Source organism: Vulpes lagopus, chromosome 5, assembly GCF_018345385.1.
Source record: "Vulpes lagopus strain Blue_001 chromosome 5, ASM1834538v1, whole genome shotgun sequence".
Lineage (NCBI taxonomy): Eukaryota > Metazoa > Chordata > Mammalia > Carnivora > Canidae > Vulpes > Vulpes lagopus.
The window spans coordinates 1,867,056-2,150,368 of NC_054828.1; the positions used below are offsets into that span (position 1 = coordinate 1,867,056).

General features: G+C 60.1%; 1 protein-coding gene across 2 annotated transcripts; it reads right to left on the reverse strand.

The window, feature by feature from the left end:
* Positions 1 to 13,677: 13,677 nt before the first annotated feature.
* On the reverse strand, positions 13,678 to 164,809 carry TAFA5 (TAFA chemokine like family member 5). 2 transcript variants are annotated; one of them, XM_041756827.1, is made up of 4 exons: positions 164,551 to 164,809; positions 69,822 to 69,971; positions 39,997 to 40,124; positions 13,678 to 14,593 (listed from the first exon to the last, which is right to left on the reverse strand). In XM_041756827.1, exons 1-4 carry the CDS (start codon positions 164,660 to 164,662, stop codon positions 14,585 to 14,587), a joined length of 399 nt encoding a protein of 132 aa, XP_041612761.1. In that variant the 5' UTR covers positions 164,663 to 164,809; the 3' UTR covers positions 13,678 to 14,584. The 2 variants fall into 2 exon arrangements, with proteins under 2 accessions (XP_041612761.1, XP_041612762.1); XM_041756828.1 differs by lacking the exon at positions 164,551 to 164,809 and adding an exon at positions 103,170 to 103,372.
* Positions 164,810 to 283,313: the final 118,504 nt, after the last annotated feature.

The following is a 283,313-nucleotide window of genomic DNA, read 5'->3' on the forward strand; positions in this document are numbered from 1 at the left end:
GTAGATCAGTATAACTTCTGAGCATAGATCTTTAAAAATCAATCAAAATATTAACAATTCAAATGCAGTAATCCAATAAAAATTGCTCATGACCAAATTGAGGTTTTCTTTTTTTTTTTAAGGAATAAAAGGGATGCATTAACACCACACCGAATAAAAACTGTACAATTATTGGAATAGATGCAGGAAAGCACATTTTTAAAAATTTAACCCTGTTCTTGGTAAAAGCTCTGAGAAAACGGTCAAATCTCTTCACTGGATATCGGTTATCTATAAAAACTGACAGCAAACATACTTCAAGATAAAACTTCCACACACATTGTCCTTAAAACCTGGGGCAGGTTAAGGACACTCTAACCTAGTGGAGTAGGACAAGAAAAATAAATAGAAGATATAAAATTTAAACATAAACATATGGACATTGTTGCCAATTTTATTGCCTCAACAGAGTATTCAAAATAATAAAAGTTTCCCAAAAACGCTTTGTGCAAAAATAAAAGGAATAAAACCTTAGGATGTCCAAGTCTCTCAAGGAGAAACTAATGACATTGAGAAAATCTGAATAAACCGAGAGATCTGTTGCATTAATTTATGTAAAGTCTCAATTCCTTAGAGATGTCCATTTTCCCTCATTAATCCAAAACAATTATCCATAAGGACGATTCCTCATGAAAATCCTAGCAAGATTTCTGATGGAACCTGCGTGCGCAGGTACGCGTGGTTACCTGTGGCGCGTCTCAGGTATGGACCTGCAAAGGTGCAAAGTACAACGGGACGATGCCCACTCAAGAGGCCCGGCTCAGGTCCATGGACCACAGGAAATCAACCCCAGCACAAAATCCTATTTGTAATAGGATCGCCAAGTACAGATAAAAGTTTAAGTTTCATGAGACAATACAGCAACATTTATCATGCTTGCTCTTAATAAAAGAGCTTCCAAATATGTAAGGAAAGAAATGAACAGACCTCGTGGGCGACGTGTATGCTCATCCATCATGCTGGCGGGTATTTCGAGCGTCCCTTGCACAGGCCAGGCTGAGAAAGGACCAGCAAGGACCAGTTAGAGTTCGGGCAGGAACACACGAAGGATAACTCTTTTTTTTTTTTTTCCAAGCCCACATCGAAAAATCACAACAATCCGCAATCACGCGTGAGGCCGTGAAGGGAGCCTCGATATCTAACTAGGTGTATCTGCAGGGTGGAGCAGGACCTCTGACCGTGCAGTCGGAAAAATTCATAACCACAGAGAAAAATCAAAAATCACCGGTAAATGTAGAAATTGAAACGCCACCATGGCTACGTAACTCCTACAGTAAATCCATAACAAAAAGGAAAATGTCAAAGGACCCAGAGCTGAGATATAATGGAAACGCCACGTGGCACGACGCAGTGAGCTGGTGCTCTGGTGTGGCAGTGGGAGCCCCGGCATGTCGGCCCTGTTGCTAACAGGAGCCAGGGATGCCTGGCAAATGCAAGACGCAGACACCCGAGGACCCTGAGAGCGAATGGGAAGCAGCTGATTGTGCAGAGGCCTCAGCACACTGAGAGGCCACCGGCGCGGGACGTGGCAGGCTCGGCGCCTCGCGCTCTGAGACACCATGCAGCCTTCCAGCCTGGGACCTGGGGAAAGACGGCTGCAGAATGGACACCTGAGACGGGGTGGCGGGCAGGGGGAGCCAGAGTGGAGGAAGCAGAGCCCGAGGAGGGGCCTCCCAGGCTGTGCACGACCCGCGGGTTTCCGAGAAGATGCAGCGTGCGCGCCGTCGGCATCCGAAGGCAGGGGTGGCTACGCTGGTGACAGCCGACACGGCCTGGGTCCCGCGGCAGAGCTGAAGACAGACACCAGGCGAGTGATGACAGGGTCAGTTGTTCAGGAAGAGATGGGAGTATAAATGTGTGTGATCCTAACAGAGATTCTAGAGGCTGAAGCAAAAAAAGAACGTAACCAAACGGAAAAACACACACGCCCACATTCCAAGTAGAAGCCGGCCACAGCAGCTCAGAGATTCACGAGGCAGCCACACGCAAAGACGGGCCAGACGCACACGATCCGCACGAGGACAGCAAACATTTTCACCTCACTGATATTTATGTGCGTTAAACAAACAAACAAAAATATCAAAATTAAAGGAAAAATAAGCGACTTCACATCCATAGTCAAGGATGTTAACGTGTCTTCCGGCAAATTCACAGAAAACTTGGCAGGAAAGGAGTAAACACAGCATCCGGGAACCCCATCAACCTCGCTGCTCCACTTGTGATTTACGAAATACTGACCCAACATTTACAAAATGGACATTTATTTCAAACCAATACAGCGCGTTCACCGAGGTAGGGCGTGCGATGGGCCGAACACCGGGCAAGAGGACCGACGTCCCCGGGACACGTCCCATCACCGCAGTGCCACGTCCTAGACGCCAGTTACACCAACGTACCTAAGAAAATGCCTAAAGACGTAGGAATTAAACACCTTTCTGAGCAAGTCACAGGTCAGAAAGAAATAACTGAGGAGATGAGACAAATAGTTTGAACAGGACAGTGATGGAAATCCAACAGATCGACGTGTGTGCGACGCCTCAGGACCACCGCACGGAGGGACGCTGACGGCTTTCAATGCTTATGTTCGAAAAGCACAAGAGCCCGACATAAAACCTGTGAACTTTCAGCCCCGTCACCCAGGAAACGGAGCAGAGCCAAAACCTAAGTAGAAGGAGGACGGTGACAAAGGTGATGTGACTCGGGAGCAGTCAGGAGCGAGGGCCAGGAGGAGGGGCCTTGGGGCCGGGGGTGCGTTCTTGCCTGGGCTCCGGGACGGCGGGGTCCCCTCCAGGTCCCGTGCACAGGTCCTAACCCCAGAGTGGCGGTTTTTGGAGATGGAGCCTCTGGGCGGTACGGGGGCTGGGCTGTGGCCACGTGGGGGTGGGGGCCTGGGCCCGTGGGTCCCAGCGACGGGAAGGCCACCTGGCAGCCAGGGGGAGAGCCTGCTGGCACCTTGGCCTTGCACCTCCCAGCCGTCTGACCCTGCAGAAATGAACCCCCTCATATGCGGAACCCCGTCCACGGGATTTAGGTGCCGCAGGCCAAGTGCGGCCGTGGCTGCGAGGGTGCACACGTGTGGACATGTCCAGCTGAGCGCAGTGACTGGCCTGCCGAAGCCACGCTGCCAGGAAACGAGCTCTCAGCTTCCTTGCTGCCCCTTCGCTGACTGTGCTGTGACCCATGATGCCTCTTTCTTCCTACGTACACTCCGTTTGCCCCTCTTTCTGCAGCTGCGTGGGGTGGAAGCTCCCATGGACCACGGCCTGCACTTCCTACTGCGATCCGATCCCTCCAAGCCTTGGCAACGCTGCATAGTATTTCGTGCTTCTGCTACCATTCAAGTCAAAATATTTAAATCAATGAAATACGCAACATTTAAATTTTCATCTTTTTTTTTTCCTAACCCATGGGTTGTTTAGAAGGGATTTCCGAATATTCGAGAATTCGCCAGATCCAATTTTCGTACTGGTTTCTCACTACATGCTGCGTGGTCAGAAGGCCAGAGAACGTGCAACTGTGCCGTTTTCATTCTTTGACATTTTCTGAGACTTGCTTTGCGGTCTAACAGTTGGTCTATCTTGGTTCATATTCTACGTGTCTTGAAAAGACTGTGTACAGGGCGCCCGGGGGGCTTGGCGGTGGAGCGTCTGCCTTCAGCTCAGGACGTGACCCCGGGGTCCTGAGATCAAGTCCTGCTTCGGACTCCCTGCATGGAGCCTGCTTCTCCCTCTGCCTGTGTGTCTGCCTCTTTCTGTATGTCTGTCATGAATAAATAAATAAAATCTTTTTTTTTTTTTAAAGACTGCATAACAAAGTTAATCTATTTTAGGACGGCTCAAAAGCAGCAAAGAAGGCTCAGACATAGTACAACCACTTGTGAATGCAGTTGCATAGCCCTGTCATGCCCTGTCACGCACCCCAGCTGCTCCCAGGTGCTCCTTCTGGGGGCTCGGAATGTTCCATAAACGTGCAAGGATGTCAGCTGAGGGCGGCCACGTCTCTGGGCACTTGCCGATCTGGCATCTGTTTGCGTCGTCAGTTAGGACAGAGCAGCAGTGACATCTCCGAAGGTGATACTCGCGCGTCCGTTTCCTTTCCGGGGGTTTCGGCTCCATGCGCCTTGTACTTATTTCCAGGTACATATGCATCGTGTGCATGTGACAACTCCTTCTGTTTCCTGCCTAATCAACACTTTGTTACTGTGAAATGTTCCTTTTGTCTGTAGGAAGGCCCAGTGCTTGCCTGAACGTGGGCCTTCTCTGGTGCTAACGTCCACTCCAGGCTTCTTTTCTTTTTTTCTTTTTTTTCAGAGAGAGAGAGAGAGAGAGAACCAGGCTGGGGGGAAGGGCAGAGGGAGGGGGTCCTATGCCAACCCCAAGCCCAGCGTGGAGCCCACCCGGGGCCCGTCTCATGGCCCTGAGCTCACAACTGAAATCGAGGACGGCCCTCCGCCAGCTGCACCCACACTCGGGGCACCCTGCTCCAGCTCCCTCCTCTCACTGCCACCCAGCTGCGCAGTGAGTGCATTTTTTAAAAATATTTTATTTATTTATTCATGAGAGACACAGAGACACAGGCAGAGGGAGAAGCAGGCTCCATGCAGGGAGCCCGACACGGGACTCGATCCCGGGTCTCCAGGATCATGCCCTGGGGTGAAGGCGGCCTTAAACTTCTGAGCCAAAAAAATAAAAAAAATAAAAAATAAATAAATAAACCGCTGAGCCCCTCGGGATCCCAGTGATAACATTTTTAAGCAGCCACGTGTTTTCTGGCAAGGAGGAGAGATGCACACGCACACTTACTTATATCCATACAACACTCCACCTGTTCTTGCAATGCCATCCGGACACCGACTGTTCTCGGCTTTGTTTTACTGGAAATGTCTTTATTTCGTGTTCTGTTCTGATGAATAGTTTTTAGGGATGTAGAATTTTTGGCTGCTCCGTGCCTCTGGCCTCCGCTGCGCGTGACGGGGAGCCCGCTGCTCGGCATCCTCCCCCTCTGGGAGGTGCCACGCGTCTCCCATGCAGCCGGGACACCCTCCCGACTCCACCTGCCGGGGGGTGGACGCCCACGTTCTTGGGGCATTTTCTCGTCTTTATGTCACTTTGGGTTACGGGTGTGGCTGGGTCTGGAAGTCAAGGCTGTCACCAAATGTGGGAAGTCTTGGCCGTCTCTCCTTCCAATGCTTTTCAAGCGATGGCACGTTTTCTCCAGCGTTCAGGGCTCTAATTCCACTGTCTGTCGGGCTGGTGGATGTTGTTCCAGAGCTCTCGGAAGCTGGCACATTTTTCTTCAGCCCTTTCTCTGTTTCTCAGATTGGATCTTTTTTATTGCTTTATCTTCAGGTTCCCTGGTTCTCTCATGTTTTCTACAATCTGCTGTTGGGCCCATCTGGTAAAATTCTCAGGTTTTTTTTTTCCCCCGATACTGTATTTTTCGCCTCTAGAACTACCATTCCGTCTCCTTAAAAAAAAAAAAAATTTTTTTCCACTTCTCTGCTGAAATTCTCCACCTCTTCACTCATGAACACCACATTTTCCTTTAATTATTTAGAGGTAGCTGTAGGAGTGACTTTGAAATCTTTGCAAAACTCAATCTAAGGGCCGGCTCAGAGTCGGTTTCTGTACCTGGATTTTTCCTGAAGTACAGGATCACAGGGCACGCAGTTAACACACTTCGCTGTTCCTTAAAATTTTGGTGGGAAGATCATCACTCTCATTAATATGTTGTGGACACTCAGACTGTCTGTGTTTTCCCAAGGGTTATTGGTTTTTGTGACGGAAGGCAATTATCTGGCCGGCGCTCAAACTGTGATACCCGGCAGCAGAGTCTGCTCGGGGCCGTGGCTTTCTGGGTTTGGCTTCCGTCTGTGCTTATTTTCTACCCTGACCCCAGGTGTGCATCCTACACCTGAGCGTTTGGACAGGGCTCACACTTGGATCTGGGGGCTCGTCGCGGGCTTCTGAGGCTACCCCTAGCTGTCACTCTGCAGGCCGCCCCGCGCTCCTCCTTGGAGCCCTTGAGCCAGACCGTGCAGGTCGGGGGACGCACCTGGTCACAGGCATGGAACTCTTACCCTCCCCAGAGCCATTTCCTCCCCGCCTTCCTCCCGTGTGCCCCTTGGAGCAGGACTGGATGGCTCATGAGACCTGTGCAGGGAGCCAGTTCAAGTGCTGCTTGGGCCGTTGCTCGGGAGAGGCCCCCAGCCAAACCCTCCAGGCCGCCCCAGGCCCGTCCAGGCCCGTCCAAGCCTCTCCAGTCCCCTCCAGGCCCCTCTAGGTTACCCCAAGCCTCTCCAGGCTCCTCCAGGCCCCTCCAGAACCCCCAGTCACTTCTAGGCCCCTCCAGGCCCCTCCAGGTCCCTCCAATCCCCTCCAGGCTCCTCCAGGCTCCCCCAGGCCTTGGCCAGCATGGCAGGCAGGGCATGACCTCCTGCCTGAGGAGCCTCTTGCTGTTGTCCTCCCAGCCCCTCCTGGTGACCATGCCCAGGAGGGTCAGTTGGGGGGCCAGGCCTCACCCCATCTCGGAGGCAACACCTACCACCCACTCGTGGGCCATGTGCCCTCCCGCCCCCCGGCTTTGCTGGGACGGGAGCCCCTCCAGCTGTGGACGGTTACCTGCTCTGCTCCCTGCCGTCCCAGGGCTGCGGTGAGCGGCCAGTGAGTGACGCCCGATGTGAGACAAGCGGCGGCTGCTGAGGGAGGAGGCCAGAGGGCAGGGGACACCTGGGGGGTCGCGGCCCTGGGAGCAGCTGGCCGCCAGCAGGGGCAGCCATGGCACCCCTGGACGGCCGCAGCCTGGCTGGCTCCCCGGGGCACCTGCTCCTTGGGGCGCCCTCTGTGCCTTCTGGTTCGCGGGAGGGTCCCGCGTGGCAGAGCGGAGGCGGTGTCCTCGCCGCACACCCAGGACCGGAGCAGGCCAGGCACACGTTCAGGCCCCTGAGCCCCTGGGACAGGCTGGGCCCGCCTCTGCCTCTTGGGGACCACAGCCGGGGGCACCAAGACGCCACGACACTCACAGCGTCACACACGGAGACACAGACTCCTCCCAGGATGAAACAGCCACGCAAAGGCGCATCAGGAAAACGAAAATGCCCAGCGCAGCGAGAGCCTGCTGACGGGCCCGACGGGGTGGCCGCGGACGACTTCCCACCCTGCACGCGCTGCCCCGGGGCAGGTGTTTCCCTGCCTGGCCGACCTGCACCCTCCAGACGGGCCCTGAGGGGTGTTTGCAACCATACTGGCCAGAAAGGGGAGATGCCTACTCCCTCCTCCTGAGACCTTAGCCTGATGACGACGTGTGACCCCGACACCACCTTCGCCCCCAGTAAACCTCGGCCCCTCCTGGGCAGAGCCCGCTGGCTCCCGGGCCCCTGCCTGCAGCTCTTCCGAATGCCCCTGCTCCCTCAGTGGGGTCCCGGTTCCTGCAGGGTCGGGGGTGCAGGGGCTGAAGCCTGGAGCCTGGCAGGGTCGGGGCGGCAGGGACGGGCCTGGACAATCCCCTGGGGACTCCTGGCCCGCGGCCTTTGGCCTTGAACATGGAATCTGGAAGCCAGAGCACCTGTGGGCACGAGCAGCCGGTTGAGCCACTCCCGACCTCCTCCCACAGCGTCCCGGGGTCGCGCCCCGTCAGGGTGGTTTTACCTGGTTCCCTGCTGAGCCGAGCACTTGTCGCCCGAGGGGGAGCCGCCCCGGGGCGCAGGGTGCAGGCCGGGCTCCCCCTGAAGACCCCCGCCCCTTGCTGCCCGGATTGGGGAGTCGGGGGCTGTGCGGTTGTCATGGCCGGCGGGTTTATGAATCCGAGGCAGAAAAGTACCTTTAATTACCTGGGAGTCAGGAAGCTCATTCTCTCCCGGTGACTGACGATGGGGGCCACCCAGCCTCGGGGGTCCACGTGGGGGAAAAGGGGCCACATGTTGGGAATTAAATTGGTAACTGGACCAAATCGATTTCGTTAGTGAAGGTGTCATCTGTGCGGTTAATGAAGGCGATGCCCCAAATGGGGTTGACAACCGCCCCTGAAAAACTGGGTGATGGAGATCCCTCGGGCTGGGACCCCCGTGCCCTTGGGTACCCCCGCGGCCCCGCTCTCTGTGCCCGGGCCGTCACCTGCCCTTCATCCCTCCACCCTGCATTCGCCGGCCCCGACCGGAGGGGGCCCCTTGCCCAGGACCTTGGCAGGCGCTGGATGGGGGGTGACCAGCTGTGGGGGACGCCCGGGGCACCTCCTGGGGGCATGGCCCCGACCTCCCCACAAGCATGGCCGCATCTCAGCTGTCTCCAGAAGACGCGGTTGCTCCCTTCCTGCTCACGGAGCCCAGGCCGGTGATGGCCTCCCTGCTACGGCCCGAGGGCGGACCTGGGGGTCCTGGCGGCGCCCAGCCTGAGCCAGAGCTCCAGGCTGCCCCGGGCTTTTGGCCCTGTGTGTCCCCACCTTCTCTGGGCCCGACCGGAACATACCCCGGGCCCTGGGGCTGGGAGCTGAGCAGTCGGGGCTGCTTCTTGGGGACACACGTGTGCGTGTGAGTCTAGGGCTCCCCCGAACCCTGGAAGGGAAGCCGGCCCGGCCCGTCTACCTGGTGCTGAGGCCCTGTCCCCTGGGGAGGCTCCCGGGATGACAGGCCCATGGACCCCCGCGGGCTGAGGTGCACCCGCCCTCCCGGGAGGAAGGAGGTTCGGCCTCGGAGTGCGACCCTCCTCCCCTCTTTTCTGCAGAGGAGCATCGGCGTCGTGGCCATGATCGTGGGCTCAGCACCATCAGGCCACCTCCCCGGGTGCAAGCTCTTCATTCTCCCGTGTGCCCAGAAGGAGGCCGGGCTCAGGGAGGGGGTCCTGGGTGCTTCTGCGTGGAAGCCAGCGTCTCACTCCCATGTGGAGAAAGCTTGTGACCAAGACGCACCCCTCAAGCAAAATTTAGTCAGTCTCCCGGAGACCCCGGCCAGGGTTGCGCCACCAGGGCTCCCACACGGCCTTGCCCAGATGCTCTTTGCATGGGGTGGCAAGGCCTCATCCCACCCTGGTGTCACGGGCTGTGGACGCCGCCGTCCGGGAGGGACGCTGGAGGCCCCATTGCTGCCTCGGCCCTCGGCCTGCTCACCTTCCTGCCGTCTCTCGAGCACAGAAAACACCTGTCGTCTGCAGAGCGCGTGGGCACAGTGGCGCTGGAGGCTTCCGCAGGCTTCATGTTCCGCCCTTGGGACAGGATGGGACAGGACAGGATGTGATGGGACAGGATGGGACAGGACAGGATGGGATGGGACAGTGGGATGGCCTGGTGGACCTGGGTGGGCGCCCCTGGGCTCGCTCCTCTGGGCTCACGGGGTGAGTCTCCATGAGCGTCCCCATGGGGACGAAGGCCTCCATCACCTGCAGATCTACCCTCCCAGGAAGGAGACCGATGTACTCTCTCCCTGCAGCGCTGGCAGGAGGGACAAATGGGGTGACACTCGTAAGAGCAGAAAATAAATGTGGTTATTACTTGAGAACAATTCCATGACTCTGGGCACAGAAGGAAGAAGCAAAGGATATTTCAGATGCGGCGTGTCCACTAGAGAAGCCCACTAGATGAACATGGCATGCACGGCCGCGAAGGTGGACCCACCAGCACCGGAAAGGGTCTCCGAGGCTGCTGGGCATGTTGACAGCGGGTGTCCGATGCTGGGCACGGGGACTGGGAGTCACATGCCGGGGTGAGGCCAGTGGGGCGGGGCTAAGAGACAGATGGCCACACGGACAGACCACGGGGCTCCGATGCTGACCCTGCCGGGACGCAGTGTGGAAACCAAGGCAGCGTGGAGACCCTGCCGCCCGCGAACATGGCAGCAGCAAAGGGCCTGTGCAGGATAGGCGTGTGGGTGTGTGTGACCTGCCTACAGCCGTGTCCCCGTCTCCCTGGGTCCCTCTCCACCAGGGCCCACAGGGGGGCTGCGGAGAGGCCACAACACCCAGGCAGCATGTGCCCTGTGACCTGCCAGGTGGGTGGGGAGGCCACCAGCGAGTCACGGCAAGGGGTGAGGATGCTGGGGGGCCGGTGGGGGATGATAGGGGGCAGGTGGGGGCCGACGGGGGGCCTACGACCAGACACCTGACATGGGGCCTCAGGACTCATGTGCATGGGGAAGGCAGTCCGGCCCTGATCCCCCCGACCAGCACCCCACCCGCGGCACTGCGCCCTCCCCGACCCATTGGCCTTCTCTGGTGTCACCCACCTGTGCTCACCTCCCGTGGCCCCACCATTGCAGGGGAGCAGTCCCCTCCACGGCCACACCGGTCTTGCAGGACCTGTGACCTCCCACCTTGGTAGCAGGCGAGCTGGGGCTGGGGGTGCATGGAGGCCCCACCGCTCCTCGCTGAGCGTCTCGGGGTCCTTCCGTCCACGAGCTGCTGTCAAGGAAGCATGCTCCCCTCTCCACGGGCACCAGCTCTCAGGGTGACCAGGAGAGCCAAGTGGTCACCTCCTCAAGGCTCAGCAGGAGAGGCCCCGGGGGACGCAGGGTGGAGGGAGGCGCCCGGCGGGTGGTGTCCAGGGATGGCCCGAGGCTCAGACAACGGGTCCCAGGGCAGAGCCCATCTCAGCCGCCCTCCCGATGGATGCCTCTGAGCGTGACCTCGGGGTCTCGGACCTTGGCAGGGGGTCAGGAGTTTGGAGGGCTCCTCCTCGAACCCTGGCCCACGAGGCGCTGGGCACACGCAGGTAGTGGTGAGAAGGGCGCTCATGGGCATCCACGTGTGGACGCCCCCCAGGCACGCACACCCCGCTCGGGCCCCAGACGCACTCCCTGCCCCTGTGGGCTGAGCACATCCACTCCTGGCCCAGCCAGGCCCCGAGCAGGACGGCCCCCCGGACGGCCCCCCCGGACGGTGCTCTGGCCGCGGAGCCTCAGCTGAGCCCGGTGGACACGCGGAAAAATGGCCCCACGCTCCCGGGGCAGCAGGCCCTGGAGGCCCCATTCCCGGGGCTGTAGGACGCAGCCCACTTCCCTCTACTGCATGGATGGGGAAGTCCAGGCGCCGCAGGGGGTGTGAGCCGCCGACACCACGCGCCTAAAGCACAATGACGCAGCCAGGTAGCCGGCCCGGGCCATGTCCAGGGGCAGGGGGGCCTCTGCGGCTCCGGTGCAGATGCTCCGGCCCCGCCTAAGAGCTGCGTGGACGGCCCTCCGTCCCTCCGTCCCAGGGCAGCGTCTTCCAGCTCCGGCCCTGCTCGCAGCACGGCGGGTGCCGGGCACCACGGAGGGAGCACTCACCACACAAGCCACGCGTCCGGGACAGGCCTCTGGCGGCGAGGCGGCCCTGGCTCACCCCGGCTGGGCCTGGGGGTACAAGCCCAAGAGGACGCCTCTTCACGTCCTGGAGGCCGTCGGGTGCGTGAGCACACAGGCCAGACGCTCTAGTGCACAGAGGATACAACCTGCGGCAGGAGCGGAGGAGGCGGGCTTACCTCTGCACGGAGGCCAGGGGGCAGGGAGCGGGGGATGCTCGGCATGCGTCCCCAGATCTCGGAGACGGGCACACAGGATGCCTGTTCCCACGAGGTTCCCTGGCTCTGGCACCAGGGGAGACACATGTGTGAGGCCGGGCTGCTTGTCACGGCGGCAGGACCCAGCCCACCTGACAGATACACCCTGGCTCTGGCTGGAGGCCATCGTCCTCGTTCACGAGCCCCGGTGCTCACGGTGCTCACCATCCTTTCCTCCACGGCCACGGTTTCTCGCCTCAGGGACAGCGACGTCAAGGCTCACGGGCCGGGCAAGCAGCTGTCAGGTGGTCGAGCTTCCCGGGAGGTGCCGCTTGAACCCCTTCTCGTCTCCATGCATGGATGCCACTCCCGCACCTCCAGGCTCGTCCTCTCTCTGCATGGACAGTGCGAGGAGGAGTGGGGGCCCTGTCCTGGTCACGCCGGCCTGCCCCGTTGTGCTCTGACAGCACAGCCCCAGGCTGCCCCCTACCGCCCAGGGGGCCCGTGGCCACCGCAGGACCGGCCTTCCGCCTCAGTCCCCCTCCCAGGACAAGTGCACTCCGGGCCTAGGAGCGGGGGGTTTGTCAACCCCCCACTGTGGCGCCAAAGCCAGGGACGTCGCCTCGAACTCACGCGGCCCACTGCTGACCCACCCAGCCATGCTCCCAGGGCCGAGTTCCATAAAGAGCAGCTGGACAGACAGACGTGGCTCCCTCCGTCTACGTGCGGCTTGAGGACCCGGGTGGCGGAAACAGTCTGACGCCAAAACCACTGTTTGCAGATCTGAACAGGCTTCCCCGGAGAGGGGCTCCTCCCGACATGGGTCTCCTTCGGGGTCCTGCTTCTCCGTTTCCAGGCCCCGGCCTCTGTGTGGGGCGGGGGCGGGGGCGGGCGCCCACCCACAGGGCAACCGACAGAGGCCCCCGAGCAGCGCCATCCACGCGCCAGGCCCCGGAAGACCCAGCTGGGCCCCAGGCCCGGGAAGGGGGTCCCGTGGCCGCGTGCGCTCGGAGCCGCCCCGCCAGCCGCACCTGCTATGCCCCCTCCCAGGACACCCCAGCCCGTGAACAAAAGTCATGCTTACCAAAGGATTTTTTCTTTATTTTCATAATTTAGCTGAATCAACACAAAATTGAATACTGTAAAACAAGGAGGAAAAAAAAAACGTTGTAACATCTTAATCCTCCAGTGTCTGCCTCTGAAGGAGCCCACGCTCGCCGTGGGAGGACGCGGGCTTGGGGAGGCAGCCGCGACCCTCCTGCGGCCCCGGCACCTGGCCGCGTCGCTCCCTCGGGGACGCTCAGCCCTCTGAACCTGCGGTGACCGAGAGGTGAATTAAATACTCATGGACATCGAAACGGGTCTTAAATAAATGGGTCTTCTCTCCTATCTTTAGTCTATGGGTTGCTGGGACAGCTTCTATATACTTAATATTACTATTTTTTTTTTTTTTTACTTTTTCTTTCCTTTTTTTTTTTTTTTTTTTTTTTTTTTTTTAGTAGCATAGAACTAGCAGAGTGCGCCTGTTAATTGGACTGTCAGGTAGTATAGTTCAGCACAAACTCAGGAGAATGAGGGGCCCCAGCGGACGATGGCCCGGGGTCGGAGACGCAGGAGTGTCCCTCGCGCGTCGGCCCGGCGGCCTCGTGCCGTGGGGAGGGCGCGGGAGGCTGGGGCGCCTGCCATTCTCCGAGCGCCCTGGCCCGTCCCCGGCGACTCGGCCGCCGGCCGTGAGGACGGAGAGGCAGTGGGGCGGGCGGGCTTCAGCCCCAAGAGGAGGTCGGCGGCAGTGCCCGCGGATGGGCCCGTGGGGAGGGAGTCACGCAGAGGGACACGGGATCCGTCGGGAGAGGCGTGACCGACACCTGACCCCTGGGCCTCCCCGCAGCCGGGCTGGACAGGGAGCAGCGCCTGGGCCCACGGTCGACCGCGCACGACGGCCACCTCCCCGCGGCGTCAGGCGCGTCCTCGGCTGCTGTCCCCGGAGTCCGGCCCTTGGCACCCGCCCCGCAGCCCTTCAGAGACGCCAGCGCTCCCGCCCGCCGCGCGGGCCGGGCAGGGCGACCACATTAATTGTTAAATAGGATTTTTTTCTACAAATATACAACATATAAAAACTGTTAAATATATAACTTTAGGCTTTGCAAAATACATTTAATGATCTCTTTCAAACAAGTGTTACTTTAGGTTTCTTTAATTTGCTTTCTGGAGCTAAATGGTGCGTCGTTGCAGACAGCAGTCACGGGAGACCCAACATGCTCGCGGCGAATACTGGATTATCCCACTATCAGAAATGAGCTGTAGAGAGGCATGTGTAACTGGTTAAAACAGAAAGTGATTTTAGTCGGTCAAGTCCATCTAAGTACAGCGGGGCCGGCCGCGTGCGGCCGGTCCGCGTTCCCGGCGAGGGGCGCTCGCCCGCGGGGCCGGCCTGGGGGCATTGCTGGCCGGGCCTGGGGTGCTGCCACGGGTCCGCCCCAGTTGGGCCCCTCTCAGCACGCCCCGCAGTGTCCGTGGGGGGCACGTGTCTGCCGGGGGCCGCCCTCCGCGCCCTGCCGGGGCCGCGGGCGGATCTCAGCCTCCGTGTCCCCCAGTCGAACCCACAGACTCTGACGGTGAGGGCGAGTCCAAGTTAAAATAGATTTTGCTCTTTGGTCTATCGAGTATGCTGAAAGGGTACGAAAATAAAAGTGATTCGGACAGTCTGGGGCACAAGGCGAGGCCGCTTCGGGGCCCAAGGGCCAGTCCTCCCCCGGGCCCGGCGCCGACGGCCACTCCCGGGCTGGGCCGCTGCGGCCGCCGCCTCGTCCTCCTCGCCAAGGCCCGGGAGGGCGGCTGAGGCCAGGCTCCCACGGACGCCCTCGGGGCCCCCGCGTGTGTCCCGGGCCGGACTCCTTGCAGCGGCGGACGCGCTCAGCTCAGGACGACGCCAGGGAGGCGGGCTGTCCTTGACGGGCTACACGGAAACAGGGTGGGCGGGTGGCGGAGAACAGGTGGCATCCACGGTGGACGGAGGACCGTGGTCGAGGTGCGGACGCGCCGGGGAGCCAAGGCCACTCCCGGGGCCCCTGGGGGGCGGCGTCTGTCAGGAGACCTGAGGAAAGAGACAAGAGAGCGTCAGCCCCGCAGACCCCGCAGTCCCCACGGGCACTGGACGAGCCCGGGACGCACCCGCCGGCCGCACGCATCACAGGCCAGTCCTGTTCCTCCCCAGACCCGGGCGGGCACACCTGCCACAGGGGCGGCCCACGGGGACCCTGCCTCCCCCCGACCTGGGCACGACCGGGGGGTCCTGCCCTGAGCGCCGCGGGCTCAGTGAACCAGCCACGTGTCCTCTGCCCCGCACTGGGCAGGGTTTGGCTCTGAGGCCCACCCTCCCGCTGCCCCAACAGCCTCTTGTTCTGCGCCATGTACACAGCAGGGGCCGCATAATTGCAGGGTGACAAGTGAGGGGAGTGTGTGCGTCACACACTGTGGAGCCCACGGGAGGCCACGGCGGTGGGGTGGCATGTGCACCCCTGGTGACTGGGCCCCTGCCCCCCGGAGCCCTGGGAACCCGTCAGACTGAGCACACGAGCTCGCGGCCACGGAGCACACATGGGGGTCCCCAGCTGCTGCTCTGGGGTGAGAATAACACGACCCTGAAAACCACGAAGGCAGAAAAGCAGGGTGTGGTTTGCACAGAGCAGCACACCCCACACCACAGGCCCCGACCCAGGTCCCCACCAGGCTCCTGTCACCCCTCAGGGTGACCCCAGTCTGAGGCAGGGATCCCGGGGTCCTGGTGAGTTTTAGGATCCCTGGGCTCAGGTCAGGGGCTCAGGGGCTGCTGGGCAGTCTCCACACAGGGGCCCCCAGTCGGGGGAGAGGAGGGTGTCATGCCCCTCCCTCCACGTGGCAGAGATGGGACACAGCATGGGCGGGCCTGTCCTTGGCAGGTGGGGGAGGCCCCTCAGCAACCCCAGGTCAGCGTCTTCTGTCCATGCCCTGGCACCTCCCGCCCCCAGCTGGCCCCATCCGCACCCCAGCCCTCCTGAGCACCCTGGCCCTGTCTCACCTGCCTGGGCTCTCACCACACTGCCCCCAAACTCCGCCCGCACTGCAGGTCCCCGTCCTCTTGCACTGGCCGCTCTGCGGCCTTCCCTCCACTTCTCGGTCCCACCAGGCTGGGTGCTAGGCGTCCTCGGTCACCTGGCCTCTCCCCGCAGGCCCACCTGCAGAGCGGCCCCCCTGACGGCTGCCCCGAGCTGTTTACAGTGCAGGGGTGGTGGGGACGCCGTCCTCAGGCCGGGCCCGGGGCCAGTCCTGTCCACGCCTCACTCATCTTCCTTGTCCCTGGACACCTGGGTCCCCCAAGCTGCCCCAGGGCGCAGGAGGCCTCTCGCAGGGACAGCTGGGCTGCACCCGTCCCCCGCGGCCCCTGGGCAGTGCACAGGACAGCCAGCCCACTGCCCCCAGGGCACCCTCGGGTCCCCATCCCCCGGGTCAGATCCAACCTGCCCCACCCCCAGGCCCCAGCCTGCCCTGACAGGGGCCCTGCCTGCCGCCCCGTCCTCCCTGTGAGGCCCCCCAACCCGGGGCTGTGGCCCGGCTCGTGGCCTCCCGAGCACGCCTGTCCCGGACGCTAAGGACGGCTGTCACCCGCGGCTCCTTCCCGGCTTTAGGCAACATGGTCCTGCCCATGTCCTCGCCGTTTCTCAGGGCCACGGGGTCCCCCTGCTTGTAACGTTGTGGTCTGGATTCTCCTGGGCGTCTCACCGCCAAGCAGGGGCCACGGTGATGCTCACGGCGAGTGACGGCGCCGGACTCAGGCCTCAGCCCCCGTGTCACCCCGGCCTCGCTCTGGAACCGTGTTTTCTCTGGCTCAGAGTGGCCCCCTCGAGACTCAACGACGGGCGCGGTTTCCACGTGGTCGGCGTGGCGGGGGCTGCACCACAGCCCGAGAGACGCCCAGACTCCGTGGGCCCGAGGAGGAGCCCATCGCTGTCCCCAGCGACACCGGTGCCTCCCAGGGCTCCACCACGGGGGCCGCTGTCCCGGGACCTGGGCGACCCTGGCACCTGGAGCCTCCGTGACGATGCAGCATCTCCTCCTGCTTTTGCTCGCCGCGCCCATGGCCCCCACGAGGCTAGGAGGGGGACCCCAAGAGCCGCAGCGACCCCGTCTTGCAGAGCTGCGGTGGCGGGGTCAGGCGCTGGACGCAGGTCCTCAGAGGTGCTGGGAGGAACCAGCAGAGCCTCTGGCCCCGGGGACGCTCAGCCGGAGGCCTGTCTCGGGGCCTGTACGGCCACCAGCGTGCCACAGAACCTGGGGTAGCAGATGGGGGATGGGCTGGGTCGGCTGCTCTGGCCCCCGGCCCCCTTCGTCAGAAATGCTGGCCTATGGCCCAGTCTGGGGACCCCGGGGGGCCCTCCTGCCGTCCGGGCTGCCGTGCTCCTGGGGCCACACGGCTGAGCCCCCACCTGCTCAGGGAGCAGCACAGCCCATGACCCCCCGGCTCGGAGGGGCCGAGGGGAGAGTCCCCCGTGAAGCTCCCTGCCTCCTGAGAGCTCGCCCAGGCTGGGGGACCCTCTTCACCTGGACCCCGGACACGGCCCCTGGGTCAGCAGGTGGGTCTCTCTGGCCAGGCCCTAGCCCCCGGCGGGTGGTTCATGTGCCCCGTTGGCCCCTGGAGGGTCCTCACGACACCTGACACCCATCTGCCCGCCCCAGGCGTCCCTACAGCCCCACCCCAGGAAGCGCGTGTTCCCCATGGTGACGGGCAGGTACTCGGACACGACAAGCATCGTTCAGAAAACAGAACTTCCCAGCCCCTGCGGGTCCGACGGCGGCCTTCTCTGTTCCTCATTAAAGGCTCGAGTGTGATGTCCGGTGGGGCCGAGTGTTCCGGGTGAAGGAGCACGCCGTCCTGGATCGGGAGCCCCGCACAAAAGGTCCTAATAAACAGCAGGCATGAGACACAGAGGCGGCGGCCCCCGGTGCCGACAAGATCAGGACAAGGAGCGCCGTTGCCATGGAGAAGATAAAGGCACAGCCAGGGAAGAAGCTTCTGGAAGGGCGGTGCATCATCCCACCCATGCCCCGCCATCCAGTTTCCCTGAAGCTTCACAGCCAGGCCCAGGCCCTGTGTCCTCCCCAAACCCACAGGGCAGCTGCAACTTGTTTCTTTATTTAAAAACAAACAAACAGGGGATCCCTGGGTGGCTCAGTGGTTGGGTGTCTGCCTTCGGCTCAGGGAGTGATCCTGGGTCCTGGGATCGAGTCCTGTGTCGGGCTCCCCACAGGAAGCCTGCTTCTCCCTCTGCCTGTGTCTCTGCCTCTCTCTGTGTGTCTCATGAATAAATAAACTCTTTAAAAAAAATAATAAACCAAATAAACCAACCAAACAGCACACCGAGGCTGGGGCGGCGCCTTCTGGTCACACAGCCAGCTCATGGCCTCAGAGAAGCCCCCGGCCACCACCCCCCCACACACACCCTCTCTTCCAACTCCAAGCAACACAGGTGCGTCCGGGCCGGGAGGACGCAGCCCCTGCTGGGCCGGCAGCACTGGGGACCCCGCACAGGACGTTGGTGTGCCGGGCGCTCTGTGCACGTGCACGTGGACAACCCCTCCCCGGGTGGAAGGTAACTGTCTACTGCGCCCCCGCGGGTATTTACCCAAGGCCTTGGGTGGGGAGGAGGCCATGGGGGCCTCTCTGCCCTGCGGCCTGACTAACCTGGTCCCCCGGCAGCCTGAGAGCCACGTCTGTCCTCTCCTCCGCTGTCCCCTGGGAAACAGCACCCTGCCCTCTCCGGCCACCCCAGGGACCCTCAGGGGCACGGAGGAAGCCCCTCATCGCCCGAGGTCCTGGGCCAGGCCCCTCCTCTGTGACATGTCCCCTGACCCGGGCAGCCAGCCACGAGGACCCCCGACACACGGCAGCCCGCAGGCTCTGGGGAATCAGTCCCGGGCTGTGGCCGCTGGTCGGAGCCGGCCAGGCCTCCCCTGAGGGCCTCCGCGGGCCCAACGCTGTCGCGGGCCCAACACTGTCTGGGGCGTCCAGGGCCCGGTGCACAGGGCAGCCGGGATGGGGCGCCTGTCCCTGGCTCCTGGTGTGCCATGGGATCAGCCCCCTTGTGACCGCAGCCCACGGCTGGCGCTGGCGTGTGTCGTCCCCCCTGAAGCTCGGGACAGGCCTGCGAGCGGCCCCTTGTCTACAAGGCCCGTACGCTGCCACCTGTCCCGGGGTCTGAGCTCACAGGTGGGTGACGGGCATCTCACTATGCAGGTCAGGGTTGAACAGGAGGTGGGAGGGCTACCCACAGCCCCTGGGGGGGAGCCCAGTGAGTCTCCAAGTCAGCATCTCTGGTGCTAATCAGACTCCCACTCGTGACGCAGACGCGGCCATCCCAGCACAGGCTCAGAGGCAGGTCCCCGCAGGCTGACTCAGCACTCGCCTGCCCGGGCACGGACGGCGGCGGAAGCATGCGGGGCATGCAGGGCGGTGTGCACACACATGCCATGCGTGAGGGTGCCCGGAGGACGGGCAAGCAAGCACACAGGCCGTGGATGAAGCTGCCACGAGCCCCTCGCCACAGCGGCCTTAATGTGCGTCCCTGTTAGTCATTCTGAGCATCGGCATCGCCTCTGGGGCAACTGATCCGCTGCAGACATCTGAGCTGTGTTGCCCTGGTAGCCCCCGCCCTCGCCCCCATCCCCTCCACCCTGGCTGCCGACACCCAGCACCTGGACACAGTAGCGTCTGGTGGGGCAAGCGGCCAGCTGCTCTAGCCTGGGTCCCGCGGCCACGCAGCCCTTTTGTGCCACGAGGCAGGGAGCCCCCTCCCGCCCTGCTCGAACGTCCCAGGCAGGTCTACACCCACAGGAGGGTCCCCGCGGAGGCCTCCCCCTTGGCTCCCTGCAGGGCAAGGCCTGGGAACTGCCTCGTGCCCTGATTCCATCACTGGCAGGATCTGGGGTTTTATGAAGTGTCCGGGCCTTTCCTGCTTGTGTGGCCTTGGGAAAAGGGCTGTTTCTACCTCTACTAAATGGGAATCTAAAAAGGGGTCGACCACGTCTCCCCTCCACATAGGAGCAGAGAACGTGAGGATGGAGGCCGGTGTGCATACGTTCCCTGCGCGACACCACCGGGGTGGCCAGGCTGCCGTCTGGGCTCCTGTGGGTCCGCGGGGCCCCCTAAGGAAATAACAGGAGGCTGGTCTCTCGGGTCCCAAACAGAGGAACTTCACCAGGGGCATAGCCCACCCAAGATGCCTGTTCTCACTGGAGAAGCTGGAGAAGTCCCACTGTCAGGGCGCCGCTCTCCGCGGCCCGAGTCCCCTGGCCTGCAGGCGCAGCTCACTGGCCACCAGGGTGCGGGCAGCCAGCAGCACAGCCTCGGGTCATGGGCTCGCGGGACGCTGCTGGGGCTGCGGAGGAAGACGGCTCTGAAGATCCAGAAGGACCCTGCTCCAGTTTCATAAGGAGCTTCAAGTTCCTATCCTACTTCTTAAAAACGGAAAGCTGAGCTCAGGGATGATGCCAGTGCAAGGAAGCCCGTGAGGACGCCACCCGTGGGCCTGCGCGTAAGAGGACAGGCCCTGGAGGTGACACAGGGCGCTGGGAGTGGCCCCCGCCAGGCGCTGCAGGGAGCTGGGTCTGCCCAGAGCCACAGGAGAGACCCCGCCCGGCCCTCACCCAGTGAGCACCTGTGACCTCAGTCCCGGGCTTCCGACCGCAGAGCCGGGACAGGGCCACCCCAAGTCGTGCTAGCTGCTGCTTGCAGTGACGCATTATGTGGCACAGAAAACCGGGGACACCCTACGTGGAAAACTCGGCTCGTAAACTGCATTTTACGTTTTAAATAAAAGCAATGCAAAAATTAATAAATAAATTAATTAATTAAAAAAAAGCAATGTGTTTAGGAGACATGGGTGGCGCGCGGTCCAGGGCCCCCGCCTGAGCCCCGCTGCACCTGCTAGAGGACTCCGTTGCAGACGGCGTCCCAGGCCAGACCCCTCGTGCGTCTCCAAGGTGACACCCCCCCTCCCCTGCCACACAGGGTCCTGCACACGCCACCTCTGCTGGAGGAGGAAACCCCCACTCGGCATCCAGCTGGCAGGTGAGGACCGTCCACCCTGAGCCAGGCCCCCAGGTCCCAGGCTGCATCTGCCCTGCTGGTGGGTCAGACAGGCAGGTCCCAGGACTCGTCCCTCGGATGCTGATTTGGGGGGGTCCTGGGAGGCTGGGGCCCCCACAGCCTCCTGCCCAGGTGCAGCCCGGCTCCTCCAGGGAAGCATTCCTGCTGGGTGAGGACCCCAGGCTGACACTGACCCTGAGTCCCCTCGGGGCTGCTACAGAGTCCGCTCAGCCTCGCCTATGATCCCCCCGGGAGGACGGGAGCCCCCTCCCTGCCGCGCTGGCACCTCCAGCTCGCTGCCTGCAGGACTGACCGGCCTTCCCCCTCCCCTAAGTCTCGTGTGTGTTTACAGGAGCCCAGCTCGCCACGCAGCTTTTCCAAAGGGAGTGTCGACCACTGGGGACAGGCTTTGCAGACTGGATTCCTGTCCTCTTTGACCCCAAGGCAGTGCCGGCTTTGAAGTCCGTCCCTCGCCTGCGCTAATCCGGGGAAGCTGCCCCTGTGAGCCCCGCACGGCAGCCCGGCCGGCAGCAGATCCGAGGCCCGCGTTCACAGGCGGAGGGATCAAGGGGACGCAGAGATGACAGGGTGGGCGGGTGGCGCTCTTCAAAGATGACACCAGAAACGTTGCAGCTGCCACCTTGCTATCTGCCGTCCGTAGCGCTGAGGGTGGCCTGGTGTGCTCGGGGAGCTCAGGATCCAAGCCCTTCCCCAGTCTCCCTCTGGGGGAAAGCAGCCCTGCACGGTGGGGAGGTCACCTCGAGGCTGGACCAGGCACTGCCCGCAGTACGTGGAGCCCCGCCAGGCCGCTGCCTGCCTGCAGCCTCACTGCCCCATGATCACACTGTCAGGGTGGAGGCTGTGCCTCCGTGCAGCGAGCTCCACGGCCAGCGTGGAGCCCCCCACCCCCACGAGCACCTCCTGTGGGCGTCCGCCACCGCTCCCTGATGGGCACCTCTCTTCCAACAGTTGTTGGCCGTTCCCATCCGGGGCTGTGGGCTCCCTGTCCTCGTGGGCTCTACTCCTCTGCACCCACAAGCCGTCCCTCCGCCACATGGACTGAAGCCAGTCGGGCAGCTCACCTGCCTCTGCTTCTGTGAAAGTGGGTTTGGGACATGGAGGTGAGTCTGGGCTGCCCCTTGGGCCCTCGGTGTCCGGCCAACCGCGGGGCAGGACTTGGCGCCTCCGTGGCTCCGCATCCCCGTCTGTACGATGTGGATGACAATAGTCTGTAGCTCACAGGCGCCTGGGCCTGAACAGGTGGATTTACGCACCTGCTCAGAACAGCATCTGAGTACGCGTGGTTAGCAACAAGCGTGCCTGTGGTTTTTCTGGATTTTCCAGGCTGGATTTACAACCCGAACCCAGAGATTCCCTGGCGTTTTCTCCAGCGGCCCCCACTGTTTGGGGCACCACGGTCCTGTCTGCAGGAAAATCCGTGGAAGGTGGTGGTAGTAAGGCTCCAGGTCCAGTTACCCCCAGATATGAAGCCTGTTACCACCACCTCTGCCCTGGTCTGTGCAGTTCGCCGCACCCCACAGTCCACTCCCCACAACGGGGGCCACACGGTCCCCTCTGTGGAGCAGAACATAACAGGAGGAGGACCAACACTCTCAGGTTGTAAGTGCGTGTGTGGGATGGGGACAAGCCTTGTCCCTGTCTCAAGGACAAGAGGGGTTGGTCCCCAGAGGGGTGCAGCCCGGGGCTCAGCTGCTCACAAGCGTCACCCGCTCACCCGGTGGGATGCGGACATCGGGGTGGCCTCTGTCTCAAAGCCCTCCTATGCTGCGGCGGGCCCACACTCCCAGATAAGACGCAGAATCACTCGTAATGTTCCCAAGATGTCGTCGGGGACCAGAATGAAACTGTATTAAATCTAAAATTCAAATTTGAAAGGACAGACAACGGCACAGGGTTTGGGCACCCCCCGACTTTACCCTGGTACGCACGTGACAGCTTTGTTTACTGATTCAAATCGCTTTAAATTTCTCCTGGAAAGACGCTGCCATTATCTTTATACAGGTGACCAAGCTTTTCTTACCCAAGTTATTTCATACGTTTCCTGCTGGGTTTCAGCAGAGACCCCTCCTCCCTCTCATTTACTCAGGTTGGTTTTATTTACGCATCTTCGTTAAACCGTTACGCTTCTGAAACGTATCTGCCCGGAGGTAAGAGCACAGCTGACTTCGTTCGACCTCTCCTGTGGACACAAGGCTGTATTCCAATAAAACTTTATTTATAAACATAGGTAAGGGGGCCGGATCTGGCTAACAGGCCACAGTTTGCGGACCTCTGATCTAGACTGCGACGTGTTTGTCTACGAAGACGTACGGCGGGATGAATGCCAAGTGGAGAGCCTTCTGTATTCACAATTGGTCCAATTTAATAAACTCTTTAATTAGTTTTCAAGGCACTTCAGCTGCTCCTGCAGAATTCTGGAAGCACCTGTGCACCTCATCTGTAATAATGATTGTATTTTCTCATATCAAATAATTATGTGATTGCATTTGCCAGATCTTCCAAAAGGTCACCCCGGGAATGTCTGCAGGCCTGTGCACGCAGCCTGCCTTGGTCCCCATGTGAACAGGACAGGGGGCCGGCTATAAGGGCAATGCTGGCTTTCATTTCAGACGGACATGATGCCTGCCTGGTGCCCTTTTCAGCACCTACTGAATCAGAGCACATTTTTATCCGGTCATCCTTTGGGGTTGGTCACCCTTCCTGATTCTAAAATGTAAAAATGAAAAAAAAATTTTTTTAAATGTAAAAATGAATTTTAATCTCATATAAATCTACAGTGTGGTGGCCTTCTGCCTTGTTTTCGAGGGCTGCAGAACTCCCTGCACCATTACCTTGTGCAGGGATGCATCGCAGATGTGGCCACAACCCCAAGGCCATATGGGGTTTCCCGGGGGCCTCAAGGGCACTTGGCTGAACGAGCCCAAGGCTGGCACACTGCCGGACCAAGTCACAGGCTCGAGGTCCTTGTGGAACACGCTGGCTCCATGTGCACTCTTCGGGGACACTCCGGTGTCAGGGTTCCACCAGCCCCCACAATGAACCAGGCAACTTTCCAGTACTTGGGGATAGGATACCTGCAGATCAATGGGTTCGAGAACGTGTCTCCTAAACCAGCTCTGTCTGGGATTTCTACTGGGGGACGTTCCCATCTTTCCACTCCTGAGATAGGTTGGTAATTTTCACCCCAGAAAATCACTTTTATTTTATTTTATTTTATTTTATTTTATTTTATTTTAATTTTATCTTAAATTTATTTTTATTTTTATTTTTTTAAATAAATTTATTTTTTATTGGTGTTCAATTTACCAACATACAGAATAACACCCAGTGCTCATCTGGTCAAGTGCCCCCCTCAGTGCCCGGCACCCATTCACCCCCACCCCCCGCCCTCCTCCCCTTCCACCACCCCTAGTTCGATTCCCAGAGTTAGGAGTCTTTATGTTCTGTCTCGCTTTCTGATATTTCCCACACATTTCTTCTCCCTTCCCTTATATTCCCCAAATGAATGAGAACATATAAGGTTTGTCCTTCTCCGATTGACTGACTTCACTCAGCATAATACCCTCCAGTTCCATCCACGTTGAAGCAAATGGTGGGTATTTGTCGTTTCTAATGGCTGAGGAATATTCCATTGTATACATAGACCACATCTGCTTTATCCATTCATCTTTCGATGGACACCGAGGCTCCTTCCACAGTTTGGCTATTGTGGACATTGCTGCTAGAAACATCGGGGTGCAGGTGTCCCCCCGTTTCACTGCATCTGTATCTTTGGGGTAAATCCCCAGCAGTGCAATTGCTGGGTCGTAGGGCAGGTCTATTTTTAACTCTTTGAGGAACCTCCACACAGTTTTCCAGAGTGGCTGCACCAGTTCACATTCCCACCAACAGTGCAGGAGGGTTCCCCTTTCTCCACATCCTCTCCAACATTTGTGGTTTCCTGCCTTGTTCCCCATTCTCACTGGTGTGAGGTGGTATCTCATTGTGATTTTGATTTGTATTTCCCTGATGGCAAGTGATGCAGAGCATTTTCTCATGTGCCTGTTGGCCATGTCTATGTCTTCCTCTGTGAGATTTCTGTTCATGTCTTTTGCCCATTTCATGATTGGATTGTTTCTTTGCTGTTGAGTTTAATAAGTTCTTTATAGATCTTGGAAACTAGCCCTTTATCGGATACGTCATTTGCAAATATCTTCTCCCATTCTGTAGGTTGTCTTTGAGTTTTGTTGACTGTATCCTTTGCTGTGCAAAAGCTTCTTATCTTGATGAAGTCCCAATAGTTCATTTTTGCTTTTGTTTCTTTTGCCTTCGTGGATGTATTTTATTTTATTTTTATTTTTTATTTTATTTTTTTAGAAAATCACATTTAATGACAGCCTGCAGATTCAGTGATCAATACACTTGCCATGTATGTACTCCTGAATAATCTGAGACCCCAACACAGGCTGGGTTTCCTTCTTCCTAACAGATATACTTTCTAACAAGAAAATCTGCACACAACAGAGCTCAGAGCGTGTGTTTATGGTCTTGCCAGATATACAGTGAATGATCGTGTCCATGTCTTTCTTTTAAAAGTTCGCTATTGAGGCACCTGGGTGGCTCAGATGGTTGAGCGTCTGACTCTTGATTTCAGCTCAGGTCATGGTCTCAGGGTCGTGGGATGCAGCCCTGTGTCGGGCTCCGCTGAAGGCAGATGGTGAACCACGGAGCCACCCAGGTGTCCCTCCATTCTTCCTGATTTAAAACTAAAGTTATTCAAAGGCACGAGAATACCCAAGTCCATTTCTCACCATGCCTGCAAACACACCGTGTGTCATCCTCACAACATTCAGAATGCGATCCAACGACTACGATGCGCGGACTTTATCGTCGGGGACGCATTGGCTCCACTTGGACAGCGTTACCGCTCTAGCCCCTTTGATCATAAGGCAGCCCTAGGAAGCGAGGAGCAGCATCCTGCCCATTTCACAGATGTGGACACTGAGGCACGAGAGCCAGGGGACGGGAGCTCCACCAGCAGCCTGACTTCAGACCCTGTGCACGGCTGCACAAGCGTGATTACACACCTTCCTTCCTCTTTCTGTCCCTATTTGACCAAAACATTGCAGGATGGTGCTGGCTGCTACGGTCATTATTAACTTCTTTTTTTTTTTTGCTACATCTTTAATATAATGTAAAATGACTGGAAAAGAAGGTTGCCACATTTCTCTTCTATGGAAGTTCAATCCATGACTTGGGTTATGGATTCTTCTGCACAGATTTCATGAATGTTGAGAAATTAGAAGCACCCTGTTCATATGTATGATGTTCAATATGTCGGTGCCAATTCAGTCCTGGTGCTTTTATTATTCAGAAGATTTACATCCTGGTTCTTTAAATCGTTGTCATTGTTGGTTTTTACTTGACCTTAACGCAGATTTAGGGGTTGTTTGAATTTCCAACTAAACACTGTGTTCCCAATCATTTTGTTAATCTGCAATGGAGCTTGCTTCATATGAACTCACACTAACCTGTGCACAAAGGTTTCCATGACACTTGCAATACTCTGAACGGTAACCTATCGATAGGTGCCAGTAATCGCATGCACTCATATGATCTCACATGGAGCATCTCCATGTATCTTGCTTGTATCAATGTATAACCTGGGACACCTGGGCAGCTCAGCGGTTGAGCGTCTGACTTTGGCCCAGGTCGTGACCCTGGGGTCCTGGGATCGAGTCCCATGTCGGGCTCCCCAAAGGGAGTCTGCTTCTCCCTCTGCCTGTGTCTCTGCCTCTTTCTCTGGGTCTCTCATGAATAAATAAATAAAATCTTAAGAAAATACATATATGCATGACCTGTTGTTCTGGTTTAATCATTTTACCTACCGATTTCCTTTTCCTGTCCTTGGCCTGGCATATCTTGATTCATTCTTTGCTTTAAAACTTGGTTTGCAGAAATGTACTTAGAAGGCAACGTATATTTGACTATCTTAAAAACCTGATTTAAATAGTCTTTGCCTTTTAGGAGGGGAGATTAACCTATTTACATTTATTGTCACCGCCGGCATACAAGTTCCATCAGGGGCATCAGATCCCATTCTGATTTCTGATCATGTGCCTCCTGTGGTTCATTTCTTCATGCACACACACCATGTGGTTTCACCTGCTTTCTCCTCTGCCATGATTTGAAGAAATCATGTTCTTATTTGCATTAGGGGTGGCCTTCCTGTTAATCAAATGCACTTTTAATGATTAAGCCATTTCTCTAATGACTTAAGTCATTATGGCTCCTTCTACTCCACAAACAGACATTAAGTGGCTCTTCTCTTTACTTGGCAGCTGCTTCCCACCCTCAGCTTTTATTAATTTAGCCGGAGGTTACAAATCAGTTTACTGTTACACAGAAGTTGTTTTTCCACAATATACACAGTAGATTACACAATACACTGTGGATTCTGTGTTCACTGTCATAGCCACAGTCACGGGAACGATTCAATCAAGTTCCGTGTGTTTGTTGGTATCAAGAGTCACCATGATTCTTCTTGTCTGTGACCTTCTCCATCGTCAGCTCCTGATTTTTAATTCTTTGATTGGCTTGAGATGAGCTTTCATTTCATTTCAGGAAAGGGGTACACTTTCTAAATCCTTGCAAATTGGGCACCTGGAGTGGGGGCTCAGTGGTTGAGCATCTGCCTTCAGCTCAGGGCGTGACCCCGGGGTCCTGGGATCGAGTCCCACGTTGGGCTCCCTGCATGGAGCCTGCTTCTCCCTCTGCCTGTGTCTCTGCATCTCTCTGTGTGTGTCTCTCATGAATAAATAAATAAAATCTTTAAAAAAACTAATAAATGCAAATTTAAAATCGTCTGTAGTCTCTGGGTGTGAAAAACAACCAGAAGTAGGATTGAATTTGTAAGTGAATGTATTTTTTGGTCGAATCCCTGGCTGTGGTCCTTCCTTTCCATCTGGTGCAGGGGGTGGCTGGTCAGTGCCTTCGGAGGGTCTGTGGATTCCTGTCCTCTCGTCTGAGTCTCATTTCCCTGATTTAGCCTGGATTTTAGGAGGCAGCTTTCTCTCCTTCCTTCAAATCAAACACACCTGTGGGATGTGCAGGTCGTGATGGTGTGATCTTGTTCTTAACTGGGGGTTTCCTTCGTGGTCCTATTTCCGTCCTGATGTGATCATCCCTCCTCTCCTGCTCATGGTGGCTTCACCTCCAGAGCACCCACTCCCTCAGCTTAGGCATCTGCCCTCCGTCCTCCACACCTGCCGACTTTTTTTCCTCCGCTTTCTCCTCTGAACCATCTCTGGGCTGGAGACCACGTTGCTTTTCTGCGGGGACAGTTCCTTCATTTGCAGCTTCCAATACACACCTCAGGTCCACTTGTACTTTGGGCAGCTTAGTGTCTGTCCCCGGTTCACCCGCCAACCTCGATGCTCACCTTTGCCCCAGGGCTCCTGGGGTTCCTGGGTCATGGCAGCCGCAGCCCCCGTAGCTCTCGGATTCCAGCCAGCAGCATCTGTGCACAGCAGAGGACTCCTCGGAGCTCACTCCGCCTTTAGTTCTTTAGAAGGTATTCCTTTCCAGAGCGTGCATTTCCCCACAGGCTCATGTTTGAACTTGGGCTCTGATGCTTTTTTAATCCCCTTTAAATGGGCAGAGGCCTGTTGTGGGCTGGAATGAGCCATGAGGCCCAGCAGTGAGCAAGTCTTGAGCCTTCGTCCCGGCTCCTGGGGGTGTGGGAAGCCCCTCCGGGCAGGTCTGGAAGGTCTGGATGTGCAGGGACCCTCAGCTTCCACGTGACCCCCAACAGGCTCTCGACCAAGGGGAGGCACCCCCCAGGAGAATCCCATCCCCCTGGAGGTCATGGACTCTACCTCTGCTGGACAAGTCCACCTTCTCTTGAGGAAGGAGAACCGAGTGGGTAATACGGCCCTGTGTGCCGCAGTCCTCTGCTGCTTCCTCCCGCTCACCCGACGGGCTCTTCCTGCTAACCCTGCCCTGCCCGTGAAGCTCACCTCCGCCCACCACCTCCCTCCTGCATCCCCAGCAGGACGGGGAGCGCTCTTGCTGCCCAGACCCCACCGCGGCTGGCTGGCTTCCCAGGCAGCACAGCAGCCTCCGTGTCCGGGTCAGGCCAGGCTCCTTCTGCTTCTTCGGGGGTCCTTGTCACAGCCAGGGCTCAGAGGGTTGGGCACCCACGGGATGTCACCGGACCTCAGCATGGGGCTCTTGGAGTCACGATGCGATGGCCAGTTCTTACTTCTAGAAATATTCGAAATTGGGCAAAAGCTGGGCCGAGGCAGTGCAGTGGGCAAAATAAGCCTGCTGCCGTATTAATCCAGAGAGCCAAGGCCACTTCCCTACACACTTGGCGGGAGGACTAGACGGTTCCTCTCCTCCAAATGTTGGATGAGCTTGCTTCCTCGTGGTGTGGATGGCCCGGTCATGGGGATGGGGGCAGTGGTCCCCCTGACTCATCCCACAAGGGCCGTGACGACACAAGTGAGATGCGCCCCAGATTCCAACAGACCTGAGAGACACAGCAACACAACAGCGCCCTGGGGCCTTCCCAGATGGCAGGGGGAGCCGGGAAAGGGCGTCGGGTGTGGCATCTTGCTGATGCAGGTGCAGGTGGTGGGAGCACCCCGGATACTCCAGGAGCCACGCAAGGGAGACAGCAACGCTTTACCCTCACAGAGACTCCCTGGTCTGTCGCAAACCCTCCTTTTCCGTTCCCACCACGCCAAGGACCCACGGTGAGGCCAGCAGGGGTGGGGGGCACTCTGACCCCTCCCACGGGTAAGGAGACGGAGGCTAAGCATGCACTGGGACAGTCACCCTATGGGCAGGGGACACAGCCTCATGCGGTACGTGGACACAGTAGCTCCAGGGCACACTCGTCACCCTGCGGGCATGGCAGGTGCACTCACACTGAGCTGAGCACTGTGCTCTGGCTCAGGGGGAGAAGACACCGGAGGGGACGGGCCCCAGAACCCGGCGATGTCACCCAGCCAGCCCTGATGCCACCCAGGCGCCCCGTCACGCAGTCCATCTCGGGTCTAGCAGGGAGGTGACATTTAAAGCAATTTGAGTCGAGACACAAATCCTCCCATTTCAGTTTTAAAGACTCATCTGAAGTAAAAAAGGTGCACCTCGGTCCCCGAGCCGTGAGCAAACACCGCTGGGAAGGGGCTGGCCTGGCTCCCGCTCTGGGTGCTGCCATCGGGGCGGCAGAGCTGGGCTGAGGGCACGGCATGCGGACCCTGCAGCGACAGGTGCAGCGGGACCAGACCGGGGGCGTTGGGGGCAGGCCAGGGCACAGGCGGCAGGGATGCGGCCGACGGGCTTCTGCAGGTGCAGACTGACCCACTTCTGGCTTCCGGGATCGCCCTGTCTACGCGCGGCTGAGAGGACCCGTGTTTATCCTCGTCCTTTCCAAAGAGACACAGCCCTGAGCAATGTCGCTTGGAAGATCATAAGGACTTATTAAACCAACAGAAAAAAAACATGTTTTCGACCACTTTGCCAGTATTTCTGCCCAATAAGCTCATGAAAGTGGATCAGAGGACAGAACAAACTCCAATGGCTCCTCCGGGGGCTCGGGGTCACTGTGAACTGCTCCATCCTAATCAAACGCTCACCGTGGACAAGGCGACTGCCTCATGCTCACGGGATCACAGAAGCCCCGGCTTCCGGCGTGGTGGGTGCGCTCCGGGCCCAGGGACTTGGCGGGGCAGGCCCAGGGCCGGCGTGGCGGGCTGGCCCCCGGGACGGGCAGCCTGGGTCGCTCCCACACGCTGTCCCATCCAGCCCGGTGTTCTTAGAAGGTCCCCTCAGGGCAAGACCGTCCCCTCCCCTGGGATTGCAAGGTCTGGGACCATTCAACGCTTCCGGATCCAGAGCAACCCCCATCAGGATGAGCTGGGGGCCCGGTGTGTGGCCAGCACCCTCGGGTGGGGGGAGCATTCTCTTCCGTTTATGCAGCAAATACTCTGACCTCGCGTCTAAGCAACGGCCACCTGTGCAGGTGAGGATGGCACCACACGCCGGCCCTCCAGGGATTCCCCAGGGGTGCCCATCAGCGGTCTGAGAGCCAGGGGCTATGAATGCTTCGCCCCTGCATCCCGAGCATCCCACGTGGGAGCCAGAAAGGATGGGTTGGGAGGGAACGGCTTTGGGGGAGAGGGGAGAGGGCCCCCGAGGGGCTGGGGGACAGCAGGACACGCCTCCCAGGCTCCCCCGCTTCTCCACTGGGCACGTGCCCTCCCTGTTCAACCGCTTCCCATTTATGTATTTAAATCGACTCAAAGAACAACCGCTTTAAGGAAAATCGGGACTAACATGGCACCATTGCCCTGAAGAGCCCCCCGCACGGAACTGGCCGAAAGTACCCACAGAAATCACGTAGGCTTGGCCCAACCGATTTTTTTGTTTCTGGGCTCCTTTCTGCCGAGAAAATGAAGCATGTTGCAGCTCACGATACCCACCGATGCCACACCGGCCAGAGACGTTTTGTGTTTACCCACGGAATCCATTAAAACGTCTGGCTATTACCGTGGTGATGAATAGCGGTGATTCGGAGAACACAAAATGGATCGCGGACACGGATCAGAGTAATGACTCGGGATTTTTCATTGTTTGTGCGGGAGGAGGAAGGAGCTAGGCGCAGGCACCGAGGTCCCCGGGGTGGGCCCCGCCGTCTGCCCTGCCTCCCTGGGCACTTCTCCTGGAAACCCGATGAAGGCCCCTCGTCCTCGGGAGGACGCCGTAGTCACTGACCGGCTCCTGGGAGGGCAGGTGAGAGGGGCTGGTTTGGGCTGGACTCCGCCCCAGCCTCCGTCCGTCTCCCCTCTTCTCCGGGACGAGCCCTGCACCTTGTGGGCTCCGGCAGACCCGCTGTAAGGGCCACCCCATCGGATTCCACCTGGGCGACGGATGGCAGCCCCTCAGCCCCAGACCTTGCAGCCTGCTGGTCCCCTGGTCCTCACCAGACACACAGCAGGAGGGACAACGAATGCCAAGGACCCTCCCCGGGAGCAGAGGCAGAGCCAAGGAGCAGGGGCTGGGGCCGAGCGTCCAGGAGCTCTGGTCTCATCCCAAGGAACCACTGTCCCTGCTCTGCAGCGGAAGCTCCACGTGGCATCGGCTTCGGGAACAGACTCCAGAAAGCACATCCTCCTGGGCGCCTGCAGGGCGGGGGCAGGGGGGAGCTCAGCCCCAGGCCCCAGGCACATGGATTCTCCAGCCGAAAATCCTGTTTGTCCATTAGAGGCAAATCCATTATCCCCCTTGCTCTCATGCCAAGATGTGTCTCAGCGTTCCACAAGTGGCGCGGGTGTTTGCTAATTCCCTCCGCTGGGACCCACGGCGTCCAAGGTGGGAGCTTCTCGTGCAGCAGCAGCCGCCAGGCCAGGGATTATCCTACCCGGCCCCTTGTGCCCCCTTGAACAGTGAGGAGTTTCCTGGAGCCCCCACGTTGCCTCCCGCACCCCGTCTTCGACCCCTGTGGCCTGCTGGTCTACACCATCCTACCTGGAGACCCGTTTCCCAAGCCCCCACTGGGGCATCCTCACCCGCATCCCCAGTCCCCCAACGGGGGCCGAGCTGAGATGTTGCCCAATGTGCTCTTCAGGTGACTGGATGGACACAGAGCCCCGACCCCCCTCTGCCGTTTCCCCTCTGTCTCTCAGCATCGCGGGGTCCCAGGGCATGTTTCTCCGAGGTTGGCCTGGGGCAAGTCTGCAGGGGAAGCCCCGTCTCCAGGGAGGGGTGTCCTGGGAGGGGAACATGGCAAATGAGCCGCCCCAGAGGGCGGGCAGGCCAGGAAGGTTCTCCACGCACGGGGCCGGGGTCAGCAGGACTCTGCTGGGGCCTGGGCCAGCTGCCTGGCAGGCTGATGGAGACCCCCGGATCCTCGGGGACCCCCGTCTCCCTGTTCCCGAAGGAGACAAGGGAAGACCTGCCACCAGGCAGCTGGCTGTGGCCTCTGGCCAATGAAGCCCCACGCCGCCTCACTCGGAGCCCAGAATCATTTCTCTTTTATTGGTTTTCAGAATGAGCAGCGGAACGGCAGCTGAGACTCAGCTCTGTAATAAACGCTTCTAATTGCTGGGATGGCTCATTCGAGATCAGAGACAAACCCAAGGTTCCCAACGCCTCCAGGAGGCACCACACTGCCGCTCGGCGTCGGGGTAATCCCATCTGCGGGGAGGCTGCAGCCCTGAAGGCCTGGGCCCCTGAAATGGACCAGCAGCGAGCTCCTCTGCGCGGGGGACCCAGAGGCGGGCTGGCCTGGGCCACTGGGGGGACAGCCAGACGGCGAGGGGAAAGCGGGCCTGGGAGCACAGCGCTGGGGGCCGTGACAGACAGGGCGCAGTGTTCCCAGAAGTCCTGGCGCTCGGAGGGAGTCCTGGAGCTGCAGTCCAGTAGCTGTAGACAACGGGAGGAGGACTCTCGGGCACAAACCCCCAGGCACGGCACAGACCCCTTGGCCGCCAGGTCAGCAAGGCCACAGGAGTCCCTAGTGACCCACGGACCAGGGAACCTCTGGCCAAGACGAGGGGCACAAGCACAGTGCACGCAGGCTGGCCACTCTGTGCTGGCTCTGGCCTGCCAGGACACCTCTGGACCTTGCTCCGCGACCAGGGCCGCCACCCTGCCCATTGGGGCTGTGCCACGCTGGCCTCCTTTGGACCTCTGATGGCCTGCGCAGCCCAGGAGGCACCCATGGGCGTCCCCAGGAGTGACCAGGCCGGGAACCCGAGTCCATCCCCGTATGTGCCCCTCCTCACCCTGTGCCCTGCACCACACGGACTGTCACGGGGACCCCTTGCACACCCACCAGGTCCCTCCTCTCCTCTCCAGCCACAGCTCCTCACCTGCGACTCTGTTCCAGCCAGGGTGACCTCCAGCCCTTGGCCCCAGCCAGCCTCCCGGAGGCAGAGCTCACTGCATCCCTCCAAAGCCACCCGACGACCCCAGTGCACTCAGAACGGATGCCCCCGGGGCCCTGTGTCATGGTTGGAGACGACCCGACCTCTGCACTTCTACGACACCGGGATCTCGTGGGAGGGGGCCGCAGGGCAGGCCCTGGGTGGACCTCTCCTGACAGCGTCTAACCACTTCAAGCCAGCGGTCACCTCCCTGGGAAGCGGTGCCCCACCACCCACGTGAGGCAGGCTGGCACCCACTGGCAGGTCCCGGGCCTCCCTCATGGCAACCGCACTGGCCCACACGCGCCGGGCTCACGGGGGAAATGCTGGATCCACCTTGGAGACCCCACCCCTGCAGGGGGCTGTGCAGGGGGCTCCCTGGTTCCTCATCCTGGACGGGGAGCCCTCATTCCCAGCTCGGGGGCGCACAGAGCAGAGGGGCCCTGCACCCCGGGGCGTCCCTCCAGCCTCGGATTTCAGGCTGCGGTCTCCTCTCTCCCCGAAGGGATCCCGGAGGTCCAGGTCCGGGAAGACGCGGGGCGAAGAGTCTTCGTATGTGACCCACCTTTCCGTCTGGGGTTCCACCTGCAGCCCCACGGGGACGCGCCCCGGACAGATGTGCACTCCTGCCCCCTCGGCGGTGGCCACGCGCCCTCGGAGACCACACCTGGGAGCTCTAGGAACTCTAAGCACTGCTCTTCTCCGTGTTTCTCTATTTTTGGAGCTTAAAGTCTTCAGAACCCCTGAACGGATAGTCTACTTTTTCCGGCTTCTCTTAAAAAATCAACTCCACGGTTTTCTGAGACTTCCTCCTGCTACTGGATTAACGAAATCTGTTACACACACGTGGGTGTACATGCACAAACGCATGCGCATCGCAACGTTACGGGTCTGTGTGCTCATATGTGTGATTTTTTTTTACGTATTTTATAGCTGCGTTCTTATAAAAAATCCTATCTATCCTTTCTGCAAGTGCTTCTGATCTTCTCAGCGTCCAACCCCGTGTCCTGAAACGACCATGACTCTTTTGCGCACACATCTGGGGCTCGGGGGTGTGAGCGTGACAGCTCACCCCTGCGTCATGGGCAGCCCGGCCCGGTGGGGGGCAGGTTGGCATGGCAGCCGCGGGGGGCCCCAGGTGGGGCCCGGGAGCCAGATGCCGCCCAGGAGGGTCAGGGCCAAGGTCGGGGTGCACAGCCGGGTCCGTGTGCTCCCCTGCTCCCGCTTCCTGACCTGCCTCGGCTCCCGCGGGCTGCGCACGAGCTTCGCTCCCCACTTCTCCGTGTGGTGCGGCCTCTTTCCCCAGAGCCCCGGCTCCTCCAGCTCGGGGCTGGTGGCCCTTGTTCGCGCTCCTCCAGCCCTGATGCTTTGCTTTCCAGTTGGTGTGTGGCGTGAAGAACCGATGGGCAGCTGGCAGCCTTCCCAGAGGGTCCGCAGGCCCCAAACTGCAGTGACCACGGGTTCCTGCCTTGGACCTGGTGAGTGAGAGGTGATAGGACGCCCCCACCCCCAGATTCACGGCCGCCTGGAACCTCAGAAAGTGACATATTTGGAAATGGAGCCATTTAAGGTCTGATCAATGAAGTTCAGGGGAGGAATCGTTCTCGACTCGGCACGGCCTGGAGGCAACAGCATCATCAGGAGGGAGGTCTGGCTCTCACGGGCTCACGGGTGACACGGGCACACGCGCAGGAGCGTCTGGAGCCCCAGAGGCGGGATGAGGCCGGCCGGACCCTCCTGCAGAGCCTCTGGAGAAGCACAGCCCCGCCACAGCTCGGCTTCCAGTCCCGGGGCCCCAGAACCCAGCAGGCGTGAACGTAAGCCTCTGGGCGTGTGGGCACTTGCTGCGGGGGCTGCGGGGCATGTCTCCAGAAGGAAGCCGGGGCGTCTGACAGCCCCCGGGAGCTGCGGGGCCCATGGCTCAGGACATGCCCTCCATCCCAGTGTCGGCCTCACGGTGTCCAAGGGCCAGGCTGGTTCTCCCCTCAGTGGCTGAGCCCCCCCATGGGTCTGTCTGCTGCGGGGCTGGGCGGAAGGGCCTGGGATCTCCCCCGCAGGCCCCCCAGAGGGTCTGCATCTGACTCCCAAACACCGGAGCACGGGGCTCGGCCCAGCTCATCACCTGAGAGCATCCATGTCCTGTTTTCCCCTTTCTGTGCATCCAGATGGCAAACACGGGAAGCACATATGCTCTGTTCTCTTAACTGGGAGCCTGGAACGAGCGTTTGCTAAGTTTCTACCAGCAGCCCCTGTAAGAATCTCAGCGCTGGTATGTGGGGCTGGGTCCAGGGTCCAGTGCTCGAGGCCTCGTGTGCTCGTCCTGCACGACCACCCAGGTGCATGCCTGCACAAGACCCCTGCTCGTCCACCTGGGTGTGTGCCTACACGAGACCCCTGCTTGTCCGCCTGGGCGTGTGCCTGCACGAGGATCCTTGCGCGAAGACCCCTGCTTGTCCACGGGGGCGTCTGCCTACACGAGGCCCATGCTCGTCCACCTGGGCACATGCCTGCATGAAGATTCTTGCACAAAGACCCTTGCTTGTCCACCTGGACGTGTGCCTGCATGAGACCCCTGCACATCTGCCTGGGCATGTGCCTGCACCAGGACCCTGAATGCAGCTGACTCGAGAGCCAGGAACCTTGTGCCGCAGGTGCTCTTGGAGCAGAGGCCCCGCGTGTCGCTCCCACGGGCTGTCAGGGGGGCCCATCTGGCATAGGCTAGGCCCCCGGGTGATACGTGTGGAATTCAAGAACACGGAGATCTCCCGGTTAACTGAGCCGCCCGGACGGGGCACGTTGTCTTCAGGACGGTGCAGATGGGCAGTGGAAGTGGCAGCGGCCCCCAGCCTGTCCCATGCTCGCTTGCTCGTCCAGGACGTGGGCTTGGCACACAGACGCTCCGGCCTCCGGGAGATGTTAACCGGCAGAGCCTGACATGAGCACCTGAGAACCTAACCCACCGAGGGCTTCTCCGCTGTGTGGACGGTCTCCAGTGAGTGTGAGCCTCCGGCCAGGTAGCGGGCATCCCCACCCAGTGTCGTCCAACAGCCGCCCGGATGTGCGGCCCACCCCTCCGCTGGCTGCACTCCTGGGACACGTGGGCACAGGTGCTCGGGCAGCTGCCGCCGTGTCCCCTCTGGGAGCCTGGTCTTGGGAAGTGCGGTCTGGGGGATGCGAGTTTCCATGAAATCCGAGCTCCTGGACAGAACTAGACAGGCTCCCACTGGACGCTCCTCGCTCCTCACAAGGGGACTGAATTCGAGGATGGCGCAAAACAGCTCCTCAGAAACACGGGGTTCGGTCTGGCTGGTTCACTCTGATGTGGGAGATGGCACAGCTGCTCACGTCGGGCACTGTGCACGTTCCAAGCTGGGGTGGAGTGCTGCGGATCACAGCATCCTGAAGGCCACCAGCACATGCAGCTCGTGGTGTCAGCGGCGACCGTCTGGGGAGATGTGCACCGTGTAGGCTGGGGGACGCCCTGCTCGCTGGGTGGACCCCGACCCCGTGCTGTCAGTGGCCACAGTGCCGCAGTCGCCTGCGGGAGAGCCTGCAGCGTCCCCCGCGTCACCTGCCTGGTGCAGACTGACACCTGCGGGGCCAACACAGCGCGGGAAGCCGAGCCCGGAAAGCCAACACAACGCGGGTGCCAGGTGCTGCCCCAGGGTCGCCCAGGATGGTGGGATCCCCGCGACGCCCTGCGACCTGTGGCAGCCCCCACGTCTCGGCTGGTGACCCTGTGCAGGCGTGTGAGCCTCAGGAACGGGCCCTGACCCTCAGGATGCGGGATGCTCTGATATTTTTACTCGGTTTCTTCCTCCTTGTCTGAAATGCTGATCGTGATCCAGTAATTTCACGACCCACCAGTGGGGTGAAGACCTGCCCTCTGAGAAGCAGCGCTCTCGGAAATACACACGTCAGCACATCCTGGGGTCCCTCCAGGGAGCCGCACAGTCCCCTTATCATAGGTACTTGTGTGGCGCTGAGCGAGGGTCGCCTGTGCCTGCCCCCCGGCGTTAGCGGGCAGGGCCCCTGCAGAGGAGTGGGGCAGGACGCGGCGGGGGCGGGGCGCCACTCCGGACTCCTCTGTGGTCTCTAGGGGACAGGAGCCGCCACGCGGCCAGGCGGTCACAGGCGCTCTTGAAAAACCTCAAGGGGAAACATGAAACCGCGGTGCCAACCGACCAAGTGTCACGGCACCGAGATGCCATCTGGAAAATGGGCCGGTATGCTCCAGCCACGTGGTGTTTGGGTCCAGGGCTCTGGTGACCGTTTACGAAAGCTTCGCAGGCAGGTCACTGCAGGCCAGGCCTGCTGCCAGAGCCCGAGGAGAGTCTGCACACCCCTGGGGAGGCCCCGGCCCGCCAGCACCATCACGCAGCCCCCGACGGGATGCACCAGCCCAGGATCCACCCCACGTGCCCTCCACGGTGCAAGGGCCCCTATGGCGCACCCCTGGGGGGTCCAGGAGCCCCGAGAGCAAGCACTTGTCCCCGACTTGCCCCAGGCGTGGCAGGTGTCCTGCACGTACCCCGACCAGCTGTGGCACACCAGCTGCCCCCAGGGCGGGCACCCCCAGGAATGGGCAGATGGGAGAACGTCTTCAGAGCTGGAAGACATGTGGGCGCGAGCAATCAGACCCGGCTTCTGGGGGGAGGGGAGCAGGGAGAGAGTCCACCTCTGTGGCTGACCACCCACTGGGGTTTTCAGGGCTGTGAGACCAAGGCGCTGGTCCTGAGCTGAGGGCCTGGGAGGCCGCGGGACTGGCCCCCGTCAACTGTGGGTGCGCAAGGAAGGGGGCACACCGACGGACGCTGGTGTAACAGGGCTGCAGGGGGGCTGCAGGGCACAGCGAGCCTATGACCCCGATTCACCCGTGAGGTCAGGAGGGCGCTGCTGGATCACTTCCACTGGGCGAGCGACCTTCAGCACCCTGCTCAGGCCTGGGTGCAGCCCTGACCCCCAGCCATGCCCGGGGCCCTGCCGCAGGTGGGCGGCCTGGAGCCTCCCCGTCACCCGGCAGGTGCTGCATTTGGGGCTGCGCTGGGTGGGGTCTCCACGCGCTGACCTGCAGGCCCCGGGGATGGGGACAGCGGCCCTGACCGTGCAGGCTGTGTGTGTCCCCGGGTCTCTGACGTCTGGGAACGGCACATGGGGGGGCCTAGAGAGCTCAGCCTCCCTGTGATGTCCTGGAGGCAGCAGCCACCTGCGAGCCCCCAGGTTCCCCCAGGGCTGCCAGGCAGGTGGTGGGAACAAAGCCCGCACACCCCCCAGGGTGAGGACAGGGTGGCCAGCTTCCGGGCTGGGAGGCTCCCACACCCCTGCCTCTCGGCCCCCAGTGGCCCAGGTGCCTTGCCTGATGCCCGCAGATGGACACCCATAGCAGAAGGTCCCCCGCAGGGCCTGGGTGCGTCTCCCTGAGGGGCCGTGGCAGCCAGGCCCCTGTGTGCACAGCTGACCCCCACCCTAGGCACCCCTGCAGGGCCCAGCCTGCAGGCAGGGGTGAAGCAGGTGGGTCTCCCTCGGGTCTTCTCCGAGGTCCTGCGAGGAGACTTGGATACACGCGGGGCTTTCCGGATCCTTCTCTAGGAGCCCTGGGCTTCCCTGACTGCATGTTCCCAAGGCACGGAGGTGGGAGTCACAGCCAGGGGTGCACAGCCTACTTCGGTTCTCAGCTCCTACAAGGAAGAGCCAGGGACGGGGTGACGTCGGCCAGAGAGGAGGAGAGGCCACTGCTGGGCGGGGCGCGGTCTGCGGGGCCAGTCCTGTGCCCCACACCGTTGCTGCTGTGCCCGGAGGAAATACCTTTGGAAGAGGGACCTCAGACAGTGGGCCCAGGACTCTTTCCCGTCCTTCCCTCTGGCCCCCTGGGGACCAGGTGGGTCCTGGCTCCTGGAACGGAGGGCGCACCATGTGCCCCTCAGCGGGATCTGGGGGCGATGGGGGTGCCCTCGGGGGTGTTCGGGGTCACTGTTCTGAACGGCCATGACGCGGTGCCCAGGACAGGGGCGACCTGGACGACCTCCGCCCCTCTCCAGCCCCTGCTCCTTACAGAGGCATCACCTGCCCCAAGAGGCATCCTAACCCGTCCTCCTGCCCGGAGTCGTGGGCACGCCATCCGCCCCAGACACAAGACGATGTTACCAACCACCTTCTGTGTGGGCTAAAGCCCCGAGGGCGGGTCTGTGCGTCCCTGGGCCCACAGGGGACCGCCTGACGGGGCGGGGGCAGCCCAGGGACAGACAGATCCAGCCCCAGGCACGAAGCGGCTACGGAGGGTAGGCGGCGAGGCCGGCGGCTTCCCCGTACAAGGTAGCCAGGTGCTGCGTCCCTGTCATCCTCGCCGGCGTGGGGTTCACCTCCCCCCACCCTGCCAGGACCCGGCGCCCGAGGCCAACCCACCCTCTCCGTGTGGTGGGGCCAGCAGGGCCGCGTACGCACCGTGGTGGTCTTTATCCGGCCGCCGGGCTGTGTGCACGTCCAGCCGGACCGGTTGATCAGCAGGTCACAGCCCTCGCCCTCCAGACATGGGAGCATGTCACACCACTGCTTCGTCTTGATGATGCGAGCTGTGGAGAGAAGAGAGCGGTCAGCCGCTGCTCACCGGGCGCCCGGGCAGACACGGGGGACAGCAGGTGCGGCAGGCAGCACCCAGTGTCCTCGGGGGTGGCCCCTCAGGTCCAGCTCTGCGCCAGCCCATCAGTAAGTGGCACAGGGGGTGCTGAGGACAGTCTCCTCTCCGACGGAAAGCCCTAGAAGCAGGGGCTGCATCCAGAAGCGAGTGAGGACTGTGACCCTCCCTCAAGGACCTCCAGAGGACAACCGGCTGGTCGTCGAACTGGGACCTCACGGTCCTATGGTTGACTGGCTGCATGTCTGTAAACGCAGGACCGATACAGGGAGGGGGCGCTGCAGCGACGGAGCCTGGGCAGGCAGATCGGACGCCCACCCAGGCCGGACGCCAGGTCAGCTCAAGGCTGAGTCGTCAGCATGCTGCCCACTGCCAAACATGGCATCCTCCCCAGCTCTGGGAGGATGCACAAAACCCGGGGTTTTCCAGGAAACGAGGAGTCAGGTCCTGCGAGGACAGATGCGTCTCAGTGCATGTGCCCAGTGCTCACTGCGTGGACCGTCCCCTCAGGGGTGGTGGTAAAAGGCGAGCGGGCCGGGGAGAGAGCCCACCGGGCCACCGCGTAAGTCTTGGGGCCATTCCTCCCCAGGCTGTGCCACGGACGGGACTGTGCCCCCGGAGTCACACGGAGAAACCCTAATGCAACGTGGGGGTCCTCGGAGATGGTGCTTTTACAGAAGTAACTCAGTTTAAGAGAAATCACCAGGTTGGGGTCACGATCCCATAGGATTAGTGCCCTCATGGGAGGAGCCTCCAGGGCTCCCTCTCTCCCTTGGTGCTGAGTGCGAGGACGCAGCCAGACAGCCAGGGGAGGCCGCCCCAAAGCCCCAGCCCCCAGGGCTGAGAAGCCGAGTGTCGGGTGCTGAGGCCGCCCGGCCCGGCCCGTGGTGTTGTCAGTGCAGCCTGGCAGGCTGTGACCCGGGGGAGACCTGCCACGCAGACTCAGCCGGCTGGGAAGGTGCGTGGAGACACCGCAAACGAGCACCCGCGTGGTTCCCCAGGGTGCGGCCGGGATGCACCAGGTTCCGCTCACGGCTTCCCGGGCACGGTGGACCCCTCGGTGACAAGCGGGGGGCGGGTGGGAGCCCCTCCCAGGACCCCCTGCGCAGGCGCTCGGCGCCTGTGCCTGCACGTCCCCAGGGCCTCCCCTCCGCTGCTCATCATTCCTGCCGGAGCCCGAGCACCGTCGCCATCCCCGAGGCACTGTTTTGTAAGAGTAAAAGGCCCGAAAGCCTTGCTGGACATCAGCGAACGTGGCCCTTAGCGGATCGAAGCACACGCATGGCCAGGCCCCGGGACGCCGCGAGCCGGGAGGGCTCTGGTGGATCAGGGGGCATCCAAGGGATCCGCATCGGGTGCTCCCCGCCCACCCCCAAGCCTCGCCCAGGGGAACACCGTCAGCATAGCCTGTGGCACAAGGAGGCCGGGGACGCGCCGTCCCACCCGAGCCACCAGGATCGGGAGCAAGGAGACGTGCCTCCTGGAGCCAGAGAGCAATGGGGCTGTGGAGGCCTGAGGGCCGAGGCCCTGCACACTGGGGCCAGGCTCATCCAGACAGGGCTGCCCAGACGGTGTTGGGGGGTCCTGGCCCCGGCTGCGCGGCCTGGCCTGCAGGACACGCGGTGACGCAGTCACACCCTGATGCCAGCAGGGGAGGCAGTGAGCCAGGCCTGGGTTGGCCCCTGTAGGCATAGGAGGGTCTGGGTCCGTGACGCTCATCCCCATGCTCGGTCCCCCCGGGGTCCATGGTGCTTACCCCCACCCCCTGCTCGGTCCCCCTGGGGTCAGTGGGGCTTATCTGCCCCCCCGCCCGCCGTGCTCAGTCATCCCTGGGGTCCGCTGCTCTCACGCCCCCCCGCCGTGCCCAGTCTCCCCCGGGGTCCACTGTGCTCACCCCTCCACACCATGCTTGGTCCCCCCAGGGTCGGCGGTGCTCTCCCCCATGCTTGGTTCCCGCCCCCGGGGTCCGTGGTGTTTACCCCAGTGCTCAGTCCCCCCAGGGGTCGGTGGCACTCACTCCCCATGCTCCGTGGCGCTTACCCTGCCCCCCATGCTCCGTGCCCCCAGAGTCGGTGGTGCTCACTCCCCATGCTCGGTCCCCCGGGGTCTGTGGCGCTTACCCCCCACCCCCACTATGCTCAGTCTCCCCAGGGTCGGTGAGGCTCACACCTGTGCTCAGTCCCTCCAGGGTCAGTGGTGTTCCCCCCCTTCACGTGCTTGGTCCCTCTGGGGTCGGGCATCCCCCCCCCGCCCCATGCTCAGTCCCCCCAAAGAAGCACAGTACAGGGGTGGAGGAGAAGGTGCAGGTGGGAGCACCCGCACGGGGCTGGACAGGTGAGCACACAGACATGCAGCCCTCATGGTCATGGTCAGGCCACCCACGGTCAGGGGGTGGGGACAGACGCTGGGGGTCCCCAACCATCTGTGCCTCCTGAGGACCAGGGGATGCTCCTGTCTGTGGCCCCAGCAGCCTCCGTCTCCCTTGTCAGGTCCTTGGCCGAGGCCCCCTCGTCCCACGTGCCACCCTCGGCTCCACCCTCGGCTCCACCCTCGGCTCCATGGGGGCCTGTTTGCCTCTCAAAGCCATGTGGGGCCTTCGAGCCCTCTCCATTCCTCCCTGACCATCCCGCCCTCAGCTCTAAGAGCCAGGGGGCGCGGGAGGGAGGGCACATGTGGCCCCGTAAGGCCGGCGTGACCCGCACGGGGTCAGCGGTCAGGAAGGAGAGGGGAGGCAGGACGGGAGCCTGTGGCGGGGGACGCCCGCGTCCCGCCCCGGCAGCCACGGCATCCGACCGCACACATCCTCACCTGCATGCGCACATACACACCCCATCATATGTGTGAACACAGGCACACACGCCTGCACAGACCTCGAGTGTGCACACGCACACACACGCGGAGTCAGACCCCCCCCCCCAGCAGCGTGGCGGCCTGGGCGTGCCGAGTGCCAGCCCTGCTGGGGGCACCACGGGGCCACCGCCGAGCACACACGCCCTTTGTCTGCCGCTGGGCTTAGCTCACCCTGCCCGAGCCCACTTCCTGCTGGAGGCGGTCGGAGGCGCAGCGCTGGCCACCACATCCCAGGGACAAAGGGACCTTTCATGCCACACGTCATTGCTTCGGTGACGCAGAGGCAGCTCCAGCGCCGCGGAGGGCACCCACCCTCCAGGAGCAGACCGTGCACAGGGGGACGCGCGACGGAGGCGGACTGCTGGCCTCTGGGGGCGTGGTGCAGCCCGTCGTGTGCTCTGCCATGGGAGGCTCCGGGCCCAGAGGACATCAGGGGTCATCACCCAGGCCCAGAGGGAGGGTGGTGCGGGCGGCCGGGGACTGGCGGCTGGAATGGGGCAGCTCCCCTAACCCCGAGCCTGACGGTGCTGCTCGGCCTTGGGGTGGCCCCACCACCCCTGTGTCCCCAGAGAGGCCACTGGGCACCCGTACTCGCTCCTGCACTCACCAGCCGGGTCTTGCTCATGAACACGCTTGCACGTCCACACGCGCAGCCGTGGCGTGGGCTCTGTGCACCTGCTGCTGGCCAGGCCCGGTGGGAGCTCACCTTGATGCCCCAGCCTGGTGTGGGGGGCACTGAGGGCCCCTGCTCTTGCCCTGCACAGTGGCTTGGAGACAAAACGCGCACAGCGGTCCTGCCATCCCTCCCCCACTTTCCACCGGGCCACCCTCGGTAACGCGGCCTGAGACCCAGGGCTGAGCAGCTCTCCTCGGGCCGACCCCAGGGAGACTGAGCCCACGGGGTCCACTGGCTGGCGTCGGGGCCCCGTGACGGTCTCTCCCGCGAGAGTCCCAGACTTTAGACGCCTGGCGAGGTCACGTGCCTCCCCAGCTGCTCCTGTCTCATCAGGATGACGACTATCACGGAAGCTCGGTGGCTTCTTCCAAGGCCTTTTCTAGACAGTGAGAGACCTGCCCCACCGGGAACCAGCTTGGCCATTCTTTCCCGGGTGGGCACCCCACACCAGTGAGCAGGGCTCTGCAGTGTTGGCACAGGGAGGGGGGTGAGCGCCAGGGCACCCCGAGTCACACATGGGGCCGTGGGGCACAGTGCCCGGGGCCACACGCCCCATGCACACACAGCTTGCTCCCTGCCCGCTCCAGAGGAAAGAGCGTGGCAGGACACCCGCGGTGCTCTGACCCCGTCGCTGTCGTGACGGGACCGTGCCTGTTGGAGGCAGAGCTGGATGGCACAGCAAGGCCAACTCGCCTGGTGCGTGAGCAGCTCAGGAGAGGGACCGGGCGGCCTCCGGGTGGCCTGGGGGGAAGGTGAGACTGCAGTGACCCGGCAGGTACACCTCCGCGGGAGCCCCGCGCTACAGCTGTTTCTTCCCCAAACATCTGCCTCGTAAAATGAATGCTGCAAATTTAAATTTTATTGGTTTTGCAGTTTTGTTTGTGTTTAATTTGTAAATGGTCTCAGTTTATTCCAGTTTATAGTCTGGTGAGGGCTCCCAGCTTGGCATTTGCTCATGTTCCTGCAACATCATAATAAAAACGATTTAGGTCAATAGTGAGGGGCCCAAGGAAGTAGGTTTCCCTTAAAAGGAGTTTTCAAATGATGTAAGCGTGAGGAACACAGTTGCCCGCCCGGGGCAAGCTGGTCAGAGAAGGAGGCAGAGCCGGTGCCCGAAACTGTCCGGCGAGGGGCTGCCCGGGGCGAGCCCTGGCCACACGCGGGGGCTGCAGAAGTGAGCCCAGGAGGAGCCTGCGCTACCCACACCTCTGCCCCAGGTAAAGGGGCCTCGCTGTCCTGGGACGGTGTCCTCTGGGGTCTCCCCGCTGTGGCCCGGAGCCGGAGCCACATGGACCGTGGGGTAGCCTGCTTCCCGCCATCCCTCTAGTCCCTCCGGGGGGGGGGGAGCATCTCCCCTGGGGTTCTAGTAGATTCCACATTTATTTTACTCATTTGGGCAACAACGTGCTAAGTTGCTGGCAGCGTCATGTGGTAATTAGATCTGGCCCCAAACTCGATTAAGGATTGATCGATCCCTGCCCGCAGCTGGGCCCACCACTCCACGGGGCCTGGTCAGCCACCTCCTCCTCCTTCATCCCAATTGACCTGCAAAGGGCAGGGCGGACGCGGGCATGAACTGATGATGCCACACGGCAGCACCAGGTGGAGCCTGGAGGAGGCTCAGTCCTGATTCTCTCTTTCCAGAGCACATTCCAGAAGCCTCAAAGGCCCAGGAGTCTGGCTGCAAAGTCTTCTCTGGTATTTTATCCCTATTCTCGGCAGCTCTAGCTTCCTTAGGCTCAAGGCCTTCTCAACACCACCACTATCACCACCACCATCCCCACCATCATGACCCCCACCATCAGCACCATTATCATCATATCAGCATCACCACCACGACATCATCATCACTATCACCATCACCACTATCACCATTATCATCACCACCACCATCACCACCACCACCATCACTACCATTACATCACCATCATCACCATCCTCATCATCACCCCTATCACCACCACCACCACCACCATCACCACCATCACATCACCACCACCATCATCATCACCACGTCACCATCCTCATCATCACCCCTATCACCACCACCACCATCACATCACCACCAGTACCATCATCACCACCACCATCACCACTATCAATACCATTACATCACCATCATCACCATCCTCATCATCACCCCTATCACCACCACCATCATCATCACCACCAACACTGCCACCACCACATCACCATCCTCATCATCACCCCTATCACCACCACCATCATCATCACCACCACTATCATCAACCATCAACAGCATGAGCAGCTCCTGGTTTGAGCCCTTGTGATGCTGGGTACACTGGCCCCTGGATTCCCACCACAGTTCCTGGTGGAGGTTCTCAGGAGCCTCTCAGACTGTAGCTTGAGTGCCCCCGGGGACATGGAATTGTGAGACCCTGGGGCTCGAGCTTAGCGGTCAACCTGTAACTGACCCCGTGGCCCCTGTCATTCCAGCACAGGTCTCCCCCTCTTTTCAGATGCTCCCGCGGGTCTCAGCCTGGCACCTCTGGCCTTGCGCCCACAGCGCAACGTGGGCAAGGCCGGTGAAGAGTCTCAGACCTTTTCCACAGCATGTGGATGGAGGAGCGCCCTGCGTTTCATTCCTAACCACCTCCAGCCTTTGGAGGACAGCTGAGTGGGAGGCTGCAGAGCTGAGTCTGCACAAACCTCACACCCAGCTTCCTCCCACCAGTGGAGGACTCTGTTGGAAGCAGAGAAGCCTCAGCAGCTGCAGGAAGCAGGGCCCCAGCTCAGCACACCCCAGGCCCAGCAGTGAGCACATGGCCAACGAAGGCCCACGGGCACAGGGAGCAGCCAGCCGGGACCTCCCATCTGCCCAGACTCAGCCTGCAGGGCCCATGTGTCCTCCCCAGCCTGCGGAGCCTCAGGACTCATGATGGAGGGTGAGCGGGGCCAGGAGGCAGGAGGCCTAGGTTCGAGTGTCAACCCTGTCACCCTGGACTCCTTGAGCCTCTCGATTCAGCTCCTGCTCGGTTTCTCCAAATTGGTCCACAGAGAACGTTCTGCACTCAGTGCTGGATGCTCACCAGGCAGGAGCTCCAGATGCCGGGTTCTGGGCAGGGCCTGGGGCTCCCACCTTGTGTGTCCAACTGGCAACACGCCAACCTGTGTCCCCACTGCACAGACAGCAGCTCCAAGGCCTGACCCTGGACCAGGGGTAAGACAGTGATGCCCCAGGTCACCCAAGAGCCTTGTAAATGCGATGCCATCAGCTATAGGCTTCCAACGTGCCCCTGAGCAGCTTAAATGAGCAGCAGGAAAGAAAGGGTCCTGTGCCGGCACCAGCTCCCCGCTGTGTGTGCCGGAGGACACCTGGCCCTACAGAGAGGCTGGTGGGCACAGCGGGGGTGCATGGCAGCACCTGTGCAGTGCCCACCTGAGCAGGTGCTCGGCAAGTATCGAGGAAGCGCCCAGACACACCCACGAGTGAGCCACCGTCACCACAGACAACTTCTCACGTGTCAGCGGCCTGCGCGCGTGTCCCTGGCAGCCCCAGGGGACCACCAGATCCAAGCGCAGACTTGCCTACTTGGCCCCTACAGTCATGAGAGCACGGCATCCCGGAGCCGGGGTTCTGGCTCCATAATCTCCGGCCAGCCTCCGGGACCCTGTGCCCTGAGCCCAAGCACATCTGTCCACCTGGCCTCCCAGGCCACCCTCTCCTCTGGCCCCTTAGCCTGTGGGGCCACCTGCCAGCCCAGTAGGCACCGCTCCTTGGAGACACAGCCCACTGTTGCCCCCAGCCTGGCCACACTGGCAGCAGGACCCAGAGCCCACGCAGAGCCTGGTGCACCTGTGGGGGTGCAGCGGGCATACCTGAGGTCACACAGCGCCCCCCTGACTCTCATCCTTCCAGGGAGGACCCCTCCATCTGACACTCACTATACAGGCAGGAATTAGCATCAGACCTGAGCCCCCGACGGTATCCTCATCCCAGGGAACAGGTGAGCAGAGCCTGCCAGGGGCTCTTGGCCACCCCCTTGCTGCCTGGGGTTCCCCGTAAGATCCGCCCTGGGTTCACCCGGGTCTGCGCTCACCCAGACCTAGTGACAAGCAGAGCGCTGAGCTGTTTGCTGAGCCACTTGCACTCCCCACGTGTGCCTTCCCCCGAGTCCCCCGAACAGCCGCACCTGCCTGCAGGAGGCCCAGGAGACTGCTCCTCATGGGGGCTCAGCCGAGCACTGGTTCTGAGAGCGCGGCATCCCCCAGCCCTGGGCCACCCGGGCCCCTCCCGCCTCCACCTCCGGGTCAGCCCCACTCCCCCATGCTGCTCTGAGGTGGGCTGTGGGCCTTCTGCGAGGCCCCGCACCCAGCCTGTGCACCCACTCATCACTCTGTGAGGGTCCCTGAGGGAGGAAGGGCGATGGGTGGAGGGATGGGGACACGGAGGAGAGGAAGGCCCCCGGCCGCCTGAGTGGTGATGGCTACACAGGGGCTCAGAAACGGTCTGTGCGGGTCTGCCCCTGGCGTGGCATCGGCATGAGGGGGCCCAGGGCTCGTAAAACCACCTTGATTTCGCTCCTCGTTCCCACCGACGGGGGTCCTCGGGAGGTGGGGGCCAGGGGCTGAGTGGACCCCAGTCCAACCAGCTCACTGTGGGCACCTCCTGTGGCCAAGGTGCTTGTGCATCAAGCTGTTCATTGTGTCCAGAGGCGACTGAGTTGGGCAGTACAGTTGTGCGTACACGTGTGTGCACATGTATGTGATGCTGTGCGTGTGTGTGCATGCGAGTGTGCCCCTGTGCACACGGGCACACACAGCTGGTGCATGCACACGTGTGCATATACAGCGCACACATATGCGCTAGCGTGCAGATGTGTGTATGTGTGTGCAGGTATGCACACGTGCGTGTGTGCCCCGTATCCGCCGTCTTCTGCGGGAACTGAGCGGCACAGGTGCGAAATGCGGAGCCAGCCACAGCCCCGCCAAGTGGGAAGGGCATGGACGCGCCCTCCTTGCTCACAGGCACAGAGACGCTTCAGCGCGACGCGACCCACAGGGCAGCTCGGACCCCACCCCAACCCGGGGGGCCGCAGACGTCCCTGAGGGTCTGGAGCCTGGTGAGGGCAGCGTCTGTGGCAGCAGGCACAGCGGCAAGCACGCAGCCGGCTCCCGTCTGGACAGACGGACAGGGGAAGACGCGCTAATTTGCCCGGGGACCCCGCATGGCTCCTCGCGACGCCAGGCTCTTTGCTGCTCATAAAGCGCACGGCTCCCTTCGGAATAAGCTGTGTCTTCGTTTCCATTAGCAGATGAATCTGCTTGCTTTACTCAACAGCTTGGAAAAATGAATCATCCAGAACAAAGCCAGTGAGGCCGCAGGAGAGCTCGGCCCCGTGCCCCGAGGTGAGCACACACGGCCCGGCTGGTCCGAGGTGGCGGCCGGACCCTCTCCAGGAGGCCTGGCCCTGAACGCCCGCACCCCCAGTCTCCCAGATCTTGCCTGTGACAAGGGGTCAGGCCACATGCCGGGAAGGGGGTGGCTGACACCGAGTGCACACGCACAGTGGTCAGTATGCATGCTGAGTGGGACACACGAGGCTTCCAGAACAATCTCCCCTAGGAAGACCCCAAAGTCTTAACAGAGCCAGGATCCTGGAGAGATGGTTTTGAGGATAAGGAGGGCCCTGGGCTTCCACCTATCGGCGCCTCGGGGCCGTACATTAAGGAAGATGGTGCCCTCGGGGCTGGGAAGGCCCACGGGGCTGGGAAGTCAGAGGGCGCCCTCAGTGGCCCCCCAGCCATCCGCAGGCAGCTCCCCCCAAAGAGCCCTCCCTGGGCAGCCGGGCCCGGGGACACGGGAGCGTCAGACGAGCACTGCCCCGAAGGATGGGACAAGGACAGGTGACTGGCACACAGGGACACGTGTGCAGCATGTGGGGGGCACGGCGAGGTACCGCCCGGCCTGGGGGTCGGGGCCATGGGGCTGAGCTAGGACACCCCGATCCCCCGGAAGCCCCCAGGCTCCATCCTGCCGACCTGCCGGGTCAGCCACGCCGGGCTCAGGATGACGAGAACAGAGCCAGAATATCCGCAGGGACACACCCCAGAAGCACCTTCCATGCCCCAGAAACGATCACTGGTAAGGTCAACACCCAAACACAGTGGGGGCGGAGCAGGGCCACCCGGTCCTTGGGGACATGCAGGAAGCCTGAGGACATGGGGACATCGTGCGGGTCCCCACAGGGACTCCCACGCTTGTCCGTTGCTATAGTCGCTGCCGTTACTCAGGAGGGATGGACTAGCCTTATCCTGACACCACGGGGACACGGAAGCTCGGATGGCTTAGGAACTTGCCAAGGTCCCACAGCCGAGCAGCGACCGTGCAGGGAGCTGATCCCTAGGCTGTCTGTACCCCGTGAGGCCCTTGGGCGGGAATGTCCAGGACCCACCGACCGGCTCCCACAGGTGGCAGGAGCAGGAGCAGCCAGATGGGGCGGAAGGGCACGGGGGACCGGCCTGAAGAAGGGCCCGGGTCAGCGTCGGTGGGGCTGTGTCCACCCTCTGTGGGACCCACCTTCCCCTGCTACCCAGACAGCACGACACGGCGGGGCCGGGGAGGACGGAGCGGGCTGGCATACAGATCCGAAGCCAGGGCCCTGGTGCCCAACACCGGACGGACGTGGCATGCTCGGTGCTGCATGTGGCCCACGGCCTGGGTGGGGGTGGAGAGCCAGCACGGCCACACCCCGTGCCCAGCACCGGGGCCACCCGGGGATGACAGCCTGCTGAGCCCCTCGCCGGGGCAGATGTCCCTCCCCGCGTGCTGCAGAAAGGGCCCTGCAGTCGAAGCTCTGCAGTGACGGCGCCCCCCGATTCCACTACAGAGGCCCCGTCTGCGTGGACGCTGCGTGTGGCCCAGCACCGACCTGCAGCCAGAGAGCAAGGGTGGTCCCTGCAGGACAGGTGACTGGCCACCTCTCTGCCTCGTGGTAGGGCCACAGTACAGAGTAAGCAGGGGGGTGAAGGATGGGCGCCCCAGCTTGGGACGGCCACGGGGACGCTGGCTTGCCCTCTGGAAAGGCGGCTGTGGACACCCGGGCAGGGCCAGCAGGGCGCGCAGGGGCTGGAAGCACAGCAGGGACCCGGCGGGAGGGCTGGGCTGGGCCTGCAGTCCACGGCACCGTCCCAGGCTCCGTCCCCTCTGTTCCTTCCCAGAGCTGGGGGTACAGCCTCTGCCCTGAGATCCATGGGCTAGCAGGGGGCAGAGGGCCCCGCAGCCCCCTGACACAGGGGACATGCTCACGGCGCTGTCTGTGCAAGTGCGTCCGTGGAGAACGCGGGGCGGCGAGGGTGGTGGCCACAGTGACCACACCCCAGAGCCAGGCCAGAGCGGAGGCCAGCAGGGGGCAGGCTCAGGGCGCCCCTGTGGTGCTGCCGGCTGCCCTGGGTCCACACGTACCTCCCCCTGCAGCCCAGCTCAGCTCCGGCCCCTGCACCGCTCCAAGGCCACCCGGCCTTGCGCCGCGCCTCTCCCTGCTCCGCAGGTCTGCATGCCGTCCCGATGGAGGGAGGACACTGTCACCGCCCAGGCTGCCGTGTGACGCGGCTACAAACATGCCTGTCTTCCCTGCTCTCCGATTTTCTTTTTTTTTTTTTTAAGATTATTTATTCATGAGAAACACAGACAGAGAGGCAGAGACACAGGCAGAAGGATGCAGGCTCCCTGCAGGAGCCCGGCGCAGGACTCGATCCCAGGACCCCGGGGTCATGCCCTGGGCCCAAGGCAGACACCCAACAGCTGAGCTACCAGATGTCCCTCTCTGATTACTTTCTCGAGACAGACTTCTAGGAGTGGAATTACGGGATCAGGGGTGTGAGCATTTCCGGGGCCCTGGATGCGTCCCACCAGGCTGCACGCGGAGTGGCCTTGACCCCAAGCACCTCCCTCCATGCGCCCGCCCGTCTCGCCCACGGGAGCTCGGCCCCGAGTCACATCCCGCCCCCGCGTGTGAGTGTGGGCAGCTTAGGGTGCCCTTGGACCCAAGCAAACGCCTCCCACGAGCCTCTGACCTGGCGTGGCGTCAGGGACAGTGAGCATGGACCAGAATCGCACACCACAAACAGCGGGCCCTGCCGTCCTCAGAGGACACGTGCACTCGGTCCCTGCGGGGACCCGGGGCCACCCAGGGGGCCGCCCCTCCCCACTCAGCACCTGAGGGGCGCCTTGCCCCAGCCCCGCGCGGTCGGCACGATGGGAAGCATCCGGAGTGTAAATGTGGGTCTGGGGTCCCTGGGGGGAGTGTAAATGTGGGTCTGGGGTCCCTGGGGCCCCATCGCGGCGGGAACACGGCAGGATGATGGGGGAGCATGGAACCCCGAGGGGCCTCCAGGTGCCACCCCAGGCTCCGGCTGCCCCTGCCCCCGACACCCACAGGCCCTCACGAGCATCCCCCACAGAGACACCCTGTCTGTCCGTCTGTCTCCTGCAAAAGCGTCCAAACGCTCCCTACTCCCCCTTTATTTCCAGTAACCGTAACCCACCACATCTCTGCAGTGCCTGGGTCTGGGGGTGCTTTGCTGTTTCATCGCGACCTGGAGGAGTCATCTCACGCTCTCACCCCTCCCCACTGCCAGGCTGTGGATGACTCCAAGGAACTGGGTAAATAGGACAGCCTCAAATGGCCCCCAAATATGGGTCGGATTCTCGCCTGCATCCGGGTCTCTGCCAGTGACTGCGGCGAACATGGGGCGCGGGGGGGCAGCGAACCACAGGGTGGGTCCCCCCCATCTGCCCATCTGCCGTCGCGGTGACAGTGTGGCGTGGCTTCCCCGGGTGGCCGGCCAGCGAGCGCCCTGGGGAGGAGGGTGCTGGGAGGATCCCCGGAGACTCTGGCCGCCCGGGGAGGGTGGTGAGGGGCCGCGTGATGGATGGGAGCAGGCAAGCGAGCTGCTGAGAGCCCGCCAGGTCCAGCTCCCGGTCTGAGGCCCCACCTGGCAGCAAGAGGACTTCAGCCCAGACTCAGGGCGCAAGCGCAGGGCGCCCAGGGGCCCCGCTGGGGAGGTCTTGCTGGGCTGAGTTGGAAGAGGTGAGAGGACACTGGGTTACCAGTGTCCAGGCAGGGGACGTGGCCAGCCCTGGCCATCCTAAGTCCTTTACACGAGAGCACCCAGCCCGGGTGACGGTCGAAGGGCTTACTCTCTGGCACATGGGTTGTGCACTGAAGGAGGTCCGTGGGTGCCAGGGGACGGGAGCAGGCCGCCGTCACACAGAGGGGAGCCGGCCAGCGGCTAGAACGCAGACTAGGGCACACGGGAGAAAGTCAGGAGGTGCAAGAAGGGGTCAGGGAGGGACCACGTGCAGGGTCTCAGGCAGGGCCTGGCCCTCTGTCTCCTAGCCTTCCAGAATCTTCTGTGACCTGCCCAGTTATGCTCCTGGTCCAGGGTGGGTGCCCCTGTACGTGTGCCCACCATTTCCATCAAGGTGCGGGGGTACCCGACAGCAGGTGCGTCTGCTGGGTCACAGTCCGCCCATACTCACTGCCGCACGGGCCCCCATCTCCCCAAACCTCACTCAGACGGGCATGAAGTTGAAGCCAAAATCATCATGGGACCCTGTCACCTCCATAAACTGGTTTGCAAAGAGGTCCTGTGGACCCCACGCCCCTGGATCCTCAAGAGGCCACAGCAGGAAGGATGCTCCCTGCTGACCGACGTGAAGCCGCCCAGTGTGCAAGCTAAGGCAGGAGCCCGCAGGCCTGTGGCCTCCCTGGGATGGGGCCTGGCCGAGTCCTGACCCCTGTGGTCTCCTGGTTTATAGGAACGGGGCGGGGGGGGAGGAAGAGGTGATGGGGGGAAGGGGAGACGGGGGGAGGGGGAGATGGGGGGAAGGGGAGAGGGGGGAGGAGAGGCAGGGGGAGGGGGTGGGAGAAGGGGAGACAGGAGGAGGGAGATGGGGGAAGGGGGAAATGGGGGGAGACGGGGGAGGGGCGAGGAGGGAGGCAGGGGAGGGGGAGATGGGAGGGGGGAGATGGGGAGACAGAGGAGGGGGAGGGCAGGTGGGGGGAGGAGGGAAAGAGGGGGAGGGGAAGATGGGGGAGGGCAGAGATGGGGGGAAGGGGAGGGGAGGAGGGTCTCAGGGATCACAGTCCATTAGCCAGGCCTCCCCGGGCCCTGCCAAACCGGCCCTGGACCCTCAGGCAGCACTTTCTGGAAGGTGGTGCCCGTCCTGGGTGCATCCTCTGTGGGTTCCAGCACAGGCAGTGACACCCGGTCAGGGGTCAGCCCCCTCAGGCTCATCCCCTGGGGAGGACTGGGCCTGGCTAGGAGCCCCCACCTGCACAGAGAGAAGGGCTCTGCTGGGGCAGCGTCCCCGGCCCACCAGCCCGATGACAGAGCAGTGACACAGCACCTCTGGGGCCCAGGGGAGGGCGAGGGAGGGGCACCGCCACCTGCCAACCCCAGCTCCTATAGGAGGAGCCTTGTCTTAGGACATGCGGGCCAAGGCGTCTGCCTGCAGGGCGAGCCCCCTGGAGCACCCCTGCGCCCCTCCCACTGGCCTGGGGACCCCGCCAGCACCAGCAACAGAGGAAAGCATCTAGCTGAAGGCGTCAGAGGGAGGGAGGGAGACACGGAGCTGGCAGGTCAGTGCCATCAGGCCGACCAAAGCAGGCCAGGAACCCTGAGGGGTCGGGGAGCGTGCCGGGGCAGGGAGGACCCCCAGGTCCCCCGCAAAGCCACACACCAGCCGGCGCCTGTCCACAGCCGTCCCTACAGTGAGCACACCTGCTTTCCAGGACCTGGTGAAGTCAAGCCCCCGCCTCCCCCATGCTAGGAAGGCGGCAGGGAGCTCCCCACCCCCGGAGAGGCCTGGGTGGTGAGCGGCTGCAAGGCCTGCTTGCTCGGGGGCATGTCCCCAGGGCAGCTGGGCCCTGGCCCACGCGAGGCTGGCCCTCCACACACCTGGGGCCCCACGGGCAGGAAGCCGAGGCCACGCTCTCCCCCTGGCTTCCCAGCACCCAGACCTTTAATCACTCAGGAGAAGAAAAATTTGCAAAATTCGGATTCCATCTCAAAATTAGACAAAATTTTCTTTCTACAACTTCTAGACAGCATAATTTAGCGAGAACAGTCTCAATAATTATTTTTTCTTTAAATAGTTACAGTAGAATGTATTAATTTTCAAGATGGTTCTCTGATTAGCGTGATTCATTAGCTGCCGAGGAACTCTCCCCAGCACTCAGGAGTGCAAATCTTGCTTTGTGATGAGTGTACCGCAGCACACCAGTGGAAAACACTCCAAATTTGTGTAATCAAATTAGATTGAGAGGAAGAAAGGGGAAAAAAACACAGTTGTCATGAGCTAGCTGTTTCATTATTTCATTAAGATTAAGAAATGTAAGTAGAGGGGGAAAAAAAACACTCCAATCATTTTTCTTGGGCAAATTCCCACAAATTGACAGGAGCTGCTTAACAGGGAGGACGGGAGAGGCGGCCGGGTTTTAATTCCAGTGTTTGGAGAGGAAAGCGTCCCCACTCTGGTTCCAGGAAGCTGCTGCAGCTGCACCTGGAGCCTCCTCGTGTGGGGACCGCCCCCCTTCCTTCACACAGAGATGGGACGTGTCCTCATCGAGAGGCCGTCGGGGGCCGCTGTGTGTCAGTCTGTGCAGAGGTGGAGGAGGTGGGCGAGCAGCAGCAGGGGGTGGTCCTGCCTGTAACGGGGACACCCAGGCCTGGTAGGGAGAGGCTGGGGCAGCAACACCGACAGCTTCCGGGAGGCAGCCAGTGCCCTGCTAGCACTCGGACTCACTCCAATCACAGATTGCATTCACTGTGGAGCCCACAAAATATTGAGAGGGTCACCCTCTGTCCATCCATCTGTCCATCCATCCCTCATCCCTCTATCCATTTATCCACCCACCTCCCCACCCATCATCCCTCTATCCATCCATCCATCCATCCATCCACCCACTGATCTATCCATCATCCCTCTATCCATCCATCTACCCACCATCCAGCCAGCCAGCATCCAAATAACCATGCATCTATCTATCCATCTATTCACTTACCTATGCATCAACCCACCCACTCATCCAGGCCCGACCCGGCCCTGGACACTCTCGGTGTCTGAGCACAGCCGGAAACTGCCAGCCCAGGGCGGCCACTGCGCCCAGGCCCTGCCCACACCCCCGGCCGGGGCCCCCCTCGGGCTGCCCAGGACTCCACGGGGATCCAGTGCCCCGGGTTGCGGGCAGGCAGCGTGGGGGCAGGCGCTGTGAGCAGGGGGCAGAAGCTGAGCTGTCTTGTCCATCCTTCCCCTCCTCTGCGCCGAGAATGGGGCACGGCTAGCGGCCACCAGGGCCTTAGGGCGATGGCTCCCCGGCCTGGACGGAGCCCCAGCTGGGGGTGTCCATGACTCTGCACCAAGCGCACAGCCCGAGCAGGGGAGCGGGTCTGGGGCGCAGCTGGTGGCTCTGCTGCTGCCCTGCGTGCATGTGGCGGCGTACGGACACGGCTCGTTCTCAGGACGGAGGCCCGCGGCCTCCCGGAGGCAGCACTGCCCTCCCTGGCTACAAGGGGAAACCAAGCCTGGGGGTCGGCTCCAGGCCCTGCAGGGGTGGGGGTGGGGATATCCCTGCATGGGCCTGGAGCAGGGTTCCCCCAGAGGACGGGGCGGGGGGCAGGTTGGACCCAGGGTTGGGGGCTGCGCTCGGGGGACGCCTTGTTTTGTTAACAATGTGGTTCTTCCTCAGTGTCGGCCCTGAAGACGTGGATGAGACACATCCTGACACCGGAGGGGAACCCCTCGGCCCCCCCCCAGTGTGGTCCCCGTGTCCCCCCGCATGGTCCCCGTGTCCTCGGGAAGCTCAGACCTAAGTACTGCTGCTTACTGTTCTTTCTTTTTTAAAAGTTCAAGCCTGGGGGCCCCTGGGCGGCTCAGCAGTTGAGCACCTGCCTTCCGCCCAGGGCATGATCCCGGGTCCTGGGATCGAGTCCCACATCAAGCTCCCTGCTCTGCCCCTCTGCCTGCTCTTGCTCACATGCTCGTGCACGCGCTCTCTCTCTCCCATATCGATAAATACAATCTTAAAAAAGGAAAAGTTGAAGCCTGTGTGGGGTTTCCCGCATCCTCAGCCGTCTTTCCAGCACATTTCCAACAAGTGCAGGCTCTCGCCCTGCGTGCGCTGGCCGGCACCAGCTTGCTGTGGGACCCAGACCACCAGCCCCTGGCCTGCTGGCCACCTGTCCCTGCACATCCCCCCTCTTGGATGTGCAAACACACGCACGGTGTGCAAACTGCGAGTCAGCCCACAACCCTCTGCCCTGGGTGTGCCCGGCCAGGCCCCGGTCCCAAGCGCCAGTTGCCGTTTGCACCACAGTCCTCGTGACCTACAAAGGCCCCACCTGGGCGTCCGGGTCCATGTCCCACAGATGGGATGGACCAGGGACGCGGGTGGCTCCCCACCCACACATGTGTTCCCTTCAGGTGCCTGCTGTGGATTAACGCTCTTCGCTGACCCAAGGATGCCCCTGAACCTACAAGTTCCAAAATTGGAAAAGGCCCTGGGTCAGCACAGGGCGTGGGGGCTCCCAGCACCAGACAGCGTCACGGGGGAGCAGGGAGGCCGCTCGGGGGCCGACAGCCTGGGGCCCTGATCTACACGCAGCCGGAAGCCCCGAAACGCACGCAGTCCGTGCCCTGGGGGCGCCTCCCGGCCCCTCCACCGTCCCTTCCATGTCCCGAGTTTGGCATCCGCTTCCTCATGATTTCCGGTGGAACTAATACTTTCAAAACACGGAACGGCCGTGTTCTTGGGTTTGGAAAAATGCTCGCCATCTCTTCCTCAAGCTCCACCCTTCTCCACCGTGCATGTTACCTGCTGCAAATACTTAGCCCTTCACGCTGGTTCTAAAGATGGACACGAATGTAAGGCGGGTGACGGGTCAGGGTCACAGTAGGCAGTGCGCGGGGGAGGCAGCGTTCCCCGCAAACCAGGTCCCTGGGAAGCAGCAGGCGAGCCACGGCCTGGGACCCGGGAGCTAAGGAAGGAGCCAACCCCAAGGGGTGCGTGCAGCTGGTGCCGGGGACAGGCCTGGGGACAGTCAGGGGGCCCGCGGGATGGGCCGGGTCAACCCGGTGTGCTAACATGCGGTCTCAGGTCCTTGACGCAGGACCTCTGCCCACTTGACAGATGAGAAGACGAGTCAGGGAGGTCGAGGGGCTGCTTCGGAGACACACAGCCACTCACTGCAGGACACGTGGACCCCCCAGGGCGCCGCTGCCCACACCGGGCCACTCCCGGCAGCAGGAATCACGGGTCTTGGACACGGGAGCTCTGCCACGTCCTAGATGGGGAGCACGCGACTCCCCCAGGGGTCATGGCTGTTGCGCGCCCCACGGAGCAGGGGCCTGTAACGCGTGTCCAAGGCCCGTGCGGTCCTCCAGCGCTCGCCGCGTCCCGGAGTACAAGGATCCTCCAGCATTCCCTACTAAATCCCCGGGCTGCAGCTTCCCTCCGGCCCCCTAACTGGCGGAGAACCAGCCGAACCTAACAAGGTTCAGGAATTTTGTTCAAATGGAGAAGTTAGGACCAACCATCCCAGCCTCTGGAAATGGTGCCTCCCGCCGTATTTATGACACGGAACATAGTCACCAGAGGCCTGTAAAGCTGCCCGAGAGACGCTGCCATGAATCACAGTCCCCACCTCGTAAAACCGCCCTCATCCAACACAGGACGTGCTCTCTTGCCGTCAGCGCGGTGACAAAACACCTTGGCCCGGCGACTTCCCACATCCTGATGAGGTGGCCGATCTGGAGGGGCTGCTGCCCGGGGGCTCCGATCCCGCCTGCACCGCAGGAGCCTTGACCTTGGGGCCACCCACCACGTGGCCCGCGCACCCCCCAACATGCAGGTCCGACCCCCCCAGGGTCCGCAGCACACGCGGCCTGTCCGCCCCGCAAGGCCCTTCATGGAAACAAGCGTTCCAGGCCCCTCCCCGCCCGGCTCGCAGCCACCTCTCCGGAGGACAAACAGCCTCGATGGAGCCCTTGTCACGGACACTGCGTTTGTGGACCTAACCATGGTTAGGGACGGGCACAGGCCGTTAGCCGCCAATTACGGGATTAGGGGCAGTGGGCGCCTGCCCCTTGAGTGCGCCCTGGGTCCTAGCAGCGTTGGCACGGGTCAGGTGTCCCGCCCGCAGGAGCCATGGCCTGGCCGCCGGGACGCTGCCGGGCATCCTGAGTCATCCAAGGACCCCTCTGTCCTTGTCAGCGCCTCCTTCCACCACGCGCAGCCCCAAGGACCAGGAAGGTGCGGCACCGCCCTCTTCGCCCTGACTCGGGCTCCTGGCGCACGCCCCCCTGGGCTCGGCCCCACCCCGTGTCCTGAGCAGCCCTCTCTCCCTCCCTGCTGACCTGCTCACCTTCGCAGCCCCCAGGCGGGCGGTCAGCTGCCCCAGGCGCCCACGCACAGGCCCGCAGGTGCACACATACCTGCCAGGGTGGGCGGGGCGCTCCAGGCACAGGCTGCACTGCCTGCATGGCCTCCAGCCCCGGGGCAGGCACAGGCCTTCTCATGCACAGTGCTGCACGCGCCCCCAGGGGCTGCCCCTCGCACCGCCCTGTCCTCATCTCTACCCTCACCGCGCTGACCCCTCCCAGCGTCCATGCCTGCTGCCCCAAATTACTCTTTGGGGGCGGGCGGGGAGAGATTTTTCTAGAAGGCTTTAGGCCAGCACCCCAGCTCCCGCACACAGGAAGCAGGCCCTGCCCTTCAGGAGCCGGATCAGAGACCTGCCCGGCCTCCCCCACCGCCCCAGCCCCCGGGGACGGAGCTGCCTGGCCTGGGGTACACGGTGGGGACTGTGTCCGGGGGCCTTGGGGCGACCTGGCCGCGCCTCCATCCTGCCCGGAGCCCAGCACCGGCAGCACATGGGGGCAGGCGGCTGCCCTTGCCCCGCGGTCCCACCATCAAAGCCTCTCCCAAGATCAAAACAAAACTGTCTCGTCTAGAACTTCCCAGGCTTTGATTCCTTTTCTCATCACACAGTTTAATTGAGTTGGAAATCTCTGATGACACCGAAGACAGAGGGAGGGGCCTGCGCTCATCCAAGGAGGGCCTGCGCTGGGGGAAGGGGGCGCATAGACCTGCGGCCTGGAGGGAAGGAGGGCGGGTAAGGGCCCCTGGGGCCTCGCCGCCCCAGCTCGGGCTCCTCCCGCAGGGACCTCCACCCTCCCCTGGCTCAGGACCTCTCCTGTAGGCCCCACCTAGCTCGATGCCCCTCCTACAGGCCCCACCCAGCCCGGAACCCCTCCTGCAGGGACCCCCACAGTCCCCTGGCTCGGTGCCCCTCCTATAGGGACCCCCACCCAGCTCAGCACCCCTCCCGCAGGGACCCCCACCCTCCTCCCAGCTCGGCGCCCCTCCCGCAGGGCTTCCCTGGGGTCCCCAGGACGCACTGCATCTCCAACACTGCCCGAGTCCGTCTGCTTGTCTACACTGGCCTCCCCGACAAGGGACAGGACTCGATGCGCAGCAGGCCGCTCTCGTGTCCCCCCTGGACTCAGCCTGCAAGCGGCCGGCAGGCCACAGGGCTGCGTGCCCTCTTCTCCTTCCACACGGTCCCCTGAGGGCCCAGGGCAGGGCCGACCACGGGGCCGGGGCACCCCTGTCCCCCCAGTTGCAGCCCAGATGGGGACTGAGGCACGATGCTCAGCACGGGGGTGCGTCTGTGTGGTGTGCGTGTGGACGGGGGTACATACGGGAGGCCGGGGACTGCACCCTGGGCACAGAGCCGGGCCTGACGGGGTCTCCCTGCCCCCCCACGAGGGGCATCGCGATGGCCCTGAGCTGAGCCAGCGGCGAGGGTGGAGGCGGCCGGTTCTGCGTGGTGATCAGCGGGGGCCCCGTGCCCGACCCCGACTAATGCCACAAGCGCCCCGGGTCGCGGTCCCAATCAGAGCACGTGGCTCCCACCCCACGCTGGGGCCCATCAGCTCCCGGTTTCCTGGAGAGAATCTCCTCAAAGACATTTCTTCTCGCACACACGCTGATTATTCTCGCACGCTGATTAAAATGTAGAAGATGAGGGAAAGGGTGTTATTAGCTCGGCTCTGGTTCGCAGCTTCCGATGCAGCAGCCTGGCGCTCGCTACATCTGTTTTTGACTATTTGGGCGTTTTTTTGAGGTTATTGTACATGGAATTGTTTGTTTTTTTTTTAAAGATCATTTTCAGATCATTCGCCACCGTTGCAGAGAAATTAGATTTTTGTACATTGACCCTGTATCCTGCGACCTTGCCGAAATCCTTAGTTCCCGGCGCGTGTGCAGCTTCCCTGAGATTTTTATGGGGCAGCCCCAGTGGCTCAGCGGTTTAGCGCCACCTTTGGCCCAGGGCGTGACCCCGGGGTCCCGGGATCAAGTCCCTCTTTGGGCTCCCCGCAGGGAGCCTGCTTCTCCCTCTGCCTGTGTCTCTGCCTCTCTCTGTGTTTGTCATGAATAAATAAAATTTAAAAAAAAAATTTAAAAAAAGATTATTATTTACGGAAGATCACGTCACCCGTGAACCCAGAGCTTTACGTCTTCCTTTCCCATCAGGATGACTCTTACGTTTTTTGTTTTTCTCTCGCCCGCCTGCTCCGGCAACTGCCTCCAGGACAATGCCGCACGGGAGCGGCGAGCTCACGTCCTATTCCTGGAATCGGGGTGAAAGCACCCCGTCTCCCTCCACTGAAGAGGGGTCACGTGGGGGCATTTCCAAGACGCTGTTCGTTACAATAAAAGAGTCTTCTTTTCCTAGCTTGTGGAACGCTGTGACCGTGACGCAGCATCGGATTCTGTCACGTCCTTTCTCTGCAGCTACGGAGATCTTCCCATGACTGTTGTCCTGGATTCTGTGCCTCTGGGATCCCATAGGGCCTTCTGGATGTGGAACCTCCTAGAACCCACACCCCGAGAGGAGACCCACTTGCTGGTGGCGGGCAGCCTTCCGGGCACGCCCCTGGGCCCCGCTGGTCAGTCCATGGTGAGGATTTCTTCGCAGACACCTGGGAGGCCAGTGGTCCTCCCGCGTCTTTACCTGATGCTTTGGCGCGAGGCGTGCACCTCACAAGGGCCTCCTCTCGCACATGTGGTTTTGGAAGTTTGAGGGTCCGTGCGCATGTTTCTGGGAACGTGCCTGTTCATCCAGTCATGTGACATGTGGACAGGCGGCTGCTTGCAGTGTTTCTTTCAACGCTCCGTGTTGCTATGAAGGGCGCAGTCCTCCCCCGCACCCCTGGCCCAGCGAGTCCAGTGCCCCCCCCTCATTATTTAAGCCAAAGGTTTGCTAATTCTGCTTATTTCAAAGAATTAACTTCTGGTCTCATGGGTTTTGTTTCTATTATTCTGCGTTCCACTACTCCATCCCGATCATCGTTACTGTCTTCCTTCTACTGGATTTGAGGCTTGCCTGTTCTTCTTTTCCCAGGATCCCAAAGTGAATATCTTTGTTTTATTTTTTTCTTAAAGATTTAATGTGGGGGGTGGGGGGAGGGGAGAGCATCTCGAGCAGACTCCCCACTGGGCGCAGAGCCTGACACGGGGCTCAACTCCAGGGCCCCGAGCTCACGACCTCAGCCGAAACCAAGAGTTGGACGCTCACCCGACTGAGCCACCTGGGTGTCCCTGGATATCTTTGTTTTTAATATAATCTACTCACCGAGTACATTTATATGACTCAGTTTTTATTTTTTTAAGATTTTATTTATTTATTCGTGAGAGACAGAGAGAGAGAGAGGCAGAGACACAGGCAGAGGGAGAAGCAGGCTCCATGCAGGGAGCCCGATGTGGGATTTGATCCCAGGACTCCAGGGTCATGCCCTGGGCTGAAGGTGGCACCAAACCACTGAGCCACCCAGGGATCCCCCCCGATTCAGCTTTTAATACTGACCATACGAGCAGCTTGCAAGACCCCTGAACACCGCACACATGGCTCCCAAGTCACGGCAAGCCTGAGCAGCACCCCACGGGGGTGGTTCTGGCCGATGGACCCCACAAAGCGAGCAACCCCGCGGGAGGAGAGGGACATCACCACTCACACCGTCTGCCTACAGCTCACAGGGCCCCACTTACCCACCAGGGGCCACACGCTGCCCAACGACACACACACGTGTTTCTAAACAGACTTGAACCCTCACGCCCGCTTCTCCAAACACATATAGGTTTTTCCCCAAGAGCCCGAGGCCTGCCGTCCACTCCATCCCACCCAGCCCTCCTCTCAGCGAGCGGCTGGGACTGGACGTGGACGTGAGGGGGGCCTCTCTCAGGCCCGCGGCCGGGGGCCCCTGGGATCCAGGCACAGCCAGGGAGCAGCAGCGGGTGGTGCGGCCGCCTCCCTAGACACAGCGCAGGGACGCCCTCCCGAGCTGTTGTGCCACGCCTGGGCCTGCGGTCCCCTAAGGTCTGTGCAGCCCGGTGACAGTCCCCTCCTCCTCCCCTCCTGCCTCTGTCTCTGTGCCCCGCCACGGCAGCAGGAGGCACGGGTGCTCCCAGCCACTCGGCTTCTCCCCCTCCAGGGGTGGGGGGCCGCTGCCTGCACAGGTGTTGTTCATGCCAAGGGCATCTGACTACTCCATGCACTCTGCACCCCCACCCCGGGTTTCAGAACTGCTCAACTGAGGTCCCATCTTGCGTAGAAACAGTGAGAGTCTAGAAAGAGTCTGTTGGGGTCAGGAGGATGGGAGAGATGTGGCTGGGGGAGGGGGGCCTTCTTGGCGGAGGGCAGGGGGACATGGGGGGGAGGCTTCTGGGCAGCCACAGCCTGGGTCACAGCCTAGGAACACAGCCTGGATCACAGCCTGAGTAATGGCCTGGGTCAGACTGGGGACACAGCCTGGGTCATGGCCTGGGGACAAAGCCTGGGTCACGGCCTGGGGACACAGCCTGGGTCACGGCCTGGGGACACAGCCTGGGTCATAGACTGGGGACACAGCCTGGGTCACAGCCTAGGTCATGGCCTAGGGACACAGCCTGGGTCATAGACTGGGGACACAGCCTGGGTCACAGCCTAGGTCATGGCCTGGGGACACAGCCTGGGTCACGGCCTGGGTCATGGCCTGGGGACACAGCCTGGGTCATAGACTGGGGACACAGCCTGGGTCACGGCCTGGGGACACGGCCTGGCTCACAGCCTGGGGACATGGCCTGGCTCACAGCCTGGAGTCACAGCCTGGGGTCAGACCCTGGGGTCACAGCTGGCTGTGCTCACACCCCTCTGCTCAGCTGCCTGGGTGTCCCCCCTCCCGTCAGGGCGTGATAAAGCCGGGAGCTCCCCACCCCCCAGCCAGGCTGCCATGTGGTGACATGCAGCCTCTCCTCCGAGTGCTAGCACCCTCTGTGTCCTTCACCCAAGCCCTCGTGTTCCTGGGGCTCTGTGGTGGGGACCCCAGGGGAGTCAGGGTAGGGAGAAGGGCACCCGGCGGCGACAGGCTGACCCTGTGATCTCTTTCCCTACACATCAAATGGCCACACGGCGGCCGTTATGTCATGAGGCACAACTTACCACAGAACGAGTGGCTTTCTCCTTCCAGTAACATCGAATTCGTGAAGCCTGGGGCCGCGCGTGAGAGGTAGGGACACTGTGGGTGTAGGCAGAGGGGCCCAGGGCGCCAGCTGGCCCCTGACCTGGACCCCGCCTGGGGCCCAACCAACCCGCCAGCCCACCGTCCTCCTGGAATCCTGCCACCGCGCCGCCCGAGCCCTACACGGCCTCACCCACCCGAAGCACGACATCCCACAACTTCTGTGGGTTTACTCCGCGGCGCCCCTGCCAGCCGTTCAGATCACGTCACGGCCTGGGGGGCAGCCCCGACCTGCTGGCCTGGCTCCCGCCCACCTGCCATGGCCGCACCCCTGCTGTGTCGCTCCACAGACCTGCCCGGCACACGCGGACACACGTGTGAATTGACTCTCACGGCATCTGTCCTTCCGCACCCGGTCCCTCCACCTGGCGGCACGTGTCACTCCTTTGTGTGGTTCAATCGTGTTCTGTCCTGCGGACACGCCGCCTTCGGGGACTCAGCACAGATGGACTCTGGCGGTGCTTACCCTCTGGTCTGGCAGCTTCAGGCCGCTGCAAAGGTCTGTGCGTGGGGCACGTGTGGCCGCCCGCCTCCACTGCTCCTCTGGGGGCACCCGGGTCCCAGGAGGGACGGCCCTGCCCGGCCACGTGACGCGCAGCTTTCAGCCCGACGGGTTCCCCAGGCAGCTGCACCCCGCTGCTCTCCCACCAGTGGCACGAGGGTCCTGATTCTCCACATCCTCCCGGCACTCGTGAAGGCCTGACTCGGTGGCGCTCCCCATGCCGTGCTCCCTAGAGTGCTCCCCGTGTGGGTGCTCCACACACGTGCTCCCTAGGCCAACGTCCTCAAGCACTGCTCCCCACACAGTGCTCCCCAGGCCGGCACTCCCCATGTAGTGCTCCCCACGCGGTGCGTGTGAAGGGGTGCCCTCCGTGGGCCTGCGGGCCTCTTCCTCGCCCCACACAGCAGCTTCCCAGGCGCGCAGGGGCCGTGCACACAGAGATGTCTGAGGAAGCAGCCACTCAAGCCTCCGCGGACCCCTCAGCAGGGCCACTGGTCCTGGCCTGGTCGCATTACAGCCCCTTGCATGTTCTGGAGACAAGTCCCGTCGAGTATGTGTCATGCAAGTACCCTCCCACACACCCACCGCGGGCGGCCTCCCTGCTTCCCTGCCGGTGTCCTCAGAAGCACAGGAGGTCTAGCCCTGGGCGAGGGCTCCCTGTCCATCCTCTCTCCCCGCGCGCTTTCAGAGGCGGCTCTAAGTGTCTGCCAAGCACAGGGCTGAGGACACAGCCGTGTCCTTCCAAGCCTCTGATCCATGTGGCGCCAGCATGTGTACCCGGTGGGAGACCCAGGTCATAGCCTGTGACCCGGGCTATGACTCAGGTCCGGCCTCAGTGCTGGGTGTGTGGCTTCTGGGGACTCAGCAACGAGCCCACAGGACACATAAGGCTTTATCTCTGGACCATGACCCCCAGCCCCGCCCGACGGAGGACCCCATGCTCACTCAGAACCCCAGCTCCCACCCGCACACAAGGCCTCCACAGCGTTTGCCCCTGGGCTGGGCTTCGTGGGCCGGGCGCCCAGGCCGCGGCTGGGACACATGCGTCACTCACTGCTGGAACGCATGGGAGGGGGATGGCACTTCCCTGAGCTGGACACAGCAGGCAACAGGGCAGAGAGGCCTTGAGGTGTTGTATCCCATGTGGAAGCCCACGGCGTCCGGGCTGTGGACGGCGATGAGGGGCCTGCAGACGAGACCTTCCATCCGCCACAGGGGCGTCGGGCACCCCAGCCCCCAGGCAAGGACAGGCGGCATCCCGGGCTCTGGTCAGCTGCGTCGCTCGGGGGTCCCAGCATGGCCGGCAGGGAGCCCAGCTGGACAGCGCTGAAGGGACCCGTGGCGTCCTCGGAGCCTCTTGGGGCCGTGTGCCAGCTCCAGTCACCTCCTGCTCCCCGGGCGGTGGCAGGATGTGTGGGGCTCACAGGCCCCCCCAGGCTCCCAGGGTCATGTCTCCGGCTCTGCACGCAGCCTGCTCTGCACCTGCCTGCCCGCGCCCTCGGCACCCGCTCCTTTCATGACTCCTCTCCACAGTCTGACGAGAAGCCAGCTGACGGAGGATGACTCGCTGATGACAAAGACAGACGCTCCTTCCCTGAGACGGACAGGACGTTGGTGGCTTCTGCTGCGCGCTGGCAGGGCGAGGCCCAGGGCCAGGGCTGCAGGGCTCAGGGTCCTCAGGGTTATCAGTCCTCAGGGTCCTCACGGTCCTCAGAGTCCTCAGGATCCTCACAGTCCTCACGGTCCTCAGGGTCTTCATGGTCCCCAGGGTCCTCAGGGTCTTCACGGTGCTCAAGGTCCTCAAGGTCCTCACGGTCCTCAGGGTCCTCATGGTCCTCCTTGTCCTCACGTCCTCATATTCCTCACTGTCCTCATGGTCCTCTGAGTCCTCAGGGTCCTCTCGGTCCTCACGGTTGTCATAGCAGCTCTGCGAGGTTCTGCCGATGGGGACAGAGGTGCTCAGGGCCCCACAGAGCCGCGGGCATGACTGTGGTGCCCACGAGCGGGACATCCTGGAGACGAGCCGGGGCTCCCGTATTTGTGTGTGAGGCTGTGGGGCCGTGCAGGGAGGACTGCAGTTTGCTTCAGGGTCTCCTGTCCTGACTGCTAAGTTGGAAGGACTCCCTGCAGGCCCAGTGGGTCATGGCACTGCCACGTACAGGCCGGGGAGGCGTCCGCCTGGACACGCCTGGGGCCCACGACGCAGCCAGGAGTTGCCCCTGCCTTCAGGAAGCCAGTCTTCCCCGGCGAGCTCCCCTTCACTTCTCAAAACCCCGCTCCAACGCTCCCTTGTGCATGCAGCTTTGCCAGGGCCCTGGACAGGAGGAGACGGCTGCCGCGGGGTCCCGCAGCCCCTGCCCCACAATCCGGCCCGGCCCCACGGTGCCGCGCCCTCTGGGTATCAGGGATTTCAAGTCAATCGCCCAGGAGAACACGCTGATCCGAACGAGTGAATGAGCCAATGGGCCAATTGCTAAATGAACAAATCAGTGCAGACGTGGGTGCCCCCACGCATCCAAGCTGCCCTGCTCAGTGAACGGTAGGGTTTGCACGCACTGTCCCCGTGGAAACCCAGCTCACGTGGATCCCAACCAGCCCAGCGACGCTCAGGGCTTCTCTTTAGTGGCCATGATCACACGTGAGGAAACACCGTGCACACAGAGCAGAAAACAGCAAAGCAAAAATTAAGTGAGACGCGAGCCGAGAAAATGCACAGCGTGCAGAACGCGAGCCGACAAATGTGTCCGGCCCCCCTGGAAGCGCCAGGTTTCAACCTGGGTCTCCGGGACCGGCTCCTGAGCGGGGAGGCCGGCGGGAGGGGCAGGAGTGCGGCCTCAGCGAGCAGACCCAGGTTCCCTTAGACTCGAGCCTGACGCCAGCTCTCCCTCGGGCTCATGGGGCCAGCGAGGGGCTGGGCGGCAGGGGCAGCGCTGGGAGCGTCCACCTGGGCGACACCGGGCAGCACCAGGCAGCGTGGGCGAGGAGGCGCGCTCGCGTCACAGCCAGCCTGGTCCAGTTTCGGGAGTCGGACAGCGCGGGACACACGGAGATGCACGCAGTTCCCCGGGAGTTAGGGAGGCCGCCCGATTGCACCCAGGGATCCGGTCAGCAGCACCCGGCTCCAGAATCCACAGGGCCGCCCTGCAGTAGCCGCACACCTGCTGGCTCCATTGCACGCCTTTCATGGGATGCCAACTGGTTGGTGTTTTTAATGAGGACAGACTATGCATCCTAAAAACCAAACTGGCTCCGTGACGAGCCCCTCAGAGCGGCAGATCCTTAAGACACTCCCACTTGCCTGCACCCTGACACCAGAATTTCCAAAGGACCCATCGAAGCTGGTGGTGCATGGCAGGCGGCAGGTGGCCACGGGGACTAGAAGGCAGCTGACACAGGGCCTGGGGTGGGTGGGCCAGCCGGAAGCCCGCTGGGCGTCCAGGGCACTGTGGGTGCTGCAGGGCCCCTGGGCCAGGAGGACACACCAGCTCGGCCCTCGAGGTGGGGTGCCCGGGACACTGTGGGTGCTGCAGGCCCCCTGGGCCAGGAGAGGCCAGCTCAGCCCTTGAGGTGGGGCACCCGGGGCACTGTGGGTCTGTAGGTGCACAGGGCACCTGGACCAGGCATCCCTGGATGGGTCTCCCCCCCCACACACCTACCCTGCCAGAGGCCCAGAGGAGCTGAGCTCCAGAGCTGACTCACTGTCCCTCACGGCCCCAGGCCATCCTAGGACAGGCTTATCCGTGACACTGGGGCAGGGGCCCCCATCCAACCTGTCTCCATCCCCCAAGGTGGCCTCGTGCCTCTACTATTCCCTTTCCAGGGGGGCCTCTGTGGCTGTGGGGGCTGCCTGGGGTCCACCTAGACCATCGGGAAGCCTGCTCCGGTGACACTAGAGTCTTCACCCCTGAGGTGCCCCCCAACGACTGCAAGTGGATTCCGGAGTTCCCGTGCTCTGAGCCCCGAGGATGTCCCGGCCGCATGCTCAGCACTTGCTGTCATTCATCGGGTGACCTCACAAGGGCTGCAAAGGTCCCCGTGTCAGAGGTCAGCAGGACATGGGCTCCAGGCTAAGCAGCTGGTTTGAACCGGGGAGGTACCCAGGGCCCCACGCAGAGGCTGCTGGGGAGCGACAGGCACGGCTGGGACCTGGCACCCTCTGCTGCGTCCTGCTGCGACCACACCTTCCGCAGGCCCCAGACACCAAGGCCTCATGTATCCCTGCGTGGGCGCCCCCACCCCAAGGAGCCCGCAGCTGCCATTGGCATGGCCCCAGGAGCCCCCTGGCCGCCTGCTCTGGTCACAGGGCTCGGCCTGGCTCCGATGTGCCCCCTATGGGGAGCCCCCAACCCCACTGTGGCCGCAGGAGGCCGGGTCTCACGTGGACCACACACCGCGGCCTTGTTGGCCAGCGCATGCCCCCCGGATGGCGCGGCCGCTCTGACGCCCTGGTGGGGGCCTCCCTGCACCCTTTCAGGAACACCCTTGATTCTGCTGCCAAGATAATTCCCAGAGGCACCGCCTCACGAGGCGCCTTAGTTCTGCGAGGATGTTAAAAGGGCGCATCTCAGCAGTCAGACGTCTGACTCTGGTGGCCATGGGGGGGCGACCATGTCCTCCCAGCCGCCCAAGGGGACGGGGCCCCACCGCGGGTGCCCGACACCTGCCACACCCGGAGCAGGGGCAGCCCACCCTCCTGCCGGTGGCCTCAGCCAGAAGCCACGGGCGATGGACGCAGCGGTCCCCAGGCTTTCCTGCCCCGGCGTGGCCTCCGCTCCCCTCTGCCCACAGCGACACAAGGGGCAAGTCCCTGTGGGCACGCCCGGGACCCTGGCTCCCTGCACCCGCAGCTCCGCAGACACCACATGTGCAGACAAGCCCACGCTGCCTGGGGGCGCAACCACCCCACGGGACTGGCCACCCCGAGGCCTGACCCAGAGAACGGGGGCCTTCTCAGACACCCTGGGCCGGAGGCAGGATGGGCTGTGTCAGGCGGCATGGGTGGCCGGCCGTGGGCTCTTACCGTCCACGCAGGCAGGCCGGGCTCTCGTGGTGCCCGCGATCTGCCCCTTTCTGCAGGCACAGCGAGCTGTCTGCCGGGCGATCGTCCTCCGGGGCTGGCTGCTGTCCCGGTCCAGGGTCACAATCTCACAGGTGCCGGCGGCCAGCTGACCTGCAAGAGAGGCACAGGCGTGGGCTGAGTGTCGGGGCTGGGGGACACGCCGCCCGCCCTCCTACCCTCGGGGGCACGTCTCAGACACCTGAAAGGACGCAGCGCTAACACGCTCTGTGAGCGCCAGCGCAAGGTCAGGCCCGCGACCCCCACTTCACACGCTTACACGGCGGCATTCGAGGCCCCGCCCGGCAGACAGGAAATTAAATGGGGCCCCACCAGCCATGCCCGGAAATGAAAGGTCCTCGTCGTGCTGTCAGGCATCTGATGGAAGGATCCAGACCGCACAGAGCACAGCCGTGGAATCCGCGGGGCCCCGGTCTCCCTGCCCACCTGGCCCGCGGGTGGTGGATGCAGCAAAGACCCCCTCCCGGGCCTGCCCACTGTGCAGGCTGCCCCATGGGAGGGAACAGCTCCTGGGAGGCACGGGGCTGGCGGGGAGCGGCGGGGACACACACAGACCACCTCCGCACGTGGGCTGCACACGCAGGTGCTGGTCGCACCCCTCACGCCTACTTTCCCACATGGATGCAGCCCCAGCCCCGAAGGATGGGGGCACAGAACGGGGCACGGCGGGGCCCCATGGCCTTGGTCGGCCTCGGGGACAGCACAGCACGCGGAGGACGGATGCACTGACCATGAAGCTGACCAGTGAACCCGTTTAAGCAGCGCCCCTGCCCCTCCTGTCTGGCCGAGGTCCACAGGGCCCCCGCCCGGCACAGGGACAAACCTGCCTCCTGCCTGGACACCGGCGCGGCTCCACGACAGCCCGCTGCTAACTCGGACGGTAAAGACGGCGCCAGCGCTGGACGGAGGGGGGTCCCCTCGTGGAAGATGAGGCTGTCCTTGCTCCATGCCGCTGCCCCAGTGCACCCCCAGGCTGCGACCCCGGCTGCCCCCTGCACGTCCATGCTGGAGAGCCCCCACAGGTCCTGTGCACTCATGGCCCCTCCTGGCACCTGTGTCACCCGCAGGCACCCAGCCCAGCCAGGGATCACGCACATTGGCAGGACGCATCACATGGAGTGACCACCCACCCCGTTGGCCAGGAGCTGCCCGGGCCACCTCGACCCCTGGGGGCGCAGGGTCAGGGTGAGAGCCACGAGCCACAGGGGCATCGGTGGGGGACACAGGGCATGCCCGGCCCTGGGCTCAGTGCGGTAAGCAGAGCCTGTGTGGACGGCACACGCGGTTTGCGGGGTGCATGGTACAGGTGCAGGGCAAAGGGGTAAGCCAGCGGGGCCCTCCTGGGCACCTCCTCCCCGAGCTGCGGGGACCCCGACCAGGGGCTGTGCCCCAGCGCCCCCTCCCTGGACGGCTTGGCCGCACACCTGGGCCTCCATCAGCTAACAACACAAAGAATTACGTACCGCACAGAAAACGAGGCAAAAATAAACAGGGTGAGTAGATAAATGCATGCAGCAGAGAGAGGGTCCTCGGGATGGAGAGGGGGCGCCTCCTGTGACAAGAGCAGTGAAAGCCCCGGAGACGAGTTCAGGGGGCAGCAGGCGACTGAGCTGGTCCGTAAGCGCGGCAGACGACGCTGGACTCGCGGCCCGGGGGACGCTGTGATGGGCGGCTGGGCGCTGCTGGCCCGACTCCAGGCCCCTTGTGGGCAGCAGAGGCCCAGGTCCGGGGGACTGGCCCCCCTTTCCTGGACACCATGAGCCCCGCTTGCTAATGAAGCCGCAGACCAGCCCTGCGACTCCCCGACTGAGGCGCTCATGGGCCAGCATGGCCACCCCTGCCCCCGAGCCCTGAGGCGCCTGTGCCTGGGCCCCCGCACGTCAAGGGGTGGCCAGGTGGGGCCAGAGCAGGGGCCTGATGGGGTCTCTGCACGTCCCAAAGTGCCCTCGCCCAGGGAGGCCGTGGCCATGCCGGCCTGACCCCATCATCCCCCGGGTGCCCCCATTCTGGGCCACACCCTGGAGCAGTGGTGCTGGGTGTGGGGTGACCTGGCTCCCCAGGGGCCCCCAAATGTTCTGTGTGTGCGACCGCTCGGAGATGTGACCCAGGGCAGGGGCCTCAGACGGCAGGTCCATGTGCCAGGCTGACTGGGAAGGGGCACAGCCTTGCGCTCTCCCAGGGATGGGCCCAGGTGCCTGCAGGACACGACCCCCTGCCCCCGCCCGTGCCCGTCCACAGCCGCAGGGAGCCCGCCCCGCCTCCTTCCTCAGCAGGCATCCCAGCGTGCCTCTGCTTGAGCACGTCCCCGGCCGCCCGGCCACCCGTGTCACAGCCACACAGACCAGCCCCTTGCCTAGAGCAGGGTTGCAAGGCCCGACCGCACGGGGCCACTGCGCACACAGGGGGTCAGGACGTGAGTGTGGCCCCTGTGGCACCACTCAGCCCTCGGACAGAAGGAGGAAAACCAGCCCCTGAGAACACAGGAATGCCCGACGTGGGACGATGACCATGTGCGGGGTGCACACTCCCCAGGATGGCCTGTCCTCCAGACGCCATTGCAGCGGAACCCCACAGCATCCCACTCGGGCGTCAGCAGGAACACGTGGAGGCTTCTGGGGCTGCATTAGGGGCAGCCCTCGCCGGCTGCCCTGGCTGAGAAACACGCTGGAGGCCCCTGGACGGGGCAGGTGCAGTGATGGTAGGACGGGGACAGGGACCCAGGGACAGGAGGGCCTACAGTAGGGAGGAGCTCCAGGGATGCCCCATAGACTCGGGTCCTGTGGGGGCAGAACCAGCGTCCCCCACCACGCCCATCCCTGGGGGAGGGCACAGAAGCAGACCATGGTCACCTGTGCTGACAAAGGCCCCTTGCACTTCACCTGGCCGGTGTCACCTCCCAAGCTGACCTCGACCACACAGGCCCTCCAGCACCCGCAGGCCAGACCAAGACCAGAGGCAGCACTTCCTGCCCCCGGGGGATCCCAGGCAGGGACATCAGGGCCCCAGCTCGGTGGAGGCACCTCCCGCCCTCCCTGAGCCTCTGTCCCTGCCTGGGCGGTGGGACTAACAAGGCTGAGACCACAGCAGGCAGCCTCTCTGCCCCATGCCCGGAGCTGTGGCTTGGGCACCTCCCACCTGCATCTCCCCACGAACCCCAGTGAGGCAGAGGACACCTCGGGAACGAGGCTACCCAGGTGCAGCTGTCCTAACGATCAAGGGGACAGCACCCAGCAGCACCACAGGACACCCAGGGCTGCAGGTGGGCACCCTACCCACTGGCACGGTGGGGCCTGCAGGCGGGACCCATGTCATCATGCCCGGGGCACATGGAAGGCGCCCCTGCCAGGGACGGCCAGCTCCCCAGTGCATGCTGGCTGCAGGGGCAGGAGATGGAGGGGATCCCTCGCTGCAGGGGCAGCAGTACCGCTAACCCTCCTGTGTTGGGAGGACACGCGCTCGAGACGCCCCAGATGGTTCAGGAAGGATGGATCTTTGGAAACCGCGTGAGGCCCCCTCTGCCGGGCCTTCTCTGGGCAGCACGGGCAGCGCCCAGGTCAAGCTGTGGGTCAGCAAAGCATGTTTCCCAGGCTCGGCGTGCATCCTCTGAGCTCCAGGGAGCCACGGATCTCAGGGCTGGTTACCTAGGAGGGGCGGCCGGTGCACACTGGGGGCCACGGGGGGCACAGGCCTCAGGACGGCCACAGAGTCCAGCGAAGGTAACTCCATGGAGGAATGAGCTCCGCAGCCAGGATCACTGGGAGCCCGATATGCAAACAGGGAGCGTAGACTCGGGCCTCACACCATCCGCAAAAATCAACTCGGAATGGGGATTAAATTAGAAAAGGCAATAATATAAAGCTTCTAGACTGGGATCCCTGGGGAGCTGCATGGTTGAGCATCTGCCTTTGGCTCAGGGCGTGACCCCGGGTCCCAGGACTGAGTCCCGCACGGGGAGCCTGCTTCTCCCTCTGCCCGTGTCTCTGCCTCTCTGTGTGTGTGTCTCATGAATAAATAAATGTAACCTTTTAAAAAAAAAAAGCTTCTAGAAGACAGCATAGAAAATCTACGTGAACTTCAGTTTGGCAGTGAGCTGTTACATACACACCGATCACGTGCTCTGGGAAGGCTTTACTGACGTTGAACGCCCCTGCGCTGGGGGGGCACCGCCCAGAGCACTGAAGGGAGATAATCCTTGCAAACCACACACACCTGACATCGGGCTCGTGTCTGGAAGGTGCGTGGACCTGAAAACTCAACCGAAAGAGAATCGACGACGTAGCGAAAATGGGCACAAGCGCCGACGACGGAGCTCCCCCCAGGATGGCCCAGGAGAACCTCGAATGCATGCTGCTCTCCAGAAGCCGGTGTGAGAAGCTGCATGTGGGGGATCCCAGCCCTGTGACGTCCCGGAAGAAACCATCTCACAGGGAAAATGATAAATGTGGCGGCGGCCAGTGTGCAAGGAAGGAAGGAGGGAGGGAGGGAGGGGTAGTTCGGCGAAGCTCAGAGACGCTTGCGTCCAGGGGCCTATTCGGGGGACGCTTGCTGTAACGGGACACGCAGCACCTTGCACCTGCCAGAAGCTGCATTACATCAACGCAACAAGTGACCTCGAACGTGCAGACGTGAGGATCCCGGAACGGCGTCCAGATGCTGCTGGCAGCATCCAGCCACGTTAGAGGCTCAGCGGTGGAACGTCTGCCTTCAGCCCCGGGCGGGATTCTGGGGTCCCCAGATCGAGTCTCACATCAGGCTCCCTGCATGGCGCCTGCTTCTCCCTCTGCCTGTGTCTCTGCTTCTCTCTCTGTGTCTCTCATGAATAAATAAATAAAATCTTTAAAAAAAAAAAAAAAGGAAGGACACAGCCTGTTGCACCCTGTGTGTGCTCAACACACACACAAAATCGGCGATGAGTGAGGCTGAGTCATGGGCCCCGGGGTTCCCAGGGGTTCCCAGGGGTTCCCAGGGGCCAAGGCCGAGGCACTTGAGCAACCAGATAAATAAAGCAGCAGCGGATCTGACTCAAAACATAAAAACACTCCCCACTGATGCCAATGCCCGTAAATGGGGGGGGCATCATCAAATAGGTAGGAGGTAAGGAATCTCCATGCTGAGGAAGCCCCACTAATGTCCGCGGATATCTGCCCCCGAGGACGCGCACCGCACGGCCACCACGCAGCCACTTCCTTCCAGAGAGAAGGGCCCGGAGGGAGCACGGAGACGCCGCTGCCGCCGAGGAGCCATGTGTCGGAGGCTGGGCCGCGCTCAGGGCACCTGCGCGGACACGATGGGAGGAGACGGCGCCCTCCACCTCTGCGGCTTTCCTGCCCCGGCCCACAGCCCGGTGTGCTCTCATGAATGCATGGGGCAGACCCGAGCGAGTGCCCTCCTGGGACACCTGCCCAGGCCCTCGGTGCCGCCCCGGCCGTGACACACGTGGGCCGTGGGAGAAGGTGCCGTGGACGGGAGAAGCCCAGGGAGCCGTGGGGCCTGAGGTTCTACGGGTCCTGGGTGGGACCCCGCGCAGATGGGGACAGGGTGAACAGACAACGGAACCCCGAGTAACGCACGGACCGGAGTCAAGGACCGAGGGATAAAGCGTTTCTCCAGCAGCAACGGAGGCCCAAGTCAGGGCGAGTAAGATGTTTCCAGCACGAGGAGGTGGGCACTTCCTAACCCACCTCCACGATCTTCCCATAAATCTAGATGCTTTCGGAAGCCACGAGGTCTCTTAAATACGCGTGGACGGCAGGAAGGAGTGCGCATACCGAGGAGCCCGCCCAGCAGGCCGCCCGCAGAGGCGTGCCAGCGTCTGACGCAGGGGCGTGGGCTGGGCCCTGCTCCCCCGCCACGCGTGTCCCGGGATTCCCAGAGCTGTTATGAGCCTGGGAGCGTGAGGCCCACTCGGCCTGGCAGCAACGACCTCACCCCTTCACCCTCCTGCCCCCCGGAGCCTAGAGTTGGCGCGTCTGGTCGCAACGTGACTCGCCTCCTGCAAACACGCATGAGCTGCACCCACAAGTGATGGGGACCCCCTCCCCGGCCAAAGAAGCCAGTGAGAGTGTGTGAATCCTCAGCCATCCCTCCATCAGCGCCTCTGCTGAGGTCCAAGGTGACAGTCACAGGGGTGCTCACCCCAGGTGCCAGGGGACAGCTCGGGGGACAGGGCCCCCCCAAGATTCTGAGCGCTGTGCAGAGGTAAGACGCGCTCGCCTCGATCCATGCTATTCACACAGTGAGTTTCTGAAGGGCCTGGCAGTGGGCACCTCCAATGCCCACCCAGAAGTGCCCCTGACATGCTCCAGGCAGCCCTGACCTCGGGGCTCTGCTGAGCCCACCCCACATTCAGGTCAGCACATCCCCCATCCCCCAGCTCTGAGCCACGGCCGCGCCCCTACATCCACTGGGCCACACGGGACTGGGTGCGCGTCAAGTGCGGGGGGGGGGGGGCAGGCGGGCAGACCCTGCCATGACCTCTGTCCTGTGGGGACCCAGGGCTGGGCGCGCTCCAGGCTGCGGCCTGGGGAGTCCACGTTGCCAGGACCCCGAGGCAGAAGGGAGGCAGCAGGGGGCCGTGAAGGGCCTGCAGGGCTGGGCGGGACAGGTCAGTCAGAACCTTCTAGAACCTGGGCCTCGGGCTCAGGCCCTGCTGTCCGGCTCTCAGGGGAGCCCGAGGGACCAGTCACGGGACACACGAAGGCACGGGGCAAGGGGGAGAAATGTTTGCAGGATGACAAGGGCTCTGACCCGTGGGCGCAGGGGAGGGGTGGGGGGCAGAGGGGCGGGGGGGTGCAGAGGGGCACGGGGATGCTCTGGGAGCTGCGCCCTCGGGGACGCCCCGCACAGCCCAGCAGAGGCCCAGGGACCCGGTTCCGGACAACTCGGGACGACTGGGGCCAGCCAAAAGGTTCCCTGACACCCTACCGCGCGTCCACCGCCCCTGTAGGAGCAGGTAAGGCCTGAGCTCGCCCAGTAAGGCATTTATGAAGCCTCGTGTCCACACCACACGGATCCCCTTCTTCCAATTCCACGTGCCGCGGTGACATAGACACAGAAACACAGACGCTGAGCCGCACACGGGAAGCGCCACCCACGCACGCGGTGGTGGCTGCAGCTGGGGCACAGTGTCCAGAGCCCCTCCGTCCTGAGGGGGGCAGGGGCACCCACAGCCTCCCGCCATTACCTCCCGTTTCCATGCAGCCCTGGGGTCCCGCACAGCCCAGACTCCCTGGGTTCACATCCTGCACCCGACACGTGCCATCTGCCTTGGTCTCCCCGTCTGACACACGACAGAAAGGCGTCTGGGCACTCAGGATGATGGGCCAAGGTCTTCTGTCACCAAGGACTCAGGACGGGTCCCCGCCCCACATGCCAGGCGAGGGGCGCTCCATCAACGGGCCACGGCGTGCCCACAAGTGCCTGTCCGCACAGACCACAGGCCACTGGGCCGCCAGGACCGGCCCTATTAGGGTCTCACGAGCAGCACGGGGCCAACTCTGGAGGCTCAGCATGTGTCTGGTCGCACATCTCCAGCCCCGGGACCCCCCTCACATCACCCACTGGTCCCTCTGACTATCCTGCCTCCTCCTCAGAAGGACCCTGTGACTGCGTCCCAGGTGAAAACCACGGAAAAACCCATGATCTCCCTGCATCTGCAAAGTCCCCGTGGCCCGGAGAGGGAACAGGTTCCGAGCTTCCGAGGGTCAGGACGCGGAGGTCCCGAGGGTCGGGGGGCACACTCTCCGGCCGACCGCACGCCGGGTGTACCTGGAGCATGACCCCCGATGGGCACAAAAATCACAAAAATCAAGGCTCCCAGCACCACTGTCCCTGCTTCTCGGCCAGTGAGCTCCTTGGGGTGGAGATGGACCCACCGATCCCCTAATGAGCCCAGGCTCCGCTGACCTGCGCGGTGCCCTGGCTCTGCTGGGCTGGCCTCACGGGCCCTGCGGGGTTCCTCAAGGGTCCAGCTGCCCCGGCTAGGGTGCCTGCAGTCCCCGAGCAGGGGTGGGAAGGGCAGAGAGAAGGCCTGGCCGTGACCACGTCCCACCGCACATGCCTCGGGGCCGTCACTCCTGACCTGCACGCCCAGGAGACTGTCCTCAGGACGTCACAACTCCGAGGACCCTCGGGGATGCTTCAGAAGAGCTGGACGGCCGGCCTCCCCTCTACGCCCTGCCTGATTGCTCCCAAGGGTGGAACGCTCACTGCCCGTCAGGGCCCACCCCACTCCCCAACACCTCTGTGGCCGGCGGGTCCCGTCCCCGGTGATCCCAGGCCGCCCGGCCCCCCAGCCCTGCACCCCCCTCCACGGCCCTGAGGACAAACATCCGGTGGGTGGACAGCATCCACGAAGCCTGGGCGTTGTGCCTATCCACATGCCTCCCACCATGGAGGACGTGAGAGGGTCCCCTCCGTTTCCCATGAACCACTGACTCCTTGCTCGGGGACGGGGACGGGTCTCAGGACAGGGGCCCCGCTGCTGCCACGGTTGGAGGAGGGGGATTTTATTACACCTGCTGGCACTAAAGAGGAGCAGGCACATTCGGGCAGGAAAGGAGTACAGCCCCTGGAGAGGGGCCACCTGGCCACCCCCATCGAGGACAGGCAGGTGCCCACGCACAGGGAAGCAGCACCCGGGAGGGGCCAGGCAGGGGCCAGTCTGTGCCCAGGGAGGCGTCGAGGGAGGAGCTACACCGTGCGTGTGCATGAGTGTGTGTGTGAACACGTGTGTGCATGTGTGCTTGGGGGTGTCCTCGCACGCCTGCAGCCTTGGGGGGGCGACACCCCCGTTCCAGCCAGGCCTCGGCCTCCGATGCTGCCAGACTTCCCGGACCCCACCATCCTGGCCCCCCATCGTACGGATGAGAAAACTCCAGGTTATGACAGACGCCGTGGCAGGATGTGTGAGCTGCTGGTAAAACACGGGATCCAGGCGCCCGTCACGATGCCGACGCGTGCGTGGACCCCGTTGTCACCCTGGGAACCGTGTGCCCAGCCGCGCATGAAATCCAGTCGTTCACAGCAGACACGGAGGGATGAGGAGTGGATGAGCTGCCTCCTGGGGATGCCTGGCAAACACTGGCGGTGCCTCCCCAGCCCCAGAGCTTCTAGAATGTGGCTGTTGGGACGACCTCCAGGCGAGGGTGGGGTCCCCTTGGGGCCTGTGACCCTCGCGCCCCAGGCCCAGCTGCAGCTCACAGGCCCAGAGCCGCCGTACAGGTGCATCAGGATGCCTCGGTCTCCCCACTCTGCCCAGAGCCAGCAGCCGCCGTGCGTGCACACCCAGAGGTTCCAGCGCACCTCCCAGTGCCCCGCTCCCCACGCCGGAGCCACAGCTGGGCACACGAGCTGTGCCACAGGGCAAACCACATGTCGGTCTGCAGACGGCCACCGGGTCACCTGTGTGTCTCCAGCCGTGTGATGGCAGTGAACACACGGGCGCAAACGCAGCCTCCTGCCCAAGCTGGGGGGCGGGGGGGCATCTTCCCACCGGGGGCAGCAGGTCGGGCACTGTGTGGGGCAGCTCCACTCCTGCCAGGTCTGCCCACGGCAGCGCGGGGGCCCCCAGCACCCAACACCCCCCAGGACGCCCCCAGGTGCCACCCTCCACCTGATGCCCCGACAGGACCAGGACGCACACGTGTCACTCCCAGAGCAGACTTCAAACTGGACCCTGAAAAAAAAATAAAAAAAAAAATAAAAAAAAAATAAACTGGACCTTGGCTCTGGGTTCAAGGCTACAAAGTCCCTCACATGAGATGTGACCTGGGTGGTCACCAACGTCCCGATGGAGCCGGAGCATCGCGGTGCAAGGACAGTTCCACGCTCAGGACGTGCCCACGCTCACCCACCACCCTCTCGGCGGTGCTGACAGCCACGCCCCGACCAGGCCCCACCGCCTGCCCCCTCGCACCCCCGCGTCCCTCCTCACTGCATCCAGCCTCAGACCCAACCTCAAGGTCCACTCCTGAGAGCAGGTGCAGGCCGTGCTCCCCCGTCGGCAGGGTGGGGATGCCCGCCCGGTGCCCGCAGGGTGCGGCCACCCACGCTGTCCTCTGGGGCCCCGGGCATCTCACCCCATGGCCCTTGGCAGGCAAGCAGGCCCCAGGCGCCCCCAACCGAGCAAGGAGTCTCACGTGTGCCCATCACATCAAGGCACCCAGACGACGCAAGGCCCCAGAGACACGCCCGCCCCCTGCCTGGTGCACGTGCTCCTTCCACGTGACCGCGAGGGTGGCCAGGGCCAGGCCCCGCAGGGCCTCTCCCCCTGCACGTCCCTCCTGACCCCACAGGCGCCCGCTCAGCACCGACACGCCCGTCTGCCCCTGACGTCAGGTCTGGCAGCACCGCTGGCATCACCCGTGGCCTGAAGAAATCCTGTGCGCGCGAGACGAGCCCTGCAGGGACAGTCCTCCCAGCCTAACGCCGGCGACATCACTGCCAGGAGGGGTTTAGGTTCTCTTTGCTTCTAAAGACGTGAGGCCTCACCATCAGGTGACCCTTTGCTGCTGATGCACCTGGCGCACCCGGCATGCCTGCACTCTCCTCCTGCCACGGACACAGCACCCTGTGTCGTGTGGGGGCCCTGCCGGGAGTGGCTGGTCTGCTGACGGGAAGGGAAGGAGGCCCTGCCTGGCCCAGGGACGCCCTGTTCCTGGCCCTCTGAGATGTCAGGCCAGCGAGGCCTCAGCAGGTGACAGGGCACAACCCCAAGGCCATTGGCAGTGCTGGGTCCTCGGACCTCGACCTCGACCCAGGCTGCCCCCCAGCACTCACCCCTCCTCCCTGCCAAGGTCCTACAGGTCAAGGCACAGGGGCCCGGCCCTCAGGGACAATCAGGGCACCACAGGGCAGGGCTTCGGCTCCAGGGACACGGAAGGACAAGAGTCACCAGAGATGCCGGCAGCACTGCAAACACTGGAACCGGCCCCGGTGCAGTGCGGCACGCTGTGTACCGGATCCATGCACTCTGACCCCCACGCGCCTCTGCCTGGCACCCGGCCCCAGACTCCGGAGAACCGATCCTGAATAAAGGCAGGCCAATCTGTGAGGGGCGCCCGGGCGGCTCGCTCGGCCGAGAGTCTGACTCTTGGCTTTGGCTCAGGTCATGCTCTCGGGGTCGTGGGATCCAGCTGCACACCAGGCGTGGAGCCAGCTTGGGATTCTCGGTCTCCCTCTCCCCCTGCACCCGCCACCCTGCCCCGGCATGCTCATGCTCTCTCCAAAATAAATAAATATAAAACCTTTGAAAAAAATTAAAAAAATAAAAGAATGGAGGTTTCTAGAAGCTGTTGCATCTGCTGCTCAATAAGAGCTGAAATACGGCAGCTAATAAAGAGTGAGCGCATGAATACCAATAAATAATAATAAGTAAATCGGGCATAAAGCTGTACTGCAGAAGCACACATAGGAGGCAGGATGCACAGGACATGGAGCAGCAGGGCCTCAGGGCACCGGTGGCAGCTGTCACAGTCCCGGGCGCCAGCAGCGAGCACGTGGGGTGACTGCAGGCTCGGCACCGTCCCCATAGCCCCCAGAACCCAGATACTTGAGTGCAAATCTAATGAAATGGGTACAAGACCCCCTGCCACCATCCCATTTGGGATAAGGACCCCTCGGGGACGAACCACCCCATGTCCCCCAATATCAGGGGCAGACTCCCTGCATTGTGCTGGGGACAGATGCCCCTCTGTCCGCTGCCCTTGCACACGTCGGGGCAGTAGGCGACGCCCAGCGTACTAAGAGCAGGGACCTCTCCTCCTGTGGCAGCCAGGGGCGCCAGGCATGCTCGGGGACGGACTCAGCGGGGCCAAGCTAGGAGCTGACCCCGGACAGAGAAAGGCCACGAGGCATCACTTACAAAGTGGGGGGGCCACGCTGCAGAGCGGCGCCCCTCGGGCACCTTCCTCCCCAGAAGCCTGGCCCTCCTCTGGAAGGGTGCTCAGCCCACCCCTGCCCCGACCGGTGACACCATGGGTCTCGGGCCTGGAAGCTGCCCGCCGCGATGACCGAGGTCCCTTCCTTCACACTCAGTGTCACCCCAGGGCTTGGGGGCACCCCCAGACATGCCTCCTCTTTCCAGGCCTCAGGCAGAAGGCAAGCACTTTCACTGCCACTCAGCGTCCCCTTGGCCTGCGAACTCAGGTGTCCACACGGGTTGTGTGTCCGGAGGCTGGACCCACCCTGGTGAGGGGCCACCTGTCAGGGCCCAGGAAGTTCCTGAGAGGTTCCAGGACATGGACAGCAGGGTTTGAGGAGGGTATTAAGGGCCCTAACCCATGCCCAAGGCTGCTGTGTCTGCGCCTGAGCAAGGTGATGGCTCACACCCAGGGGCTCCTGCGCCCTCTGCTGCACCCCTGCATTCCCACAGCGACGGCTGCTCATCCGCTGACCAGGCCAGTTACTGAGAGTGGGGCCTCCCTCCCCGCAACCACCCTCCTCTTTGCCCCCTTGGGTCGACTGAGTCAGGCACGATGAGCCCCCACCTTCCCCAGGCATTGCTAGGAGTGCCACTCCCTTCGGGGATCCGTGGCACGTGGCGGCTCAGAGGGCGTGAGCCTAGAACACTGGGGAGGCCCCGAGCCCCACGCCCCACCCATCCGATGCCCCTCCCAGGGTGCCAGGCCAGAGAAATGAAGCCCTCACTCCCCGAGGCCTCTTCCCAACACGCCAGGTGCTGGGCTCCCTTCTGGGTGGTGCTGGTCTCACGCTCACGTCCTCACGCAGCTCTCAACTTCTAATCGTCATGCGCTGCTGTTCCAGTCCTGTGTCATGACGCGTCCGCAGATGTTCCCTGAACCTGGATTTGGTGACGGCGCTCCTGCGTTCCGGGCAGAGTGGGTTTACGATCTTCTAGAAGCTGGACGGGAAGCGTTGTCTGCACCGAAGATCAAGGCGAGTCATCAGTACAGACCCTCCTGCGAGCCCCGGTGCACATGCAGGGCCTGGAGGAGGGGCTTCAGCAGACCCTGCGGACCACAGGGCACGCTCAAGCTCACTTGCTCAGTGGAGCTACAGCCCTCGAGAGGAAGCACCAGTGGCTTCCTGATAGCAACCAGATGTCCCTGCTTCACTGCACTGACCCACTCTGCCTTCTGAGTCCAGCTGGTTAGTCACCACCACCAGGAAGAAACCCCCAGGACCTCAATCCAGGTGGGCTCTGTACTGCTCAGCACCTGTGTGCTCCTGCATCACACAATCTGTGAAAGCAGATGTGCAAACATCTCCACCACGGTGTGCCCCTCTGCATCCAGCCTGGACACATCTGGGCCTGGACTGCCCCTCCTGCAAGCTAATGGGGCTCACCAGGCAGAGGGGACCCCCCCCAGCAATGCCCACCGTGTAGGCTGGACACTCGCCTGCACGGGGTTCCCGTCCTGGATGCTGAACCTGACCCTTACCCGAAGCACGATGCCCACACCGCACACACGAGAGTAGTCGTCCCTCCTGGGATCCAAACAGAGTGAACCCGTGTGCTTGTGCACGTGGCTCTGGAGCCCTGCCATGCCCCCGCTGGCCCAGCGTCCTCAGGCCTGCCAGCTCCAGGATGTGGGACAGGGGCCTGGGACGTGGCTGGCTCCAGCAAGCACAGGAGCCTCGGGTGGAGCACCCTCAGGACCTTGGCTTCCCCCACCAGGCAGTGGAGGCCAAGGGAAGGGCCAGCCAATAAACCCATGCACTCGGACACCCCTGGTCCCAGGTAGCTCATCGCCACACTTCCAACACCTGAAACTAAGAGAATAATCCGACCCAACACAATCCAGACACCCCAGGCAGAAAGAGAGAAATGGTGGGAGGGCACTGATTCTCTCTGAACCCTGGGAAAATCAGGACTTTGGGGCACTTTTCACCTATATTTCTATTTTTCTGCTATGAACATATCATATGTTTAAAAGTCAACGTGTTTTTATTGGTTGAACGAACAAGACAGCTTCTGGTTCTAAACTGTCATGCATCTCTTCACTCATCCCTGCTTCAGATTCCAGAAGGAACCTCAAAGTTTCGGTCCCACTTGTTCCTCAAGAGCAGCTGGGGTTTGCATCATGCTACCTGCAGCCAAAGGGCTTCCCGGCTCTCTCCAGTATCTTCAAATTACGCAAATCCACTTTCCTTGCACAAGTAAGTACCCACCACACACAGCTCCTAGGGATGTCCAAAACCCAGTCCACGATCAGATACTCTGGGTCCAAACCAGGGAGCAGAACACACGCCCACACAGCTGTGGGCTGCACCCTAACCATGGGGATAATGGGGAAGCCCTGTCACTTGGCACGGAGCACCCCCGGTGTTGGAGGAGCCTTCCCTGTGCCAGAACAGAGGTTCCCGGAGCTGCAGCTTCCAAGGCACAACAGCGAAAGCCAGGGTGCTTCCACAGAAGGGCCTCCATCATCCTATTACCCAGTATACACGCCTATACACACGTGCACACAGGTACACAGAGAGGGAGGGTGAGGGCAGAGCCAGGGATGGGGAAAGAAGAGGTGAGGAGTAGGAGGACTTGGGGGAAGGTGCCAGATCTGACCGGGGCATCCTGCAGCAAGACAGGCAGGCAGGGGCAGGAGCTGCCCAGTGGGGTGCTGAGCTGGCACTGGGACACCCACAGTAGGCAGACAGCAGCAGAACAGGGGTTCTAGCTGTGGAGACATGCAGGTCCTGAGCATGCACCTAACCTGCTCATCACAAGCGTCATCATCGATCATCACCATCATCACCACCATCCACACGTCATGATCATCAACCATCACCATCAGTAACTATCATTAAACATCATCACCGACATCACCACCATCATCGCACCACCATCACCGTCATCTCTGTCATCAGCACCACCACCACCATCATGATAATCCACATGATTATCAACAGGATTATTACCACCATTGTCACCAGTACCAGCACCATCATATCATTACCATCACCACCATCAACCATCATCACCATCAAGAACCATCATTATCCTCGTCGTCACCTTCATCACCATCATCATCATCACCACTGTCACCCCATCATGATCATCATCCATCATTAACCATCATTGCCACCATCACCACCACCATCATCACCGTCATCAGTCATCACCATGACCACAATCATCTACCCGATTATCAACTATTAACTTGATTATCACTACCACCATCATCACGACCACCGCCACCATCATCACCATCACCACCACCATCATCACCACCACTGCCACCATCACCATCATCAGTCATCACCATGACCACAATCATCTACTCGAATATCAACTATCAACTCGATCATCACCACCATCACCACCATTGACACATCATGATCATCAACCATCACCATCAGTAACTATCATTGACCAACATCACCGACATCACTGCCATCATCACACCATCATCATCATCATCATCATCATCATCATCATCACTGTCATCAGCATCACCACCACCATCATAATCATCCACATGATTATCAACAGGATTATTACCATGATTGTCACCAGCACCATCATATCATTACCATCACCATCAACCATCATTAACATTCATCACCATCAAGAACCATCGTTATCCCCATCGTCACCTTCATCACCATCATCATCATCACCACTGTCACCATCATGATCATCATCCATCATTAACCATCATCGCCACCATCACCACCACCATCACCATCATCAGTCATCACCATGACCACAATCATCACCTGACTATCAATTATCAACTTGATTATCACCACCACCATCACCACCATCACCATCACCACCACCACCATCATCATCACCATCCTGCGTTATCACCATGACCACAATCATCCACCTGATTATCAACTACCCACTTGATTATCACCACCACCATCACCACCACCATCACCACCACCATCACCACCACCACCAACACCATCAGCATCACCATCATCACAATAGTCATCTCCTCCCCAGAGACTCAAATGAAAATGTTCTATAAACAGAGCCCAGAGAATGACTCCTTCCCAAAAGCACTGCTTCCGGCTCATACCCCCAGAGGGGCGCTCAGCCTGCCCCTTCCACCCCCCGACAGCCAGCAGAAGACTGGAAGGAGGAGCTATCTAGGGGCTGCAGAGAACCCAGAGGCACCACTGTCCGGGAGCTCACACAGCTCACCTTCCATCAGTGAACTTCGAGAGGACAGAGGAGCAGGGCCTGTCATTCTCAGCTCACAGTGCCATTCCTGGCAGGCTGTCAGCACAGAGGTGAGTAGGAATGGAAGTAAGGAAGGGGATCTTTGTCCCAAAGCCACCTGTCCCCGGGCCACAGGAGTCCACAGCCAAATCCCCCATCAGCCTGGGAAGCAGTCTCCATGGAAAACATGAGCAGCTGAGCAGCCAGCAAGGGGCACCCCAGTGAGGCTCCACGTGGGTGTATACAGGCTACTGGTGCCAGGGAAGGTGTTTGCCAGTGTCCCCTCTCCGGAGCATCAGCATAGAGCACCCTGATACCTTCAGCAGAAAGACTACAGGGAAGATGCTGGAACCTTCCCATGCACCCACAGGATGCCCCCTGCACCTGTCCACCCTGCATCATGACTCCATGTGGAAGTGGGTCCCTCATGCGGCCCCGCAGCTCCCAGGCTGGGTGAACTCTGGGCCTTTATGACCTCTGGCAACTGAGAGGCAGGGGGGGGGGGGCCTCGTGGGAGCAAGCAGGATTTTTCAGGGGATGCTCCACCGTGCAAAGCCTTCCAGAAAGCCCAATGTGGCATTTGGAGGCGATGGTCACTGCGGTCCTGCAGCCCCGGCCCCGCATCCTGGCAAGCCCATCACATAACATATGGGAAGTGGTGCTGCTGGAGATGCTGCCGCCATCTGCCTGGGGACCTCCTGGCCCTGCCATCTCCTGGCATGCGGGAACACAGAGCGGGGCCCACTGCCGCTCAGACAGGCTGGCCTGCCAGAGAACCATGCAACAGCGCCAGAGCCAAGAACGATGCTGTGTGGTAACACAAAGTCATGTTTTGGTAAATGAAGTTACCCGGGACAAAGGGGAGCGCGGCGCAATGAGACCTGGATCGGATCAGCTCTGGGTGCCCTGCTGCTGCGGCACATGGGGCTTTACCATGGGTGCCTGGTAAAGGCACAGCCCTGCAGTGACGTCAGGCCCTCCTCGGAAGGCCCAGCCCGGTCCGGCGGCAGCTTCTGGCCACCATGCCCCGGAGCCTGCTCCTGAGACCAGCCCTGCCAGCTCGCAGCTTCCTCGGCTCCCGGGCACCGGAACCATCACTTCCACCCCTCCTCAGAGCCATTCCTGCAGAGGCTCCTCATGGGACCGAAGTCAGAGAGATGGGCACCACCTGTTAACAGGGTAACAGGGACTCCAGACTGGGCACGCCCAGGGGCTGCTGGATACCCTGCGGCACTGGCCCCGGAGAGGAAAGCTGTCCCCCAGCAAAGTGGCCTCGCTGCCAGCTTAGCCAGGGCTGCTGCTGCTTCTGCACGGCCACTTCCACCCGGTGGGCATCTAATAGGTCCGTGCCGCTGCGCCTCTGCCCCTACACATCACAACTCTCCCCACTGGACATTGAGGCAAGGCTAAACCAGCCCCTTGGACCTGGCATCCACTGAGCTTGCACCGGCCCCACCAACGTGCACGGCCACGAACACGACCCAGGGAGGAGGAGGATACACGCAGTCCTCGCAGGTGCGGCCACAGAGTCTGAAACACGTGGACGATGGGCAGGTTGTACCCATGTCACCTGCAGGAATTTTCTGTAACATCTGCATGGCAACAAAGACCAACCTGGAAAACAGTGAGCCCTACAGTCAGGATATGGTGAGCACCCCCCACGACGCGGCCGTGACCATAAAGAGTAAAGCGAATAAAAACGGCCCATCGGCCTCGGAGAAGCGAGGCTCACAACTGCCCCGGGAGCCTGGCCACCGCCTGCGTCTGGGAGGAAGTCCAGGGTCCGAGCATATGGCGCGGGCCAGGGCTCGGGGAGTCATCCGCGCATAAGCCCCCCGACGGGGTCCCTGGGGCCGGCCTCCAGGGAGGTGAGAGGGAGCACAGACCTCCCCAGGCCCGTGTGCTGTGGGTACCCCTTGCGGCATCTCGGAGGTGAGCACAGGCACTCCCGCCGGCATGTTCCCCGACAGCAGAGGCGCCCGCAGCGAGGCCTGTCACGCGCGCCAGAGCCCACGCCGAGGAATGCTATGCAGGAGTCAGAGAAGGCCCCTCCCCGCGCTCCGATCCTAAAGGAGCTTCAGGAAACGCTGCTAACAGAGCAAACCGAAGCGCGGCTTTAACAGCAAGTTCTCACGAGTGCGTGTTCCGGGGTGGGGGGTGTGGGGCGTGGAGAAGATACGGCGGGGGGTGGGTGTTGATCACGGCTCGGCGGGAGCACGGATTGCTGGGGACGTGGCACGTACCCCGCTTGCGCCCTTCAGACTGCGTGCAGTGTGCGGTGTCCCCTCCTCACTCACACGTGCACACGCACGACGGCATAAGATGCCTGAAGGCGCCCGTATCCATCTACACTCACGTGCGCACACCTGCGTACCCGTACAAAAACACAGGATTAGAAACAGCACATGTGCCTCCCGGGGCAGGGACAACGTGGCCATGCAGGCTGCCAAAGACCCCACTCGGCTCAGCACCCGCTGGTGGGGGCTCCGGACTCCCCCCATGAGCCTGCCGGGCTCCCTGGGGTCCCTGCGGGGCAAGTGGGGCTCTGCCCAGACACACACCCCCAGCTTCGCACTGTCCCTACAGGATGCGCCAGCTGCCCCAGGCCCCCGACCGCCCACCACTCCCTGGGGAGTCACAGTCCCCAAAACGGCGCCGTGACAGAACGTGCAGGGCCGGACGCCCAGGGCCCAGGAGGGCAGGGCACCAGGACGGGCCCACGGTCAGCCACAGGCTCCCGCTGATGCCAGGGCATCGGTGTTGGCTCATCGCCCGCAGCGGGGGCACCCGGGCCACGACAGACGTTAACCGCGGGGGAGGGAGGGAGGGACAGCACGAGAGGAGCGTCTCTATCTCTTGCTCAATTTTTTTCTGACCCTGAAACTGCCCTTTAAAAGGCCTACAATTTTTAAAAACGGTAACATACCAGCACTCTTCACACCCCTTCGCACGACTGAGAACGCACCTTATTATTATTATTGTTATTTTCACTGCGCTGGACACACTAACATGAAATCTACCGTCTTAAGCACCTCTAAGTGTCAAGCTCAGCGGTGTTAAGTGCATCCGCGTTGTTGTGCCACTGACATGCCCCTCGGCCTCCAGAACCCGTCACCTTCCAGAACTGCAAGCATGTCCCCACGAGCCATGACCTGCCCCCTGCCCCGAGCCCCCGGGGAGCCCCACCGGCCGCCTGGCAACATGGCCTCGCCACCTGCGTCCCTCATTCAAGCAGAATGGTTTCTCCTTATCCCATCATGTCTGATGTCCCTTCACACGGGGCCTCCCGGCCGCCCGTGTCCCGGCAGGTGTCGGAAAGCCCTTCCCTTTAAGCCTGAGTAACACCCCAGGTTCCACTCCCGTGCCCGCCGCTGTCCGTCCACCCGTCCACGGCCACTGTGGACACCGTGCCTTCTCGGGACTCAGGACGGCCGTCGCCTGCCCATCTGCGGGTGCACGCCGGGGCCCGGAGCCCACGGAGACCACAGGGCAGCACACCCCGGGCCCCGGTCTGCCGCATCCCCTTCCGCCGCCCCTCACCTCCTCTGGAACGACTCTATCTCGGGAAATTTCAGGAAAACGGTGTGTTGTTTTTAATTAGAGGAAAAAAAATCCTACTGGCACAACCACCCTAATTTCCACAGATTAGTGAGCTCTGCGGTTCCTCACGCTCGCTCCCTTGTTAAACCGTGAAACGCAAGGCGCTGCCTTCAAGATACGTTTCAAAAGCTCTGGAACGCGCCTGCTTAACACAAAAGTTAAGATTTAAACAGTAATGCCACTAATTCCCCTGGAATCAAGCGTAAGTACAGCAGGACGGGAGATAATGAACATCCCGTAAGAACCACACGGAAAGTTGCGTAATCGTACTTAATGATTTTGTTTGCATAATCTTGCCACTTAATAGGGTTACAGGATATCATGTACCAGAAGTTTTCATTTATTTGTCTTGGAACTCAGCTACAGTTGGAGATGGGGTCTGTTCTCGAAGGATTAAAGCCCAGGAAGTTGGCCGCACAGACACGGATGCGCCACAACCGGGCTCCTTCTCGGCCCCAGAGGGGCCCTGGGTGCCCACATCTTCACCTCCAGGCAGCAGCTCCCCATATCACTGACCCTACTGCCCATCCCCAAGCACGTCACTTCTCACCCACAGCACTGGGACAGTCTCGGCAGCCCCCGCAGAGCTCCACCTGGCCGCCTTGGCCCGGAGAGCAGCTGCCAGCACCCCCGCCCAGCAAGGACCCCACGACCACTGGTGGCACACATGCACCCTTTCCTCAGCCTGCCGTCCCCCCAGCAGGAGCACCCCGGCGTCCAGGCCTGCAGACCCCAGCTGGAGCCGACAGTGGGAGGGTCATCACCTCTGCCTCCACCCCCACCTCCACCCCCGGGGCCTGGAGAAGCAAAGGCATCTAGGGTGCAATCATTTTGGGAACAGGGAGTCCCCCAGAACTTAGGGCTGGTCTCCTTGCAGGGACCCGGGATTGTGTTTCCGCCAGAAAAGGCATAATGAGATTTCCTCTGCATTTGGGGGCAGTGAAGGCTGTAGATCTGGGCACACTGCTCCCCAAAGGGGAGACTCCCCTCCACCGGGCCATGGGCTTAAGGAGACACTTCCAGGCTCACCGACCAGGATGTGAGGCCTCACTGGCCCCCGCTGATGGGCACAGCGCACCCGGGAGTCTCCCTGTGGTAGCAGCAGCGCCTGGCAGGCCGAGGGTGCGCTCGTGGAGCTCCAGGGCCAAAGGGCTCCTCCAGGCAGAACACGGCACGCCCGGGAAGGGAACCCTGCTCCCCCAGCCAAGTCCATCCCAAGGCCCAGTGGCAAGCTGGACCAAGGTTCTCTGGGCATGGCGGCCAGAGCTCCACACCAAGAGGTCCGTGTTCCCATCGGGCTGGGCCATGGGGGCCCTGGAGACACCGACAGGGTGCCTGGTCCATAGTAGACCCCAGAGAGGCAGGGACCGCATGCCACAGCCCAGCCCCGAAGCTCTAGGGTCACACTCACGGACAAGCAGGCACCTGCTGGGAAAGGAGGACCTGCAGGGCAGCCCCCTGAGAACCATGAGTGGCCCCAGGTCCCCGGGCACAGGGGACAGCGTGTATGTGGACAGGTACACGCTGGGCACCAGGGTGAGCCAAGAGGCTGCCAGGAGGTGCGAGCCCTGCAGGGCTGCTTGGGCTCCCTGGCCCATGCCATCGGCCCCCTGGGGCTCAGATGCACCGAGGTGTACATGCCCCCCGCTGCCACCCGCCCCAAGCCTGGGTCCCGGCTGCACTCCAAGCCTGGGGCGGCCCTGTCAACCAAGAGCATCCCCGCCCCCCTGGTGCCCGAGAACAGATGCATGCATCGCCAGGTGAACACAGAACATGCAGCTCTGAGGCCCCAGGAGAGTCTGCAGGCCCCTGCACGATGCGGGGGCGGGGGTCCTCTGCACTCTGGCAGCTAGCCAGGCTCCGCCCCGGGCCCCCCCAGCAGTCCCCGGGTGCCCCCCACTGCTGCTGCACCAGGAAGAGCCATCTGGAAGACCCTGGCCACACCAGCCTCCCCGACATCCGCCAATGCCATCAACAGAGACCCACATGACCCTGGGCGAGTCAGCCCCCGCCTCAACTTCCCCATCTGTTAAGTGAAGCAGCCGGACCATTCCACGCGCTTCTTAGCCCTCATCGCCAGCCTGTGCGTCAATGGGTTCCGAGGCTCCTCTTTACAAACAGAACCTAGAAGCCGCGCGGATAGAGCAGGGCCTGGATGGTCTGGGCACAAGGATGCGCTAGGGGAGCTCAGTGGGCGCCCCACGGGTGGAGACGGCTTGCAGGGCGGTCACCCCGCGTCTGCTCCCTGATAGCTGGGTCACCAGGGGACAGCGTCCGCTCGTGGCTGCGGCCAAGGCCACCACTCTGACGGCTCCCCTTCCCTCACTCAGCAAGCCCTGAGGGAGCCCCCGGGAGCCCGCTGGAGGCTCTGCAAACACCAGCCCAGTATGACCGTGGGCTCGGCCTCCGGGGCCCTGATGGCACTCCCAGCGACCTCCGGAGACCAGCCCCAGAGAGCACAGCTGGGACCTCACGGACATCCCTCTGCCTGCATCTGCTAAGTATTCTGGAAAATTCTGTCTTCCAGTCCTCCCCCAACACCGTGCTCCTCCCTCTGTGCCCCTCCGCCCAGAGCCCCCCAAGAATCGCCTCTCAGTACCCGAGGGAGGGCCCAGCACGAACAACAAGGAAGCCAAGGGGCAGGTGGAGGGCGGGCCACGGTGGGGCCAGCGCGGGTCGGAGGACGGGCGGGCAGGAGGGTGGCGAGGCCGGGCGGGATGCAAGGACTGCACCTTCCACGCGTGGCTCTGACTTCCTGCGTGCGTGCACTCACCTCGCCCTCGCCTCCACCTGGAGGACCTGCTGTCACAGCTTCCCGTCAGGGGCAAACTGAGGCACAAGGCATACCAAGTCACCTGACCGGGAGGAGAGCCGAGACGGCGCCTGGGAGGCCACAGGGAGGGGGGCGCTCAGTGACTGGTGGGTGGGAAGGGCAGGTCCCTGGGAGGGCGTTGGCCCAGGACCCTGTGCACGGCAGCTCAGGAGGCCCCTGGACCGGGAGATGCACCTCCCCCCCACAGGGGCTCAGGGCCGCGTGGCCTCAGCAAGCCTCACCCGCTCACCTGCCTCATCTGGGGACATTACAGGACACAGCACGGGCTGGCATGCAGGGGGACCCAGCCCCCCACACCAAGCAGGCCAGGGCGCCCACCGTTTCCTTCCACCACGCACGGCCCCTGTAGGCTACGGCCATCACCTTGGCCTCGGACCCCTGCGGGGGTACAGTGCGCCCCTCGTCCTCACCGGGACCCCTGCCCGGCCCAGGCCTCCCGTGTCCCTCCCCAGCCTGTAAGAGGAGAGAACCTTCCGGACACTTCCTCGGCCTCCCACAACGTGCTGAGCCAACCGGGGCGGGGGGGGGGGGGGAGGCTGCAGCCAGCCTGCCAGGCTGGGGGGCAGAGGCACGCGATGAGAGCCCCCGGGAGTGGGAGCCCAGGGGACAGCCAGGGACCGGGCCTGGGGACCCCCTCCCACTCCCCGAGATGCTGCTTGAACAGTGCCTCCCACCCAGGAGAACCTGCCTTCCATTCTAGAAGATTCTGCATGGAAAGTGGGGTACGGTCTCCCTGTTCACACCCTCCCAGCAGCAATGGGGGAAAAACTCAAAACAACAATGTCTGCACTTCACTTTTGTTGCCAAACCACACACTTAATGGGGAAAAAAAAATAAGTACCCTTCAACTAACAGGAATTAGGGTGCTAAGGGAAAACCAGGAATAAAAGAAGAAACACCAGAAACAGGTTCTTAATAACTTACCAGGTAACAGCCAAATTGGCAAGAGCCTATTCCAATTGGAATCAAAAACGCTTTGGGGCAGGCCAGGCACAAATGTCAAACCGGTTTTCACAATTTTCTTTTAAAAAAAAGATAGATTAGTTTTCAAACGGTCCCGGGCAGGCTGGCTCCCAAGGTGGCCCTGGGGCGCCGAGCGGAGGCCCCCACACGGCCCGGGGAGACGCACCCACAAGGGTAGACTCCGCGGGCTGCCCCTCCCGGCGAGGAGCCACGGCGTCCATGAGGGGCAGGAGCCACTGGCCGCCCGCCCCACCTTCCACCCCCACCCCCCACACACCCACAGGCCGCAGAACCCCGGCACAAAGGGGGGGGCACCGGCCTGGAGCAGGGCTGAGCTGCAGCTCGATGGTCGCCCAGATCGGGGCCTCCAGCCCAGGGAGATGGGGTTGGGGCCAGACGCCAGGGCATACCTGCTTCCACCCCTAACACGGTAAGCCAACGGCCCCCCAAAGATGGGTCCACCCGGAACCCAGAATGCGGCCTCAATGGAGCAAGTGTCCTCGCGAATATGATGAAGCCTCTTGAGATGGGATCATCCTGAATCCGGGTGGCCCTAAATCCAGGGACGAGGGTCCTTGCAAGAGACGAGCGGGGCATTTGGGAGGGGTGAGGATGCAGGCACCCAGTCCACAGACTCAGAGACGGCAGCCACAATGCAGGGGCACCCAGACTGGGCGGTCCTCCCCAGAGAGGGGTCGGGGAGCACCAGGAGCCCCAGAAGGAACAGCCCTGCTGACACCCTGCTCTAGAACGTGGCTCCGCAGTTGGGACCCCACGTGTCTGTCTGTGCTTGGGGCGCCCCATGTGCGGTGCTTCGCGCTGTGCCGACAGAGCCACCGTCCCCTCTGACGTCCGCCCTGGAGCCCGGGTCCCCCAGCGGAGAGCCTCTCGGTCCCTGGCCAGCCTGGACACCCAAGGAAGCGACCAGGGCTCCTCGAGGGCAGCGCCCTACACCTGCGGAAGTCTCCGGAGCTCCCAGGGCCTGTAGCTTGACCCCTGCCCACTGGCGCCCCGTCCCGCGCACCCGGCGGGCGCTCAGCAGATGCGCATCCCGCCTGCGAGGTACGTCTCCACGCCTTCCCCACGCCCGAGACCACGTTCCCACCTGGAGGCAGCCCGCGTCTCCCGTGACCAGGATGCAGCACCACCACCACAAATAGAAGGTAACCGTAAAAACACACACACGTGCAAAATGTACAAAATGTGCAAAACGCCGACCCGTGTCCTGCATAAAGCCAGCCCGTGGGCCGGCAGCGGCGTGTGCCGCACTCTGGGAGATGCTGGATTTGCAGCATCTGCTCCACCCGACGGCTGACCTGGGGAGGCAGCGTGCACCCCGACTTGCAGCTCCAAGGGCATCGCTTCGTGGGTGCATACACTCCAAAGAGAAGCCACTGCGCGCGCCTGTGCCATCCCGGCCCCCTGCCTGAGTCAGAGGGGAGGAGCGCGGCGAGCCCCTGCACCCCCGAGAGCGTGCCTCCCCCTCCCCCAAGCCCTGGCACATGCACGTGACTCCTCGGCCATGTGCTCCCTCCACCACCTGCCCTAACACGTCACCACAAACATGCAGTTCAAGCAACAGGAATCCACCCTCTGGGGGGCCTGCAGGCCAGAGGTCCCCGTGCAGGGAGCAGGGCCCTGCTTCCTCCGGAGGCTCCTTCCTGCCTGTTCCCGCTCCCGGTGGCCGTGTCCCCCACCCCGTACCCCCGGCTCTTCTCTCCTAAGGACACCTGTTATGGGATTAGGGTGGACCCTCACCCAGAATGATCCAGGGTGACCCTGTCTCCAAATCCTTAGTTAAACGACCTCTGCGAAGACCCCATCTCCAAACACAGCTGCATCCACATGCTCTGGGCACACACGTTTGGGGGGCCCCACATGTGCATTTCTCACACGTGCACACACTTGAGCTCCGGCCCCACCTCTCCCCCTGGGGCCATTGGCTCCCCAGCACAGAGCCTTGCCCGGCATACAGCAGGCGCTGGGTGTGTGCTCAGCGCACGCCTATCAAGGCTATCATGGAGGCAACAGTCCTGGGAGCGGGGTGCTGCGGCTGCCCCCGGGGTCAGAGCACCGAACACATCCTGAAGTCCTCGGGGCAGAGCTACTGACGTGCAGGCCTGGGCTCTGCTCGTAGCACAGCAACTCAGAGGGCCTGGCTCATTGCCATGGTAGTTGGAGAAGACACGTCACGAGTTAATAAACCCTGCCTTCTGTGTGGCAGGTTTTATTTATTTTTAAAAAAAAACGTTTTTTTTTTCTTAAGCCTCAACACGGCGCTCAAACTCATGACCCAGAGATCCTGACCTGAGCTGAGATCGAGAGTCAGAGGCTCGACCGACCAAGCCAAAGAACGTGCATTTTAAAGTGAGAACAATAAAGAAAGAAAGAAAGAAAGAACAGCCTCTAAATAGATGTGGGTTAGAATCCACAGGGGTGAGTGTGGACAGGAACAGTGCGGGGACAGTATTCCCGCAGGGTCCTCGGGCAGCACCCCAGACAGACACTCACTAGGACCCACCCCACACAAGCTGGGGGCACCGGCAGGCAGGGCAGGGGCAGGGCAGAGGGACCCCCCTGGGCACATCCAGCTGCAGGTCCTGCTGTCACCAGGAGACTGAGGCCCCGGCCCGGGTCCCTGGCATCCAGGGAGCTCTAACCCCATGGCCTCCCCAGAGGGCAGACGGACGGCCTTGAGGATGACACCACCTGTCCCAGATGGCCAGGGCCCTCTTCCTGCAGGGGCGCTGCACACCTCGCCTTGGCCTTCCCATGCAGAAAGGGAAAGCAACCCCCCACCCGCATGCAGCGCCGGCATCCCTGGGGCCTCAGCCCAGGCCCAGCTTGGAGCAAGGGCCTCCCCTCTGCGGATCTGAGGGGCCGTGAGCTAGGGGCGGAAGCAGCTCCACGAGCGGGGCACTGAGCTTGAGACCCAGCAGAGCCCGGTCTGTTTCCAAAAGTTCAGAACAGGAAGAGAGGAGGACAGGGCGGGGCGCACCTGGGGCAAGCGGGCGGGGGGTAGCAGCCCCAGCATCCGCAGCGCTCATCCTTCCGCCACGACTCGGGGGCTTCGCGACAGATGAGCCCTATGGGCGTGGGGACGTCTGGCACCGCAGGCTTGAGAGTCAAGTCCGGGGGCATGTCCTTTGCTTCCGCTCCCGGCCCTCCCCCTGCAGCCGGCCTCCACCTCCGCCATTCAGGGAGAAGCAGACAAGAGCAAAGTGACTCGACGAGCCCCTAGGCGCAGGGGAACTGCACATACCACTGCTCGGGTGACACAGCGGCCGGCCCCTTGACACTGCATGACCACGGCAGGCAGCTCTGGGCAGCCCCACGGGAGGTGGGTCCTGGGATGCCCCTGCGCACGTGCCCACATAGCCCAGGCGGGGCGCTCAAGGAACGCGTGTCAGTTCACCGAGAGCTCCACCACGACGCCCCATGCGGGGCTCCCCAGGCGATGGCCCGAGTGTGCAACACACAGGACATCAGGAGTCCTCAGACCTCTTGGCCGCGAGGAGGAGGTGCAGGGCACGTAGGGGGACCTCCACCACCACTTCCCACAAATCTGTTTGGACAAAAGTGTCCCATGCCCTCGGGGATCACCGGGGAGTGGCCGTGGGCACCGTCAGGCCGTGGACACCGTCAGGTCACACAGCTGAGCGTGGCAGGCACAGACGGTCACGGTGGCCTCAAGGACACCCCACGACGGGAAAGCAATCCGTGCACCCCTGCCCGACGTCTTCCCTGGGCTCGGGGAGGCAAATCGCGCGGGCAGTGTGGACGGGGGAAAGCAGAGCGATCCAGTGCAGCCAGGACTTCCGGGGGAGATGCTCACCCTCCTCCCCACCTCTCCGTCCAGAGAGGTGCCCCCCGCCCCCCAGCATGGGGACGGCCTGTCCCTGGGCTTCTTGCCGGCTTGTCGGGAACCTGGGTGTGTCCATGGCAAGGGCCTCCCTCTCAGCCCAGGCCCAGCTCCGTGACACCCGTTACCCTCCCTCCCTGCCCGCAGCCGTGGGCCGCCTCGCTCAACAGCATCTGCGGGGGGATGTCACCAGGGTCCCCGAACACTTGGTAACTAAGGAACCTCCTGAAAAAGCAGGTGGATCGGGCCTACCGCCCCCCTCGGCCACCTTCCCCCCCACCCCGTCTGCTGGTCCTGCTGCTTCCTTCCCGTGGGGACGCCCGTCCTGGAGGCCTGTCGATCTGTCCGGGGAGGGCGCGCCATGGCCTGGCCGTCAGCGCCCCCGGAAGGGCGGGGAGCCTGGCCATCCCGCACGGGCCGCCCTAGAAGCCAGGACCCCGGGAAGGCCTCCCAGGCTGGGAGCAGCTGGGAGCAGCTGGGAGCGTAGGCTGGCGCTCAGTCGGGCAGGGAGTGGGGTGCACTCAGCAGGGATGCCGTGAGCGGCTGCGCACCGACCAGATCAGCTGGCATCCCGCATCCTCTTCGGCTTGGCATCTGCCCCCAGAGCCCTGAGCCCCTCGCCACCACCCCGAGCACCATCCCGTCCGGCTGATGTAACCCGGGGGTCGTCTGCCCATGCATGTTGGTGAACCGAGCCCAGAAGGAGCACAGCCGCCAGGCACCCGGCACAGGGTTAGACACCCATCTGCCAAGGACCCGATGCAGCCGCCCAAAGCTTCAGCTTCTCTGCCTTCCCATGCTGCCGGCCGGGGACGCACCTGGCACCATGCCAGTCTGGCTTCCGCATCCCAAAGGCCATCTGCACAAGCGTGTGTGAGCCATGGCTCGGGTCTGCACGAAGGCATCCAGGACGTGTGAAGGGAGTAAGTGTGCAGGCGTGCAAGGGGACGGGTGGGTCCTTGCAGAGAAAAGGGCAATGTGAGCACACATGCGTCCTGCTGACCTCTGTGACCTCGCTGGGCCTCACTCTGAAAACACCCCTTCCACAGGATGGAACGTGGCCACGCAAGGCGTGGAACCTTCTGGAGACGCTCGGCCACACATGATGTCAGGTGTAAGGGAGGGAAACGCAGAGGCCTCCCCTTCCACGCCCCTCGTCGGGCTGAGAGGCTGCAGGCAGAGGGGCCGTGTGCACGTCCGTCCATGTGTGCACGAATGTGTGTGCGAGAGAGCGTATGTATGAGCAGGGCTCAGGCTGTGCCGCACACACCCAGGGTGGGGGGGGGGGGGCAAGGAACGGGTCTGGCCTCCGCACGGGAAGAGCTCCCAAACGGCAGGCCGTGCACCCTGCAGCAGGGCAGCCACGGGAGTCACTAATGTCCACCCAAAACACACCCCGAATCCATTCACTAGAACACGTGTGTGAGGAGCAGCCCCACGTCAGGGGCAGACGCACCTGCGTGCATGTCTGTCAGGACTCCCTTCACACACGTCACGCGTGTTTGTACACTTTTTACCTCTACATGATGGAGAGGAAGGAGTGGCGGCCCCTGCCTGGGTCCTGGCGTCACCACCCAGGCGCTCGGCCCCCACGTCCGCAGCTGTGCCTCAAACCTGGTTCACGACGCACGTCACCGATTCCACGCGCCAAAGGGCGTTACACACAAGCCCGGGGAACCTTCGAGTCATCCAACCCCACATCACTCATCAGTCCTTGTTACACTGCTAAGGGAGGGGCTGTGGCCGCCCCATGGCCTCTCCACTCCTGGGGTCCCCACACTGCTTGGGGGCCTGCCCCCCAGACACGGGCGCAAACGCGGATGTGCGGCCCTGGGAGGGGTCCTGCTGCCCTCTGCGCAGCTCTCCCACCAGCGAGGCCAAGGCCTGTTCCCAGGGCTGCTGCGGGGGGGCAGCGTCAGCTCGGTCCCCCCCACCCCGCATGTGTGACCTCAACGCCGCGGGCTCCACGGGCCCCAGGTAGCACGCCCACCTCCCCAGGGGCCTCCGCAGGCTGCTCCCACTGCCCACAGCAGGACTGAGCCACATCACGTCTGAAAAGTCACCTCCATTTCCGGTCCTTTTATGTGTTAACTTTCACGGCTGTCAGACACTCTGCGCCCAGCCTCCCGTTAAGGTGAGTGTGGGTTTTATTTAGATTCTCTGTCACACGAGGAATGGTAGTAAATGATAAAGGAGCCGGTTATTCCTTGAGCCTTTCGATCCCACCACCTCCCCGCAGCCACTCGCACTTGCCGGACCCCCCCAGGACTGTGCTCCCCGTGCAGGGAGAAGTCGCCAGGCCTCGGTGGGGTTGGGGTCATGGGCCCACTGGGAGAGCCCAGGGCTGGGACCTCCCGTGTGCGTGCACACACACCTGTGTGCGGCACCGCAAAGGCACGAGGCACGGCGCCCGGCCCGGAGCTCCCAGGACCACCACACCCTCACCAACCCGCTCAGACCTCGGGGGTGCACACGTGCTCTAACCGGGAAGATTTTTGTTTTCATTTTTTTTTTTTGATTGAATCAATATTTCCGATGGAATCATACGTTCGAAAAGGTGCCGTTAGCCCTAAATTCTCTGTTGTTTAAAATTAGCTGCCGGCTGTGACAAACACGGGAACGCTCCGTGCTGGCGGCTACTCTTGTGACCAGGACAGCAATTAGTGATCCGCGCACAGAGCCACGTCCATTAACGGAAGGCCACCCGGGGACTCGACGGGGTCAAGCATGCCGCCCCCCCCCCCGGCCTTGGGTTCACAGCAAGCAGCTAACCCCGCGTGTGAATGTTGAGTCGTGTTGACTTGATCACGCGGCGCGTGCCCCAGAGCGGCTGCCCAGGCCCCGCGGGCCACGGCGAGTGCCCAGCTGCAGACGCGGGGCTCACCCATCTCACGCACGCACGCCCCTGTCGCCGGAAGGACTTACAGACACAGACCTCTACCTCCTGTCTGTGTTACAGACACAAATCCCGGGGGCTCCCTCTCACTCGCACTTCCCGGCCCTGCTCCTGCCTCGTCTCCTGCGCAACCCCAAGCCCCCAAACCTCACCGCCCAAGGGGCCGGCCCGGCGAGGGGTCGGCGCTCACATCTCCCTGCCGCTCCTTACTGGTTTTGTTCATCTTCACATCAACACAAAAGCCGTTAATCTGCGGGCAGGGCCGTAATCTGTCAAGCGAATGAAAGACGGGAGAAAGATCTATTAAAGTCCCTCAAAGAGAAGCGAGCGGAGCTAAGGGGAGAAAGCAGCGGTGGCCCTCCTCCGCCAGGGGCCTGGCTCGCCATGGCAGAGGCGCTCGGCCCCCTAAGTACGCGGCTGTGTTTTGAACCAGGTCCCAGGATCCCCAAACGTACATTTGCACGCTGCGTTCAGGAGCCGAACACGGGGCCTCCTGCATCCCAGGGCAGGGTCCAGGTGTCCCGAGGAGCGAGCAGGGAAGGTGCTGTAGGGGCCCCGGTGCGCCCCGGCCTCCCACCCCCCGGCCACGGCCACGGCCACAGCCAGGGGCTCTCTCCAGCTGCCCGAGCCAGGCCCGCTCCTACAAAGGCTGGGCCAGCCAGGGCTGCAATTAGGGAATCACAATGCACGTCCCTCCCCAGTCACAGCCCTATTCATCTTCCCAAACAGTGGGAGGCGGACTGGCCAGAGGGGGACCGACCAGCCACAGGGTGACCTGCATGTCCGCACAAAAGGCGAAGTGTGGACAAACGGCTCCCCGCGTCCCCCATTCTTCATCCCTGAAACACCAGATTCATGGAAATGGCTATTGAAACAACTCTTTCCCGCTCATCTGCGGACGACGAGCCCCAGCTGCCTGCCGGCCCGCCTCGCCACCTCCCTCCCACTGACCAGCACGCTCCCGGAGCAAAGCGGCCCGGCGCCTGCAGCTTGCGTCTCCCGTGCAACGAGGGTGGGCCCCGCCAAGGGGACGAAAGGGACAGGTCAAAGGACAGGGATGCTGCTGGGCCACCCCCAGGCGGCGAGAACCACCGTTTCCAGGCCGACTAACGGGACTTCCAGGACCCCTGGGGGGTGCTGCTCAGGCAAACACCGGACTTCCAGTCTGGCTAAAGGATTCGGTGGTGTCGGAGCTCGCACCTGCTCCACGGCCCCGTGTCCTGCCCCGCCCCCATTCCTACACCGCCTTCTAGAACACTGACATGTATGTTTCTGCTTCAAAGTAAACGCCGAGATCTTCTGCAAAGGACTCTCAGTAACCGGCCCTCAAAAATACTTCACTCCTGAGCCCGGTAATTTGCTCAAACGTTGACCTGCCCCGCACGCAGCATCTTTGAACCCAAGGATAGAAGCTCTTGCCCCTTGACCAAAAGAAACCATCCTTAAGGCTTGAGGCCTCAGGAGGATGGCACCGTCCTCCGAAGGGATGGGGACCGGTCAGCTCCCGTGGGGCACGCGGGAGGGAATCGTTCAGCCACACGCCATCAGAGCAGCCAGTGGCTTTAGTCGCTTACTAAGTCACAGCTTCAGAACCAGGGACGATTCCCTCCATCACACAAACTCCCCACGCAGACGGGCACTTGCGACCTTGGAGAGACGCAGTGAAACTTTAGCACGCGTTCCCTCTCCAAAACGAATCCCCTCCCCACCCAAAAAAAGGGAAAGAAAAGTAAAGGGCATAACACCTGAACAAGGCTCAGCTGCCCAGGGGGGCCTCTGGCCACCTGGTGGGTCCTCGGATCCTCTGGGGGAGGACACAGCTGAGAACGGCCCTCTGGAGTCGTGCCAGCCTGGCTGGACCAGCCCAAGGCAGAACCACCCGGTTCTGATGCAGGTCAGGTAGCCAGTGTTGGGGGGAGCTGGCCTCCACCCGCGGGGGGGCGACGCATCAGGCCCCCGCAGGGCAGGGCAGGCCTGCAGCAAACCCCTGGGACGGCCACCTCTCCCTTCGGGGCCTGGACCCAAACCCAAGGGAGAGGAACGGACGTGGGGCCGCTGGGGGGAGGTCACCCGGCCTGGGGCTGGCCTCCCACACCTACCTGCTTCCCTGGGAAGCCAGCAGCAGCTCATTAATTAGGCAGGGAAGCAGCTGAATGTTGCAAATCCTTCCTTTGTAGGAACCCAGAGCTAATGAGGATCCGCCGGCATTTCCCAGCCACACCAGCTCCCTCCTAAGCTTCGCCTTCCCTGCCGGCCAGGGGGAGCGCCGGGCAGCACTGGGGTGGGTGGCAGGGTGCCTGAGGGCAAGGGCACCCGACAGACAGCCGTGGGGGCCGTGGGTGCCGCCGGGGTCGCGAGTGCCGCCAGGCTGAGCCCAGGCTGCGGCAGGACGGAGCTCCAGGAGGGCCCTGCTCCCGGCCGGGAAGTTTGCAGGGTGCCCACCCCACCCCACCCCACCGCGCCGGCGGCCTCCGGCATCGGGGAGACAGGCTCCCTGTCCCCAGGAAGAACCGTGCAGCCTCCGGGTCCCGCCTCCCCGCGCGCCCGGCCACGTCGCAGGGCCGGGATCCGGGCGCCCGGAGGGCCTGGCGCGCACCCCCCGCCCGCAGGTCCCCGGCCCGGCCCGCGGGCACAGTGGGGAGCGGCCGGCGGCGCGCAGGCCTCGCGCCCGGCTCCGGCTCCGGCTCGCTCCGGGAGCCCAGCCCCGGCCCCGCCGGCCGCCAGCGTGGAGCGCGGGTGCCACCTACCGAGGGCCGCGGGGAGCCGGCGGGCGGCGCGGGGAGCGGGCGGGGGCGCGGGGCAGCCTCGGCCGGCCCGGAGCCCGCGCGCCCGGCTCCCGGCCCCCGGCCCCCGGCCCCCGGCTCCCGGCTCCGGGGGGCCCGCAGGGCAGGCGCGCCAGGACCCCGCCGCTCGGGGCTCGGGGCTCGGGGCGCGGGGCGCGGGGCGCGGGGCGCCGGCGCATGGTGCGGGGCCGGGCGGCCGGGGCACGGCGCGGGGACAATTACCTTCTTTGAGGAACTGCGCGTGGAGGAGCAGGACGAGGAAGCAGCAGAGCGCGGCCCCCGCGAGCGCCCAGAGCGCCTTCGGGAGCTGCATCGCGCGGTGCGCGCCCGGCCGGCGCCCCCGGAGCCCCCGGAGCCCCCGAAGCCGCGCTGCCGAGGTGCAGGCGCCGCATCCGCGCCCCGCCGGGTGCAGCCGCCCCGCCGCCCGCCCGCGCCCCCCGCCCGCCGCCGCCGCGACTGGAGGCGCCGCTCCGGGCGGCGATGCGCGTCCCGCGGGCAGGGGGGCGGGGGCGGGGGGCGCGGGGAGGCGGGGGCGGGGGTTAGCGGGAAGTGTCGGGCCGCGGCGGCCGCCGCTCCGGCCACTCGGCCAGCATCGCGGGCTGCGGGGCGCCGGGGGCCCGGGCGCGGGGGGGCGGCCGCCGCGGCCCCATGAATCAGCCCCGCCGCCGCCCCCGGAGCCGCGCCGCCCGCAGGGCCCGGACGACGGGCCGCCGATTGCGCAACGGCCGGCGCAGGGGGTCCTGCGCGCTCGCCCTCCCCGCGGCCGGCTCGCCCCCCCCGCCCCGCCGCCGCCGCCGCCCCCGCCCCCGCCCCCGCCCCCGCCCCCGCCGCCGCCGCCGCCGCCGCCGCGCTCGCTCCGGCCCGGGCTCAGGGGGCCGCGCCGCCGCCGCCGCGGAGAGCCGGGCTCGGGGCCGGGGCTGCGCGCAGGGCGCGGGGCCGCCGCAGCATCGCCGCCGCCGGGGCCCGGCCCAGCCCGCCCAGGTCCAAGTTGCGCGGCCCGCGCGGCCCCGGACGGACCGGCCTCCCCGCGCCCCGCGCCCCGCGCCCCGCGCCCCGCGGCCGCTGCGGTCGGACGAGGCCCGAGGCCGCGAGCAGGGCCGGCGGCGGTGCCGACAGGTGGGGCCCGGCCGCCCGCCCGCCCTCCCCTCCGCTCCGCTCCGCTCCGCTCGCCCCAGCCGGAGTCCGGCCCGCGCCCGCCGCCGTCTGCGCTCCGCCCGGTCCGCGGAGCCGCCGATGCGCACTGGGCCGCGCAGGGGACCCGGGGGACCCCGCCGCCCTGCAGCGCCCCCGCCTGGCGCGCCCGCGGGTCAGGCGGGGCCTGTCCAGCCCGAAGCCGCGGGTCGGGCTCCACCTAGGTGCGCAGGGGCCTCACTGCAGAGCCTCCGCGGCGGGCGGCCGCCTCCAGCGCGCCCAGCCCCCTCCCCCGCCGCGCAGCCCCGGGCCCGAGCCGGCTCTCCCAGGCCTCGCGGCGGCCCTCGCCGACCCGCGGCACCTCTGCCCGGAAACACACACGCACACCAAGTCCGGGCCCGGGGAGGGGACATCCTGCAGGCCGGCACCCGGGGGTGGGGGCGCACAGCAAACGCCCAGATGTGCACGACAGTCTGGAGGCAACGGGGGCACCTCCCTGCCTGCCTGGTCCGGTCTAGGCAGGGGCGCTCTCCCTTCCGGGCACTGGCCTCGCCTGCGGTGCCCGGGCCGGGAGCACCCGCGTCCTGCTGAGGGTGGCTGCCAGCACCGAGGCTGCTGTAGTAGGTAGGCCTCTCTGGGCAGTTTTGGCTGAATTGAATTCAAAGGCCCAGCAAAGAGCTGGGATGTGGGAGGGAGCCGGAGCCTCTGCACCAACCTGTGCCTTTGCCTTGCTCCAGACAGTTGGGCGGCAAGGACACCTCCCCTCCCCGGGGGGGAGGGGGGGGGCTGAGGGGCTTTGTGAGGATAAGGTAGGGCTGGCAGGAAGGCAGCTCCTTCCCAGACATCTATGTACCAGGAAGGGAAAGCCGGCAGACCTGGAAGGGGCTCCCAGAGGTCAGGTAGGTCCGGGCCCTCACTGTGTGTTTGGGGAAACGGAAATCCACAGATGCATGGATGCAGGCACCAAATCCAACAAAGAAGGGCAGGCCAGGACTAGCACCCCACTTGCCACCGCCTGCCTCCCATGATCAGAGGGGAGGCCACCTGAGAGTCCCTCCCACACCTCCGGGGGCATCAGTCCCCAAGGCCCCTGCCCTCCTGGGAAGCCTTGTGAGATGAGGGTGCCAGTCCCAACCCTCACCCAGAGAAGTGGCCCTGGTCTCGCCCCAGCCAGCGACTCGGGACCTCAGAGAGGGCTGGTGTTCTGCAGCCCCTTCTCGGAGCCCCGTTTCCTGTCCTGCTCCCCTGCCTTCACCCCCTAGACACTTTCCAGTAATACCCTACCTGTGGCAATCACTGGGGGAACCGTCCTGCCTCGTGTGCACAGTCTGACCTCCACCAAGGTCACTGCTGTCATTCCTCACGTGGAGCAGAGCTGTCCGCTTCAGAAGGCTTAAGGGTCACCGGGGCGCTTATTCTGTACGCACACCCAAGACCCCAGAGAAACATCAATCGGGAAACAGAGCCCACCTCTGACATCCCATGTTCCCAATTAGGTGCATATTAATTGAAATTTGAAAAATTGAAAAATACTTTAAATTCACCAGGGGAACTTTAAAAACTAACCATTTGGACAATCTTTCTGTAAAGAGAATTAAAGAAAAGGAAGTTCATAAAGAGAAACACATGGGCATTTATTTGCAACAGGTAGGTTACGAGGACCTATGAGTCCTGCTGTGGCGGCCAAAGCACCTCCTCCTCTGGGCGCCAAGTACTTCTACCAGTAAATGTGTGTGGCATGGCTTGTACCCCTAGAGGCAGTAACGGGAAGATCGAGGGACCCTGTGGCTGGCGCCCACAAGAGTGGGTCAATAGTGCACATGATGGAGGCCCCAGTGCCACTGGGAAGTCTGTTCAAAAGGGCAGGGTAAGCATCAAGGCAGACCTTGGACAGAGACTTCCAGTTCTCACCAGAAAGACGTTTTCAAAATTGATAAAACTGCAATGGTGTTGAGAGTCAAGAACAAGGACAATCTGGAGGCCAGAAAGGGTGAGAAAGGATGCTGCAGGACAGGGCCTGAAGCTGGAGCCACCAGAAGCATGCCCAGGTCCTCCCCTACTGGCCCGTGTTGCCAAAGGAGGAAGCAGCGTGTCCAAGGCACGTGGGCACGTGCTCACAAAGTGGACACTCACTGGAAGGGGGTTGTATTTCCACAGTGCTGCGTTGGTTTGTTGCCCACTCCCCTGTCACACACAGCTGGTGTCAGACAAATTTAGCTCAGGCTTGAGCGAGGGGAATGCTGCCCAAAGAGAAAGGTGGCCCCAGCCCGGAGAGGTCCCCAGAGTGCTGGAGGTGTAAGACCCTGGGTGGAGAAAGTCTGCATTCTGTGTGATATGTCTCTGGCTTACGACTGGCATTACCTTCGAGTGGGCACAGAGGCAGTAAACACAATAGTGTAGGTATAACTGTGATTCCGCCACTGACAGAAATCCTAGGAATCTTCGTATCACGTTACAGCTCTTGCAAATATTGCAAAATACTGTTTCTGTTCACCTTGACTTCAAATTACAGTTGCCCCACTGCCAGACGTTCTTACATAATGTTTTAATAAAGCAAACATTACTCTATCAAAATCAACTTTCCAACATTTGATAAAACTCGTTTTGATATAATTGGTTTTCTTGGTACTTTATATGTTTCTCTGTTGCACTGAGAAGGGTCCCACTGGCTTCCCCAGATTGCACAAACAGGACTGGAAAATACCCCCCAACCCAGATTCTCCCAGTCAAGCAAGAAGCCTGCTGGGTTTCACAAGACCATGGTGACCCACACTGACCAGTCACTGCACACACCTCAGCCTTTATTCCTAGACAGGGAGGACCCGGCAGGCAGGACCACCAGGTAGCTGCAGAAAGGCAGTGGCATGAACAGGAAGGAAGACTCAGGATGCTGATAGTCTATACCTGAAATGTGTAGGACGCTGATAGTCTACACCTGAAATGAGATGGTTGAGATCAGAAATGATTCGAGGAAGAGAGAAATCATAATAATCATTCTAAGTAGCATCATTCAGGCTACTCTGAAGTAAAGGAAACTGAGAGAGCAAAAAAAGCCGGGAAATGAATGTGCTAACCACCTTTAAGCTCAGGGGCACGGGCATTACTGAAAACCGGGGTGCAAAAAAACCGGCAAAGGCATGTCCCAGAACAGAGAGCAAGTGGAAAGTGCCCCGAGAAGGTAGGTGAAAGTCGAGACACACACGAGGTATATCCTGGCTGCCAACCTTTCGCTCACTAGGCATTCTAAAGGAGAAAAACAAAGGGAACAGAGAGCAGGAAAAGTCACATACGTGAAGTGAACACACATCATCCAATACTAGGGGCCCCATATTCTGAGCAGATCCACCGGGCAGGCCCAGACCCAAGAAATGCAAGAAACCCTCAAAATCGGTCAGAAGAAACAGAACACCAACAACTAATAATGACTTTTCATTTAGCAAAACCAGCTTCTGGGAGCAATGGGAGCAGGCTTTTTAAGTCCTGACGGGAAATGATACGGCTTCCAGAATTTTATACCCAGTTCAGCTGTCCACATGGCAAACCACTGAAGGGCATTTGAGAGTTCAGTTTAACCCGTGACAGACCCCAAACAAAAAGCTGACATGCCAGCAGCCAGAGGAATCCAGAAATGGGGTGTGGGAATATGGGATCAAGAAAACATAGCTTCTCTGACTCTTCAGAACCACAGTAAACTAAAGAAAATGCGTACAAATGCATGAGGCCCTCACACATGGAAGAATCTCCTTCCACTGCTAAAACGCTTTGCAATAAATCCCTCTTTCTCCACCAAGCTCACCACAAATGTGACATATGCATAAAATCTGTGGAGTAATACCGTGACTGCCATATTTTCATTTTCGAGGTTTAAAAACAAGGTGTAGATAAAGCTCAGAAAATTATTTATAGTAGAAAGATAACTAGAAGTTCTTAATCCTTGTGTTTTCTTAATTATACAGAGGAAGTTAGGTGGAGAGTGGAAGTGGAGAGTGGGCTTTGTGCATCCTCCCCAGCTTGGAACACAGGGGGCAGGTGCCAGCCCGTGGCGATGAGCCGCAAAATGTCAGCAGACACCCGAAATCAGAGGGTCAGGTAAAAAAAAGTAAGTAAAAATTACAGCAGAAGGGCCAGAAGGGGCAAAGAGTACACTCTTCACAGTTTCGCTCCTGGGGAAACGGTCAGGGAGGTAGAATCATAGAATCCTGTTTGTCATTTCAAAACTTAATTGGCTGCTTGAATTTTTTAACACACAGACCATGTGGTGTTCTATGATTTGAGAAAGTGTATTTTCCCAAAGATAACGTGACATGCGTTCTATCCATATAACGCAACGGTTTGCAGTAGCTGAAGAGAATAAGACGATGGTGTACATGTCCATGGGTGTGTGTGTGCAATAGCCGTCTGCAGGGATTTGTTAAAATGGTGTGAGCACGTGCACTTTCCAACCACCAAAGGCCGTAGGAGTGTTGGGGCGGGACTCTGGCCTTGGTTAATGGGGAGAAGTCATCTCAGTGGAGGAGAGTCCGGGTGGCATCCTCAGAGGGAGGAAGACGCAGTAAATGCAGCAGGTAGGGAGCTAGCAGGCAGGCTTCGGGAGCGGACAGGAGCAGTGTTCGGGCCTGCATGCTGACCCAGACGGCCACACCCTTGGGGAGGGCTTGGGCACAGGAGGCCGCGTGGGAGTGGAGCTGCATGTCGGGACACCGGGCAAGTCCGGCATCGCCTTGACGGCCTACAGACACCCTGGGAGGGTAGCTCCTCCTCTTCCTGGATCCAGGATGGGGCGGGGGCAGGAGGGCATTGTCCACCTCGGGAACACCGGGAGGGGAGCCCCAAGCCCCCCAGAGCTGCATGCCTCACACTCACCCAGGATCAGAGCAAGGGCTGGTGCAGACTCTGCCGAGGTGCCCACACTGCTCCCATGTGGCTGGGCCCACATTCGCATGACACCGTGAGACCCAGGCCCCACTTCCACAAGAACAGTTGATGCAACAAACAGGCAGGGCCTGGCCCTGGGCAGCACCCTGGGCAGGGTTTCCATGGAAGCCGCAGGGACACCTGCCAGGACAGAAGAGCCAGGCTTGTCCACTGAGGAAGGGCCGTCCTGCCCAAAATGACACTGTGATGCCTTGATTACAACCGGACTCCCAGTGTCCTCAGGAGGCTCCATCCAAGGACGGACACGCCATCCCAGAGGCCACCAAAGAGAGAGCCTCCTGGACCCAATCAAGCGGTCGCCTGTATTCCTGCAGAGCGTATTCGAGGGGAGAGGATGGGTGGGTCAGCGGGATGGTACCAGCAGGGAGACGGCCGCTGCCCAGGAAGACCGAGCTGGCTGAGCCACAGCAGGGCTCACAACGATGAGACACTCGGGGCAGGTGCTCTCGGTCCACAGCTGGACAGCCCGGGCGAGCCCTGTGTCTCTGGCCACGAATGGGGCCACAGCACAGCGAGAGTCCTAGGAAGGGACCTCTGGGACTACTGAGGGGCCAGGCAGGCCGCGTGGCCGTCAGTAACCCAGAGCAGTGGGAAGGGACAGAGAAGACGTCAGAAGTGGGCAGACCTGGGCGATGAGCCGAGGCTAGGCCCAGCGACACGTGCGGAGGGCCGGAGGTTGGCGGGGGAATGTGCCGGAAGCCTGCTGCAGGCGCAGTGAGTGCCGACGGGTGTCTGGTTTCCAACGAACCAAGTCTGGGCCACCTAGGAGGTGAGGGCAGGCGCGAGTGCACAGCAGGTGCCACGAGTCCGGAGTGGAGGGTGCAGGTCCTGGCGCACAGAAAGGAAGCAAATGCCCGGAGTGGCCTGTGAGCGGCCGGCAGGAGCCCTGTGGCAGGAGCCCAGATGCCAGCAGGACGCGCAAGAGGCGTCTGGCTGGCGCCACCTGAGCCCAAGGGTCAGGCTGGCCTGGCATCTGGAAGCGGCCAGCGCGTTCAGTGGATCCTGTGTGCAGGGAGCACGCAGGGCAGGTCTGCTAGGCACACGTACACCGTGCACAGCAGTGCACGCGTGATGCGGTGCACGTAACAGCTGTGGGAGCACGGGAACACGCACACCACTGGCACACATGACATCCACCTGGCACGTACACTGGGCACACACACTGCATGCAGGGGAGGATCATGACATGCACGTGAAAGAGGCACATGTGACACACGTAATGGGCGCACATGGCAGCTGTGCCATAGACACGGAACATACCCGCCGCGCACACATGACGATGTGCCAGCGCCCGAGGTACACACTATGGCACCACGCTGAACACATACAGCGGGTGCACACAACCCGCATGCCAGGGGGCACCCACCCGCACATGACACGGGTGACACCCATCTCCGGGAGAACGTGATGGGGGCCAGGTGAGCAAGAGCCGCCCCCTAAAGACAAACTGTCACAACGGATGGGGCGGGCTCCTGTATGCAAGCCCAGGTGTGCGTGTGGATGGTTACACGCATGTCCTGTGGGTGCATGCCCATGTTTGTACTGTTTGTGGGTGTGTGCATGTGAACACCGGTGCATCCGTGCGTAGCTATGTGTGCGCACGTGCTCTGCCCGTATGCCTGTGTTTGTGTCTGAGCGTGCATGCTGCGGTACGCGGGGGTGTGAACGGGGTGTGTGCACGCACGCACCGCTCTGGAAATCCACACCGCAGAGGGTTTCGGAGGAAAGACACGAATTCCCCGGGGCCCGTGCTCCTTCTTAAAGCCTCGAGTTTCAACGACGGGTTTGTCAACAGCGGCGAAACACATCCTCACGCAGAACTCTGCTTCATGAGTCCGCGCCGCAGCCGTGTGTGCTGGCCCCGCACCTCCAGGCTGGCCGCACGACGTGGGCTTCCTGGGGGGCGGGAGGGGGGCCCAGCTCTTTTATCTTAAATTCTGTTTCACCATCTGGAGTCTTCCCAGCTGGGCTGGACTTCAGGAAGCCAGTATTTGTTGCCATTATTTTTAGTATCGAAAGGAGAAGAAACTCACTCTCGATCCGTGTTTCTGAAGAGCTGGGACCCGAGTTTGGCACCAAGGACCCAGCGGGAGCTCCGCCCCCCAGGGGCCCAAGTGCAGGGTGCTGGCTGCTGGCTGGGACGCAGGGGGACACCTCGAGCTGGGTGCGCGTCCCGGGGGAGGAAGCCCCAGTCCCTGCCCTGCCCAACGTCCGTCCAGAGAGTGGGAGACGCGTGGCGCCCATGGGCCCCGTTTCGGGGGCACCCTGGCGGTGCTCTGTGGGGCACTGGAGATGCTGTACAAGCGGCTCTGCGCGAATCCCCATGTCGTACCCTGTGCTGACGCCTGTGGCGTAAATGCACCTGCTGCAGCCCCCGTGGGGACACGGAGCTGACTCGGCCTGATCCAGGTCACTTCGGCAGGCCCCCCACTGAGAACGCAGCCAGGCAGCAAGGGGACAGCCAGGACCCCCGAGCACACACGTGTACAAATGCACGCGTGTCCTTGGGCCGAGGTTTGCTAGGATGACTTTGAGAAGGTCACATTCAACTAGCACTCATCCCGATGACCGAGGCGGAGGGCTGTGGGTCACCGGGCGCGGCCACTGCTCCCTCCTGACCACCACTCCCCCCCGGGGCCGTGACCCTGTCCCAGAACTGAGCACACTGGAGCCTCCCCCAAACTGTCCCGTCACAGAGAACACAAAGCAGCCGAGGGCACAGCCACCCATTGCGGGGGCGGGCGAAGGGACCCCCACCCCAGGCCCTGGCATGGCTGGGCACCCCCCACCTGCCTCTTGCCCGCTGGCCCAGCGGTGATCCCTGTGCCCCACCCCCCAACCTCCCAGTGATGCTCAGGGCACGGATCACAGCTCCTCGGGCAGAGCTCGTCGCACGTGGGGGCCCCGCCCACTGGCTCTTCTTTCCCCTCCATGTGTATGCAGAGGAAGTGTCATACCCCACAGGGGGCTCTGGGGGGACACCCCCGGCCTCACCCCAGAATGGAACCTCTGGCTGTGCTCACAGTTTGCGTCTTCACAAGGGGCATAGGCCCTGGCCGGGCTCACGCTGAGCCGTCGCCAGCCCCGCACATCCCAGGGCGACCGAGGTCCACGTCCTCACTTGGGCAGAGCGTGGCGGGGCACACGGGGAGGACCGGGGGAGAGAAGGGCCCCTGGCTCAGGGAGGGTGCACCCCGGGTCCCTGAGGTCAGCCGAACCGCAGGACAGCAGGGCACAGGCAGGCCGGGCACCCAGCACGCAGGGAGCACGCGCCTCTGCTGGCCTGGGGTCTGGGGCTTTCCCCTGCCCGCTCTCTGTGACCCCCTCCTGCCCCCACAAACACACAGGTGACACCTCTTCTGGCCCCTGGCTGGGACTGGGCCTCTCCACGTGGTACCCACGGCTGCCGGCAGGCCCTCGCCCCCCACCAGCCCCGTCTCCTGTCCCAGGCACACGGCCCCTCGGGTCACACCCGCCTCTGCAGGCTCGGCCAGGAAGCCCCCATCTATGCCTCATCCCGTGTAAGCCACTCTGCAGGGCCGTGCGGCACCCGGAGGAGGGGGCTTCAGAGAGGGGCAGGCTCGCCCCTGGCTGACCCCCCCACCTCTGCCAGCCCTACCCACTGCCCCCGCAGCACGGGCACAGCTCTTACCTGGCATGCTGGCCACGGTCGCCCAGCTCCCCTTTTGCAAATTCTTATCTCCGCTCCGCACACATCATCTCACACTAGCTGAGCTCACGGCCTGTCGGCTCAGGGTGGGAAGATGCACCTGGGAGGGTCACCCTGGGGGTGCCCGGTGGCCCCCCATCCTCTGAAGCTGATGTGTACCCGTGGTGCCTCCCACGGGCCTCAGGGGCCTGGGTGGCACTTGGGACAGAACGGGATGCAGACCCGCTGCCCAGAGCCGGCCCTCCGGAGGAGAGGGACGCTGCTCCCAGGCATTGCCCGCCCCACCAGCCCGGCACCTGCCGTGATCAGGGCCAAGGGGCTGGGTGGGCGGCAGCCAGGTGTCCAGTGTGCCCCGAGGGCTTCCAGACGGGACGACCTGAGGAGGCCAAGGCTTCCATGCAGGACAGAAAGGCCTCGTCTGCGGGAGAAAACACCAGCTTCTGCTCAGAGCCAGCACTGCCAGGCAGGCCGAGCTGGGCAGGGCTGCCAACGGTCCAAGATCCGGGCCTCGGGCCTTTTGGATATTTTTTAGAATGTTGCTGGATGGAGAGCCTCGTGGCTTTAATGCTGGAATGGGAGGTCTCCCCCGAGGGAGACGAACCTGCTCGGTCTAGCAGCCCGAGTGCAGGTCTGGGGACATCTGGGTCCCCGCTGCTCTATGCAGGCCTGGCACTCGGCCACGGCAGCGGGTCCTCCCGTGGTCCCGGAGCCCACCCGGTGCCTGAGCTGGCGCCCTCGCAGGGACACGGGGTCCTCTCCCACCTGCCGCTGGCCGTGGCTGTGCCTCCGGGGAAGCTCCAGCCGGCACCATCTGGCTCCTGCTCCAAGCCCACCTGGCCACCCCAGGGCCCCACCCCTGCCATCCATCCGACCGTGGCCACCGGAGAGGCAGCGAGACAGAGGAAGACAGGCTTTGTCTCCTGGGGTTTCCGTTCTCTGCCCCTAACTCCCTGCACAGCTGTGGATAGAGGCTGAAAGCTCTCGGAGACTTGGTTTCCCCAGGTTGTCTCCTCCACAGGGCTGCCCAGAGGAGTCACTGTGGCTGGGGCTGTCGGGGGCACGGCCCGGGGCTGCGGGCTGGCTCTGCTGCTGCTGACGGCTAGGAGAGCCATGAAGCGGCCCCAGGACATCCCCCCCAGACGGTGACCGTCCCCCCGACGGCATGGCCGGCCTTCAGGCTTCCTGCAGCCCCCGGGATCCCCGCTCCCTGCATGGCCGCAACCTGTCCACCCGCTTCTCCATGGCCCACGGCTGGGACCTTCCCGTGTCCTCAGTGGACCAAGGAACCGACCACATGAACGGACAGTGGATGGTGGCCAGACTGCTCATGTCAGCTCCGCGAGGACCACCGGGGAGCCCAGACACCCCTCAGCAGCCCAACCGCTCAGGCCTTTGATCAGAGACCAGCAGCTCCCGCAGGCCTGTCCCCATCTGCAGCTCAGGACCCATGAGAGAGCCCCACGAGGTCAGCCGGTGACGGGAACACCCCGCGGCTCTGCTCAGCTGCCCCACACCCCCTCAGCGCAGCATGACAGGTGCCCTGCTGGCCACCAAGCCTCTGCTCGTCCTCCTCCTCTGTCCCTGGGTGGGGGAGGGCAGCTGCCCAATGTGGTCACTGGGCAGCCACCACCCTCCCACCTCCCGTCTTCATGGCTGCTCCCTCGGGCCTCCTCGCTCATCATCTGCACACATGTCCTCATCTTGGGGATGCTCCGGGGATGCCACATTAAGTCACCTAGCTGGACAGTGCACCTTTTACAAAGAGGACAGCTGGGGGGGGGGCATCGTGTACTGCCCCACAGCATGGTCAGGGCAGGAAGGACAGAGCAGCCGGGGACGGAGCAGGACATGGTCCTGGAGCGGGCCAAGCCAGGAGGGCACTGGGAGCAAGGACACAGGATGGCACTGGGCATCTCTGCCCCAGGGCTCTCCCTGCATTGACCTCTTGGCCTCACTGCCCCACCCCCCCACTAGCTAAGGATACTCACACGGGCCTTCTAGGTCCCAACCTGGCCCTTGGGGTCCGGGCCAGGGTCCAGGCCATCCCCCCCACCTGACCCCCCACCTGACCCTCCACCAAGATGAGACGCCGGGCCTGGGCAGGGGGAGACACGGCTTTCTGCTACAATGCGCTGGCCCCGCTGCATCATGGACCACCCCGCCTTCCAGAACCAGTCTGGGGGACAAGGCTCTAGAGTGTTAACGACAGCGGTGGTAGCGACAGCTGACATCTCACACTTCTGTGGCCCAGGAGGCAGCCGGGTCCTCGCCATGGCCCTAATCCCTGAGACACAGAGCCCACGCCGGGAGCCCCGAGGCCACTCCCCGCAGCCCACCCCGCGGCCCTTTCCAGAGTGATGGAGGTCGAGCACCCGGCCGTGAGCGGGGACACGGGAGCCAATAGCACCGGCTTCTGCGAAGGCCCAGACCCGTGTAGGGATGTCAGAAAACAGCTGTTGGGTTTTAAGAAACGTGTGGGGTCACCGTTTGTGAGCGCGCGGTGTGTTACCACCTGCTGGCGTCTGGAACTTTCTAACAGGGACACCGGCTCTTAGCCGTGATTGTCACCTCAGTAATCGCCAGCGTCAATCATCCAGGCCCCCGAGAAGTGGCAGGTTATTGCAGGGGTGAATGGGGAAGAGGAGGCCCGTGTTCATGTGCCGTCCAGCGCCTGGCCCCGCGAGGGCCTGCAGGAGGCGCCTGGCATCCGTGAGCACTTCTCCCATTGACATGGCGGGAACCACTGCTGGGCACACTGGGTGCTGCACGCCGAGGGCCCTGGAGCCCAGGGGGATGCCGCGGCAGGAAGCTCTCGCTGCCCCCGAGGGAGAGGCTTTGCTCTCCGTGCCCAGATCCTCACGGGCTCCGCGTCTCTGCCCTTGAAACAGGAAGGATACTGGTGCCCGGGGAGGGCTTGCCAGGCCAGGCCCTGAGCCCCCCAGACACCCCTGCGTGGACGCCCTGGTGACCCCGGCAGCTCTCCCAATGCAGCGGTCACTGCTGTCATGCGTGCGCCATGCCACAGCTCAGGGCAGGGCTCTGTCCTGCCCAAGGGGCAGGAGGCAGGGACAGCAGGGCTCTGGAAAGGCCCCGGCCAGCAGGGGTCGGCCGGGTGGGGAAGGGGCCCAGGGCCGGGTGGGGCCTCTATTTCAGGACGGACACTCCCTGGGGCCTGAATGAGCCCCCCGGCTGTGGCCCACGTCCCCAGCAAGCCCCATCCATGCTCAGGGTCCACGGCTGCAAGAACACGAGTGCCCACTGTCCTCCCCTGCCCACAGCCCGCACACCTGTCGCCCACGGCTCTGGGTGGCGGGACCAAGGCGTCAGCAGATCCAGCTCCAGGGCCAGGCCTCCTCCTGGGTGTACACGCAGTGTCCAGACACACAGAGGTCACTGCTTTCCCGTGTCTTCCAAGAAGGGCACTAACCCCACACGCCTGCCCCGACTGCCTCCCGGGGCCTCACCGACACGGGGTTAGAGTTTCAGCATATCCGTGGCAGGCGCAGGATTCAGGCCCGTCCCCGCAAATGGCCCAGCACGCACCTGTTCACGCACCTGTTCCAGGAGCCCGCGGGCTGGGAGAGGAGGCGCAGAGGGGGGCCGGCCCACATCCACCCGTGGGTCCATCTGGACCGCGTGGGTGCTGCACGCTGCATGCCCCCCTGACCACCCCCCGGCTCCGCTGGGACCGTGTCCTCCCACAGCCCCGCCCACGTGTCCACACTCGCATCTCCCATGGCTGCGCTTGGAGATGCTCAGGACACGCCCCCCCCAGGTACCTGGGAACGAAGGGGGATGCTCCCCAGCCCCCGGCGCTCGGAACAGCCGCCCCCAGAGCGCCGGCGGCAGGACGCAGAGTGGCGAGGACCCGAACAGGCCCGACTCCATTTAATAACTTCATTACTGGCTTTGAGGATGCGTCCCTGTAAGTAACCTGCAGCTGGAAAATGCAGATGATTATGGGCTGGAGACACTGGAGAGGTGTGACGACGATTAAACCACATTATGTCAGCTCCGGAGAGGGACACATTCAAACCAAGATTTAATTTGTCCGTGTGTAAAACGCGAGACTTTAAGAAACACCTAGGGCAAGTAGCAAATGAATGTGTGCCACGGAAAAGCAGACGACGATTTGCCGGCTCCCAGCAAATTGGACATAAGCTCTCATCATAATGCAGCCACAGCGCGTGAGCACGCGGTAACGACTACATCGGGACGGTGGGGCCCTGGCCCTGAATGAGAATGAACCGCATGTCCCGGTTCTCTACCCACCCGCAAGTTCCTGACACCCCGCCGGCCCCCAGGAGCCTGTGCTGATCCCGGATGTCGGGGAGGAGGGATGCTAGGGGGCGGAGACTCGCCCATGAGCACCTGACACCGAGGGCCACACATCTCCCACACCTGCGTCCCCAGAAGTAAGGCCGTGGCCCCGAGGGGGGTGAGCACCAGGACTCAGGGGTGGGGGGAGCCCAGGGGCTGCTCTGGCAGGAGTCCCCACCCCCCAGGCCCCTGCATTGTGCCCATGTGCTGGCCCCAAGGCGTCCCGCATCTCCCAGGGGAGCCCCTCTGTCTCCAGGACGTGTTCCTGGAAGGCGCCAGCCACGCCTGGAGCAACCCCGGAGTGTCCACTGGAAGAAGGCCGCCCTGCAAGGTCACAGCGAGGACGCGGCAGGAGGCTGCATGTCCAGGCCTTCCCCACACGAGGCAGGCGTGCAGGACAGACAGGGAGCAGCTGGGCCGGGGAAAGGCGCTCAGTGGGGAGACGACACCTGGAGGTACGAGGCTGGGAGGTAAAGCCTCAGGGCTGCCCCTCGAGCCCCATGGATATCATGTGCTGAGCGCACGGCCACCGCCGCCCGAGGCCAGGCCACACCAACCCGGTGCCCGTAGACACCTGCGTCCCCTTCGTATCCCTCAGAGCTGCTGTCCAGCGGGCGGGATTTCCCGCCAAACCTTCGGGTGGTGGCGGGTACTAGATGTTTGGGTTGTTTGCTGAAATCTTGAGCCAGAACTGGAGCCTGGGGCCCTGCTTCCTCCTTTGCAGGTGAGCATCACCTGCATGGCCAAGACCCCTTTGGTTCCGGCCAAGACCCTGACTCAGGTGCAGCTCCCGGGACCAAGACAGGTCCTCCAGGGATGCATCCTAACACTTCTCTCCAGTGGCAGGGTCCAGGGAAGAGCCCTGGTCAGCAGCACCGATGGTCAGGCGACCCGCCCCGCAGCCTGCTGCTCCTTCTGGACCACCCCCAGGGATGGGGACGCCACCTCCCGGGCACAGAGGAGGGGGGGAAGACAGAAGGCCGAGAGCCTGCAGCCTGGAACGTCTCCCGGGGAATCCTGGAGAGAGGCCCAGCCGGCAGAGACCCTGGCCGCGGCCACGGAGAGACGAGGGACAGGTGCTCCCAGGTCCCTGAGGTGCCGCTCGGCGCGGTCGGTCCTGGGAGCAGCCTCCGAGGGGCCCTGCGCCCCCGTGCACCTCACCGTGTCCGGCCGTCTGCAGGGACAGCCTGGCCGTGTCAAGGTCGTGGCCCCTCATACCCGCTGGGAGTCAGCCCCCTGTGGTCCCCGGGTTCCCGGCCACCGGCAGCCTCTTGCGAGATTTGCTGCTCCCTTCACAGAGCAAAGGTGTTCCAGCGCGGGCCTCCCTGGGAACATCTCTCCCCCGATGAATGCAGATGGCAGAGGCTGATTTAAATAAATCTATTAATTATCCCCAGCTTAGCATGCGTGTGTATGTGTGTAAGCTGGAGCTCCTAAATAATGTAATTTCAAAAACCTCAGCATCTATTACATTTAATTACTTCTCCCTGCGGTGTGCGGGATGGAGGCGCGGCGATAAGTACGCAGGCCCCTGGAGCCCGTGAGCCCCAAGGGGGCGACTCTGCAGGAGGGGCAGGCTGCTCCCTGCATCCCCAGGGACCCGCCCCTGCCCGGACTCCTCTCCTCCGCCCAAGAGCCCCTCCGACAGGAGCCTCCCCCAGGGTCCCAGCAGCGACACCTCCCACGGGGGGTGGGGGTCACACGCCACCCTTGCCAAACCCCCGATCCACCAGACGCCCAGCCAGGCTTCCAACCTGGCTTCCAACCCGGCCTGATGCCCCAGGGATGGGTCCTGAGGGCCTCCACCCCCGCCCCCCACTTTCTCAGCTGCGGCAGGCGGTTTGGACAGTGGTGCTGGCAAAGGTCACCCCTCCTCAGAAGCCGTGTGGGGACAGGGTCCCCTGGCGGTATGGGGTGCCCAGAGTGTGGGATGCTCCACGGCCTCAGGCACCCCCAGGGTTAGCCATTTCCTTTTTGTCTGTGTTAGCCCACCCTGCCCCCCACACCCCGACTCTCTCTCTGTCTCTCCAGAAAGGATCAGAACTTCTGAAGACACAAATGCACTTGAACATCTGTCGTGTGAAAGGAACGGGGTGCAGACAAAAGCCGCAGCGGGAGCTGGAGGGGGATGCAGCCTCCCTTGGCCCCTGTCCTGGAAGGAGCAGGAGTGGGTGAGGGCCTGCGGGGGAGGGGGTGCAGGGACACAGAGGCTGGAGGGGGTGCAGCGGGTGTAAGGGGAGGGGGCGCAGGGGCATGGAGGCTAGAGGGGGCACAGGGGGAGCAGGGGGTGGAGAGGGCAGAGGTGACGGAGGGGGTACAGGGAGTGCAGGGGGCACAGGGGACGTAGGGGGCAGGCGCCCTGGGCCGAGGGCCATGCTTCAGGGTGGAGGGGGTGGAGGATCTGGAGGGGGTGCCGGGGGAGGGGGTGCAGGGAGCTTAGGGGGTGCAAGGGGTGCAGGGGGCACAGGGGGCAGGCACCCGGGCCGAGGGCCATGCTCCAGGGCCACAGGGCAGGATGAAGGTGTGCGGAGCAGGCTGTGTGCATGGATCGTGGAGCCCAGGCCCTGCCCCGCCCCATCCCGCAGTATCACCCCACCTCCCACCCCTCCCCCTCCCCCTCCTCCCCACTGGGGCAGTGAGGAGGACCCGCTGCCCTGCCCGTCTCCACTGTCTTCCTCCTGCCTCCACCCCCCTCCTGCCTCCCCCACCTCGGGGCCCCCTACCCAAGGGTACCGCCCAAGGACCTCTGCAGACGCACAGGAGCTGCCCTGGGGAGGCTGTTGGCGACCCCCTAGCCCATGGATGAGACACCTGACCATAGGGCTCTCCGCAGAGACCGCCTCGAAACCCCACGTCCAGGGACAGGCATCCACAGTTTGGGGAACACTGACCCTGCACGAGGGGCATTCTGGGCGTGAGGGGGGTGTCTCGGCATCTAGCAATTCCGAGATCTAACCCCAGACACCTGGGAAATTATGAAATAATAATAATCTGGAGGTCTAATCTGTTAAAACAATAGCTTTTAATATTCACTTGTTACTGGCCATAAATGGCCGTAATAATTTGCTGATTGAGCCGCGGTGACCTTCACTGGGCCTCACTGGGCCTCATCTGCATTCTCATTAAATGACAGGCTCCCGCTCATTCTTTGAAATCTGAAATGCTCTCCTTCCCAGAACTTCCAAAGCCTCCCTAAAGAGTAATTAACTCATGTGATTAAAAATGTAATATGTTGGGAACATTTTTTACTTTACGAAGGTACCAGGTTAAAAGTTTTAATATGCACTATATTAATCATAAATCATTTTGATTAAAATAAAAAAAAACCTCACAGAATGAGAAGTAAATGGGAAAGCTTCATTGTCAGTGTTGGATTATGATAATTTCCTTCCTATCCTAATTTTTATTAATGGGAAAAAAAATGATGAAGTGAAGCGGCCGTCAAACTCTTGCACCTTCAGAGCCGGGGGGCCTGGGGGTCCTTCCAGAACGACCCGGAGACACCCCCTGGCCCCGCAGCTCTGCTCTGGGGGAGGTTCCGCATCCCCTTGCTGCTCACAGAGGACAGTGGCCTGAGCAGTCACGCTGGTCGCCAGTGGCCTGGGAAGGACACCACAGCGGGCGGGGTGCACCTGCCAGGGGCTGCGTCCCTGGCATGTTTGGGGCTCCTGGCAAGGACAGGCCTCAACAGACAAGGGCCCGGCCCCACGCAGCTGGTGGAGGAGGAGCGTGCCGTCTGCCGGGGACAGAGAGCCCGAGGGCGTGGGACCTGCACTGCGTGGCCATGAGAGGTGAGCTCAGGAACCCTGCAGGAAGCTTCCAGAAGGATCACGCACCCTGGGAGAGACCAGGGGTGCCAAGCAGAGGAAGACGCGGGGACGGGCGGCAGGCGTGTTGCAGGACCCCAACGGAGGCACACACAGCCGCATCAAACACCAAGCACTGAGGATTACCCCAGCCCCCTAAACACTCGCGTGTCTGTGGCCGGCCTGCGAGATGCCCGTCCCCCAAACCCGCCATCAAGGGCACAGGAGCCTGCTCACCTGGCCCTTGATCTCCCTGCCTTGCTGCCCCTTCTCACCCTTCCACGTGGACCCTGAGGCTCCGGGGTCACCCCAGGACCCTTCCTCTCCTCTTCCGCCCTCCTGCCCTGAGTGTGCTCCCGTCACCCAGCCAGACACAGGGTGAGAGGCCCGACCCCCCACCGCAGGCCCCCAGGGGGTGTGGGTGGAGGCACCCTGCATGTCCACTACACTCCCACGTCCCCGCAGGGCCCCGTGTCCAGGCTCTCAGGAGTGTCCGTCCCTGGCCCAGGTCCTGGGGATGCCGCCCCAAGCACAGCCAAGCCCTGACCGACCGTCTGGATGCCCAGCCACCAGCACCATGTACCTGCTGGGCATGAGGGATGTCGCCACGGAGACACAGGTAGCAGGGCAGGGGTGGGGGGGGGCGGCGGGCACCATGCAGGCGGGTCCTGGGTGGCTTCCCCCAGGAGAGGACACCTGGCAGAGGCCAGGACACCCCAAGTGCTGCAGGGGGGGCAGCAGAGGGCAGGTCTCCGAATTGTGGGTGAACCCCCGGGCTCTCGGGGAGGGCACGGACCCCAGGAGGGCCCCCTGGGAAGCAGAGTAGGTCGGGCCGCATGTTGGGGTCTCCCCACCCCCCATGGTCTACACACGGTACAGGATTCGCTTCACATCCCAGCACAGATGGGGACGAGGGGCCCGGGGAGCTGGAGATTGAAGAGCGTGGATGCCCCGGGCAGTGCCATCAGGTGAACAGCGAGGGGCCGAGCGCCCCCCATCACCCCTGGGGAGCCCACCCTGGGCACCAATGTTCCAGCACCCGGCTCCCCACCTCGTGGGCCCAGGGAGGCCCAGTGGACGCTATCCGGCTCCTCCTCCTCCTCCCGGAGCCCAGAGAGACCCCCTCTGTGCACGATAAATATTTATTTAAGGTTTTTCCAGTTGTCAGTGTGATAAACGGACCCTTGACGCGATCAATGAATCAAGTAAGCTGAGTTAATCTACAGGAGGCCCTCTGGAGGGCGGGGGGGAGCGCGGGCCGTGGGTCCCCCATTGCCCTCAGAGCGGGGACCGTGGGCTCCGGGACTGGACGGGGCAGAGGCACAGGGCCCGAGCAGGTGCCTGAGCAATGAAGAGACGTAGATCATGGGCAAAGCCCCGCCGGGAATAGGCAGGGACACGGATCTCCCGCAGGTCCCCTCGGCATCGCCCCACCTGCTACATCAGCGGCCCACAGGAGGGGACCCCAGCCCAGGCCATCCCCAGGCCGTGCCCAGGCCGTCCCCAGGCCGTCGGGGCTGTGGTCACGTCCACGTCTGCGTGCAGAGCCAGGGAGCCCCGAGGGGGGCTGGTCCCTGGCAGCCCCTCTGCAGCCCACAGCTCGTCCAGGCCAGCGTCCCCCACGCCTCTGAGAGGGACGTCAGGACCAGCAAGACCTCACACGGGAGGTGTCAAGGTAAGACCGCGACTCGGCTGGCGGCCAAGAGGCAGGAAGGGACCAACAAAGGAACACTCCCGTTCCCAAGGCCACACCCAGAGCCCTCCGCCTGCGGGTCCCCCCCGCCGATGGACCCACTTCACACCCAGGCCTGTGCCACACTGGCCAGTGTCACTCACCACGCCCAGGTGGACCCGCCCTGGACACCAAGACAGCTGTGAGAACGGAGGCCTGCCCTGGCCTCGGCTGGGCCTTGGGGCAGCTGACCCCTCGACGCCCACACCGGCCGAGGCCAGCGTCACCGGTGCCCATGTGCAGCCCTCGGTGAGCACCACGAGGCCCCCCCTGACGGCGGGAGCAGAGCTGCTTCCCCGCAAGGCCCCCTCCGGGATCCGATGGAGACAAGGGCACACGCTGCACACGCCTGGCACAGCGTCTGGCACGCGGCCCCAGAACACGCGGCCCACGCGGGCTTCAGCCTCAGGAGGGCTGGGTGGTGGGGGTGGCTCTGGCCACGGGAGCAGGGAGGAATGGCCGAGCTCCACGGGACAGGGGTCTTAGGAAAGACCCCACCCATGCCTCCCCTCGCCTCCTGCGTCTTCCTCCCCACACCGTCCTCAAAAGCCCCAGAGAAGCCACAGCCGCCCTGTGCTCCACGCACGTATGTACACACGCACCTCCAGACAACACCCTGTGATGGGACCCGAACTTTGGGTCAAATGCCAAGGAGTTCTGGAAAGGAACCTTGATGGGCTCGTCCCTGTGCATGTGCTCAGAAAACCAGTGAGCCGCTGTCCCTGCCCTGCGTGTGGGTGGGATGTGCCCGGTCGTCCATCCCCAAGAGACTGGCCTTGAATCACCCACCCCTCCTCGGGGGATTTGCAGGGCTGCACCCCCTGCTGGATTGGACCTCGCCCCTGCTCTTCAGGGCCGTGGGGGGCTCTGGATGGTGCTGAGCAGGGGGACCCAGCGCACCCCTGGACGGGCCTCAGGGGACAGCGTACCCAGAACGTCTTCTGAGGTTGGGGTCCCCCCTGCCTTCCGAGGCCGTGTTATTTCAGAATGACATTTTCAGCAGTTCTTGGAACCTTCCTGCCTCACTCCTGGCGGCATAGGACCTGGGCGAGCACATGGAGAAGCACGTCCTCCTGGAGCCCAGGGGCGGCCCCGTCATGCCTTCCCCCCACGCCGTGGAGTGCCAGGTCCTCACCGGACCCTGGGGACACGGGGCCAGTGACACAAGCAGCCTTGCCCTCGGTGGCTGAGGGTCACCGCGTGGCTTCAGGAGGCCCTCACGCTGCCCGTAAGGAGGCATAAAGGCTGCAGGTGATTGGCGCAGGCGGTTCTGCATGGAGGGTGGGCAGGGCCGTGTCCATGGCAGGAGCAGGCGGGGAGGCCCGGGGATGCGGCGCCCCGAAGCGGGCATCTGCACAGCCCTGACGCCAGCACTCGGCCTCTGGAACCACTTGGGGCCCGTGTTCGGGTCACTGGGTGTGTTGTGACTCAGTTCCTCCTCGGGAAAAAGGGGCCCTTGCTGGTACTTTGTGGGGGGCCACAGTGACGAGTCACCATGTGTGAATCACTGGGACCGGGGCTATGTCATAGCTGGACCCTGAGGACCCACGTTGTTCAGGGCGTCGGGTGCCCCCAGTTCCAGGCCTGGCCCTGTTCACCTGTGTGTGTGTGCGTTCGGTCCTTGGACGGGGCAGGGGCGGGGGCTGCTCCCCCAGCACGCGTGGGGACCTGCGGGTCTGTCCACCGCCCCAGGCCACGTGGCCGGTGAAGCCAGAGATGATCCCACCCGATGCAGCAGCCCCAGACACCCCCACACACACCGGGAACACGCCGCCTGCCTGGGGTGGTCGGCCCCAGAACACGAGACCTGACACGGGCCAGCTGACCCCTCGGTGACACTGTTCTGCTCGAGTCCCCGGAGCCTGCTGCCTGGGAAGCCTCAGTCCCTTCTCCAAATGCCACCGCATGAATACGATGAATAATATTTAAATTCCAATGAGGGCCCCTTTCTGAAATGTGTGCAGAAATCATTCGCCGCACCAAAGTTCAGGATTAGCACGGATCTGGAACTAGTAATCCACCTCCAGCTCCCAGGTGATGTGGTGGGCGCGGTGGCACGTGGCACCCGTGCCGGTCACGCTGCCGCGGGTGTGCAGGGACGGCCCGCACGCCCCACCGCTGCCAGCGCCGAGCGTCTGCGGACCAGGCAGCTGTTAATCTCTGGGGACCGTCTGGGAAGGACAGAGGTGGGGGACGGGGGGAAGACCCTGCTTCGGGCAACGCCCGGCTCCAGCCGGCAAAGGGTGACGTGTGTTTACCCTCCAGGCTTGCAGCTCAGGGGCCATCTACGGTGAGACGGGCGGTGTCCTTTCACGCCAGCGAGGTCACGTTGGGCGTCTGGAATTCGTCTTCAGGTCAGTTTGATTTCTGTAAAGAATGTCTCTTCAGCGTGGGCGTGAGCACAGCCGACAACCTTGTTCCCAGAAAGACGATGGACGGAGAGCACGGACTCCAGTGCAGCAACAAGGCAGGAGGTGTGACGTCCCTGCCGGGTGACACGTAATGCCGGAAACAGGACGGAGGACTGGGGAGGGTGTGGGCTGCTGAGCAGGTGCCCGGCTGGGCCCGCGGCCCGAGGGATCTGTGATGTGCAGGGGCAGGGAGTGGCCGTGGGCCTGGCATGCGTGCTTCACACACAGGGCGGCCCCGAGCCCCACCTCAGCCTGGAGTCCCCCCCGCCCCCATCAGCAGCGGGACCCCGTCCGTCCAGCCCCGCCGCCGCGCACCCACCGTCGTGAGCACCACACCCGGGTTCCCGGCTTGCCCCACGGTGGCAGCGGGGGCAACGTTAACTGCAACAGGCCTCGGTTCCTGCGTGGACCGGCTGAGAAGCGGAGCTCACGCTGCCCGTGGAGGAGGATGGGGGACTGCGGCAGGCGTGTCACCTCCGGAGACTTAGCCACATCCCGGACGTTTCACCCCCGAGAAAGAGCTGCCGCCGCCGGGATCAACTCCCACAGGCACTGGTTCTGGGGAACGTCGGGGGGCAGGTCCTCCAACCGCTGCGCCTGGGGTCGCCTCGGCCTGGGAGCCATCCTTCAGGGTCCCGGGTGTCCAGGATAGTGGAGGCTCTGAGAAGGATGAGTGTGTGGCACGGACAGGCATGGGGCGGAAGGCGCGGGGCTGAGGCTCTGGACGAGGACGACTCTGGTTCTATCGCGGCTGAGCCATCAAACACCGGGCAAGTTACCAGTAGCCTCATTTCCTCGACTAGTAAAACAGGTACGTTACCCCTCGGGGCAGCAGTGCCCTGCGTGTGCACATGTCAGGCCCCGCTGGGAGCTCCCGGGTCAGGAGGGCTAGACAGGGTGGAAGGTGCTTCCCGGCAGGGCCGCCGCTGTGGTCCTGAAACCCACTGTGAGACCCCCCAGCTCGGGGGGCCGGAGCAGATCCGATGACGCAGCACCTGTGAAGCGGCGGCCGGGGGCCGGCACGGGGCCTGGAGTCTCTGGAAGCAAGTCTGTCACCTTGGCCACCACTGGTGCTTAATTCAAGTCATCCCACCGCCCAGACGCTGGCCCAGGACCGTCTGCTTCACGAGCACCCGGGCTCAAGGTGGGATCTCAGTGCCCTGAACCCCACAGGTGAGGAGAGGGAAGCCCCAGGGGCACAGTGGGCTGGGGACCCCGAGGCTCCCCTAGGAACAGCTCAGGGGTTGCCCTGGGTCGCGCAGGCCGAGAGGCTCATGTCCCAGGGGAGGAAGGCGGCCCCACATGCTCGTGCGCACAGGCCCAGGAGACAGGTGGCTGCAGGCCTGTGGGATCCCCTGTCAGCGGCTCGGCTGGAGGGCTGCACCGCCTTTCCGTTTGAAAATAGAGACACCATCAGACATTTTGATCATTTCTATTTTTGTTTCCACGCTTCGATTTTGGCAGCGCTCTCTGGGGAGCTGGGGTGGGGGGGGAACACATTTCTCTCTACCATTTTTAATCTTCTTTTATTTATCAAACTTAGCTCCTCTTTTGGTGGATTAAAACAGACTTGGATAGAGTCTGGAAAAACAAACTCTTTTAAAACAAGACAAAGATTGAGCCTAGCCAACTGGCTACTTTCAGTCCTCACCACGCGGGCACAGGTAGCCGGCGGGTGGGAGCAGCCCATGGGGCGCCTGGAGCCAGCAGGGTGGGACAACTGTGCGCCGCGCAAACACGTGCTGGCAATGGCACACCTGCTCGCGACGCCAGGACCTGCACAGGTGTGCACACTGCGGGGGAGGGGGGCGGCTCCAGGAGCGCAGGGGGCTTTCCCTGTGGAGGAGGTCCCTGCAGGTGAGCAGCAGAGGGACCATCAGGGACAGGCCTCCGGGGCTGGTCAGGTCCACTCTCCTGCAGCTGCGAGCATGGCTGGGGCTGCTCCTGCGATGCCCAGGAGCACGGGGACCCCTGGCACAGCACCCCCGACGCTAGCCCAGCCTCCTGGGGTCGGCCCTGCCTAGGGCCCACAGACCCTGGGGCCCCCCAGTCCCTCACCACTCATTCCCTCAGCGGAAAGAGTGCATCTGCCCTGCAAGGCTCGGGGACGGCACCTCGCTGACACCAGTGCCTCCAAAAGAGGGGCCAGGGGGCCGGGGCTCTGAGCTCCGCCAGGACCAGGACCTAGTCCACGGGGCTCTGGGCACCCACAGCAGCTCCCCACGTCCTCTGCAGGCTGTCCTGCACTGTACCTGCCCAGGCCTGGTCCTGACGTAGTCCTGGGGGCCCGCCCGTCTCCCGGGGAGCCCCTGAGCCCGGTGGGGGGTACAGACACCCTTCCAGCCCCTCGCCCTATCCCCACCCACACGGGATGCTCGAGGGAGCCCAACCTGTGTCCACAAGCCTGTGAGGCAAGTTTGCATGCTCCAGACACCCATTAAGCACCTACTGTGTGCCGGGCTATCTGCTGGGCATTGGGAACACGGCCCTGCTAAGACCTGGGCCGGCTGCATCTTGGGGGACCCACTATGGCCCAGGAGCCACGTCATAGCAGTTACACTAAATCATAAGCGAGTGAGACAGGTGGGTGCAGCCCCGGCTGAGCAGACGTTTGCACCAGGAGGGCAGGTGGCCATCAGAACAGCGGCCCCAAGAACTTTGAAACCCAGAGGCCATGGTCAGGGTGACGGGGCTCACGGCGCTGCTGGAAGGGCTCCGGAGACGGTGCCGAGAGAGGACAGTGCACTCGAACAACCTATTGTTGTCTCAGGACTCGAAAACTGGCTCAGGGCCTACATGCTGGAGAGCGATTCGGAGGTGGCTGGGGGTTCCTTCCACGGCTGGAGCGCAGGGCGCTGGCCGGTGCTGCTCCCCCCGGCAGGAGATCACCCCAGGGGCCAGCTGCCGCCCGGCTCAAAAGGCCGCCACGTAGGCTTTAGTCCATACCCGACCTGGAGGGGCTGTTGGTCCTGAATCTCAGCACCGCGCCTGACCTCCTCCTGGATGCTCCCCCGGGGGAGCTCGTCGCCCCAACTTCAGCACAAGACCCCCCCATACACAAACCATGCCCTTCCCAGATCGCCAGAAAGACTAAACCTCAGGAAGCTGGATGGGCAGCCGCTCCTGAGGCCTGGACGGTGACGGAGACCCCCAGGCCTCACGGGAAGGAAGCAAATCTTCAAAGCTGGATTTCATGAGGGGCTTTAAAACTGTGGGACACCTGCTCCCCTGCAGCCAGGAGGGCGCTGGTGGGGGTACACCTGCCTTCCCCCTTCTCCTCCCCGTCCTGGCGCTGCTGCTCCTTGGAGTGAAGCCCAAACTAGCATCCTCCGCAGGGTCCACACGTCTGCTTGTCACACGTCACCTCGACAGAGGCCCAGTGGGGCCGTAGGCAAACAGACTGGCCTCACGGCAAGGTGGAGGCTGAAGCTGCCCCCAGGCCCCCAGGGGTGATGGGGCCCAGGACGCCCTCGGCCAGCCAGGGGGCTGCTCACCGGGAGCCCAGGTCAGGGCCATGAGTTCAGGGCACGTCAGGGCTGCAGGAGAAACCCCCTGCCCCCCCGCCGGGAAGGCGCCCCGGCCATGTGTCCTGGGCAGCCCGCCAGTGCACAGCCCCAGGCCTGAGGGTCTCCAGGCCCCCCTGTGCCAGCCCCACTGGGTACCAGGTGGCTGCACACCCACGGGGCTGGCCTCGCCACCGCGACCCCATGCCCACGCTATAGGTCGCCTGGGGCGGGATCTCCACGGCCCACAAGCCATCCTGGGCAGAGCCCAGTGCCCGTGTCAGGTCTCCTTGGGTTCTTAGGGACCTCATTTCCCTGCCACTCCAGCCCTAGGGCCGCCGGAGTCTGGGTGGTGGAGAAGGAGGGCCCCTCCAGACTCAGGGGCAGGTCCCAGCCAGGACACGCCTGCCCAAGGGAAGCCGCCCCCGACCCCGACTCCGGTGCCAGCCTGTCGGGTGTCCGACCCGTGAACCCAGCCCCGACTTCCCGTTGGTGGCAGTGGCCCCTCTCCTCTCCAGATGGCACTCGGCGCAGGGCAGCTGCTGAGGGCACCCCAGGTGACGGCCTGCCTGGCAGGAAGGCCATCTCGGGACGCAACACCCAGCGCCCGCTCTCCCGGGTGACATTTCCTCCGGAGTGGCCGGAAAGGTCGCCTCCCCCACACTCGGCCGGCTTCATGGCTGCGATTACGTTTTATGATCCTTTTATGAAGATTTTCGTCTTTAAGTTCCACAAACGTTATTGCAAATAACGAGTCGGGTCAGGTCTCCCGCCCTGGGCAGCGTGGTTCTCCTGGCGGATGGGTGTTTAGTGGGAAGGGTTCGCACCGTTTGAGGTTCTTCCTTCCAGCAGAACTGCAGGAGAGGGTAAAAGTAGGTGGGATGGCCCCCGCCGGCGTCCCTGCAAATACTCAGTGGACATGAGTGGGTGCCGGGCGCCTGGGCGGGGCTGGGGACGGACAGGGAGGGTGGCCTGCGGCAGGGGCCTCCCTACCTGCCCCCGGGCCGACCGTGTCGGGGCCGTCTGTGCAAGGAGGCCTGAAACCCGCCAGGGGCATGTGGGGTGCAGCTGGGGCTCCCCAGCCCCTCCTGTCTGTGCACTGTGTGTGGGGCTCTGCTACCTGCTGTCCCCCCGCCATGTGGCTCTCCCCACTGCAAGCCATGGGCAGGGCGTTGCCCCTCCATCCGGTCCTTGCACACGCACGCCTGGCAGTCTCTCTGGGTGCTGGGGCTGAGCGTTTGCTTAGTGCGCGTGGGTGGGGGTGCGCCTCCACCGGGGACCACGGAGGGGCATCCTAACCCCTCTGGTGCCAGCCCGTGTCCCCAGCGTGGCCCCCTGGAACTGGGGGCTTGGTCGGCTGCTGCAGACAGCTGTCCCCCACCAGGCCACGCCGCCGGGACCACCGCTCACCCCACCCCTGCAGCGGCGTGTCCCCCCCCCCATCCTGGCAGTGGGCGTGCAGGGATGCCTCCTCGCCTGCTGACAGGGGGACTCCACGCTCCGGGATGCGAGCCGGAGCCAGTCACCACCCCACCCACGGTTTGTCTTCCACCAAATCACGCCTGTCCCATGCTGAGTATTTTTTTTTTTTTTTTTTAAGATTTATTCATTTATTTTGGAGACAGGGAGAGAGAGCATCAGCCTCTGGGTGCGGACAAGGACACGTGACCGCAAGACCCCAGGAACCTTCCAGACACCCGGCCCGGGCCAGAGCTGAGGGTGGACAGGCACCTGGAAGGCAGGTCTGAGACCAAACGTGGAATCCTGGCCAGAGACACAGGGACTGCAAGTGAAACGAAGTCCTCGTGTGCAACCCCGGGCCGTGGGCGCCGGGAGGGCCCCTGGTCGCTGCACACACCCCAGGAAGCAGGGGGCCGTGGGGTCCTGTGCCCCTGTGTACACGCACCTGGGAGGCACAGGCAGCGGGGTGCCGGGTCCCTTGCACACCCCCGGGAGGCCCGGGGTCATGGGAAGGGGCCCGTTGGGCCCCTGACACCCCAGGGCCTGGGTGCTGGCTCTGCTTCCTGGCCAGGGGCCTTGGGCACGTCCCTCGGCCGTGTCCCCATTCCCAGTGTGACGCCCCCTGGGGTCAGAGTACCGAAAGCTTCACACCCACACGTACATCACCCGGCAGCCCTGACACGCCCCGGCCGGCCTTTAATAAGCGGCCCCTCAGATCACCGACAATGCAAAGTAGTCCACGGCCGACATGAGACAAGCCCCTGCGCCGGACCCCGCAAATCTTCCTCTGAGTGCCAGAAGCTGAAAACGAGGCTGCGTGTTTCACGGCACGTTAGTGACTAAGTTCTAAACAGTATTTTGTAGAGAAGGAATAATTGGCAAATGATGAGATTATTTCAGCGAAGTAACTTGAGGAGGAAAGAAAGGCGGGACCCGAGGCTTAGATCCATGAGAAGAACAAGGAAGGCGTCGGAGGGAGGAAGCCGAGCCGTGCAGGCCTGCGCCCAGGTTCCAGGGGGGTCGGGGGGGGACTCGGAGGCCAGCGGGGTGCACACCCCATGTGACGCTGGGACCTGGGGGCGTACAAGCTGGGCACCTGCACGCTCTCACGGGCCCGTGATCCCCGGGCTTCAGGATGCCCCGAGGAAGCGGCCTCGCGTCCACAGCCTCCTCGTGGGTGACCACGGCCCTGGGCAGCGGGGCGTCCCCACTCGCTCCAGCCCATCGGCACTTCCCACCTGTCCCCGGGGCAGCTCGAGGCGCAAGAACGGGGTTCGACCCGTGCCAGCCCGGCCTGGACGCAGCTCCGCCCTCCACCGGGGCACCATGAGCCAGCCCGAGAGGGGCGAGGGCCCCAGCAGCCAGCAGGCGGGCCTGGACGCTCACCCCCACGGCCCCTCTGCCGTTTAAGCCTGTTGGGGCTGCGCGGTCTTGTCACCTGCAACCAGAAGCATCTCGGGTGCTGTGATCACCTGGGGGTGGCTCCAGCAGGTGCCCCGAGGCCGTGGGCAGGCACGCCCTGATGCTTCCATCAGCCTCCCCCGGGGGCTCCCCATGCGGGGGGCCTGGTGGGGCTGCAGGTGCCGGCGCCCTGGCTCTGGAGAGGCCATGGCCGCCCCCGTCCCTGCACCTCCCACGGGGCCTGGGCCTGGCACCTGTGACACAGAAGCCCGTGTCCTATTACAGCACCTTCTTTGCCTCTGATTGCCTGGCAAATAAACCAATTTGGGGTCCCCTGGGGTCTCTCCGGCTGCCGCTGCAGGGCTCGGGCTGAGCCGGCCTGGCCTTCACTCCATGGAGACAGCATCCTCGGAGACACGGAGAAGTCATGATGGACCACGAGAGAGGCCTGAGAAGGGCAAGGACTCGGGGGCCCGCAGAAGGCCCTGCCCTGAGGTACCGGCCTCGGTGGAACCGGCCTGGCCCCTCGGAGCTGGGAGGCACAGTGACACCTGAGCACAGAGCTCAGTGAACCTCGGTGCAGTGCTGATGGCTCGGTTGACAAATGACCGTGTGTCCCCCTGTGCACGGACGTACTCACACCTGAACGTGGACATCTACTCGCACCTCATAAAACCCACTAGGACGGGATATAAGAGGAGGAGGTTCACGTGACAGCTCCGCCTCTCTGTGGACCCAGGGGTGTCTCCGTGGACCCTGGCCGATGTCTCTCCGTGGACCCTGGGTGTGTTTCCAAGGACCCTGGGGAGTGTCTCTGTGAACCCAGGGGGTGTCTCCATGGACCGGGGGTGTCTCCACGGACCCTAGTCGATGTCTCTGTGGACCCTGGCTGGGGGTCTCCATGGGCCTGGGGGGCTGTCTCCATGGACCCAGGGTGTGTTTCCATGGACCCTGGGGGGGTGTCTCTGTGGACCCGGGGGGTATCTCCGTGGACCCTGGTCGAAGTCTCCGTGGACCTGAGGTGTGTCTCTGTGGACCCGGGGGGTGTCTCCACGGACCCTGGTCAATGTCTCCGTGGACTGTGGTCAGGTGTCTCCATGGGCCTGGGGGGGATGTTGCCGTGGACCCTGGTTGGGTGTCTCCGTGGACCGTGGTTGATGTCTCTGTGGACCCTGGTTGGGTGTCTCTGTGGACCTTGGGGGCTGTCTCCATGGACCCAGGGGGGTATCTCTGTGGACCCAGGGGGTGTCTCCGTGAACCTGGGGGGTGTCTCCGTGGACATGTGCAGGGACCAAGCAGGGACACATGTGCTCAGGTCCCAGGGACCCAGCCCCATGGCTGCCCAAAGACACGGGCGCCCAGCGAAGCTGCAGAACCGCCGGCCCCATGCGCTGGCTGCCCAGCCCCTGCCCTGTGTCAGCAGGCGCCCCCCGGTGTTCCCAACCACGGCCCGCCCCCAGCCCCTCCAGGACGGGCATCCGACACCGGGAGGCCCCCAGGGTCCGGGTCCTGACTTCCCCTGGGGAACTGGGCCAAGCCAGGCCCCAGTGGCCACTTCTCACCTCCGGGCAGCTTCGCCCTTGCAGGCCCGCGGGCCACCGCCCCGACACGGCGAAGCGCCTCTGCGTGCGTAACCCGTCCTACGCCACAGACAGCACCACCATGGCCCTAAGCCGCCGCCGCCATGGTGGGAGCAGGACCGCCCGTCCCCCGCGTGCAGGCCCAGCACCGGAGACCACGTGCTGTGGACATGGAAACGCAGGAGTCAAACGTTCCTCGAGCGGCTTCAAAATGTCAGATTTTGATAACCAGGTGGGACTCCCTGTCCCCGCACGGGGAATGTGTGGCAAACAAGCCCCGCCGCGGTTCCTGACAGCGCATCACGGGCCCCACGACCCCCTCGCTGGCGGGCGTGCTCGTTACCTGGCAGCTCGCGGCACTGACGCGCTGTCACAGCTGAGACCGGGGCCTGCTGCGTGGCTGCTCTTGTGTGGACACAGACCTCGTGGGCGAACAAAGGGAATCCGCTTGTTCCCTGGCTTCAGGAAGGGAAGCCCGGGGACACACGGCTCTCCCTCTCGCTTCTCCGCACAGCCTGGGCGGGCTGCACGGACTGGAGCCAGGGTGGGAGGGCTTGAGGCCCAGGCCGATTATCTGACACGCATTCGTGGGGGGTGGGGGGGGTAGACGCTGGCTGGGTCCCAGGATGCGCCCTGGGCTGGCCGCTTGGATCGGGTGAGGCCTCTGGGATGGGGCATCCGTGACAGCCAGCCCACAAAAGAGGACGTGGATTTATCATCTGCCTCCTCCATCCCCGAAGGGCAGAGGGTGGTCCCCTGGGTGGCCCCAGCCCCCGAAGCACCTGCTTATCTTTAATGCAGAATTACTGACTCATCCCAAACGCATTATTTAAAACCCTAAGACCAAAACCCCAAAGAGTCCTGGAAACAGGACTGTTGTCTGGTGAGCACGTGAGCCGCTGTGGGCCTGGGCGCAGGGAGCTGGTCTCAAGAGAAGGCCTTACCCGCTTGCAGTGGGGGAGCTCCCCAGAGTGTGGGTGAGGCGGGGACCCCACGGGAGCTGGCCAGTGCCCACGGCCCAGCTGGAGGACTACATGCAGGTCCCTGTAATCCCTCACAGAGCGGTGACCACGTGGGCGCCCAGGCAGGGGTGGCATTAGCACAAGGGGCCACCCGGTCTTCCGTCAGGTGCACGGCCTCGTCTCCCACCTGCCCTGCCAGGCCTAGGAGGGTGGGGGCAGCAGTCCTGGGGTCGCCCTGGATGGCCACGCTCTGGACAGTGCTTTCTGTTCCCAGCTTCCCCGGTAGCCTCGTGGCTCCCAGTGCAAGGTCGAGCACCCCCAGATGGTATGTGGGGCATTCCCGCGGCAGCCCCCAGGTAGAGGGCTGAAAGCTACGGGTCCAGGGCTGGAGCATCCTGCACAGAGATGGCTGGGGGGGGACACAGCCCGCTGCCTCCACCACCCACCATGCCCCGACGCACTCTCTGTAACCGACCCATGCATGCACCTGCTCCCAGACAGGGAGCCTCTGGGGCCACCCCATCCCCAGGCCTCCGGGGTCACCCCATCCCCAGGCCAGGGCACAGGTACAGGAGGAAGCAAGGCCCGCTGCACTCGCTTCAGGGAGACTAGTACAGCCGACAGCCCCAGGACAGGAGGCAGGGCCGGGCAGGATGCCAGGGCCGGTCTCAGCGTCCTGCAGCTGCACATCCCGGTGGAAAGGCCACAAAGGGCCGGCCAACACCTCCCAGAGGTGGACACGCTGTGTGCCCCTCCAGGCTCCCCCGGGCCGCGTCTGGCTGTCCCCTGCCATCACCCACAAGCATGTGGTCTTGCTCCTGGCAGGAACGACGTGGAGCCCACAGGAGTCAAGGGGGCCCCGGGAACTAAAGCTTGGTGACTCCAGGCACCACGATGCCATAGCCATGATCGCTTGAGCCCGAACGGCTTTTCTCTCCGGTCCTCTGCACATGCTGGGTCACCCCCCGCCCCACACCCCCTTTCTCGCTGGAGGGTCGGGCGGGGCCAGGGCAGGTCTGGACCAGAGTGCACAAAGGACAGGAGTCCCCGCACTGCGAGGGCTCGTCAGCAGGGCAGGCCCCAAGCAGAAAGGAAAGAGGCAAGGAGCTGGCCACAGGAGGCTTCTGGGTTTCTCGTCCCACCCAGGCACAGAGGAAGGAGGCGGATGCCAGCCCTGGGACCCACCCCGGGCCCCGCCCTGGGACCCGACCCAGCACCCACCCCGGGCCTCCGTTTCTCTCCGTAAAACAGCAGCAGCTTGGACGAGATGATCCCAGCGTCCCCAGGCAGGCCTTTGCCGAGGAGCAGAGACTCATGAATGATCCCGGGAGAGGCTCTGCTGGCGCCAGGCCCAGGCGGACCCTGGGGTCCAAGCTCTGATGTCGGGAGCGGGGATTTGGGACGTTGGCTCAGCCTGTGTCCTCTCAGGGAGCCACACGATGGCCAGGGCACAAAGGCTGGAGCTTGTCCCTTGTCAGGGGGTCCTGCTGGGTCCTCAGGGGGCAGGGAACCTGGGAGAGTCACCACACTCCTCCAGCTGCAAAAATGCAGATGCAGCCCGCCCTGCTCCTGTCGCCATGGCGACCGAGCAGGATGTGGGGTCAGCTCAGGAGAGGGAGCCAGGCTCCCCTGCCTGGTGCCTGATGTCTGAGGACCTGGGGCCCCGTCCAAAGCCCTGTCCACAGTGGGCGTCGCACGGGGGCCTGGAGGAGAAGCTGCCCCCAGCAGTCCTGGATGCCCCAGCTCTCACCCCGAAAGCCCCTGGTTCAAGAGCTGACCCCCATCTCGCCCCAGGGCCACGGTCACCTCCGAGTGTGAGCTGTGAGGGTGCATCTCCCAGGGGAGGCCCGCCCATTGCCTGCCATGAGCCCCGCACCCACAGCCACCCCGTCGCCATGGAGGACTCTGGTGGAAGACCCCCCACGTCCGCCTGGATGCCCCCCATCACCTTCACTCAGGCCTCCAACGCTCTCACACATGAACAGGGTCTGATGGGCGTGCCTGCCACCCTGCTTTGCCCCCGCGGGTGCTCCTCTGGCCCCCGAGGCAGGCCACACCACAGGCCACACCGTGCGCGGCCGCCTCTGCACTCCTGGGCTCTCGAAGGGCAGCCAAGGCCCCTTGCATGTCCTCCAGGGTCGTAGGAGCCACTCTCCCCTCAAGGGGCTGCCTGCGGGCCGGAGGGGCCGCCCTGGCCTCCAATCTGTCCTCAGCCCGCAGACGACTGCGTCTCCCGGGCCCCGTCCTCCGTGGCCCCCTCTTCCCGCCGCTGCCCTGGGCTGAGCCTGTGGGAAGCTAGGAGACCCGGGCGCACCAAAGGCCGTGACCTAGCTGCTCATTCAGCAGGGTGCAGGGGGACCCCAGAGAAGCCCTGGGAACCCTCCATCCATGCTGGGGCTGGAGCCGGGGTCTGCACAGCCAATTTGGAGAAGGGAGGGCAACCCCGTGGCCCACGTTCTCCCCTGGAGGTTTGCGCCTCGGTGGCCACAGCCGTGCAAAGCGCTGGCTGGAGCCCGCGGGGCCCGCCGGGCAAGGCTGAGGGCACCCGGCCAGGGCTGTGGGCAGGGCAGGGGTGCAGCTGCATGGAGGGAGCTCACACTCATGCCTGTGTCTCTCTCAACCACACCCTGGTCTGTTTTCTGGAAGGTTCTGGGGCCCGGTTCCAAGGTGATCTATCTTCCAGGCAGGAGGGAGGGGGAGGGGGAGAGGAAGGACCCGGGGGCAGCTGGGAGCTGCCCATCACCTGGGCCCCAGGGATTTCCAGGGTCGGCACACAGCCCTCCCCTGCATCTGGTCCCGCTAGGCCACTCAGCCCGCCTTGGCACAGGGCATCATTCATTCACCCGCTGATGCAGACACACCTGCCTTCCTGGACGTCACAGCACCTGCCCATCCATTCCCAGGCATGTTCCCCAAGTGTCCTCTGCGGGCAGGACTATGCGGGGCTCCAAAACACACCGTTGGTTCAGAGAGACCCCAGAGGTGGTGAGAGGCCACCATGGGCACGCTGGGCACGCTGCCACCAAAGTCCACCTCCAGGGGCTCAGATCCCAGTGAGGAAGACCCCCACCCCCTACCCCCCGAAACCTCCAGGGCTGGACGGGGCCACCACACTGGGCAAGGGGGAGGCGGTGCTGACCCAGGGGAGCACCGCGGCCCCAGTTTGTGGCATCTTACATCTGATTTCTCCAAACGCACACATCTGACTTTCACAAAATGAAAAAAAAGCTTCTGATGAGCCTTCCTAATGAGAAATCTAATATTTAAAGGCAGGGAAATCATTTTTTGAAATGACAAGGACAACTCCACACCCCTCGCCGAGGAGCTGCAGCCCGTCCCACAGTTGATGCCATTGTTAATTTTTCCTAATGACACATTCAAGAAACAAAGCAAAACAAAAGAACCATCAACTCAGCATTTAGAACAACATATTTTGACAGCATATTTTTAAACTAATTCCCCTCTTCCAATGAAAGTGCCATCTTGCAATCTTTTTAAGTCTATTCAGTATATACCAACATGATTATCTCATTCTTCTCTCGATAAAAACTCTGAGATACATAATGACAGCGTGATCAACATGCAAATGCATTCGCGGGACATTGTCTCTTCTTGCAAGGACCAGGAAGGAGGAAACAATGCGCGATGTCCCCCGGGAGCTCCCGCGCAGCGGGCGCCCTGTGTGGTCAGCTGTGCAAAGCCGCTGGCTGCGCGGAGTCGGGGGAGCAAGCGCACTCGGACGCCCATCCTGGCCCTCCCGGGGACAAAGGCTCCAAGGACGGGTCTCCCGCTGTGCCCACCAGGGCCCTGGCTCGGGGAGCTCCTCCAGGCTCCTGCAGGAGTGGAGGGGACCCCCCCCCCCAGCTGCACAGACGCGGTGTCCCCTTTGCCTGGAGGCCATGGCTTGGGCCTTACAAGGTGTCCTCTTCCCTGTCAATACGGCAAGGCCGGTGGCATCTCACCTCCCACCCACGGGGACTGTGAGCACATGGTACAGAGGGCGCTCCAACCTGCAAAGGGTGGCCCCCTGGCATTGTCGGGAGCCCCCTGCTGCCCCAGCCCTGACCTGCTGCGTCAGACACCAGATGGGGAGAACCACTGCGCCCTCCCAGGCTGCTCGAGGACCTGACCCACGCTGGCTTGAGGGCTGCTGGCAGAGCAAGGGTGACACACCCAACAGCCAGGGACCAGCGGGCTCCCCGACCCCCCAGGGGTCAGCCAAGGTGGGACCCCACCCCTCGGCATGACCTAATCCCCGGTCTTTGTGGATGTGACAAAGTCGGGAGTCCTGACATGGGGGACGACGCTGGGTTTTGGGGGCCCAGTGTCCTCACAGGGTCCTCACAAGAGGGAGGTGGGGATCTGCAAGCAGAGAAGACTGGGCCACAAAAACAGAGGGCGAGGGGAGAGCAGATGTCCCTGGCCCGGCTGTGAGGTGGAGGAGGGTATGCAGCCCTTCCAGGGGCTGGAAAGGGGAGGAGCCTCCAGAAGAGAAGAAGGCCAAGTAGGCACCTTGATTTGGCACCAGGCCGGGGGGCTGCTCACCTTGCTCACATGGACCCTGGTCTCAGGCCTGGCTCCCAGCAGTCATAGGGCCAGCAGGGGACCCATGTCCCTGGAGCAAATGGGCAGCATCCCCACCCAAGAAGGAAGCTGACCCTCCCAGAACCCCTGCAGGGCAGGGACAGACCCCAGCACTAGGGAAAGCTCACAGTGACCCACAAGTGCAATAAAGGGAAAGAGGAGTGGTTTCAAAGAGTCTGCATCCACCCAAGGAACAGTTCCTGCCCCTTGGGCCGCGTCCCCGCTGGGACCCCGAGGGTGTGGAGCCTCGCAGACAGTCCTCTGCCCCAGCAATGCCACAGGGGCCCAGCTGCAGCCAGAAGGCGGTTCTCCATCTTCCCCACATCGGGGGTCTGGAGGTCAAGTGAACAAATCTTCAGGTGGCAGCTAGTCACCCACACCTCTGGCAAGGCTGGTGGGTGCTCACCTCTGGGGGCACCCTGCACCAGCCACACCGGGGCAATGGGAGCATGCATGTGTGCTTGTGGATGTGCGTGTGTGCATGTGCACTGTGTGTGTGTGTACTGTGTGTGCACATGAGCAGTGTCCATGTGTGCCTGTGTGTGCACTGTCGATGTGTGCATCGTGTACTCTCCAAGTGTGTCCACGTATGAGTGTTATTTGTACATGCAAATGTGTGCACTGGGTGTGCATTGCATGTTGTGTCTGTGTGCACGTGTATACCGTCGTGTGTGTGCATGTGTGTACTGTCCATATGTGCATTGTGTGCACCTGTTATGTTTGTGCATTCATGTTTGTGCCCTGTCCATGTGACAATGTGCCATGTGCTATGTACCACATGTGTTTGTGCATGTGTGAGCACTATCTGTGTGTGTGTGCATTGTCCATGTATGTGTGTGTGCTGTGTTTGGATGTGCATGTGCACGGTCCACGTGCATGTTTGTGGTATCCGTGTGCAGATGTGTGAAATGTCCATCTCTCTGTATTATGTGCCCATGTATATGTCTGTGTTCAAGCATGCATGTATGTACACCATGTATGTTGCCTGTAGCACTGCCCACGTGTATCTGTATGGTCTGTACATGCATTGCATACACTGTGTGTTGCCTTATGCACATGTGTGCACTGCCCACGTGTCTGTGTGGTCTGTGCGTGTGTGTATACTGTGCATGCATGTGCACTGTGTGTTGTCCATGTGCACTGCCCACACATCTATGTGGTCTGTGCATGTGTGTGCACTGTGTCTGTTCTGCGTGTTGAGTGTGCTGCCAGTGTGAACGTGTCTCCTGTCCTCTGGGCAGCAGGGCTGTGATCTCTGGTTGCTTGTGGTGCTCTTTGCTGTGCCCCCGCCCTGCACCCCACCCCACCCGGCACCGGCCCTGAGCAGTGCCCCCGCGCTCGGGCTCCCCTGTGTATGCCCCCCCACCCAGTCCCTGCTCCTCAGCCCGTGCCCCCAGCACCCAGAGCTCCCAGGCATCCAGGGCCGTCCCCCGCCCCGCCTCCGCTGCAGCCTACACCTGGGGAAGCTCCGTGCAGTGGGGGCTCCACGCAAAGGCCTGGGGCCGGCCCTTCCTCCTGGGGGGAGACGGGGCAGGGTCGGGAGGGTCACCTGGTGGCCGTGACCAGGGAGGCATGAGGGCATCTGGCAGACTGGGGCAGGTGGTGCTTCCCCTACGCGGCACGGCCAGGTGACGGGGAGCCAGGGGTGCGGAGGCCGCAGCAGGTGGCGGGCCCAGGGCCAGGCTCAGGAGGGATGGACAGTCCGCCTGCCAATCAGGGGCAGCTGCAGGCTGGTGGCTGATGCAGGAGGCATGGCTTTCTGGGACGCCCGCAACGAAGTCCTGCCGACAGGGCGGCTCTCCAGCAGCTCTGGAGGCCCAGCATGAGGAGTGGGCACGGCTGCTTCCTTGCGGGGCCCTGCCCTCCCAGCTCCCAGGGCTTTGCCGGCATCTCGGGGTTCGGGGCCAACCCCTGCCCTTGGGTTCAGTGCCCATCTCCCCATGGGTGTCACGCATCTCCATGCTGCCCTATTGTTGTGGGGACACCAGTCACGCTGGAGCACTGCTGCCCAACTCTACTGCAGCCTCATCTCAGCTGGGGACGTCTGCGACGCTGCTCTTTCCATAAGGTCACCCTCCGAGATCCTAAGGGTCGTGACGTGCACACACCCGTTTTGGGGGACAGAATCCAGCCCGGAACAACAGCCTCGCCCATGTGCAGAGGGACCTTCAGCTACACATCGGAGCAGACCAGCTGCGGCTCTGCAGACAAACAACGTGCATCCCCGATCCAGGGCTGTGCACACTGTGTCCCGAGCGTGGTGTTCACGGGAACCTCTGCACGCGTCCCGCCTCCAGGTCTCACCCCACAAAACGGAATTTCTCGGTGCATAAATATCTTCACATTATTAAAAATGATCCTGACCCTTCAGATTGATTTTACATCAACAAGGGGTCAAAGGCCACAGTCGGAGAGATGCTGGGCTTCGTTGACGCCTGCAGGAGCCTCCTCCGGGGAGAGACCCGCACTCTGGGTGCCAGGACCTGGGTGGGGAGGCGCGGAGTACAGCCGGGTACGTGGGGTGTGTGCGTCTCCCTCCCGCCTGTGCCCAGGGCACACACCGTCGCCTCTCTGTCCAACCCCTTCATGTTGCATCTCACTTCCTCCTTCACACAAACCATTTTAATTCAGCAGATCACACACTGGGTGGAGCCACGGCCTGTCCCCGTGTCAGTGTCACGGGGGCTGAGCCCATCACAACCACCACTGTCCAGATCCTACATGGTGAGCACGAGGTCAAAAACGGGCCAAAGCCAATCAGTGCCCATGGTGGGAGGCACTGGGACCCACCTGTCTCTGGCAACCTACGCCCCTGACATCCCCTGCTCCTTAGGTCTCCATCCCAAACCCTCCAGCACCCGGTCCCAGCCAAAGGGCGTCCATCCGGGCCCGTTCAGAGCCCGCCCCGGCTGCTGCTGGCCACGGACACCTGGCCGCTGGGACCTGTGTGGGTCAGGCGGACGGCCCAGGGCAGGCAGGCCCCATGCTGGCACGTGACGAGAGCAAGACACAGGCCAGGGAGCGGGAGGCTGGGATGAAGCAGGGGGCGCGGGGCTGATGCTGCCCCCAGCCCGTCCACGTGGCCCCTGGCCATCTGCAAATGCTTGCCGGCCCTCAGTGTCCTGCCTGGCCTCCCCCAGGGGTCCAGGGGTCCCAGCCCCTCGGGCTTCTCTGGCTACCCGGGCGGCCGCATCCTCCATCCCCTGCTGCCCCAGGACAGGCTGGATGCAAGGCAGGTCCCGCAGGCCCACAGTGTTGCAGTGCCGTGGAGAGGCGTATCCCACTTCAGCAGGCCCCCTGCTTGCTCTGGCCTCACCGCCACGAGTCCTCCCTTGGGGGGGCGGGCACATACCCATGGGCTCCCAGGGCTCCCACGATGCATGGACAGGACGCGGGGCAGGAAGCCCCGCAGGAACCGCCTGATTTCCAGGGCCCCTTGACTTCCAGGAGTCAGCGAGGGGGCCGCCGCCTCCAGGCTTCCCCCCTGGGAGAGACGGAAGTCCAGCGGCTCACCCCGGGGCTCACCGATGCCCTGTTCCTTGGCGACAGACAGACACATTCCCCGTGGACACGGGAGCGGCGACAGGTGGCGAGCCAGCCGCACCCCAGCCCGCCCGCTCTCCCAGCACCGCCGACCGGAGGTGGGGGCTCCCTCCCGGCAGCAGGGGTCTGCTCCTGGGTCCTCCCAGCAGAGCCCCGAGCCCGGGACGATGGGCTGTCCTGCACATTGCAGACACAGCGGCCACCCTGCGCACGGTGCTCCAGGATCCCTTTGTTTTTATCCCCAGTTTAACGGCGACTAATGCCCGGGCAATTATCTCGAGCTCTCCCTGTGCGCGCCGGAACGAGCCAGCCGGAGAGCCGCAGCGGGGGTGGAGGCGGGAGGCCGGGGCGCAGGGCCTAGGCCAGGCACAGGCGCGCTCAGCGTCCAAGCTTTGCCCCCAAGGGCCCGGGCCATGACCTGCGACCCCCTATTCCTCCCTGGCCGACGTTGCAAAACAAAGTAAACCCTTACCGGGGAGAAATGTCTCCCTGATGCACCAACGTTATTTTTAAAGTGCCTGGGTGTGCATTTGAGAGCAGCATCCTGCTAGTACGGGAAGCGGAGGACTGTGTGATACGGGGTGATGGGTGAAGTGGGTGGGCCGGGGAAAGCCCACTCACAGCCCTGCCCTCCGAGCCCTGGGTCCCGCGGCGTTGCAGCCACGGCGGGAAGATTTCGCCAGCAACTGATTTCCACAAAGAATTCCATCCAGGGGCACGACCCCCCTGCAAACAGACACGTTTTTGCACATGGGCATGCCGCAACCCACCCCTGGGCTCTTCCAGCAGCTGGCCAGGGAGCACGGACGGGGCGGTGACCTGCTGGACCCTGGCCCTCCCCACAGTCCCCGGGACCCTCACAGGCCCCAGCTGGAGCCCAGGGTCAGCTAGCAATGGCAGGCCTGTGCTGACGGAAACTTCTAGACTGGAGCCTCTATACCATCCGTTGAGGTGTGTCTTGTGCGCCTGCCCCCGGCTCTCCGGAGAGCTCTGTCCTCCCTCTGCGGCTGGGCCTCTGCACCTGCGGCCACTCAACAGCTGGGGGTGGGGAGGCCAGGACACAACGGAAATGGGCCGTTCCCGCTTCTCACTCCCCAGACTGAGGGAGGAGGAGGCACTGTGGCCTAGTGGGGAGAGGTCTGGGTCCAGGCGTGGGCGGGGCTGGGTCTCTCTGTGGCTGCGACCCTTATGGGTTGCCTCCTCCTCTCCACGTGCCGGGGTCTCTGCGTCCCCTCCTCTTCTTACAGGGATCCCGGTCACAGAGGGCAGGTCCACCCCACCCCAACGTGACCTCTCCTTAACTAGTTACACCTGCGAAGACCCTACTTCCAAACAGGGCCATTCTGAGGCCCAGGTGGACACGGCCCTCGAGGGGACACTATCCCGCCCGTCTTGGTGAGGCCACCAGGCAGAGAGGCTGAGTGCCTGCTGCACGTCTGCACCCCGGGCCTCCAGGCCTCAGAATCGGGCTCCAGCCACTTCCTTTGGAGGAAAGGCTGGACGTAAGGCGTGCAGCCTTAGGGCGCAGGCTGTCCACGCTGCAGATGGGGACACCAAGGCCCCTGGAGGGCACAGCCTGCCTCCGCTCGCAGCATGCTGGGGCCTGGCGGCTTCTGGGAACCAGGTCCAGAGCCTGCATCTCCCCGGACAGTCGGGAGGCGCTCAGATGGTGCTCGGCCCCCTGGACGGCCGCCCTTGGAGCCGCAGGCCTGTTTCAGGCATCCCAAGTGGGTTTCTGGGGAGCGTGAGAAGCATCGCCCCTGCTACATGGTTGCATAATAAATAGATTAGGGCATTAGGCACCAGAGTTATTAAAAGTGAAAGATCCACCAAGAGAAGGCGAGGGATTCTTGGAGGCTCCATCTCCTACAAATATGTAATGAAATTTAAATTGAATCTGGTTTAAAATCATTTACCTTTTGACATCATGTATCAGTACACTAAGCATCAGCTGAGAAAGCAAATAACCTTTCAAGCAGAATGAAAAATTACTCTGTCTCTTTTGATTTCATGTTAATTTTCAAATTTAAACTACCCCAGAGCTCTCTGCTTGGGGTCAGCCCCTAAGAGCCTGTTGATTGCACAAGGTCCCGGCTGTCCCCAGGCGCCCTCACTCCCGGCCCACTCTGCAGACTCAGGCCCGCCCTCCAGAGCTCCTCGGTGACTCCCGGGGGACTGGGGGGGGGGCAGGGCGGGGCGGACGTGTGCGGGGCCACATGTGGGGACCTGGGATGGGATTGGGATTGCCGGGAGGAAGGCGGCCCTCTCATCCTGTTAACGCCCTGTCCCTCCTCCGGGCACACATACGGCTTCCGTGCAGGTGAGAGCAGCTTTCAGGGCACCAGGCGAGAGCATCCGCCCGTCTCAGAGTGACCGTCCGCCCAGCGCCCTGGAGACATGAGGGGCGACTCCACAGCCTCCCAGTGACCTTGGGGGGGGATGGTCCCCTTCTGAGGGCGTATAAACTGGCCGCAATCACCCACCCGCCCGCCTCTGGAGGACCCTGCAGCTCGAGGAGTCCCTTGTGGCACGCGGGAGGGGCGGCAGGAGGGTCCCTGGGTCCCCGCGCGATGAGGTTGCAGGCGGGGATGGCTGGTTCTGGGCACGTCACTCCCTGTGCCACTGGCCATGGAGGCCTCATGGGGCTCCGCCTCCCTCTGCTCCCGCACCCGTTACACAGACCCATAAACCGAGGCCCCAGGGCTCCGAGCAGCTCATCTGGGTCCCGGTCACCATGCGTCCAGCCGAGCACTGGAGCAGCTTTGGGGAATCTGTAAGAGTCGGAGCCAAACGCCAGCGTCGGGTGGGTCCCGTCAACACTCAGAGGTGAGAGCTCTTTCGTTCCGACGCCGATCAGAAGCTGCAGCTGCCACCCCAGCCCTGGCCATGACGGGCGAGGGGCAAATACAGGGGAGCCCCCCTCAGCCAGGCACAGCCCTGTGGCTCGCATGGTCGTGGGCAGGAGGAGCCTGACCCCCGGGGACAGCCCCCGAGGGAGAGCGTGCACGCGAATGTCCTCGTCCCTGAGAGTCCATGCAGCTGAGCAGACAGGGGCTTGGAGGATCATCCACTGGGCTAAGGACGGGGACCCCAGGGGCCCCTTCAGACTCTCCCCGCCCCACAGGTGCAGAGACCGCAGCCCGCTGTGGGGCCCCCGGGCACGGGACTGCAGGGAGAGAGGGAGAGCCCTGAGCATCCTCAGCGCCGGCACCGTCCCATTTCACAGACCCCGAAGCTGAGACCCGCCCCTGCCCCGGGGCTCCCAGCGCGCCCCCCGGGGCCCAGGCCCCACGCCCACCCCCAGTCATCTCAGCTTCCCAGCCTCTGCAGGACAAGAAGGCCGAGCCTGGGCTGGAGGCCGGCGGGCGGCCGCAGGTCGCGGTGCTGGGCCCGAGAGGTCCTCCCCGAATCCTGCTCAGCCGCTGGCTGTGCCCGTCCAGCCCCTATGACCATGGCCGACTTCCAGAGAGGACGCGGAGCCGGGGCCCCCTTCCAGGCCTGCTGCTATTTCTTAATTAGCCAGAATAAACAAAGGGGCTTTTGAGGAGGACTGTCCCCTCTGCTGTCACATGTGAGCGTCACTGGGCTGGAAAACAGAGTGGGCTTTGCCAGGACTTCACCCCCTCCGTGCCTGCCCAGAGATGCCGGCGGGGGAAGGAAGGAGGAAGAGGAGAGGGTGGGAGGGAGGGAGGCCTGGCCCCGGGGACCCACAGAGCCCTGGCCCCAGGGATCACGCCCTCCAGCCTCCCCGCTGCCCCTGGGTGAAAGGATCCAGTGTCCAGGCTGCAGGACGGGAGGGGGTGGGGGTGCAGCCAGGGTCTGCTGCCTCCCGGCCCGGGGCTGCCTCCCACCCGGACACGATCCAAGCCCCAGTGGCCCCGAGCCAAGCCCTCAGGCAGAAGCCCCGGATGTGTGCGTGCTGGACACACCGGCCTCCAGGGTCCCGGGCGGAGTCAGGTCCGCAGGCCGTGTGCCCCCAGACGTCCGCGGAAGGGAGGAGGACGCAGGGCAGGGGGGGCACGCGTGCTGGCAGGTAGGCGGACGGGGCCAAGGAGCTCGGCTCCCACCATGTGCCTGCTGCGCGTGGAGCTCCAGGCCTGATCCAGCCCGAGCTGACACCGCCGGGCAGACGGGACAGTGGCCTGAGGAACGTCCCCAGCAGGACATCCCCGGGCTGTCACCAAGGTCTGGGGAAGCGGCGCAGCCAGACCCCAAGCCCAGCCTGGAGCAGGGTCACCGTCTTTGTTTCCCTGCCTGGGGCGGGGAGGGCAGGCGACACGCGTCTGCCCGAGTGCCCAGACCCTCTGCTGACGTCCCCCGCCCCGTTCAGGGGGGTATCCCTCGGCCTTCACCTCCAGGACCGTGAGGGTGGGGGCTTCGGGGAGGGTGGCTGGGGCTTCCTCAGGGAGATGGAAACCTCCGTGAGCGGGCAGGGGTGGCCGCACACACCGGGACCTGCCCAACGCCGATGGAGCGTGTGCTCCAAAACGGCCGAGTGTGTCCAGTGAACTCCGATAAGAACACGACCCACCCGGGTGTTTCTAAAGGCAGCAGAGCGGAGTGAGCGCCCCATGCTCAGAGAGCAGGCCCAGAGGCAGGCAGCGTGCACCCGGGGCCCCTGGGGCCCTGCCTGCCCCGCACCCCGGGGCACCCCCACCCCACCGTGCACTCGGCCTGGGGGTCTGGGGAGAGGTCCCCCCCAAGCCTGCACCCCGACCCCCAGAAAGTGAGAGTCTGCCCTCCACCAGCCAGGGGCACAGTGACAAACAGGACCCGGGGTGTCCTGCAGACTCAAGCTGGCCCTGCAGAGCCACAGTCACTGCCGCATCGCCGCGGAGATGCCCTTGGGACAGCGTCCACCCCACCCCGGGCCTGGGGGAGGTCCCCAGGCTCCCGATGCCCACGGGGGATCAGGCCCCGTTCCCACGCATTGATGTTACACCTAACCCGGGGCCCCGAGGTCCCCGTGACACCGAGGGGACCGCGGGGGGGCAGGGCTGTGCTGACATCACCAGGATGGGGATGGGGAGAAGCCGTTAATATGTAGTTAAACGTCCTTAATCTCCGCCAGCATATGCTGCGGCACCTAATTTTGATCAACTTAAATGTAAAAGTGTCTGTGTGCCTGCACTGGGGGTTCACCGCCATCTGGTTTAATTAGTCCTCGGGTAGCACCCACCAAGTTAACGGCGGAGCTTCCCGGGCCGATTGGTGCCGCGTTCCAGCCTTTGCTTCTCCTCGACCCCCTGACGGGAGAGGTCAAGGCCGAGGCGGCAGGGCGGGTACAGCGGGCGCAGGTGGGGGCCGGGCGGCTGACAGGACCGCGGCCTGGGTGGCTCCACTCAGGCCAGGATCTGTGCTCCACGCTGGAGGACAGACGCCCGCCCACAAAGCCTGGTGGAGGTCTCAGCTGGGTCAGCTGCCGAGCGCCGCTGGAAGACCCGACAGGATCATCTGCCAGAGCCCCGACGATCCATGAGGCCTCGGGATGACGCCCCCGTGGAGCCGGGCGCCTCTGCTCATCCTGCCTTCAGACCCTACTGTGCAGGGGTGGGGGTGTCCTGTAAGCAGTGACGGGGCCACCCCAGGAGCAGGACCACCAGCAGGCTGCGGAGGAGCTAGATATGGCAAGGCCCCAGCACAGGAGGCCTCGGGGGCGGCCCAGGGCTTGGCCACTGGGATGGTGAGCATGACAAGGCCAGTGCAGGGAAAGGAGGGATGGGAGGGTGGAGAGCAGGTGAGGGGCAGGTGGAGGTGGGATCTGTGGAGAAGGTAGTAGGGGAGTCAGGGGCCCAGGGCAGGGTGGAGGTCACAGTGCAGGGGAGAGGGGATGGGAGGGGAGTCAGGGTCCAGCGCAGGGTGGAGGTCACAGTGCAGGGGAGAGGGGGTGGGAGGGGAGTCAGGGCCCAGCGCAGGGTGGAGGTCACAGTGCAGGGGAGAGGGGGCGGGGACGACCAGGGGCAGGAAGCAGGTTGTGTCCCAAGCAGGCACCTGTGCAGCTGAGAGCAGCCCCGTGACCCCGTGTCAGCAGGGGCTCCGCTGTGCGCCCCCCGGGAGGCCAGGCCCCGACCCTCAGGCTCCCTTAGGTCCCACCAGGCGCTGGACGGGGCGGGCCCAGCCCGGACTCTGTGGGGACAAGGCTGTTGACCCACATGGGTCTGCGGTGGGCGGTGATCGGCCGTGGTGGCGCCGCAGAGACATCCCAGTGGACAGTGAGAGCCGCACACCCAGGGGACTTCCCCGCTCACCTCGGCAGCCAGGAAGCTCAGAGCCAAGTCCGTGCCCAGGTCAGGAGGAGCAGAGTCCCGCTGGTGACGCTCATGTGGGATGAGTCCCCGGCCTGAGGACCCACGGGGCGGGCTGGCCCAGGCCCAGGAGGCACAGGAGCCACGAGACCTAGGGCCCTCTCCTCGCTCGCGGCTACACCCGCGGAGAGGCAGCTGAAGCTACTTTTAAGGGACCAGGGATTGTGGCCGCCCCACACGTGCCCTGTCCACAGGGAGAAAGATGACCCCACGCAGGCGCCCAGAGAGCCACACTCAGAGGTCAGAGCAAAGTCATCCCTCAACTACCAAGATTAATTTATTAAGAGGTAATGGGTTTTCAGCGAATTTATTAATCAATCTGACAACGCCTGGGGATCGTAATATAAAAATAATCAGCTGGCCTTCGCGCCGACGTGAGATACCAAAAGGGGCCGCTTAATTTCCAATGCGAATTTTCCTCCCCAGACTTATTGTTAACGTTAATTGAGATGAAAATTTCACAACTTGGAACTTTGGAAGAGCAGGTGTTCACGATGTCCCGGGCCCGCGCACGGCGCTCCTCACGGTCCAGCCGGCGCAGGGCTGCCAGGAGGGGGACGCGCGCCCAGGACCCGGCCACCTCGGACCTGCAAGGAGGCTGAGGGCGGGGTCTTCCCTCCCCCCTGCCCCGGGCGTCCTCATCCACTTGGGCACCCTCCTGGGCCGGGCCCCGTCCTGTCCGTCCCGGCATCGCCAGGCAGCGAGCAGGGGCAGTACTGGTGGGATTCAGGGGTGACTTTTACTGTCACCTGGTGTCTGACAAATCTGCAGGGCAACCCGAACCCAATGAACACAGCTGTTTTAAGTCTGTAAGTAGACAGGGCAGGATGGGGGATGGGGGAAAGATGGGGCAGGATGGAGGGGACAGGACGGGGCAGGAGGGGGGTAGGATATGGGTAGGATGGGGGCAGGTTGGGGCAGGATGGGGGCAGGATGGGGAATAGGATTGGAGCAGGACAGGGGGCAGGAAGGGGGAGGACAGGGGAGGACAGGGCAGGACATGGAGCAGGACAGGGAGGGGGAGGACAGGGCAGGATGGGGGGCAGGAAGGGGCAGGACAAGGGAGGACAGGGCAGGACAGGGAGCAGGACGGGGAGAGGGAGGATGGGGCAGGATGGGGGGCAGGAAGGGGCAGGACAGGGAGCAGGTTGGGGCAGGACAGGGGCAGGATGGGGAATAGGATTAGAGCAGGACAGGGGGCAGGAAGAGGCAGGACAGAGAGCAGGACAGAGGCAGGATAAGGCAGGATGGGGGCAGGATGGGGCAGGTCGGGGCAGGATGGGGGGCAGGATGGGGGGCAGGAAGAGGCAGGACAGGGAGCAGGATGGGGGCAGGATGGGGCAGAAGGGGGCAGGGCAGGACAGGAGGGGGTAGGACTGGGCAGGACGGGGGCAGGACTGGGTTGCTGACACTAAAGACTGCTGGGGCCCCACCCTCTGCTCCCTCCAGGAAGCCCTATGCTCTGGAACATCCCACAGTGGGGGAAGAAGCACCAGGAGAGCAGCTATGTTGGAATGAACATGTGTGCACACACGCACACGCAGACACCCGGAGAGACCCACATGTGCACAGGACAGGCGCGTCCACACCCCTGGGCCCGCCCGCCAGCGCAGCCGAGCCTGCCCTCATCTCAGACGTGCATATTTTCCATTTTTCCGCACGTGTCTGAGCAGAGCAGAGGCCATGACCTCCTGGCCAGGGTGTGTCCGGGACGCTGAGAGGCAGTGGGAAGCGGGCCGTCCCGGGCACCCTGGGGACACCCTCTCACTCAGGGGACGTGGGTCCCAAGGGAGGGAGCTCTGCAAACAAGCGAAGTCCTTTCCTTACGTCCCCGAGGGCTTCTGAGCGCGGGAAGGGAGCCCATGGAGCACGGGCAGCACCGTCCAGAGCCGCGGGGTCGGAGCCTCGGGGTCTCCACTCCTCATCATCTCCTCTGCCACCAAGGCCTCGGGCTGCCAGGCGGGGAGGCGAGTGCGGTGGGCACAGTGTGGTGGGCAGAGCCAGGAGGGCTTCCCGGAGGAGGGGCCTTCCCCCAAATTTCACAGTGGCCGGTTTCTGCTCCCCACGGACACTCGGGCTCCCCAAGCAGCGCCCGTGGAGGCCACGCCTCACGCCCTCTCTAGCCTGAGGCCTCCTGTCACTAAGTGGAGCTTTGCTCTCCACTGGAGTCGCAAGGCTATCGCCCCCGGCAGTCTCGCCGGCGAACGCCACCACCGCTACACCTGTATGAGCGATGCCGCTGGCACTGGGGCTGTGGGAAGCTGGGGGGTCTGGGGCCTGCACCCCCACGCTGCTTCTGCAGGGGTGTCCAGCCCCCTCGAGTGTTCCCATCCAGGCCCCATCCAGGACAGGGCACAGCCTGCGTTTGGAGAGCCCCACATGCATCCCCTCCCAGGAATGGATGCCCCCTTTCCCCGGAAACGTGCCCTTGCTGAGGCCAGGGAAGACCCTAGAGACTCTACTGTGGCACAGAGCGGGGCGGGTCACGAACTAGTGAATACCTTCCAGAACGTTCCTCAGGGCCAGTGCTTCAGGGAACCAAGCGCCTGGTCAATGTCATCAGGCTGGGAGGACTTTCAGGAACTGCCCAGGCCTCGGGTCTCTGCAGGGCACCGGCCCTGGGTTAGGGCCACAGGGGGCTGCGGGACAGCGCAGGCCTCCCTCCCTGGGTCCTTCCAAGAGCCCAGCCATCCGGGCCGTCAGAGGGCATGACACCTGTCCTCCCGAGCAAGCAGGAGGGGCGTGTGCGTTTCTCACTGAGCCATCGTCCCCAGAACCGCTGGGGGCCCAAACGATGGGGCCTGTGCATAGGTCTCCCCTATACCCCACTTCCCTAAGGAATGAACCCCAGGTACATTACCCCACATGGCAGCAACCAGCGAGTCTGGCCTATGGTGCCAGGCACGGGATGTGGTCATGTATCATTAACCTGTGCAGGGGGCCGGCCGCCAGCTCCACCCCCGCAGGCCAAGGTCCCTACCTGTGCCCAGGTGGACGAGGTCAGAGTCCTTCACGGACGCTCACCTGCGAGGGCCGCACGGAGCCATCCTGGTCTTATAGGTGAGCAAGGCCGAGCTGGGTGCCTGGCTCTAGGTCGCTGCTACGCACCAGCCCATCCTGACGACTGAACCTCGCCAGGTAGTTCCGGGGCAAGGGGCTCAGGTCCAGGAGCCGGGCTGGCTGCATGCTCGGTCGGTGGGCAGACCGGCCGCTGGGGCCTGTGACCATCCTCGGCCGGCAGGGCCAGCTGTGCACCTGGGAGGTCAGGGGGCGCGGGGCAGGGCGCGGGAGGCACCCCAGCACAGACCCGCAGCCTCGCCCTGCACCCTCCCTGCAGCAGAGGCACATGTGGAGACACGGGGAGAGGCCACGGCCCAGCACTGGGGCCCAAGGACAACCTCGCACGCTCACTCTGTCTCGGAGCCACCAGAGTACGAACGACTTATTTCCCTCACTGTGATTTTTACCATCGTATGTCTTACAGCAAATATAGATTTCATAATTAGAGGGGAAAAGAGGAGCCAGGTGATGTCACCTGTCAGAGAGCTCTGACTGTCCCTGCCATCTTCCGCCTGGGGGCTGCGGGGAGGATCCGGGCAGCCAGGCCCCCACCAGCCCTGGACCCCAGCTCGGGGCCCCGCAGCGCCAGCCACCCTCCCCATGGGGCCCTCGCCCAGCCTGCACCCCAGTGCCGTCCTCACATGCTCCCCTGCTGCTCCCACAGGAGGTTAAGGACGGGGACCTGCTGGGACCCCACCTCCCTGTGACCTCATCACTCAGGTGCTAACAGGACAGGTGAGCTTACTGCTACGGCTTTAAGGTAGAAGGGACCGGAGCTAGCTGTAAAACACTCACCCGGAGCGCTGGGCCCTGGGCAGGGGTCTGGACTCCAAGCGACCTCGGTCCCAACCATGTCATCCTGGGACTCATAGTCTGATGGGGGAGGCAGGCACCCGGAAAAGGGGCCCCGGCAGCCGAGGAGCTCGTGCAGGAGCCCAGGAGCAAGGGGAGGTGAGCCCCAGCTGTGCTCCTGGTGATGGGACAAGGGCCCCGCTCACGCCAGGAGCAGGTGCCGGTGTCCCCTCCGCCCCCCCGCCCCCGGCAGTGGGGGAAGCCAGGTGGGCACCCAGGGCTAATCCATCTTCCCACTGCTGGGGGCCGCGCGACGGGGCTCCTAACGTGGTCTAAGAACACCGAGCCCCCTCCACCTTCCATCCATTTTCTTCAAAAATTCTGACTCAATTTTAACCTGGAAACGGTAAAGATGGCATCCGGGGGGCATCTCCCCACTTGTCAAGACCCGGTTGTCACAGAGGCACCCAGCCCCTCTCGCGGAGCCATCTGGTATGTCAGGTCTGTCTCCCGTGACCAGGCTGGGGACCAACCCACCGGAACAAGGCTCCAGGTTGGAGCCCTTGGCGACCGCCCCCTCTCCGGGCCCAGGATGGTCAGGGGACTCTGCGGACGGTCGAGGGAAGGATGGACGTGCTCCAGGGGCCCAGCGTGCTTCTCGCTCTGCTGGCAGAGCCATGGCCGGGTGCCCAGAACCCCAGAGTCAGAAGCACAGGCTCGGGGCTCCGGTCGGCTCTGATGCCACCTGCCAGGGGGCCCAGGAGTATCCCGTACCTTTCCTGAGCCCCATTTACCCCGACAACAAGAACAGAAGCATCCACCTCAGATGACGGTCACGAGGACCCCAGGGAAAACGGGCACGGGGTGCACCGGGCTTGCTGCACACGGACCCATGAGGCCAGTGGCCGAGCGGCACGGAGACGCCAGAGCGAGCCTTCCCGACCGTGGCCCACAGGGACCTGGGAGCCTGCTCGGCCAAGCCTGGTGCCAGGACTCCCAGAACCCTGACATGGTGGCCACATGTGCCCCTTCGTGCCTCAAATCCAGCCTCTGCCCCCAAAGCCCTGAGTGTAGGAACTGCCAGGAATTTGAGAAGGATGAGGGTGTCGATGGAGACCCCGGAACAGGCGAGAGCCCTGCATGCAAAGGGCACATGAGGAGTCCCCGAGGGGCAGGCTCTGGGGCAACGGGTCTCAGCCTGGGCTGCTACTGGAACCCAAGTACGTGCAGTTGACAAGGACCCCCGTGGGCTTGGGATGTGATGTCTCCTCCTGCGCTTAGTGGATCAGAAGTTGCTAAAAGCCCTGCCGCCAGGCAGGTAGCCACACCTGCTACAGCTACTCTTCCGAGTCAGGGTCCGACAAGGTGTGACCCCACCTCCACACTAGCCCCCGAGCAGCCAAACCAGCATCCACTGGCACTGACACTGGCAGTCAATCCAGAGGAGCGCTCTGTGACTCGCAGTGGGAGAGAGCAGGGCGATGGAGAAACCTTGGTCCGCAGCTCCTCCAGGGTCACGGCCCAGCGTCGGCACAAACCCACGGGGCGCGGACTCGGGAGGCCCAGAGGCATTGCCTTTCCCAAGGGCTTAAATCTCCTCTCGAGTGGAGATGCCATGCAGGAGGGAGGCACGGGCCCCGCTGCACCTCGCCAACGCTCGGGAACTGTCAGGCCTTGGGGAGGGCCACCAGGAACCCTCCCTGGACTCCCAGGTCGGCCCTGGAACCTTGCACCAGGCGTCGTCCGCCAGCAGCCCCCCCCCCCCCCCCCCCGGTGGGAATCTGACCCACGGAGGCCGTGGTTACGCGAAGTGCAGAGCTGCGTCCTGCCTGCTGTGTGGATAGAGGCCCTGGTCTCTGGGCGTCCGCAGCCCCCTCCCAGGGCCATGTCCCTGGCGCTGCGTTTTCAGGCCGCTGATGGCACCCTGGTTCTCCAGGTGACCCTCCTAGGGCCGCTGGGAGCTCCAGGCTGTGAGGGGTCCTGGCAACCCAGAGCACTCCTACGGCCAGCAGAGCCCCCCCGAAAGAAGCCAGCGAAGAAGGAAACGCAGCGAGCGCTCAGGAGCACGAGGAGACCCCGCGTGGCCAGCAAGCTTCAGCCACAGCCACGCAGCAGCCGAGGAACATAAATTAGCATCAATTAATTAACGCGAGTCCTATACACCCCGTTAATGGTATCCCGCTCTATCTGGGGACGTGCTATCAGCTAACAGATACTACAGCAGAAAAATCATTCAAAAATAGAGCCAAAGTGCTTTTTTGAAAGAGAGGCCACTCGCGTCGAGTCCGCCAGCATTTCAGACAGCTTCCGAGGCCTTAGCGTTCTCACTGGGGAAAAAAAAAATCATCCTATGAAAGCGCTTCCCAGAACCGCTCAGCCCCCCACCAGTGGAACCCCAAAGCTTCAAGGTCTGGGAGTGCTTCACACCAACTGTCCTCGACATTTAATGAAACCAATCAAATCAGATGCTGAGAAATCAGATGCTGAGAAGGCAGCGAGTGCATTTCTCCGGCCTCCTCTCCCGGCTGGCTGTGGACGGGAGACCGTGGACCCCGGCACACGGGGGGCCAAGCCACAAAGGCCCCTCCATCGCCGCGACCTCCAGCGGGCTTTCAGGCCGGCACGCGATCTCAGAGACATTAGCCGGCACAGCGGCTCCCGAGCCCTCATGCAAACCCTCAGAGGAGAGGGAATGAGAGGTCAGCCCTCCCCGCCACCAGAGCCCCCGTGCTGGCGGGGACTAGGTGGGCTCGGTGGGGGCAGGGTGTCCCTAAGGGTTCAGAGGCCTGGCTACCTGCCCCCCATCCCTGCAGCCACGCTCAGAAACCCCCGCTGCAGCCATCGGCTCCTGAGGTGCTGAGCTCGGGCCCTGCGCACTCGGGGGGTGGTGGACGTGCCCTCACCTGCTTCTGGGGGGGCCGGCGGAGCTGCTTCCAAGGCTGAGCGCACAGGCCTGGGGCCCAGGGCAGGAGCCGAGAGAAGGCAGGCCTCGGTCTCCCTCCTGCTCGGGCCTGGAGCTCCAGGGCAAGGAAAGGAGGCCCCCCCCCAGGCTCCCCTGCTCTGTCCGGGGTCCCGCTGCCCTGCCCATGGCCCGGAGACAGCACCCCCCATGGGCAGTCGGGTCTGCTGGCCACTGGGTGGGTGTGACAGGGCCGTGAGGCCTCCCAGGTCAGCAGCCAGCATTTACCCACACTCCCAGTGTGAGAACAGCATCGGCTTTGCTCCAGCAGAGCCCCTGTGCCTGCACAGCTGACCCCGAGAGGGCCTGCCCCACAACCTTCCTGCTGCCTCCTGCACCCCAGAATGATCCACTCAGAGGCCAACACAGGAGGTCAGCAGAGCCCAGTCCTCCCCTCTCCCCGGGGACCTCAGGCACCCCCTCCCACCTGGACCCCCAAGCCTGGACCCCAGGGCATTCAGGAGGCAAGCAGAGGCACCAGAGCCCTCCTCATTCTAGCAGCATCTCCAGAGCACATCCCACTGCAGGAGCCGGTATCAGGGGTGGTGGACTAAGCACGAGCGTAGAAAGTGCACTCTGGACCGGACCACAGGGTGAAGGGGCCTGCTCACAGTGGGGCAGGAGCCAGGCTGAGCACACAGGGCCAAGCCTGGTCCACAGCACTGTACCCGCCGGGAGGGCGAGCCGGGTCCTGGGGGGCAGGGAGGGGGCTCAGCAGGAGGAGGGCGAGCAGTCCAGGCAGGGAGCTGCAGACTCACAAGCCGCTGGTGTGAGGGAGCGGCAGCCAGGCTAGCGGTGGCCGGGACACCCGGCCGGTGGGCGCAAGGCTGGGGTGCGGCCCAGGGGGGCTGGCGGGGGTGGTGGGGACCAAGTGCCTGGGAGGGCCTGCCGGGCTGGGCTGGAGTCGGGGAGCCCTAGGCGGAGGCCAGAGGGTCAGAGAGACAGGGCCCTCTAGGGCAGGAGCCTCTGGCCGCCAGTGGGGACAGGATGGGGAGTCAGGCCTTCCAGGCTGTGCCTCTCCCAGGACCCCAAGCATGTGCCCCCATTTCTCCTCCTCATTTGCTCCTCTCAGGGCGAAGAGACACCCGCCCAGCACCAGCCACCCGTTGGCAGTACCGCAGGGCCCAGCTGCACCCCCAGGCTCCCCCGGCCCTCGCAGGAAGGTGGGAAGCCCCGACGTGGCTGCGGTGGGGTGCGCTCTGTGATACAGAGGGGTGTCGCAAGGCAGGGACCAGAGGAAGGTGGAAGCCAGCCCCCCAGCGTTACTACGCGCTACATCCCCGATGACTCACTTCTCAATTAGCCACCTCGTTATGGGAAGAGCCTGTCATGCCTGCTACGTGTCAAGGAATGTTTTGACAAGGTTTACTCTCCAAGTCAGCCAGGGCGGAAATGGGCACAGCGCTGGTGCCGCGGGCTCCGCTAGGCGTGGGGGGCCCTTGATGTGCAGGGAGCGCTCTCTGCAGCAGGGGACCCAGGGGACCCACCCCTTGTTTGAAAGCACACCAGGGCTGTTTGTCCAGCGGTGTTCCTACTTCATTATGTGAACTACAAGTGAAATCCCACTGGTCCTTCAACCCACGGAGCTGAGGCAGAAAGCAAACAACAGTCCCTGGGATGCGGGGGCCGGGGGGGCCCCGGGGGCTGCTCTGCAATCTGTGGCCTCCACGTGGGACTCTGCAGCGGACAAGGAACCCCTGCAGGCCCAGGGTCTCAGCTCCGCTCTTCTTGCTATAAAATCTCAGCACCGTCAGCTTGGGGAGGGAAACAGAGACCCCGAAAGGGAAGCTGCAGGATGTGTCTGCGTTGCTTGTAGACACGTACGCACACACACATACATGTGCATAGAAACACAGACACGGCACGGAGGGATGGGGCGGGGGAGAGGCCTCCCGTCACGCCATCTCCCTCTCCTCGTCAGCAAAGGATGCTGATGGGCCACACCTGTGGATGCCATCTCCATGACTGGGAAAATCTTCAGGAAGAGTCAACCTTAACCATTCCCTGTCTTACCAAATCGGGGGTCTCCCAGGATGGCCGATGGGGCAGGGCGCCAGCCACAGGTTCAGCTCAGCACACGTCTGAGGGTGACAGTGACACGTGATGTGCACGCTGGGTCTGGGGGCTGCAGGGAGGCCCATGCAGGGGTGTGCACGTGTGTTTGCAGGAATGCTGTCTGACGCACCAGAACGTGCATCTTTGCGGGGCAGCACTCACAGAGACAGCAGCACCCCCATGCATGTGAGCTAAGCGACTTCTCTGTGCCCACCCGTAGACAGTGCGAGGACTAGGGAGGGACGGTTTATTTTCACCCTGAAAAGCAGGGAGGAAGAATGTCAGGAAGACGGCACTGGAAACGCTGACGACCTGAGTCACACCAGGCATCCTGGTGGGCGGTGGGTCTGAATGCTTTGCCAGCGTGAGCCCGCTGGCCCCGGGTGCCACACCCCCAGCAGAGGGCTCACGGGCCCAGGCAAGGCCCAGAGACCAGTCAACAGAAGGGGCACGCTGGAGCCCCGCCAGCCTCCCCCACCAGGACTGAATTGAAGGCATTTCTAGGCAGCCAAAGGTCCTGCCAGCAGCAGAACTTTCTGGAGGGAAAGGCACGTATGAGATGTGTTCCACTGAGCTAGAGACAGAAATCTGTGAATCCTGTCCAAGGACTGCACCGCCCCCTCAAAAGTGGGATAATTGGGTAGGTGGGTCGACGACGAGAAGGGCAGAGGGGCTCCCTGCCGCGGCAGGATCAGGAAAGTCTACAGCCTCCAAAGGGCGCTCTCACCATCAGAGACACAGCTATGTGTAGAGAAGAACCGCGCTGGTTCCAGCTCTGGGGAGGAGAAAAACATGCGGAGACCCCTCCTCCCGCAGCCCTCAGCCTTTCCAGAGGTCTGGGTCCAGCTGGGAAGGGCCAGCTGAGCAGAGGGGAGAAGCCAGGCGGGTCCACCTGCTAGGGGGGTGCCTGTGGCTGAGCACCGTCCACCCCCCAACCCCACTGGCCCCTCGGCCACAGAAACAGTCATTTGCTTGTCACCCCCGCGAGCTGGGCCCCAGGGCCAGAGTCTTCCTCTACACACCAGGGAACACCAGCATGGACAGTGGGCTGGGGAGCTAGAGCAGGAGCCCCGGCCTGTAGGGGAGGGCCAGGGATGCTGTGTTCACAGTGCTGAGGGGAGAAACCCCAAACCACAGGGACATGGGAAGGGACAGGTGCTCAGGAGCATAGGGCGGTGGGTGGTGGAGGCCCCAGGGCAGGAGCCAGGTACTGGAGGGGACGGTCACAGGGACACTTCTGGCATCGTGCATCCTACTCAGGGATGCTTTATAAAGTACTGAACATTTTGTCAGGGTTCCACAGAGTCTCACTCTGTGTCCCTCGTTTTCAGTCCTTCTGATCAGTTTTAACACTTTAGAAACAGGGATTCTCAGAGTTTCAGCAGGCCCGGCTTCAGACAGCTCTCCAGCCCCGCCCCTAGCCGGCAGGCCACGCCCCCAGACTTAGGCCACGCCCCAGGCCTGCAACCCCGCCCCACCCTTCGGCCACGCCCCTTGCCACTTGACCACGCCCCCGCCCTTTGGCCACACCCCTAGGCACTCGACCACGCCCCCAGCCGTTCTGCTAGGCCTTCAGCCCTTTGGTCCTGCCCCCAGCCCTTATGCCCCCAGGTCCCCAGCCAGGCCCCCAGACCCCCAGGCTCCCAGCCCCCACCCCAGTCACAGCGCACAGTTGAGGCAGTTTGCTGGGGAATCAGGCCGCCAGTCCCCTAGTGGCCTGAAGTTGTGCCCAGAGCTCAGAGCCTAAATATAGGAGGACATGAGCTTGCTGTGACAGCCAGCACCCAGATGAACATGCCCTGTGCTGGAGGGGGGAAGAGGCAGTGTGTTCCAGGGAGGCTTCCTGGAGGAAGAGGCTCTCTAACACTGGGGGACAGCCCCAGGCCCAGTCCAGGTCCTGGCTCCCCTCTGCGTTGGGCAGCAGTGCAGGGTGCTACTGTTCGAGGGGACCTGGCAGCAAGCGGAACATTGCGGTGACACAGACCGGGCTGTGCAGGTGACAACGTGCATGCACACCAGCTTCCTAAGAGGGGAGCCCCATGGTGGAGGCCTCGGCGCTGGGCTCGGCCAGGACAGAGCGATGGACAGTCCCACCCTGACAGCAAGGTCGGCTCCAGGAGGCCTGAGGGACCTGAGCAGGGGGGCTAGTGCTGCGTGATGGGGGGGGCGAGGGGGAGCACAGGCGGGGGTCTCAGGCGGCCAGCCTGGAGGCAGAGGCAGCAGTGCGGACAATGCAGGTGTGTCCAGGCAGGGGCACGATGCAGGGACCCCGCTGCAGACCAGGCAGGGACACAGAAGGCTGTGGGATGCAAGGGGACTTGGGGCAGACCCTGGGCTGTAGCCCGCCCCCACCCCCCACCCTCCGCAGGCCACGAGCCCCCCCACGGCCCCCGGGGTGCAAGCCCCCGTCTGCCTCTCCAGCCCAGGGCCCCTAATTCCTAGTTACATGAATCAGCTGGAGACACAGAGGCCTGGGGCCGCCACCCGCCTCCTTCAACAGATGTGCAAGGTCGGCCAGGTGCCCTGGCAGGCGCCCCGGGGCCAGGCCCTCCACAGCAGGAGACTGGAGGGGACAGGAGGGGAGGTGGCAGTTCTGGGGGACGAGAGCTCTCTCCCAGGGTCCCGCCGGGCCCAGGCCGCCGCTGGAGTGGAGCTGGGCCGCCCTCCCAGAGCCGCGGGAGTCCCGTGCGCCCAGTACAGACAGCAGGGCTTGCACACTCGGTCCTGGCAGCCATTTTAATAAGTGCTCGTGACAAAGCCTCCAGAGCCCTCCACCACATCCGCCACGGTGCAGAGGACAGTCGCCCCGATCTGCTGCCAGCTGCTCGGGTTTCTGGAAAGCCCAGACATCCAGATAGCTTGTGCTGCCCGCCCGGAGTTGCAGTCCGTGCTGCCGGGCAGGGTCTGGAAAGCTGTGGACCAGAGTATGTAAGCTGCAGCCTCCGGGAGCTGGGGACACTCCGTGGGGCTCTCAGGGACGGGGAGTGGGGGCTCAGGCACCGAGGGAGGCCCTGCAGAAGCCAGGGCACTCTGGGGTAGCCCTGGGAGCCCCAAACTCCGGCTCTGAGGGTCCACAAATGGCAAGCAAAGCACCATTTAAAAAGGGACACCACTGTGTTCTGTGAGCCGCGTGGGCCGGCGTGGGCCGGCGTGGGCCCTAGAGCACAGCCTGTGACAGTCCCCCCAGACAGATGACAACGAGCAGGGCCACCGGCCCTCGTCCTTTCTGCAGCTCTCACTTCAGTCTCCAATCCCCGCAAAGCAGGAGACCCCGGTCCGGGTCCTCCTCGTCGATCTCCTCCCCATCTCTCGGCCGTCACCCACGGCACTCTGGGTGACAGGTGGCATTCTGTAGAGGTCATTAACTCCAGAGCACCACATTCTAATGCAGAAACGAGCCCTTCTAAATCGGCGCAGCTGCGAAGCTATATAAAGAAATGGGGATTTTAATGTTTTGCTTTTCTTCTCTTTTCTACTGCCACATTATCATAACATTTCCCTATAATTACGCCCATAAAAGTCACCTGAAAATACTTCATGCCACAAAAGTTGATCTACACATGTCATTCCGTGGATGTCGAGTGGTGAGTCTCGAGCAGGAACTTCGAGGGTCGGATGCAGCCCGGAGGCCCGGTGCCAAGCAGACCCAGCAAGTCGACGGTGGGACGAAGGCCCCCTTTATGGGATCGGCTGTCCTCTGTCCTCAGTGACAAGAGGGATGCTGGAGACAGTCCTGGAAAGGTGTGGGGCTCCTGTCCCCAACATCGTTCCCCAGAACCCTTCTCCCCCGGGGGGTCTGTGCCTGGGTGGACGCTTCCATGGGCAAAACCCCCTTCCCTCACTGATGCTTGGGCATCCAGCTCAGCTAACAGAAATCCCACAAAACAGAGGCGACTTCTCTCTATGAAGTTGAAAGAAACCAACACCACATCCTCTCCAGCCAGAAATTCAACAGACAAAAACACACAGGAGAAAAGGGGGGAAAAAAGAAAAAAAAAGAACCCGAGATGAGAGATAAACCTATGAGTGGCATCACTTCATTAAGCCCAGTATTTTCAAATTTAGCTCTCCAAGAACTCCAGATATAAAATCCGAACAGCAGGAAAGTAGCATAGTCTAATCTCTCCTAACTATGCAATAAATTATATTTATAAAGAAAATGCAACATCCGAGAGCCCATGCTCGGTTAGTATTCTAATGGATTAAAAACAATTCAGAAGTTGTAGCTTCTCATCATTGCAGCCGAAGAGGTGAGATTTGACTCAGAGCTACAAGGCAATTTTGATGGGATTAATTGGAGAAGAAGTGCATGTCGGAAATATTTACGTGTCAGCAATGTCGGTCCGACAAGCCCCTCCCAGTGGGGACAGCACAGCGCCCTCCACCTTTTCGCCAAATACTGCGCACGAGTGTCAAAGTCAAGGCGTGGTGTCCCACGACACTCCACTAGCTCATCCACCGTGTTCTCCATCCCCCGGTGGCGGGGGAGCCCCGCTGCCGTAGCCAGAGAGCAAAGACGACCACGTCGCCCACGACGAGCACCCCGACACGGTCACACCGGCCTGGTGGCCCCGGGGCCGGCCCGACCCCTCCCGAGAACCACGTCCCTCTGGGCCAAGGCCTCTGCTGCAGATCCGCCGAGGGGCCGACAGCAGCTCTCTCTAAGCCGCAGGGAAAGAGGCTTCCCCAGACAAGATGAAGGAGTTCCAACTTCCTCCTCCAGGCTCATCATCCGCCAAACCGACGAGTCACGAAGCGCCTGCCCTGCTGTCCACGTCCCCAGACCACCGACCGCGCGCCTCAGAGAAAGCCACGGAGGACCCCTGTCCTCTTTCCGCTTTTCCTGGCAATTCTTCCCCGATGGGAGAAAAATGACAAGACTGTGTCACTATAGCAACTAACCTAATTGGTGGACTGCAGGTTTTTCTCCAGCCAGAGGATGGAGCCCATCTCCTTAAATATGAATCTCTGCCGCCTGGGCCCCCAACAGAAGAACATCCCCTAACTGAAAACCAGGCCAGGAAACCATCCAGTTTTCCTTTCGCCGCGCACCAGAAAGTGAACACCTTATGTGCTGCAGAGAAATGCTCAGATTTAATAGGGAGGATAATTGAATCCTGTATGATACTTATCAGTTTCCCTAATTAATATGATACAAATATATCTGCTCCATAACACAAAAAACATTTTGGGTAATAAAAATCCTGACTGATAACAAAAACAATTTACAAACAAGGATGCTAACTATTCTTATTCATCCCAGATATATTGGAAAGGGGAACGGAAATCATAAGAACTGTTTCATTTGCATTTTACTTGCTTTATCAATTCAAAAAAAAAAAAAGAAATGTGTTTTTTTTTTCCTCCGGGACTGCTGTTCCACCCTATAAATTATTATTATGTCTATTTCGTATTTTAGTAAAATGTTTTAATTTCTCCAAGTGCATTTCCGGTGAAATGGGGTGTGTCTGAAAACGTCTTATCTTATTGTCAATTATTCCATTACATGGAAATGGCAACCACCATGAAAATGTGGTTAACCCAAGCTTTCGTTATTAATGATTTCTGCTCTTCCGAATAAGACATTTTACCAAATGTCCTTGTCCTGGTGGAAGAGCTGTTTCCAGAACACCGGGGAGGGTGCTAAGGGCGGGCTGGGTGTGCGAGTGGGGATCTCAGGTTCCACGGTGCGTCTGGGCAGCTAGCAGCCGCGTGGCCGGCGGCTCTCCGACCCGGGCCTGGGGCAAGCAGCCATCCTGGGAGTGTGGGGATGGGGGGCAGGTGGTGGGGAGAGCCGAGCCGGAGCAGGTGCTGCCGGAGCTGACCGGGAGGGAGCTGGGGGCAGGGGGCGGCAGTGGGGGTGAGGAGCTTGAAGCCACTGCCAAGGTGTCCTGTACTTAACCATTAGCGGTTGCTCTTTTTCTCACCTGAAAAGCGGCTCCCACGGCCCAGCTGCTGTCCTGGGTTGTCACCTGGGCCCCCAGGACCCTGTCCCGCTGTGGGCCAGCGCTGGCCAGGGACAGCAGCCCCGCGGGGGACGGGGGCTCAGGGAGCCGCAGTCCCCTTCCCAGGCCGTACTGGGAGCCCCTCTTGCTGGGAGAGCATTCAGGAGGCGGCCTGGGGAGTTCTCAGCCAGCAGCCCCGTGCACAGCGGCCAGGACACCGCGCAGCCCGCCGAGGGCCGGGGTGGCCGCGGGGAGCCGGGAGACCTGCCGGCCCAGGCCCCTCCAGCCGCCCCGGGGTCGGGGGTCCGCGGCTGGGCAGCTGGGGGCGCGACCCCGCCGGCGGCCGTCAGCCCTGGGCCCCCGCCCCGCCCCGGCCGCCCGCCCGCCCCGCCCGCCCCGCGGGGGCGCAGCCCCGCCGGCCGCTGCAGCCGCCGCACAGGGCCCCGCCGCCCCGCCGCCCCGCCGCCCCGCCGCACAGGGCCCCGCCGTCCCAGGACCGGCCCCCGCGCCTGCCGGGTCCGCACGGGCGCCGCTCGGCTCCGGGGGCGGCCGCGGGGGTCCGGGGCAGCGGGAGCCGGCTCGGCGCTGGCGCGGCAGCCAGGCTCGGCGCTGGCCTCTTTTTTTTTTTTTTTTTAAGAATCCATATTTTTCCATCACCTCCCGCGCCCATGGCAGCTCTCCATGACAGGTGTTCCCCGCGCCCGTCCGCTCCTCCCGCAGGATGGGCAGCGGCCCGAGCCCGCGCCGGGACCCCAGCGCCGCGCACCCGGCCCGCTCCCCGCCGCCTGCCCGGGGCGCTGACCCCCGCCCCGGCCCCCGCCCCCGCCCCCGCCCCGGCCCCCCGCGCCTCGTCCCGTCCCCGGACCCGACTCCAGAAATGCCGCGGCGGCGGCCCCCTCCCCGCCCCCGCCCCCGCCCCCGCCCCCGCCCCTCGCTCGAAGGCTCAGTCCGCTTCCCGGGCGCAGCGGCCCCGGCGCGCGCCCCAGCCCGGCCCCGCCGCCGCCGCCGCCACCGCCACCGCCGCGGGCGCCCCGCTCGGGCTCGGCCCCGGCCCCCCGCAGCCCCCGCCGCGGACCCCGCCGCCTCCCGGAGCGCGCGGCTGGGCTCGGCGGGGCTCGGCGGGGCTCGGCGGGGCTCGGCGGGGCTCGGCTGGGCCCCGCGGGCCGGGCCGGGCCGGGCGCGGCGGCGGCGGCGGCGGCGGCGGCGGGGCGGGCAGCCGCGGGCGGCTCCGGGCAGCTCCGGGCAGCTCCGGGCGCCGCGCGCCTCCCCGGGCCTGGCGCTCGGGCCCTGCCCCGGGGCCGCGCGGGAGGCTCGCTCCCAAGTGCAAGTGCCGGCGGCGGGAGCCCGGGAGCCCGTCCCTCCGGCCCAGCGGGAAGCGCCGGCAACTCCGCGCCGACTCGGGGGCCGCGGGGCCGGGGCGGGCCGGGCCGGGGGCGCGCGGTACTCACTGCAGTAGGCGACGAGCAGGCCGGCCAGGATCATGAACGCCCAAAAAGTTGAGGACATGCTGGGCAGGGCGGTCGCATCTTGCCGGCTGCCGGCCCTGGGCGATGGCGCCATTGAAGCCGCGGCGCCCGCGCGGGGGGCAGCAGCGCGTCTCAGCAGCCGGCCCTGCCCGCGCCCCCGCGCCGGCCTCCACGTGCGGGCCCCGCGCGCGCCATCCTCCGCCGCCGCCGCCGCCGCCGCCGCCGCGCCCGGGCTCCGGCCCACTGCGCCCCGCGCCGGCCCGCCCCGCGCCCGCGCCCGCGCCCGCGCCCGCGCCCGCGCTCGGGAACGCCGGCCCCGCGGCTCTGGGCGTCGCTGTGCGCCCGGCTCGGCGCGCCCGGTGCGCGCACCCGAGCACGCGGGGCCCCGGCGCGGTCCCGGGACTGGCGGGGGAGGCGGGGAGGCGGGCGGAGGGGCCGCGGAGCCCGGGCGCGCCTCTGGATGGCGACAGAGACGGCCCGGCTCGCCCCCGCCCCGCCCCGCCCCGCCCCGCCCCGCCGCGCCCCGCCCGCCGCGGGCCCCGCCGGGGACAGGCCCGGCCGCCAGAAGTTTGCGGACTTGGGCCGCGCGCCCGGGCCCTTCCCGCCCGCGGCCCTCCTGCTCCGGGTGCGCGCGGGGCCCCGACCCGCAGGCAGTCGGCGGAGGTCGGCGGGCCAGGCGGGGCCCTCCTGCGCCTTCCCCCGTGCGGCCTCCGCCTGCGCACCGCCTGGGCCTTGGGAAGGGGTCCCCGGCCTGTGTCCCCAACCCCCGCCCCCGCCCCCGCCAGGGGCGGCCCTGCCGAGGCGGCGAGCCGGGTGCTCGGGGGCGCGTGCGGAACCAGCAGCCGCAGAGCCCACCAGGCCCCACACTCGCCAGCGGACTGGAGCCAGGACCCCGTGGGGGCAGATTCCCCAGCCCCACTCCACCCTCTGGCGTCCCCTCAGCAAGACAAGCTCCCAAGGCCAGATGCTCACCAGATGGCCCTGCCACCCAGGGAGGCTGTGGCCCCCGCGGACCGGGCCACACTGCCCACCCCAAACCCCGGCTTCCTGCGGGCAGGCCGGTGGACGTTCTACTAGGAGCTCATCCTTCCAGATCCAGAGGATCTTCTGATCCTGCACGGGGAGGGGGCGCACCGGGACCCCATGAGGTCTGAGGTCTCCTTGGAACTGGAGGCTCTTTCCCAGGAGCCACTAGAGGGCCTGAAGCAAAGATGGTCACCGCATCACCCCTTCACCTCAGGTCCTGGCCGGCTGGGTCTGTAAGGAGACCACAGAGCCTGTGATCGCCGCCGCTCAGAACCTGCTGTGGGCGCCAGGGGCCTGCACACACACCACACGCACCGCACACACAACACACATGCATCATACACACACACCCAACACACACTACATATGTGCATTGTACATACACACACCATGTGCACATGCAACACATATGCGCACCACATGTGTGTGTGCCATATACACACGCTCCACACACAATACACTATGTGTTTGTACCATACACATACCATACACACAGGCCATACACACAGGCACCATATACACATATGCACCACACATGTGCACCATCCACATCTGTGCACTATGAACACACAACACATGTGCACCACACACACAATACACACATGACACGTATGTATACATACACTCATGCACACGTGATACCGACAAAGCACACACACATCCTTTCTCTCCCTGGTACACACACGGACACCGCGCAGAGGAAACCACGGCAGGCAGAGGCAGGCCCAGGCCAGGCCACCTCACCCAGTCCCAGTGGGTGTCTGCATGAGGAGCCCACACCAGAGGCTCGGCAGGACTCCTGCTGTAATGTGATTGTGTCCAGGATGTTTTTTTTTCATAAATTGTCTATTCCTGTTTAATTAAAACCGTCTGACTTCCTTCGAGGTATCTTCCCAGTGTGGCCTCCAGGTTCCCTTTGCTGGCCTGGAGGCGCTGCAGGACCGGGGCTCCAGAGACCCTGAGGGTGGATGGGCAGGCACCCCGGTCTCCAGTGTGCTGGCCTGGGTAGGGGCTCCCTCACTCAGAGTCCCCGCGTCCCCCCCCCGCCACCCCCTCCCCCCGAGCTGGCCTGCCTCTCTGGCTCCAAGTTCCCTCCTTTGACGGGAGCCTTTTATCCTGCTAAAAAGGATGTGACTTTTTAAAACGTGACACATCCTGTTTCATCCTGTCCATTCTGAACTCCTGTTATGTTCTGGACATTCCTTCATCCTGCATCTAATTCTCGAGCACCTTCTAGATGCCACTGCTTGAGGAGGGGAATTAAACAGGACACATGCTTTCTGTCCCCTGGCTGTGTGTGCTTGGTTTGGGAGATGGATGAGGAAACCAGCACTTACAGCGCCCTGTGGCGGCTGCGGCAATGGAGCAGGGATGCAGGCCTGGCTGGCAGGTACAGGGGGTGCAATGCGGGGAGGGCAGGGGTACAGGCCTGGCTGGCAGGTGCAGGGGGTGCGGTGCGGGGAGGGCAGGGGTACAGGCCTGGCTGGCAGGTGCAGGGGGCGGGGTGCAGAGAGGGCAGGGGTGCAGCCCTAACTTGCAGGTGCAGGGGGGCGGGTTGCAGGGAGGGCAGCGGTGCAGGCCTGGTTGGCAGGTGCAGGGAATGGGGTGCAGGGAGGGCAGGGTGCAGGCTTGGTTGGCAGGTGCGGGGAGCGGGGTGCGGGGAGGGCAGGGGTGCAGGGTGCAGGGGGTGGGGCTGCAGGCCTGGCTGGCAGGTGCCTGGTGCTGGAGGACAAGGCCCAGGGTGGGAGGCCAGGGAAGCTTCCAGCAGAGTGCTTTTACAACCTGTTTAGTGCCATCCTTAAGACAAGCGCATGCACACACATGCACACACACACAAAACAACGGTTTCACAAAACAATACTTACACTCTCAACACTCTGTTGTGTTTCTCATTTTGTCCTAATTCATTGCTTAAAATACCGGTTGCCTACCGATGGTTGTGTTTACTGTCATTTTCTCTGCTTGACAAGCACTGTTCCAGGAGAGACGTGGTCTGTGTTGAATTTGGGAGGATAAATTGGAGCTGTCACACCAGAGGTCGGAGGGCACGGCGATGGTGGGCAGTGGGGAGCACCCGGAGCAGGGGGGCAGCGAGGTGAGTGGCCTGGTCAGCTTTCTCTTGGAGCGTGCACCCCGAGATTTCTGTGGCTGTGACATTAGGAGGTTGACATGTTAAAAGAAAAAATCTTCAAAGACACTTGTTAGAGATGGTGAGGCAGGGGGGCCTGGGTGGCTCAGCGGTGGACCATCTGCCTTCGGCTCAGGTCGTGACCCTGGGGTCCCCGGATCGAGTCCCACATTGGGCCCCCTGCAGGGAGCCTGATTCTCCCTCTGCCTGTGTCTCTGCCTCTCTCTCTCTGTGTCTCTCATGAATAAATAAATAAAATCTCAAAAAAAATAAAGACAGTGAAGCAGACCTGGTGCAGAGCCATGGGGTTGGGCCTGGGGCCCATGTGATGCGAAGGGGCTGGGTACCACCGGGACCAGAGGGTGGGCCAGTGGGGGTTTCTAGACAAGGGGCAGGTGGGGCAGTGGGAGGAAAATTGGTGAGAGGAAATGTCGTGGGGACGGGGCAGGATTGCGGCTAAAGGCCGGCCAGGTGACAAGACCCCAGTGTAGGATGGGGCGCCCGGGCACATATGGAGGGTGGGGGGCTCCGGTTGAACTGACTTAGCAGGTTCTTGCTGAAACCGGATCGTACAAGGAGGTGCACAGGTGTGCCTCGGAGAAGGGTCGGGAGCCTGACCAGAGTTTGGCCAAGCACAGAATCTTTGTCAGACAGGAGCACGTACGTCGTGAATGTGGCGGGTGTTGACCAAGTTCCTGGAGGCTGCCGCTGACACCAATGATCCCACGAGGAAGAGGAAAGGGAGCAGAGCCCGCGCTGCCTATAGCTTGGAATCTGAGGGTGCTGGAGAGTCTGGAAGCCAGCGAGCCGGAGAGGGCCGGGGCAACGGGACGTGAGTGCAGGCTCCTGACCAGGGGAGGCCAGAGTCATGACAAGGCACAGCCGGGATGTGGGACGCGGGCCGGAGGCAGGCCAGGCGCTGGTGGCTCCAGGCCTGGGGAGAGACCACGATGGGAACGGAGGGTGGGGGCTGAGCAGAGCGCTGAGTTCCGTTGCTAGGAAACCAAAAGCGCAGCTCCAGATCCCAAAGCGCTGCCAAGTGACCGAGTGTTGTTATTGACTGGCTGGTGCTGGGGACTGGCCGGAACGGACAGTTCTGAAACCGAGTAAGTTGACCGGAGACTCAGTGTCCACCCTCGCTGCCCGCCTCACTAATGGAGGATGTGGTCCTGCAGCCTTGGGCAGGTCCTGGGTCTCCCCGCCCCCCAAGCCATGGCCTGGCCCACAGAGGGGGGCGTCCTGCCTCCCGATGGCTCAGGTGGCCCCGAGAGCCCCAGAAATGTGGTGCTGCCCCTGGGGGATGGGTGGCGCCTGAGGGCAGATGACCGGGGTGCTCACTCCAGGTCTGGGCAGGGAAGGGCAACGTCCCCTCCACGGGACATGCGGGGACATTGTCCCTCCACTGTTGCTGCTCTGCTTCCAAACACAGGGATGCGGGGTGTGGCTCCTGTCCTCCACCCCTCTGAACTGGCCGTGGGACATTTGTCACTTTAGTCATGGGCTGCCAGACTGACCAGGGCATTTCAAGGTGGATGTTTATTCAACTGGGTGAACTTGGGGGACGCCCACTGGGGCAGCGGGGAGGAAAGCATATTTTATGGAAAGGTAGGCATGTTTCTGGGGAGGAGATACAGCGGTCTGGGGACGGTCAGCCGCTAAGGGGGTGGACTGTCCTGCGCCTGGTGGACAGTCCTGCGGAAATAGTTATGAGTTTTCCTTTGAGGGCCTACCACCTGCCACACGCTTGCAACGTGCACTCTGCAGAGCCACCCCTGAGTGCTGAGGGATGGACAAGCTCGGAGGGAGTCGGCGGCAGGTGTAGAAGCCCTGGGGGAGATAGGCCATGACAAGGTGGGGCCAGGTGGAGCCAGGTGCGGGGACGGACGATGGGGTCCGAGGCCAGCCACTTCTCTCGGCGGGCGAGCAGGCCGATGGAAGAGCTGCAGCCCGGCAGGTGGGAGCCATGATGGGGCAGCAGCTCAGCAGGTGCGGACCACGGACTGCAAGCCCCATGAGGAAAGAGGGGCCTGGATGAAATGCAGCCCCTAAAACAGCCTTTCACAGAGTCGGTAGATGAAATCCCGGCGTTATTTTTAGGAGTGATTACCCATTTCATCCCCTGGGTGTCAACAATGATAAGTCATATTTTTCTGTTCCATAGTATGTTCCAGGCACCATTCCAAGTGCTTTGCCTAGGACGACGGAGCACTGGACACCGGTGCCTAAGTGCCCGGCTCCACGCAGCGCCCTCCGAAGCTACTGACCTGTGTTTGTTTAAAGACAGTTTTGTAAAATGGGGGATGAGACAGAGAAAGGAAACGTGGCTCTGCTCTGCCTCTCGCAGTGACCCACTCTGAGCGTTTCTTTTGGTAACGTCGCTCGTTTTCTCTGCTCATCGCGCTGCAGGTCTGTCGTGAACAGTCCTTTCCGATGTGGCAAGTGTTATTTCCCGCCAGGACAAGTTCTGGAACACCGTTCTCACGGTGGTGGGAAATTCCATCGTGCATAAACACCACCCCTTATTTAATCCATAATTTATTTGGGCGTTTAGACTGTTTCCTAGAGTTCTGCTCTTTCAAACGTTCCAGCAGCGAATGCGTGTCCTTCCCTTGTTTTCTGTGGCTGTGCCTATTTGTAAGACAACCTAGAATGCTTGGGTCCAAACAAGGACACAACTTTGAGGCTTTCCTCTACATTTGCCAAGTCAGCGTCCAGAAAACATGACATTAATTTACATTAATTAAGGTAAACATTGATTTAATTACTGTTCACATGAATCCCAAGGGCTCCTGGGAGCAATGCTACAGGCGACCACCACTGGCCCAGGCATCGTCCCCGACACAAGAGCCACGGCCAGCTGCTCTGGTGACAAACACCGTTACTGTCTTTCCGTCTGCGGCCCATGACCTCACGGCGGTTACGATTTCTGTGAGTACGTTGCATTCGCGTCTTCAACCTCTGCTGAGTTTTCTCCTCGCGGGTTTGCCTCCTTATTCAGAACTTTGCAGGTTGGAAGTCAATTCCTTTTAAACTTTTCGGAAATTTGAAGAGAGCAGAAATAAGACGACAGGTGTCGACAACCTTTTGGGTCTGTCCCACGTCATCAGCAAACTGTCTATGCGGCAGGCCCCGTGTGCCAAGTTTGCCTTTTGCAGACTTATTTAATTTTAATATGTTGTCAGTGCGATCTGGGGGAGGGTTCTCATCTTGCTTTGAAACTTTGATATTCCTTACAGCTTTACGGAGCTGCGTTAGCAGGGTTCTCCAGAGAAACAGAGCCAATAGCGGAGAGAGAGAGAGAGAAAATCACTTGAAGGGACTGGCTTGTGCAGTCATGGGGGTGGCCCGGCAATTCCAGAATTTTCCAGGCAGGCCGACAGGCTAAGGACCGAGCAAAGAGTTGCTTTCTGAGCTCTGGAAGCAGAATCCGTTCCCCCTAGGAACCTCAGTCTGTTTTCTTTTAAGGCCTTCAATTGATTGGACAAGGCCCACCCACACTATGGAGGGCAATCTACTTTACTCAAAGTCGGCTGATTCAGATGCTAATCACATCTAAAAATATACATATATATCTTTTTGCAGCCACATCTGGGCTGATGTTTAGCTAAGCAACCAGGTACCATGGCCCAGCCAAATGGAGGCAAACAGCAAACCGACGCAGGAGACATAATTGGCATATGATTAACGATACGTATTTGAAGTGGGACGTCTGACGGTTTGATGTCTGCGTGTGCCCCTGAAACCATCACCGAGGTAAAGATAATGAGTGTCCCGGAATGTTCCCAGGGGCCTCCGTAACCCTTCCACCTGTACCTCCCTGCCCCCTCCAGCTCCTGGCCAACCTCTGGTTTCTTTTATCACTGTGCATTTATTTGCATTTCCTACAAGCCTATAAGCATGGAATCGTACAGCACCGTCTCCTTTTATATCTGGCTTGTCTTACCCAGTGTAATTTTCTTTTTTTTTAATTTATTATTTATTTATTTTTTAATTTAAAAAAATTTTTTATTGGAGTTCTATTTGCCAACATATAGCATAACACCCAGTGCTCATCCTGCCAAGTACACTGAGGGGGGCACTTGCCAGTTTAATTTTCTTGAGGGTCATCCCTGCTACCATACATATCAGTAAATCGTTCATTTTTCGTTCCTGCCAAAGGTGGACCCATGGCACGGCTACTGTGGGCTTTTTGTGACTTCACCGGCTGATGTGCACATGGGTTGTTTATGGTTTGGATTTGTGCAAATATAGCTGCTACATGCATCCGGGCCGACGTCTATGCACGTGGGCTCGCGCCTCCGTGTCTCGTGCACAGATACCAGCCTGGAGCGTGTCTGGATCATATCGGAGCTGTACCCTTAGTTTTCTATGAGAGGGTCAAACCGTTTTCCAGCATGATTTTCACATTTTATATCTGCACCGGCAGCGGGTGAGCATCCCGCTCGCTCCATCTTCTCCCAGCGCCTTGGTACGCTGCCGCCTTTATCGCCGTCATCCTAACCGGGAAGTGGTATCTTAGGAGGTTTTAATTTGCCCTTCCCTGATGACTCACGATGTCAGAACCTTTTCCTGGGCTTCCTTGCCTCGGTGCAAGTGGACGCTTCTATGGCGATGTGCCCCCGATATTTTTTATGTGATTGTTGATTTTTTTGATATTTGAGAGTTCTTTATATATTATAGATACGAGGTTTTGTTTTGTTTTGTTTGTTTTTTAAATCAGACGTGTAATTTGCAAATACTCTCTCCCAGGCTATGGCTTATCTTTTCTTTTTCCCAATAAGGTCATCTGAACAGCAGGGGCTTTTAGTTCTGATGACTGTTACGTCTTCTGCTGTTATAGTTAAGCCATCTCCACCGAGCCCCAAATCATTATTTTTGCAGGTGTGTTTTCTTCTAGAATTTTTTTTAAGATTTTATTTATTTATCCATGAGAGACACAGAGAGAGGCAGAGACACAGGCAGAGGGAGAAGCAGGCTCCCTGCAGGGAACTGGATACGGGACTCGATTCCAGGACCCCAGGGTCACGACCTGAGCTGAAGGCAGATGCTCAACCACTGAGCCCCCCAAGTGTCCCTCTCCTAAAAGTTTTACAGTGTTAGGCTTTATGTTTCCATCTATGATTTATTTGGAGTTAACTTTTGTACATGGTCTGAGTCATAGATACAAATGTAATCTTTCTGAATATGGACATTCAGTCATTCTGGCACCTGTTTGCATGAAGGGTTATCCCCTCTCCACTCACTGTTTTATGCAACTTTGTCCAAAATACACTGTCGGGGTTCGCTGCGCCAACCCTAGACTCCCTGTGCAGCCCCTCTGATCTCTTCATCCACCTTGATGCGCACTGTCTTGATTGCATATGAAGTCAGGAAACCTGATGGTGTTTTTCCACTATTTCATTGCTTTGAAAAAAAAAAAAAAGTGTTTTGACTTTCCCAAATCATTTGCATTTCCACAGGAATCTTAGGATCAGTTTGTCAACTTACACGAAGAAGACTGCTGGGTTTTTAGCTGCGATCCCACGTAACGCGGAGATCGGCTGGAGACAATTCACATCCTAGAAGTTTCGTGTCTTCTGACCCACGGACTCTGCACGCCTCTCCTCCTATGACTTATTTCTCTGAGCAACATTTCATAGTTTCCAGGGTACGTGTCTTCCTCATATTTATCGTATCTCTGGCTCTATTTTGTAAGGCAATTCGGGTATTATTTTAAATGCTTTTATTTGAGGTCTGAAGATCTGCTCCAATGGTGTAAACCCCACACGGTTTTTATGTGGATCTCGTATCTCCCACCCTTGGTGAACCCAGTTTTACATTTAGCAACTTTTTCCTTGATTTCATCAGATTTCCTAACATCTGTGATTAAAGACAGAATCACATCTGGATGACTTTTATTTTGTCTTACAGCCGACCTCACGGGCCAGAACCTCCAGGATGGGGTGGAATGGGAGTGCGGGGAGCGGGTCCCCCTGCCTCACTTCTGATTTAGAAAGGGAGACCGTCCATCCATTTCTGGTGACGTGTGATGTCAGCTGGAGGATTCGCACTGATGCCCTTCCAGCTTACAAGGTCCCCTTCCATGCGTAGCTTTTGGGGGAGGTTTATTAGAAACAGATACCAACTTTTCCAAATGCTTCTTCTGCGTCTCCTGAGATAATCCTGCCCTTCCCCCACGACTCCCTCAGCTGAGTCCCATTTCCCCATTATTTTCTCCTTATTTCTACTGTAATTTCACATCACGGGAGCTCAGGCCTGGCTTGAACCTGAGACGTGCTTCAGGCCCAGAACGTGGTCTCTTGTGGCCTGCGTTTTGGGTGCTGGGGAGACGTGTGCACCCCCGCTGCCATTGGGAGGGAGGGAGGGGTGCTCTGTCAACTTCGTGGACAGCACCCCCTCATCAGTGCCCCGCGATCCTCTCTCTACTGTGGATTACACAGACTGAGTCACTGCAGCCCCCGGTGCACCTTGTGGGTTTGTCTCTTGATCCTGCAGGTCTGTCCGGTTTGGCTGTGAGTGTGTTGAAATTTAGCCTTGAAGGACGTGACCACTTAGGATCATCGTGTCCCCCTGACGAATCGGTCCTTCTATCATTAGGAAATGACCATAGCTCTTCCTGGTAACACTTGGCGATGGGATGCACTTTGCCTAAAAACGACACATCTCCTCCATTTAATATCCTGTAGTTTTTCCCACCTTCTTACTCTTGGGCCATTTGTGTCTTTACATTTGAGGTGAATTACTTCCAAACGGCATGCCCTTGGGCCTCACTATTTTACCCAACCCAGCAGTCCTGGGGGTTAAGTGGAGCATTTAGACAAGCTGCGCTTACAGGTGCGGGCAGCAGGGTAGGCCCTGGGCCACCGCGGATTCTTGCTCCGTGTGGTGCCTCCACCTCCCCTAAGACCCATCACACACTTTCCGGAAACGGCCCTAACAGGGGAGCAGGCTCTGCGGGGCCGTGACGGGGCGGCTCCGGCACCCGGGGCCCCACCCAGCTGCCAAGGTGTGAAGATGGTGCCAGGAGCCGCAGGCCAGCAGGCCCTGCCCTTGAGGGGTGGCCGGTTCTGCAGGGATGTTCACCCCAAAATTGCATTTACTTTTAAAAAACCAGCTTTTTATGTTAGAAGGTTCTAGGTTTACAGGAAAATCCCAGTGATAGCGCACGGTCGGCGTATACCCCGCACCCACTCTCCGCTGGCTTGAACGCCTATTTTTGACGATTTCATTTTTTTACTAGTAGTTATTTTTTTATTTTGAGCCCAAATCCATATTTTCTTCAGATCTCCCTGGTTTTCACCTGGCACCTTCTGCTTCCTGGTTTTCTCCTTCGTTCCCCGGGACAGCCCGTCGCGTTCAGTCCTCATGTTCCTGCGGCTCCTTTTGGAGCCTCTGCCCACCTTGGCGACTTCGAGGAGGCCTGGGCGGGAACCCGGCAGGGCTCCGCGGAGACTGAAGTCATGGGTTCTGAGGGTGCAGTGCCCCCATCACGTCCTGTCGGGGGCACGGGTGTCGACACGACCTGCCATCTTGGCGTTGACCTTGATCTCGGGGCTCATATGTGCACGCCAGCTTCTAACTGTCACATACCCCTCCTGCCCCTTCCCCCCGGCCACCCCATCCCCCTATCTCCCCATCCATCCTGTCCCTCCGTCCTCCGGTCCACCCTGTCCTCTTGTCCCCCATCCACTCCCTCCCCCATCACCCCGTCTACACTGTCCCCCGTCCAATCCATCCACCCCATACCCCCGTCCACCCCGTACCCCCGTACCCCCGTACCCCCATCCTCCATCACCCTGTCTACCCTGTCCCCCATCCAATCCATCCACCCCATCCCCCATCCACCCCGTTCCCCGGTCCACCTTGTCTACCCCATCCACCCTGTCTACTCTGTCCACCCGTCCACCCTATCCTCTTGTCCACCCTGTCCCCCCGTCCACCCCGACCACCCCATCTACCCTGTGCCCCGTCCACCCCATCCCCCTGTCCACCCTGTCCCCCATCCACCCCGACCACCCTGTCCCCCCATGACAGCATCACTCCATCCCCCATCCACCCCGTCCCTCCATCCCCCTCTCCACCCTGACCACCCCATCTACCCTGTGCCCCATCCATCCCGTCCACCCCGTCCCCAGTCCACCCCATCCCCCTGTCCCCCCATCACCCTGTCTACCCTGTCCCCCATCCAATCCATCCACCCCGTCCACCCCATCCCCCTGTCCACCCCGTCCCTCTGTCCACCCCATCCACCCTAACCACCCCATCTACCCTGTGCCCCGTCCCCCCGTCGACCCCGTCCTCCTTGGAAGGAAGTTGCTCTGCAAAGCCTGCATTAAGCGACTACAAAGTATCCAGGCTGTTTCTGCCTGAGAGATCTGTCTCTTCTTCCTATTTATCGATTGATTCAATCATGTAATTGTGTTAGCATGGATTCATGGGTATTTATTTACACTCGGGGTTGTAATGAAATGCCGTGTGATTTGTCCTGCTGCCCTACTGTCCCCGCCGTCGCTGGCCACCGGGAGCTCTGTCGGCCGGCCCCTGCATCCCTTTGGCGTTCTCTCCCCAGTGCAGGACATTTCTCCTTACTGCTCTTATTAGGTATTTTTAAATTACATTTTCACCCATCTCTTGTGCTGTCTGCACAGCAGAGCAGCTGGGGGACACCCCGAGTTAGGGTAGCCCCGGGGAAATCACAGCTGGCCAACAGTCCAGAGAGGCAGGACCACCTTCTTGTGGGGGAAATTATATTCTCCGCTGGCCTTTCTCCTGCCTTATGAGACACAATTTTTTAAAAGATTTTAATTTATTCATGAGAGACACACACAGAGAGGCAGAGACACAGGCAGAGAGAGAAGCAGGCTCCCTGCGGGGACCCCGATGCGGAACTCGATCCCAGGACCCCAGGGTCATGCCCTGGGCCGAAGGTGGATGCTCAACCGCTGAGCCACCCGGGCGTCCCATATGAGACATAACTGATGTATAATATGCATGAGCTTATGGTAAACGGTGCACTGATTTTACATATGAATCTGCTGCAAAACGATCACCACAGCAAGGTGTGTCAATATGGGGTTTCCTCAAAAAATTAAAATAGAACTGGCCTATGATCCAGAAATTCCACTCCTAGGCATGTATCCCAAGGAAGTGAAATCCGGGTCCCAGAGATGTTTGCACCCCCACGTTCACTGCGGCCTCACCCACCGCGGCCAAGACGTGGGAACGGCCCCTTGCACACGATGGATGAATGGATACAGAGACCGGGTGCACTTGTGATGTGTGTGTCCAGCAGGGGATCGCTCGGCCACGGGACAGGGGATCCTGCCTTTTGTGACAACATGGATGGACCTTCAGGGCATTTGCTCTGTGATGTAAGTCAGAGAAAGACAAACGCTGTGTGATCTCGCTTATATGTGGAACTTAAAACAAACAAAGAAAAACCAGGCTTGCAGAGGCAGGGAGCAGATTGGCGGGGTTTTCTTTGGATGTGGTGGGCTGAGACCCCAGGCCCCAGGTCGGGGGTGGTGGGGAGCTTCCGTGGATCACTCTGGGGGTGGTCTTCAGATGAGAGTCCCCAGGTGCTTTCATCCAGACACTGACTTTGGGGTGACCACTGCTCCGTGATGGTTCCTTCGCATGGCCGTTAAGAGAGGAGAATATTACCGGGTTTCACCCTGTTCCTCGGAGCCCTGGGGGTTGTGGCCTCCAGGGAGGGGAAGGAGAGGTGGATTCGGGGTCTGAGCACCATACCCTCTTGTCTGGAGGGCATCTTCTGTTTGCTTGGAGCACTGAGCTTCCCCGTGAGACTTTCCTTGTAGAAAATCCCAAAGCCACAGGTCCGGGTGCCTCTTTGAGGCCTCGGCCACTCTGCAGCGGACGTCCGTCCCCTGGCCGCCCTGCCCGGGTTCCCGCCACGACTGGATCCTCCCGCGGGGAACTGAGCCCCCTTCTTTGCCTGCATGTTTGGGGAGGGCCTAGTCCATCTGCTCACCCAGTTAGCAGGACCCCCGCCTGGAACCAGCTCAGAGCTTCTTGCAGAAACTACTCGGAAAGAAGCGTCAGCACATGCGGTACACACACCCTGAGCTATCGAGAGGCCGTCATGCCAAGTTCCTGCCTGAGGCTTGGGTCACCCAGAACCAGAGCCCTGGGTCAGCGAGGTGGTCAAAGAGGTTGACCTTTGGCCTCTGAAGTCAGACTCATCATTCTCTGGGAGACCTTTTTTTTTTTCTTCCAACTGTGCAAATACATTTCTCTTTAGGAGGAAGTGGGTCTGAGTGAGGTCCTTCCCTCCCAGGAAATGATTCCAACCTCGACAGTCACTGATCCCAGTATTTGCTCCAACCCGTGGCAAGAGAAAACCCCACGGCCTGCCCCTCACTCATGGGGCGTGGTCTTTGCTGCTGAGCCTCTGCGGCCCTGGGAGCCGCCCCTGGGCTGTGACGTCCCGCCCCGAGCACGGCGAGGTGTCCAGGCTGGAGGAGTGACCACCCCAGAGTGGGGCCGCGTCCCGCCAGGCAGACAGTCACGCAGCGCGGCAGAGGGACCCCAGGCCCAGTATCCGAGGACCCTGCTCACTCCCCACTTGGCCTGCAACACCTTCTCCAGAGTCTGTTTCCCTTCTCAGACTTTGAGACCCAGAGATTTATGGGCCGAAGTCTTTTTCAGGGGAGCTGTCTTTTGAATTATCGTGTAATTAAGATGCTAATGGCTGTTTATAGAACCTTCTCTTCTCAGCCCCACTGCTTTGTGAATAATAAGGAGCGTCCCCTTCCTTGTGGTGGAGAATAGCATTGAGAGCAAAATCTTTCATTAAATCACAGGTTGCATCTTCTACTTCTTCTTTTTTTTTTTCCTTACACTAAAAAGGAATTTACTAATGCTCGTTAATTTTTCATTGTGTGGATAAATTGTAGGGGGTTCTTTTACTTACAACCCATTTCCTTTGTAAATAAGGGTAAAAGCCTTAGTGCCTCGTTGGGGCGTTGGAAGGTGCCCTAAGAGAACGGATTCTTCATCAGGGTCCTTCACATGAAATACCTGGCCAGCCTCATTCAGGAAAACATTTGCAGAATGGGTGTGGGGTCCATCCATCTGCGGTGGGTCGTGGGGGCTGTGGGCGCCACCCGCCCACCCAGGACTGGCTAAACCAAAGCCGCAGGGTCCTCAGCTGGGGCCACATCCACTCATCCAACAGCGGGGCTGAGGCCCAGGCTGGTGCGGCCGCCTGAGTGCAAGGTGACCCTCCAGGACGCGGGCAGCAGGGCCGGGAGCCAGGTTCCACCACTTGCCTTCGCTCCCAGGCCGTGGCCTGAAACGGCTGCACCATTTGTTATGCTCAAAGCCAGGGTGCTCCTTCCAGCGGGGGGGTGGGGTGAGGGGAACACCCTCTGGATGGTTGCAAGGGGAAAAGTGAAGGCCTGTGAGCGGCGTGTGCAGAGCACCTACGTCCCCTCCACCCCAGCATTGCTTTCCCTCTGGTGGGTGACCTGCAAAAGCACCTTTTGGGACGTCTCTCTGCAGAGTTTCCTGACCCAGGTGCCCCCACCTGCCCTCCTAGGACTCAGTCTGTCCAATTTCCAGTGTGGTCAGAGCATCATGGGGGGAAAGGCAGGGCTAATTCAGTTGGTTACAGAGGGAAGGCCTGACCCGCCTCTGTCAGAACTGCATTCTGGCCACCTTGCCTCCCGAGAATATTATCTAAAACATACAAGATAGAATCCTGAGGTCTGCCCCTTGGCAGAAAGAAGCCTCTATTATTGTATTATTGTGAAAAGTAAAGTTCTGTCCTCTAATGGCTCAATGTCCCGAGACCTTGTCTTGACTTTTCTGCTGCCGTTTATGACAATGTGGGTCTCACCTCCTCCAGGATGGCTTCCTGCCTCACCCATGCGTTCATATCACTCCGAGCTCCCTGCTCCCGGGCTCTCGGTCCCCATTGGGACCTAGTGTTGCTGTCTCTTTCCTGGGTACAAGACCACACTGCCTCCTCTGTAGCTTCTGCACGTGGCTTGGGGCGCCTGGTGGTGCAGTTGGTGAAGCCTGTGACTCTTGGCTTTGGCTCCAGTCGTGATCTCAGGGTCGCGAGATGGAGCCTTGCGTTGTGCTCTGTGCTCAGTGAGGAGTCTGCTTGGGATTCTCTGCCCCTCCCCTCTACGTGTGCATGTACTCACTTTCTCTCAAGTAAATAAGTAAACCTTAAAAAAAAAAAAACTGGTTAAAAAAAAGAACTCTGTGGCTTCACCCACTGTTTTGTTCAGAAAGCTTCTTTTTTTTCTCTTTCAAATGCTAATGTTTTAATTTACTTTTTTTTTATTATAAATGCTAAGATTCTTCTAATTGGTATCCCAACTGCCTGTAGACTTGACTTATCTCTTGCAGTTAAGAAAAATCACCTAGTCATTAAATACAATTATTACTTTGTTCTTCTCTCTCTTCAACCTACCAAACTATTATAAACTCTTGATTATTGTAACATTAGTCAAAATAAGAATCAAAGAGAAATGTATCCAGAAGCCATCACAGCCACAAATGGAATATCTAAATCTCTAAGTTCTGTCTCAGGCCTTGACCGCAGACATGTCTATTCCCCTCCTATCCCACATTAATTCTGTATTCTTTTCTACTTCTTTCTGCAAAATAACCATTCTTTGTGATGTGTCTTTGTTTGAAATATTCTGAATAACAGGCAAAACTGGGAATTATTTAGACTCCTATCACTTAAAAACAATTGCATGATTTCCTGCCAAGATAGCACAGCAAGTATGTGTCACAATAATGCCCTTTGCCCCACACTCCTGGGGATGACAAACAGCATAGGAGCAGAGGAAAGGCAGAGACGGTGTCAGGCTCAGAAATTGGGATTCGTGTCTCCAAGGCCAGGAGTGCAGAAGGATGCACAACAGTTGAGCCAGGTGAGCTCCAAGGCCAGCTGGTCTCTGGGCCAGGGGTAAGCACAGGTGGACGAGGGGTGCAAGGTAATGGTGACCAGAATATCAGACTGAAGGCGAGAGCCAGGTTCACCACCTATAGCCATGGAGTGACGTGGAGCCCTGACCTCACGAAATAAGACTGGAAACAACTTGCTGTAGAATCCAGGCTCTGTAGTTTGAGGGGAGCGCAAGCCCTGGGAAGCCAGTGGAGACAGACACGACCCTGTGACCAGGATGCAAGCCAGTCCTGCCGGCATCATGGGTCACCCGGCAACTTCTCCAGTGTCCCTTCCAGGACATCACGTGATTCCTGTGACAAGACCCAGATCTAGATGTGCCACTGTTGGCGTGGACATGCCGTCCTCAGTCAGGGAGGTGAGCACTGAGAGGAAAAGGCAAGTGAGTGAGAGGGGGACACAGAAATCTGGGGAAAAACCCAACTCCTCCCACTCATCTGGCTTAGAGGTCGAAACGGAGAAATGCTTACAAAAATATAATTCTCAGGACTATAACCTCCTGGAATATGAATTGACTTTCAGTGAAAATCATTCATGCCCTCACGTAAAGACCAAGCTTCAAAATAAATATGTTGCTGTGTCTAAAGAGATAACTGAAGTTACAGTTTCATTTACAAATGAATAAAACACTTGAGGGGGAAATGCTAACTGCTATGGGGACTCTTCTTTGGGAAAAAGAACTGGTTGGAAATCTTAAATTTAAATTAAAAAGGAGTCACTGAAATACATTCTTGTATAAAAGCAAAGTGAGTTAAACTCTAGCTTGCCCAAATGCAGTCAGGCCAAAAGTTGTGGATTGGAAGGAAATCCTCCAAAATTCAGCAGAGTTGCAGCCACATGCTGAAATAAGCTTGCTTCAGTTTTAGCTTAGACACAATGACAGTAAATTCTATGTTTCAAATGGAGACCACTACGCAGAAATTTCAAACTCAATGGTCAAGAACTGGTGGCATGATTCTTAAAAGCATCACAAGTATCAAGACCATGTAAGGTCAGGGAAGTAGAGGCTGATGGAGGACAATTTTTGAAGAGACCTATCAGTGCCTTAAAATTCCCCACTTTGACAACTGTCCACTTCATTAGGAAATTAAAGTTTAAAAAAAGATCATCTACAGATTGCTCCGAGCTCTTCATGTTAAGTGTAGTCTTGATCCCATGTATCTAATTCACTGAGTAATGCATGGAAGTGAGGAATCACTATATCATACACCTGAAACTAATAAAATACTGTATGTTAACTACACTGGAATTAAACCCATAAAAAAAAAAAAAAAGATCACCACAAGAGTTTCAATAAAAAGTACTGAAAAAAAAAATCAAGGTCTATTCAGGATTAAAAACTTCTTGCCAACTAAGAATCAAAAGGAACTTCTTAGCCTAGAGCATTTACCAGAAATATAAATAAGAATCTTAATTAGTGATAACTGATAATGCCTTAAAACCATTATTTTTGAAGTTGGGAACAAGCTAGAAGCCACCTGCCACTACTTCTCTTCAAACCTTCAAACTGAATTCAAGCCAATGCAATAAGGTAAGAAAAAAACTGGATTCAGAAATTATATATATATATATATATATATTACATATATATAATAATATAAGATAGAATTACATGTATTTGCAGAAGATGTGATTATATACACGGACAGTCAGAGAAACAAAACTGCCAAGAAATTTTCTGGATACACAACTTAAAAATATGTCAGTGGCATTCCTAAACAATGAAATAAAGAGAAAATACCACAGGACAGAGTTTCCATTTATGTCCCAAAACATACTCTAACGTGTCAAGGATCAACCAGGCGTTTATGGTGATCGTACGCTTCTAAGGACATATAAATTTAAATAAATGATGAGATTGTTTTGAATTGAATGTCTTAGTAGTAGAAACAAGATGATCCTCCTTAAATTAGTGGGTAAATGTATTAGCATTTTGCAGGAAGCACGACAAGTTGATTATGACATATTAGAGAAGGACAAAGAGAAATTGTTCCTCTATTAATCAATATATATTGGAAAGCCATAGGGAGAGGACGATGTGATAGACAAATCAACCAGAAGGAAATCGTCCAGAACAGACCCACGATGATGGAATCAATATGTAGCAGAATCAGTACAGCCTCAGTGAGAAAAATACAGCTTTCTTTTCTTTCTAATAAATGCTGTTTGGACAATTGTTCATCAATATTGAAAAACCATATCATTGTTATATACCATACTCAAAAATAATATCTGGGCGGATTGAACATTAAATATTAAAAAGTAAAATTTCACATGTTTTAGGAGAGACCGGAGCATTGATAGCAATGTAATGGGTGACACGGTCTGTTCCAATGCTTCTCAGAATGGTGGGTAAAGTACAAAGTATGTGCTTGAACATGTTCATCTTTACTCAGAAATAGTTAAGTGAAACCTTCAGAAATACAGAGTACCAGGGAAAATCCAAAACCAGGCTCTGTACACATCGTCACCCGTTCAGCTCCTGGTGGTTACAATAACGTGGCTCCCAGGGCTGAGCAGTTGTGCAGGAGGCAGGACCCAGACGGGGAGAGCTGCACGCTCAGAAAGACAGGACGCCAGACAGACAGTTGTCTCATCAGCTCTGATTCTGGGTAGAGGGCTGGACGTAGATCCCTTTGATGGCCCGTATCTGCAAATCTGCAGGTTTGGGGCTCATATTTGTATGTCCTGCGTCCTCCCCCAAACGCTCTCTCAGACACATTATTTTACACCCAGGTTCCCAGGCATGAAGGTCCCGGTTGAAGGGAATGCAATGTCCTCTGTGATTTTACACCCACAAACCCGTCCTGAGCCTGCCCAGAGCGTGACCTGATGCAGTGCCTCCCACTGGGCAACCAGGCACAGCTGCACCGTGTTCCCGCGGGTGCCTCCCATCTTGGGTTGGCACATGTGGGTTCTAAACACCCATGTCCTGCATTTAAAGGTAAGAGGGGATGTAAAGCGTGGATAGGAACTAGGCCACTATTAAAAAGGAGAGTTTAGTAAAGAGAAAAAAAAAACGAGTTAATCACTGGAGATGAAAACTGTAACAATAAAATGAAAAGCCTACGCACGGATGAAATGTCAAAGAGCCTGACAAGTGGACAGAGCGAGGGAGTGGATCAGACATGAGGTGACCTTGCAGATCTCCGAGGAGGCAGGGCTTTGGCAGAGTTGATGCAGGAGACGCTGGCGCCCCGCAGGCCTGGCAGGGCGGCCCAGCGGGAGGGAGGGCAAATGTACGGCAGGGGTCATGGGGCGCGGGCGGTGGTGGCGCAGGTCAGGAGAGCCCTTGGGGAAACCGAGGAAGGCTCCAAACATGGCACAAGACGTAAACTGCGTTCCTGCTCTGAAATGATGGGAGAGGAGTCTCCGCGTAGCTTCCCGGGGTTTGTGGAGAAGAACCACTCGGGAAGACCCCCGATCAGCACCTGGATTCTTTATTGTTCCTTTGGGCAATGGGGACGAGCTTGCCTTGCAAACTTCACTGTGCAAAAGGTAACATAAAATTGTGTCCGTGGTCTATACACATCCTTAATGATAAATCTTTATCATCCTTAATGATAAAACCCAAATTAGACTTTGAAATAATCGGCAACGATATTCCAATTTTTTTATTTAGATGGTAAGTGAGTGGTGCTTTCCCAGGACTGGTGTTTCTTGGACACCTCAACTCTCAGCACCGACCAGGGACCCTTCTGCATCTGAGGTGGCACCGATTCACATTTATATCTCCACCCCCCAAGGTATGAGAGTCCTATCCCTCCTCATCCTCATAGCGTAAGCAAACGTGTAAGTGACCCGCAATCCGAGCAGTGAAAGGTAGTATGGCTTTTTTAAAATTTTCATTTGAATCCCATTAATTACAAACACTGTTAAGCAAATCTTTGCACGTGTTCAGAGGACGTGCGTATTTCCTTCATCTGAAAATGTCCCGTGGCTCTCTGCCTGGTTTTCTTTTTGGGTTGTTCATCTTTTACTTTCGGCTTGGACACACTTATAAAGTAAAGGGGCAGCCGATCATATATAGTGAAAAACATTTACTTCTCTTTCATTTATGTTTTGTGGTTCTCTCTGACTTTTTTAGTTTTTGGGGAAAAAAAAGTCCATTTCTATGCAGTTAAAATACAAAGACTCTCCTTCACGACATCTCCTTGGCGTGCTTGTCAAAAAAAACCCCAGGACTTTGTATGTGTTTGGGTCCATTCTGGACGCCCTAGACTGTTCCGAGGACATCTCTGTTTGAACAGAACTCTGTCCTCATTGGTGTCGCTCTGGGGGCAGAATGAGGCCATGGCTGCTCCCCTGCGGGGCTCTTGGAGAGTCCGCTCCTTCTCAGGGTTCCCTGGCCTTTGTGCCCGGTGTCTTCAAAATTGTTTTCATTTTTTTTTACTCTTTGTGGCTACAGGTTTAGGTGAGAGGTTCATCTGGCACCTTCACTCGATCCCGGTCAGAAGCGAACATCTGCTCCGTGTCTGACCCTGAAGTTTGAAGATGATTTGACAACATGTAGGATGAGCAGGTGTGAGTCTCTGTGGACACGGGTTGGGGCAGGGGGCGATGGAAAGAAATCCCAAACACGGGGTGCAAATGCTCCTCCCTTCAGGACGCAGAGTCGGGCCCACGGTGGGCTGGGCGCGGGGCTGGTCTCCAAGGAGTGGGCTGGGGAGGCTGAAACTGGCCAAGGCCACGGGACCGCAAGATGGAGGTCAGGTGCGGGGGTGACGGGCACGTGGATGGAGGTCAGGTGCGGGGATGATAATCACGTGGACCGAGGTCAGGTGCAGGGGTGTCGAGCACATGGCCGTCACGTGCCCCTGACACGCTGTGTTGATAAGGGCCTTTTTCTCTGTGCTATGATTTCCCGAACCCAGTCACCCTGGTCCCATCACGAAAGGAACCGCAGGAAGACCTTGACTCAGGGACATTCTATAGGATGCATGGAGCTACGCGCTTCGGGCCGTTCAAGGTCATGGCGAAGTGAGGAGGACTGAGACATTGGTGAACAGAGACGGGGAGATGTGAGAGCTCAGTATGACGTGCGATGCTGGGTCAGAACCAAGGAGAGAAAGGGGACGTTAGTGGGGAAACGGGGAATGAGCTGGAGTTTCATTTAAAAGAGGATCCGAAACATCACCGGCAGGACGCAGGGAGAGGACAGACTCTCCAGTAAATGGGGCGAGATCAATTGGGTGTCTGTATGGAAAAAAATCATCTTGATCCCTACGTTCCACCTTACATAAAAATCAATTTCAGATGGATTAGTGGTCTACACGTGAAAACAAGAGGGCTTTTAGAAGGAAGCGCAGGAGCATATCTCTGAGGTCTTAGTGAAGGCAAGTTTTTTTTAAAACAAGACCTAAGCTGGAAAACCGATAAATTGGATTATATCAAAATTCAGGACCCCCGTTTGTCAGAAGCCACCGTGAAGAGAGCCAGAAGGCAAGGGACACAGAAGGAAGAGATGTTCACCACCCGGGTGTCCCACGCTGGCCTCATAGCCAAATACGGAAAGAACTTCAAATTAATGAGGAAGGAAAGACAATCCTCCAGAACACAGGGCAGCCGGTCAGAATAAACCCTTCCCCACAGGGACTTGCACGCGGCCCACGCACACGTCCACCTCCAGCAGGATGGGGACGACCCAGCAGAGAACCTCACTGCCGCTCGGGGAAGACGGCCAGCAGCTAGGCCCCAGCCCCACATGTGCTGCCGCAGAGCCGTCCCGTTCCCAGTGTAGACCTGATTGAAACGACGTCTTCACCAGCAGCCTCGACGGAGGGATTCGGAGGAGCACGCGTCCTGACGGCCCCCAGGAATGGCGAGGTCGTCCCGCAGTGGGACCCTCCTCAGCTGCCAGGATGGCTGAGACTCGGCTTTGTGCAACAGGGTATGGAGAATCTCGCAACCGTTACGTTAAGCAAAGAAAGCTGGACGCGGAGGACACGTACGCTGGACTCTATTTACATACAGTGAAAAACGGGTGAAGGGAGTCTCTGCGCTTACAGGCGGGATGGTGGCACCTCTGAGCGGAATGGGGCGTTTGCTTGTCAGGAGCCCCGGGGCCTTGGGGGAGGATCCCGCCCTGACTGGGGATTTGTGTTTTGGTCACATGAGTGTTGTGACCCTTTTGACATCTTGGGCAGCAAGAAGTTGTGGAGAGAGATTTTATTTCTTCTTTTTCTTTTTTTATTTTTAAGTAGTCTCCATCCCCAGTGTAGAGCCCAACGTGGGGCTCGAACTCACAACCCTGAGATCAAGACCTGAGATCAAGAATATGACATGTAGGGACCCTGGGTGGCTCAGCGGGTTAGCGCCTGCCTTTGACCCAGGCCTTGACCCTGGGGTCCCAGGATCGAGTCCCACGTCAGGCTCCCTGCATGAAGCCTGCTTCTCCCTCTGCCTGTGTCTCTGCCTCTCTCTCTCTGTCTTTCGTGAATAAATAAATAAATAAATAAATAAATAAATAAATAAATAAAATCTTTAAAAAATTAAAAAAAAATATGACATGTAACCAACTGGGCCACCCAGGCGCCCCTAAGAGAGATCTTACAAATATCATATTTTGATTTGCTAAAGCTAGGTGGAGGGTGCAAGGATGTTTGTTGTTTCCCTCTGTATTCCTGTCTTGGAGTTGAAATAATTCTAATAATGTGTATATATTTTATATAATATATATTATGTACATATTTTACATAATATATTACATATATTTTCATATTATATGTTACATGTGCATTTTTACATAAGCTATGTAAATATGCATTTTTTTAAAGATTTTATTTATTTATTTGAGAGAGAGAACAGAGTGAATGAGAGAGAGAGCACACGAGTGGGCGACAGGGGCAGAGGGAGAAGCAGACTCCTCGCTGAGCAGGGAGCCTGACCCTGGCACTCGATCCCAGGACCCTGAGGTCAGGACCTAAGCCGGAGGCAAGCACCCTACCAACTGAGCCCCCCCGGTGCTCCACATGTGCTTTTTTTATATAAACTATATGACATATATGTTTTATATAATATATATGTTGAATACGTAACATGCATATAAATGTAAAATAGAAGTGGACATCTCATGTCCTTGTATTGGGCACCCAGGCAGGCAGACATTTGGGCCGAGGATCATTCCAGAAGGCCCCCGGGGTGGGGCGGGTCTTAACGGGAGGTACCCCCAGAGCACCCAGAGTCTCAGTGGGAGATGCACCTCTGATCCCCGTGAGGGGCCCCTGCTCCTGGGTTTTGCAGCAACTTCCTTAAAACTCCACAGGCTTCAGTTTCCTTTTTTTCCCTGAAAACTGGTCATCATTCCAGCTGTCTCTCCACCGGTTCGGGTTTTTCAGGGATCCTCTGGGATCCGTCGCTGTGGGATCTGACTGTAGCCCCAGCACCAGGCCGCAGCATGGGACAGAGCGATGTCCCTTCGCCCTTGGTGCGGACATTCTTCACGCCAGGAGCTTCTCAGCTGATAAGCCTCCGTCAGCATCTCCGCGGAGAGCACTGCGTGCTTGCCGAAACCACAGCGTGCGGGCGGCCCCGATGTGTCCGCGCCCGAGCGTCCTGCACAGGCCGGCAGCCCGCGCCACCCTCCCCACCCCGGGACAGGCGGCCGGTGCATCGAGCTGACCGGTCACGTACACTCGGGGCCTTAGACCCCTGAAAGGCGGAGTGAATTCACGTTACCAGGGGGCCGCAGTCCGCCAGGCAGCCCTGGGCCAGTCGATGCACCTCGCGGGCCCCGTGGCCTGATCCATCGGGCAGAGTGCATGAGGGTCTGGTCCGTCCTTTCGTGCTCCGGGGCCGGGCCCGACTCACCCGGGTGCAAACGAGGACCACAAGTGAACCGTCTCGAACTTGTGGATGTCGTCCTAGGACCAACACACATCCTTGGGTAGAGAATAATCATAATCTTCAGTGAACAAGAAACTACCTAAAATGATAACAAATGCGAGCAAATCCCCTTGATTACAAAATATAGATACGATTCAGACGCGGTTTTCTCTGGCTGCAAAATGATATGTTATTAAGGTCTCGGCGTAACAGCAGAGATTTTTCATCATCGACTGTGTGCGTTTTGGAGGGACGCTCTGTGCCACAGACGTCTCCTCGCCGGCTGCCCAAGGAGCTGAACTGGAAGATATTTAATACGGAACTATAATAGAATTCAGTGCTCATTATTCAAGTGCAGGCACGGGTTCTGGCCCACGGTAATTATTAAAATCATGTTTATGCCAAGTAATGCAATGAACGTCACCTATTTTTGACCTGGCTGCGCACAGAAGTGGGGGAGGCAATGTTTTACATCTTATCAATTGGATTTAGAATGTGTTTGTGCTGCGGCAGCGAGCGTGAGGTCTGTTCACAGTGATTAGTGGCGCGGCTGGCGGACGCATGGCTGTCAGGGCGTGCACCCTGCGTGGGGTCAGGGACCCCGGGGCCAGGGAGACCTAGGGCCTCTGCAGGGGCTCAGGCATCAGCAGCCCTGGGATACGGACGGTCCGGCACGTCCACATCAGTCGGGCCCAGCCCTGGGGTGGGGTTGGGGGTTGGGAGTGGGGGTGAGCCGCTTGTGGGCCCTGTGATGCTCGCCCGGCGGTGGCGGGAGCAGTGATGGGTATGGGGCTGGGTTCCTATAGGAGGAAGGACCTGAATGTCCCCCGACCCTGCTTCACCTGCTCACGCAGAGACCTGTTGCCTGTTTCCGTAAGCCTGCTGAGCTGTTTCTGGGGTCCAAGTGCACAGGGTCTTGCCGCTGCCTCACTGCTCGGCTCTGGTTGCCCCTCTCCGTGCCCGTGACGGTGCCGGGCTCCAGCCAACCCCGGAGGCTCACGGGGGAGCCGTGTCCTGGGGTCTCCGATGCCATGTCCCCGTGGACATGGGAGATGCAGGGAGCCAGGCCCCAGTTCCGCTGCCCGGCCCTGCTGCTCAGCCTCTGGGGTGCACAGGTACTCCGTCTCTCGGGCCCCCCACTTGTCCCGCTCACCACGGGACTCAGCCGGAGTCGGGGTGCTGCACCACCTGCTTCCCCCCGAACCTCCAGGGTGCTCCCCAGCCCAGGCACTGGGTGATGGGGGCCTGGCCCGAGCGGGGCTACTCCCTGCAGCCAGGCCGGACCGGGGCCTGAGGACCGCGGCCCGGAGGCTCCTGGGGGAGAAAGGAGGAGCATCTACAGAGCGGCTGCCTTCCCAGCTGCCTTCCCGGCCATCTCACGAGGCTCCCGGGGGCCTGGGATCTTGCTCTTGGCTGCATCTTCCCCAGAAGAGAGTGTCCTCCAAACCCCCACCAGGCGCCACTCGGGGCCATGGACACGTTGTCCTCGTTACTCGCCGTAACAGCGTATCTTGATTAAGTGCAAATAGATGTGTTTTCAGCCTGAAAAACCTGCGATTCCAAATTTCTTAAAGCTCATTCACCGTTCTGTTTCGATTCCTCTGCCGAACGCCTTTGCGGGAGGCGTTGTGAGTGCTGTGGGTGATCTGTGGGCTGGCGACGCCAGCAGATTGGGAGCCGGGTGCTACAAGGTGGCGTCTGTGTCTGCTGACTCATGGGGGAGGCACAGACAGGATTGGAGGGCGTAATTAAAAATTCGACTGAAGAACATTCTTAATTTATAAAGCACAATACAGATCCCTTACGGGCTGTGGCCGGGGAGCGCGCCCTGCCATCTACGTGCCCGTGTGTGCGTGGACACACGTGCGGCTTTCCTGCCCGGGGACAACTGATCTGTGTGACTTGCCTGTTACTTTTCTTTTCTTTTTAAGATTTTATGTATTTATTCATGAGAGACACACACAGAGAGAGAGAGAGGGGCAGAGACACAGGCAGAGGGAGAAGCAGGCTCCATGCAGGGAGCCCGACGTGGGACTTGATCCCAGGACCCCGGGGTCACGCCCTGAGCTGCAGGCAGACGCTCCACTACTGAGCCACCCAGGGATCCCCTTGCCTGTTACTTTTTGAAGACCATCAGGTGGCCCTGGACAGAGGTCTGTGAAGACGGGCTTCGGGGCTCCAGGGGTGTGAGTGGGAAGGTGGAGAGTCCCGGCTGGGGGGCGGGGAGGGGAGGGTGCCTCGGGCTGGTTGGGGAACGGGAACCCTGGGCTGAGGGCTGGGGTTGTGCACCGGGCGGCCTGACCTGCTGCCTGCGGTCACTGCACATGGGCGCTTGGGTCCAGGCTGCCGGGCGGGGGCTCAGGCCCTGGGGTGTCCCGGCCTGGAGGGATGCTGCCGGCAAAGGAAGCTGGGACAATCTCCAGAGGGGCTGAGGTTGCCGCTCCTGAAACCCCATCCCTGCCGAGGTCGGGCAGGTGCCAAGCAGGGATCCTGGGGGGGGGGGGGGGGCATGAGGAAGATGCTGGAGGGTGGAGGGTCAACCTGATGTGGGTCAGAGACCTGGGGGCCCTAAGGGAGGAGCAGGTGCTTTGCCACACGGACATGCGCTGCGATGCCCCAGGCTCCTGCGGTTCTCCTGGTGGATCAGTTGCCCCGTCGGGGTGGCAATCAGGCCCCCACTCGGGTTCCTGGACCGTGAGGCGGGGGGATCCACGGTGCCGTCCAGGACCCCTGAGTGTGAACTACCGCGGGAGCTGCACGGGACCGTCCAGCTGCCCGCCCCCGGCCCCCAGGCTGGCAAGCCCCGGCCAAAGGCTCTCTCCTCCTTTCTTCTGACCCCCGCATGGAACATTGTGCCTAGGATGAGGGAAACTAGTGAAAACCAAGCATTCCAGCCCAGAGCTGCCCTGGAGCCGGGGCACAGCCTCCAGCCTCCCCCGGGAGTGGCCTGCAGCCCTGGGGACGGTCACCCCACAGAGCCTGTCTCTGGTACACCCACCAGGTTCCCACAGCTGCCTCGAAGGACGCAGGTGTCTGACCTCATGTGGCCCCCCTGCCACGGCGCCCCAGGTTCACATGTCCACATCCTCAACCTTGAAGACACGATCCTTACACAGGTGACTGAGGTAACATGAGGTCACAGGATCCAAAATGACTGGGATCCCTAGAAGAAGGGGGGGTCAGGACACGGACACACTCAAGGGGCTGACCACGTGAGGACACGGGGAGGGGACGGTGTCTCCACGCCCAGGAGAGCAGCCCTGGGAGGAGCCAGCCCGGCCAGCCCCTGGATCTTCGGACTCCAGCCTCCGGGAGCTGGAGACAAGGAATGGCTTTGGTCAAGCCGCCTGGCCTGTGGCCGTTGTTTGCACCACCTCCAACGTGGTTTTGTCACCCACGCAGTGACCTGCTTGGAACAGCTGTTAGGTGTGTCAGGGCCGGAGCAGGTGGCTCATGGGCTGGGAAGCAGGTGCGCCCCAGCACCAGCAGGTGTGCCTCCCGCCTGCCTTCCCACCTCTCACCTGCTCCCCGCAGAGCCTGAGGCCCAGGACAGCGAGGGTGCCCCTTTCACGTCCATGTCCCACTCCTTATACACTGAAGGCTTTGCTGACCCGGACATTCATTCTTAAGGAGCTTCTTCCTTCCCCATGGAAACTTTTAACGGGGTAAAAAAAAAAAAAAAAAAAAAAAAGGATTCTAACTATAGAAATCAGATAAAAAGGGAAATAAAACACCAGAGCTTGTTGCTGATCAGTAAAAAGTTCAAAAATAGATAAATATTATACATTCCATCAAAGATTTACAATTAATTACCATCTTCATACCATTGAAGTTGTCAACGAGTTTGATTACTATTCTGAATTATAGACTTTGCAACCCCCTCCCCGTCCTCCCCAAAGTACAAGTGACATTTCTAATTGCCGATCTAAGAGTCTGGTGCCCAAAATAGATTGAGAAGACAAACACAAGCGTGACGGATGATGAAGCTTCGGGACGTGGTGCTGAGCCACTAGCCACGGCCGCGGAGGCAGCGTGGGCGGCAAGGGGTGTGGGCGGCCACAAGCCCCACACCCGGCGGGGAGGTGGCCGTAAGCCCAGCCCTGTCACCGCGCACCTCCTGGCTCCTTCCTGCACACGGGACAGCTGTCCCCGGGCCCTCGAGGGGCGGGTGGGCCTCAGCGGTGTTGGCAGGGCGGCCACCTGGATTGTCTCAAGGTCCCCGCGGCTGAGAGCCCAGGTGGCTTCTGCAGGGTGGGAGCTAGCTGCCCAGAGCTGAGCGTGGGGGCCGGGCCTCCCAGGGCAGGACCACTGCCCCCCATGCTCCTATCTGCAGCTACAAGCCCCCTCCCCCGGCAGAGTGTGCTGGTGGCCCAGGTGGCCCGAGTGGGGCGTAATCCCCAGGCCTTCGTCCTCCTCGGCAGCCCCGTCCCCTGGCTTCTCTGCTGAGGGCACTCAGGTATGGCTATTTCCAGCGCAGTTGCCCCCTTGAGCCGTAGACCCACCCCTGCCCACACTTGCAGCCCCCGGCCCCCAAACGTCTTGTGCAACCACAGGCACGCACCCTCCTCCTCCGTGCACCTTCTGCCCTGTCTCGTGGTCCCTGTGCAGCTCCTGGTTCTGCACCCATGCGGTGTAGGAGCCCCCTTGCCAGGCGCCTATACCTGCTCTCTGCCTCTGCACGTGGTCAGCCAGCCAGCCTGGTCCTTCAACCCCGTGAGCAGCTGTGGAGACCACGTGGCCGCTGCTCAGCGCTGCACTGGGTTGTGCCCCTGCCCTGCCTCCCCTGGGTGCATTCTCTGGCCTGTCCCCCTCTCTGGGGCCTGTGGGCCTCTGAGTCTACAGAGAAGCCACCTGAGGCTCTAGGACGTGCCGCGGGACACAGCCAGTGTGCGGCAAAGCCAGGATGGAAGCTCGGCCCCTGCCCCTCCACTGTCTCTGTGTCTGTCCTCCCGGCAAGGACGCGAACAAGCAGACGCCAGGTCCCTGTAAGCTACCCCAGACCACACGGGAGGACAGAGCAACCTCGGAAGGATGGGTGAGGAGCAGGCTGTGTGGCTGAGTGCCTGAGAGGGATGGTGCGGTGCTCACACCCTTCTGACGTTGGTCGCCCCAGGTGAGGGGCCCGGTGGGGGCACAGGTACCTGGGCTGGGCCGGCCTGGCTGCACCCCCGGCTGCCCCTAGCCGTCTCAGGCTGGTGAGCAGATCTCCGGAGCCAGCCTCTCACCTGTGTGCAGGTGTGGCTCAGCCCCTTAGCCAGTCACTACACTCGGATCTGCTTCTGTTCCTTTACGTGGTCGGCAGGCGTGCCTGGCGGGCATCTGAGCTCCCACCGGTGGGGTTGAGGGAGCACGTGACCCTCGGCACGCAGCGTGGGGCACTGGGGTTGGATTATCCGGGTGGAGGAACACGCTCGCATGCACCATGTACCTGCACGTGGGCAAACGTGAGGGAGGATGCTCGCGCGTCCTCAAAGCCCCACCCCCGCGGCCGTGCCAGGCCGGTCCCGGACACACACGGCCTTGCTCATACCTGCTGCCATCTTGCAGCATCCCAGGCCAGCCTGGCCCCTCGGGGGATGAGATGCGGTCTCAGAGGGGTAAGGCGAGTCCTTGTGGTAGGACGCGGGGTGGCTGGGGTGGTCCAGGCAGAGAAAGTCCCACCATCACCCCGTGTGGTGTGCATGGGCACATGCTCTGTGTCTGGTGCAGCACCCGGCCTGGTGGCTATGCATGCTGCTTGGGTCGATTCTATGTGTCGCTTTGGTGCCAGATACTTGGGGTGTCTCTGTGGGGTGTTTCTGGGTGAGACGAGTATGTGGATGGTGACTGATTGAAGCAGGTGCTTCCCCCACCCCGGCCTGCCGTCCACTGAGATCCCATATAGAATAAAAAGGCGGAGGGGGGAGATGTGTGCTGTCTGTCTGTCTATTCCTGATCAATATGCTGGGCCCTCGTCTTCTGCCCCAGACTGAGACTCACACCATCAGCTCCCCTGGGTTCCCCCTGGGCAGGCGTCATCTCCTGGGATGAGGTCTCGGCCTCCATACTCACATGAGCCAATTCTTATAATAAACCTTTTTAAAAGAAAAAAAAAGATTTTATTTATTTATTCATGAGAGACACAGAGAGAGAGAGAGAGAGAGAGAGAGGCAGAGACAGTGTCACGAGACCCGCAATGGGTCAGCGTCTGATTTTATTACTCAGCCTGGGTCAGCTATTTCATTAAAAATTAGAGTTTCTGCTTAATCATTTGTGCGGCTCTGACTCACATCTGATGAGAGATTTTCATGATCACCCATAAATTTGAGAGCTTATTTAAGAAAAAAAAAATCTGCGGTGGAAATTTATGAACAACCGTGTAAATTTTTAGGACCCGACATGGAGCTGCCAGAGGTGTGTGAAGTCTCCCGGCCCCGGAGAGCCTCAGGGACGCCGAGCGCCCTCTGGGAGCCTCCGAGTTGCTGGCCGCGGGTCCCGGTCGCCCCCCTCCCGCCCCAATGCTGCGGGTGAAAGGGTTGTGGGTGCGGCTGGGGCTCTAAGGAGCCTGCGGGCCAGCGGGGCCGGAGACAGGCGGCGCCGTGGTGGGGGCTGGGAGACGTAGGCTCCCCCATTCCTCATTTCCACGAAGTCCCCCAACCTCGAGCTGCCCCCGGGGGCCGGGCGGGCCGGGGCCTCGGAGAGTCTTTGCTGCAGAAGGCCATGTGCTCCTGCTCGGCTGCCCAGGCCCCTTTCCTGCCCCGCACGGCCCGGGACCCCCGCACCTCTATGCTTGGGGCGGGGTCCCAGCTCAGCCGGGGCCCCGGGGGTGCCTCCCGCAGCCACGGTCGGTCTCCGTGGTCAGGGGGCTGCGTTCGCTCTTTGGCGTAGGACTGCAGCTTGACTCCCATCACCTTGGACCCTTCGTGTCTCACGAGTTCCCGCTTTAGGACGGCCAACCTGCCTCAGCGCATCCCGGGCTTTGCTTGTCTGACACCTGAAGGTCCCCGATCCCGGGCACTCGGCAGTCCCCTTCTGCAAGCGTTCCTGTCCGTGCCCCCCGCACCCCGCAGGCCGCTGCCCTGAAGAGCACCCAACTGTGCCAGGTGGCAGTCTTCATGGTGTGTCGCCGGAGTAAGTACGTAAAGGAGAGGAGGCGCCCGGGCTCGCCGACCGCCCAGGACCCTGCCTCTGGTTCCCGCAATCCTCTCTGAGATCCATGATCAGGGAGGACTCGGCGCTGGGCTGCAGGGGCGAGGACGGGCCCGGGACAGCCCCACTGGTAGAGGGGCTGCATCAGGGGCGGGGCCAGGTCATCGGCGGGGCGATAACAGGCCGTGCTGCCCTGGCGGGCGGGCGAGGCCCAACAGCTGCCAACCCGCAAGACCACGGGGAGAAGCAACACAGCTTTGTTATTCATGGGCTGAAGCAGCGCTCCCAGAACATTCCTCATTCTGACTTAAATGTATCCTCCGCCCACTTGAAGCAAATGCAATTTTCCTTTTTATGACTATCAGTTATTTACACGGAAAAAATTTAAATAGAGCTGAGCTACCAACGGCCACTGCTCCCATCGCCCTGGCACCAGACACATCACAGCGTCCTGTCCACACGCAGGACCCCGGAGGGGCCGAAGGGGGAGGATGAGGCTGGTGACAGAGGCGGGGGTGGGGGCGGGGGGAGGATGCTTGGCCTGATGCCCTTCCCTGTGCAGGCAGGGGGCTCCCCAAGGGCGGCCGCTGAGCCCGCCCCCCCTCCTCCTCCCTCTCCACCCTTCCTCTCCCCTCCTTTCCTTCCCTGTGGTTACTTGTTTCCTGTCCTAATGTCATGTCCCTCAGGCCTTCCTCTGAGTCCTGGGGAAACAGGCAGGAACAAAAGGTCCCTCCACCACGATGTCACGCAGTCAGAGGTAACCTGTCCCTCGCGGCGTGTGCACCCGTCCCTCCGGTCACGGTTCCCAGTCCGTGGCGGGCACCAGCCAGGCTCAGGGAGGTGGTGGGACAGTCTTAACTCAGCCCGGAGCCGCCACGAAGGGAGCTTCATGTCGCTCTTTTACGGAGGATGCACCTGGGAACAGAACACAAAGCCCCGCCCCCAGTGCTCCCCACCTTCCCCTGTGCTCAGGGGACACACGCATCCTGGGTCCAGCGGCCAGTACGAGGAAGGAGGGATGAACACTCCTCCCTTCCAGGCCACGTGCCAGAGCTGGGCCTGGAAACCACGCCGAGGCCTGCCCCTTAGTCGTCCTTAGGTGGGGTGGTCACAGGGGGCACCCAGCTGGCACAGCAGGTGGAGCCTGTGACTCGTGACCTCGGGCTTGGGCGTTCGAGCCCCATGCTCGTAGGCATAGGCATTACTTTAAAATCAAATCAAGAAAGAAGTGAATAAAATGGGGGTGGCCATTGCACTCACCATGGGGAAAAATGGGGAACGGGTGAGGGTTGTATGTGAAGCACGCGAGCGGATTTCCCTTGCAGGTGTCGCCGGCCGCGCCTCAGCACAGGGACTGCAGGGCTCAGGACCCGGGCCCCAGGCTGCGGGGCAGTGTCCTCTCTCTCCAGGCTTGGCCGGGGTTGGGAGGATGGAGCTGAATGGGCCACCCTGGCCATCCCCTGGGCTGTGCCCTCTCCTGTATGACCTGGGAAGCTGCCTGGCCTCCGCTGGCGTGGCTTTCACATCTGGGAGACAGAGAGAAGGATGCCCCCTGCTAACGTGGCACGGCGGTGATCTGTGTCTCTGTTGTCATAGGATAATGGCGCCGGTCATTGGTGATGGGTATTGATAGAGCATGACAATCTTATCTATCAATAAAATAGTATGGGGACATTATATTATTATGGAGCCCATGCAGGTGCACGTGCCAGGGGGCTGAGACTTTTCCCGCTTTGCTGTGACCCCAGCTTGGTGAGGGCCCTTCCTCCCTGGGAGCCCAGGGGATGGCTGGAGGGGTCCGGTGGGACATGTCTATGCAGACGCGGGAGGCTGATGAGCCGGGCAGCTGCTAGGGGTGGGCAGGGAACCCCGCTGTCACCTGGGGGGACACAGGCGGGAATGGCTGGTGCCAAGCATGGGGTCTTGCCCTCGGGGCACTGGTGACCAAGGTTGGGGGCAGCAGCAGGTGGAAATGACCTAATGATGCCATTAGCAGAGCACCCGAGGAAGGGCCACAAGGGGACGGGGTGGGGAGGGGACGTGGGGCTGACGAGAGGGACCGCAGTGGGGCCAAGCGGGACGCGTGTCCCATGAACACCCTGTGGAAACTGAGCGGATGAGCCAGAAGAGACAGCACTGGGGATGGGGGTGCAGGCGGGGACGCTGCGGCTGGTTTCATCACACGCTCATTTGTATGTTCTTTGGGGACCCCGGTGATGCACTAGCCCCGGGACCCCTTTATAAGGCCGCCGCTGAGAGGCGATGCTGCCGTCTGTGCACGTCAGTCACAGTGGGGGATGCGACTCCACGTAAAGCGCATCTATTTTACTCTCAAAAGCCACTTTTGGAAGACTGTGTGATGAATTATGTGCCTCCCTCCATCACGCCAATAAAGCTGCGTCAGCCGCGGTGCGGAGCGATCGGAACAGAGGTGTTGCTCTGTGACCCGGGTGACGGGACTCGGGTTCCCCTGTAGACCTTAACGCCGGTGGGATTGGGCTACTTCACAGCGACGCCGGCGATGAGAGACGGGGAATAGGCAGTTTAGCGATGTTATAAAAACAGGAAGTTGAGGACGACGCCGGTCTGTCACGTGGAAAGTGAACCCTTCATCCCCGCAGGACGATTCGGGACTGGGAGTGCCTGAGCCAGGATTCGGAACGGGGCCTACAGACAGCTCGTGGAGGCGCGGCGGCTGGGGTGCCGTGCGGGGGCCCAGGGGGTACCTGCTGCGTTCGCGGGGCCGTGGGGTGGTCAGCGATGACGGGAGAGGATGGAGCAAGATGGGGCTGGCCCTCCGCTGCTGTGCGTGGCCCCCGATGCACGTTTTCTGCCCAAAAGCGGTTCTGAGAATGACATCACCTAGCACAGGAAGCTGGGGTCTCAGTGTGGACCCCTTTGCACCCCGTGTTCCCTAGGCCGCCCCTGTCTGTCCTCCCCCACCGGCCCCCCCGCTTTCTGCCCAAAGTCCAGTCATCTGAGACGGGACCCTTCATCGTCCGGGCACGAGCTTATGGGAGGACTGGGGGCCAGGGGCTGAGCGGCGTGTCCCCCGTTCCTGTGTGGATGCGGAGCGGGACTGCCTTGGACACAGGCTCTCCCCAGGACATGATGATGTCGCTCGGGTCGTCCTGAGCCAACCTGAGCCCATCTTCTTCTCAAAACAGAGTAGGACTCCGAGGGCAGCCACTGAGCCCCTGCCCTCCCCTTCCCCTCCTCCATCCCCCACCCCCACCCCCTGCAGTCACAGGAGGGAACCTTCCTCAGGAGCTGGGAGGACCCAGCATGGGGAGGGCAGGAGGGGACAAGCGGGTCCCGCGGAGGCATCGTGGGGTGGTCTGTGAAGGCTTCCCACTGGCGGGCGCTCCGCTGTTTGTCCTTCTGCCCACACGAGTCCCGCCCAGCGTGGGTCTAGAGCCGAGTTGTGTAGCCATGGGAGTTTCCCGTGGCACCTGCGTGGCCTGGGGACACCTGGGCCGTTGTCACCAGCTGGGCCTCAGTTTCTTCCAAGTTGAAATGGGAATGAGAAGAAAAAAATAAATAAAAAACATTTTAAAAATAAGAAATAAATGGGAGTAAGAATATTATTGTCCAGGATGGTCAGAAAGAGTCAATGAGCCAACGAAGTAGAGGAGGCAAGTGTTCAAGCCCGAGGTCCGTGGAAGTGGCTTGTAGATGCCCTCCCTCCTCCCCTCTCCTCCTCCCCTCCCTCCTCCCATCTCCTTCCTCCTCCCCCCTCCTCCCCATCCCTCCTTCCTCCCCTCCCCCCTCCTCCCCATCTCTCCTTCCTCCCCTCCTCCTCCTCCCCCAGAGCACCTGCCAGTCAATGTGAGGCCCCGTCCTCAAGGCCCCTCCCTGCTTGCTCCCCCAGGGAGAACAGCCTGTCTGCAGAGAGGGTGAAGTCGAACTCGTGCTGCAGCGTCCACGGTGGAAGGCTCAGCTCCGTGTGGGCAATGAGGTGCGGGGAATCCTGACACATAGAAACAGGGAAGCCGGTTCTGGGGAGCGTGTCCCTTACCCGCGGCTATCTCCAGGGCGCAGGACGGGGCGAGAGTCGCCTGAGCACTGTGCGGGAAGAGCTGCAGATGCTCCTGCCTCTGAGCCAGGAATTCATGCCTGGGGCTGGGTCTTCAGAACGTGATCTGAGATGCACTCAGAGATTTCCTCGCAGAGATAGTGACGCCACCAATACTTGGTAGGGAAACATGGCCTAATTGCCCTCCGTTTATCACAGGAGGCTGTGTTATCTCCGCTGAAGATTAATCACTCACAGTCTAGTCCCTTGTGCACACATTTGTTCACTCGTCATTGCCCCCCACCTTGGAATGCCACCCAGCACACTGGGACCTGATCTGTCCCTGACATCCACCCCTCTCCCAGGCCCTCACCCCATTCCCAGGTCCCCACCCCGTTCCCAGGTCCCCACTCCATTCCCGAGCCCTCACCCCTCTCCCAGGCCCCCACTCCATTCCCTGGACCCCTCACCTCTCTCCTAGGCCTTCACCCCATTCCCAGGTCCCCCACCCCTCTCCCAGGCCCCCACCCAGTTCTGAAGGCAGCCCTGAACCTGACTGTCTCCATCCCTCCCCCAAGTATCAGATGGGGTTGAACTACACCATTCCCTTTTAACTCTAATATTCTTTGAGTCTTTTATTTTATTTTTGAGTAAAATTAGATGAGAAGAAAGCTTCCTCTGTGCAACAGTCACTTCTGAAGAAAAGGCAAATTAAATTATTCCTATGGGAGTGTGTCTCCTTTCACGTAAGAAGAAATAAAATTTGTACAGAGCGTTTCCTCCCCGGGACCAGCCTGGCATGCTGAGGAAGAAAGGCCTTTCGCTCATTCACTGCAGGTGTGGATGGACGGCTGCTTGCGCCCAGGGAGAAAGGTGTGTGCATGTAAGAGCGTGTACATGGAGTGTGTGCACCGCACGTGTGTGCATGTAGGAGCCTGCACACCACACGGGTGTATTCTAGGAGTGTGCGCACTGCACGTGTGTGTGCAAGGAGTGTGTGCACTGCACGTGTATGCCTGTAGGAGCGTGCACACCGCACAGGTGTGTGTCCGAGGAGTGTGTGCACTGCATGTGTGTGTAGGAGCCTGAGCACTACACATGTGTGTGCAAGGAGTGTGTGCACTGCATATGTATGCCTGTAGGAGCATGCACACCACATGTGTAGGTGCAAGGAGTGTGTGCATGGCGTGTGTGGGGGAGAGTGTATGCACTGCACGTGTGTGTGCAAGGGGTGTGTATATGGCACGTGTGGGGGGATTGTGGGCACTGCACGTGTGTGTGCCTGTGGGAACATGCACACCGCACATGTGTGTGCATTGGTGCATGCGTGCACCTATGATTGTGCATGTGTGTGCATGTGCGAGTGTGTAGGTGTGTGCGAGTGTTCCCCGTGGAGGGGCTGGGCCACCTCGGGCAGGATGGGGAGGGACCCGATGTCTGTGGAAAACAGACCCGGAGAAGAAGCTTCAACGGCACAAGCTTTGTGCTTCCTGTTTAACAGAAGAACAGACAAATCCCACGTGTTAAAGTTCGCAGATTCTAGCGCTTTTTTAAAAAACGGAATAAACACATTATTCTATAAATAGAATAAATACGTGAAACGGAAATGTCCACGTGCAAACCCCCACATCCACGAAGGGACGGGTGTCATCACCGCGGCGGGCGAGCGCCTGCAGGGCTGCACCCGGGGCTCCACGGGAGAGCCGCCTGTGGACGCGGGGTGGACGCGGGGCCTGCGTCCTCCCCATGGGCCTGCGTCCTCCCCACGGGCCTTTGTCCTCCCCATGGGCCTGCGCCCCGCAGCATCGGGTGCTGGTGCCGCAGCGGTTGTCAGCACACCGCTCTCCCGCCAGGACGAGGGAGGGGGGCGCCCGGCAGCCCCCTCATGGGGCCAGCGGTCCTGGGCAGGCCCCTTCCGGCTGCGGGGGCCAGACAGGGACCCAGACCCGATCAAGTGCGGGGCAGAGGCATTGGCCAAGGACAGCGCGGGGACACACCTGTCGCTCCTCTTCCCTGGCCTCCTTCCCTGGGAAGCATCACCTCACCCCACGATCATCGGGCTCCTTGAATGGAGGTGCAGTGTTGGGCGTCATGTTCTTTCCACTCCTGGAAGTGAACCCCCCGGGGCCTCGTCCTCCCTGGTGCGTCCTGCAATCCGTGCTCCGTGGGACCTCCCAATCCACTCCAGGGGCCTCCTGCTTCCTTCCCTCCAGCCGGGGCCCCCAGGGGGGCTGCAGTCCCCCACGCCCTGCCTCCTCCGCACCCCCGGTCCCGCCCTGCCAGCCTCCCTGGGGTCTCAGGTGAGCCCTCAGGCTCTCACGGTGAGAGTCAGGAAGGGCGTCCAGAGGCGCTCAGAGCCTCCCCGTGGCTCAGCCCCGGAGGATGCTTCTCCTCGTCACGAGGGATGTTATTTTTGTGAAGTACATCTGCAAAACACATCTGTTAATTTTCTGTATTTGTTTATCCACAGTAAAAATCTGAATTAGTAACCGTTTCACACTGTAGCTCACAAATAAACACGGAAAAGACAACACAACAGAAATACTCAAAGATGACGAGCCCCGGGGTTGTCACACAGGCGGGTGGTCCGGAGAAAGGGGGGGAGGAGGCCGCGCCCAGAGAGGCCAGCACGGGACACGCCGAGTGAGGGGCGTGTGGAGCCGAGGTGGGCGCCCCAGCCCAGGGCCCCACCGCGCTGCCTGGCTTACAGAGCCCGAGAGCCCAGAGGGGAAGGAAGGCAACATAAGTCACCCTAGAGCTGGTCCTGGTGCAGCTGGACCACCAGTAACCACCGGGCGCCCCCAGGGCCTGAGTGAGGAGGGGTCACACCCAGGATGCCCACCCCGCTAGGTCCCCGTCCCGGTCAGCCCAGGAGCCCCAGTGGCTGCTGCTGTCTAGATGCCAGAGCCCACAATGCGGGGTCCAGGGAGGCTCCCTTCCCCCATTGGACCCGAGGTGCTGACCCCATCACGGGGCTCCACCAGCAGGACCTCATCTCCCCAAGACCCTGCCTCCTGAGCCCCGCCCCCCGGGGGCCTTAGAGCCGCAACCTCTGAACTTGGGGCACAGCCATTCTCGAGTCCCCATGGGCCTGCCTGCTAACCTGTGTCTGAACTCTGCAAAGCGGGTCATTCTGGACACCGAGGCTCGGGGGTGAAGCGCTGCATGTGCACCCCTGTGTGTGTGCATGCGTGTGACCTGAGTTAGCCTCACCACGGATGTGACACCCGGCTCACGAGGCCAGGAGAGGGAGGGACCAGAGACAGGCAGGGACAGGACGCCTGGGGACCTGGGCATGTTGCCCTCGGGGACCCTTGGCAATGCCAGGGAGCATTTTTGGTCCTTAGGTCTCAGTGGGGGGTGTTCCTGGCAAATGACACCCTGCGGGGCAAGCAGCACCCCAGCTCCGAGGTCAGTAGTGCGAGTGACAGGCGTCACCTGGGGGGGAGCTGGGACCCTGGGGGGCAGCGGGGTGCGGCCAGGAGGGACCCGTCATCGCCCAGGCAGTGCAGCCCCTCTGCACGAACCTGAGTGACAGGATGGCTGGGTGAAGGATTGCACATCTCCAGAGTTTAATTACGAGTCCTGTCGTCCTCAGATTAATGGCAAAGCAGGTGTTTTGGGTTTTTTCTTTCTCTTTTTAACTTCAGATGATTGCCACTGATGGAAGCCATCACCCTGTGACCGCTGGGGCCCGGGAGGGCCAGGTTGGGGTGGGGGTGGTGGGACCCTCCTCCCCGAGGGGCAGAGCAAGGGGTGGGATGGACGGGCAGGAGCAGGGGAGCTGCTGAGGGGGCACAGGGCTGAGACCCTCCTGCCCGGGGGAGTGGAAGGGACGCAGGGGCCCCACAGGCCAGGGAGGGCACTGGGGGCGTCAGGTTTCCGCAGTCCTGGGCTCCACCGTGGCGAGACGTCTCTTGCTGCTCCAGGCGTCCTAGGGGCTGTCCGGCCAGATGGTTCCCACGGCCCATGTGCCACGCCGGCAGCCAGGCTGGTGGGAGTCCCGCGGCAGGACCCAGTTCCCACGCTGTGGCCGGACCCAGCCCATCCGGCTGATGTGGGTCCGTGGGTGGCGCAGCTTGGTGAGGCCGCTGAGGCCCAGGGCGGTCCTGCTCGTGACCTCTGCCTGACCCTGGGGTCCCAGCTGCGTGGAGGGGATGTGGCTCCGTGCACGGCCTTCATCCTGCCTCCTGGGGGTGGTGGGGGTGCCAGGAGCGAGGCACCACCCCGGGGCTGCCAAGGCTGGGGATGGTGGGGGGCCGTCTGGGTCCGTAGGGCTGCGCTCACACAGCTCGGCACGTGGGGTCACGGCCCTGTCAGCTCCAGAGGCTGAGTCCAGATCCGGGGGGGGGGGGGGGGGGTGGAGCCTAGCTGGCATCTCCCCACGGCCTCCCCACCTGCTGTCCCCATGTCCTCAGGCCGTCATCCCGCTGCATGCATCTGTGTCTTGAGCTCTGCTCTCACAGGGACGCCCCACAGATGGTGCCAAGGATCTTGGCGTTCCTGGGGCCGCTCCAGAGACAGGTGCCATCAGGTCCCGGGGGGGTGAGGATGCCAACAGGGGATTCTGGGGGACACAGTTCACCCCCTAGCTGGACCTGAACCAGACGGTGCTGGGACGGGTGGTGTCCCCAGGAGCAGGATGTGGGTCATGCCCGCTCGGTGGGCCGGGAGCCGGGAAGGAGCCAGAGCAGGACGGTGCAGGTGAGGGCACGGGCCCCTGCAGCTGGGGACTCCATCCGTGGCCGGTCACCTCCGGCGCCGCTCTGCCCTGGGAGCCACGCGCGGATGGCCCCCGAGCCGGTGGCTGCATTTACGGCCCTGCCCTTAGTTTCTCCGAAGACACAGTACTTGCGGGTGTCTGAGAGCAGTCGCTGAATTACCAGATCGCAGGGTTGTATCCGGCCCCCGTGGAGATCCCATTATCCATTTACATAAACAAATGGCACAGACTCATTAAGATATTAGTATCTCACGAAGGCACAATCACCCTGTTTACATCTTGGAGCAGATCTATGAATGACTATTACTGCCACGCGCCCCCCGGAACTGAGCGCACGGGGAAGCGGGGGCATCGGGGCCGGGACCTCGGTGAGGGGGCGGCTTGCCACATGTCGGGCCAGAGTCACGTGGACGTGGGCTCTGATGGGGGCGTTAGCCCAGAGTGAGGCGTGCCCGCCCTGTCGCCCGTGGGCCTGACTCCCTGAGGCCCCTTGTCCGGGCATGGAGGTCGTCACCGAAGGGTCCCGACTGCCCCCACCCCGTGTGCTCCTGGCTCCCAAGGTGCTGCTCCCACCGCGCAGCTGCTCAAGGCGGAGGGGGGCTTCGGGGGGGGGGCGGCCGGGTGCGCAGCTGGGCCTGGGCGGGGTGAGGGGCGTCATCTTCCAGGAGCCGTCCAGCTGGGACGGCAGGGCTCCCGGGGTAGCCCCCCCCCGCCCAGAACATCCCTGGCTGGTTTTCAGTTGTGTGTGTCCCGTTCACAGCCTTTCACCTGCTCAGCCAGGCATCAGCCACCTGCGGGCAGGGACCACAGCTCCAGAAGCCACCAGGGTGCAGGGTCCTGTTCTCTGCCTGATGGCCTTGAGCTCTGCCCGTAGGAAGCTGGTCACGCTTGCTCCGATGCCGGCACAGCCCACAGCCCCGGGGACAGAGCCCAGACCCCTCAGGGGCATTCTCTGTGCAGGTCGTGGGGTCCCAGGCTCTCCCACCCGCCTCCCTCCCGTGTCTTCCCCTTTCCACGGACAAGTGTCCTTCTTTTAAAAATACCAGATGTCATCGTCCTGTATTTTATTTGAAACACACGACAAGGGCAGCCCGGGTGGCCCAGCAGTTGAGCACCTACTTTCAGGCCAGGGCATGACATTATGCATGGCATAAATAAATAAAATCTTTTTTTAAAAAAGAAAGAAACGCACTACAGCGACCAGGGTCTGTCCCTCTCTGGTGCTTCCCAACGTAAATTGCCACCAAACAATAACTTCTCATCTTGCCGAATCTCTTTGGTCACCTGTTACCTGCCAAGGGAGGGTTTTTCATGCAAATGACCCATTTCTCCAGCGCATGGGGCCTGGGGGAGCGTCTGACTTCTCAGGAGCAGCCGCCAGCTGCCACCGCCCCTGAAACCGCAAGGCTCCTGGCGGGCCGGGGCCCACCCGGGGACCATGAGGCCAGGAGGCAGGGTTGAGGACCCCGCCGCGCCTGGCTCACTCTCCCCAGGAGAGCATCCCTCAGAGGCTGAAGGAGGAGACGAAACCAGAGGACACCACGTGGGGCGGGAGCGATTTCCCCGGGTGAGCGGGGGCCCCAGGACTTGGGCCGTCAGGGTGGCTGCAGCGGCGCTGCCAAGGACGCTTCCTCACCTCGCCCGGCGTCCAGGAAGGAAGCTCATCTATCATCCTGCTTACCCGCAGCATAAATTTAATTACGCAAACCTGATCTAAGGCCTTAATTAAATTTTTAAAAATGTGGCCTGTTCTCTCTGGAACAACAGGGTAGCATTTCCACCCTGCTTCCTACTGAATTAGCTCCTCTGCGGAGCCAGTTTCTGGGGAGCATTGGGAAGGCTCGCCCTGCACACCTCCTTCCCTGCAAATCTCCGCGCCCTGATGGGCGGGGGAAGCACCTCTGATCGACACCCGCAAATCAGAGACCGGAGCCCAGCGAACCTTCGCTGTTTGTCAATTTAATATCCTAGAACAAACAGCCTGAATCTCTGTCAACAGCCATTACGCGGAATCAGATTGTGTTTCCTTTTCTATAAATCCAGCTCATTACCCTGCCTGACTGATGGGGGCCCGTTCCTCTTGTTTGCCTTCCTCGGGTGCACCGATTCTCCGTCCCGGGCGCGCGGGGAGGGGACAGGTGGGCACACACGCAGCTCCCCCACGGCTCCTGGCAATCCCGCCTCCCGGGGCCCAGAGAACTGGGGCCAGGGCCCCCGGAGGGTATGGGGCGCCCTCCCCTCTTGCCCCAGCCAGGCGCGTGGCTCAGGGCTCGGGCACCCTGGGTCCATGCCGCCCCGTGTCCTTACACATGCCCCCCTGCTCAGTGCCAGAGGGCCCTCCCCGGGGAGGCGGGTGGGGGGCCACTGTCTCCAGGGCCTAGCACCCACTGCAGGTGTCTGACCCTTTGGAGGCCACGTTGCCCTCATCCTGAAAAGGCCTTGGACAGGCCAGAGGGCTGCAAACACAGATGCCACAGGGGCGGGGGGAAGTGGGGGGGAGCTGGGCGCCTCCCATGTGGGCTTCTGGGGGGTTAAATCTCTGCTTTCCTCATGTGGCCCTGAGGTCCCCTGGGAAGTGGGCAGGAGGTGTCCAGGGTGCCTGGCCGACGGCGGAGATAAGAGCTCTGGGGTGTGCTTGAGGGCAGTTGCAGGACACAGAGCTCTGTGGGGGGAGGAAGTCGAGCTCTGTGGTGCTTCTGTGGCCACAGAGCATTGTGACATTTCTAGGTGACAATCAGGGGTGTAGCATGATGCTGCCCACACGCACACTCGCTCACGCCCCTCCCACACCGGGGTGCACCCTCCTGGTGGGTGTGGGGAGAGCCGGCAGGCAGCTGGAAGCAGGGTGGACCTGCCCGAAGAGCGCGCAGAGCCACACGCGGTGCAGGACACACGTCACACTCGGGCTGGCTCTGCGACCGTGGAAATCTCAGGGATTTCTCAGGATGGAAAATGCAACTGGGAGAGACGGTGAGCCCTGTGCAGATGCGTCCCAGCCCAGGCTCCCGGGTGCCCTCTCCACTTGCCCTGGGGCACCGCCCCACCCCTCCACCACCTCCGCCCCGGGCAGAGGCCGCCCCTGGGCACCTGGCTGAATCACCGTCCCCATCTGACCCACGGACAAGGTACCCTGCATGGTCCAGGGGCTCTGAGGGTCAGGAAGGGCGGGAGGTGAAGGGGCTCACCCTGGGTGATGTCCGTGGGCCCCCAGATAACCACACGGGTGCTGGCAGGGGATGTGGGGGCCCCTCCAGAAATGCAGGCCGACAGGAGGGCCTCCCCCACACCAGCCGAGGGAACCATGCGCTCCTCTATGACACCCGGTGGGGGGGTGCGCTCTCCACACCCAGCAATCCTGACCCCGAGCACTGCCAACCTGAGGCCCACCGCAGTCCAGGTGTAAATCGGGGGTTCCCGGACCTCCCCAGGGGTTCAGGAGCCCCTAGAGCAGCTCCCAGGACTCAGGAAAACCTCACGGACGAGATTACTGGGTTTTTATAAAGGACGTAACTCAGGAGCGGCCAGACGGATGGGACGCACGGGGCAGGGTTGGGGGCACCTGCTGTGTACCCCGGAGCTCCCGCGAGGGCCTTCCCAGACCTCTGCAAGCCTGCGTGACTCCTGGCCCCAGGTGACGGTCAAGCCCCATCCCCTCCCCTCTCCCTGGAGGTCAGAGGTCAGAGGTCAGAGGATGGGGCTGAAAGTCCCAAGTGGTCCTGGGCCAGGTGGTTGGTTTCCAGGCAACCAGTCTGGGCCCTAGGGGTTGGACTCCAGTCCCCTCATTAGCATGGGCTCAGGTGTGGTGGGCGGGGCTTCCCCTACCTCGGGGAGGATCTGCTTTCTCCTCCCCTGGTGCCTCATCCCCTAGGGAAACCCCAGCCTTTGGGGAGCCCAGGGCCAGGACCAAAGGAAAACCAAATCCACCGTTCTCACTACAAATCCCCCGAGCACAGCCCGGCACCTGCCCTCCCTGGAGCCTCCAAAGGAGCGTGTCCCCGCTGGGTCTGATTGGGGTGCAGAGCAGTGCCTGACCTCTGACCTCCAGCTGTGCATTTGTGATAAACTGCATTTCAGTTTTCAGCCCCTTGGCCGGGTTCCTGCAGCGGAGACAGGCTCTCCCGCTCACGCCTCTTCCTTCCCAGATGAAATCCCCCCGGGCTGGAAGGCTCTCAGCCTTCCTCAGGTAAAAACCCTTCTTGCTCCATGCTTTGCTGATTTTATAATCACACAGATTTGGGCCTTTGAATGGACCTCAATTTCCTGTTCTTGTTTGATCACACACCACCTGCCCGCGTGCTCTCTGAGAGCCGGACCTGGAGGACGAGAACCCGCGTGACCCTCCACAGGGCTCCAGGGACCCAGGTTACTCCTGGGAACCCAAGGGACCAAAGCCCAGCAATTCTACCTGCTGGTCTCAGCCTGGGAGTCAGTGGGATCACTGGCCTGTTGATTTTCTTCTTTAAGATTTTATTTATTTATTCATGAGAGACACAGAGAGAACGAGAGGCAGAGACACAGGCAGAGGGAGAAGCAGGCTCCATGCAGGGAGCCCGATGTGGGAGATGTGGGACTAGATCCCAGGACCCCGGGGTCATGCCCTGGGCCAAAGGCAGCGCTAAACCGCTGAGCCACCAGGGATCCCGTGGCCTGTCAATTTTTGTCACAGAGTCACCCCCAGGGCTCGGGAAGGAATGCTACCTGCTGACCCATCTGGACTCTGGGCCTCCAGAACCGGGAGACAATAAATCCGTGTTGTTTGAAGCCACTCAGCCTGCGGACGTGAGTTACTGCAGCCACCCGTCCCCGCTGCACGTGAGGGAACAGCGCCCCAGGGCCGCCCCCTCTCTGCGACCCCCACCCCACTGCCTCGGTGGGTGACAGGGCCCAGGGAGCTGGGTTTACATCCCGTTTGGTGTCTGACCTCAAGCCTTCCGTGAGAATGTGAATCGCGTGGGCGTGGAAGGAATGGGCTTCCCCACGCAGCCCAGCCTCCCCGGCCTCCCGCCACACCGGCCCGGGCCCCGTCAGTGCTGGGCCACCGTGTCTGACCCCTAGAAACCACTTCTGCCCTTGCTGTTGGGGGCACACAGGCAGTGGGGCGGGGGGAACCCAGCGGGGGCCTCAGGGCCTCGGGTGGAAGGAGCCCTCCAGCCCCAGATGTGCCCGCAGACACGCGGACCCCCTCCAGACACGGCCTGGAGGACAAGAAACAGGAACAATGCCCAGGGATTTGGGGGGCAGCCAGGGTGCAGACAGGCTTGGCTGGGACACTCCCTCCCAGCCTCCCCCCCTTCCCCATCCACTGCCCTGGACCTACGAGCCCCTGGGGAGCCTGCTGATGTGAGGGCCTGCCAGAGCCGCGCTGCCCCTCCTCCCTCCCTGCCGCTTCCCCGTCCCTGTCCTGACCCGAGCAGGTGAGGCCTTCCCAGGAAGGCCATCAGCGTGGGGCCGCGGAGCCTCCTCCGGCTGCCAGGCCAGGGGGAGGCCGCCTTCACCCAGGGCTGGCAAAGGGCTGCAACCTGACCTCCCCTGTGGGGCCGGCCCTCAGGGGGCACCAGCCCGAATCCTGGGGGGAGGGTGCCTCTGCCATGAAAGAGCTTGCAGGTCCAGCACCATGCGCACCCTGTCAGGGCCTGTGTCAGGGGTCAGCCCACCTTCCCAGGGGCTCAGACTGTCCTCCCTGAGCCAGACCCCTGACCCCATGCTCCTGACCCCTTTCCTGCTGCCCACATGTCCCGCTTCCCCCCGCATGCCCCTGTGTGCCCCAGCAAGCCCCAGCATTCCCCCACGTGCCCCAGCATCCCCCCGCGTGCCCCATCATACCCCAGCATGCCCCAGCATGCCCCAGTGTACCCCAGTGTGCTCCTGGATACCCCATATGCCCCAGTGAGCCCCAGCATCCGCCCTCCTTGCCCAGCATCCCCCAGCAAGCCCCAGAATCCCCCTGTGTACCCCAGCATGCCCCAGCATGCCCCTGCATACCCCAATGTGTGCCATCGTGCCCCAGCATACCCCCATGGTGCCCCAGCATGCCCCAGCATTCCCCAGTGTGCCCCAGGATACCCCAGCATGCCCCCAGTGTGCCCCAGCATGCCCGCATGCTCCAGCAGGCCTCGCCCATCCTGCAGCCTGCATCCTCTTCCTCCATCCGCACACACGTCTCTCTCCTTCTGGACTGCACGGCTCCGGAGGGGTGTCGGGTCTGCTCATTCACTCCGGAGTCCGGGGCCTGGAAGTGAGTGCGCCTGGCCCATCCGAGCGCTCTGCAAAGCTTCGCCGAGTCCCCCGGGGGAGGAAGGCCTGACACGATGATGAACAGGCACCTTTTGCCCAAGACAGGATCAACAGTGGCTCCTCCTTGGGTCTCAGGTGTTGGAAGGCCGACGCCAGCCTCGGGTGGAACCCAGGGCCGGTTCCTGCCAAGTGAAATGTCAGAGGGGACCCCGCTCCCTCTCCTGCCCCCGAGGAAAGCTCTGTGCCTCATGTGTCTCGGTGCTCGCAGAGGCCCCGTCTCGTCAGTTCATAAATTTAGCCAACAGCAGAGTTTCTGAAAGTGTATAAAGGAGAATTAAGGCTCCCTCCAGACAGCAGGGCTGTGCGGTGTAAATGAACCTCTTTTCCCCTCGGGCCTTTTATGGGGAGGGAGACGGAGGCCCCACCGCCATCTCCCCCCAAATCAGAGCCTCGCTCCTAAATCACTCCTGCCTGCGAAACCAGTGTGAGTGGTGTTATTTCCAGGATGCTTCTCAACGAAATGCGGGATGTGCGATGATCATTATTCTAACGTGGCTTGGGACCCTGGTCAAGTGGGGATACTGCACACGCAGCATTTCCAAGTCGAAGTGGCTGCGAAACATTCAGGGCCTTCCACGGAAGAGCAGGCAAGCCGTGCATCGGAGGGGCCACACCGCAGCGCAGTTCACACCCCGACAGGCCTCCCGTCCGCGGGAAGAGACGTTCTCGTGTCTCCCGGTCCCACCGTCCTCTCTGTCCGGAGTGCCAGCACTCTGCTGTCCCTGGCTCTGTCCCCAGGGCAGCATATCCAGGGGATAATCACGACGGGCCCACGAGGAGAGGCAGGAGACAGCCTTATGCGCGGAGCAGCTGCCCTTCTCATCGGCCCTCCCTGCCGCGGCCCCGGAGGGCGGATGTGCTGCCGTCTACATGCCATCTACCCCCGTTCCCCCTTCAGAAGGCAGAAGGGCCCTTGGTGGCATTTCTCCTGTGCTGAATGAGCCCCCAGGGCCCTCCGGAGCCGAGATGGCACGGCTCTGGCCTATGGCTGGGTCTGGCCCCCTGCCTGTTTTATAAATAAAGTTTTATTAGCACATCGTGGCCCCTGCCACTGGCTTTCTGGTTCTCTGCAGCTGCTCTCGAGCTGCAGAGATGGAGAGGAGTAGTTGTAACGGAGCCCGCGGGGTCCAGAAGGCTACGATCTTCACTCTCTGGCCATCGCCGAAGACGTTCGTGTTTACAGACAGCTGGGCTGTCTCTTTGGTGACACTGCAAGGCAGGTGGGGAAGGTGCCCTGCTGCACCTGGTGAGTCTTTGTGCACATGATCCCCTGCCTGAGGGACTCTTCCAGACAAGCTTTGCTTGTCTCCAGGCTGAGGGCACCTGTCCCAGCAGCCAGGAGTTTTTCTTACTCACACCCCTTCCCTCCTCTCCACTCTCCAGGGGGCTGCAGAGGGCTCCCCTCCACCTGTCTCCGGGGCAGACGTCCCCCCTGTGTCCCCCGCTGGAGCCTGCTGTGCCCGGTGGAGGGGACACCTGTCTGCGGTGGGTGGTCAAGGCCCAGGCCGCGGGCAGGGCAGCTCTGTGGGGGTACCCAGTGCGATGGTGCCCAGCACCCACACACATAACGGCCTCACCGGCCACCTTCACCCCTCGTCTCTTCCCGATCCCTCTTCCCCTCTCCCCCCTCCCCAGCTTCTCCTGGGATTGCCTCCCTCCCAGACGTCCTGTACTTGTTCTAGAAGAGCCCAGAGAGGAATAGACTGGGTTTTAGGCAGTGGTTGTCAGGGGCTGGGGGAAGCTGCCGTGGCCGGAAACACTTCTGTGGCCTGTGTGTTATGATGTGTGAGCTCTGGGAGACCCCAGAGCACAGCTTCTGGAGTCCACGGCAAGTGGAGGCTCAGAGCAACCCCCTCCTTGGCAGGGCTGGGGCTTCTGGGAGCAAGGCCGGGACGGGTAAGAGGAACAGAAAGCAGAGGAAGTTGCTGAGCCAGAGCCAAGAAGAGGGGACAGGCTGGGGCGGAAGAGCCTCCCCTGCTCATGCTGCTTCTGGCCGACGGTGCTGGCGTGCGGGGGCGCTCCAGCTGGACGGTCTTACGCAGTGCACGCCCAAGCAATGTGTGACTGGTCATTCAGTTCTTGGAGACAAGACTCAGCCTGGAAAAATGGATTTCTAAGGCTGCCCAGGGATGCGATGCGTTTCAGGAATGCCGAGGGGGCAGGTGAGCTGTCAGCCAGCCCCCGGCAGGGGACAGAGGGTACAGAAGTGAGGCCGGGACAGTGGACGGGCCTCCGGGTGGCATCTGGGTGGGTGAGGGGGCTGCAGGGTGGGGGCTGGATGAGGAGAGGGTGTAGGGCACGGACGGCCAACGGCCAACGGAGCAGAGAGCGCTTCCCGCCCTGCAGGTGCCACCACCTTCCCAGAACCACTCCTGTGGGGACCTTGACGAGGACCTCCTGGGTCCCCTCTTCCTTCCTGGAGTCTGCCCCAGAGGACAGCCCATGACCAACTCCGGGTAGACCCTACACCTGCCCTCTGACCCTCTTGTGTGGACATCACGGATTTTAACTCCTCTGTTTGCTTCTTGGTCTTCACAAAAATGGCAACAATGTAAAGAAATCCTGAAGCAAACAGTGAATCTAGAATATCTGAGGGGAATGTCTCACAATTTTCCTTTGAAATAAAAGAGACATATGGACTCTCCATTTTATTTATTTCATACTGAACACTGCTGGTAGAAATAACACAAAATAAATGTGACAAGGAATAAAACTTCACACAGTAAAATGTATTATTATCGCTTCCACAAAATTTAAATATGCAAAATTTAACTAGGGAAATCTGAACGGTGTAGAAATTATGCACTTGAAAAGCAAACAGTATTTATCGTTGGTATAATGGGCTAAACCTTGTATGGCCAAATGGATCTTTGAGTCAGATATCTGTTATATAATTCACATGAAATAATTGATTCCCACAGAATTAACTTCAGTAAAATTAAAATGAAAACAAAACTATTTCTCAGAATCGTGTAAAAAATAATGGGGGCTCATGGTAGATTGAAAAATTCTGTTCTGGCAAAACTTGACCAATAGTCATAATTCTATGTTTAAGATTGATATTTATTAAAATTGAATCAAATGTCCACATGGTTTAAAAATATCCTATTCTGGAAAATTAGCCACCCACCCATCCATCCATCTGTATGTTCACCCATCCTCTTATCTGTCTGACCAACCATCTTTCCATCCATCCATTCACCCATCTATTTATCCATTCACCATCCATCAACCCATCCATCCTCCCATCCATCCATCCTTTCATCCATCCATCTATTCATCCAACCATCGAACCATCCACCATCTGTTGATCCAGCCAGCTAGCCACTTTTTTAGTCCCTAATTCATTCCACAAAGTTTAAACTCACTTAGAAGAAAATGTAGTAAATAAAATAACCAATATGTTGGAATCTGGGGAAATATCAGAATTAGATGTCAGGCCAGTAGGAAGATGAGAAAGAAGCTATTTAGGTCTTGAGTTCTGGATCTGCAACAAATGGAAGCACACATTTCATTCTGAGCTTCTTGGTAGAAAAAGGAAAGGCGGCCAGTTACGTTTCCTTACTTCCTAGTAGGAGAAAACACACCAGTGTGTTAAGAAAAGCAAATCCTCACTTAGCATTCAGATCTGAAACATTTTCATCAGTGATGCCTCATTGGGGCAATCATAGAGCAGATAATATCCTCTGGCACTTCCCTGTGGGCCACGCTAGAGTAGCGTGCAGCTGTGGATGACACGATAACAGGTCACAAGTCAGGAAGAATGACCTCTGGGCCCCATCAGATCTGCTCTATGGAGCTCAAAATAATGAGATTATATTTCTTTGTAAAATGTGATAATTCAGACCCTCCAGTCACTGAGAGCAATCATTTCAACAATGAATCTGAATTAGTGAGATGAGGTTAGATTGCCAAAAACAATCCCTGTCCCTGGACCCTCATTCTGGTTGTCTTGTTAAATCGTGGTGTAATCGATGAGTGAGTTGACGCAGCCACATGCAGTGAGTGAAATGGCGGGGCCCCCGAAGGTATGTCCACCTGGAACCCACGACTGCGACCCTATTGGGAGAAGGAGTCTGTGCAGATTTCACGAAGTTAAGGATCTCCAGCTGAGTTCATCCTGGATCATCCAGGTGGGCCCTAAAGCCAATGACAGGTGTCTAAGTGGTGGGAGAGGCGAGAAGGAGAGAGAAGGGGGGAGGCTGTGGACAGCAGGCAGAGCCTGTAGCCCTGCATCTTCACCACAAGGAGCTCGAGGACGGTGGCACCACCAGAAGCTGCAGGGACGTGGAGCAGACTCTCTTCAGGGTCCAGATGGCACGGTGTCACAGAAAACCTTGATTTTGGACATGCAGCTTCTGGAACCACCCATCTGTGGCCGTTCGTTATGAAAACCTTAGGAAATGAATGCACCACGTATCAAAGTATTCATTTTTGGCTCCAGAATGCAGCTAGCTGCAAAGAAATCTGCAAAACAATAGATATAATCTCTGTATGGAAATTTTCTTCCTCCCCCAAGCCCAGGGACCTTAAAATAAGAACAGCAGAACTTGGTAAAGAGAAATACGCTGCCTCTTCCAATACCTTGAACAAAAAGCTGATGATAAAAACCCATGTCCCTCATCTGTGAAGTGTCTTTGGAAGGTTTGCTGTGTGCCAGGACTCTGTTGGGGGCGGGCCGGGGTCCGACTGGCCAGCTCGGAGGTCTGGGGGAGATGGCGAGCTTGCTGGGCAGGACCCCGGGCTGCTCCTGCCACCTGGACTGGGGGCAGGTGTGTCCAAGGGAGAGCTTCCAAGGTGGTGTCAGGTTTAAAGGGACCACGTCTGGGGGGACCCTGGGTGGCTCAGCGGTTTAGTGCCTGCCATTGGCTCAGGGCATGACCCCGGGGTCCCACATTGGGCTCCCTGCAGGGAGCCTGCTTCTCCCTCTGCCTGTGTCTCTGCCTCACTCTCTGTGTCTCTTGTGAATAAATAAATAAATGAAAAATAAAGGGACCACGTTTTCGTGCATAATTTTCAGCTGATTGCAGGCTCTCGATTTGAGATTTCAGATAAAAACTCCCAGCGCCGCACTTTCAGAATTAACCTGGTCTGGGTTCTTCCTCATTCCCACCATTTAAGGCACCGTGTTATCTGTTCCTGCCCAAAGATGATTTTTCTTTTTTTTTCCGCCTTTAACACTCAAAGCAATGCCTCACCAAACTTCATCCAATTATCTCCCTGCAGCTTAATCGGACTGTTCCTGAGTTTCTTTTTTTGGAGCCATCTACTTTTGTTGCTAAAATTACACTTGGCTATCCTGAACTTGGTTCAATTATAATTCTCACTTCTGAAGATTTATTTCCTCAAAAAAAAAAAAAAAAAAAGAAAGAAAGAAAGAAAAGAAAAAAAAGAAGAAAGAGAAAAAAGAACAAAAAAAAGAAAAGAAAAGAAAAGAAAAAGGTAAAAAAAAAAAAAAACCCACCCTGGTCTCTGAAGCAGCATGGAGATGTTTCTGCTCCTCCTCATTGCTACCTGCTGGAGCCTGGCCCCCGACGCCACCCCCCCTCACCCCCAGGGACCCCTCCAGCGGGCATAGCAGGGACCTCCCTGTGGCTCTTTCAAAGGAATTAATAAAATAACAGATACTTGATAGAATGGAGTCACAATCTCTGTTGGGTAAATGTGCTTCTTCTCTTACTCGTGATCCCTTTCAAAGAAAAACAGCAGAACTGGGAAAGGAGTTCATGAAACTGCTTCTGCAGGATGCAGGGGAGATTGGAAGACAGATCACGCAGCCCTCTGTCTCGAGCTCCCGGAGCCCCGGGGGAGAGCCACGTCCTGGGGGCCTGCTGTGCCCTGTGCACACACCTCTGCACGCCGACGTCCGGGCCACGGAGCACAGGTTGCTCTCTTTATTCCAGAGTGGGAGTTTGAGGTCGGAGGTCAGCATCAGCCGCGGAGGGGCCGACTGAACTCCAGCCCCGTCTGGGGAGGGCTCCAGCCCCGCACCGTGTTGCTTCACAGCGCAAAGTCCTAGCTCGATGTTTCCGGGGTGGTCATGCAAGGAGACCCCTGAAAGCAGATTGTGCGTTAGTGAATCTGTGAATCAGAGCTCGTAGCCCGCTTTGTTAGACACTGCCATGCGCATCACTATTTCAAGAGCCGATTAAAAAAATCAGTCGATTTTATCATTCACATTATCTTTCTTATTAAAATATTTTATTTATTTATTTGAGAGAGAGAGAGAGAGCATGAACAGGGGTGTAGGGGGTAGGGGCAGAGGGAGAACCAGACTCCCCACTGAGCAGGGAACCCGACTCGAGACTTGATCCCAGGACCCTGAAATCATGACCCGAGCCCAAGGCTTCACCAACGGAACCACCCAGGGGCGCCTACATTTTATTTTTCATAATCCCGACTGACCCACCCAAACTCATGTCCTAGGGTCAGGCTTGGGACATGACGTTGTAGAGCAGGAAAAAAAATTTCTCCTGGGCCCTTTGGAGTTCTGGGTGGAGGCCCCCTCGCCATGCCCAGACCCCATAACAAAAAAAGTGATTAACACAAGAGAAACAGGAGCTTATGAATATAGATACCTCGTGTATCTGTGCAGAGACCCAGGGAAAGGGAGTAACTCTGCAAAATGCCCCGGGCCTCGTACCGTCACCTTTGTCTCCAGCTAAAGACAGAAGGAGGATCTGAGGGTGGTGGAGCCAGCGCTGGAGGGCCACCAGGAAAGAAGCTGGAGACGGTGAGACTGGGTGCAGGCGACACCCTGCCCGCCCCACTGGCAGGAACCGCAGAGATCGAGCGTCCTCCTCCTCTTCCCTGTCCCCAAATGAGGCAGCCTCTGAAAGGGAGAGGCCCCTCGTGAACGTGCATCTCCCCACAGAAGGGAACCGCTTCTCTGGCTTCAGAGCTTCTCTTGCTTCTGCTGTTTCTTAAAATAAGCAGCTCAAAATATTCCTTATGGCAAAGAAGCATATTCCGAGGTGGCATCCTTGCACATGCTGGGCCGGGTCAGTGTGCGGAAGGGAGTGGGGGGCAGAACCGAGCCCCCTGCCCTGGGCCCGGGCCGCCTCACCTGCTCCTGCTGCCGCCCCGGGAGCACCTGCCTGGGGCCACCTACACGGTGTCAGGCTTTCATATAAAATACCAGTAATTTCACCAGCAAGATGCGTTTATTGGGGAACAGCAGGGGAACTGTGATTCTAGACAAGCAAGCCCGGAGGCAAAGGGACAGTCAGCTTTCCCCAGGATTTTAGGAGGAAACCGGGGAGGGTGGTTTGGGACAAGGGTTGGTTCACACGCACAAGCGCGGGAGGTGTGGCGGCTTCTCCTCATGCGGTGGGGGCAGGAGGGACTGTCCCTACTTCTCTTAAGAGCAGGTGATGGGGGGCACCTGGGGGACCCAGTGGTTTAGCATCTGCCTTCAGCCCAGGGCGTGATCCGGAGGTCCTGGGATGGAGTCCTGAATTGGGCTCCCTGCAGGGAGCCTGCTTCTCCCTCTGCCTGTGTTTCTGCCTCTCTCTGTGTTTCTCATGAATAAATAAAACAAACAAACAAACAAAAATAAGCAGGCAATGAATTCCTGCACACCAGGCGTCCCTTGTCAGGTCCTTACCTGTGCGACTGCCTGGGTGGTTCCCACGGAGACGTCCTCAGGGCTTCCCGCTCCATCTAATGAGGTTTCACACCCAGTGACACTTTCAGGTTTTGTCCTCCGGATTCCCCAGCCGGGTTACACAGGAGCATTTCCTCCTGAGCCCGGTACCTCGCTCGTCTAAGCGCTGTCGGCACAGAGGATACTTACAGGTGGCCGCTGGCCACCCTGGGGCGCGTGGGCCAGCCTGGGAGCCAGGACTACAGCAGGCTTAGCCGGGGAGCTGGGTGGGTGCAGGAGGGACCCTGCCCCGAGTGGAGCCCGCTATCTGGTTGCTCAGACTGAGGGTCCCACCTGCCCTAGCCCGTCCTCTACTGGGTCCCCAGATGGGGGCTCAAGCTCCTGCAGGGATTCCCTTTTTGGGGTAACAAGGTAGAGCAAAGGAAAGGCTTAGTATCAGAATGACCAGGTCCAGGGGCACCTGGGGGCTCAGCTGGTGAAGCGTCTGCCTTCGGCTCAGGTCATGATCCCGGGGTCCTGGGATCGAGTTCCGCAGCGGGCTCCTTGCTCGGTGGGGAGTCTGCTTCTCCCTCTGCCTCTGCCCCTGCTGGTGCGTGCTCTGTCTCTCAAATAAATAAATAAAATCTTTAAAAACAAAACAACAAATTTTTTAAAAAATTAAGAAGATTTTAAAAATAAAAAATTAAAAAACAAAAAAAGAGAATGCCCGGGTCCAGCCCAGATCCAGCCCAGTGGCTTTGCAGCAGGTACTCGGCCCTAATCCCAAAGGTGCTGCCTCCAAGCAGGTGGCTGCGGTGCCTTCCCTGCAGGCAAGAGAAGCATGTGGGAGGAAGCTGGTACTCTGGCCCCTCTGCCCCCACCCGTGCAGCCCCCCTACCCCGACCCCTGCCCTGCTCGCTCCCTCTCACATGGCCTGTGGAAGGTCATGGACTGGGTGGAGTGGGTCACCTTGCCTCGATGCCCTCCCGGAGCCCGAACCCGCAGGCGTCCCGGACGAGGAGGATCCAGGCTGTGGGACCCGGCCGTGGCCAGGAGACGCGTCTCTTCTTCCGTCTCGGTTCTTTGGCTGGAGGGTTGGTTACACTGACATAAAACAGAGTCACAGAGACAAGCCTGTGGAATGTAGGACGCACAGCAGCCCCATGAGGACAGCAGGCCCTCAAGGCCGGGCGTGGGGTCTGGGCGTGGGAGGCGGGGACCAAGTCACCCGGGGAGATGGGAGGAGCGGACGCCTGGGAAACACCTACCAGTCTTGGGGATGCAGCTTTCTGATATAAAACAAGGAGCTGATTTCTGACAGCAGCTCTCTCCCGGCGCAGGTCCCCGTCTGAGGCCTCCCAGGCACTCAGGTGGGAGGTGCGGTGGACTCGGCTCCCCACCCGGAGGGGTGAGGTACGTGTCGGCAGGTGTGTCGGTGACCCTGACGTGCGGAAGCGAGCACCCCCCGGGAAAGCCCTTCCTGCCCACCTGTCTGCGGGCTTGAATCAAGCCGCCTTCATGCCCCAAAGACATCCCCAGAATGCTTTCTTGGCCGTGGCCTTCGAACCCTAACGTCTCTCCTACGTCAGCCATCGCTCCGCTCAACTGCTGATGGACAGATGCCTGAGGGCCCGCTCCCTCCCGACTTTGAACACGGACGCTGAACCAGTTCGGAAGGCCCATCGGGGCCGGGCAGGGGTCGGCGTGGGGAATGTGCGTGTTCGCACGGGATGGGGTCAGGCCTCCAGGAGGCTGCATGGTGAGGCCCCGGCAGGCAGGGGCACGAGTGGCCCTCTGGATCCCTACAGGGCGTGGCCACCCTTGGGAGACGGCAGGTCCTCCCACTGGCGGCCGGGACTCACCGCCCCGTCGGGGACCGTTTCGGGGGCACCGGGCAGGTTGGTGCCGACCCTTGCGTCTGTGGTCTTCAGGCCAATCCCGTAGAAACAAAGGAACTCACCGGGAATGTCCTCTGCCCCGTTGTCCCTGGATCCACATTTTGCACTGGAGGCCTCATCCCAGGACCCCTGACGGGACACCCCCTGGCACTGAATTCAGGGAAGGAAAACAATCAGCCTGGCTCCTTAGCAAATGCTAGGACGGGTATGCAGAGCTGTTGGCTTTGTAATTCACAGCTATTAAATTCCTGAGAGAGGTGATAAAAACTTTTCCTTGGGGCAAGAAAGTACAGAAGAGATGAAGAGAAGTGTAAAAATCACTCTTAGACCCGGGGCTTTGATACAGTTTGGTAACGTGATGAGTAGCTATCAGCTTGGAATTCACACCCAATCAATTCAGCAACTAGTCGCATAAACCAGGCTCCCAAGTAAGTGGCGCCAGTCCCAATGCAGGATTTCATTTGAAGGGACATAAGCAAAATACATTCAAATGCAAAATTTATTTTTTATTTTTTGGCAATCAAGCCACTAGTGTAAAAACATACATTCAAACATTAAATTAGGGGATCCCTGGGTGGCTCGGCGGTTTGGCACCTGCCTTTGGCCCAGGGCGCGATCTTGGAGTCCCGGGATCAAGTCCCATGTTGGGCTCCCGGCATGGAGCCTGCTTCCTCCTCTGCCTGCGTCTCTGCCTACCCCCCGCACCCCCCGCTTTATGTCTATCGTGAACAAATAAAAAAAAATAAAAAATAAATTTAAAAAATCTTTTAAAAAAAGCATTAAATTAGGTTTAAAGGGATCCCTGGGTGGCGCAGCGGTTTGGCGCCTGCCTTTGGCCCAGGGCGCGATCCTGGAGACCCGGGATCAAATCCCATATCAGGCTCCCGGTGCATGGAGGCTGCTTCTCCCTCTGCCTATGTCTCTGCCTCTCTCTCTTTCTCTTTCTGTGACTATCATAAATAAAAATAAAAATCTTAAAAAAAATAAATTAGGTTTAAAGACGAAGAAGCCTGTCCTGAGAGGCGGGCTCAGGAGTCCACAGGCCTGGGCCCACGGGGGCGCCTCCCCGGCTGCCCCGACTCCGCGGGGAAACGGCGTGTCGCCCTTCCTCCTGTCTGGGGAATAATCATGGTCTGATGAGCTGTAGTTTGACTTTCTTGTTTCACTTCTCAGGAGAGTCTGCCGCCGACATGCTGCGTGTGGGACAACGTCACCGGGAGGCCTACCTTCCTTAAATTCTTACCTGAAGTTTCTGAATGAACAAAAGGATTTCGAAGGCGCGGTTGTTCTTCGTTTAAACAGGCCTTGCTTGCTGGAGCGCAGGAGGCAACGTGTCTTTTGGGGCGATTCGGAAAGCCGTTACAGTGAAGACGGAAAAGGATCTTCAGTTTCTGTAGCCGTTTATCTCCAAAGACGCCTTGGAACCCACTTGGATCCCTGCTCATTTGCCAGATCTCAGATTAGAGGGGAAGCTCACGCAGCCTGGCCCTGACGAGTGTTTGGGGACCTACAGCAAGAGGACGTTCTGTGCTACGTGTCTAAACATCCGAGTTAAGAATCTGTTAAATGCATTGTGTCTTAACCTCCTACTTGGACAAATACGCTGCCATGATGAGCTGGAGGCCAAGGGCTAAACTGAGGATTCTCAGACCCTGGGGAGCCTCACACATGTGGCCGCACGTGGAGAAGCAGCCCCCCATCCGGGGTACAGGCCCGGTGCTGTCCCTGCCCACTCCACTGGGCGGAAGTCTGCATCCTGGGCAACTGGGGGCCTGGGCGGGAAGGTGACTATACCCACGAGAGGGGCACAGCCGAGCGAGCCCTCTGAAGTTCTTGGGCAGGTGTGAGAGCACCACAGCTTGCCTTGGTTGCCCCAAAATGGAGAGAAATGAGCATCGTCACCGGGGATGAGCACCTCAAGCATCTCATCCACGGCAGCAGTCATGGCGAGGTTGGGTCCATGAGTCTGAAAGTGATGGAAAGTCCTTTACTACCTGCCTGCTGAAGACCGGGCATGGTCTGGGGGGCCCGGGACTCTGTGCGGATCATCGCCAACTGTTCACCTGTTTAGGAAAGTGACTATGGGGATCATATCTAATTATTACCAAATGCAATACTGAGCATGAAACACATCCGAAAACCCCTTTGAACGAGATCTATTGGTATTCTGAAGACCATTTACTCACACACTCACACAGAGAAACTTTTTATAAACTGGCATCCGTCAGGAAGAAAGAGGTCCCTGACATTTAGCACAAATCCCCCTAAAAGCTTGGTCTGGGGTGGATTTGCCAGGCTGCGCTCCCAGCACGGTCCCTCCAGGTGCCTGAGAGCCTGCCCGTGACAGCTGCGACAAGCAGCCACACGCGAATGTCTCTGTCTGCATCCCTGTTGCTCTGAGGATAGGTTTTTGGAAGTATGATTATGGCATTAAAGGGTATAAACTCTTTTAACTCTACTCCCATATATTACCAGATTGCTTTGGAGAGAGGCAATTCTAGTTTATATTTCCAGCGGCAGAGAAGAATATAGCCATTTCCTCCACCCTCCCTAACATCAAATACTATGCTTCTAAATTGCCAATTTGAAAGATGAAAAAAAAGTTCCATAATTGTTCCCATTTGCATTTTAGAATTACTTGTGGAGCTGAGCATTTTTCATGCTGGATGCTTCGTCTGTGACTTATCTGTTCAGTCGTTGGTTTCCTTAATGGCGGATCAGCACTCCGGAAGTGCTGAGGATATTAAGACTTTGCTGGTTTGTTCTTAATATTTTCCCTAACAAGCTCTTTATGCCTTAATGACAGAAGAAAAGGCAAAATATTATTTAACGGCAATAAATATTAATGAGTTAAACCCCTCTATTAAATGACAGAGACTACCAGATTAAGGTAATGCGTAAAATGCACTTACAGCAAACACACATGAAACCAATGGTAATTGATAAGCGATGATAGAGACAAAGCTGCTACATCTTGGGCATTAATTACTGGGTGCAGCGTGGTGTACAAGCCTTCTCTAATGGGATTTCCCTTTTGGAAATGCTCATGCAACCTCTTACTTCCCATCAATGGCATTTGCACGCAAGATCTCCCATAAGCCTGTCTTCCAGCACCATCGCGAGGTCCTGGAGAGCAGCAGGTGCCTCCCTCTCTCCTGCATTCTTGAATCCCTGCATCCGACAGGGCCTGGCACACTGTGTGCTCACTAAGTAATTATTCACTGATGGGCCCTAAATTCTCTATCTCATTTAATTCTTACAACAACCCCGCAAAGAGCTATTATCGCTCCCGATTTACAAGTTGAGAACAGGCTCTGAGAAGCTAAGTGATTTTCCTAAGGCCAAGTGTCTCCTAAGTGAGCCGCCCGGATAGAAGCCCCAGTTTGATTGATGGCAAAGCACTGTCACTGCACCGTGGAAAGGCTGGAGATAAAGCAGCAAGTAAGATTTATTGATCGAAAGCAAAGGAAAAGAAAGGAGGGCTGGCCATAAGAATTTAAAATAAAGGTCAAATTCAAGGCGGCAACCATGGAGTAGACAAAGAGAGGCATTGTGTGTTGATGAGAGCCACATCACGCCCCTCAGTGAGGACATACCAGACTTGAACATTTTGTATGAAATACCAACAGCTAAACATACAAACGAAACCCTAAGCAATACAGATATAAGTGAGCAGCAGCTCATTTATAGGACATTATGTATCAAATAGAGCATCTATAAATTAAAGACCTGATGACTCTGGATAGTCTTACAAGGTTTTAGGAACTTGTTTCTAGCAAACATTGAATGGAGCAAAATTATAGTCTCATCTTTTTAAACTGCTATGAAACATTCGCAAAATAGTGATTATATGTTAGACCACAGCAATAATATCAATTAATTAATTCTAATGCATTAAACTAGAAATTAATAAAAAAAATTGCTCAGAGTGCATTGCTTGTAAAGTAAAAAAAAAAAAAAAAAAAAAAAAAAAAAAAAAAAAAAAACAACTCCCTAAAATGACTCTTACATCAAAAGATACATGAAAATAACCAGAGCAGGCGAGTCAGGCTCTTGGAACCGCCGTGAGCCCCCAGCACAAAGCCACTGGTGGGAGGACACCATGACCTGTGTGCAATGCAGAAAGATGGAAGGATCCCCTTGATCAGCCCTTCCTTTTTGAAAAACCTTTCTCCCTCTAATTAGGCTTTTGTGCACAATTCTCGAATCTCACAGCATGAAAACTAGGCTCCCAACTCCCATCCCCTGTGCTTACCACGATTTTTCCCTGCTCCCTCCTGTTACACTTTGGAGTGGTGAGTGAGCTCTTGGCCTGCAAGACCTCAGCTCTTAGCTGGAAGTTCCCCGAGACCCCAGAGCAGGCCGGGGCCAAGAAGGCATCTCCTGTCCATGCCCGGACAGAACCCTATGGACTCTTAGAGCAATGAACTATAGGAGTGGGTTGTTCTGCCCTGATCTCAGCTCCCCCTCCCCTGAAGAAAGCTCCTTGAGAGAGCAGGTGGGGACATTTCTGAATCCCTGGAGTCTAGTGGCCTAAAAAGGACAAATTAACTAATTAACCAAGTTGTTGTCTCTAATTGGGATTTAATAGTTAACAATGCATGACATATATCAGAAATTACTGGGGACTTCCAGTTTCTGCTTCAACATGTCAAAACCTTGGAAATCATCACTCCCATCCTGATAGGAAAAATAAACTGCAAAATCTAAAAATCAACAACTTGGGATGCCTGGGTGGCTCCATGGTGGAGCATCTGCCTTCAGCTCAGGGCATGACCCCAGGGTCCCGGGATTGAGTCCCTTTTTGGGCTCCTTATAGGGAGCCTGCATCCCCCTCTGCCTCTATCTCTGCCTCTGTCTATGTCTCTCATGAATAAATCAATAAAATCTTTTTAAAAAGGAAAAAAAAAAACAACTTTTCGGGAACCATCAGATGATGGAGGTCAAGGTCAAATCACTGCACATCAGAGACAGGCATATCTAGAGTGATGAAATTTGAGATCTGCTTACCCAAGTGGAAGCCCCCGAAGCCGTAAGCGGGTGGGAATATGTAGATGGTCATTCTGACATGTTGCTGGAGGTTGAGGGTGGGTTGACCAGAGAGACAGAAACTTCTGGGGGCCTGGGTCGGGCCGCCCTGGCTGGGGAAGGGAAGGGCAATCCTTGTGAAATATGCCAGAGCCTTCTCTATAGCAAACACCTACTCCGCAAGGCAAAAAGGACTTTACCAGGGGTGATTGCAAGTTCTTGTCTCAGCTGGACCGGAGCCCCCTCTAGCTGTCCTGTCTGACCCAAAGTGGTGGACTCATTGTCCACGTGACACAGTGCTCGAGGATGTGGATTGGGAGTGCCACACGTGGGTGGAGGAGGGAGGAAATGCTGCTGAAGAACATGGCCCAGAGACACACGCCCGCCGTGGTCAGTTCTGGGGGCTGCCCTCCCAAAGGGCCACACTCATGCAGTTTCCAAAATCTATTCTCTCCCAGCTCAGGGGAGCAGATGTCTGAAAACCAAATGCCCACAGGGCAGCGCTACCTGCAGAACAGGCAGGGGAGGCCTCCTTCCTCGCCTCTTCCAGCTTCTGGTGGCTCCAGGAATATCTCAGGACCCGAAGGGAGTAACTTGGGAGCCCCGAGGAGCCTGTGCAGGAGATCTGCACTCTACTTGCAAAGCTGCCCCCCACACGGTGTGGGTTAACAAGTCTAATACTTGCTACGTCTGTGTGCTGGAACCAACCGGTTCGGGAAACGGACGGTTGGTGAGTTCACAATGTTAGAGCGGGATTTACAGATAAGCTGCAGGAAGAGGCTGGAAGAATGATCCATGAGGTGATAGACACGATGAGCTCATGGTTAGCCTAATATAGATACAGATGGCTACATATCGGATATTTATAGGTATGCGGATATTCATGGGTTTGTAGAACACATATATTCCCTCACTCTGGAGCTGGAGGGTCTGGGAGCACTGACACCGTAATGGCAATGACGAGATGTATAGATACACACATACCGCATCAGATTGTGGGTTCTGGTACCATTCTCCAAAAACAAACCAATGAACCAAAATGAAAAACGAAAAGCAGGGCTCACTTGGGGAAGCGGCTGATTCCTGGATCCGGGGCAAGGACAGGAGATGGGCCTGCAAGTCCGTGCTCACGAAGGTCAACAATCGTTCTGGAGCGACATCAGGGAGCTCCCGACAGACGAAGGCAGACACATTCGGACGACAAAATCAACCAAGCCGTGTTGGATTACAACCCAAAGTATAAATATCCACGAGTACATGCAGATGTAAAGAATTGCACAGATCAATAAATGGGGGGGGGGGGAGATGAATATCTGGTTCAGAATAATCCCGAATGATTTCTGCAGGTGCTGTGCCCTTGGAAAGATGGAGCAAGGCTCCCACCTTCTTACGCATGGGTTGCACGTCATGACTTCCTTCCACCATGTGGCAAGGGGAGCCACCCGGTTGTGGGGAGGCCTGAACGACACACCTCGGTCTGGCGGTCCAAGGCGACACCGGCACGGTCAGTTGGGTGATGGCGCGTGTCCTCCACAGGAGGTGACGGGAAGGGCACATCACCTTTGTGGTCTTCGACTGCCAAATCCAGAACCCCAGTGTAACCATGAAGAAAACATCAGGCAAATCCCAACTGAGAACCTTCTATGAAATAGTGGTCAGTGTTCCTCAAAACTGTCAGCTTCACAAAACAGAAAACAAAAAGCAAAACAGGGAAAGTCTAAGAAACCCGTCCAGGCCAGGAGTCACCTGGGGGTAGGTGGTGACGGAGTATCATGGCGCTGCACATGAAATCTTAGAAAAGAAAAAGACCTTAGGTAAAAATAAGAAAGTTTTGGAGTATGGACTTTAGTTATGAGTATCATATGAGTCTTGGTTGGTCGGTTACGACAAAAGTACCTTGTTAATGTAAGATGTTAATAAGACGGGACACTGTGGCGGAGATAGAAACTCTTGGTATTATCTCTGCAACATTTGTGTCGCTTCTGAAGTAAAAAATTTATTAAAGGGCAGTCCGGGTGGCTCAGCAGTTTAGTACTGCCTTCAGCCCAGGATGTGATCCTGGAGACCCGGGATCAAATCCTGTGTCTGGCTCCCCGCAGGGAGCCTGCTTCTCCCTCTGCCTGTGTCTCTGCCTCTCTCTGTGTCTCTCATGAATCAATAAGTAACATTTAAAAAAAGGATATTAAAATAGATTCATCAAGGGCAGACGTATTTTAATAGCAAAACAAGTTTAACTGGCAAGAAAGGACAGAGTCTTTAAAGAACAAATTACCTTTTCCTGCAAAAAAATTTTTTTAAGATTTTATTTATTCATAAGAGACACAGAGAAAGAGGGAGAGACAGAGGCAGAGGGAGAAGCAGGCTCCCTGCGGGGACTCGATCCCAGGACCCCAGGATCCCGCCCTGAGCCGAAGGCAGATGCTCAACCACTGAGCCACCCAGGGGCCCCTTTTACTTGCAAAATTATTGTACAGGCGAGCAAGGTAGTGTGACAACAAAACTAAAGGACAATGGGAAATTGGGGGCAGGCAAGGGACCGCATCGTGATACTGGGTCTCTAGCTTAGCTGACACTGGCTCAGTGCACGAGAGGGACCAGAATCCACCCGAAGCCGACGCTTTGTCCGAGCCAGACCTTCGCGGGTAGCATCATGCCCTGAGCGCCTCACATAACTTCGAACGCTCCCCCGCACGCCTCAAGCCTGCAAAGGTAATGCAGGGCATGCACCCGTTAGGTAGATTGTCCTATTTCCTTATTTCTCTCAAAGCATTTCTTAAAAGAAATAACGCATTACACTTCAGTGGGATCCCACCTCTTCTGGCCTCGGATCCCGTTCCCTCCTCGGTCTTCCGAGACTGGCTTCTCTCCGGCTCTCCCCCATTCCTACGTGTGCCTTTACGAATAAACAAGACATGCTATTGATTTCTATTGCTCTACGATTTTACGTTGATAGAACTGTTACCTTACCTTTCGCAACTTGTTCTTTCTTGCTCCACATCACGTTTTGGGTTTTATCCTTGTGGAAATCCACGTGATTTTAGCCAATGCATTTTAAGTGCGGATGGTATTTTTTTTAAAGATTTTTTTATTTATTTATTCATAAGAGACAGAGAGAGAGAGAGAGGCAGAGACACAGGCAGAGGGAGAAGCAGGCTCCATGCAGGGAGCCCGATGCAGGACTCGATCCTGTGTCTCTAGGATCACGCCCTGGGCCGAAGGCGGCGCTAAACCACTAAGCCACCCAGGCTGCCCAAGTGCGGATGGTATTGTTTCGTAGACATGTAACAAATTCTCCTTGCGTGTAGGTTGTTTCAAAAATTTCTGGATTGAAAGGTCTGTGTGTCTTTGGCGTTACTTGATGTTTCCAAATTAATTGCATCCACATGATTGGATGGAAGCACCATCCAGCGCCTGGCAGCATCTGAGCCCTGCAGCCAGGCCGACTCCAGAACCCCTGCTCCCCAGGGTTCTGCTCCCCTGGACTCAGCTCTGGGCCCGGCCCTCACGTCCGGCAGGGTCAGGCAGGCAGGCGGGTGAGATGTGTGATGCTTGATCATAACACATGTTCTCCGGGCTTCTTTGGAGGGGAATTCAGGTTTGTTCCAACACTCCTATGTCCTCGGGGTCCACACATCTTTTACTTCATCTGATGCTGCCACAGGCTCTTGAACCTGGTTGTATCTGCTGACCGTGCCTCACAGACATGCGAGCGTCCAGTCCACCCTCGCGAGTGTCAGGTGCACGTGGGTTGAGAGGCTTCCAGCGGGAGCTGCACTTCCTGCCATCATGGTGGGGCCGGGGAAGGCTGGGGAAGGTTCGGGCAGGAAGGGTGTCATGGGAACACAGCACAGCCCTGAGGCTGGGCAGCCACAGAGGGGACCTCCCTCCGGCCACCTCCCTGGGCTGGCGGAGGGAGCGCACGAGAGACCACGCACGGGGAGCCGCTGCCCCTGGGGGCCACTGGCGGTGCACTGCCAGCCGAGTCCTGGGGCTGCGGGCCTGCAGGGCAAGGCCCAGGAAAGAGCCAGTGCAGCCATGTGAGGTGAGCTGGAGCTGGCGTCCAGCGGGGCTGTCGGCCTCCTTCTCTGGTCACGTACGTCTGAGAACCGTGGCCTCGATGTTACTTTGCCTTTTCCCAAATCTCACACTGGGTGGTGGGACCCTGAGGGAAGACGGTGGAGGAGAAGAGACCGGGGTGGCACTGTCTGCCCTGGCGAGCTGACCTCTGACCCAGTGTGCACCATGCTCTCCTCCTCGGCTTCTTGCTCACGCATCTGTCCCCCCCACCTTCCTTCTGCACACGTAGCTATTCTATGAAAAATATGTGTTCATAGCATCTCATCTTACATTTCGAGAGGAATTGCATTGGCAATGGATTTTTAAAAATGTATTGATCTGTCCTATTGGTGAAACTAGAACTTTGACTACGGTATGTAATACCCGGACCCGAACCTCCAAGGTGCCTATTTATGTCCGTATTTTGCAGATGATACTTTGTCCAGGCCTAAGAAGGGTCGCGTGGTGCCATGTCAGCACGGGGACTGTGTCCGCAGATCCCCAAGCGGATGCTGTCTCCGTGGGCAGGTGTCAGGAGACTGCGCTCCGTCCGAGCTGCACTCTGTCCCTCCCGGGGGTGCGCCCGCAGGAAGGCGCTGGCTCCTGCCCCACATGAGTCCACCTGCGGCTGCGTCTTGTGGCCACCGTCACCGGCGGGTGGGGTGTGAGTGCGGGGCCATTGGCTCGCGGCTGAGGCAGCCCCGCTTTCAGGTGTCCATCTGTCCCTTCCTTTGTTGTCGATCAGCTTCTGAAGCCTCATCCTCTTTATAGTGTCTCCTACGTCAGATTCAACTTCTTAGTCTGGTAAAAACCCTGATTGTTCATTGCTCCAGGTGGTTTGTAGTCATGGCTGGATGACCCCTCTCTCCCCCGGAAGGTTCAGGGGCGAGCTGTGTGTGCGCGGTGGCACAGGCTGACGTGTTCCCTCCAATTCCATATGTCGGAGTCCTGACACCCAGGACCTTAGAACGTGACCATGATTGGAGACGGGGCTCCTACAGAGGTGATGAAGGTAACATGAGGTCATTAGGGTGGGCCCTGGCCCGATCTGGCTGGGGTCCTGGTAAGCAGAGGTGAGGACACAGATGTACCAAAGGATGACCACGTGGGGACACAGGAGAGGACGGCCACCTGCAGGCCAAGGAGAGAGGCCTCAGGAAGAACCGACCTTGCCGACCCCTTCCTTAATCTCAGACTTCCAGCCTCCAGGACTGTGGAGGATGAATGCCTGTTGCTTCAGCCACCTGCCCACACCCATCTGTGGTATTTGTTACGCAGCCTGAGCTGACTAATGCACCAGACCAGTGACCCCAGCCTCCTGAGTGTGCTTGGGGGTGGGCAAGTGACCCACACGGGGGCTCTCCCTGCAGCCACTGAGAAAAAGAAGCTCCCTGTCCCCAAAGATTCTGGGGCAGTTGGCCTGCAGGCCAGGGCTGCTGGTGGCCAGCGTGGTCCCTCATGGAGGAAGGCTGCCTGAGTGAGGGTCAGCGCAGAGTAAAACAGTACTGGGACGTGGAGGGACAGAGGCCCCGCAGCAGAGGCTGGCGTGTGTGAGCAAGCCCAGCGGTGCGGCCCGTCAGGCTCTGCCTTGGGGTGGGGGCTGCAGCCGTGTCCTGGCCCCGCCCGTGGCTGGAGCAGGTCTGGAGATGGGGCCCTCCCCGAGCCGTGGGTGGCAGGTCACATCCCAGCGACCTCCTGCCACCACGGGAGTGTGAGGAGCGTGATGGAAACTCAGGCCGACGTGAGTGATCTGCATCTCCAGCTCTGTCTTCCTTTTCTTAAGCAAGTGGCCTGATTTTTGTAGAATGCGGCTTTTCCCGGAGGGTAAAGTGAGCAGATTTCTGGAGCTTGAAATGGCAGTAGTCATTGCATTAACTTGCCTCCCCTTAGAACATCGTCCTGGTTTGTTCTGGAAATGACAGGGGTGACCTGGTGGCCGGGCTGGGCTCCCGGACCCGGGGATGGAGGCAGATGCTGGGACCTGGGGCCTTCTCCAGAGGGCACCCCAATGCAAGCTCCCGCCTCTCCTAGTGTTTACCTCACCCGGAAAAACTGCTCAGTTTCCCCCTCAATTTTCTGGGACGACGGCGAGACAAGCATTAAATCAGCTGGGGCTCACTTGTTCATTCATTCCTTCATTCCTTCATTCCTTCATTCACTTCTGGAGGCAGGTGAGGACCACACGTGTGAATACAAGCGTTCTACACAGGGCCCCTGACTTTAGCACTGATGTTTCCGATGGAATTAAGACACGGCAGCCATGCAGAGGAAGACACCTCCTTTCACTCCTCTGAAACGAGATGGGGTCTCCTTTTCACGAGAAAAGGAAGGCTCGTCTGGAAACTTCAGGATGCTCCGGCGACCGTTTCACAGGATCCTGCCTCCCAGAGACTGGCTTTGGCTGGAACGAGCCCAGCGGAAGCAGACGGGCAAGAAGGTGCCAAGTGGCCGGCCCCAACCCTGCTCCACCTGAGACCCGATCAGGCAAGTGTTCCAGGAGCGGGAAGCAGGTGCTCGGTGGAGTCCGAAGACCCCGGTGTCGCCCCCGGGACGCGATCTGTGGGAGGGTGGGGCGGCCGCGGGGCAGAGGAGACGACGGCACCCATGACACCCAGGTCAGCCGGATGCCTCCCTCTGGGTCTTGTTCGTGCGCAGCCGCCTGACCAGGCCCTGGCTTGTCACTGCGGCCGGGTGGCACCGTGTTCTCTGAGAGCCACCCGGGGTTTGGTGGGGTCCCTGAGGTCCACCAGGAGGAGGTGGCCTAGAGGGAAAGCCAGACTCGGGGAAAGACGCACAGACACAGATGTCCAGTGTTTAAGGGGGGCCGCTCTGAAATTCTTTGGATCTGACCTTGAATCTCAACCTCCTTATTTGCTACCGTTTCTGAACTTGAGTGAAACAAACTCTCCGGGCCTGGTTGTCCCGGAGTGACCTGTGGAGGTACAGAGAGCAAGACTGAGCCTTGGTCGTCCTGTGGAGACCAGGTGGAGGTCAGAGAACAGGACTGAGCCTTCGTGACTTCTCCCAGCGCTGAGACCTAGTGGGCACTCAGTGAGCACAGGCTTGGCTCCGGACCTGCAGAACACGGGCCAGCGTGCCTCCTCCACAGCACACAGGCCTCTTGTTGCCACACATGCTCTCCCGGGCTTCCTCTTCCACCGACTGCCCTGGTCCACCCTCCGGGCACTACTGTCTGACATCGCGTTCACACTCCCCACCTAACCCCCGCACAGCGGTCCTCCGACTGTGGCTGGCAGGTCAGGCTCTGCCTGGATGCCCACAAGCCCTTTCCCGTCCAAGGCGGTGCTGTCCCCACTGTGGCTGGCACCTGCAGCCCTTCCTTCTTTGGGGACCGGCCCCGGGCTTTGGGCACTGCATGTGCTGTGCTGGCCAAGGGCCCAAAATGCCTGGGAGATGCTGGCCTGGCTCCTGCCCCTCCGGCGTGAGATGATGGCCTGGCCCTCTCCCCTTGGTGTGGTCTTCATACCCAACACTCATAACCACAGTCTAGCCATGTGCAAAATGTCAGAGCAACCCAAGTTGAGGGACAGTCTACAAAATGCCTGCTCCATACTCCTCCAACCGTCAAGGTCATCTAAAACAAGAACACGCTGAGGACCTGTCATAGCCCAGAGATGTGGAAGTGGACTACATGTAATGGCGCATCCCTGGATGGGATCCTAGGGCAGAAAAAGGAAATTCTAGACAATCTAATGGCATCTGGATAAAGTATGAACTTTAGTTAATAATAACATATCAATATTGGTTCATTAGCTGTGACAAATGTACCACAGGAATGGAGGGTGCTAACAATAGGGAAATTGGATGTGGGTGTATATAGGAACCCAGTGTACTATTTTTGCAACTTTTCTGTAAATTCTAAAATAAAAGTCTATTTAGGGACATCCGGTTTCAACTGTGAAAAGGAAGGAGCTTGAAAGTTGCCGCTCTCGTCTTTACAATGAGAAAAAAGCTGAACACACTGAAAACCAATGACTTTTCTTGAACCATCAGAGAATGAGGGGAGCAGGACAAATCATCACCCACAATCCGTAGGGACAGAAATAAGGAGAATCATGGCTGAGATCAGTTTATTTGGAACAGCAGCCACTGGTGCCACAAACTGAAAGGAAGGCCTAAGTGCTAATTTTGACAAATGATAGAGGCTGAACATGGAAGCAGGGGGTGAGAAATTGCCTGGATCTCCACAGGAGCCCCCATATGTCCTCATAATGAGGAGCTCAAGAAACCCCCCTGGAAGCTGTGGCTGGGGAAGGCAAGTGGCCCTGCTGAGATGCACCCAGAGCATTTTGCATCACAGCGACCTACTCCCTAGGGAAACACCTTTACAGAAACAGCCTTCTTTCACGTAGGCTGGAGGGGGAAGGGCAGCCGGCAGATCCCAGTCCCCTGCAGCCCTCCTGTATCACCCAAGGGGGAAAAAAAGCTAAGATGTCCCCATGAAGGGGCACCTGGGTGGCTCAGCGGCTGAGCATCTGCCTTCAGCTCAGGTTGTGATCCCGGGGTCCTGGGATCGAGTTCCACATCAGGCTCCCTGCAGGGAGCCTGCTTCTCCCTCTGTCTGTGTCTCTCATGAACAAATAAGTAAAAATCTTAAGAAAAACAAAAAAATAAAGAAGCCCTCGTGAGGGTCACAGCTCAGGGCACAGCACCACTGACAGGCAGAGAGCTGGTCCTAAGACTAAACATTCCCCCCTCTTCCCCCCTCTACCACCCCATCAATGAGTCTGCACCACAATAACAGTGGATTGCAGCCAAAAGAAGCAAAATGTGCAGATTTGTAAGAAAGAGTTATTAGGAAAAACCAGAGACATCAGAGGTGACAAAAGCAAGGACATTATAGGAATTTGAAGACTCTGATGCCTACAGCTACAGAGAGTATGAAATATATCCTAGTCAGGTTAACATGAAACACACCAAAGACCTTTTATCTCCATTTTTACCCAATAAACCATGTCCAGATTTCGACCAAAAAAAAATTTATAGGACATGCTAAAGGCAAAAACAAACAAACAAAAAAACAAACCCACAAAAAAAACAACAAAAACACATCTCAAGACACAAAGCAAGCATGAGAAACAGACTCAGATATGACACAGATATTGAAATTTTCAGACAAAGAATTTCAAATAACCATGATTAAAATGTTAAGGGGTCTATTGGGGGAAAAAAGTCTGTCACATGTAAGAACAGATGAGTAAGGTAGCAGAGAGAGAGAAATTAGGAGACAGAATCTAAAGGAAATCCTAGTTTTGGGGAGGATATTTTTTTCTATACCCTTTAAGATTCTTCTAAGAATTAAATGGACAGGAGGTAGATTAACAGGAGAAAATAAAAATTAATGACATAGAAATGCAACTCCAAAGACAGTCTGGCAAAATGAGGTCTGTATGTCATCCTGAGCTAAGGAGAAGGGGATGAGGGTCTGGGGCCACAAAGAGGAGGAAAGCAATTTATGGGAAGATGAAAAAGAGTAAATGTTTGGTAAACAAATGTTTGTTGGGCCACTCAGAACAGTCGGACCTAGAGAGAAATTTTAACAATCAGACTTTGCTGGGTTGCTCCATGTCTCCCACACCTCGTTCATATCATTCTGTAGTTATCTGTGGTGAAATCTCTCTTCCCAGGGCAGGTCCTCTATCTAAATTCTTTCAGGCAGTAAAGGGGAAGATCAATGTTCCTTCCTGAGCTTTCTATCTCCTAAAAATAATCAGCTTAAAACAATCCACGTGCTAAGGGACACATTTTGGGGTGGCCAACTTTCCTCCTCACACTAAGGAGGACATCCTTCATCCTGTCACAGAAATGACAAATGCCTTGGGACTCACAAGTAGACGGGATACAACTGAGAGGAGGAACAGTGAGTGAGGGCATGTCAATAGAACTTCTCAAACTGAAATGCAAAGAGAAAAAAAAGAATGAAATAAAGACAGGGCAGAGGGTAGAGAATATACAAGAACTGGAAGATAATAAAAAAAATTATTTGCACAATAGGAATACAGAAGGAGAAGAAGAATAGAAAGGAGGGGAAAGAATATTTAAAGTAATAATGGCCGGAAAATTTCCAAAATTAGTAGCAGATACCAAACCAGAGGTCTGGAAAACAAGATAAACAGCAAAAGTCTGCATGAAGCATATCATATTTAAACAGAGAGACAATCTTGAAAGAAGCCAAAAAGGAAAAGTATCTTATCTTTAGAGGAATGGGCATAAGAATTACAATGGCCATCTCTTCAGGAGCCATGAGAACAAAGAGAAAGGAATAATATAATTAAATAACTGAAAGAAAACAAACAACGATCTAAAATTTTGCATCCACTGAATTATCCTTGAAAAATAAAATGAAATAAAAGACTTCCACAGAAAGACATGAATTCATTGCCAACATGAAACCCTGCAACAAATGTTAGGAGTTCTGCAGGAAGAAGGAAGATGATAATGTCAGATCTACAGAAAGGCAGAGCATTGGAGAAGAAATAAGTGAAGGTAAAATAACTTACATTTTGTCATGTTTTAATTGATCTAAAAGATCATCATTGAAAGAAACAATAGTCATGATATATTGAGTGATTAGGAAATATGGATAAGTGATAGGGCACCTGGCACGCTCAGTCAGAGGAGTGTGCAACTCTGGACCTCACAGTTGTGAGTTCAAGCCCCACTTTGGGTGTGGAGTTTACTCAAACATTTTTTTTTTTTAAAGGAACATAAGTTAAAAAAAAAGAATATACAGATAAGGCAAAAAAAAACAACAGCAGTGTTATGAGGGCCAGTGTTATAAGCAGTGTGAGAAGGGTCAGGAATTAGGATACTCTGTTATAAGGCATCTGCACTATAGAAGCAGCATACTGTATAAAAAACAGTGAAAGGGAATAAAGGGGAAAGGAGAAAAAATGAGTGGGAAATATCAGAAAGGGAGACAGAACATGAGAGACTCCTAGCTCTGGGAAATGAACTGGGGGTGGTGGAAGGGGAGGTGGGTGGTGGGGGGACACCAGGTGATGGGCACTGAGGGAGGCACTTGATGGGATGAGCACTGGGTGTTATTCTATATGTTGGCAAATTGAACACAGATAAAAAATAAATTTATTAAATAAAAAAACTGACCTGGATTAGTTATACATGTAGAGGCCAACTCTAGGAAAACCAGTTGATAGGATTGATATACTAAGGGATATGATTGATATACAAAGACAGGAGAGAAAACAATATACAAAATGCTCAAAAGAAGAAGAGGGGAAGAAAAAAAATGGAACAGAACAACAAATAGAAAACAGAAACACAGTAGATATTCATTCAACTGTGTCGGTAATCATTTTAAATGTGAACGGTCTAAATCTCTGTCAAAGACAGAGCTTGTCAGGGAGGGAAAAAAAAAAAAATCCCGGAAGATGCAACTATAGGTTGTCTACAAGAAACTCACTCTAATGATGAAGACACATAGGGATTTAAAGTAAGGAGCTGGAGAAAGATACGCCGTGCTAATACTAATCAAAAGAAAGAGAGAGTAGTTGCATTAATTCCAGACAGAATGGACTACAGGCAAGGGATGTTATCAGAGGTGAAGAGGGGAAATATGTAATGATAAAGGGGTCAATTCTTTAAGAAGACGGAGCAGCCCTTGTGGTCCGGACGCCTAAAGGAAGAATGTCAGCATGAGAGGCAACTGCTGATAGAACTTCAAAGAGAACCAGACGCATCCACCATGACGGTCGAAGGCTTCAACACCCATCCTCAGTAACTGATGGAGCCAGCCTGCTGACAGTCAGGACGGAGAGCTGACGTGAACATCACCATCAATCCACCAGGCCTAATTGGCGTCTACAGAACGCTCCACCCGGCAACAGCGTGATTACGCATTCCTCTCACGCTGGCACGAACATTCATCAAGGAAGACCCCATCCTGGGCCATAAAACACACCTCAACAAATTTAAAAGGATAGGAATCTTACAAACTATGCTCTCAGACCACAGTGGAATTAAAATAGACATTAAAAAAAACCAGGGATCAAAGCTGCCACAGGCCAAAATATTTGGAGATTAAACAGTACCCTTCTAAATAACGCATAAGTCAGGGAAGTCTTAAAGGAAATTAAAATATACTTTGAACTAAGCACAACTTGCCAAAATTTGTGGGATTCAGTGAAAACAGTGCATAGAGGGTATTTTTTAGCATTGCATGAATATGTGAGAAAAGGAGAGAGATCTAAAATCAATAATCTAAGCTACCATCTTAGAGGGACCAGAAAAAAAGAAGGACAAATTATGCCTAAAAGAAGCAGATGAGAAGGAATAATAAAAATTAGAGCAGAAAGGAATGGAATTGAAGACAGGACAACAATTGAGAAAAATCAAGAAAGCCAAAAGCAGGTTCCTTGCAGTGATCAATGATAAAACCAATAAAGCTCTTGCCAGGCTAACCAAGATTGGGTGGGGGTCGGGGGGGACACAAACTATTAATACCAAATGGAAGAGCAGTCATCACCACTTAAAGGATAACTAAAGGAACACTGTGAATTATTCTATACCCACAAATCTAATACGTTTGATAGAATGGAACAATTTCTTTAAAAAGAAAAATCCACCAAAACACATACAGGGAAAAACAGATCATTAGGACGGTCTGTATCTATTAAAAAAATTGGATAAATAATTAATGACCTTCCGAAATAGAAAGCACCAGGCCCACACGGATTCCCTGGTGAGTTCTGCCAAATATTTAAGGAATAAATTATACCAATTCCTTACCATCTCTTCCAGAGGGAATGTTTCCTTAAACCACTTTATTTATTTTTATTTTATTTATTTATCTATTTTTAAGATTTTTATTTATTTATTCATGAGAGACACACAGAGAGAGGCAGAGACACAGGCAGAGGGAGAAGCAGGCTCCTTGCAGGGAGCCTGACGTGGGACTCGATCCCAGGACCGGAGGATCATGCCCTGAGCCGAAGGCAGATGCTCAACTGCTGAGCCACCCAGGGGTCCCCCTTAAACTATTTTATAAGGCCCACCCAAATTACCCTAATACCCAAATCAGATAAGACATGACAAGAAAGGAAAACTTTAGATCGATATCTCTCATGACCATACATGCAAAAATCTTCAGCAGTGTATTTGCAAATTGAATCCAACTATGCATACCATGAATTATGCATCATGGCCAAGTGGGATTTGTTTCAGGTACGCGAGATTTGTTCAGTGTTCAAAAAAGTCAGGTAATGTAATCCATCCAGGGTAAAGAAGAAGAAAGAAAACCCCATATGATCATATCAATAGATGCAGAAACGGTATTTGACAAAATCTAATACCTATCTATATCAGAAAACTAGGAATAGAGGGAAACTTCTAGATTTGGTAAAGAACACCCACAAAATACCTACAGCTCATAGTTAATGGTGAGAAATGTAATGCTTCCCCCTGAACATCAGGAGCAAGGCAAGGATGGGCTCTCTCATCAGTCCTATTAATCGTGTTACTGGAAGTCTTAGGTAGGCCAACGAGACAAGACCATGCAGACAGGTTTGGAAGAAATGAAATTTTGTTCACAGATGACATGATTGTCTCGGCAGAGAATCCCAAGGAGAAGACACACCAACCTCTGAAACTAATACAGGATTAGAGCAGGCTGTGAGGATACTAGGTCAATACCCAGGTCAGTCGATTTCTTAGGTACGGTCTATGAACAGCTGAAATGTGATATTTGTAAAACTATGTTAAACAAATGTAAAATATTTGTTAACAGCCCCTCTCCCCAAATGATACACTTAGGTATAAACTTAATAAAATAGGCACAGGATTGATATGCAGCAAACTGTAAAACTCTGGTGAAATACATCAAAATTCCAAATAAATGGACAGATATTCTCGTTTCCTGAATTGAGAGACTCAACATTAAAAAAAAATGTCAGCTCTTTCCAGTCGGATCTGTGGATTCAGTCGTTTCCTAACAAAAATCACAGGGGTCTGTTTTGCAGATATTAACAAAGTGATTATAAAGTTTACATAGAAAAAAAAGCAAAAGACTGGGTTGCCCGGGTGGCTCAGTGGTGGTGTGTCCATCTTTGGCTCAGGTTGTGATGCCAGGGTCCTGAGATCGAGTCCTGCACCGGGCTCCCTGCATGGAGCCTGCTTCTCCCTCTGCCTATGTCTCTGCCTCTCTCATGAATCAGTAAATAAAGTCTTTCTAAAAAATTGCAAAACTACCAAATGGAAAGCACTGACGAAAACAGAGCTGACCTAGGGTTTCATGACAAGACGTTAGATGCAGCCGCAGAAGCACAACCCATGAAGAAACAAAGTCAGCCGGGCTTTGTCAGGAGGGTGAACTGCTCTGCCAAGCCCTGTCTCAAGGGGAGGAGAAGACAGGTCTGTGGCTGGGAGAAAACCTGCAAAGCACGTGTCCCAGAAGGAGCCATGTGCGGAGATGCAGGGGACCCCGCAAGGAAACAGCCCCGTTACAGAGGGAGTAGGATGTCGGAATAGATGCGTTGCAGATGGATGGGTTGCAAGGGAGCACCCGAAGGGATGTTCAGCCTCACGGCTGTCACGGGTCTGCAAACTGAAACGATGGCGGGACGCAGGTATACCTGCACGCACACGCACACGGCCGGCCGCGCTGAGCGCTGGCGGGACAGGAGCCGCAGGGACTCGCTGTCATCCGTGGCTGGCGGGGACACAGAGCGGCTGCAGCCGCTCTGGAGAGCGGTCGGGAAGTCTCCATGGGCTCATAGCGCAGCGGTCGTACATCTCAGGGTCGGCTCACCTGGGGTGTCCACCTGTGTCCACCTAAAACCCGCACGTGAATGTTTATAGCAAACCAATCACCCCAAACCAGCAGCGTCCGTAATGTCCTGCGGCAGGTGAGTGGCTCGGCAAACACGGGACGTCCAGATGACGGGATGTCATCCTGGAGTTAGGAACACACGGGCTACTGGGGGCGCGGGAAGCGTGGCTCAAAGCTCAGTCTGAAAAACCCACACGCCGTCTGAGTCCAGACCTTCTGGAGTGGGCGAGATGATAGAGGCCGCGAGATCAGTGGTTGCCAGAGTCCCAGGAGGAGACGAGAGGGTTAAGCAGACGAAGCCCTGCGCTTCCAAGGCTGCGAGACGGGCTGTGTGACAGCTGTGCCATGGTGGGTGATACGCATCCTGTGCGTGCGTGTGGGACAGATGAGGGTCCTGTGAACAGATGACATGACACATCTGTCAAAGCCCATACGACGTCACAGCACCAAGAGTGGAGCGTGATGTGTGCAAATCTGAGCCATCATCTGGGAGGCTCTGGGGTCCCGGGCAGGCACGCCGTAGGGGCCGCAGGAGAAGCTCTCGCCCCCATTCTCGCAGAGCAGCTCACCAAACACCCTCGCTGCAGCTCCCCTTGCGTGGGGCGAGGTGCTGAGCTGAGTGACAGGAGATGAGGGGAGTGGAGTCTGGGAGCCGCCGGAACGGCACGCGAGCAAGGAGCTCTGGCTGAGAAAGTCCTCCCCGCTGCCCCCCGGGCGGCCGTGGGTAACGGCCTGAGGCTCCCGGCACGGGGCTCAGCGCTGGGCTGCAGCAATTCAGCAAATGGGTGGCCGGTGGTGGGAACGGGCTTGCACGCCGGAGTGGGAATCCCCAACACGCCGGAGAAGAGGCTAGAAATACTCAGGTGCTGATGGAGGAGCGGTGGCGGTGGCGGCGACACACAGTCAGGTGCAATGGGATTTAAGTTCCAGCGGCTGCACGGGGAAATATTCATAGCAGCCCGTGCCCGCGTGGGCGCACGGGGTAGTGCGTGAATGTGCATCTCCCGGGCCTGCCAGCAATGGGGAGGGTCTGACGGTCGTGCTGCCCACCAGCGGTGAGTGAGCCCGCTGTGCGCCCAGGTCGTGCTCTGCTGTTGGAAGAGGAACTGTCTCCAGGAGAAAGGACTGATCCGGTTCTGAGGTCAGCCCGTCTGTGACCTTGAGTTCCACAACTTGAGGAAGGACTGGCCAAAAATAAGAAGACAAAAGAGAACGCGTTGATGCCAAAGTGCAACACAGAGGGAGGAAAGGGATTTCAGCGGGGACACGAGAGCCCCTGAGATTGTTCCCGGAGGCCAAACGTTGGAATACTTTGAGCCAAACAAAGAAATGAGATTATATTAAAATCATAACCTGGAGTCCAAAGTAAGTTTCCACATCCACATCCACGGGAATAAATCATCGCAGAAATAAACACGCAGGGTGGAAGAGACCGACCAAATACTTGATGCAACTACTCTACCCTCGCGGAGGGGGCGTGACGCCCGGCTGTTAGGTGTTGTGTCCGCAGGGTGACCTTGTGCCCAACGAGGACAGTGGGATGGGCACGGGGAGGGGATCACGTAGCTTCCGGAGAAGGAGCCTGAACAAGAGGGGCTCGGGCAGGTGGGAGGGGCCGTGCATTCGGACGGCAGGTGCCTCCCCCGACCCGGGCCCGGATGGCCCTCTGCGCTGCTCCTCCTCCTCGTGGGCATCAACCCCGTCCCGTCGTGGCGAGAGCACCAGGCAGGTTCCAGGAGCCGTTCGCCCTACAGAATGCCAGCCCAAGACGGCACAGGTCACCAGACATAGGCGAAGCGTGTGCCGTCACCACCAGGCGTCCACGCAGACCCAGGTAGGGCCCTGGAATAGAAATCTGACCTGTGGCAAAAACCAAGGAAATGTGAAGAAAGCCTGGGCTTTAGTCTCTGCGGACATGAGTTGGTTCATGAGTCGGAACAAAGGCACCGTGGGGGGTGGGCTGTGGGTGCGGGGGAACTCCCAGAGGGACCACGGGACCGCAGCCCCTGCATCGTGGGTTCTGGACACTGGGATCTGCAGGACGCCCGCCTGCACATGGCGCCAGCTCAGCTTCGGGGCACAGAGCCCTGCCCCTCCACCCTGCTCAGGGCGACCTGCGCATTTGAAGTATGAGCGACACTAGCTACTGAGCTCCGGGTCCGCTCCCGATGCTGATGCTCCTCCAGGGAAATCGGGCTCCCCTGCTAATCTCTGCTTCGACGGCATCAGGAAAAGGTGCCTGCTGGGGTCCCGCGGGGTCTCAGGATCCGCATGGATGAGCCACCAGCAGCCAGATGTCCCCCACGGTGCCTGCTGGCCTGTGTGCTCCAGACACACGGTGCCTAGTGGTGTGGGCACGGAGCCTCGCCGAGCCCCGGACAGAGGCTGCCGTCCCCCGGGGCCGCCCTGGAGGGTAGGAGGCCATGCCAGGCCGCGGGGGCCACGGCCCAGACCGACTCCGCCAGGGCTGGGAGCCAGTCCTGTCCCCCTCCTGCCTGACCTGGGGTGATGGCTGCTGGAGGGTCTCGGCCCCCATCCAGCCCCCGTGCTGCCTGGCTCCTGGGAGTCCTCCAGCCAGGGGGACGAGGTGCTCCTGGTGCACGAACGAGAGAATGCGGGGGTGCGGGAAGGAACCCCAGCCCCGCAGACACACTGATGCAGGCCCAGCTTTTCAGGAGTAACGGAACCAGACTCTCAGGGGAGCTTGTCTCCAAGTTCCAGGAGACCTCGGGGGCCCCTTCCCGGGCTGGTGGGCGCGCCCCCTGTGTCCATCTCAGGGGGTCCTCGATGCTCCCCTCACCAAGACCAACTGGGGTCCGGTTCTGCCCACGTTGAGCGTTTCCCACAGGCTGGCGGTGTTCTGAGCGCACGAGGCCAACCTGTGTTTAGATCTGCAACACACGTGTGATCCCCGTGGACACAGGGGACGGAGGCCCGAAGGGGTTAATACCTCACCCAAGGTCACAAGGCCAGCCGGGTCCCCGGCGGGTCGGCCCTCAGAGTCCGCACTCCCACCGCTGACCTCCCGCCCCGCGGCCGATCCCAGGACAGGCGGCCGACCTGGGCCTCGGTCAGTCATTGATGCTTCCAGGCCAGGAGAGGTGGGGCCACTCAGACAAAGCGCGGGTGCGCGGGGAGGTGTTGGGGGAGTTTCCAGGTGTTCAGGTAGGCGGAGGTCACCGCGTAAGGACCCGCCTGCCCCTCACCGGACCCGGGCCCTAGCAGCACCATCTGGACCCTGTGGGGCCACGGCTGACAGTGGGACAGCTCCGGACGGGAGGGTGAGGCGGGCTGGCCCGGGCGACACTGTCCTTCCCGAGGCCCCAGAGGCCACCACGGACCCTGCAGCCTGCCTTCTGCGCCTTCTTCGCTCAGGGCCGCTGGCTGCCCCGTTCTGTCCCCATCCCATCCCATTTTGTCCCCTCTGAACCATGACCAAATCTCACCTGTCGTAGTGATGTATTTACTACATCAGCCGTTTGACACGGCTTCCACGGGGGTCACTGTCACACGGGGAGTGATTCATTCATTCATTCCTTCAATGACTACTCTGTGCCTGATCCAGTCCTGGGCCCTGCGAGCTCATTAATGGGCTAAAGATGCTAAAAAAAAAAAAAAAAAAAAAGCAGGTCAGGGAAAAATACAATGTAGAGGGAAGGAAAAAAAAAACAGTGATAGAGAAAATGATGTTCAGGCAGCAGAGTCCGGAGTCCTGCACTGTTGTTAAGGCCATGCTGCGTCCGGTGCCACGCTGAGCTTCCTGGCAAGAGAAGCAAAAGAGGAAAGAAGATGACTTTGTGCTGTGTGCTCTCCGTGGGCAAAGCTACCAGGCCTGGTTCTCGTTCCGTCTTTCTCCCCACGGCCCTGCGGATTCCCCTAAAGGAGTTTGATGCTGTAACGGAAAGGGAGAGGGAGGTTGATTCGAGTCAGATCCCGCAGGGGCCCCAGGGCTGCGCTAAGGCTTTGGGACAAGGGCGGTGAGCACCAGGAAGGGTGGAAGCCAGCCCTGAGCCCCGAGCCAGCGGCCGCCTTCCCTTAGCTGGTTCTGTGTTTCTTTCAATGTTAAGTGACTTGGGGCAGGTTGCGTGGCTTCCCTGAGCCTCAGCGTTTCTATATATTTTTTAAAAGATTTTATTTATTTATTCATAGAGACACAGAGAGAGAGAGAGTGAGGCAGAGACACAGGCAGAGGGAGAAGCAGGCTCCATGCAGGGAGCCCGATGTGGGATTTGATCCCAGGACTCCAGGATCATGCCCTGGGCTGAAGGCGGCGCTAAACCGCTGCGCCACCGGGGCTGCCCTCAGCGTTTCTATAAACGTAGAATAGGAACCTCCCGCCGTAACAATCGCTGGGGTTAATGAATTAGTGTATTTGAGAACAACGTTTGGATTGTCAAGGGCTACAAGGGGTACGATGAGAGCGCGCGCCCGGACGGTGGGGGTGACCAGTACCTGCCGGGGCTGCCTGCAGGGGCTCGCAGACACCCCCGCCCCGGGGGACTGGGGTGCCCTGACAAGCTCCCACCGCCTCCCGGGCCCCCGCGATGAGGTGAGGTGGTGGGAGCCCCTTGGGCGGTCTGTGACACGGCTGAGGGCTCCTGCAGGCGGCGGTCTGTGCAGGCAGGAGGGCTGGGGCGTCGTGAAGTCCCGTCGCCAGGACTGGGGACCCCAGCTCCTCTGAGGCCTCTGCACATGGCTGGGGCCTTCCCTAGCCTGGTGGCTTGTATTCCGGGGGGAGCACATTGGGCAGGTGACAGTGTGGCCTCCCTGTCCCCGCCCCCGGGGCTCCTGGGCTTATGTCGCCCTCTGTGGGGGCTCCCCCTGCAGCCGGAGCCTGCGGCCCTCAGGCCGAGCTCCCTCTCCATGTTCTTGTGCAGAAGCTGCGCTGCCCTGGGGGGAAGGGGGCTCCGTCCTGCCCACCCGGCCAGCCCTTTGGGGCTCCAAGCCCCTGAATCAAGATGCCGCATTAGGAGATGCACCTTTGTTGGCCGTGGCCTCTCGAACTTCTTCTAGGGAGTCCGCCCCCCTCGGTAGACAGGCGCTTCTTGTTTAAGTGCACAGATACGAACAAGCTGCCTTCCCCGTTCCAGCATCCTCTAAAACCTCAGGTGCCGGAGCGTGGTGCTTCCAAGCTGTTGCCATCAATGCCTAGAAGCTGAAAAAACACATACCCTGAACCCAAACGCTTCCGTCCATCCGGCAGGCAGCAGTGGGTGGGCGCCTGCCGCCTCGTCCCCCACCCTGCAGAGCTGCCCGCGGGTGCACAGGTGGCTTCAAGGGGTCAGTGGTGCTTCCTGGGGGCTCCTGTCCCTCCTCTTCTCCGTCTGGTTGATTGGGTCTGGCTCGCTTGCTCTAGGAATCCCTCCACCGGGTGTTTCACGGGGCCGGAGACCCTCGGGGGTGCAGGCTCCCAGACGTCCTCCTGCGAGCTGGTTGAGCGCCCAGTGACCCGAAGGCCCGGTGAGTGGACGCCTTGGGGGGAGGGTCTGAGCCACGTGGGCGTGGCGAGCTCCGGACCGTACTAGGTGCTGGGACTCCCTGGTCACCCCTCAAGCCTTCTGGCAGCCCCACCGGGTGCTGAGCCCCGGGAGCCACCTGCAGGGACGTGTGGCTGTCCCGCTGCTGCTCGGGGATGCGCGGATGCCCAGGGCGGCCCCAGGGTCTGGGATGGGCGCGAGGACCTCTAGTGCATCAGCCATACCACGAGGGCTGCATTCGTGAGGCACAAAGCCAGCATTTTGGGTAGCACCTCCCCCTGCATCCGAACCCCGAATCCTGTTTGTTAGCAAACAGCCACGTTCTGGAGAATTTCTTGAGCAAAAGCGGGAACTGTCTCTTAATCCGTCTCCGCAGCTGGAGAAGCAAGTGCCTGCAGAGCACATTTAGCCAAATGGACTTGTTCTCCGGGAGCAGATCAGACCAAGCCCCACTGCAGGCACAGAGCTTCCTATTTAAATGACAAACAGCTCTGCTTCCAGTCGGGGGGAAAAACTCGCTTACTGACTTTTTCATCTTGTGGAAACAAATCATTACTGGGGGTTTGCTCCGGGCCTGCGGGTGCAGGTGGGGTGCGGGTGGGGAGCATCCGGGGGATGAATATGCACCTGCAGACGGACGCCTGTGGGCACGCCCGGTCCCTGGGAGGAGGAGGGTCTGCGGGGCCGAGCTCCGTCTGAGCCTCAAGTCTGAGGAGAAATCTCCAGGTCCACCTGACAGCGGGCAGGTTCAGCGCCAGCACTCCCAGCTTGTCCAGGACGGCGCCTCTAGATCTGATGCGAGTGCACGCCCAGCAAGGCCGCCGGACTCCTCTACCTCTGGGTCCGGGGTTTGACCCCCGCCCTGTCCCGTGTGTGCCTCCCCAGCCGCCAGCTGGTGTGCAGTGGGCACCCCTGCGGCTGGAGAAGGGGGATGGAGGAGGGAGGACGGCTGTGAAGGCGGGCTGCGTAGACGAGACCCTTTGTGGGAGGCGCACAGAGAGACAGGTTGGAAGCCGTAAGAAAATGTGGGGCTGGGATGCTTTGGTGTCTCAGCGTTGGGGTGTCTGCCTGGGGCTCAGGGCGTGACCCCGGAGTCCTGGGATCGAGTCCCGCATTGGGCTCCCTGCAGGGAGCCTGCTTCTCCCTCTGCCTGCGTCTCTGCCTCTCTCTCTCTGTGTCTCTCATGAATAAGTAAATAAAATCTTTAAAAGAAAAGAAAAGAAAAGAAATTGTGTGGCTTTTGCTGATTAAAACAATAAAAAAATATGAGGGAGAAAGAGCCTCTAATACCCAGTATTGCTCAGCATTGCTGAAACTGGAGACTTTCCGTGAGAGGCTGGAAGTGCCAGCTCCTGACCCGAAATTGGCCCCCGCCGTGGGGTCCCCGGGGCCCACCAGCATGTCAGCGGACTCTGCGTGTGGGTGCTCAGGCTCGAGAGCTGAGGTCAGGGTCAAGGCCGAGGCCATGGGCAGGATGGAAGCAGCCGATCGTCCCGGGCACGCACGTTTGGGGAGGACGCCTGACTTCGCGGAGCCTCAGCGTCCTCATACGTGAAATGGGAGGATGAAGTGACTCTGTCAACACTGAACCCTTATCACCGTGGCCCCGTGGCCGGTGATCCCACGGCCGTGGCCAGTGGCTCAGGACTAGATTACAGAAGTCTACTTCAATCCATGCTGTTCTAGAAGCATCTGGGGCCTTTTGGGGAAGCTTTGGGGGTGATTGGATGTCTGGGTGCTCCGGGGTTTGGGCTCCGATCTGCGTGTGGCCTGGGGAGGCTCAGGCCCTCGAGGTCAGCGGCGCTTCCTGTTCTACTAACTCCGCCCTGCCGGAGACTCCACCGCCGGTGCTCCGGGACAGCGAGATAAACCGCGGGACCTGCGGGCCTCAGCTCACCTGCTGCCACCTGCCACCCTTCCTGCTAAGGCACCGCAGCAGGTGACAGGGACCCTTCCTGGGAGGACCGGGTGGGGGCCCAGGGTTGTACTGCCGGGCCCTGGCTGACCCCATGGGCCCTATGCCGTCAGCCAGGTTGGCGTGGGCTCTAGGGGGATGGGCTGTGTCCAAGGTCCAGTTCTTTCCAGGGCCACACAGGATGCTGGCCTGGGAAAAGAGCCTTTGCTGTGACGCCCACCCTAGAAGGCCTGGCTCTCTGCACTTGATATAAACTCCACCGCCGTCCGCGGGGCGCCACGAGCTGCACGGCTCCGGCCCTCACACCTGGGCGTCCGCAAGGGCCCAGCCTGCGCTCCCGCCGGCCTCCCTCCCAGGTGCAGAGGGGATGCCGGGCCAGCGTGGGCCACCCGGGGGGGGGGGGGGCGGGGGCAGAAGCCCCCAGTGGACAGTCGGCAGCCTTGGGTCAGGGGCTGTGAGATCTTCATTTAAATGTAGATTTTGACTTTCGGCTCTCGCCTAGTTGGGAATACTAAGTAGAGCGAGGGCTTGGATCATTTAAAAGGCTGCACATTTGCAGATGACATTTTATTTGCCTGTCTCCCCTCGTCTTCCCTCCCTCCCTCTCAGGTTGGGAGAACGTGGTGTGGAAAGTCTAACGTAAAATCCCAACCGCCCCTCCCTGGAACGCACCCCGTGATGGAGGCAGGGCTGCGACCCGGGGAGGGTCCATCCTGGGCTCAGGGCCAGGCTGAGCCCTGAGCTCGGGGCCGGAACCGTCCGAGATGACGCGCAGAGCGAACGCAGGTGCTGAGCAGAGGCCCGGCCGTGACCATGGGCCCCCGCCTCCTCCTGCCCTCCTTCTGCTCCTATTTGGGAAAAAAGAGACTTTCCCTGTCCTCGCCGGCCTGCCAGGGCTCCCCCGTCTGCCACTCTGGGCTTGGAAGAGGCGTCTTGGCAAAGGCCGGGACGTCAGCCTGGAAGGACTTTGGCGAGAAGACCCGCGGTCCCGTCCCCTTGCTGGGCCCTCCGGCTCCCCGCGCGCTTTGCCATGGCTCCCCCGCCCCACGGTAAGAGGGGAGGCTCCGGGGCTGCGATAGTGTCCCGTGACCACGGCCCCGGGGCCGGACCCCTTCGCCGTGTTTGCAGCGCCCCGGGCGCTGCGGCGTCTGGAGGAACGGTCTCCCCGCTGGCCTTCATTTGCGCACGTGAGGGTGTTCGTGTGTGGCCCCTGCGCCCCCAAATACACAGCAGTGGTTTTACCCCTTTGTCAGAATAATCTCCACGGAGGGTTGTTTTTTTTATTATCATTGGAATCACATGAAATGTGCACATTAATATAGAAAAGAAAATATTCACCATTTGCTTCTCACTCAGCACCGCGGGGCGCGGCCCCCTGGAGCCAGACCACCTGCCTCCCCGCCGCCCCCGCCCGCCGTCTGACTGCTCACGGGCCCGTTTCCAGCCTCGTCAGGAAGCTTGGGCAGCGAGGGGCCAAGGAGGGGGCCCGCAGCAGGGGCTGGTGAAGGAGCCGCTGCCCCACCAGGCTCTGGCTCGGGGTGACCGGCGCTCTGGCTGCACCCACCCCCGTTCTTACTCCTTCGAGTCTCTTGGCCTTGCCTCCTCCGGCGGGCCGGCCCTTGGGTGCAGGAGGCTGGACGGGGTGACGTTTACGTGGGGGACACTCGGCCACCGGGCCCCGTGGCCCCTGATGGTGCATCACACCCCACTGTCGGGCCACAGGCTTAGAGCCCACCTAGGAGGCGGGGGTGCTGCGGTCCCTCCAGGCATGAGGTGGCTTCTGGGGGGACGAGGAAGTGCCAAGGGGACATCCGTGGGCTCCTGGCAAGAGGGAAAGGGTGAACGTGGGTTTGGGGACCAGAAAACATCTCCAACATCTGGAAAAGCTGGACCGAGGGATTTTGTACAATACGGGGCGGGCTGGGGAAGCAGTCAGTGAGGACACAGGTGGGACCCCAGGCCTGATGGTGTCCACAGTCAGCGGGCAGGGGTCAGGAAGGATGGCTGGACACAGATGGGAAGAGGAAAGGCAGGCAGGGCCCGGTGTCACCCCCAGTGTCACCCTGTCACCCTGCAGCCCTGATGCCTCGGTGGCCAGCGTGCTGGGCCTGGGACTGAGAGCGGCCCCAGCAGGACCTCAGGGGGCCACGGGCTCTGGGCGCCCCACTGCAGCCCTGTGCCTGGAAGGGAGCCCTCAGACCAGCGTGGGGGGGACGCCTGTAGCAGCTGCCAGCGTCCCCGAACCGAGCCTGGCGCTGAGGCCCAGGACACTCTCACTGTCCGCTCCATCTTGAGAGGCCAAGTCAGGACAGGAGCCTCCCAGGCAGGGTCCCCATGGCTAGTGCAACCAGGATGGTCACCTGGACCCCACCTCCCACGCCGAGTCGTGCCATCATCACAGGAGGATGAGCCCGAGGAGTGTCAAATCTCATTCATTTATTGGGTGAATCCGTAGGACTGTGTTGGGGACTGTCCTTGGGCGGAACGGGTGCCGCGGCGCGTTTAGGGAGGAGAAGGCCTGGGCTCGGGGCTGTGCGAAGTGGGCATACAGACGCACAGCAGGGCACACCAGGGCCTTGGGGGGGTGTCTGTGCGGTCCCCGCTGGACCGGCCATCCGCAGCCACCCTGGGGATGGGGACCAAGTCTGCACCCCGAGGACACGCTCTCATGCCCAACTAGAGGGAGTGTGGGGCCGAGGGTCACAGCCTGGGCCTGGGTCTTCCCAGGGATGACGCCACTCCAGCCGTATGACATGCCCGACCCTGAGCAACGCCAGCCCCCCGGGCAGCCTGGGGAGCCCTAAGTCCTACTCTAAACATTTTATAATTTAATTCTCCTAATCCTCGCGATAACCCTGTGGCGCCAGGAATCTCCATCTCCATCCTGCAGGAGAGGAGGCTGAGGCCAAGGGCTGGCGGGTGCAGGGGTGGCTCCTCCAGCGGCCCCAGCACCTGGCTGCATCGTCATCGTCCTGCCGCTGCCCGATGGGGGGACCGTGTGGCCGTCGTGCCTCATCGCAGCGCCAGCCCGGCCCCTTTGGAACCTCTGCTCTGGAAAGAAGCCCCCACGTAGTCCTGTTTTCAAGGACACTCAGCTCAGGCTCGGGTCACTCTGTCACCTGTGAGGTGCAGCAGCGCCCCTGGCCTGGGGGTCGGGGGCGGGAGTCAGTGTGGCTCCGATAGCCTTCCTCATCAGGCCCCACTGGAGGCTCTGCTGCTCAGAAGGGCCGCCCGTCCTCCTTGGGTTCTAGAGCATTCCCGGCTCACTCCCCCAGGGCTCCGGGCATCCGGGCATCCGAGCAGGACCTACTGGGTGCTCCCTGGACCCTGCTCCCTCTCCTGGAATCCCCCACATGGGTGACTCCTGTCTCCACCATCATTGTCCGTGTCAGGACTCGTTCCCCACATCTCGGCCTTGCAGCGTCCACTGTGTCTCTCTGATTCCAAAATACATCCAGCATCCTCATACTCTCCCCCTCCTGCATGGCCCTTCCCCCTCCTGCGTGGGCTCTCCTGGTGTCCTTGGGTTTCATCTCCGTTCCTGCTCAGGGGGCTTACATCTGAATGGTGAAGGGGAGCATGCGCAGCATCCGTGGAGGAGGAAGCAGGGACACAGTGGGATGAGCCAGGGGCCAGAGTGGTGTCTCTTCCCCAGTGACCCTCTCTATGTGTGCCCTGATGCCAGCAGGGGACAGTCCCTTCTCCCTTCTCCCTCCTCCCTTGCTCCCTCCTTCCCTTTCTAGGAAGAGACCAGGAACCCGCACCTCTGAACACAGTTTGGGCCTCTGTTCCCCAATTTTAGGCATAAACACTGTGTGTATATCTGTGTGTTTGCTTTCACCATAAATCCTAATTTTAGCAAGAGAACGTATTCCGTGCCATTTCTGCTTTCACAAATTTGTTGGGATTTTTATGGAATAGACTAAGATAATTTTTGCAATGTCCAAGAATTGCTGGAAATAATGCAGAGTCTCTCTCTGTCACTTTGCTTGACAGTCACATCGTTCGAATGATCTTCGGCTTTATCAGTTTTCTCTATTCTGTGGCCCTCAGAGATTTCCAGGCATTGCAGGCTTTTATTTTCCTGCCGTTTTGGCCGGCCCATGTAGGATTATATCCCATCCACATTGTAGAATTAAGATACTCGCAATTCATGTGGGTAGTTTTTTCCATTTAATCTTGTTTAAATTGAACGACGCAGTGTTGGAGATTAAAATTGCCAACTCTGTGCTTTACTTGCTTTGACTGGTCACTCCCGGATGGTGCCGAGCGTAACACCCCACAGGTGTCCTGTGTTTTCTGCCTGCAGGCACCGGGCACCGTGCTCTCCAAACGGCCCTCACTTTGGACATCAGCTGCGGTACCAGCTCCGGAGGCCTCACCTCTGACCGGGGGTCTCCGCAGGCTTCCTCGGGCCCTGCAAATCCCTAGAGAACCTCGGAGAACTCATGGGAGCACGACACCTGGGCTTATAGTTTTGTTAGAGCAAAAGGACACGGTGAGAAGTTGCCAAGAGAATGCACAGAGGGGCTGGGAGGGCCCACTGGGGAAGCTCCCGTCGTCCCCAGGGTGGCTACCCGCCCCCCCCGCCCCCCCCCCGCCACAGGTGCATCCAGGTGTGACAAAGAAGGTGGCCAGCCAGGGAAGCTGACTGAGCCTCAGGTCCAGAGTTTTAATCTGGTTTCATCCGGTGAGGCTGGTGGAATCAGGGGCCAGGAAGCCTCCAGCCCGAGCCTCTCCCCAGAGGCAGGGAGGCTGCGCGGCTAGCCAGTGGCTCAGGGCCCTAACCCATCCATCCCGTCGTGTTTCTGGTGTAACCGGCCCTCATCCTCATCGACTTAGTGTAAACTCTGGGTGGTCCAGGCACCCCCCCACCCATGAATAATGCAGACCCTGCTACCCCTGGGGACATACCAAAGATTTAGAGGTTCCCCTCCCAGGAAGGGGGTCCAAGGCCAGCTACCCCTGGGGACATACCAAAGATTTAGAGGTTCCCCTCCCAGGAAGGGGGTCCAAGGCCAGCCAGCTGCTGGATTATACGATGCACCGCGAACTGCTTCCTTCTGCTTCATCCTGACCTCAGCCTTTGCGGTCTGGCTCTTGTTAAGAAAGATTAAGCCTCCTACACCCAGTGCTGCACACCAAGGGGCCAGTTTCCACTCAGCGTCTGCATGCGGGTGGGGGTGCGAGGGCTGTGGGCAGCCCGCTGACCTCCTCAGATCTACAACATTCCCAGAGCTTCCCCTCTCTGCCCTGCTCTTAGAACTCAGCTTGTCCGCTCCCCTCTTCTTGTGGATGTTCTGGAAATGCCCACCCCGCCCACTGGGCGCAGGTGCAGTCTGGGCCGAGGGTGGGTGGGGAGTGGGGAGTGTGAATTCTGGCTGTGTGCGTGTGTGCATCCGTGAGCTGGGGTGAAGTGCAGCCTCCCCGACCCCTGACTCAGTCGTGTTCATCGGGGATGGCATGCGGGTCACCCACAGTGGACATCCGCTTTGGGCTGGCTTGTGTGCAGCCCCTACCTGTGCACCATGCCTCCTTCCCTCCATGCATCCACCCACCTACCCATCCATCCATCCATCTTGCTTCTCTTCCTCTCTCTCCCTCTGTATACCCACCTACCTGTGCACCATGCCTCCTTCCCTCCATGCATCCACCCATGTATCTATCCATCCATCCATCTTGCTTCTCTTCCTCTCTCTCCCTCTGTATACCCACCTACCTGTGCACCATGCCTCCTTCCCTCCATGCATCCACCCACCTACCCATCCATCCATCCATCTTGCTTCTCTTCCTCTCTCTCCCTCTGTATACCCACCTACCTGTGCACCATGCCTCCTTCCCTCCATGCATCCACCCATGTATCTATCCATCCATCCATCCATCTTGCTTCTCTTCCTCTCTCTCCCTCTGTATACCCACCTACCTGTGCACCATGCCTCCTTCCCTCCATGCATCCACCCACCTACCCATCCATCCATCCATCCATCTTGCTTCTCTTCCTCTCTCTCCCTCTGTATAGAACCAGCCAATCTTACAATTGAAAAAACAGAAAAAAACATTTTCCAAAAGGAGTCCTGTGAAACAGCTTGCCTTCACCCATCTGCCTGCTGTCCATGCATCCATCCTGCTTCCCTTCCTCCCTCCCTCTGTTACCCACCTACCTGTGCACCATGCCTCCTTCCCTCCATGCATCCACCCACCTACCCATCCATCCATCCATCCATCCATCCATCCATCTTGCTTCTCTTCCTCTCTCTCCCTCTGTATACCCACCTACCTGTGCACCATGCCTCCTTCCCTCCATGCATCCACCATGTATCCTATCCATTCTTCCTCTCTCTCCCTCTGTATACCCACCTACCTGTGCACCATGCCTCCTTCCCTCCATGCATCCACCCATGTATCTATCCATCCATCCATCCATCCATCCATCCATCCATCCGTCGACCTACCCATCCATCCATTCATCCTTTTATCTATCTATCTATCTATCTATCTATCTATCTATCCATCCACTTTCCTTCCCCTCTTTCCTTATATCCACACATATTAACCCTCCCTCCCTCCATCCATCCATGCCTCCCTCCATATTTATTGAAATCCTTTTTGGTGATCTTTCCCATCTACCTTGCTATGGATATCATGGCCTACTGGCAGGTAATGCCTGAAATTCTAATATTAGATGTTTATTACCCCTGCTAAAATTTCTGATTCTTCTTAAAAAGAAATACTTCCAAGAGATTTTCAGGTATTGGCAACTCAGGGTGATTACATTTCTGAAGGTGAAGCCACACCCTCCTAGGCCTTCTTAATGGTCCGTATTTAGACTCTGTTCCCACCTCCAGCTAACAGAGCCTCTAATAGTCCAGGGAGCTGTGAGGGATGCAAAGTCCAGGCAGGACAGTGTCCACTCCACCCCTGGGAAGGAGGCATGATTGATCTAATCCAGTTAATGCTCATTTCATTTCTCCTGGCCAATGATTGGTCTTTGGCCTATGGCCTAGTTCTGAGGTGTAGGAGGAAGTGAGCGGGGGAGTGCTTCCTTTCTGGAATGAAGATGGAGCAGACTGAGGAGAAAGCCTTTGTCCATCCCTCTTCTTCCTGAAGGAAGTCGTGCCTGGAGGTGGATCTGCCATTTTGCAAGTGTGAGGCAATGGGCCACTTGCTATAGATGGTGGGATGCAGAAGAGCTTGGGTTCTTGGTGGCGGTTTCAGTCACCGTACAAGCCTGGGCTGCTTATCTCGGAATCTAAAGCCACTTCTTTGTTTAAGACATCGCTGGCCAGTCATTCTGTTATTTGACCTGAAGGCAATCCTAAAAGATACAGAAGAGTAAGCGGAGAGGTTCCCCTCTGGGAGGGGTGCCTTTGCCACCCGGGGCAGGGCATTTGAAGTTCCCTTTTGCAAAAGGGCCGTTGGCAGGGCTAGTAGAGGGGTCCTTTGGCCCTGAGAAGCACCGTTAGGACCGCAGGTGCTCCTTTACAAGAGAGAGAAGGTGGCTTTCAGAGTCAAAGAGGGTGAGTCTGCATCAGCATCTCCTCCTCCGGGGGGACCCTGGGCGAGCAGTGCACCTCTCTGAATCCAGCTTCCTCATCCTCAACAGGAATCACTGTGCTTTGACCCAAATAAAACAGTCGACAAACAGTGTGTCTCTTAAGTGGCAGCTCTCCCTCTGGGTTGTGGAGGTGGCGGGGGCGGGGCGCGGGGACACGACGGCTCCCTCCAGACACACGAAGATCTGTCCCTTTCCCCGGGCCCAGGGAACAGATCTGTTCTGAGTGGCTGACTGAGGGGGGTTGGCAGAGCTTCGACAGATGGGAGCTTCGGGACAACGGGTTCTGATTAATATAAGAAAGAACGTTGTGACTTTGGAAGCGTTCACATGTACCAGGCTGCCAGCCGGCTCCCAGTCCGGGTGTCGTTGAGCATGGGGTGGCTGTCCACTTGTCCAGCCTCCTCTGGAAGGGTCCTGGACTGGAAGGAGCCTGTGTGCTCCTGATTACCACGTGCTCCTGTTGTCATCCCCAAAGCCTCCTTTTAAGTAAGTCATCTAATTGGATTAAACTCATAGCAAATGATCATCAGCACCTTTTTATTTTTAACAAGTTCATTTGGGCTTCATAGATGTTGGGTATTCAGGACATCAGCAGTGTTCAGGAAATACTTCCCTTCCCAGGAGGCTTGAGGTGCAGTGGGTCAGATGCACTGGAGGAAGGGCCTGCATAGACATCCCCCTGGAGGGTCCTTGTAAGGATGGGCTTGCATAGACACTCCCACTGGAGGGTCTGTATAAGGATGGGCCCTGCATAGACGCTCCCACTGGAGGGTCCTTGTAAGGATGGGCCCTGCATAGAGGCCCCCACTGGTGGGTACATGTAAGGATGGGCCCTGCATAGACACCCCCACTGGAGGGTCCATTGGAGGGTTCTTGTAAGGAAGGGCCTGCATAGATGCCCCCACTGGAGGGTCCCTGTAAGGATGGGCCTGCATAGACACCCCCACTGGAGGGTCTGTGTAAGGATGGCCCTGCATAGGAGCTCCCATGTGGCCTTATAGTCAGGACACCAGCCAGTGACTGGTGAGGATTATGAGGATTCATGCTGGAATTTGGGTAACAGAGAGAAAGGAAGAAGGAGGGACATGATGCTGGGTGGGTGGCATGGTCTACAGGAAACCATAAGGACTGATGCAGCTCCCCCCCACTTGGGCCCAGGCCTTGGGCTGCACATGCCTGTATTGTGGGAGGGACAGAGAGACCCTGGACAGGGCCCGGCTCCTGGGGAGGATCGGGGATGAAGGGCTGGCCAGAGAATGGATGCCAGTTGGCTACTATCTAGCCCTGTGCTCCAGACTTTGGAAAATGTGGGGCCTGAGAGAAAGCTAGGCAGAGGAGGACCATCCTGCTCTGGGTCTGGACCATGTAGGTCCTCTTGTCTCTCACAGTCCAACCTATGTTGCCAGGATCAGGGTTTTCAAGTGGAGTTGGGCCCAAAGCCTTGGGTGGATAAGCAGCATGGAGCTCAGGAGACCTTGGATCCAGCCTGGTTCTGCTGCTCGGAGTGAGAGCCATGGCCAGTGAGGCTGTGCGGAGCTCAGAGTCCGCAGGTGACTCTGGAGGAGAAGCCTGTGTGGCTTCCAGCGTTTCCCTTCCCACCACTTAGCTGGACCTCTCCAGGCCTTGGTCCTCCCCCAGGCCTTGCCCAGACTCTGTCTGCCACTCTCAGTACGCAGATGTGCAGCCCAAGGCCCTGGGGCAGGGGGTGGCGAGGGGGTGCGTGTATGCCCCCTGGGTTCTCTGTAACCGTGCTGCTCGCCTCACCACCACGCTCCTCCTTTCTCTCTTGCTTCCCGTTCCCTCTACACCTGAAGCTACTGCAAAGATGGGATTTGCCCAGTACCTTCCACTCAACATCATATCATAATATTTTCCAGTCTCTTTGTAGGTCCTCATCATCAATATTTAATGGTCGCAAAAATATTCACAAAGACGTGCACATGCAAAAAAAAATGATCTCTACACTGATCTCACACGTGTCATCAAAGTGAACTTGTACTACATCACAGACTTCAATGTAAACTCCTAGAAGAGGAAATTAGGGAAATACAAATGACCTTGAGTTTGGTGATGAGTTTTTAGCTACAACACCAAACATACGATCCATAAAATAAGAAAAAAAATACTAAGTCAGCCTTCATTAAAATTAAACATGTCTGCTTTGCACACGGCTCTGCTAAGAGAACAGAAAGACAAGCCACCAACGGGGACAACACTTGCAAAGCCATGTCTGACGAAGGACCTGAATCCAAAATCGACAAAGGACCACAGAAGCCTAATAAGAAAAGAACCCAGTAAAAAACGTGGCTGGAAGTTTGGAACAGAAACCTCCCCCGCCCGCGAGACGGCAGGCAGGAACAGATTCGTACGTGGCCTGGGGGATTGTGCACTGACACGTGAGACGCCACCGCGCACCCATGAGTTCGGTCAGAACGGACCCGCTGACAACAGCTGGTGCTGGTGTGGACGTGAAGCGATGGGAACGGCCGCTCGCGGCTGGCAGGGGGCATGGAGTTTTCTCAGGAAGCTGCACAGACCCTTACCGTCCGATCCACAATTGTGCTCCTTGTGTATGCTCGAAAGAGCTGAAAACGTATGTCGGCGCCAAACCCTACACGCCTCTGCTTTTCCGTGATCACCTGAGGGGAAGGCCACCTCGGGGCCTTGGAGGAAGCCCACGCAGCCTGTGGTCCAGCCCAACGAGGGACTCCCACACAGCGCTAGGAGGAAATGAGCTATGGAGCCGTGAACAGACAGGGAAGACCCTCAAATGCACATAATGAAGGGAAAGTAGCCCATCGGGGAGCACCGCATACTGACTCCAGCTCTACGACACTGTGGGGACGGTGCTAGGACCTGCAGTGGCCGGGGTGCGGGGAGGGGGGACAGGGGGGCCCAGAGGGCTTCCAGGGCAGTGAGACTTCTCCGGGTGATGCTGTAATGGTGAGTCCATGTCATTACACGTTTGTTCCAGCCCATAGAGGTTACAGCACGAGCAGTGAGCCCTCAGGTGAGCAGTTAACATATGGAGATTGGCGCATCAACAGGGAGACACTCCCCACGGCGACCACTAGGAGGAATTTTGTGTGTGTGTGCGCGCATGTGAGCATTGTGTGTGAGTGGACATGCGTCCACGTGCATGTGAGTGATGGTGAGCAGACGTGTGCATGTGAGAGTGTGCATGCATGAGTGAGTGTGCGAGTGATTGTGTGTGTGCACGTGAGTGGGAGTGTGCATGCGCGTGTGTGCATGCTTGTGTGCGTGCATGTGTGCACGTGTCTGTGAGAATGAGTGGGTGTGTCCGTGTGAGTGAGCGTGTGTGCATGCATGTGATCACGCAGGTGAGCGCACGTGAGTGTGCATGTGTGCATGTGTGCACGGGAATGAGTGGGTGCGTCCGTGTGAGCATGTGTGTGCATGCGTGTGATCACTCAGGTAAGCGCACATGAAAGCGTGCATGCGTGCATGTGTGCACATGTGTGTGAGAATGAGTGGGTGCCTGTGAGTGTATCTGTGTGTCACGTACAGGAATTCCCTATGCTTTGTGTTCAATTTTTCTGTAAACATAAAACTATTCTAAGACATAAAATCTGTTTACTTTCAGCAGTCTACTCATAAAAGAAGGAACACAGCGTACTTAACTCTGCGCACTCAAAGGTCACTGGATGCTTGACACTAATGCACGTTAGCAGTTGTGAAAGCGGCTGCTGGAGGCGCCGACACTCACCCCCCGCGTCTCGTCACAGCGCCCCTATTCTCAGCTGGACGCGAGGTTGCCCGGCTCCCTTGCAGCTGGATGTGACCGGAAGACAGTTTGGGCCATTAAAACGCCCAAGGTGGTGTGCGCGGCAGGAGGGACATGGGGCTGCTCCTCCCCGAGGTCCTTGCAGCAGGGGGACCACGAGGTGAGCACAGAGACGGGGCGTGGGTGGGAGCGTGGGGCTGGGGAGAACCGTGGTGCCCCAGCCGTGGATCTTTACCCCAAAGCCCTCTGTGGGGGGGAGAGTCAGGACCGTCCCCGCGGGCCATCCGGCTCGCTTAGCCTCCGCCAGGCCCGAGCACGCCCGCTGCCCCCTTGGAAGCTCCCGAACGCGATGTACCGCTTCCCCTCGTGAGCGCAGGCCTTGGGGGTGGGATCGACCAGCGTGCGCATAGCACACGGTGAACATGGGCTGGTCTCACCAACTGGCTGAAATGAGAGGGTGCGGCGGTGGCGCGGGAGCCGGGCTCCGGGGGCCTTGGACCGGCCTTGCGCGTCCCTGTCGGGGTCTGCGGGCGACTGCCGGCTCCCGAGGCCCCCGAGTGACCTGGCGTCTGTGGTGACAGCGGCTCTCACAGGATGGCACAGCGGGGCGGGCACACTGCGTGCACACACATGCACGCACATATACTCCGCTTTTCAAGATATTTCTGTGCAGGCTTGTATCAATTCTCAAAACAAAAATGAAGCTAGTTAGCATGTTTCCCCCCGGGGAGCCAATTTTACTTTTCCAGAAACATCCCTGTTTTGTGGCACAGGGTTTAGGAGAGGGGAGTGCTGCCTTCACCCGCTTAGCGGCAGAGGGGTGGCCTGGGCGCCCGTGGAGGCCCCGGAGGCTCCTGCTGACACAGTCAGCACCCCAGGTGCGGGCTCCGTGGAGAGGACCCACATGACGTGGGTTCCCGAGGAGAGAGGTTACTGGATCACCACATGGGGCGGGGGGCATCCCCATGAGCCTCTGGTGCCTGGATGCTGCCCTCCCACACCCTGGAGGCTGGACCCGATTCCGGCCAGGGGTCTCCAGGAGGGTCCCAGCGCAGCCGAGGGGCACCGAGGGGTCTCCCAGCCTCAGGGCGGCTGCGCAGCTGGGTCAGAGGAGGAGGGGGTGGTCCAGAGCCGGGGCTGGGGAGCCCGACCCTCGAGCGGCCTTCGGCCCTCTTCCCTCTGACCGCCCGGCCTTGCCAACAGCAGATGGCAGGGGCGCAGGTGCAAGCAGCTGCCGGGGGCAGTGGCCCAGGTCTCAGCGTCCCTCTGTGCGGGGACAGCCCGTCCGAGGTCCGGCGCTGCTGTGGGCTCCCAGGCCTCACCCCGCAGGCTGCTGGCCACCCTCAGGGGGCAGGACGGTACCTTTCCCGATGCTCTCCCTTCCCTGCCGGCTGGCCTGCCCGGGGCCCTGTCTCTGTCACTCAAGACCCTTCAGGAAACATTGTGCCCTTGGGGTCTCCGGTGCCTGGAGAGGAGAAGACGGGGATCCAAGGGCCTGGGAGGCTCCTGTCCTGGGAGGACAGATGGCGCCAGGCTGACCCCCACGCCCGTGGCTCGCCCGCCCCAGCACACATGCACGGCTCCAGCTGGGAGCCCGGCCCTGGTCGCCCCCCTCATGTGCTCCCTCTCCCCTGCACTGTGGATGGGGCCCCAGCGTGAGGGCACAGGCCTGGTGGTGCCCCTCTCTGCACGGGATCTTCCGTGGCTCCACACTCCCTGGGGATGCTCCTCAGGTGTGCGGGACGTGACCCAGACCGGCCTGTCCTGCCTCGAGGGGACGCGTGAGTGGTCCTGGAGGCTGACCTCACTGTGCCCTCTGCCCAGCTGACCCCGGTGCCCTTGGGAGCCCCAGGGCGGTCGCCCCGTCCTCCGTCCTCCAAAACTCATCCAGCAGGCAGCCTGGAGGAGGCACGATAGCGAGGGAGCTGGAGCTGAAGGGGGCCTGAGCGCTCTGCCTGGGCCTCGCCGGGTGGCCTCCTGCCTCCATGAGGACGGAGGGGGATGCCCGCCGGAGCCTGGCTCGTGGAGGATGCTTGCCAAGTGTCCCCTGCCTTCCTTCCCAGGTCTTGCCTCGGTTCCTGGGCCTGCGACCGTGTGCTCACCCTCCATATCGCTGATCTCGCCGCTTCGCTCGGTGCAGGAGGCAGATGGAAGGAGCCAGCGGGCCGGTGTGGACTTCTTTGCGCGTCCTCCTATGTGCCACTTTTGATTTCGTTTCAGGAAAGTCGGGAATCTGTTCTTTCCTCTCTGCCTGTTTCTCTTCTCCATCTTTGTCCATCTTCTTCTTCTTCTTTTTTTTTTAACTTACGGGGGAGCCCCCCTCCCCGGTACTGAGGGAGTTGGGTCGTCAGAGCCAGAGCTGGGCGAAGCGGCTCCGGCCCGCCGGCCGAGCCCAGGCCCCGGCGCCCTCCGAGCCTGCGGGCGGAGAGCGGAGCCCTGTTGTTCCTGCCGGCTCCTCGCCTCGGTGCGAGAGGCAGTGTGGACACAGGCATATTTTTGGTAAGTAGGGCTGAGTTTAATACACTCCCAGTGCTAGAGAATCACAACGCTAGACTGCCTAAAAATACCCTGGTTGAGACGTGATCTCAATAAATACAGGCATTGACTTAGCCTGGGATGCAGGCAGCCTCCGCTGGTTACTGGCCTCTCGACTGATTCCCGCGTGTGTGCTCAGGACGCCGAGCAGGGAGTCTGAGCGTGGACCACGGAGGCACGAGGTCCGGGCTCCGGGCGTAGCCTTCACTCCCGGCAGTGTGACCTGGGGCACATCGTCCGGCCTCTGTGTGCCTCGGTCTCCCTCTCTGGGACACGGGGATGCTTTATTTATTTATTTAATTTTTAATTTTTTAATTTTTAATTTTATTTATTTATTTTTTTACGGGGATGCTTTAGCAGCCATTCTGTCGCCTGCAGCGAGCCACGACCCCCTCAGTGTCTAAAACAAAGCCTGCACGCAGTAGGGCCCCGACGGTGGTCGCAGAGAACCGCCCAGGGAAGGGTCAGCTCTGCCAGTGGACACGATCGCCCCCCTGGGCTCCGAGGAGACCGAGGCCCCACAGGCCTCAGGCTGAACGGGGAGGCGCACTTGTCACTCTGGGCCGCACCCGGGTGTCAGGCAAGCCATGAGCGATGTCTCTCAGCACCCGCGTAGGCGGCCACGGCGACTCCTTCGTGGGGATGGAGGACCGGCCTCGGGAGTTAGGAGGTCACCTAGTTAATGCTTGAGAAGCTCCAGCGCATGCTCTTTGGGGGCCGCCTGGCTTTAGTGGGACGCGCAGAAGACCTGCCTGTGGGAAGGGATGCACGGCCCCGGGGGCGACCTGCAGCTGCGGAGCTGGAGCTGTGTTGGCTGGCTGCAATCGGAGACCACCCTTCAAAGAGGATTTTGTGCCCGGGTCTCGGCCTGGGGTCCCCCGGGAGCCAGAGATTCAAGGGTGAGGCGCACGTGGCAGCGGGGACAGGGCTCGCGTGGTGTGGGGAGAGGCACGGCAGGGTGTTAGCTCAGCCTCCCCTGGAAACTGCAGGAGCTGGGGGCACGCTGGGGGACCGTCCCCCCCGAGGGCAGGGCTTCTGGGAGTCGGCTGGCCTGCACAGGCATTGGGGGACCCACAGGAAGGCCCCCCCGACCCCGAGCCTGGGGCCTGAGGACTCCGTGTCTCCCCCAGGGGCGCCAAGTGTGCAGAATGTGCCTATGGAGGGGGCGGTGGATGGAGGGGACCATGGGGGCCCAGCCTGGGCAGGACACAGAGCACACACGTGGGCGTGCTTGTGCTTCCTGGAATCCGGTTTAATTAACGCCTCGGTGTTTCCTCTTTGCCAGAAGCATGATCTCGAGGCCCCTCATGGGACGAACTGTCTCTGCCATCGTCGAGAAATGTCTCAGATCTGGGCCCGTAGCAAGTTTCATGCTCTGCTTCTAAATCACGGTCCCCCAGAAGGACTCCATCGGTCCGAGGACACCAGCCGGGGGGCCTGGGGCACGTCTCCAGCTCTGGGACTTGCTGTTACTGACCCACGAAGGCGGTGGTGGGTGGGGGGCTTCAGGCTCCACGCACACCTGGAGCGCCACCATCACAGCATCGCCTGGACGGGGCTCCCTCTGGGCTCTCCCACGTGCCGGCCCATCGTCCTGACCACGCAGCATCGTCCTTGACCACCGGCCTCTTCTCCCTCTGGGCCTCCCAGGTGCATCTCTGTGACCTCAGAACCCAGGACAGACCCTGGTATACAGCAGACGCTCTCTAAGTGCTGCAAGTGTGTTCACCCACTCTGAAGCCCGCAGCGCTCACGTGTGTCTGTGGTCTCCCCTCTGCCCTGGACTCCCTAAAGGCAGAAGGACACGTCCTGCCTCAGGGCTCTCAGTGCCCCCGCTGAAGGGCTCGTGCCTGGGGTTGCGCCTGGGGACCCTCAGTGGCCTCCCCGTGATTTCCAGCTGCCCCAGGACCCTCCATCTGTGGCTCTGCGCAGGGCTGGGGCTCGCAGCTTCCCCCCTGTGCCCCCAGCCTCTCGGCTCCCAGATGCGACCTCAACCTTTCAGGTTTCCAAGGACTACGAAGTGTGTTCATAAGTCCGCAGAACGCGGGCTGAGCCCCAGACCTCAGAGACAGACGCCCAGAGCAGGGGGAGCAGGGGGACAGACGTCCGGAGCAGAGGACCCCCAGGGGATAGACGCCTGGAGCACAGGGTGACCTGGGGGACAGATGCCCAGAGCAAGGGGGGCCGGGGTGACAGATGCCCAGAGCAGGAAGTCCCCGGGGGACAGACGCCCAGAACAGGGGGTGACCTGGGGCACAGACGCCTGGAGTAGGGGGGCCTGGGTGACAGATGCCCAGAGCAAGGGGGGCCTGGGGAACAGACTCCCAGAGCACGGGGATGCCTGGGAAGCCCAGAGCAGGGGGCCCAAGGGTCAGATGCTTGGAGCAGGGGGGCTGGGGGACAGAGGCCTAGAGCAGGGGGATCGGGGGTACAGATGCCCAGAGCAGGGGGTGACCTGGGAGATAGACGTCTAGAGCAGGTGGTCCCAGGGGGACAGACTCCTGGAGCAGGGAGTGACCTGGGAGACAGACGCCTAGAGCTGGGGGTGCCAGGGGACAGACGCCCAGAGCAGGGGGCCAGGGGGCACCAGCCCAAGATTCCCTCCCGTCTCAATCTCTCCTGTTGGGCCGCCTGGCAAAGGTCCTCACCCCGTGGCCTCCAGCCCTCTGGCAAGGTGCTTCCCACGCAATCCCCGCTCTCGCCGAAACACCCCAGCTCCTCCCAACAGAAAACCCAGAGCGTCAAAGGAAACTAGAAGCACCGTTGGGTGTCTAAGCAGTTGGTGGGAGGGAAGATTCTCTGGGAGGACCTGCCCTATGCTCCGTAGGGTGGCAGGGGGACCTGACCCGCTGGGTCGGGCACAGGTGGGCGTGGATGGGAAGCTCCCGTCGCAGAGGAACCCACGGGAGGCGGCCCACAGCCCTGGCACGCGGGTCAGCGGTCAGCCCTGGGGGGACCCACATCCCATGGTTCGTTCTCGACCCTGGATCCTGTGCCCATGCAGGAGACGCAGGGACAATGCCTGGCTCCCCGTTCTCCTTGACACCAAACTCTGCTGTCTCGGCGACGTTGGCTTTGGGCGCGATGCTGTGGCGGGCTTGCTATTTTTACAAGGTTCACCCTCTTCTCTGCTACTTTTAAAAATAAAATTGTCAACAGCTTTTCCTTCCCCTGTGACATTTCCGCCACAACCGGGGATCTTAATGAACTGCGACAGGGAGGAGGAGACTGGGCGGGTGGGCGGCGTCGCGTGAGCACCTTCAGAGGACGGACGGGTCCGGGATCTGGCACCTCTGGGAGCCGCTGTCCCCATGGAGCAGCCTGGGACTCGCGGATGCTTAAAACGCATCCAGCTTGGTGTCAACCCTGATGGTTTGAGGAAAAACCTATTCCTGGGGAGAAAAACACCTATATTTACTCAGCCACGCAGATCTCTGGGGAAGGCCTGGCTCTCCCCCACGCCGCAGGGCCCCTGGCAGCACCGTCCTCGCAGTCACGCCACCCGTGTCCAGCAAGTCTGTCGCAGCCACCCTCCTGCGGCTTCCCCGTGCCGTTCGGACAAGTCTGACGATCTCCTTTCATGGTGGAGGTGATTCCTTGGCCCAGGAATCGTTCCGGGTCTCATTTCCGTCATTTGCAATAAAAGCGACACCCCTTGTCCTGCTGACGTCCCTCACTCACTCCAGCCCTCCTTCCTCGTTACTGCCGAGCTCCCCGAAAGCAGACCCTGAGGTGGCCTTGAGCATGCAAATGGCCCGGGGTGCCCAGGGCTGTAGGAAGGACAGGAGTTGGTGGCAGGAAGCAGGAGGTGAGCCAGGCGCCAGCTAGTGGCCACCTCGTGAGCAAAGGGTGAGTGGCAAGGTCTGGATGTGTGCGGCGCTGGCGATGTGTCCCTCCTTGAAGGGGTCCGGGCACGTGCCAGCACTGCCGAGCCTCTGCTCTCCTTCACTCGCTCGGGTGTGGAAGCCCATGGGGCGCCGGGGCTCGGTGGGGGGGGTGCAGTGCTGCAGGGACCCAGCCACCGTCCCATCTGCGGGGGCCCCATCTAGAGCTGGTCGGCGTAGGAAGGCGGGAAGGGACTCGCAGGAGGAGCGGACTGTCTGCCGCACTGGCGACGGGGAGGAGTGGTTTATTTAGGTCACTCGCTGCCCAGCGGGGGTGCATTTGCCTCCGAGGATGATGCTGCGTCCCCAGGGGCAGGTGGATAGAGGCTCGGTGGCAGGCACAGGCTGCTTCTGAGGAACATTAGCTCATGGAGGACCACGAGGAGGGGCTGGTGACCCCATGGTGATGCCGCCATGGAGGGCGGCCCGGGGGCCACGGTGAGTACCTGGCACCCACCGGGGGCTGCTTCTGCTGGCGCACATCACAGACCCAGGTGTGGAGCCAGCAGGGTCCTGGGCAGCAGGGCGGGGCACCAAGGCTGTCACCCCGTGGGAGGCTCGCTCTCGTCCATGCCATTGGGTCTCCTGACCAGCAGCTCTTCAAAGCTCAGGACCTCAGAGCTCGGGGACATGGGTCCAAGTGCAGAGGAAGCTGGGCCCTGCTTCGGTTGCTCTGTCGGCGCCTCTGTGCACCTGGGCCGCGGTCCTGGAAGCTCCCTCTCTCTGTCACACGCTGTCACCATGCGGGGGCATGGCTGTGTTCCCCACGCTGCGGTCTCTCCGGCTGTGCCTGCCTCTCCACCTGCCGTCTCCACAGCCTTGTTGCTTCCGATCTGCATGTGTTTCTGCCGAAATGTGCCCTTCCAGGGGAGGACGGGGGGCAGCTGAGGGAGCGGAGTGGGGGGCCCCCGGAGGAGGCAGGGATGGAGCCAGGGACGGAGAGCTGCTGCCCTGACGTGGGGAACAACACCCAATCACCACATCTGGAAAACGCGGGTCCTGAAGGCGTGGGCCAGGGCAAGGGGCAAAGGTCACATGCTGTGCATCTCAGAGTCTGGCCCAGGCCCGTCCCCCCACCCCTGCCGCCCCTGCCTCCTCCCTTAGGATCTGCTCCTCACTAACCCCCACCTCCCACCACACGGGCCCCCGCCCAGCCACCCCTGCAGCTTCCCCTCTGGCTTGGCTTCCCCTCTGGCTTGGCTGCCCACCCCCAGGCCTCCCTGTCTCCGTGGACGGGGTGGGGGCGTCGGGGTGAAAAGAGCCCTCGCCTTTCCGGGGCTTCCTGATGAGTTTCCCAGGCCGAGTGGGAGGCCAGGGAGAGCGCAGGCCCCAGCAGGGCAGCCCAGTCCGGTGCATCCCCGTCCGGCTCCCCGGAGGCCTACACGCCCCTCCCCCTTGGTGTCTCAGCCTCAAAAATAAGTGAGACCGTCCGTTCACAGGTCTGCGACCTTCCTTCACAGGAGAGGAAACGCTCAGAACGGGGCTGTGTGACGGCGCTGCCCTGCGTCTCTGTGGCTCTGTCCGCTGCCCGGGCTGGAAGGAGGTTGGGATCCCGCCCGAGGGACTGCGGGGTGGGGGGATCTGCCCCGGTCCAGGGCTTTGGGGTAGCACCTGGGTCACCGCGTTCATCTCACCCTACTTGCAGCTCTTGGAAGGAAGGGGCCGTTCTTTCATATGGTGAGCACGTCCCTGCTTGGCACCTTGCAGACACTTCCCAGCGTGAACAGGGCAGAGGGTTCCGGAGGGTAACAGGGGCCCGGGGCTCCCCCTGAGGTCCCCAGTGTCCCCCCACCCACCCACCAGCATCTTCCTTTCCTAGTTACTTCTCATCATAGACCAAGATGGAGGAAGACGCGCCCCGGGTCAGCATGTCCCTGGAGCAGAGTCCAGGGCCTGGGGCTCCCGCCTGCGTGCTCAGCGCCCCCAACAGCCCTCCTTGGGGATGCCGGCCAGCTGGGGGTCCTGCTCCTTGGGCAGGCAGCCCGCGTGCTCCGGTTCCAGTGAAAGAAAGCCTCACTTTGTGCCCTTCTCTTGAAACGCAGTTCCCAGAGCTGGAGGGCGGCGAGGGCGTCGAGGGTTGGGGAGTCCCGGGGTCCCGGGGGCGGCTCTGCGGGCAGCAGGAGGCCTGCCTCTCCCTCCCCCCATGAGACGGAACTGGGGGCCTCGGGGCCCCAGCGGGCAGCCCTGGCTGGACACCCAGAAGCCTTCAGCAGGTGTTTAACTGGGGGAACAGCGACAGAGCCTTGACTGGTTACCAGGGGCAACCGTGACATTTTAGGGACGTCTGTCCTTGGTAAGGGCGGCTGCTGGGGTGGGAAGCAGCCTGCTGTCAGGGCCCTGGTGGGAGGAAGCAGCGGGGCCAAGGAGCTGAGGTGGGAGTGAGAGGACTGCAGACCGAGGTGGGCCGACGGACAAACATCACGAGGCAGCAGGGCGCTATCAGGGTCCCAGTGTAACCACTGGTGTGGATGGGGTAGGAGCAGGGCCATTCCGCATGCACGGGACTCATGCCCGGGGTCACGGGCGCCCTCTGCTCTCAGGATGGATGTCTTGCTCAGAGCATCTTTCGGGCTGGGACTGTGATCTCAAACCATGGACGCTAGACCACTGCGTTGACTGGCTGGCATCCCTGAAAGCAAAGCCGAGAGGAGTCCCTCCATCACCGTCCTTCTCTGACACATCCCGCGTCTGCAGAGGCCTTGGCAACACCAAGCACAGGTTCTGCAAAGACCGTTTTCCTGGGATGATTGTTCTAGGGACCGAAGCTTGGCTTGATGTCTACGTCTGTGGGTTTGAGGCTAGTGCTATGTTACCTTGTGTGTCCCATTAACAACGGGGAACATTGAGACCTTAGGCTAAGGAGGCGCTTCCCGGAGCTACTACCACTTCTGAGTGAGAGGCGCTCGTCCCCAGCTCCAGCTGTGAGTCACCGCGAGTGTGGGTGGGCCGCACAGAGGCAGGGTCGTCAGCACGCTCTGCCCTCACCGCTGGTTGCCCAGGGTTGTCTTCTTCACTTAATCTAAGCCTAAATAAAATATGCAAACCTAGCTTCGCAAGTAGAGGCATTAGGTCGTTATCTGCTCTGCCAAACGATTCACAGTTAGGGTTCTTAAAATAGAGGTTGTTTCCATAGCGTTTACCTGGTTTTGGTTTACAGAAATTCAAATGTGCAAACACCATTAGCACCAAAGACAGCCTTGTCTTGGGCACCCCCAGCCAAGGATGAGGGGCCGGGTGCAGTCTCCTTGTAAGGAACCCCACCTGGGGCTCATCGCTCATTCTAATGCACATGCCCCTCACCCCCCACCCCATCCGCTTAGACTTCTCCCCAACGATATATCTGTTTTCCAAATCCCTGGCAGATGCACTCGTGGTGCCAAATCAAATCTGCTTTTCACAGACAGTGTTCCCTTATATTAAAGCCGACCCCAGTCACCCCACAGAAGCGCGACAAAAGGTTTCTGCAAACTTACACAATGGCCTCTAAATATGAAGTCCTGAATAGGAAACCTGTTTCATCTCTGGGAAGAAAAGAGATGAGTTGCAGGAAGACATAGAGGAGATTTCCAACAGAGGACCGAGAAGTCGGCTGTGTTCGGGGCTGAGGCGGTGGGAGGCCTCTCTCTGCAAAGGGGTCAGTCAGCGGTGCCTGGTTCCTGGAAAGTGGACGCTGTGCTGGGCCTGTTTAGGGTGAAGGCCACGTGAAGACAGCACCGGACTCTGGCTGGGGCTCAGCCTTCCTTCAGACGGGAATCCTCTTCAATGTCAGCCTTCGAATACATGGGCCTGAACCCCGGGGCCTCGCTTCCTTCCCAGAGCCCAACACTAGTGAGTCGGGAGTGTCTGTGCAGGGGCTGCTGTCATAAATACACATAAACTGGGGGGCTTACAACAACAGATGTGTGCTCTCTCACGACCTCAAGGCTAAAAGCCCCAAATCAAGGTGTCCGCAGGGCCTTTGGAGGCTCCTGGGAAGAACCTTCCTTGTCTTCTCTGGTTCCTGGTGCTCTGGGCTGGTGGTGGCATCATCCAGTCCCTGCCTCAGTCTTCACCTGGCTGCCTTCTCTGAGGGTCTCTGAAACACACTTGTCATTTGATTTGGGGCTCACCCTAGTCGGGGATGATCTCATCTTAAGATCATCAGCCTAATTTCACCCGCAAAGTCTCTCTCTCCAAATAAGGTCTCATTCACAGTATCCAGATATTAGTTCACAGACATATCTTTGACCTGCTGCAGATAGTGAATGTTATGGGCTGAACTGTGTCCCCTAAAAATCAATCTAATCCCCAGCACCTCAGAATGTCCCCACTTTGGGATATAAGGTCTTTAAAGAGGCAATTAAATGAAAGAGGTCAATAGGATGAGGCTTTAATCCCAAATGGCTAGTGTCCTTTCAAGAAGCAGTAGAGACAGCAGGGATGTGAACACACTGAAAGGTCAGGTAAGGACACAATGGGAAGGTGTCCAAGGAGAGATGCCTCAGAAGAAACCAACCTTACTGACACCTCGATATCAGATGTCCAGCCTCCAACACTGAGGGAGAATAAATTTCTGTTGTTAATCCCCCCAATCTATTGCATTTGTTATAGCTACTTTAGTAAATGTAGAGCATGACTGGTTTTGGGGGGCTCATTATGTACCTGCCATCCAGCACCCTGCATTAAAAGGTGATGCAGGGATCCCTGGGTGGTGCAGCGGTTTGGCGCCTGCCTTTGGCCCAGGGTGCGATCCTGGAGACCCGGGATCGAATCCCACATTGGGCTCCCGGTGCATGGAGCCTGCTTCTCCCTCTGCCTGTGTCTCTGCCTCTCTCTCTCTCTCTCTGTGTGTGACTATCATAAAAAAATAAATAAATGCTTTTAAAAAATAAAATAAAAAATAAAACGTGATGCAGTGGTAAAGGAACTAATTGATACGGATATGATAACAGTAGGGGATGTCAATACCCCACTTACACTGATGGACAGATCATCCAACCAGAGAGTCAACAACGAAACAGTGGCTTTAGATGACACACCGGACCAGATGGATCTAACAGATATATTCAGAGTGTTCCTAAAGCAGCAGAGTACACATATTAGGTCACATAACCAGCCTCCACAAATTAAAAAAGATTGAAGTCACACCATGCATTTTTTCTGACCACAAACTATGAAACTAGAGGTCAACCATAAGAAGAAATCTGGAAAGAGCACAGATATATGGAAGCTAAACAACATGCTACTAAAGAATGCACGGGTCAGCCAAGAAATCAAAGAAGAAGTTTTAAAAAAAATATGGAAACAAATGCAAATGAGAAATGATAATCCAAAACCTTTGGGATGCAGCCAAAGCTGTTTTAAGAGGGAGGTTTATAGCAACACAGACCTATTTCAAGAAGCAAGAAAAGTCTCAAATAAATGACCTAACTTTACAGGAAAGAAGCTAGAAAAAGAAGAGCAAACAAACTCCCAAACCAGTAGAAGGAAGGAAATAATAGAGATTTAAATGAATTGGAAACAAACAAACAAAAATAGGCAGATCAATGAAACTAGGAGTTAGTTCTTTGAAATGATCAACAAATTGATAAATCGTTAGCCAGTTTCTAAAAAAAAAAAAAAAAAGAGAGAGGGAGAAAAAAAGACCTCAAATGAACAAAATCTCAGAAAGGAAAAAGGAGAATTAACAGCCAACACCACAGAAATACAAAAGATTATTATAAGAAAATATGAAAAATTACAGACCAACAGATTGGACAAGTTGAAAGAAAAGGATAAATTCCTAGAAACATATAGCTTCCCCAAACAGAAACACAAAGAAATAGAGAATGTGAACAGACTGATTATTAGCAAATAAATCAAATTAGCAGCACTTGGGTGGTTCAGTGGTTGAGCATCTGTCTTCGGCTCAGGGTGTGACCCCAGGGTCCCGGGATTGAGTCCTGCATCTGGCTCCCCGCAGGGAGCCTGCTTCTGCCTTTGTCTCTGTCTCTCTCTGTGTGTGTCTCTCATGAATAAATAAATATAATCTTTAAAAAATCAAATTAATGATTGGAAACCTCCCAAAAGAGTCCAGAACCAGACAGCTTCCCAGGCAAATTCCATCAAATGTTTAAAGAAGGGTTAATACCTATTATTCTCAAACTACTCCAAATATTAGAAGGTAACTTCCAAACTCATCCTATGAGGCCAGCAGTACCCTGATTCCAAAACCAGATAAAGACCAAACCAGGAAAAAAGAACTACAGGCCACTATCTCTGATGAACATGGATGCAAAAATCCTCCACAAAATACTAACAAACCAAATACAACAATACATTAAAAAAAAATCATTCACTACCATCAAGTGGGATTTATTCCTGGGCTGCAAGGGTGGTTCAATATTTGCAAATCGATCAACATGATACATCGCATCTCAACAAGAGAAAGGATAAGAACCCTATGATCATTTCAATAGACGCAGAAAAAGCATGTGACAGAGAAAAACATCCATTTCTGATAAAAACCTCCTCGAAGTAGGTGTAGCGGGAACCTACTTGCACTGAGAAAGGCCATCTATGAAAAACCCATAGTGATTAAAAAATGTGGTGTGGCCGGGGAAAGCCGGGACTCAGGTCAGCTGAAACCGGGAGTGGGCGGGTCCTCAAAATCGCCCGATGATTAGGGGCAGGTTGCTTAGCTGACGAAGGGCCGGGGGTCTCATCTGTGTCAAGGGGACACGGGTGCCCACCCCGCGGCCTTATCACGACAGGGCAACGTGAAATCTCGCCATCCCCTGACACTGGTAAGAATGCAACGGTGGATGGTCGCCGTTGCGGTTGTTTCTGGGGCCCGGCTGCGTTTCTGGGAGGCAGCTTTCACCCCAGGGAGCACACGGTGGCCCACCACGTGGGTCACATGCTCGAGGCCAAAGGCTCGGGGAGCGACGGTTCAGAGATCGGCACCTCCATTTGGTCCCTAGAATCTGATGGTCAGACCCAATTTTGTTTCTGAGCTCCGGGCCTCCATGCCCCGGTGTCCCCTCCCGTCTTGGAGCCATCTCCAGGAGGGTGACACTGAAGGCAGACGTGCCGTGCGCCGGGAGTGACGTTTACGCGTGCAACGAGGCTTGAATTCACCATGTCAGGGAAGACAGTGATCACTTGGCTTGTCCCTGAGCGCAGGTAGCACGTTCATCCTGCTGCCTCCCAAAGGGCTTTGGCCCTTCCATGTACAGGGGAGACATCCCACAGACAAAAGGTGGTGACCGTTTGTCCCCAGTGTCCGGGGCTTGGCGGCCCTGCTCCTGGACACCCCCAGTTGGATGAGATGCCCCCCGCCGTGCCCTGTCCCCTGTGGCAGTCCTGCTGTAGGCTGTGCTCCAAGAGGCATGTGACCATGCCCTCGTGATGCCCAGCCCCCCACTTGGCAAATGGGGGGCACTTAATAACTTTTATCCTGGAACGTGGAAGTTTTACAAGGGAACTACAGCAGGAAGACAGAGCAGGGCATGAGCAGTGGAGATATGCAAGGTGGCGTGTGCACATGTGTGCGCTCAGGCCCGTGGGGGGCCGGGGCAATGGGCTGGGTCCCCGACATGCACATGCATGCCTCTGGGCAGCCTGTGTCCCCTGGGTCCCCGTGGCAGCTGCGATGGGGGCAACAGGGAAAGCAGGGTGGCCCAGCCAGGGTGAAGGGGACTGTGCAGGGGCGGCACGGGGACCCACAGAGGAGGGCGGGCTTGCTGGTGCCTCCCGGGATCCTGCCTGCAAGAGCCTGAACTCCTGCCTGGCCGCCAGCACGGGAATGACGGTCCTGCCAGGCAGGTTGTTGGAAAATAAAAACACTTGTGTGCATGTTGCCATAGTGCGTATTGGGGAGATATTTGGGTTCTTCAAAGAATTTAGGATCTCCCGTTCTGAAAACTGCGGCAATACTGCAAAGCAGATATTCACAATCTTAGAAATAGAAACCAAGCTTTAAATCATTGCATTTCGTGGAAAAAAAAATGTACCATTTTCATATGAAGCTTCAGAGAATGCGATTATTTGTGAGGAAGGCCACTTTAAAATTAATCTTTTTCAAAACAAAAAAGAACTAAAATCTATTTTTTTTCAAAAAAATGAATATAATTTTTTTAAAAAAGAAATAAAATGAATTTTTTTCCTTGTAATTGAAGACACAGCTTTGGAAACAGGCATCTGAATTATGCACAAGTCATGAGGGCCCTTTGAGTTTCTGAGGAGGAGAAGCTAGAAAGGCATTGTATGATTTCATATTTGAAATTAATTTCAGAATTAATTTGTATGAAGAGCTGAATCATGGCAGAAAAATCCTCCCACAGGATTTATCAGCTGTAGATGCTCTCACAGTTTATATTTCAAACTAACTTATCAAATGTATCCCAAGTTGTCCCAGCCTATATACTCCTTGCAGCTCCAGGAGCTGTTGCATTAGCAGAAAGATCCTTCTCAAAAGTAAAAAAATATCAGAAGTTATTTATAATCTTGTATCTGCCATCAGCTGCAATAACCCAGGGGAACAATGAAGTGGGCAGAACCACAGATTTTGATGACCTAAGAAATACAGTGGTAGCCAGAAAAAAAGCATTTTATGACTGATCAAGACACTGAATTAATAAAGTATTATTATTTATGATCTTACGTGAAATGATGAGTCTGAACATATTAATACTTTGCGGAGTGAAAGTTTCTGCTGCTACCTGTGTGTCCCCGTGGCGCCTTCGAGTTAATAAAACATTTCAACGGGGAAGGCTTCATATTTTAGAATCATTACACCTGCTTTGTGAGCAAGAGACACCAAATTGTGCATTTTTTTAAAAATAGATTTTATTTATTTATTTGACAGAGTGGGTGGTGGGGGAGAGAATGCGCTGGGAGACGGGCAGAGGGAGAAGCAGGGTCCCCGCTGAGCAGGGAGCCCGACGCGGGGCTCCATCCCAGGACCCCGGGGTCATGACCTGAGCAGGAGGCTGGTGCTTCACTGACTGAGCCCCCCAGGAGCCCCTAAATTGTGCATTTTTCACAGGTCTGGAAGATTATGTAGCTGGCCCTGATCCTAAGATCACCCTAGAGGTAAGAGTCCCAGAAGCTCAGAATCAAAACAGACAAATGAAGAAAAAAAGCCGAATGCAGTACAGTAGCACCTGCCTCACGCCCCAGGCGCTTCGCCCAACAGCACCAGCACCCTGGGCCGCGGGCCCTCCGTCGACCCTGGTCCAGGGTGCTTCCTCGTTTAGGGCCTGGGTTGGGGGGTGGGGCAGGTGTGCTGGGTGGGACGGCTGCCCTAGTGTGGGTGCTGTGGGTTCTGAGCTCCTGGCTTCATCTGGAATCGCCCTCGTGTGACAGGGTGCATGCAGCTCGCACCCTGTCCCCTGCAGGGGTGCAGGGCAGCCCCGTGTCTGACGTAGGCATCACTCGGCCTTCCCTTGCCGGCTCTGCTCACGGAGCTCCCCTCCCTCCTGGTGTCCTCAGACCCGCCGTGCGCTCCTGGGGTCCCCTCCCCGTTCTGGGGAGAGGGCTTGACGACACTCCCTGGGCCTCTGCGTGGTTTGGCTTGGTCCTGCACCTCCAGCCTCAGAGCGGGGCCTCGGCCCTGCAGATCCCGCCTGCCGGTCGGTGCACACACAGGTGTGCTCCCCGTGCACCTGCCCAGCCGGCGAGACCTCGGAGGGCGCACGCACCCAGATAGCGAGCCGGGCTCTGAGCCGCCCCCGCCGCTCTCCGGCTCTGCGGCCCCGGCCAGCCCCGGCCCTCCCTGGGCCTCGGCTTCTTGCCCAGGAAAGTGGGCTTTTTTGTCCACACTCCTGGTCTCAAGAGGCGAGTCGAGATCCCATATGAATCGACGTATAAATGGGCTTGGGGGGCGTGAAGGCCGTTTCCCTGTAAGAGAGCCTCTCACGGCCTGATCCCAGTTAGCTGGGATCCCAAAGAGACTCCAAAACATCTCAGCCAAGGAAGAAAAAGCTGCAGGCGAAGAAGGCCCGTCTAAGAATCCGCTCGGCTTACAGGGCTGCAGACAAGCTGCGTGCGCGTGTGTGTCTGAACTGCTGATGAATATTGTCTATTTCTACCCCTTATGTAAGGCTCACGGGTGGGGAAGGATCTGCTGAGTATATCAAAGACCCATTTTTAATTCATGGTGGGCTGGAGGAATAAAACTTACTTTTTTGAGAAAGAAATCTACAAGGAGATTTTGGAAGCCAACCAGTTTAATAAACACAGGCTCTAAGTAAATAGCATAAAGAATTTATGAACATTGCTTTCTGCATTTATGTATAGCTTGCTGTGTGGGGCCCAGAAAAAGAACAAATCACGTCTTTACAGTCTTTTCAGGACTCACAGTCTGTTTTTCATACCCGGTGTGGCCCGCGGGGGCCCAGCGGAGCGAGGCGTCGTGGGGAATGATGTTGTTTAGCACGGAGTGGGCCGGCACCCCATTGTCCGCGGGCTGGGCCCCCAGGAGGAAGGGACGCGCCACGTCTTCAGCTCTGGGTCTTCAAGACGCGCTCTGGGCGACGGCACAGTCGCAGAGCTGGACGCGGGGCTCCAGGTGGGGAGAAGCCGGGGGGACCTGCTCGGGGCTCTGCAATCCTCCCGCGGCCCCGGTCCCTGGGCCTCGCCACCCCGACCGGCCGTCCCCTCGTTCACCCGCCCCAGACCCACCTGGCCCCTGGGATGGTGAAGCAGGGGCTCCGTGTTCTGGGGGACGTTGTGGGGGCGGTCCCAGGGACTGTAAGTGAGGCTGTCCCCCTGCCCAGGTAGGGACCTAGGCGCAGGTGCATGTGGAGCCGACCCTGAGCTGGCCTCTCCGGCCCCCATGGTCGTTCCCGGGCTGCGTGGTCTCCCAGTCGGGTCGGTGGGAGTCGAGGAGGGCCGGCTGGGGGGTGACATTAGGGCCGCCTTCAGAGACAGTTGAGGCTCCCAGAAGAAGGGGGCCTGGCCATTCCCTGAGCCCTGGCCAGTGCAGTGGCCTGGGCTCACCCTTAGGGGGGTGCAGCCAGGGCACCAGAACCTCAACGGGCTCCTCTTTTTCAACGTTTTGTAAAACTGTGGTAAGATATACGTAACAGGATGTATACCGTCTTAGTCATTTGGGTACATGAGCGCATTCACGTTGTCTTCCCCCAGGACTCCCATCTTCGTCAATGGGAGCAGGGTCCCCATCAATCCCTAATGTCCATCCTCCCCCAGCAACAGTGTGGAGGCTGCAGGGCCGTCGGGGCTGGGGCTGGGGGCTGGGGGCTGGGGCCTGGGGTCCATCCTTAGCCGCGGGCATCCGGGGGGGGGGCGGAGGTGAGGTGGTGGTATGGGCAGGGGACATGCACCTTTGCTCGTGGTGGTGGCTGAGCGCCCCAGTCTCGGCTCCCCTGCCCCAGGCTTTCCCGGCGGCCAGCACTGCGATGGTGCCCAGGAACCAAAAAGAAAAATAAATAACAAGCCTGTGTTCATTTCAAGCCCCATTACAAGCACATTAAAAATGAATCCATAGTGGCCTCGTTCCTTGGAGACAAGTACACCGGGCCCAGGAGTCAGGCCCGTCTTGGAGCTTCCAATGTGCAATAAACACAGTGATGGCCTGAGGCCACGTCCCCCTCTGCTCACAGTGCCTGGGGCCCCCATGCCAGCCCCCCCCCCCCCCACTGTGGGCTGTAGGCACAGCCGGGGAGGCCCTGAGAGGAGCACTGGCAGGAGACGGGCAGGGGAGCCCGGGGCAGCCCTGAGGGTCAGGAAGCCCAGGCCCAAGTGCACTCAGACCCTTGAACAAAGGGGGCCCTGCCTCTCACAACCCCCACCAGCTGCTCACAGCTTTCCGGGCTCCCAGGAGGGTCCTGGAGTTGGGGTTGGGGCAGCCATAGGGGACCCGGGCACGGGCTGTCCTGATTCCATGGCCAGGGCTCCCCCCAGTCCACCTGGCCCCTCCCTGCCTTGTGCACTGGTGTCGGGGGAGTGACTGAACACGCTTGGGGCTCTCCCCTTGTCACGTGCCCCTCTGTTAGACAGGTGGGCTGATCCCACTCAAGGAAGCGCCGGCGCTATGGCCTTGGCCGCCTGTCATGTGGACCATGGGGAGATGTGCCATCTCATCCCCCGACACTGTGAGGGCCACGCGTGACCCAGGGCTGCAGGGAAAGGAGCCAGGTGCAGGTGTCCTGGGTGCTTACAGACGCCCTGGCCAGGCCTGGCTGGACCTGAGGGGTGAGCAAGGGTGCGGCGGTTGAGGTTCCCTCAACCAAGCCCTCCATCTCCTGACCACAGCTCGGAGCAAACCACAGAGGGGAAGGACCCTCCCCCAAGGTCAGGGGCAAGGTCTTCTCAGCTGACTTGGGGCAACAGCCACTAGTGGGGGACACCCCAGCACACAACCTCGGACATCTCCCACAATGGAATCCAACAGGCTGCCTGGAGGGGCGGGCATCCCCGAGGGACTCCATGGGCACAAGAGCATGCACGTGGCTCCTGGTGCTAATGGCCCCACCCACTCTCCACCTGCATCCCTCTCTCTGGGCAGATCGCAGGGTGCAGAGAGAGCTGGAGCATCCTGCAGGTCAGGGCGCAGCCCACCAGGGCGGTGGCTGGGGTAAGCTGGCCTGGCCCAAGGGTGTAGGGCAACCGTTGGGATCTGCGAGCCCTTTGAAGGGACACCCCAACCTGCACCTCTGTGCCCCAGTCTAACCTGTGGCAGAGTTAGAGGTTAAGGGTTGGCAGCTGACTCGGGCCTCTAGGGAGAAGGGGGCCAGAGTCTGTGGCTGATGGTCTGGGGAGTGGCTGGGACGGTCACGGTCTGGACAGATGGGCCTGGACCGGGCACGACATCAGAGCCGGCCCCAGGGAGCGGGTGGGGGGCACTCACTGCAGGGGGGGGCGCAGTCCAGGGAGGGCCGGGGCCGGGGGCCAGAGGCCGGGGCTGCCGGCACCCAGATGAGCGGGAGCCACATGGCCTGTCCTCCCTCTGAGGCGGAGAGTCAGGGTGAAGCAGCCCTCACCCAGGCAGCTCCAGAGCTGGGGTGGGCTTGGAAACCCAACTGCGTGTGCATGCGTGCATGTGTGTGTGCGTGTGTGCACGCCTGCCTCTGTGCCTGTGGCTCTGCCTCACTTTGCTACAGCAGCTGGAGCAGACTGACCCCCCGGCGCTTCTTCCAAGCTGGAGGATCTATGATCCACAACTTCATCTCAGGTCCTCCGGGCACCTTCTGCCTGCCGAGCTTGTCACTCCTGCCGCGACTGATGAAGGGACAATTTACCAGGCATTTACTGGGCTACTGACAGTGGCCTCGAAATAGCCCCACGAGGTGGGTGCCCATTGACCCTCATTCTATAGATAGAGACCACGCTCAAGAGCCCCACAAAGGCCACGTGTGGGGGGTTCAGCTTTGAATCCAGGTCTGTTTGACTCAGAGCCTGATGTCGGCCTGGAGGACACGGCTTCCAGCCCCTGACATAAGAACCTCCGGCCACCCAAAAACGAAGGGCCAGCTACCGGAGGGCTCTTTTGGGAGAGGCCTGGGCGGGGAGCACCCAGCGACGCCAAGGGTGGGGTGTGGTCTGCGGAGGGACCTCTGTCCTTGCTGCACTCTGCTGCAGGCACCGGACCTTCCCAGGGGGGCAGAGGAGGACGTGATGGACGCTTGCTCAGCTCAGCAGATGCTGCAGGCTCCTGCCGCACTCTGGGCCTTGGACCCGGGGATCTGAGGGCCCAGAGGCCCCGCAGGCCTTCTTCCGGGGCTCGAGCAGAGCAGTGGATGCTCACAGGCCGGCGAGATGGAGACAAGCTCAGAGGCCGTGCACAGGCTCCCAGGTGAGGCATCCGTGCTGACCTGGGGCCAGAGGAGCCGCCCCGAGGCTGCGGGGCGGGGTGGGCATGGTGACTGAGCCAAAAGACGGAGCCGAGACACCCTCACGCCTGGTGAATCCCTGACGGAGCTGAAAGCAGGGATGCATCAGATATTCCTACGCCCACATTCATAGCAACATGATTCACGACAGCCCAAGGTGGAAACAGCCCAAGTGCCCATCAATGGGCGACTGGATAAGCAAAATGTGCTCCATTCACACAAGGGGGTATGATGCGCTTCAGCCTCAGCAAGAGGGTGACCTGTGACATCTGCTGCAGCACGGACAGGCCCAGAGGACGCTGTGCTCCCTGGAGTAAGCCAGCCACAGAAGGACGAGGACCCGGTGAGTGCACGTATCTGGGGTCTCGGCGGAGCCAGGTCCACGGAGACGGTGGTGGCGGAGGGGTGGGGGTGAGTGCTTCTCGGGGACAGGTTCTGTGTGAGGACATGAAAAAGTCCTGGGGATGGATGGGGGTGGCGGATGCACAGCGGGGTGACTGCGCTAAGTGTTACTGAGCTGGACGCCTAGAAACGGTTAAGATGGGGAGTTTTATATGTGTTGTTTTATCACAATTTTTAAAAAAGGTTTTATTTGTTTGAGAAAGAGAGCGTGAGAAACAGAGTGCATGAGAGAGCGTGAGAGAGCGGGAGGGAGAGAGCGAGCAGGAGCTGGGGGGAGGGATAGAGGGAGAAGCAGACTCCCTGCTGAGCGGGGCCCCGATGCCAGACTCGATCCCAGGATCACGGCCTGAGCCCAAGGCAGACGCCTCATCCGCTGAGCCTCCCAAGTGCCCTTATCACAATTTTTTAAAGAAGAAGGAGTCCCACGTGACCCCAGGTCACCCAGGGACTGTTCAGTGGGGAAAGCGTGAGCGCAGGGTGAGCAAAGGAAGGAAAGCAGGTGCGGTGAAGCGTAGGGGGCCTGACACCCGGCCTCACTCGCCTGAGCACATGCGCCCTCCTGGGACGGAAGGATCCCCAGCTCTCCAGCTGCGGGCAGGGCAGGGCGGGAGGGGACTGCCGAGCCCCGGAAGTCGGGGTGCCCGTTGCAGGACACCTGCCTGGACAGGCGCGTAGTTCGGGTCGTCGCCGGCTCCCTCCAGAGGGGCTCCGGGCAGAAGCCACGACCGTCTGGCCGGGACCCGGGCTCATGCGCTTGGTGGGGAGGGAAGCAGAGGGCCCCGGCTTCCAGCATGTTCCGCGTGCTCTGCCTTCTGCCCTTGGGCTTCCCCCGTCCTCTCGCCCAGCGCTCCCCCGCCAAGTCCCTCTTCTGGGACACGGGCGCGGTCGGGGGTGCAGCCCGGCCGCAGGATGGAGGCAGGAAGGTGCTCGGCTCGACCAGAGCGAGGAAAGAAATTTCTTTTCTCGCTTGCCCTCTGAAGTGATCTCTTGAGGCTGATTCACAAACACGGTTGTCTGACACGCAGAGGGCGCAGCTGTCATGTCCCTGAGCTCCGCCACGCGATCACTGGGGGTGCAGGGCAGTCACCGCGGGGGAGCCGGGACTGGGTGGAAGCGGGAGTGCAGGGCCCAGGCCTAGCGTCAGGTGACCCCAGAGGAGCAGAGCGTGAGGTGGAGGGGGGGAGAGGATGGAGGGGGCCGGAGGGGGGCGGTTCCCACCCACATGACCTGCTGCCCTCCCCCTAACTTTGCCCCCGGTGCTGGGGACTGACCACTCGGTATGCCCATGTCCTGTGTCTGTAGCCACGGGGTCACGGCCACCGCCCGCCACCCCCAAGGGAAACCCTGCAGACCTGGGTGACCACGCAGCCTGTGCGCACTCCCACTGTACTATACCACACCTGTGCACACGCACTCACTGCTACACACATGCCCGTGCGCACACACCGACTGTACTACACACACGCCCGTGCACACACACAACACTATCTGCACAGCCGCATGCATATACGCTCACCGTACTACACACAGCACGCTGTACACACTCACGTACGTACTGCACTACACACATGCTGCACTAGACGCACACTGGAGCACGCGCCCTCACTGCACTACACACCTATGCATACGCACGCCCACAACACGCACACCGAACCACACATACACGCACACATACACGTACAATCACCTCCCGAGATTCTGGAGGCCACGGATCTGAAGTCTGCAGGGGCGCGGGCACAGGGGCAGGGGCACCCGGGAAGCACAGGCTGCTGTCGGGTCTGAGGGCCGTCCGCTGGCTGAGTTCCTCCTCGCTTGGGGAGGTCGGTGCTCTTTCTCTTGGGGCCCTCAGCTGGTGAGAGGCAGCCCACCCACACCTGGGTGGCCGGTATGCTGCCTGGAAGTCCCTCGATTTCTTTTTTAAAGATTTTATTTATTTATTCATGAGAGACACAAAAAGAGGAGCAGAGACCCAGGCAGAGGGAGAAGCAGGCTCCACTCAGGGAGCCCGATGCAGGACTTGATCCCAGGACCCCAGGGTCATTCCCTGAGCCGCTCAGGCTCAACTGCTGAGCCACCCGGGCGTCCCAAGCCCCTGATTTCAATGTTAATCCCATCCAAAAGAAACATGTCATAGAAACATCCAGAATAAGGTTTGACCAAACATCCGGGCGTCACGGCCCCTCCGGGTTGACACATAGAGTGAACCTTCACTCCCTCACCCGCCTGGGGCCCCATCCCCCTGCCTCGCTCCTGGCCTTGTGCCCCAGGCACCAACCTGTTGGAACTTTGATCCACCAGGACGCCCTGGAACCATGGCAGGGCGGCAAGTAGGCTTCCCCGGCGGGAGCCCCTGCTGACCCGCGGGTGCCTTCTTCTGTGTCGGGGGCCTTCTCGCCTGGTGGGCTGGGCAGGGTGGGGGGCCTGTGCACCCCCCGCTCGCCATCCATGCACTGGGCACTGGGTGCCCTCACCACAGGGAGAGCCTGGGTCATGGGCCGCACACGGTTTGAGGCCCTGCTCCCGCCAGAGCCGCCCACATTCCTCCACCCACTGCTCCCCGGCCCCCACTCCTGCTCTCCTGGGAACACCCCTCAGCACGGCCATCAAGGCCGCTCCCATGGGCCTCCGCGCTCCAGGGCTGCCCCGAGGGGCTGGCTGCCCCCCCTCCCGGGACAGCGCTCAGGTGAGCGGCGGCAGGTGGCAGCTGTCTCATTCTGTCCCGCCGCCACAGGCTGGGCACGGATTCTCCTTGTCCTGCCCAATTGGCTGCTGGTAGAAGCCCACTTGGATCATCAATAAGCTCTGATTAGAGCCGGATCCAGGCTCCTGGCAGAGAGTAGGCCGGCCTCCAGCCCTGGCCCCCTCCCTTCCCAGTGCCCGGTTCTGCAGGATGATGCCTGCCCGGGGCACCCACGTGCTGGCTCGACCCTGGCCTCCTCTGGTGCTCACAAGGGAGGAGGGATGAGGGCCCTCCCGGGACCTGGTCTACTGGCAGCCTGCCCCCCGCCACCTTGCTGCTCAGGCCACCTGCCTCGCTTCCCACATGCCTGCTGCGTGCCCCTGCAGGTTTGCAGGGGAAGCTGGCTGCCCGGCCATGTAGCGCCAGGGCAATATGGAAGCTGCCCGGATACGGGCTCCACGGGGCTGCCAGAGGGTGTAGGATGTGGGGCTCATGGAGGCTGGAGCGGTCTCTGGCCTCCCGTGGTCCCATTCTCTGGCCCCGTTTGCTCCTGCCAATTACTCCATGAACTACAACCCACAGAACACCAGAAGCTTCTGGCTGTGGGCACAAGGGATGAATGTACCAGAAAATAGGACAAACCCCGGTCAGCCTGCTGGGCATCACATCTACTCCAAGTGAGCAGACCCTTTGGAGACCCCACAGGTGACCCACGCCGAGCCTCCCCTTAGCGGTCCTGGGGGGCAAGCTGTGGCCAGCCAGCAGGGCTGCTGAGTCCACTCTGCTGGCCGAGTTGGGGTGACCCTGGGTATGTGTGCTCGGGAAGTGCACTTTCTGCAGCCAGGCTCCAGGGCAGTGGTGGGGACCCAGCAAAGGGGAGCGAGTTCTGGAGTTGGGATGGGCCTGGTCTCCACACGGAGCAGGATGGAGACGGGAGAGAGCAAGCCCAGAGGTCTGTGGAGTGAGGAGTGAACAGGGCAGAGGGTGTCCCCTGTTGCAGAGCAGGGCTCAGAGCAGACCTGCAGGGTGTGGACTTGAGAAGGTGCAGGGCTCTCCCTAACACCCGGTGCTGCGTCCACAGCTGGCAGCATGCCCATTTGGTCTGGGGGCCCCTCTCCGTGCTCTTCCCACCGCCCCTGTGACATGCTGCCCTGATGGCTTTGCACCTCCTGGTGTGGTTTGTGCTGGATTCCCACTCGGCTCCTGGGCGTTGCTCAACTGAGTCACAGAATAACACATACTGGGGAGATGGGAACACTTGTGCATTGCTGGTGCAA

What these genes read in the sequence shown, in the direction of transcription:
- TAFA5 (XM_041756827.1), bottom strand. Translation starts at nt 164,662, where the DNA reads ATGGCGCCATCGCCCAGGGCCGGCAGCCGGCAAGATGCGACCGCCCTG. An exon ending in CCTGCTCGTCGCCTACTGCA is followed by an intron (nt 69,972 to 164,550) that starts GTGAGTACCGCG and finishes CCTCTCTTGCAG; the next exon opens with GTCAGCTGGCCGCCGGCACC. An exon ending in CCGGCCTGCCTGCGTGGACG is followed by an intron (nt 40,125 to 69,821) that starts GTAAGAGCCCAC and finishes TTCTCTCCACAG; the next exon opens with CTCGCATCATCAAGACGAAG.